The sequence below is a fragment of the Phocoena sinus genome, chromosome 8, assembly GCF_008692025.1.
Source record: "Phocoena sinus isolate mPhoSin1 chromosome 8, mPhoSin1.pri, whole genome shotgun sequence".
Classification (NCBI taxonomy): Eukaryota; Metazoa; Chordata; class Mammalia; order Artiodactyla; family Phocoenidae; genus Phocoena; species Phocoena sinus.
In genome coordinates this window covers 103,859,041-104,137,761 of record NC_045770.1, presented here as the reverse complement: position 1 = coordinate 104,137,761, position 278,721 = coordinate 103,859,041, and the positions used below count along the sequence as shown (strand labels likewise).

The following is a 278,721-nucleotide window of genomic DNA, read 5'->3' as shown; positions in this document are numbered from 1 at the left end:
CTGTGGAACCAGCAAGGAGCTACCCACCTACTTCCCCTGTTTGTCATTATTCCTTGCTAGTCACTCAAAAATTGGGTTATCCAAGCCTTTTTTTTTCTTTGAAATAGCATGAATTACATTCATTCATCCAACAAATAGTTAATGTACACCTAGAATTCCTGGCACTGGGGGTACAGAAGGAAACATAGCAGAGGAAGGTTTCATCCTCACGGAGCTTACATTCTTTCAAGGGAAGGCAGGAATGTGGGGCTTGTGTTCTCTTTGGGACTGGGTTATTCTTATATATTAAATGCAACAACTTTCCAGATGCCTCTTTAGCGCCTGGCTCTGTGCTGGGCCCTGGAGACCCAAAGATGAATCAGCCCATGGTCTTGAGAGCAAGATGGGTGCATAAGAAATATAAATAATGTAACATGACACGTGCCATCCCAGGCTTGGAGCAGAGTCCTGTGGGTCCCCAGGGGAGGGAGCAATTCCTTCTGCTTAACGGAAGAGGCGATTTGTAACTTGGGTAAATCATTTGTGTTGGGGGAGGGGAGTGGTAGGAGGGGAGAGGGCACTCCAGGCGGAGATAGCAGCCTTGCAAAGACACCGAGAGACAGGAGAGTACCAGCTTATTCAGAGTAAGGGCCAGAGCTTGGGGTGACTGGAGCTTAGCAGGACAGAACAGGAAATGGGGCACAAAAGGGAGACCAGGGTCTGGTTCTGAAGGGCCCCAAATGCTGTTCCAAAACCTTGGGGCTTTGCCTTGCAGGCAACAGGGAGCCATGGACAGGGAGCGGGGGAGTTAAGCAGAGTCGTGGCAGGATGTGTGTTCCAGAGAGAAAGCAGTTGGTCAGCACCTGGGCCAGAGCCTGGCTTACAGTAGGAGCTCCATAAATACTTGGGAACCTGGAAGCTGCTGCAGGAGTGGGGGTGGGGGCTGGAGCCAGGGCACAGGAGAGGAGGGGTGATCCAAAGATGGAGCAAAGCCCAAGTTGGGGGTTCTTAGTGCTTGGGCTCGGTCGCAGACTTCAGCCATTCAATTCAATGCACGTTCATCGAGCTCCAACTGTGTGCCAGGTGCTGGGGACGGTGCAAAGACAGAGAGTCAGTCCCGCAGAAGTTAACGAAGCAATCCCAAGCATGGGAGGAGGCAGAGGGAGAAGGCTGGGGGGTTCCTGAGGGTAGGTTGTAGGGTGACCCTATACCCCGCTCCCCTGGCATCCTGGCAGTACTTCCAGGGGCGTCTGGCAGGGGCCAACGGCACCACCGAGACCCTGGGCACCAACCACACGAGCCCTGCAGATACCTTCAACTTCAACAATTGGGTGACACTGCTGTCCCAGCTGCCTCTGCTGCTCTTCACACTCCTCAACTCCTTCCTGTACCAGTGGTGAGAAGCCCTGCCCCTTGGGCTCAATGCCAGGCCATCCCTGTGTTGTTCCTTCCCGGCCTTTGCCGAGGCAGCTCCATCTGGGCCCAGGGAAGACCTCCCATGCTTCCTCCCCTCCCCGCTGCATCTCTCCCCAGCCCCCACTGTCCAGCCCCGGGATGAGACTCTTGCCCCCTCCCCTCACCTGGCCTGGGCCCAGCGATGCCCACGCTGCCCTCCTCCGTTCTGAGCAGCATCCCCGAGACGGTGCGGATTCTGGGCAGCCTGCTGGTCATCCTGCTGCTCTTTACCCTGACGGCGGTGTTGGTCAAGGTGGACGTGAGCCCTGAGCCCTTCTTCTCCATCACCATGGCCTCTGTCTGGTTCATCAACTGTGAGCACCGCTGCCCTTCTCCACCTCCCCACCCAGCCCCCCAGGGCTTCAGCCCAGCCTCTTCTTTTTACTGAAAGGGCCCAAGGTATCCAAGAAGGGAAGACAGCAGTAGCATCACCCATATCCCTGATGAGAAACTGAGGCCCGGGGGGAAGAAAAGTCACTCGTCCAAGGCCCCACAGTGACCTAAGAGCAGGTCTCCTGGCCCCTAGCCCCTCACACCTAGGGCTGCACCTCGGAGGAGGGATGAACGTGGGGTGTTACATAGGAACATGCCTACCCAACCTAGTCCGGAGTCCCCTAGGCACCCTGCCAACACCTCCTCCAGGGAGCCCCCAAGGCCTGCCTAGTTGAGCAGCGGCCCCCAATCCTGTCCCTCCACAGCCTTCTGTGCGGTTCTGCAGGGCAGCCTCTTCGGGCAACTGGGCACCATGCCTTCCACGTACAGTACCCTCTTCCTCAGCGGCCAGGGCCTGGCTGGGATCTTCGCTGCTCTTGCCATGCTCATGTCCATGGCCAGTGAGTAGACTTGGGTGGCTGGAGGGCAGGGGTGGCCTCTGGGATTCTGGGGAGCAGAGAGAATGTACCAAGAGCAGGATGCCTTGGGCTTTGGTGGAGATGGAGGTGATGGGGTGATGGGGGAGCTGGGGATTGGGTTAACTTGGGGCCAGGGGCAGGATCCCTGAGGCCAGCACTGGCATGTGGCAGTAGGCTGAGGTTGAGGGAAGGGGGCACAGGTTTGGGATTCAGATAGACTTGGGTTTGAATCCCGGTTCCACTGCTCCCTAGCTGGGGGCATTGGCTGGCACTTACCTGTGTCAGGTTCCCCACCTGAATGATTATTATAGCTCCACCCTCAGATTGTACGGAGCATGCAGTAATAATGAGCACATAGTAGGTGCTCAACAAAAATGACACGCGGGGAAGAGTGAGAGGAGTGAAGGGCTGGGCTGGGGCCCCCGGCACAAGGGTCCTGAGTCTGTTAGTGGGAGGAATGGAAGATGCCGGGAGGTGAACCTGAGACGTGCATAATGCGAAGCAGGAAAAGAGTTGCTAGCCCTGCGGGAGCTGGTGGACCAGCCACCTCCCTTCTGCAGCTGAAGTTTCTGCACAGGTGGCGTGGATGCCCAGACCTCCGCCCTGGGGTACTTCATCACGCCCTGCGTGGGCATCCTCATGTCCATCGTGTGTTACCTGAGCCTGCCCCACCTGGTGAGCCTGGTATTGGGCTCAAGGCCCACTTCAGAGCATCACAGATACAGCCCTGAGTCTGAGGCCCTGAGAGAGGCCAAAGGAGGCAGAGGGGACCTGGGCCCAGCTCTGATCCCCAAAGGAGTCAGCCACTGGGGGACCCCAGCCTCTAAGTCAACAGGGTGGGGAGGGATCCAGGCACTTCAGCCAAGCCAGGCAGGGACAACGCTTTCCTTCTGCAGAAGTTTGCCCGCTACTACCTGGCCAAGAAACCATCAAAGGCACAAGGTCAAGAGCTGGAGACCAAAGCTGAGCTCCTCAAGCCTGGTGAGCCCGGGACCCTGACAGGGAGGTGGAGGTCCCAGTGGAGGCTAGAGCCACCACCACAGGGAAGCATTTCCTCTCCGTCCCCAACTAGAACCCTCATCCCTAGTAGCTTCGTGTAATCAGAGGCAGAAGATCTTGAAGGGAAGTCAATGGGCTTAAAGTCATCCCTTTGCCCTCTGGGCCTCAGTTTCCTCCTCTATAAAATGGGGAGGCAGTAGAGCTTCAGGCATACAAGTTCTAGATCCTAGTGTGTCTGAGTTTGAATTCTAGCTTCATAACACCCAAGCTGTGTGACCTTAGTCAAGTCACATAACCCCTCTGAGCCTCAGTTTCTTTATTTGTAAAGCAATGGCAGTGAAATAATCCATTTAAGGTGCTTAACTCTGCCAGGTACAAGTATGGGCTTAATAAATAGTAGCTCGGCATCTTTCCATTGTTAATTCTCTTTGCCTGCGCCCTGGGCTGGTGGAGGGTCACTTGTTTTAATTGCTTGGAATCTCCTTCCCTCGGGCCTGGTTGTCACAAGCGTGGGTCACAGGCATGACCCTGCCCTCCCCTCTTGCCCCAGATGAGAAGAACGGGATTCCCAACAGCCCCCAAAGGGCAGCGCTGACTCTGGATCTTGACCCTGAGAAGGAGACAGAGATGGAGCCAGAGGAACCCCAGAAGCCAGGGAAACCTTCAGTTTTCATTGTCTTCCAGAAGGTTTGGCTTGGGTATAGCCCCCAACCACCACCCCTGGGGAGGAGAGGGCTGCTCTCTCCAGCCTTCCCCAGAGACTCTTAGAATGCGCTGAGGCCTGTACTCACCTGGTCCACCCAAGGTGACAGGGTCGTGGTGGGTCAGAGACATGCTGGGCCAGGGCTTGAGCAGGAGGGTTTGGTTGCGTGTTGGGCTCTGGGTCTGCCTGCCTGCTCACACCCTTGCCTCCGACCCCCAGATCTGGCTGACGGCGCTGTGCCTTGTGTTGGTCTTCACAGTCACCCTGTCCGTCTTCCCAGCCATCACAGCCATGGTGACCAGCTCCACCAGCCCTGGGAAGTGGAGTGAGTGCTGGGAAGCGGAAGAGGACAGGGCAGTGGGAATGAAGGGCAGAGAGGGAAGAGGGCAGCCGGGACCAGGATAAGCCCCCTCTCCCTCCCAGGTCAGTTCTTCAACCCCATCTGCTGCTTCCTTCTCTTCAACGTCATGGACTGTCTGGGACGGAGCCTGACCTCTTACTTCCTGTGGGTGAGCACACCTAGGCTGGGGTGATCTGACGGTTTGGGGAAGCAGTCGGGGATCAGAGGGTGTGAAAGAGCACAGAAAGGTGATGTCCCAACAGTCCCACTGGTCTGGGTCTAGTAATGGAACAGCTGGCTGGTTTAGCAGTGAGCACCTGGTCCCTGGAGATATGCAAGCCAGGGCTTAGACTGTGAACTCTTTGAAAGCAGAAGCCTTGTCCAACTGACCTGTGTCTCCAGCATCCAGCCTAGGGCCCAGGCCCTGGTGCTTAGAGACTGTTATGTGGAGTTTCCTGCACCACGTGGAAGGTCAGACAAGATTCCTGGTATTGAGATTGCTTTTAGCCAAGATGCTGCTTCTTTAAATGAAATCTTCCAAGGACACACAACAAACAAAGTAGATCAAAGAGTAGCTGCTCTGGGAATTCCCCAGCGGTCCAGTGGTTAGGACTCCGAGCTCTCACTGCCAAGGGCCCACGTTCAATCCCTGGTCGGGGAACTAAGATCCCACAAGCTGTGCATCCAAGCCAGGATGGGGCCTGGATCCCCAGCTTCCAAATCCATCTTCCCCAAAGGGGTCTTTGGAACCCAGGGGTGCTCAGAGCCACCAACGTTGAAAACCGAAGATGCTTGTCTAGTTCTGCCACGGAGAGAGCATGAACTGGAGCTCAGGAGAGGCAAAGTCTAGTCCCAGGCTGGTCCTTGATTGCTGGGTGGCCTTGGCCCAGCTGCTCGCTCTCCAGAGGCCCAAGTGCTGGGTCCTCACTGGCACACATGGAGTAGGTCAGGGGAAGTGATAGTTGAGTCTATCTGGGGTGTCCCTGGAGCAGAGACCCTGCTCCCAGGGACCACCCTCACCCCAACCTTCTGCCGCAGCCAGACAAAAACAGCCGGCTGCTGCCCCTGCTGGTCTGCCTGCGCGTCCTGTTTGTGCCACTCTTCATGTTGTGCCACGTGCCTGAGAGGTCCCGGCTGCCCATCCTCTTCCCACAGGACGCCTACTTCATCACTTTCATGCTGCTTTTTGCTGTTTCAAATGGTTACCTGGTGTCCCTCACCATGTGCCTGGCGCCCAGGTCTGGGGGATGGGAAGGTGGGGGGGAGGGCCTGGGAGCAGGGAGGTGGGCTAGCTCTTTGAGGGGCCTCACTGGTGCCACCTGCCAGGTCAGGCTTTAACTGCTGAGCCGGTCCCAGGCCAGGAGCTGGGGAGAGGAGGACTTGGCTGGGGAGGTTCCTGCCCAGTAAAGTAGCCCAGGCACTGATTTTGGGGCCTCCTCTCTGGTCCTCAGTTTCGCCATCTGTGAAATAAATGGGTTCGACTGTCATTCCTTAGGGCCCAGCTACTCCCCCAAATTCTCAGTTGCAAGGGAGCTAAGGTTTTGATCACAAGCAGAGTTCCTGGGCTATTTACTCTAGGGAAAATGGAGTTGAGAATCCAGGGAGAGCAGAGGTGACCGGGAGGACCAGGTAGGGGACACTCTGCCAGGAAGGAAGGCAGCTGCATCTAGGCCCCAGGGGCGTGAGAGATGTCTATGTCCAGTGGCCCCATTTTACAGATCAGGAAACTGGAGTCCAGAGAGAAGGGCCTAATTATAGCGACCAGAGGTTGGGCCAGCCCAGACTAGAACTCAGGCGTCCTGTTGTTAGGAGGGCGGAGGGCACAGGGCTGGGTCCAGGTTGGGCCTGACATTTTCTAAGAGCTCCTACTCCTGTGTGTTCTAGGCAGGTGCTGCCACATGAGAGGGAGGTGGCCGGCACCCTCATGACCTTCTTCCTGGCTCTGGGGCTCTCCTGTGGAGCCTCGCTCTCCTTCCTCCTCAAGGCGCTGCTCTGAAGTGCTCCGTCCAGGGCTCTCCCAGCATCTTCTCTTCGGAGCTGAGACCCAGCACAGGGGGAATGGTGGGCCAGGCTCAAGCCTCTGCTGGGCGGGGGCCCCGCGGTCCGAGGGTCCCAGGAAGAGGCGGGTGCTGCTCTCTCTCCTGGGCTGGTGGCCACCTGGGGTGCTGCAAGGAAGAATTCACCGCCTGCCATTCTAACCCTCCCCAGGAGTGGAGCTGACGCACAGAGACAGACTATCTAGATGCACACAGACCTCACTGAAAGGGTGATGATCATGAAGAAGAGGGCCGAGGACAATGGCCCTTCCTCACCATCAGGACTGCATTTGTTAATCATGAGAAACTCACTGGCCAAGTGCCGGGGCTCAGAGGCCACAGGTGGGAACTTGCCAACTGTGTGGCTGGTGTGGCCGCAGCTTCAGATTCAGAGTGGGAGTGGGGGCCAGCCCTGGACAGGAGCTCCTCTTCTCTCCAGGCCTCAGTGACACCATGGTCAAGTCTCCTGGACTCCAGAACAGAGGATTCCAGGGAAGTTGAAGGGACAGGGAGAAGGAGTTCAGGATCTGAGGGTGCTCGAAGGACCCTCTGGGCCTCAAACAGGGTTTTTGTCGCCAGCATTTACTGTGTCCACTCCCCAGAGCCCAGCTGGGCCTGGGTCGCAGAACTGCAGTTAGCCTGCGTGTGTGCACTGCACTTTACAGTTTGCAAAGCTCTTCTGCACCCGCTCTCTCACTGAAGCCACACTGAGGCCCTTGGAGGGAGGCCAGCAGGGATTGTGCTCCCCTCTGTACAGGTGAGGAAACCGAGTCCCAGGGGGAAGTGACCAGTTCTCGGCAGAGCCAGGACCCAGCCCCCACCTCCCTGTAGGTGCTGTTCTTCCTGCCCACGGCCTGCTTCCCTTTTCCTTGAGGGTCTCAAGGCGAGAGCCCTAAGCACTTACTCCACCTTTTTGCTTGTTTTTTCTCTCTGACCCTGCTCCTGGGTCTAATAATAACCTTCTCCATTTGTACAATGAATTCACTTTCCAAAGTGCTTTCAGCTCTATTGGCTTTGATGAGCTGGGTGGGGTGGGGATGATTGTACCCATTTGACAGATGGGATGACCAAGGCCCTGAGAGTGGCAGGGATTTGTGGGCATCCCTGTGCTGGGCCCTCTTGACCACATCATGGCCCAGGGGTACTGGCCTGCAAGGAGCCCTGTGCTCCCGGGCAGAGGGCCTGGCCACATGGATGACTATCGCTCTCTCCCCCACCGGTGTCCTCTGCTTCCCCAGGCTCCCCCTTTTCAGAAATGGAGACTCAGAGAGGCAGTCAGCCAGTTCTCCACAGGGATGGAGGAAAGGCCTGCTTGGCCACACACCTGTGCTACCCTGCCCAGCACAGAGAAAAGCAGGGGGTTTTGAGATTACAGGCAGCAGCCTTTCTGCCCACTTGCCCTCCTGCCTTCTGTGACCATTCCCTCAGCACCTATTATATGCCAGGTGCTGAGCCAGCACAGGCCCCCTGCTCAGAAGCCGGAGGCTGCTTTGCTACCAAGGAGGAAAGTGAGGCAAGCTATGACCTTAGGAGCTGAAATAAAGCCACACTCCTTCAACCCTTTTTCACTGTGCCAGGTTCTGGCTGGTCTGGCAACCCTGAAACGAAGGAGTTGTGACCCTCCTCCCAAGGCCATGGGAAATAGAATGTAACTTGTGATGGGGCTTGTGAGGACCCTGCAGAGTGTGTAATATGAAACTCTTAGAAGAGGGGGCCAGTGATCTCAAGTGGGAAGTTGGGGCAAGCATCCCTGAGGAGGTGTTCCCTGAGCTGGGCCTTGAGGGATGAATATGAGCTTGCTGGGCTGAGGTGGGGGAGGGGCATCCCAGGAGAGGTACCAGAAAATGTGGAAGGCATGGACACGGAATATTCAGGGAACAGTGGGGACTTCTGGCGGCAGGTCACGGGGGAGCGGAAACTCCTAGGGTGTGAGGAGGGGGACAGGAGAGGATGAGGCTGGGGCAGTGGGCTGGGGACAAACGCTGAAGGGCCTTAGGGCTGAGGCCTAACCAGGGGATTAGAGAGAGGAGAAGGCACACAGAAGAGAAGGCTGCTGCCTCTACAGAGGCCGTTTAACTTGGTGGTTAAGTGCATGTGCCCTGACCCATAGTCCTGGGTTCGAAGCCAGGCCCTTTCCCAGCAGTGGGAACTGGGATTCCTGGAGACTGCAGTCCTGGAGAAAGCACTGGAGTACAGACTGACATTTACTAAATGGTAGTTGTAGTCCTGGGATTATTTTGTGCAGACCACTAGGCCTAGCTGTACCCTTTGGCTGGGACTGGTGGGAGCAGGACCCCAGTACTTCCTAGGTCCCCTTCTCCTTCTCTACCTTCAGAGACTGTTGTCTGTTGTACCCAAAAGCTCCCTAGACCTGCCAGACCCAGCCATCCCGGGGAACCCAGTGGTACTGGTCCGCGTTCAGCCGGGTTGGGCTGAGCAGTGGACGATGGGCCCAGAAAGATGTCCTTATGATGTCACAACGTGGAATTCCTTCTTCCTGTCCTCCTTCCCCGTATACCTAGCCCAACTTTCCCATCAGATCAGGATGCAGCTGGTTTTGATGTTAGAAAAATTCTTGGGCTGATGGGCTACACTTGGCTCATCCCTCTCCTGATGCCCAGCCCCCCTGGCCACCGCCACATCCCCAGCCTGACACAGCTCTGCCAACAGGCCCAGGTTCCCTCAGAAGCAGCCAGTGTCCATGAGCAAACAGTTGGAGAGGGCTCTACGTGGAGGGCACTGAGACAGGCTTGGTGGAGGGACACAAACATTGCAAGGTCAGTCCTTATCCTCCAGTTGCTCACCTTTGTATGAGGAGGACACCTGCTGGTTTTAAATTGATTCAGCTCTCCAATTAAAAGTCAAAGATTGTCAGAATGGATTTGAAAATGATTCAACTATATGCTTGCTATCTACCAGAAACTCACTTTAGAGCCAAAACCACAAATAGGTTGAAAGTTAAAGAATGGAAAAAGATATTCTATGTAAACAGTAACCAAAAAAGACAGTTGGGGTGGATATACTAATATCAGAAAAAATAGGCTTTAATTCAAAAATCATTGAAGAGACAAAGAGGGATATTATATATTCGTAAAAGCGTAAGTCCATCAAGAAGATATAATAATTATAAACATATACACACCTAACAACAAAGTCCTAAAAACTATGAAGCCAAAATTGACAAAATTGAAGGAGAAACAGACATCTCTACAATGATAGAGACTTCAGGATCCCACTTTCAATAAACGATAGAACAACTAGACAGAAGATCAACAAGGAAACAGGACTTGAACACACTCCAAACCAAACAGGCCAAACAGACATACACACAACCCTCTACCTAAAAACAGCAGAATATACCTTCTTCCCAAGTGCACACGGAACATTCTCCAGGGAAGATCATATATTAGCTCACAAAACAAAGTTGCAATAATTTTTTAAAAATATTTATTTAGGGGCTTCCCTGGTGGCGCAGTGGTTGAGAGTCCGCCTGCCGATGCAGGGGACACGGGTTCGTGCCCCGGTCCGGGAAGGTCCCACATGCCGCGGAGCGGCTGGGCCCGTGAGCCATGGCCACTGAGCCTGCGCGTCCGGAGCCTGTGCTCCGCAACGGGAGAGGCCACAACAGTGAGAGGTCCGCATACCGCAAAAAAAAAAAAAAAAATTATTTAGGCTACACCAGGTCTAAGTTGTGGCACGCAGGATCTTTAGTTGCGGCACGCAGACTCCTTAGTTGCGGCATGCATGCGGGACCTAGTTCTCCGACCAGGGATTCAATCCGGGCCCCCCGGAACTGGGAGCGTGGAGTCTTACCCACTGGACCACCAGAAAAGTCCCTGCAATAATTTTTAAAAGAGTAAAATCACACAAAGTATCTTTTCCAATCACAGTGGAACGAAACTAGGAACCAATAATAGAAAAACTGGAAACCTCACAAATATGTGGAAATTAAACAACATGCCCCTAAACAACTAATGGGTTAACAAAGAAATCAAAAGAGAAATTAGAAAATGCTTTGAGACAAATGGAAATGAAGGTAACATACTAAACTTTATGGGATGCAGCAAGAGCAGTGCTGAGAGGAAACTTGCAGCTGTAAATGCCTCATTAAAAAGGAGGATCTCAAGCAAATTAAACCCAAAACTAGCAGAAGGAAGGAGATGATAAAGATTAGAGTGGGCATGCCACGGAGCAGCTAAGCCCGCGAGCCACAACTACTGAGCCCGTGTGTCTAGAGCCTGCGCTCCGCAATAAGAGAAGCCACCGCGATGAGAAGCCTGTGCAACACAGCAAAGAGTAGCCCCCGCTCACCGCAGCTAGAGAAAGCCCGTGCGCAGCAACGAAGACCCAATGTGGCCAAAGAAAAAGATTACATTGGAGATAAACAAAATGGAAGATAGAAAAACAACACAGAAAATCAATGAAACCAAAAGTTGGTTCTTTGAAACAGTCAATAAAATTGACACACCTTTGAGCAGACTAAGAAAAAAAGTGAAGACCAGAAAATTACTAGAATCAGAAATGAAAGGGGGTCATTACTATTGATTATACAGAAATAAAAAGCATTATAAGAGAACACTATGAATAACTGTATGCTAACGAATGAGATACCAGATGAAATGGAAAAATTCCTAGAAACACACAAACTACCAGAAGTAACTCAAGAAGAAATAGAAAATATGGACGTATCTATAACAAGGAATGAGATTGAATCAGTAATCAAAAACCTCCCAGGAAACTCTAGGACCAGATGACTTCCCAGGCAAATTCTACCAATCATTTAAAGGATTAACACCAGTCCTCAAACTCTTCAAAAAAATACAAGAGGAGGGAACACTTCCTAAGTCATTCTATGTGACCAGCGTTACCTGATGCCAAAGCTAGATAAAGACATCACAAGAAAAGAAAACTACAAACTAATATCCCTTAGGAATATAGATGTAAAATTCCTCAGCAAAATACTAGCAGACTGAACCCAGCAACATATTAAAAGAATTAAACACCATGACCAAGTGGGATTTACTCTAGAATGCAAGGTGTTTCAACCTACAAAAATCAATCATCGTAATACACCAAATACGAAATGAAGGGGAAAACCACAGGATCATCTCAACTGAGGCAGAAAAAGCATCTGACAAAATCCAACATCCTCTCAAGATAAAAACACTCAACAAACAAGGAATAAATAAGAACTTCCTCAACCTGATAAAGAGTGTTTATGAAAAATCCACAACCAATTTCATGCTTAATGGTGAAAGACTGAAGTCTTCCCCCTAAGATCAGGAAAAAGACAAGGCTGCCTGCTTTCACCGTTTCATCTATTCAACTTCGTACTGGACATTCTAGCCAGAACAACTGGGCAAGAAAGAGAAATAAGAGGCATCCAAATTGGAAAGGAAGAAGGAAAATTATCCATAATCACAAGTGATACACACACATACAGAAAATCCTAAAGAATACACACACCGACACATACAATTAGAGCTAATAAATGACTTCAGCAAAGTTGCAGGATTCAAGAATGCACAAAATTCAGTTTTATTTCTATACAGACAATTTTGGCATCAATTCTGATGCGTGGTTTTTTCACCCATACCACGCAATTCTCTGACACCAGCTAAGTGCTCTACAACACAACTCAGTTCTGACATTGTCTACCTGGAGACAGCATCAGATTCCACAAGCTGGAGCCGCAGAATATAGGTCTCCTGATCACTCTTCAACTCAACAACCTTGGCTCCCTTACCCTGACGCTCCAGGTCCTCCCCTCACTGTCCTAAAGCACCTTTCCAAGATTCACAGCGCTCGAACAGTTACTACAGTACATATCAAAGTACCTGCCCTTCCCCACAGCCTCTCCTCTTTGAAAGAGTCCATGGAGCAATCATTCCACAAACACTTATCAAGCACCTTCTGTGTACGCTGACTGGTATTAGATATTCGAGGCCTTCTGCTTAAGTGTGTGTGTGTGTTAGGGAGGCAGGTGTGTGGATACAAACAAGGTCTCTGCCCTGGGAGAAGTGCTGGGGGAGGGGAATCAGTGCACTGAATAGATTAATAATTTAAATGATCAAGCATCACCGCCACTGCCACCATCAAGTTCCAATACTTTATACAGAGCAGCTCCTCCAGGGTGGTTTTCTCTAGTTCCTGCGGAAAACATATTGGCCCCCAATTTAGCATTGGCCAGAATTCTGGTTTTGGTTTTTAGGTGCCACCAAACCCCGGGCCCTCTTTCTAGGGAGAAGGAAAAGCACACCTCCAACCTCCTCCCATAAGGCCCAGGTACCTGGAGTATGAAACGGCCAGGAATACAGGTTGAACAAAGACAGAAGAGAGGCCCGGTCCGGACAGAACTGGGTCCCACCTCCTGTTCAGTTCTCTTCGACCCACTGCTCCAGACATCGGGTTGTGAAAATTAAGAATCATCTCCACTGTAAAACACGACCGACGAGGATGGGATTCGAACCCACGCGTGCAAAGCACAATGGATTAGCAGTCCATCGCCTTAACCACTCGGCCACCTCGTCCCGCGTACAGCAGTCTTTTCCACATTCCTTTATCTCTCATCTCCGCGCCTCCAGGCACCCTCGCAGGCACTCCTTAGTACAGACGTGATGAGACCTAGAGGAGGGTGAGACGGCGGACAGAAAGGGGCTTTTTGTGTTCCTTTCCGCCTGCCACAGGCGGGAACCCGCGCCATCCTTCACCACTCTGCAGCCAAGCTCTGCCACAATTTCCCCTCCCTAAGTCGGGGACGAGCGCGCCGGGGTTTCAGGACGCGCTTGGTCCAGGAGGTCGCGCACTGACCCGGAGGAGGGGGTGCCTGTTTCTGGGAACCCAGCAGGCGCGGCGGAGTGGTGGCGGGCAGTTTCCAGCGTTTACAAAGCGCGCGGCGCGGGCAGAGGATGCAGTAGCTCCTCCCGGCGCACAGGGGGCGAGCTGGCGCGCCCGAGGCCGGCGCGGGCGGGAGGGCGCGGCTGCGCGAGGGGCTCGGCTCGCCTCGGCTCGCTTCGGCCGCGCTCGGCAGTCTGCGGTAAATCCGGGCTTGCGGCGGCAGGCGGAGGCTGCGACCCGGTGGTCTCTGCTGCGCGCCGAGAGCCATGCAGATGTCCTACGCCATACGGTGCGCCTTCTACCAGCTGCTGCTGGCCGCGCTAATGCTGGTGGCGATGCTGCAGCTGCTCTACCTGTCGCTGCTGTCCGGGCTGCACGGGCAGGAGGAGCAAGACCAATATTTTGAATTCTTTCCCCCGTCCCCGCGGTCGGTGGACCAAGTCAAGGCGCAGCTCCGCACCGCGCTGGCCTCCGGAGGCGTCCTGGACGCTAGCGGCGACTATCGCGTCTACAGGGGCCTACTGAAGACCACCATGGACCCCAACGATGTGATCCTGGCCACTCACGCCAGTGTGGACAACCTGCTGCACCTTTCGGGCCTGTTGGAGCGCTGGGAGGGCCCGCTATCCGTGTCGGTGTTCGCCGCCACCAAGGAGGAGGCGCAGCTGGCCACGGTGCTGACCTACGCGCTGAGCAGCCACTGCCCCGATATGCGTGCCAGGGTTGCCATGCACCTTGTGTGCCCCTCACGCTATGAGGCCGCCGTGCCCGACCCCCGGGAGCCAGGGGAGTTTGCCCTGTTGCGGTCCTGCCAGGAGGTCTTTGACAAGCTAGCCAGGGTGGCCCAGCCCGGGATCAATTACGCGCTGGGCACCAATGTCTCCTACCCCAATAACCTGCTGAGGAATCTGGCTCGTGAGGGGGCCAACTATGCCCTGGTAATCGACGTGGACATGGTGCCCAGTGAGGGGCTGTGGAGAGGCCTGCGAGAAATGCTGGATCAGAGCAAGCAGTGGGCGGGCACAGCGCTGGTGGTGCCTGCCTTCGAGATCCGTCGAGCCCGCCGCATGCCCACGAACAAAAACGAGCTGCTGCAGCTCTACCAGGTGGGCGAGGTGCGGCCCTTCTATTATGGGCTGTGCACCCCCTGCCAGGCGCCCACCAACTACTCCCGCTGGGTCAACCTGCCAGAAGAGACCTTGCTGAGGCCTGCCTACGTGGTGCCCTGGCAAGACCCCTGGGAGCCATTCTACGTGGCCGGAGGCAAGGTGCCCAACTTCGACGAGCGCTTTCGGCAGTATGGCTTCAATCGTATCAGCCAGGTGCTCATAAGGGAGACGGCAGGGGAAATGGGGCAGGATGGATGGTGGGGTCAGAGAGCTATGAGTGGCTCTGTATGGAAAAGAGGCAATGAGGCAGGAGGGATCATAGTTCAGGAGGTGGTTGGATGGTTGGAAGATCCAGGATGCCTCTAGAGGAATAGGAATGCTGGAGCGAGCAGGGATGTCAGTCTCTGCCCTAGGAATGTCATCAAATTTTGCTGACCTGTCTCTTCCCCCACAGGCCTGTGAGCTGCACGTGGCAGGATTCGATTTCGAGGTGTTGAACGAAGGTTTCCTGGTTCACAAGGGCTTCAAAGAAGCTCTGAAATTCCATCCCCAGAAAGAGGCCGAAAATCAGCACAATAAGATCCTTTACCGTCAGTTCAAACAGGAGTTGAAGGCCAAGTACCCTGACTCCCCGCGTCACTGCTGAGCCCTTCCCTCCCCTAGTCTGAGAAGTCTCAGCCTCCTCACTCCTTAGGCCGCCCCTCAGGCCTGACTGGGGTAAGAAATGTCACTCCACTTTACAGTGGTAGCTGTGGTGTTTGAACACTGGACTTGAGTATGGGATGCTGGGATCAAGTCCTAGCTTAACCACTAACTAGTTGTGTGGCCTTGAGCAAATCCCGTTCGCTCTCTGAGCCTCAGTTACCCCATCTGTTAAAGGGAGGTGAGAATACCTACCTCACAGAACGGTTGGGAGGTTCAGATGAGATGCTACATGTGAAAACATTCTGTAAGCTTCGTACAAATGTGAAGTATTATTAATATTATTACAGTATTATTATTGTTATTATTATTGTTATTATTATTAACACTCTTGGGTGGGTGGGCTGTAGGAGAGCAAAAAGTATGAATGGGGCAGAGCTGAGAAGTCTGAGTACTTAACAAAATGGGCATTTTGGAAAGAAATCAGTTAAAGGCGTTGAATTTAGTTCTTAGCTTTTGGGCAACTTCCTGGTTGTCTTAGGCCTCCGTCTCGGGGGGCCTAAGAGAAGGGATGGGTCTGCAGGCTCTGTGCGTGGGAGTCTGAGATCTGGACCCCTGAATAGGCTGGGCTGGGTAATTTGCCTACCGACTACAATGTGTAAATAAATGAGTGTTCACACCTTAAGCTGGCTCCGTTACTCTCCTGAACCGGGCGGGGTGGGGGAGCAGGTCGCGGGCTCTCCGCTTTCAAGCCGTGGGTGGTGGCTGCGGACCGAGGCGCGCTGGCGGCAAAGCAAGAAACGCACGAGGGCCTTTCCTGCCTGTTGAAAGCCTGTGTGAATTTCAGTCGGTTGCTATGGAAACCGGCCCGCGGTATCCCGGCATGCCTCGCCCCGAGCTGTCCAATTGTGAGCACTCCGACGGGCGCCTGCTGATGACGCATGCGGAAGCGTGGACAGGCTCTCGCCTAAGGAGAAGAGGCTCGCTCGGTGCTTCTGGGACCCCCGCGGCGGTGGCCAGTACCGGCAGCCTCTGGCACCTCTCAGGGAGTCTCGGACGTGAGGCCGGAGGCCCCACTCCCCGCGGGTGCGTAACGCCAACCCTGGCGCCTGGTTCGCCCTCTCCGGCCAGTGGGTCGGAGCGGCCCAGTCTCCAAGGCCGAAGCGGAGACTTAACCGGCCGGATGCGTGCCGGGGGCCGCGGGACCGGTGCTGGCCGTGGAAGAGCCAGTGATTGTCCCGCCCGCGCCCGCGCGTACGCAGATGGAGCGGGACGGGGGACTCTCGGCGCGCCGTAGAGGGGCTGTGTTGGCTTCTTCGAGGGTAGGGAAGAATCTTCCTTTCGAGGAGGCCTGCCCTCGACATGCTCACTTTCTGAGAGATAAACTGCCTGTACACAGTGCCTTATAATTTGCTTTTCCATTCCTTACCGCTTTCAATCTTTATTATTCTCTTTTTATACCCAAGGTAAGGAGGGGGAGGTTGTGATTTAATTCAGCTCACCCAGTAGACTGAGACTGCTGGAGAGACCTCCCCCAACCCCTCACCCTTTCTGGTCCGGAAAAGTAGGACTTACCTACCGCTGCGTCTTCCAAAATTAATATATTTAACAGTGAAGAGGAATTGCGAAGTTTGGGAAATGCAGGAACTGAGGCCTGAGAATGGGAACGATGAGGCTGGTTTGGAGAACCGAGGTTTTCAGGTCAGGGTCAGATCATTTGTGAAATCATTGAGGAATGTTTCGAAACTGTCTTCTAGGCTAGGCCAGTTAACTTACTTGAATTGACGTTTGCTACCACTACAGGGGCCGGGGGCTACCAAGAAGTAAAAGCCAATCCCTGCCCTGCAAAAGTTTGTTTGGTTTAATTTGTATTTGCAAATCCTCCAGTCATCAAATGAGTTAGTACTGTGCTAGGCGAATAAAGCGCATGTGCAGCCCATCCCTGGTGAGGCTTCCAGACTGGTTGGGGAGACAGACATGAGAATGGGCAAATAGACATGTAAATAAATAAGGAAGGGTGTCTACATGGAACTAAAGGACTACAAAAGAAGTGCCCAGACAAGCATATCACAGTGAACCAGAAGCCCCCAGGAGACAAAGAGATGATCTGTTGAGAAGACTATTTATTCTTCCTCTTGAGTGATCTTTTGGCCGCACTTGGCACTGTCACGTCTCCTTCATTCTGAAGTTCTCTCCATGCTTTGAGTTTTCCCTCCTCCATCTCTTGCTACTTTCCTTCTGTTTTGCAGGGGTTGCATCATCTGCCCCTTTGGTGACCCTGGGAGTTCCATCACGAGCCCCTTCTCACTCCACACATTCTGCCTTGCTGGTTGCACCCTCTCCCAAGGCCTGAAAAACTCACTATATGTGATGACCAGATCTCTGCAGCCCAGATTTCTCTCTGAGGCTTAGACCCAGGTGCCCCCAACCCTGCCCCTTCTCTCCTTTCGGGGTCTTTGCTCACGCTACTTACTCTGGTTAAATGCTCCAGCCCTCAACCAGCTCAGCTCATCTGTCTGGCCCATCTTCCTCTGCCCTCAAAACTGCAGCAGGCTCCAGGTCCCAGTTTAGCTGTCTCTCCCATAGGCCCCTCATCTTAATTCTTCTCACCCCACAGTAATGATCTGCTTCTTGGCCTCTCTCTCATCCAGGAACTTGTAAACTCCTTGAGGTCAGAGACTGTGTTTCTGTCACACTTGTGCCTGCTTCCTACCATGGTGTCTGATGGTACCTAGCATATATTAGATTTTCAATAAAGATTAAATGAGTGAATAAATGAAGGAACGCTTAACAGTGTTCAGTGTTGCTGAGAAGTCAACCTGAGGTAAGCACCAAAAAATATTGCCATTAGGTACAAGGAGGTCATCTGTTAACTCTGCAGGATCAGTTTCAGCTGAGAGCGATGATACAGAAATAGACTGGAACAAGCGGGAGGTGAAAGTAGGAAGAGCAAGGCCTGGAAAAGGTGGAAAACGGGGGGCGATTGAGTGGAGTGGGGTAAAGTTTTGTGTTTCTGCTTTTTCTATATGGTAGGAAATTCCTGAGCACATCTAAAGTTTCATGGGACAGAGCTGTCAAGAGGGAGAGTGGAGGATGCAGAAGATGGGAGCACTGATGATGTGAGGTCTTAGAGGAAGCAGAGGGAGATAGGATTTGAGCACGGTGAGAAGATGAGCATTGTAGAGTGTTCTCAGGAAGAGAAGTGGTGGCATCACAGGCAGAAGGGGCAGCACGGCGGGCGGGGAGAGCTGGGTAGGAAGTGCATGGTATATTTGAGAACTAAGCATTAGAAGGTGGGGTGAAGGAGCCGGACCAGCAGTTCAAGTCCAGTCTATGTAGGGCCTTGAAAGCCCCAGTCAGATGTTTGGGCCCAGTCCCACAGACAGTGGGGAGCCCACCCTTGGCCTTTCCCATCTTATGGATCGTCACCTTGGCCACTATTCCCGGGATTGGGATCACTAGCAGCGTCCAAGGGCATGGGCATTTCTGTGGTTCCCAGGCTTCCAGGAGATGTGCAGGCAGGGCCACTTGCACCTGCCCCACCCGGTGTGTGCCCAGGGTGTGGCGAGTCCAGTCTCCCCCCGCCCGGTCGTCTCCATCTGCAGTGAGGCTTGGTTTGACTTCCCAAGTGGCCACTTTCCCGCTCAGAGCTGTGGGCAGTGGCGAGTGATGGCTCCACTCCTACTCCCAGAGCCCAGATGCCCGTCCAGCCTCCAAGCAAAGACACAGAGGAGATGGAAGCAGAGGACGACTCAGCCGCCGAGATGAATGGGGAGGAGGAAGAGAGCGAGGAGGAACGGAGCGGCAGCCAGACCGAGTCCGAGGAGGAGAGCTCAGGTGAGCCCCACACGCCCGCGTGCCGCCCGCCCCCGCTCCGCCCGCCCTGACTGGCCTCTTGTCCCAGAGATGGACGATGAGGGCTACGAGCGCCGCCGCAGCGAGTGCGTCAGTGAAATGCTGGACCTGGAGAAGCAGTTCTCGGAGCTGAAGGAGAAGTGAGCAAGGGACCCTGGGGCCGGGCAGGGCTGGCTGGGGCCTGCTGTGGAGCGGGCGCTCCGCTCGTGTTTGACGGGCGAGCACACGGGTGCGCGGCTGCCTCTTACCTCCCAGGTTGTTCAGGGAACGGCTGAGTCAGCTGCGGGTGCGGCTGGAGGAGGTGGGAGCTGAGAGGGCGCCCGAATACACAGAGCCTCTCGGGGGGCTGCAGCGGAGCCTCAAGATCCGCATTCAGGTGGCAGGTGTGTGCCCTGTTCCCCTACCAGAAGCCATGGCTCTCTGTCCCCTTCCCCTCTCGTCCCTGCTCTGCCTCACCCGTGCCCCTGGCCCCCCTTTATGGGCCCCTGGGTCCCTGGCCAAGCAGGACCTCCCTCTCCCTCCCTCCACAGGGATTTACAAGGGCTTCTGTCTGGACGTGATCAGGAACAAGTACGAGTGTGAGCTGCAGGGAGCCAAGCAGCACCTGGAGGTGAATGTGCCGGGCGCTGGGCGCTAGGTGGGGACGGAAGTGGCTGCCCCGGCCTGCCTGGCTGAGCCACTCCGCCTCTTCTAGAGTGAGAAGCTGCTGCTCTACGACACCCTGCAAGGGGAGCTGCAGGAGCGGATCCAGAGGCTGGAGGAGGACCGCCAGAGCCTGGACATCAGCTCTGGTGAGGCGAGCGGCTGGCTGGGCACCCCTGCCCCAGGCCCTGTGCTTTCAGTGCCTGCCCCCCGTCTTGGCCTCAGCTTCCCTCCCTGCACAGGGGGGTTGTAAGAGGACCTGCTTCGTGGTCACTGTGGAGACTGAATGAAAGCAGCCAGGGAAGCGCCTAGCCCAGAGCCTGGCACACAGTGGGGACTCAGGAAGAGCGGGTCCCCTGCCCCCCTGCTCAATTTCCAGAACGGAGGTGTCATTCTGACACACGCACATGCCATGGCCAAGACCTCTCCATGTCCACAGGCCGACGTTCATACAGGGCACTGGGGAGGGAGGAATTATTATCGTACCCCTGTCCATGAAACATGAGGAAAGCGAGCCTCACAAAATCACGGTGACCTCTTTCCCAGGGTTGAACTCAGCTTCCAACCCCAAGCCCAGGCTTCTCTGCACTGCCCTGGTTGGGGTAGGGGCGCGAGTGATGGGGAAGGGCTGGCCTGGCCCGGGTGAGGGACGCAGGCTACAGGGGTGGGGCGTCCTGGGCTGGCCGGCACCCCAATCCTGACCCTGGTCTGGGGCACAGAGTGGTGGGATGACAAACTGCACGCCAGAGGCAGCTCGAAGACCTGGGGCTCCGTGCCGCCCAGCAAGAGGAAGAAGGCCCCTCTTGTTTCCGGTATCCTTTCCCCCACGGTGGCCCGAGCTGGGCGAGAGGTCAGGGCAGAGGAGGGTGGAGGGACACGGAAGACAGAGGCAGACCAGACTCATTTATGGTCATCTGGCACCCTGTGGCCGTGTCCAGTCAAATCCAGCCGTCAGGAATTTTTTGTGGGGTCCTCCTAGGCTGTGTGGACCGTAAAAAAGTAGAAACATCCATCCAGAGATTTCCCCGTAATTTCCGGAGTGAGCTCTCCTTTGAGGCCGTTCTGGCTTTCCCATGACGTCCCAGGCTTTCCCACCCCCATGCCTTTGCTGACTTCCCATTCTCCTATCGGCTGCCTTTGCCCGTGTGCCTGCTCAGTGCTCGTCTCGGTTGTTACTTCCTCCACGAAGCCTCTCCTGGTTTCCCCGCCAAAATGGCTATTTAGGTATTACCCCTGTACCTAAACTGGGGCACCTGCCTCCCATCTGGGCATGGTCATCTCTGCCCCGCCCCAGGCGTGCGTCCCTTTGGTCCAGGGCCTGCTGTGCCTTCCTCCCTCCTGGCACAGCAGCACGGAGTTGAATTGAATTGAATTCTCTTGTGCACCCCACCCCACCCCTCATATTCCTGCAGCAACCAGATTCTCAGGGCACTGACCTCCTGGTGGTGGGAATCAGCTTCACGCAGGGAGGGAGGGAAGAATCTGGACTGCAGAGACTTGAAGGGTGAATGGGAGGTGAGGGTGTGGAGACATCAGGGGGACAGAGTGGCTGGTCCCCACAGGGGAGTGTGAGACCGAAGGAGGGTTGTTTTCAGGACAGAGGAGACTAGATGTAGATGGGGAAAGGGGCCAGATCCCTGAGTGGGTGGCATGGACCTTGGCCTTCTGACCTTGAGACCAGAGAATAGGTGAGGGGAGCTGAGAAGTGGTAGGGTTGAGGCTGGAAGGCCCCCGTGGAGTGGGTGAAATAGGCCATAGCCATGCCACCTCTCCACCCTGCCGAGAACCTGGGGGCCAAGAGGTAGGAGGTGGAGCCTGAGCTCTTAACTAGGTCCTCGGCTCCCTGCCCCGCTGTCCACAGCACCGCCTCTTCTGAGTGTTGGAGCTCCCAGGCCAAGGCCCGTCACCTGCCCCCTCCACCAGGCTTCCTGCTTCCTTGACCCCCATTGCAGGCCCTTACATCGTGTACATGCTGCAGGAGATCGACATCCTGGAGGACTGGACAGCCATCAAAAAGGTGGGTCCGGTGCTGCCTGTCTCAGGATGGGGGCTGGCAGTGCAGCGCCCCCTCCCCAACCAGGCGCCAGCTTTGGTCTTTGCAGACTCTCCACGTGTGGACTTCCTGAGGGCCTGGGAAGCTCTCTGCTCAGCCCTCGGCACCCTCTGCCTTCAGCCCGGGTTCCCTGGCATTGCTTGAGCTCACAAGCCTCGTTTGGCCTGAGGCTGTTCTGGAGGAGGGAGTTCCTAGTCTACATCAGCCCCTTCCTTGTTGCAGGGCAGGTTTTGATGGGGGTGGGGGTAAAGGGAGGGCAGGAAGGCGGGAAAGCAGCTGGGCTGCCTGAGTCTCTGACAGGAGAGCACATCAAACCTTTGCCTAGAAGGGGTCTTATACCCCGGCAACCCCTCTAGTGCAGCCCGGACCCAGCAGCACCTCCACCTCAGAAAGGCTGATGGTGGAAGGGGGACTTGCCAAGCTGGAGGCAGGCTCTCAGGGGGGTTTTCTTCTTACCCACCCAGGCAAGAGCAGCCGTGTCCCCTCAGAAGAGAAAATCAGATGGTAAGAACCGGCAGGGTCGGGACTTCCCTGACGGTCCAGTGGTTAAGACTCCACGCTTCCACTGCAGGGGGCGCGGGTTCGATCCCTGGTCAAAAAACCCCACAAACTACCGGGGTTGTTCTTCCTCCCCCAGCCCAGCCTCCAGGAAAGGAGCCCAGAGGGAGGCAGGGTCTGTGTCAGATCAGTGGCCTGAGAGAGTCAGGACGGTCTGGGTGTGAGGGCATTGTGGGAGCTAGGGCGGGGGTGAGTAGTGGGGCTAGGTGATGGACCCGCCCTGCCAGCTCTGGTTAGGGAGGGTGGAGTGCTGAGCCCCAGCAGCCGGCCTGGCGGGCCCAGAGTACCAGAGACGCCCAGGAATCAGGGGTGTGGAGCTGACCTGTGCCCTCCTGGCCTTGCCTGCTCTGGGCCAGACTGAGGCCACTCCTCTCAGTCCCCCATATGAAGTGCCTGCTTCCCTCTTGGTTCGGCATCCTCTCACCTGCAGTGATTTTTCCCTTCCTGTGTACCCCCAGGACCTTGACCCTGCTGTTCACAGCCAGGGGGCCCTTGGAGCAACTGGCAGCAAACCCAGCATTTGAACTTACCTGCTGCAGAAAGGCAGACTGACAGGCCCCTCAGCGTCTGCTCAGCCAGCCCTGCAGTGCTGCTGTGGCCCTCCCCTCCAGCCGCCACTGGTCTGGACTCCTCCTCTGCCCCTCCTCGGGGCCCTGTTCAACTGTGGCCTGGAGCTGCCTTAGCCAGGCAACACTGTCTCCTCCATCCCCGGCCAGCCCACCACCTGCCCCCACTGAAGGTCAGCCTTCGCGGTGCCCTCCCTGATGAAGATGTGTCTCATCTTAAGCCAAAGCAACATCCTTTCTGCTGACCTTGGACCCGGCTCCCTAGTCACCGAGCCAGTGAGCTGGGTCCCACTTCACGGGAACTCTGGGCCAGAAATGATATTTGGGGGACCTTTGTGTCCTGGCTGTTGTTGGAGGTGAGAAGGCAGGCTCCCCAGGTCTTCCTGCTCAAGGCGGTTCCTGGTGTCCGCCTCCCAGATTTCAGGGACTGGAATTAAAACCTTTTCTGGGACTCTGGCGTGACCGGCGTTTGTCTGATTTACCTTGCAAGGGAATCAGGGCTCTCATGGAGAGTGCTTGTGACAGGCAGTCTCTTCTGGGGTCCCTGGTACCTCTTCTCACTGCCTGGCGGGAGCCTACCCACTCTGACTTGGGGTATAGGCTGGGGAAGGGGGGTTCTCCCACTTGCCTGCTCCCCAGAGGTGGGGGGCTGGGCCCTGGACTGCCTGGTGCTGGTGAGCAACGTCTGAAGCAACATGTGGCACAGGCAGAGCACGTGGCCTTGGGTGGGGACGGGGACTGGGTACTCGGTGCTTGGAGACTGGATCATGTCTGCACCTGCCCCAGTCACTTGGCAGATTGGCAAGGCAGGCTGGCAGAGCCTGTGTGCGTGGGAGGCAGCTGGCAGCAGCACCATGTTCTGACGACCTCACAGCCAGACTCCCCCCTGTTTAGCGCTGACTGTTAGAACCACCCCCAGAACCTCAGTTAAGCAAAGAGGTTAGTTTCCATGGAGACACAGCATCCTTTCTCCACGGCAACCTGAAATCCCAAAACGCAAGTTAAGCTCAGGAATGCGTCATCGGTGACCTGTAGGGGGCGCTCTCCCACAAGGCTGACTTCAAGACCGCGGACAGATGAGCAGTTGACCACAGACGTAAAGGTGCCCCAAAGGCGAGGCCTGTGGGGACCTAGATAGGCCCTGCTTAACCCCTTCCTGCCCACCTGTATGATTCGAGGAGGCTGGCAAGGCTTTAGGACGCACTGTGTGGAGGTGGTAGCCCCACAGCTGGGGCCCTCGGAGGGCCACTTGCGTGGAGACGATCCCTGCCCCCAGAGGCTGGGCCCAGAACAGAGGAAGCAGGCACTGCCCGGGCTGAGTGGACACACAAGAGTTAACTGGCGGCTGTGACAGGGCGAACCGCCCTCAGGAAGTGTTACTCACCACTGGGAATGTGAGTGTTCTTGCCTTGGGGGCTGGATTCTCTTCCTGAGTCCCCGGAGATACCGAAGGAGCTCCCAGCCATGGAAGCCCCTGGAGAGTCTGGAGCAGGCCTTCTCGGAGCCCCCAGCCCAACCAGCTTCGCACCTGGGCACCTGGAGAGAGAAAAGTTAGTGAAGTTGGAAGGGCAACCCGGTGGGGCAGGGGCGGGGGGACCACAGAGCTGGGTCTGTCCTGGGGCAAGGAGGGGGAGAGGGTTGGGCAAGTTTCCCAGCCCCTGGCCCCCTGCTCAGGTCTGGCGCCTGCCCCCAGGCCAGCCCAGGACCCGCTGTACGATGTGCCTGATGCCGGCGGGGCACCAGCAGGTGGGCCCCAGCAGCCCGGGCGCACCGTGAGCCTGCGGGAGCGCCTGCTGCTTACCCGGCCCGTGTGGCTGCAGCTGCGGGCCAACGCCGCGGCCGCGCTGCACGTGCTGAGGACCGAGCCCCCCGGGGTGAGTCTTCCCCCACCCCTGGGGCTGGTGGCCGAGGGTGGGAGGGAGCGGGGCTGGACGTGGAGGTCCTGAGCCTCCGACCCCTGTCGACTCGCAGACATTCCTGGTACGGAAATCTAACACTCGCCAGTGCCAAGCCTTGTGCATGCGGCTGCCCGAGGCCAGCGGCCCCTCCTTCGTCTCCAGCCACTACATCCAGGAGAGCCCTGGGGGTGAGAGGGACCGGCCTGGAGGGAGGGGCTGGAAGCCATCAGGGCAGGGCACCGGGGTTCCCCAGAGAACAACCTCACTTCCCGTCTCTCAGGCGTCTCCTTGGAGGGCTCAGAGCTTGTGTTCCTGGACCTGGTCCAGCTCATCTGTGCCTACTGCCACACCCGGTGAGCCTGCCTGCAGGGCGCCTGCTGTCCATGGGGCCCTGCTCCCTGGGATACCCTGTCCTCCTCCCACACAGACGCTCTCAGTGCCCACAGCCCGGAGCTTTCCTCACTCCTGACTTTTTGCTCCCCTCTCTGGCCTCAGGGACATTCTTCTCCTCCCGCTTCAGCTCCCCAGAGCCATCTGCCAGGCAGCCACCCGCAAGGAGCTGGAAGCCATCTCCCATCTGGGCATTGGTAAGGGCTCCCCTGCTACCCGTTGCTCAGATGGACAAGCTGAGGCCAAGAGGGAAAGGGAAGGCGTGGGCACACAGCCTGAAGCCCGTGCCTTTCCCTCGGTTGGGCCCCCTCCCTGAACCCCCTGAGGCCCCAACTTGTTTCTCTTCCCTAGAGTTCTGGAGCTCCTCCCTCAACACCAAGGCTCAGCCAGGCCCATCTGAAGGCCCACTGCTGCCCAGGCTGAAGCCCCGGTCCCCACAAGAGCTGGACCAGGGCACTGGAGCTGCCTTGTGTTTCTTCAACCCCTTGTTCCCAGGGGACCTGGGTCCCACCAAGCGGGAGAAATTCAAGAGGAGCTTTAAAGTGCGTGTGTCCACAGAGACCTCCAGCCCCCTGTCTCCACCAGCTGTGCCGCCTCCCCCAGTCCCAGTGCTGCCAGGGACAGCCCCCAACCAGACAGAAAGGTTGCCCTCTCGCCAGCTGCTGAGGAGGGAGAGCTCAGTGGGGTACCGTGTGCCAGCGGGCACCGGCCCCAGCCTCCCGCCACTGCCTTCCCTCCAGGAGGTGGATTGCGGCTCCCCCAGCAGCTCAGAGGAGGAGGGGGTGCCAGGGTCCCAGGGGAGCCCAGCAACCTCACCCCGCCTGGGCCGCCGGCGGCCGCTGCTTCGGTCCATGAGCGCTGCCTTCTGCTCCCTGCTGGCGCCCGAGCGGCAGGTGGGCCGGGCAGCCGCAGCGCTGATGCAGGACCGACACACAGCCGTGGGCCAGCTGGTGCAGGACCTACTGACCCAGGTGCGGGCCGGCCCTGAGACCCAGGAGCTGCAGGGTATCCGTGAGGCGCTGAGCCGGGCCCGAGCCATGCTGAGCGCGGAGCTGGGCCCGGAGAAGCTGCTGTCACCAGAAAGGCTGGGTGAGACTCCAGCCCGGGGCTCTGCCGGTTCAGCACCATCTCCCCATTCCACCCTCTCTGCCTCCCCACACTGCCAGCCTGTCTCTCAGTCTGTTCTGCGGCTTTACAAACCCACTTTGTCTCACCACCATTCAAGCAAATTCTGTCCACCGCCTGCCTCCCTGTCACCAAGTTTCCAAATCTTTTTTTAATTTATTATTTATTTTATTTATGGCCGCGTTGGGTCTTCGTTGCTGCATGCAGGCTTTCTGTAGCTGCGGCGAGCAGGGGCATCTCTTTGTTGTGGTGAGCAGGCTTCTCATTGTGGTGGGTTTTCTTGTTGCGGAGCACGGGCTCTATGCTTACGGGCTTCAGTAGTTGCGGCGCACAGGCTCAGTAGTTGTGGCACACGGGCTTAGTTGCTCCGCGGCACGTGGGATCTTCCCGGACCAGGGATCAAACCTGTGTCCCCTGCATTGGCAGGTCGATTCTTAACCACTGCGCCACCAGGGAAGTCCCAAGGTTCCTCCTCTCTTTCATCCCTCTCCTCTCCTGATCATGCCCTTCCTCCCAGGGACTCTGCCCCCCTGGTTCCCCTGACCCCAGCCTACCTCTCCCCTGCAGAATGCATCCTGGAGAAGTCGCTGCATCGCTCCGTGCTCAAGCCTCTCCGGCCCATCCTGGTGGCCCGCCTGCGGCGCCGTCTTTCTGCCAACGGCTCCCTGGGCCGCCTGGCTGAAGGCCTCTGCCTGGCCCGGGCCCAGGGCCCCAGAGCCTTCGGGTCCCACTTAAGCCTGCCCTCCCCAGTAGAGATGGAACAGGTGCGCCAGAAGCTACTGCAGCTACTTCGTGCCTACTCACCCAGCGCCCAGGTCAAGCGGCTTCTGCAGGCCTGCAAGCTGCTCTACACAGCCTTGAGGACCCAGGCAGGTATGCCCTCTCCCACCACCTCCCACTGGCTCCTGCCAAGTCAGAGGCAGGCCACCAGGCAGAGGCTCCAGGAATGGCACAGCAGGGAGGGGGAAAAAAAAAAAGGGTCCAACCCTCCCATTTCACAGATGGTAAAACTGGCCCAGAAAGCAGAGCATCCACTCCCCAGGCCTTGCCCCCTGGTTGCCATAGAGACCACAGTGCCCAAGGCCTGGCAGGCGGAGGGGAGGGTCCTTGTCTAAGATAAGTAGTGGATTCTGACCCTGGGGTCCCAGAGGAGCCTGAAGCTTCCTCCTCCACCACCCATAGGGGAGGGTGCAGGGGCCGATGAATTCCTCCCACTGCTGAGCCTCGTCCTGGCCCAGTGCGACCTTCCCGAGCTGCTGCTGGAGGCCGAGTACATGTCAGAGCTGCTGGAGCCTGCCTTGCTCACTGGAGAGGGTGAGGAACCCCACACACGCCCCTTCTGTCTGGGTGGGGCTGGGGCACCCTGACTGAGCAGAGGAGGCGGAAGGAGCAGGTCACTCACGCCCAGCCTGAGCCGCATTCCTCCCCTTGTGTCCCAGGCGGCTACTACCTGACCAGCCTCTCGGCCAGCCTGGTCCTGCTGAGTGGCCTCAACGAGGCCCACACCCTCCCGCTGAGCCCCTTGCAGGAGCTGCAGTCCTCCCTCAGCCTCTGGGAGCAGCGCCGCCTGCCCGCCACCCACAGCTTCCAGGTAACAGGACTGGCCAACCCCGGGGGGAGTCTGGCATTGTCTGGCGCGGTCCTCTCCTTTGCCCAATGAGACCCAGGAAAGGAGGGGGAAGGGGAGAGGCCAGTCCTGCATTACCCCACGACAGAAACAGCGCCCCATGCGTAACACACGTCCGAGCCAGCCTTTCTGGAGGCTGCGTTCCACGAGCCGGCACTGTGCTCAGTGCTCTGGCGGCTCAGCCTTGAATCTTCACAGAAACTCTGAAGTGGTATCATTATTATCCCCATTTTACAGATGAGGAAACTGAGACATGACATGGGGAGGGAAAGGGACACAGGCAGATCCTGGCTTCTGGCCCCCAACTGGACTCAGGCTTCCAGCCCGTGACCCCCATACCCTCCCATCTGGGCTCAGGCGTGGTGTCCTCAGAGCCAAACAGCATCTCTGCCCTTCACCCTCCTTCCATCCAGTCAAGGGACCCTTTCTAGCCTTGCCTAAGAGTCCAGATTTGATAGCCAGATCCTGGATCCAAATGCTGGCTCTGCTGCTTTTTGGCTCTGGGAGCTTGGGCAAGTTATATAACCTCTTTGTGCCTCAATTTTCTTGTCTATAAAATGGGGTAATAGTGTCTACCTCCTGGGGTTGCTATGTGGATGAAATGGGTTAATTTAGGACAAGTACTGAGGGCGCAGAGTAAGCGCCACCTGAGTAGGACTGTGAGGCTGTAGAGGCCTGCTGGGGCATCCTTCCAGCCTGCAGCTGTGACCCGCTAGCCCAGGCACATCCCTCCCTTCCTCAGAGCCCCTGCTCAGAGCTCACCTCATTCAAAAAGCTTTTGCCACTGGTTCTACCACTGGATATGTACCATCCCAGCCCTGTTCCTGCAGAGCTTCTACTGAGACCTCAAGCTTTGCGGCCAGATTCTCACCAGGCAGGACTGAGTTCTTGATTTTGCTTCTCCTGCACAGCACCTCCTCCGCGTAGCCTATCAGGACCCCAGCAGTGGCTGTACCTCCAAGACACTAGCCGTGCCCCCAGGGGCCTCGATTGCCATGCTGAATAAGCTCTGTGCCACCAAGTTCCGGGTGACCCAGCCTGACACTTTCAGCCTCTTCCTATACAAGGAGGAGGACTACCACCGCCTGCCCCCCGGAGCCCTGGCCCACCAGCTCCCCACCACCGGCTACCTCATCTATCGCCGGACAGAGTGGCGCGAGACCCAGGGCACCTCCCCGGGGGCTGCCACAGAGGAGGGCAGTGGGAGGCCAGAGGCAGAGGGCAGGGAGCAGGAGAAAGGGGGCCGGGGAGATGGGGACACCAAGGTCAAAGCCAGTCCCAGGGACAGCAGGGGAGAGTCTGAGACGATGGCCGAGGGGGGTGAGGACCAGGCCAGGGGAGGTCCTGCTCAGCCAAGGGGGCCAGAGGCTGAGGGAAGCCAGGCAGCAGAGGAGTAGCTGGGAGTGGGCAGAAGGGCCATTTGGGGCAGAAAACTCTGAGCCTGCTGGGAAGGCCTTTCAGAGCCATCCACCCCACTGGCCAAGGCACAGCCCCCTAGTCTTCCCCACCCCGGGCCGCTCCGTGTCTGCCACCTCCTCTGACTGTCTAGCCCTCTGATCACACCTGCTGGGAGGTGCCTGGACTGGCCACATCTGGGCACTGGAGTAAAGCCCAGGGGGTTTTGGGGAGGCCCCAGACGAAGGGCCCAAGGCCCCTTGGCCTCTCATCCTTCTCCCCCAGCTGGAGGCCAGCCGTCCCGCAGTGGTGAGTGTGCCCAACAGGGGACAAATCCAACAGGGGCCCGACCTCTGGCAGTGGAGGGTGGGGCTTCAAGGCCCTGAAAGGCCCCACCCACTCCTGGGTGTCAGGAGGATTTGGGGAGGCAGCAAGATGTCGGGGCCCAGTGCTGCCCAGATCACCTGGAGGCCAAGCACCTCCAAACCTCAGTGTCCTCATCTGTGAAATCGGGGTGCTACTGCTGCCCTACCTTCTCCCAGAAGTCTTCCATGGGTCAGAATGGATGGTTTTGTGGCAAAGCAGAGCTCAGACTAGGGGAAAGGGGAGGGAAGGAGGTTGGATGCTAGCAACACACATACACACACCTCTCCAAGGGTCTGTTCTTCACTCTCACAGAAGGGAGAGGCTCTCCAGGCAGCCCTGGGGACTGGGTCGGGTCCAGCTGAGAGAACACCCACGTCTGGTCTTTCCCAACATGGGAAGTCCTCCCAGGCACTGTGATGTCCCAAGGGAATGGGACAGAGGAGACAGGCTTCTGAAGTGAGGTGAGGATTCGGAAATCATCTTCTCTGCGCTTGACTCTCTTGGACCTCACAAGAGCTTTACGGGACACAGGGCCTGGCTTTTTACCCACTGAGGCTTGGGAAAGTGACTCCTAAGACACCACACAGGAGGCCATTGGGACCCCCACACCCAAACCAGGGGTCAGGTTCCAGCTGCTCTTTGTGTTCTAAACCACCAGTAAATTAACCCTCAAGGTCCGGTAGACCCCAAAGGGAGGCCCAGATCAGGCGACAAATGAGCAAAGAAAATACCAGCAACAACCACAAGGGGGTGCACATGGCTCAGGAAGCTGCCGAGAGGGTGACCTGATGGACGAACGCAGCTCCAGGGCAGCGGCAGTGTAGGTGGTCACGGGGTTTGCAGTCTGGCAGCTGCCAGGCAACTTGGGGGCAGTGCCAGGGCCAAGACCTCTGGCCCTCAGCTATCTTGGGAGTCAGGGGTCTGAATGAGGCCAGCCTCAGGGGACCACTCCCTGGGAAGGAACTAGCCCCTGGTGGAAGGAGGACCCTAGCCAGTCTCTGAGGTGCTCCCTCAGACACTGAGCACAAAGGGACATCGGCTCATATATCAGACATGACAACTGGAAGGTAGAAATCCTGGACATTGGGATTTCAGACCCTCCAGATACAGCCCAGGTTGCAGGGCTCCCAAATTTCTCACTAGGCCATCAGCAGCTCTAACTTCCCCCACTTCTACCCGCCCCCCACAAGCTTCTCGTTGGTGGGGATTCTCCCTTCACTCTTTTGTATGTCCCCCCCAGTCCCGCACCCACCCGAGTGCCCTGTACAGTGCTGGGCACTCCACAGGCGCTCAATAAATGTTGTCCACTAATTGGAGTTTGATAACTAAGAGGGAAGGGCAGTGGGGTGGGAGGTTAAGGGAGGGCTGGGTTCTGGGAACCAAACACAGGATGTCTCAAGTTCAGTCTCAGAGGAAGGACCTGGAATGGTTGCAGGGGGTGTTCAGAGAACCCCAGGGCCGGATGAAGAGCTGGTCTCATGGGAACTAGGACTGGCTGAGGCTTCTGGGCCCCTGCGAGGGGGCCTCTGCAAGCCCTTCCCACCTCTTTCCCATGCTCAGTCCTAATTCCTGGCTCTGAGAATTCAGCATGCCCCCAGCAGTGGCTCACTGGAGCACTGCCAGGCCCTGCCTGCTCCCTGAATCTTCTGGTTTACCTTCTGAAGAAATTCTGATGGGTTAGGGGTCCCGGCCAGATAAATCATCATGACCAAGGGTCATGAGACAGGGGTTGGGGCTCCAGGCAATGACAGGCTGGTCTAGAACTGATCTTATTGTCCCCATTTTATAGATGAGGAAACTGAGGCTTGCTCAGGCAAAGTGGCTTGTTACAGGGCAGAGGACTCAGACACCAGGTTCCGTGGAGCTTCGGATTCTGCAATCCTCCAAAGCAGAAGGAGTTGTTTACTCTTCCACTCAGCAATCTGTTGTGTCTGTATGGACCAAGCACCCGCAGCCCCAGCCAGAGGGAGACAGCTGTGATCTGGGCAGTAACAGCCTACTGTGCGCTCGGACTCCGTACTGCTCCCCCCCCCCCACTCCCACTACTGCCTTCCACCTTTGGCCTTCTGGAAGAGGAAGTCAGGGCTCTGAGAGCTGCCGTGCCAGTTCCAGCATCCACTGCTGCAGGGCAGGGCTGGAACCCTGACGCTTGGATCTCTGGAGGAGCAGCAGAGTCATTTCCTCACTTGGAAATGTTGCACTTATCACCTCACAGTAGTTCCCTGTGTGAGTTTGTTTATTGTCTGTCTTCCTCACTAGAAGGCCAGAGCCAAGTCGGCCTTGTTCCCTGCTGAATCTTGGGGGCCTAGAACAATGCCTGGCCCAGAACTGGCATGTAGTAAATATATGTGGAGTGATTGAAGACTCAGCCTAACTGTTCATCCCATGGCTTGGGACATGGGGCGGCACATCCTCCATTGCTGCCACCAGGGGGCGGGCGTGCCCCACTCCCAGTCACATGCCAGGTTCCCTTCTCTCCTGAGGCCACCCGGGGACCCAGGACATTCAGAGGACCTGTGCAGGACCTGGTGCCAGGAAGGGCCCTGGGACCGTCCTGCGAATGGGGATCCTGCTATTGGAGGCTGGGAAGGGAATGAGAGAGCGGCCTCTTCCCCCCAGGGCTCTCTGGCCAGGCAGGCTCAGGAGCCAGGCCTGTGGGGTGGCCTGAGAGAGGACCCTGCCAGGGTGATGAGGAAAGCGGTCATTGCGACCCACAACACCCTGACTCAACTTCAACACCCTGCCATGGCCTTGTGACCGCCTTCATGCCCACAGCTTAACACGCAAACAGCCTGACTCACATTTGCTCACAGGCTGTGTGACACCCTGCCCTGCCAGGGTCACCTACAGTGAAGCCTGAGCACCGCCACCCTTAACAGGAACACCCAGGGTGTTAGGACACCCTGACACTGTTAGCCATTCATGCCCTGCAGGATGGGACACAGTGACACACATTGGCCCCTCCTCTGAGCCACACCCTGACGCAGACATCCCTAGATCTGCAAACTCAGAGATACTCCCTCACACTCTCCCTCTTGGGTTCAGAATGTGACACCCTGAGGCACATACATGGAGACAGGCCAACACAGAGACATGTGGTGACCTGCTCCACAAGGACTCCCATGGCACGCTTACACCTACCCTTGCAGGACTGCCGCTGACACACCCAAGGTCCCCTCTCGGACATGCCTGCTGCTTCCCACGCTGCACAGGCATGGAAGTGCAGACGCACACACACAAACTCAGAGACAAGTGCAGACACACACAGAGATACACATACAACGTAACGACACACATACATTTTTGATGATGCAAAAGAGGTCCAAGTCCTTCTCCTGACTAATCTCACCCCCTGCCGTGGCCTATCCCTGCCACCACTCAGCTACCCCACCCCATGGTGGACCCTGCTGGGGGCTGGGAGTTGCTGAGAAGACCCTCTTGGGGGCGTGGTGACCCCACTGGCCAGGCAGAAGGCAGAGGCCGGCAGCACTGGGTGGGGAGGCCTGAGCTCATCAGATTCCAGTCTGAGTGATTCACGGGAAGTGCCTGGGGAAGCGGGGTGGGGGGTGGGGGGGACTGGTCCAGGGGCAGGGGCTTTGGAGGCCTGGGCGGGCTTCAGACCAGAGGGTCTTGGGTCCAGAGCAAGCCTCTGGTCTGGGAGGGGGGCTTCCCGAGGGGGTGGCCCAGGCTGAAGGGGTGTCTGCTGGGTCTGGCTCCTGGGAGGGGCTTAGGACACAGATCTGAGTCGCAGGATGAGACAATCAGTCCCTCCTGCCCACCCCGCCCATGGCCTGGGCCCCTGACCCCGTGCCTTCCCGGCCCCAGCAGCTGGGTGTCTTTAGCAGGGGTTAGGCCAAGGGTGGGGGGACAGGGGTGGGGTGACCTTCACGGCCATCTTGGCCCCTTGGGCCCTGGGGCAGGCAGCCCGAGTGGCCCCCAGAGGCCTCGAGGGTCTGGACCAGCCTGGCCCAGTCGGGGCCGACAGGGTTACAGACCCTCGCTGTCCTGCCAGGCAAGACCTCTGCCAGAGAGCTGAGAACGCGCTCTTGTCCCAGCGCCAGGGATGTTTTCCTGCTGAGATGCAGCCCTCTGCTCCTGCTGCCCCCGGAGCCCCTGCCTCCCAGGCCGGGCTGATGCTCAGAGGACCCAGCTGCTCCTGCAGGGTGACAGAAAGAAAGGAGGGGACAGGGCGGGGGTGCAGGAAGTGCCTTTCTTGGAACTCTGCACCAAAATAGCCCACTCCGTTCCTACTCTGGGTCTCAGTGTCCCCATGGGAGAGGTGTGTGTCACCAAGGAGACCCTCACCAGGAAGGGGCCTGAGCTGACCTCAGTCTGGCTTCTGCCCACCATCTTCCCACCCCTCCCACCCCTGACAGCCCTCACCACCCCCGCCTCAGGTTCTGCTCCACTTTGAAGTCCTAACATAAATACCATGTCTGCTTGGGTTCCCCTTCCCGGCCCGGTCACAGCCCCCAGACCTGGCTCCCACCCCAGCCAGCACTGGGGGTGCGAGCTGGGGGAGAGGAGCGAGGGAGGCCTGGGCCACCCAGGGAAGGTGGCGAGCCAGAGACCCGGGGACAGGACCAGGGAGACAGAGCGGGTGAGACACCAGAGATGGAGAGGGGGGAAACAGAAGAGGGCAGAGAACAGAGAGACCCCAGAAACCAACAAGGTGACAATGCTTGGGACAGGAGAGGAGAAAGAGGGACCCCAGAGACAGACAGGGGAGCTAGAGACCCCAACAGAGAGGGAAGAGAGGAACAGGGAGGAAGAGACCCTGCAGTCAGAGGGAGGGACAGTGAGACACAGAGGTCCCTGGGGAATGTGAACGGGCAGGAAGAGAAGGGGAAAGTTCCAGGTGCCAGTGGAGACGGCAGGGGCGGAGACCAGCGTAGCAATGGAAAGGATGTGGTGGAAAGAGAAATGTCCCTGGAGACAGGGTGACCAACCATCTTTCTTGGCCCGGGGCTGAGGGGGCTCCAGGGACACGGCACTTGCAGTGCTGAGACCAGGCAAGTCCTCAGCAAACGGGGAAGAGTGGGTCACCCTGAGTGGCAGGCCTTTGCCAGATGCCACAGGGATCAGAGAGTCCACTTGCATAGGTACCCTTCACACGGATGAGGAAGCTGTGGCCCGAGAAGGGCCATCCGGGACGTCCCTGGAGCACATGGCAGGGCCAAGGCAGGACCAGCTTCAGGGACGCTCCATGGAGCTGCACGGGCAAAGGGCTCCAGAGGGAGGACAAGAACAGTGAAGGCCGGGAGAGCACCTGTCCTGGGATCCCCAGGCTCGGGTACAGTCCCCGCTCTGCCTCCGCCTGTGTGACCTAGGGCAAGCCTCGTCCCTCTCTGGGCCGTGTGAACACTGAGCGGAAGGGCCGGGCCCCTCTAGCTCTGCTGGGGGCTCCAGGACTCATGGCCCCCTGGGCAGATGTGGCCAGATGTTCAGGTCAGGCATCTGCCAGGAGAGAGACTGGGGCTCCAGCTGGGCCCAGGTTGGGCAATCCAGGGGCAGCCATATGCTTCTCCCCTCACAGCTGTGGGCACACGTGTGGGCCCTCGAGGACACACACATCACCCAGCTGTGCACACCCACAGCAGTGCCAGGCTTTCACAAGCGTGTGTGCGCGCTCACACACACACACACACACACCACGGTCATGCATCCACAGACACACAGTCTCTCTGTATGACAAAGACACCTGTGCCCCATCTCAGCCCCCTCCAGCTGTCAGAATCCTTTACCCCAGGGGCCAGGCCTGGAAGACAACCCTTCTTCCTGGGTCCCACCTTCTCCAAGCCTCTCTCTCCCACCCTGTCTGGTCCAGCAACACACCCCTCCTGTGGTCTCTCCCATCCAGAAGCACACAGGGTGTGGCACAGCACGTGGGGCAGGGGAGGGGGCCGCAATCAACCCCCTCCTTCCCAGATTCCCCTCCCTCCCCACTCCTGCCCTGGGACCTCTCCCACCCAAGACCAGGCGCCTCCCGCCCACCCGTTGGCCCTTCCTCCTGAAGCCTGAAGGCTGGGGTGGTTTGGGAAGAATTTAGAAATGGAGAGAGGTGGGGGGATGGGGACAAAAGAGAAAGGAGGAAAGGAGGTGATTTGTACACAAAGCAATGTGCTGGCTCAGCGGCCCTCGTGCCAATGCTCTCTAGGACTCCTGCCCGGGGGGGCGCCCCCCAATCACACTCGGCTCCCCCATGCTGGCTGCTCCACTGGGCCCTCTGAGGGCCAGCCCCTCTGCAAGCCGCCTTCACCCCAACACCAACAGGCCCACATACTGCATCCAGAATCACCGTCTGGCTTGTCCCAGTAGCTGGAAGACAACGTTCCTTCTGGGGAAGTGGGCTTCTGTTTCCATGGCCCTCCTGAGGTGAGCTCTCCCCAAAAGGGCCATGATCAGAGCAGGGAACCCCAGCTTCCTGACTCCCAATGTGAGTCAGCCACGCCTGGTGTCCTGAGCTGTCCCCACCCCAGCCAGGGAGACACATTGGCCTCAGGCCCCAATGGAGAAAACAGGCTGTGTGGTAACAGGGAAGCATCACGCATGCTGCCTGCTGATGGTGACCCAAGCTGTCCCGTCCTCCTGGGCTGCACTCCTACAGATCCATAGGGTTACATTCTGAGTGTGCCATCCATCACGGTGGCAGCTAATTATAAATTAGCATTTCTGCCTGATTCCCTGTACCCAACCACGCATCTAAACATTTTCTCATCCACACACCCATCTACTTAGCCATCTATCCATCCATACACTTACTCATTCCTAAATCCGTCCATCTATCCATCCATCCCCCCATCCTCCAAGCATTTATTGCATCAGTTAGCATCTTCTCTGTGCTATAGGGGAACCAAGATGAGTCAGGCTGAACGGGACTGGCATGAAGACCACAGCAAGCCCCCCTCTATCCCCTCACCCCCAGATCCATGATGCTGCGCCCACTATATACCTTCTCCTGACGACGGTAGGAAATTCTTTTTCTTTTTTTTAAATTAATTCATTCATTTGTTTATTTTTGGCTGGGTTAGGTCTTCATTGCTTTGCACGGGCTTTCTCTAGTTGCGGTGAGCGGCGGCTACTCTTTGTTGTGGTGCGCGGGCTTCTCATTGCAGTGGCTTCTCTTGTTGCAGAGCACGGGCTCTAGGCGCGCAGGCTTCAGTAGTTGTGGCACGTGGGCTCAGCAGTTGTGGCTCGCGGGCTCTAGAGCTCAGGCTCAGTAGTTGTGGTGCATGGGCTTAGCTGCTCCGTGACATGTGGGATTTTCCTGGACCAGGGTTTGAACCTGTGTCCCCTGCATTGGCAGGTGGATTCTTAACCACTGCGTCACCAAGGAAACCCTAGGGTAGGAAATTCTTAGGCAGCCTCCACCCCACCTCTCCCAACATGGATGGCCCTGGGGGTGGGGGGTAAGTGAGTGCTAGATGCCCACCCAAACTGGGCACCCAGGTGCATCTCCAAGTCTCATTCTCTACCTACCAAACCCTTAGTCTTGTTGGGGTCAGGGTGTCCCACTCCTCCCCACTACCGCCTGCCTCCTGGCTCAGGCTTCCCTCCACTTCCCCAGCCAAGCCATCTGGAATTTGGCCTTTGACCCTCCTCCTCCTGCCTGCCCCCCAATGCCTCACCCCCAGTGAGGCTGTAGTCCTGACCTCTGATCTGACCCACCCACTCGCCAGACGGCCTGCAGCCTCCCCTCAGACGCCCCAGCACTGGCCATTGCCCGAATCATGACTGGGACCGCCACACCCTTGGACCAGGCTCTGGCCAGCCCCCACCCACCCCTGAAGAGCCTCTAGCGGCTGCCTTCCCCAGCCTGCCCCGCCTTGCTAGCCAGATCTACAGCCAGCTCCCTCCCCTCTCCCAGACTATTGCAGCAACCTCCTGACTGGTCCCTGGCCTCCAGTCCCCCCTCCACCCACCGCATACCAGCCACAGGGATCTCTCATCATGCCTCTTCCCCGTGACCCCCATGATGGAGGCCAGCCTTCCAAGGGCAGCTCCATCGCTTTCCAGGCCAGGCCTCTACCCCGTTTCTGATACTTTCTCTCCAGTCTTCACTGTCCCTCTAACCCTAAACCTCCCTCCGGGCCCGGCAGAGTCCTTTGTATTCTCCAAACACATCTTGAGCTCTCCCAGCTCAGTAACTTTGTCTAGGCTGTGCCTTCTTCCCATGAGGCCTTCCTTCCATCCTCATTTCTTGACATCATACCCGACTCTCAGACTGCTCCAACGACTCCTCAGGGCACTGCAGCAAAAAGAACTGGAAGAAGGGTCCGAGGCCTTGGTTCTGGTCCCAGCCCTGCCACACACTCTCTCTGAGACTCCCTGGGCCTCAGTGTACCCACCCACAAAAAAGCTTGCTGATTTCCAGGGATCTCCCTGGCCTGGGATGGTATGACTTCTGGGGAAGGCTGGGTGAATGTGGGGAGCAGGTGGGCTTTGGCTCCAGGCAGAATCGCATCATCCCCCCTGCGTTGCCCTGAGCCAGATTCTTCACTTAGCTGAGTCTCATTCACTCATTCATGCGTGCATTCATTCATTCTTTCGTTCAGCAAACCCCATTGAGCAGCATATGTGGGCCAGGAGCTTTCCAGGCTCAGGGGATACAGTAGGAAATAAGACAATGACCCTGCCCAAATGGAGCTCGCAGTCTCCTACGGCTGGAGTTCTCCACTAGGGGCAATGCTGCCCCCAGGGGACATGACATTTGGCAATGTCTGGAGTCTTTTTTTTTTTGGCCGCACCGTGAGTCCTGCGGGATCTTAGTTCCCCAGGATCGAACCTGCGCCCCCTGCAGTGGAAGCGTGGAGTCTTAACCACTGGAACACCGGGGAAGTCCCAAGGAGTCATTTTTTATTGTCCCAACTGGAGGGATGCTACTGGCATCTAGACAGAAGCCAGGGATGCTGCTGAACATCTTACAATGCACAACACAGTCTCTAGAATATATCATTACCCAGCCCTGAATCTCAATAATATCGAAGGCGAGAAACCCTGGCTATTGGGGAATTCAGGCCAGCAAGCAAATATATACCACGTCAGATAGGGGTAAGTGCAAAGGAGAAAAATGGAAAAAGACCAGGGGGCCAGGGAGCCCCAGGGTATGGCGGAGGAGGGTGGTGGTCTGGGATGTTGATACCTGAGCTGAGACCTGAAGAAAGTGAAGAAGCAGAGACTTTGCATCTTTCAGGAAGAGTGTTCTAAGCAGAGGAACAGCCAATACAAAGGCCCTGAGGTAGACATGTGCCTGGTGAGTTTAAGGAACATCCACAGGCCAGAGTGGCTGGAGCAGAGGGAATGAGGGGAAGGGAGAAGGATGAGAGAGGGAGTTTGTGGGGAGATCCCAAGAGCCTGGAGGCCGAGCGTGGTAAAGACTGGCCTTTCTTCTGAGTTGAGACGGGGGCCTCGAGGGTTCTGAGCAGGAGGGTGACTGGATCTGACTTGGGGTTTGAAAAGATCCCTCTGGCAGGATGGAGAAGGCAAGAGAGAGACCAGAGGAGAGGGTGTTGCACAAATCTAAATGGACAAGTGTAGTGGCTTGGGCCAGACGTGGGTGGCAAAGGTGGTGAGACGCAGTCAGATTCTGGATCTGTTCTGAAGGTGAAGACAACAGGATTTTCTGAGAGATTGGATGTGGGGTGTGGGAGAAAGAGGAGTCAAGGATGACCTCAAGGCTTTGGGTCTGAGCCAGGGGAAGGATGAACTGCCCCGCATTGACTTTCCTCTCATGAGAAGGGGGATAATTCTCTGTGCTTCACAGATGTAAACCTTGAAAGAATGACCTTCCTGGCATATAGCAAGCCCTTCTAAAGTCCTGGTTCTCAAGGGGATTGGCCGTGTCTGCAAGGCCAGCCCTGCCACTGTAAGAAGGTTAGCAAAGCTGCCCTGGTTCCATCCCCCGCCCCCCCCCCCCCCAGATTTGCTCAGAAGACTAAGGAACATTTGTCTCATGCTTTGCAGCTGACAAAGCACGTTTGCACACACTGAGTGCCGTGACACAATGGCCCTGCTGAGCTGAAGGGCCCTGACACGTTAGCCCTGTTTTGTAGGTAAGAAAAATGGAGACCCAGAGAAGGTCAGCGACTTCCTGCAGTCACACAGCCGATTGTGGCAGAGTGGGAAGCCGGATCAGGACAGCACGCTGAGGGGCAGAACCTCTTCTCAGCATCCCCGCCCCGGCTCAAATTTCTGCTAAGAGTGCAGTGGGTGTGCACGGGTTAATCTGACAACCAGCTCCCCAGGGACCATCCTGAATAATGGGCTCAGTACACATGCCTCCAGAGGCTTCCAGGAGGGGCGGGAAGAGGACCCCAGCCAGGCCTGCGCAGCAGGCCCTGTCTGGGGGCAAGGAGGGCTCCACGCATGTGACGCCTGTGTCACACACACGTGTGTACCATTGTGCGCCCCATGTCCATACGTGGCCTCTCACCAGTCCCCTCCCAGCCAGCCCTGTTCACCCTGCCCACCCCCTCCCCCATGCACCCTGCCCTCCTGCAGTAGGGAGCCCAGAGAAGCATTTCCTGTTTGGGGGCCGCCTCCTCCCCCTCTAAGTCCAGGTTCCCAGGGCCCCAGGCTGAGCAGAGGTGAAGGGAGGGCAGCCCCCTGCCCCTCCTCCTTCCCCGGCCACCCCCAACACCCGGTCCAGCTGGAGCCAGGAGGCTTGAGGGCAGAGGTAGGAGCTCAGTATATAAATGAGGGCTGCAGATGCCCACGCCTGTGTGATCGAGGTGCTTCCCGCGTCCAGGGCCTGCATGCGAAGGTGGGTGACTTCCTGTGTTAGGGCCTGCAGAACGCCACACCGCTTTCGCATGTACACCTAAAGGGTTTAGCATGTCAGAGTATGTGCAACTCTGGGACGAAGAGACAGAGTATCGAGAGAGTGCTCTTGTGTGTGGAGAGGAGCACACACACGTGTGTGATGTGGGAGCATGCTTCCACACACATGACAAGCAGTTGTTCACGGGTGTGATGAGGTCAGTGTGTACCGATTGGGGTCTCTGTGAGTCTCTGGGAAGCGACCTCAACCCTCCGCCAAGAGCCCCAGACGGCGCTGGAGTTTTCTGAGGGTCGTCCAGCCTCCTCTCCTCGACTCCCAGCCCGTTAGCAGCGCCTCCTCCCCTCCCCTGCCCCCACTCTCAGCACCCCCCACCCCTGCCCCCCGCCCGACTGCTTCCTGCTCTGGGGGCCCCCGGGGAGCGAGAGAAGGGAGCTGGCAGCGGCCCCAGCCCACTCCTTACAAGGCCTGAGCCCGGCCCGGGCCCGCCCCCGGCCCGCCCGCCGGAGGCCCCAGTCCCTCCCCCTGTCAAGAGCGGCTGCCGGCCGGGCCCGGGCCAGTCAGGGGGCGTCGCGATGCTGCTGCGCCTGCTGCTGGCCTGGGCGGCCGCGGTGCCTACGCTGGGCCAGGCCCCCTGGGCCGCCGAGCCCCGCGCTGCCTGCGGCCCCGGCAGCTGTTACGCGCTCTTCCCGCGGCGCCGCACCTTCCTGGAGGCCTGGCGGGCCTGCCGTGAGCTGGGGGGCGACCTGGCCACGCCGCGGACCCCCGAGGAGGCCCGGCGCGTGGACAGCCTGGTGGGCCCCGGCCCGGCCAGCCGGCTGCTGTGGATCGGGCTGCAGCGGCAGGCCCGGCACTGCCAGCCTCAGCGCCCACTGCGGGGCTTCACGTGGACCACAGGGGACCAGGACACGGCCTTCACCAACTGGGCCCAGCCCGCCACGGGTGGGCCCTGCCCGGCCCAGCGCTGTGCGGCCCTTGAGGCGAGTGGCGAGCATCGCTGGCTCGAAGGCTCGTGCACGCTGGCCGTCGATGGCTACCTGTGCCAGTTTGGCTTCGAGGGCTCCTGCCCAGCGCTGCCCAATGAGGCAGGCCAGGCCGGCCCCGCCGTCTACACCACGCCCTTCCACCTGGTGTCCGCAGAGTTTCAGTGGCTGCCCTTCGGCTCTGTGGCTGCCGTGCCGTGCCAGGCTGGCAGAGAAGCCTCTCTGCTCTGCGTGAAGCAGCCTGATGGTGGCGTGGGCTGGTCGCGGACTGGGCCCTTGTGCCCCGGTACCGGCTGCGGCCCGGACAACGGGGGCTGTGAACACGAGTGCGTGGAGGAGGCGGACGGTCGGGTGTCCTGTCGCTGCACCGAGGGCTTCCGGCTGGCAGTGGACGGGCGCAGCTGCGAGGACCCCTGTGCCCATGCCCTGTGTGAGCAGCAGTGTGAGCCTGGAGGGCCACAGGGCTACAGCTGCCACTGTCGCCTGGGTTTCCGGCCGGCCGAGGATGAGCCGCACCGCTGCGTGGACACCGATGAATGCCGGATCGCCGGCGTGTGCCAGCAGATGTGCGTCAACTACGTTGGTGGTTTTGAGTGCTACTGCAGCGAGGGCCACGAGCTGGAGGCTGATGGCATCAGCTGCAGCCCTGCTGGGGCCATGGGCGCCCGGGCTTCCCAGGACCTTGGGGACGAGTTGCTGGATGATGGGGAGGATGAAGAGGATGAAGATGAAGCCTGGGAGGTCTTCGATGGTGGCTGGACAGAGATGCCTGGGATCCCGTGGATGGAGGCCACGCAGTCACCTGACTTTGGCCTGGCCTATAGACCTAGCTTCCCAGAGGACAGAGAGTCACGGATGCCCTACCTGGACCCCACCTGGCCACCCCCGCTTAGTGCCCCTAGGGTCCCCTACCACTCCTCAGTGCTCTCTGTCACCCGGCCTGTGGTGGTCTCTGCCACACGCCCCCCACTGCCTTCTGCCCACCAACCCCCTATTGTCTCTGCCACACGTCCACCCCTGACCCCTGCCCCTCAGCCCCCCGTGATCCCTGCAGTACAGCCAGCTTTGCCCTCTGACCACCAGTTCCCCAAGATCTCAGCCAACTCTCCAGATCTGCCTTCTGCCCACCGACGCCCCATTATCTCTGCCACACACCCAGGACCGACCCCTGCCCACCGGCCCCCAATTATCTCAGCCAAATATCCTGAACTGTTCCCCGCTCACCAGTCCCCCATGTTTCCAGATACCCAGAACACCACTCATTTGCCTCGAATCCCAGCTAACCACGCCCCTCTTGTCACCACCTCCAGCGCCCGTCAAACCCCTGTGACCCCAGATATCCCAGTCCTCAAAGCCCAGGCCACCCACCATCCCATTACTTCCACTGTCCAGTCTTCTCTGATCACTACCTCCAGGCCCCCTGTGTCGCCTGCCCATCAAGTCCCCGTGCCTGCTGCCACCCAACCCCCAGCCTTCCACACTCCCCTGCCCCCAGAGAGCCCCACTAACCAGACCTTACTCGCTAGCCCGACACACCCCCATTCCAAAGCCCGACAAGTCCCAAGGGAAGGTACCCCTGACCCCAACCTGGCCCCGTGGTTGCCCTCGGCAGTCCCCACAGCCCTGGGGGAGGCCAGTCCAGCAGGCCGCAGCCGCAGGGATGATCGGTGGCTGCTGGTGGCACTCCTAGTGCCAACATGCGTCTTCTTGGTGGTCCTACTTGCACTGGGCATTGTGTACTGTACCCGCTGTGGCCCCCACGCGCCCAATAAGCGCGTGACCGACTGCTATCGCTGGGTCACCCACGCCGGGAGCAAGGGCTCAACGGAACCCGCGCCCCATCGGGGCAGCCTCACAGGGGTGCAGACCTGCAGAACCAGCGTGTGATGGGGCGCAGTCCCCACTCTGTGGGGTGGGGGAAGGGCCATGCGTTGGACATATGGGCCAGGCTGCACCAGGGACCCATGGGGGCTGCCCAGCTGGACAGAAGGCTTCCTGGTCCCCCGGGCCCAGCCAGGCTCCTCTCTCAGTCAACTGCTAGACCTGACTCTTGGGAGCTCTGTTTCCTGGCCCAGCACTCACGACGGGGGAGATGCCGAGGCCCCCCAGGACCTCAGGGTGTGGGTTCTGGGGTCTTCTCCAATAAACGGGGTGCCAACCTCACCCAAAGCTCCTGACCCCCATTGGTGCCTGAGGGGAGGGTCTGGGAGGACTCAGAAAAAAGAAAGAGGGGATCTTCCTTCAGCTTGTTTGGGTTCCCCAGGAAATAAGGTAAGACTCTTCAAGGCAGGGTATGCTTTAGAGATTCTCAGGGAAACAGGAGCCCAGAGAGGGCAGAGCTTTGCCCAAGGTCACACAGAGAGCCTAGGAGTGGGAGGTTCGGCATGAAGAGAATTTCATATTGGTTCCTCTTTTTACCATAACTCTAAGAAGGTGGGACTGAATCTGGAATGAGGGCTTCTGCTGAACTGGAGCCAAACTGGGGTTTAGGGGGTCAAAGGCAAGTTCTAGGCCTGGTGATTCTGGGGAGTGAAGGCGGTCTAGAGAGTCAGCTCTGGTACTTCCCTTCCCCTCCTCAAAGGCCGCCCAGAAGTTGGTGTCTGGGGCTCAGGCGGCTTGAGTCAAGGGTGCTGTCACCCTCCTGGGTTGTAGGTGATGGGAGGCACTCCTCTCTGCTCTGGGGAGGCGGTGGGAGTAAGAGCCTAGAAGCTGGGCTGCGGAGAGCCAGGAGCCCAGGAGCGAGATCCCACACGCAGCTCCCTGGGCAGCCTCCTGAGCAAGGCTTTCCCATCTTGGGCCACACTGTGCCCTTCTCTGTGTGGATGGTGCTGGGAGAGGGAGAACTGCAGACCGAGCAAGGCTCAGGCTGCTCCAGGCTGAGATGTGCCATGAACGGGAGGAGGGGAGGGTGAAAAAAATCACAGCCTGTGGGGACCCAGCAACCTCCCTCATCCTGGGCTCATTGCCTTGGGGGGAACCAAGGAGGGGGAGGCGTGGCAAGGGGAGGGGGAGGGGGAGGCGTGGGTTCCCACCACCTCTGTGATTTTTCAGTTGCAGCTTCTAAGGGACCTCTAATTAGGACGGAGCAGAACCACCAGGACCACCCGGGCAGGCGAGGAGGGGTGACCCAGAGCCCCCTTTCCTATGCAGTGCCCTTTGCCACCCTCTGACCCCAGGGGCTGGGCCTGGGCTAGAAGGCTGAGCTGGGCCCCAAGGGACCAGGAGAGGAGGGGCGGGAGTTGGGGACGAATAGAGGCGCGGGGTGGGGGGCGGCATGGAGGGGGCGGAGGGAACGCTACGCACCGCCCCTCCTCCGCTCTCACGTTCCCCTAACTCAAACCAGACGCCCCCGACAGATCCAGCCCAAGCTTTTAACGTTGGAGGCGCCGCCGGAGAGGTTCACTGGATGGGAGTGGGGGGTCGCAAGGTGGTCCAAAGGCCTAGGTCTGAGAAGAAGGTGGGGGGCGCAGACTGGGGGTTGACAAAGTCTGCCAGGACGAGAAGAACTAGAGCTCCCTCCTGTGACCCTGGGCAGGAGATCCACAGCGCCCCGAGGGCAGGAAGGAGTTAAAAGCACTGCTGTCAGAGGGCGGGGATGGGAGTGGGGAAGGGGGCCCAGAGCCGGCTCTTTGTCATCCTGTAATGAGCACCAGATGCGGAGCTGCGTGCGGCCCTAAACAGACAGCCTCCCAGGGCAGAGCCCCCACTAGCGCCGAGATGGGGCTCCGCCCAGACCCAGAGCTGCGTTTGAGGCTCCGCCCACTGATTCAGGCCCCGCCTCCTCCAGGCGCGACCCGGGCCTGCACTATCAGCTTGGCTTCTCGGAGCTACGAGCCACGCCCACCCACTGCTGTCAGGCGTCCCCTCGGGAACTCTCCAGAGGCAACGCCCACCAAGGCCACAAGCCTCGCCCCCTGCCAGCTCAGAGGTTCTCGCCGAGCGATTGCCCCGCCCCTCTGCTCTATCAGCTCCGCCCCGGCCAAGGCAGTACCTAGGCCCCGCCCACCAGGGCCATAGCCCCGCCCCCTAAGCGCAGCTGGCGTTAGGAGACTGGAGGTTATTAGTTGCAGCTTCCAGGAGGTATGAACTCCGCCCAGAGTTTACACATTCTCCTCACGCAGCTCCGCCCTTTGCAGAGCTGGGGACTAGGTCCACGAGTGTAGGGAATCCCGCAGCGACATGAACTCTGTCCGGTAGAGATGCAAACTCCGCCCTCCAGGGGTTCACCGCGTTCCATTCTAGCATCTCTTCAGGCTACACACCCAGCTACAAGCCACGCCCCCCCCCCCCCCCACCCCGCCAGCATCCAAAATCGTACGGTCGGGACCCCAGACCGGCCTCACCAAGGGAAGAGCTCAGCCCACGTATGGCTAACACACTTTCGCTTCTTACTGAGGTAATGGCCCACCTACACAGAGCCCCAGGGCCCTCCCACTAAGAATGCCCAGAAGCCCCGGCCTTGATGGTCCCTTAAGTCCCGCCCACCCAGAGCGCTGCTCTCTGGGGCTTTGAGCGCAGGCATCAACCACGCAGAGAAAGTAACCCAACCTCTCCTCTCAGGCTCCGCCTCCTGTTAATGTATAGCCCCACCCACCCTAGGCCCCACCTTCTCAGGCCGGAAGCCACGCCCGCTCCGGACCTGGGGCCCTCGAAGTCCTCACTGCCTCTGGGTATGCTCAGACTACTGGGTCCGAACCCTATTGACCGGGATGCCCCTTGGACCCGACCCGGGCGCCCACTCTCCTTCCCTGCCCCCGGTTTCCGTTCGTCTAGATCTCGGGTTCTTTGGAGGGAGCTCCGAGACGGTATCAAGAGTCCGGCGGACGGTGTCCATGAATGGGCCTTTGGCGCCACCTACCTTCGGTGGCTTGAAGCCACCAGAAAGCCTCAATCCGGCCTCTCCCAGAGGACACTAGTGTTCAATGAATAGTTGCTTAATTTATTAAATGTTTATTACTGTAATATCTGCCAAGCTCCCCCGGCAAAACGGCAGATCTGCTCGCAGGTGCCCTCCGTCGTATTTGGAAGACCCCAAGACGGCTTCACATTGGTCCTCAGCTGAGGCTGTCCCTGCCAGTCTTCATAGCAGCTGGTGGGACTCTTGCTGTTCTTCCTCTTGAATCCTGTTTCCCGGGGGCGAAAGAACAGCGTCTCACCTGGGGGTCAAGAACTGTTAGTGCTGGGCCCTCCCTTCCCCCAACTAGCGCTCGGATGTGTGGACACCTTTCATAGGGGTGTGTGTTTAGCGGGAGGGAGTGGGTTTGGGCTCAGAGGTCCTCAGCTGGGATCTGACAGTCAGTTTTTGGAGCGGAATTGATCTCAAGGCCGACCTCTATATCAGTGCTCATCCCTACATTTGAAAATATTAGCCTGCTGACTCCTACACTAGACGGGGTTTGGGGGCGGTTCTCCAGGGAGCCCTGGAGATTCTGGAGTTCAGCGCTAGGAACTCAATTAAATATTCTTCAAACAATATTGGAACAGGCCGGGGAGCTATAATTGAGGGGGGTTGGAACTAACACCTACTGAGCTCAACTAGGTGCCGGCACTCCCTGCTTCAGAACCACCCCCAGCAAACTCAGGCCTGGGGCGTGGGATGCCTTCCAGAGGGGATTCCACCTCTGGTGTCCTGGCCTCTACAAATGCGAGCGGGGTTTGGTGCCAAATACTAATTAAAAGAATAGTAGATGCTTGCAGCACTTATATGCCTAGCCCAATTCTAAGGGCTTTACATTTAAGAATCTTTTAAGAACCATAGCATTTAAAGAACATTTAAAAGGGCTTCCCTGGTGGTGCAGTGGTTAAGAATCCACCTGCCAATGCAGGGGACACGGCTTCAAGCCCTGGTCCAGGAAGATCCCACATGCCGTGGAGCAACTAAGCCCGTGCGCCACAACTACTGAACCTGTGCTCTAGAGCCCGTGAGCCACAACTACCGGACCCGCGTGCCACAACTACTGAAGCCCATGCACCTAGAGCCCATCTCCGCAACAAGAGAAGCCACCGCAGTGAGAAGCCTGCGCACCTCAACAAAGAGTAGCCCCTGCTTGCCGCAACTAGAGAAAGCCCGCACGCAGCAACAAAGACCCAACACAGCCAGAAATAAATAAATAAAATAAGTAAAATTTTTAAAAAAGAACATTTAAGAACCATAACAATCCCCAAGAATTGCCATTTTTACCACAATTTATGAATGAGGAAGCTGAAGGCACTTGCCTGAGTGCCTTGTGTTAAGCCACCTGCCCTACTTGACCAAGTTAGCAAGTAGAGGTTTGAATCCAGGTAGATTCTGTGATCCTCACCCCTAGAGCAGAGCCAGTGCATAATGACTGCCATGTCTCTGATTAGAAAATGCCCACTTCCCAGGGAACTTGCTTTTAGGGGTGAGGCTGCAAGATGTGGGCTCCCAGGCTGATCATGATGTGATTGGGTGTGGGGGGCAGGTGAAGCCTTCCTCACAGTCAGTTGTTGTGGTTTTGGTGAATGATGATAAGTGAGGCATGGCCTGTGACCTCGTGGGATCCAGACAAGTGGCCCAGACCAGATGCAGCTTTAGGGCCCCTGAGAGTGGCCATGCTTTAGTGTGATTTTGGTGAGTTTGGGGATTTCTTTCCAGGAGACCAACTGGCAGTGGTTAAGACCAGGCACCATAGGGACTTCCCTGGTGGCACACTGCCAATGCAGGGGACACGGGTTCGAGCCCTGGCCCGGGAAGATCCCACATGCTGCGGAGCAACTGGGCCCGTGCGCCACAACTACTAAAGCTCGCGTGCCTAGAGCCAGAGCTCCACAACAAGAAAAGCCACCGCAGTGAGAAGCCCGAGCACCGCAACAAAGAGTAGCCCCAGCTCTCTGTGACTAGAGAAAGCCTGCACGGCAATGAAGACCCAACGCAGCCAAAAAACAGAAGACCAGGCACCCTGCACCAAACAGCCTTGCTTTGATTCCAGCTCCACTACCTGAGGGTTGGGGACATTAGGCAGGTTCCCTAATCGTTCCTCATTTGAACAATGTGTATACTATAATACCCATGATAGCCGCAATAATCTGCTGGAGACGAGAAAGGTCTCTCTATGAGGAGAGGCACGTTTCTTGATGGAAGCCTATGACATTCAGGGTGGCTGCAAGAACCTCCTGTAGGAAGTGCTGTCTGCTTTAGCTGCCAGTGGGGAGCCCTGAAGACAGAGTCCAGAAACTGATCATGGGAGAGATGAATCCACAGAAACTGACATCCTACACCCACCAAGTCCCTACGGCAGAGGCTCCCAAACACTGTCAGTTCACCACGTCCTGAGTGTCTCAGTTGATTTTTTCATGGTGTCCCTTGGTCACCCAACAGTTCCATTTAATAGTTAGGTTCAAATGACATAAGAAGTACTTGTGTTTTAATACCTCAGTGGCCATTTGAGAAAATAATACACATACATTGAAAGATACAAAAATATTTTTTTCTTAAATAGCCACAATCACTTGCTGATGGATGTGTGCACCACTTCTCAAAACTTGGAGTGAGACAGGACATTGTCACCTTCATTTCCTGTTCTGCACTGACTTTCCCTGTGGCACTTGCTTTTTATCATGGCAGCTGCCAAAAATCCAGCTGTGCAAAGATATTATGTCATCGAAAGGAACGTACTGCAATCCGATGTTGAAGCTGTGAACTGCCTTGAGCTAGCGGCTTGCCAGTTGTCTGACAGATATCAGTATCTCTGTGTTTCCCTCAAAGTTTTATAATATTTCATGGCATCCCCATGAGTTTGCTGCAGTGCATGGGCCCTGCATCAAAGGAAGGATCTTGTGAGACGCCAGGATTCTGAAGGAGGATGCCTGTGTGGAGTGGGAAGATGGTGCGAGGTTGCGGGTGCCTGGAACCCTTCCCCTCCCCCTTGCTCTACTCCATTGCCAGGTTTGTCCCATGATAGCTAATGAGAAGGAGGAAAATGAAGACAAAACGGCGGGGTGGGGGTGGTGGGGGTGGGGGTGTGATGAATTGGGAGATTGGGATTGACATGTATACACTGATGTGTATAAAATGGATGACTAATGAGAAAATAAATAAATAAATAAACATTTAAAAAAAAAACCCAAAACCAAAACGGGCCTGTGGGTGGGCAAAATCAGATTAGAAAGATGATATCACTCCCAAGATGAATGACGGAAGCCTGTGGAGAAGAGGCAAACCTGGCTTCGGGGGTACACTACCAGGCAGCAGAAAGTAAAGATTTAGGTCTTAACTCATGGATTGTCTTGGAGGGCCTTACGGGAAGCTGGATTTTCTAACTCTAATGCAGGCATCTGACAGCAGCTTTTTCAGAGGGCTCACTCCAGCCCCATCCTAGCACTGGTCACACTGGGAAGAGTCAGACTTCCTTGGAATAACACAGAGGAAAAAATTCCGAGGCTTTGGAGAACAGAATGGTAAAATCAGTCTATCCCACCTGTTAGCTGACCAACCTCACAGACTGGTGTGTCACCGGGTCCCAGAGATTCTCTGCTCTCAGTGGCCATTGAAAATAGGCTGATTAGGACTTCCTTGGTGGTCCAGTGGTTAAGATTCTGTGCTTCCACTGCAAGGGGCATGAGTTCGATCCCTAAATGGGGAAGTTCTGCATGCTGTGCGGTGCGGCCCAAATAAATAAATAAATAACTTTTTACATTAAAAAAAAAAGACAGGCTGATTAAAGAAGCCCTCGAGGGCTTCCCTGGTGCCACATCCGCCTGCCAATGCAGGGGACACGGGTTCGAGGCCTGGTCCAGGAAGATCCCACGTGCCGCGGAGCAACTAAGCCCGTGCACCACAACTGCTGAGCCTGTGCTCTAGAGCCTGTGAGCCACAACTACTGAAGCCCGTGCTCCTAGAGCCCGTGCTCGGCAACAGGAGAGGCCACCACAATGAGAGGCCTGTGCACCACAACGAAGAGTGGCCCCTGCTCACTGCAACTAGAGAAAGCCCACACTCAGCAACAAAGATCCAGTGCAACCAAAAATAAATAAAAATAAAAAATTTTTTTAAATATATATTTAAAAAAAAAAAAAAAAAAGAAGCCCTCGAAGGACTGATTAAAATGGGTGCTCTACCTGGATATTTCAGGATAATAATCTCCCTCTTTCAAGGTTCTTAACCTTAATCATATCTGCAAAATCCCCTTTTCCATGTAAGGTAATATACTCACAGGTTCCAGGGGATTAAGATGTGGGCATATTTGGGGCCATCATTCTGACAGCCACACTTAGGGACCAGGAAAACAGTGCTGGGTTGGTGTGAGATCCCTCTAGCCACAGCGAGCAGGTCCTGCAGTGGAGCGCCCAGTAGGACAGATGATAAAATCTTCTTTTTGTTGTTGGCTTGTTTACTAGTGAGAGGTTGCCAGCCACTTTCTGCTGCAGGCAGACTGCTGGGAGAGGTGCTGTTAGCTGCCAATTTTCACCCAACAGTCGCTCCTGGTCATGTGGCCATGGCGCTGGAGGGGACAGCATGCTGCCACAGCTGTCACAGCCTTGAGAGTGAGAGGCTGCATCAGGAGATGTTTCCAGCTTTGGTCTGTAACCAGACCCTCGTACTGAACTTATGTCTAGCCACCCCCTCTTGGGGGCCCTTGGGGTTCTTTCCTGCCATCTGATCTCAGTTCAAGTCCATCACCAGCATCTGGGGCTGTGTAATCACTTTATGTGTTGTTGTTGTTGTTTCTTATTTATTTATTTATTTATGTATTTATTGGCTGCGTTGGGTCTTCGCTGCTGCGTGCAGGCTTTCTCTTGTTGTTGCGAGCGGGGGCTACTCTTTGTTGTGGTGCGCGGGCTTCTCATTGCAGTGGCTTCTCTTGTTGCGGAGCACGGGCTCTAGGCACGCGGGCTTCAGTAGCTGTGGCACACAGGCTCGGTAGTTGTAGCTTGTGGGCTCTAGAGCACAGGCTCAGTAGCTGTGGCTCACGGACTTAGTTGCTCCGCGGCATGTGGGATCTTCCCGGGCCAGGGCTCAAACCCGTGTCCCCTGCATTGGCAGGCGGATTCTTAACCACTGCGCCACCAGGGAAGTCTCTATGTAATCACTTTAAACCTCAGAAGGAAAGGAGGTCTCAAATGCTGTCCTCCCAGGGGCACCTTGGCCCCCAGGCAGTCAGCAAACTTCGATGTCAAGCAAAATAGAAGGGAATCTTTGGTAGGACATTGGGAGCCGTGGGGTTAAGGGTTAATGTGGGCTGAAAGTCAGACCTGGAAACAAGCAGAAGCTGGGGTAGCTTGGGAGGCTGGAGCGGGGACTCAGGAACAGCGTGATCAGGCCACTGCCGGATGCTTGTCCCCAGCCAGGCTCAGAATATTTGAGACTTTGCCTCAAATTTACATTCCAAGCATCCATTTGGCCTCTCTTGGATCATGGGCCTGCAATTGTGTTGGTTGAAGAGGAGGGGAAGTCTTTCAGGAGGGGAAGATTACAGAGCCACCAGCTGGTTTAAAGCGGCAGGCAACCTCTAAGTGGCAGTTTCTCTCACTAATAAGGAAATAATTAAAGAGTAGATTTTAATTTTCTTCCCCAGTAGAGGCTCGGCCACAGAGCTCGCTCACAGAGGACCCACCTTGGACTATTTTCCTCGTTCCTGTGTGTAATTTAGGACATTTTGACACATGCAGAGCCCCATATCCCCATGGGAACAAGGGCTATTACAGGGAGAAGGGTCAAGTAGAGGCCACTGGAACCCCCCCCAGACACTAAAACAACAAACCATTCACTCACTTGTCCAATATTTATCAAGACCATACTATGCATCAGAGACTCCACAAGGGATCAGGGTTACAAAAGTAACCAGACAGGAGAGCAGCAAGAATACATAAGGTAAGGAGGGGGGCGAGGGGCAGGGAGAGAAATAGGTGAGGGAGATTAAGAGGTACAAACTTTCAGTACAACATAAATGAGTCATGGGTATGAAATGTACAGTGTGGGGACTATAGTCAATAATTAGGTAATATATTTGTATGTGACAGATGACAGCTAGGCTTATCATGGTGATTATCTTGAAAGGTATAGAAATATTGAATCACTATGTTGTACACAAGGAATTAACAAAGTGTCATAGATCAGTCATATTTCAAAAACAAACAAACTCATAAAAAAAGAGATCAGATTTGTGGTTACCAGAGGTGGGGGCTAGGAGGATGGGGAATTGGATGAATGTAGTCAAAGGTACAAAGTTCCAGTTATAAGATAAATAAGTACTAGGGATGTAATGTACAACATGACAAGGTAATTAACAGTGCTGTATGTATTATATGAAAGTTGTTAAGTAAATAAGTTTAAGAGTTTTCAACACAAGGAACAAAATTTTTCTATTACTTTAATGTAAGTCAGGTCATTATGTTGTACACCTTAAATGTATACAGCGCTATATGCCAATTATATCTCAATAATACTGGGAAAAAGAGGAATACGTAAGGTGAGACCACCCAGGGCCCTGCCCAGGCAGGAGAGGGTGGTGATCTGAACCGAGGCAGAAGCAGAGTTGGGATGGGAGGAGAGAGTAAAGTTGAGAGGTGGTTGGCAAGTGGATTTGGACCGGATCCAGTGACCGGCTGAATGTGAAGGAGGAGGACTGTGGCCGCCGGGTTTTGGCTCCCCCTGGTGGTGCCATTCATGGAGGTGGCGACATGGAAGAAGCAGCCACTTTGGAGAGATGGGTGCTATTCAGTGTGGGCTTTACTGCGTTTGCCGTATTTGGAAGTCACCCAAGTGGGCTACTCAAGAACGTACCTGTATGCCTGAATCTAGAGCTCAAGGAAGAGGGCCAGGTTGAAGATGGAGACTGGAGCTTCCTTTCTACCCCACAGTTGGCGGTCCCTGAAACCACCGGAGCTGCCAGCTTCACTGGTGAGTCCTTCACGTTCCACCCCTTGCTTTCCCAGCAAACAAACGAGCGATGCGCTTTTTTTGTTTTTGTTTTGTTTCGTTTGGCTGCACCGCGTGGCTTGCGCGATCTTAGTTCCCCAACCAGGGATTGATCCCGGGCCCCAGGCGGTGAGAGCAACGAGTCCTAACCACTGGACCACCGGGGAATTCCCCTCCAACTCCTAACTTCATAACTGTCCACAGAGTCTGAAATTTTCAAGGATCTTATGTTTGTTTTATAAGTGTTTTTTAGAGTTTTGAACTTGATTTTTATTAAAATATTAGTCTAATATTAAAATATTAGTTATAACACATTGTGGTTTTTTACAATATTTATTTATTTAGCTGTGTTGGGTCTTTTTTTTTTTAATTAATTAATTTATTTATTTTTGGCTGCATTGAGTCTTCGTTGCTGCACACGGACTTTCTCTAGTTGCAGCCAGCGGGGGCTACTCTTTGTTGCGGTGCGCGGGCTTCCCACTGCGGTGGCTTCTCTTGTTGCAGAGAACGGCCTCTAGGCGCGTGGACTTCAGTAGTTGTAGCGTGTGGGCTCAGTAGTTGTGGCTCGCGGGCTCTAGAGCGCAGGCTCAGTAGTTGTGGCACACAGGCTTAGTTGCTCCGTGGCATGTGGGCTCTTCCCTGACCAGGACTCGAACCTGTGTCCCCTGCACTGGCAGGCGGATTCTTAACCACTGCGCCACCAGGGAAGTCCACCCACATTGTGTTTTATAACACAAAAATTAAAACTCTTCTACTAAAAAAAAAATCAGTATTTTTATTTTGGTCAGTTTTATTTTATAAGTTTTACAGACAGCAGCCAAAAAGAAGAAAAATACAACTGCCTTTTCCTGGGCAACCACAGGTTACTGAAAATTAGCCGATTTTGGTCTCAGCTGACATACCGGACAGAAACTCCTCCTTGGAGCAGAGCCAGCACAGCCTCTGGCACTTTGTGTGCAGTTATCAATTTGGCCGCTCTGCTTTTCTTCGTTGCTGTTGATCTGACTCCCAGGGGCTTTTTGCCTTCACCCAGCGGGGCAGCAGCTCGCCTTTCCACCCTGACTCAGGGACGTGTCCTTGTCCTTTCCAGCCACTTCAGTGATAAATTCATACTCAGGGGCTCTGGAGGACAGAGGGCAGTGGGTGTGACCTGGGAAGGAAGATGAAACTCACAAAAAGTGCACGCGCCTGCCACCTGGAGGTGCTCTAGGGGTCCGGTAGTTCTGGGTCTGCATCCACAGAGGGGACACAAAACCTCGTGGGCTGCTCTGGGTTGGGGAGGCAGCACACACTTCCCTGGCTGCCCTTCTCAGGCCCATGGGCCCACTTCCAGTGAGGCTGAGTGATGCAAATCTCCTTCGGCAGGTCTGGGCCACAGGATAAGGTGAAGTGGGCCACCAGCCAATCCTCAGGACCTTGTAGCCCCAGTAACCCCAGAGGTGTTGGTAGAAGCGGTGGAATCATTCACTTAACACGTGTTCACTGGACATCGACTGTATGCCAGGCGCTGTGCCGGCTGCGGGCGAGTGTGTGCTCACGCACAATATGGACCTATTTATCTATTAATTAATTAATTAGTTAATTAATTATTTTATTTATTTTGGCTGCATTGGGTGTTCGTTGCTGCACGCGGGCTTTCTCTAGCTGCGGCGCGCGGGGGCTACTCTTCGTTGTGGTGCGCAGGCTGCTCATCGCGGTGGCTTCTCTTGTTGCGGAGCACGGGCTCTAGGCACGCGGGCTTCAGTAGTTGTGGCATGCGGGCTCGGTAGTTGTGGCGCACGGGCTTAGTTGCTCCACAGCATGTGGGATCTTCCCCGACCAGAGATCAAACCCGTGTCCCCTGCATTGGCAGGCGGATTCTTAACCACTGGGCCACCAGGAAAGCCCTGGAATACCTATTTATAATTAATAACAATAATAGTACAAATGATGATGATAGCTGAATGTTGAGCGCTTGCTATGCTGTAAACCCTGTTTTTAGCATGGTGGCATATTATCTTTTTTTTTTTTAGTACTGTTGTGATTTTATTTACTTATTTATTTTTTATAGTTGATTTACAATCTTGTGATGGTGGCATATTATCTTATTTAACCCTTATGACAACCCGTGGAAGTCAGAAGATTCTATTATTATCTCCCATTTTGCAGCTGAGAGAGAGGATAAGTAACTTGCCCAGGGCCACTCAGGTGGTAGTGGCAGAATTGGAATTCCGTCAGACTGAAAGGTCTGCACCTGTTACCATTTGCCTCCCATAGCTTAGTTCTAAGAGAAGAAACAAATAATAACCTCATGCATACATAAATAAAAATAATTGCCACTTATGGTGAGTGGCAGAAAGGAAATGCAAAGGGAGCTGAGGTAGAACAGTGGATGGCTTCAGACAGAGCAGTCAGAGCGTCTCGGGAAGAGCTGGGGATGAGGAAGGCTCCTGGAGCTAGCACAGCATGTGTCAAGACCTCGAGGCGGGAAGGAGCCTGGTTTGTTGTAGGATCAGGCATGAGGCCACAGTGGCTGGAGCTCCAAAAGGAGAGGGGAGCTTGGGGATGTCCGCCAGACCTCACAGGGGTCTGAGGGCCAGGGCAGGAGTCTGGGTTTTCCTTGAGGCACTGATATATATATATTTTTTTCGCACCACGAGGCATGCGGGATCTTCCTTCCCTGACCAGGGATGGAACCCGTGCCCCCTGCAGTGGAAGCATGGAGTCTTAGCTGCTGGACCGCCAGGGAAGTCCAGAGGCACTGGTATATTTTGAGTGAGGTGAAGATGTGATTTGGTTTATATTTTAAGGTGATTCTGCATGGGCTGGAGGGGATGCGAGGAAGGGGAGGCTTGTTGGAGTCCAAGGTTGTCACTGGAAGAGGACCCCCTAGGGGGACCTGGAGCAAGGTGGTGGCTTGGAGAGGACTGTGGGTGTTTAGAGAGATGTGTTGTAGGCAGAATCCTGGGTGTAGATGTCACGTCAGGGGTGAGGGAGGTGTTCATGGATCAAATGTTACAACTTCCAGATCTTCGAGATAGTCCAGTTGGAGCGGGGAGAAGTGGGGCAGGGGGTGTGGGTGAAATAAGACTGGTCCTGGTGGGCGATGGCTGCGGCGCTGGGCGCTGGAGACAAAGGGCCTTGTTGCACTAACCTCTCTACTTTTGTGGTCTTTGAAATTTTATGTAATACAAAGTTTTTAAAAAAAACTATGAAGAAGAAGATTGCTATACAAGCGCCTGGCTTAAGCAACAGTAGTGACATTATTTCCTGAGATGGAAAAGATCGAGAGAAGCAGGGTTGGGGGTGTGGAGATCGGGCACCTTGTTTCAGCTGTGCTGTGTGGAGCTGAGTCAGGCCTCGATCAGAGAGCGGAGGCAGAGGTCTCTGGGATCTTGGGACAAAGCTCTGCCCCCTTCCTCAGCCATTATTCTCCTTTGAGAATGGTTTAGAATGGGGTATCCTGGTTCACTGTTGGCTCAAATAGAGACCAAACACGAACAAGAGACAGCAGACCACCAGATGGGAGCTGTCCAGCAGACACTGGGGTTTCCAGTTTCACCAGGCTTTGCAGGCCCAGTGACCCTTCACTAAGAGGTGGAAATGGGTTCAGAGCCTGTATCAGCTATCCATTGCATGTAACAAACCACTCCAAAACTTAGTGGCTTGAAACGACAAGGATTTCTTATTTCTCACCATTCTGTAGGTCAGAATTTGGGCTGGGATCAGCTCGGTGGTTCGTCTGCTAGTCTGCTACTCTTACCTGGGGGTCACTCCTGTGGCTACTGTCATGTGTGGCTCCATTTGGGCTGGCATGTCCGGGCTCTTGGCTGGGGCATGTGACCTCTCATCTGTCAGGAGACTAGGCTGGACATCTTCACAGCCTGGTGGTCTCGGGGCTCCAAGAGAGCACAGGTGGAAGCTGCAAGTCCTCTTGAGGCCTAGCCTCCAAAGCTGTGCAGCCTCACTTCTGCCACATTCTACTGGACAAAGCAAGTCATAAGGCCAGCCCAGATTTAGAGAGCAAGGAAATAGATTCCACCTCTTGAGGGGATGAGCTACAAAGAGTTTGTGGCCATATTTAATCTACTGTAGGCTAGAGGGCCCAAATAAATGACCTAAGCATGTCATTCTGCCCGTAGTAGGCCCACATCTGACATACCACCACCTTCTCCCTCAAACAAACATTATGAAATGGTTGGTGTTCAGGAATTCCCTGGCGGTCTACCGCCGAGGCCTGGGTTCAACCCCTGGTCAATCCCACAAGCTACACGGTGCAGCCAAAAAAAACCCCCAAAAACAAACAAAACACAAAAAAACGGTTGGTGCTAATTTTTCAGACCAGTCTATAGATGTTGATTTGTTAGGAATGGCATTTGGCTCATTGGCCAATTGCACTTTTGAAGATGGCCACTAATATATCTGCCATCCCACATGCTGATCTTACAATGCGATGTTGACAAGCCTCCACTGAGAGGTGGGGTCTTATGTTCCCTCACCTTGAAAGCGGGTGGACCTTTGTAATAGCTTTAACCAATAGAAAGGGGCAGAAGTGATGCATGTGACTTCTGAGGCTAGATTGCAAAGGGCAATACAGCCTCCGTTCTCTTGGTACACTTGTCCTTGGAACCTAGACACCAAGTTAAAAGGAAGCCCAAGCCACATGGAGAGGCCCTCTTTTGGTGTTCCAGCCAATAGCCCTAGTTAGGCCCTCAGCCATCAGCCAGCATCAACTACCGGACATATGAATGAACAAGCCTCATGGATGATTCCCGGCTTTTGATTCTTCCAGCAGAGGCCCTAGGCATCATGGAACAGAGATAAGCCACTCCCACTGTGCCCTGTCTGAATTCTTGACCCACAGAAACCAGGAGAGATAATAATGATTATTGACGTTGTAAGCCGCTAAGTTTGGGGGTAATTTGTGATGCAGCAGTAAATAGGTAATAATATGGGCTGCTGGTAATTGAGACAAGAAAAACCAGTGGCTTAAACAAGCTAATGGTTTATTTCTCTTTTTCACTGAGAGGGTTTGAAAGCAGGCAACCCAGGGATGATGTGGACACACCTATGGTGTCATCAGAAGCCTAGGGTCTTTTTTGTTTTTTTGGCCACGCCGCGTGGCATGCAGGATCCTAGTTCCCTGACCAGGGATCGAACCTGTGCTCCCCGGTAGTGGAAGCTCAGAGTCCTAACCACTGGACCATCTGGGAATTCCCAGCCCCAGGTCTTTTTTTTTTTTTTTTTTTTTTTTTTTTTGTGGTACGCGGGCCTCTCACTGTTGCGGCCTCTCCCGTTGCGGAGCACAGGCTCCGGACGCGCAGGCCCAGCGGCCATGGGTCACGGGCCCAGCCGCTCCGCGGCATGTGGGATCCTCCCGGACCGGGGCACGAACCCGCGTCCCCTGCATCGGCAGGCGGACTCTCAACCACTGCGCCACCAGGGAAGCCCCCCAGGTCTTTTATCTTGCTTCTCTGCTATCCTCAGCACATGGCTACAATTCTCAAGGTCATCTCCAGGTCCCAAGTAGCTACTGGAGTTCCAACTATCACATCTTCACTCCAGGCGGAATGCAGGATGAAGCAGAGAGGACAGAACCAGCCTTCACCAATATTGTTTCTATTTCAAGGAGCAGTTTTAGAAATCCCTTCCAAGACCTTCTCCTTATATCTCATACCCTAAAATTAGGTCACACAGCCACACCATATGTGCAAGGGAGGCTGGAAATATTGCCTTTTAGCTGGGCTCATCGCCATCTAAAGTAAAACTGGGGTTCTGGTATTGAGGAGGGGAGAATGCATAGTGGTCGGTGGGCCATTAGTGGCTGAGGTGTTAGGGCAGGATGATGGAAGAGGGAAATCTTCCCCATGGGGACGAGCTGGAGCCACACACTTTCCCCCTGCCTGCTGCAGCCTCCTTGAATGTTTGGGCACCACGGAGTTTTCCACCTAAGTTGCTTCTGAACAAAGGTTTGACTTCACCCACTGTGAGGCAGTGGGCTGATGCACAGGGAAAGCTCTGGTCTCTAACTCCACCCTCCCCATGTGGCCAGCAGGCAGCTGGAATTCTGCTAAAAATCCTGATATGCAGTCCTGAGCTTGTCACTTCCCTGCTCAACCACCTTCCAGGGCTCCAGTTTGCCCCAGTTTAAGGGCAATCCCCCAGTTAAGGGATTGGTGTTGAAGGCCTCGGCCACCTCCTCCACAGCTCTGCTTCTACCCTTGCTTCATGCCCTGCACCCAAGCCTTTGTGCAGGCAGCTCCCACTGCCCAGAGCATCCTTCGCCTTGTCTCTGCCTGGGGGAATCCCATCCATTCTCTGCACTCTTCTAGGGCCACCACTGGCCCTTATGGTGCCTTTGCGTGGATTAGAAAAGGGTGCCCTTCATCCAAGTGGATGCAGCTTCGTGCCAGGGCTTGAGGAGTGGCCCACAGGTGGGATTCCACCCACACTTGCCTCTTGCACAGTGAACACCCTGCACAGCTGTACAGGAAGATGTCACTTCCAAGGGCCGCTCGAGCTCCACCACTGGGGGAGGCCCTTCCTTTGCCCTGTTCCGTCTTCAGACCCCATGCCCTGATTTGGGGCTGGCTGTTTCCAGCTTTGCGTCCTCTGACCTGCTCAGTGCCCATGCCCCCAGATCCATGACACCAGCAGCCATCGGGGGAACTGAATTTGCGCCACAGGCCATACCTCTTCCTTCCCACTTTGGGACTCCCTTAGTCCTCGGGACTCCCTTAGTCCTCAGCTCACCCAGCAGCAGAATGGAAACCGCTGCTGGGCTGGAAGAGGGGCCATTTGGACAGTCTCTTAGAAGCGACCCAGACACTGGTCGGGTGGAGTCAGCTGCTCAGAGCAACCTAAATCTGAGTCTCAGAGACCCCAGGCCAGGCAGGGAGCTCACCCTCTCCTGGGGGTGCTGCAGCCCCACCCTGCATCCCCTCCCAGACCCAACATGGCCCATTGTGTTTGTTGTAGTGGCCTTGAACCCACCACCCAGGAATGCACGTGAGAAGACCTTCCATTTCATACCTTTTATTTTATCTGCATTTTCTCTGCCTCCTCCCTCCCCCACTGGCCCATGAGAGCGGGTGGAAGCCCCAGTTGGAAGGGAAGGGACTACTCTCTCCTCCCTGGGGGAGGGCTGGTGTCCCCTGGGCCAAGCCCCAGGGACGGGGGAAGCAGGGGCCTCCATGGCAGAGCAAGGGCATCGTCCAAGAGGCTGTGGCCGGGGCCAAGGCCCCTCGGATGCCCGATAGCCCTGAGCCCCGTGGGTCATCAGGAAGGTAAAGAGCAGAGAAGTCAGGGGGCGATGAGAGGACACAGCCTGGAAGGCGTGTGCACGGCTGACAGAGGCGGACATGGAATTCTGGGGCCAGGAGCAGAGACCAGGGAATATGGAATTGAGATGGGGCCCTGGGAAAGAACCCCGGGTTACAGGGGTGACTGGATGTGCAGGGGAGGGTGGACCAGGGAAGACAGGGGGGTGGGGTGGGACAGGGTTGTGCTTCAAGAACCAGGCTCCTGGTAGAGGGGCCGCGCCACAGGGTCTGATCAGGGACTGGCCCTGAGCAGAGGCCAGAGGGCAGGCAGGGACGGGCCTGTCAGGGAAGGAGGATGGGGACTTTGGGAGGGTAGTGGGGCCGAGGCCGTGGTGCTGCCGTAGCCGGCTCTTCAGGTTCATGGATGCCAGCCCAGCTGGACGGCCCCAAACCACCGATTTGTGCTTCTGGGTTGCTCGAGGGCCCCCGACGTGGCTTCAGCCATGCAGGGAAGAGTCCATAGGCAGCCCTCTGCTGCAGGCAACAGCTGTCCCTGGGACTCCTCTCCCAGCCCAGGCTTTCCGGAAACTTTCTTCCCTGCGCAGCCTGAGAGGCCCCCAGGCTAGATCGTCCGCCATCGCAGGGGGTGGGGCGTGGTGGTGGTTGGAGGGGAGCCAGGCTGGGATGGTTCGTAGACCCAACCGCGGTGGTGTCCCTCCGCCCCCAAAATGACCGTGGGTCCCTGCATGTTAGCCTAAGGGCTCCAACCCCACCCCATCCCTTGTGTGCTGGTCTGTCTTCCCTCCTGTTCTAGATAACAATTACTCAGGCATGGAAGCCCCGTGGTGGGATGGTGGGGGGAGGGCCAGTGTGGGGGCCGCGTGGGTCTCAGAGCGCACCCTGCCCGTCCCCCTGGCAGCCGCTGTCACCGTGGACGATGAGCACGGGGAAGTAAAGGGCGTCCTCGTAGCACGGTGGGCTTTCCAGGGGCTCCGTGTCCTCTCCACGGCGCCCCAGCGGCCCCCCGCTTAGGCTTCGGAAGACCCCCGGCGTGGCGCGGCCCCCGGCTCCCAGCGAGAGGCGGCTGCGGCTAAAAGGCAGGCGGGGCCCGCTGGGCCGGGCGGGGGGCAGCGAGTTGCTGCTGACGGAGCGGCGGCAGCGCTGGCAGCCACGGAGGTAGGCGCCCGAGCTGGCGTCCATGACCACGGCCTCTGAGTAGCTGGGCACCAGCTGCCGGTTGGAGCAGATGTGCCACTCGAGCTCGGTGAAGTCCACCGTGGCCACACGGGAGAGCGGGGGCCCACTGGGCCCGGCCCCGGGTGCGGGCGAGCTGGCGCCGAAGAGCTTCTCCACCTGGTAGTGCACGTGGGCCGTGCCGTAGGCCGCCACAACGCGCAGCGGCCAGGACAGCGTGGCCGCCGACACCAGCCAGAAGACCCAGGCGCGCGCGTACCACGGCGGGCTGCGAGGGTCGGCGAAGACCATGAGGGACTCGCGGAAGTCCACGTCCTTCAGGTGCATGCCCTCCCGGGCCTCCAGGTAGTCATCCAGGCCCTCGTTGGCGCTGAAGAAGCGGGCCCGCTGCGTGAGGTACGAGGCCTCGGCCTCAGCGCTGCCGAAGCTGAAGCACTTGGTGAAGCGCAGCCGTGTGGCCGCGTGGTCGGCCAGGCCCACGAGCTCCTTGGAGACGTCGCGGACGCCGTGGGCCGAGTAGTCAAACTCGCCCCGAGCCGAGCGGCTGTCGGCCCTCTCGTGGTAGACCTGCGTGGTGGTGTAGGCGTCGCCGTTGCGGTAGCGGGTGATCTGGCGGGTGCGCCGCACGTAGTGGTAGCTGGTGGCCTTCCACCAGACGCAGGGCGGCGCCTGCTGCAGCCGGCGGATCAGGGCGAGCACCGTGTTGGCGTCGGTGCGCGGCGCCTGGCAGGAGCGCACGTGACAGTGCCAGCACTCGGCCAGGTAGAGGAGGTAGAGGAGGGAGACAAAGGCCAGTGGGATGTACAGGTAGCCATCCGAACAGGGGCTGGCTGGGTAGGTGGGTGGCGGGCCCCCAGCCCCCTGGGCCAGGGCCGCCTCGGGCCCCAGGATCAGCCGTGGCACCGTGGCCAGGCGACACCAGGCTACCACGGCGCCGCAGGCGTGGATGAGCAGCGTGAGAAGCAGGCACTTCCAGTGCGACTCGCGGCACAGGGAGCTCCCCAGGGACTGTTTCAGGGGCCGCTGCTGCAGAGTGGGCAGAGAGAGGAGAGGCGTGGGTCAGCACGCGGCCATCAGCTGTGCCTGCTGCTCTGCGGAAGCCACTGAAGGAGGTGGTGCCGTGTCCCCACTTTACAGAGGAGGAAACTGAGGCTCTGAGGGACGGGGCAACTTGCTCCAGGCCTCACCCTTCTAGCCAACTGACAGTCGAGCTGCAGGACTCAAACCCAGGCCTGTCTGCCCCAAGCCTATCCTCCACCGTGCCCTGTCATCTCTCGGTCAGGGGCATGTAGGACAAAATAGACCCATCTCTGCCAAAAGAGGAGAGGACCCCCCTCTCCCCCACGACTGGCCACTGAGAAAACTGAGCTCAGGTCCTGACTTTGCTCCCGATTTGCTGTGTGATTGTGGCCATATCCCTGCCCTCTCTGGGCACTGATTCCTGGACCTGGTGGTGTGGGAAGCCAGGGTGGCAGGGGTCCTAGGGGTGAAGAGCATGGGCTTAGGAGCCCAGGATTGGGTGCTGGCTCCACCACTCACTGTATGACTTGGGCAGTTCCCTCATCCTCTCTGGACCTCAACTTCCTCCTCTGTAAACTGGGGTTGTTGTGAGGATTCATCGAGATCATAATGTGTGAAGATCTTGGCACAGGGTCTGGCCATGGGAATAAATATTATTACCGTTACCCTGCAACTCCCTCTGGTCCCTTGGTCTCGCTAGGGACAGCAGGAGACTTGGGCGAGGCTTTCAAGTAAACGAGAAAGAGGAAGAGAGGGAGAGGTGTGAGTCTGGGCGGTGGGGTGGGGAGCAGATGGAGTGCCGTCCTCCACTCCCCGTCTGTGCTGGGGGTGGAGCGGGACACAGCTGCTGGGCAGCAGGGACCACTCCCTGGCCCGGGCTGCCAGCCTGGCTCCTGCCTCATCCCCAGGTGCCTAAGGAGAGAGAAGGGGTGAAAAGGGGGAGAAGGAAGACGTGGTCTGGAGGAAGCAGCGGGGGTGGGGGGTTAAGGGGCCACCTTTTGCCCCACAGTCCCACCCCCACCAGGCTGTGAGAAACCCAGGAGGAGAGGAACTGTCCCCACCCCAGCCCAGAGCAACTGCCCACCACAGAGGCATACCACTACCCTGACCTGCGGGGTCAGAGGGATGCACCTACCCTCATCCGCGACCGCCACCACACCCCACCCCACCCTAAGTTCACGGAAGAACCTCCCACCGGGAATCTGACCACTGCCTGTCTATCCAGCACGCAGCAGACCCTCACCAGAGCCCAGGGCGCAACCCCCTCCCCCACTGTAACTTGGCGCACAGGTGCACACGCATCCCCTCCCCCAACCCACCCACCACAGGACACAGATGCACATAAATGTTACACATTCACTGAAGCGCAGGGACACGGCAGCCCCTTACCTACCACGGTGCACATGCCCCCACCCCTACTGCGACCTGACACCCACACCCTACAGACTACTGGGAGAGACCCACACACCGCAGGACGATACACTCACATGCACTCACACGTGAGCATTTCACCCAAGCCACCAGACCTTCACCTGCCTATAGGGCACGTATATTCCATTCGAGGTGTGCGGAGCACGCACTGACATTCACACACCCACAAGCAACCTCTGTCCACCGAAACACACACAGAGATCTACTCACCACCCACCACCCCCAACACCCCACACTGGGCCCCACAGCCCTGCAGACCCTCTTCGTGGCTAGGACTGAGGAGGGGCCATTCTGAGGGTCCCAACCAGCATGATGGGCCCTGGGGCCTCACCTCAGGGAGAGGGAGAAGGGGTACCAAAGGCCACCTCCCTCCCTCTTTCCCCTCCTCCCTCCGCTCCCCGCCCCCCGAGTCCCCGCTACCGCTGCTGCATTGCAGGCGCCGCCCTGGCACCTCGTGAGTGCCTGGGGGCCTGACCCCGGGGCTCTGGGGGTGAGGGGCAGCGCTGCAGAATGGGACCGCGCAGGGGCCAGGTGCTGACGTCACAGGAAGGCGAGGCGGGATGAGGGGGCGTCGGGGGCGGGAGTTGCCCCCATATCCCTTCCCAGCCAACCCCACCCCTACCCCCACGTGGGCCCCTAGGTCCCAGGACCTCTTGCAGGACGCAGGCTACCCCAGTGACGTCATTGGCCACAGGGTCTCCGGACTTCCCTCCTCAGCCCCCGCCTCGGGGGTCGCCCCTTCCCTTGTCCCCCTCTTCCCGCTCCAGCCCCGGCTCCGGCCCCCACCACACAGAGCCGGTACCTCCTCCCGCAGCGGCTCGCCGTCCGGGATGAGCGCGGGCACCTCCCCGCCGTCGCCACCACCGCCGCCCTCGGGCATGGTGTCCTGGCTGCTTGGGCGGCCCACGCCTGGGCCCGGGGCATGATAGGGGGGAGCGCGGAGGGCTGCGGCGCGGCCCCGCAGGGCGTCCGCTCGGCTCAGCGGCCGCGGAGGGAGTGCGCGGAGCTAGAGCCTTAGCGCAGCGGAGGCGTTGGCAGCCGCGGTGGCGTTGGCAGCCGTGGTGCCCGGCGCCCCGCCCTCCGCTGACCCCGCCCCCGCGGCACCCTCTGCGCCGCCGGCAGCGCCTGGCACCGCGGGTGCTGCCCCCACCCCTGAGAAGCCCAGGCTGGGCGGAAGGACTCCTGGGTTCCCTTCCTGCCGCGATCGAGCTTGCGACCTTGGACGAGTCCTTGCTCTCTGGGGCCTGAGCCTCCCCTGCTGTAAAATGAATCTCGAAGAGGGTGGGTACCCGCGGGGTCCTATCTCTGAGTAGGCCCAGGCCTGAGCTCACCCAGACCCCACCCCTGAAGCCTCGCTTGTGGTGGTGGAGGGGGCAGTTACAGCCTTGAAAGCTGTGGGAGCCTCGTTAGCTGGACAGAGGAGCTGGGCTCCACTTAGAGCAGGCAAGCACGAGGCCAGGACACCCGGGGCCCTAGGCTTTGTGATCTTGAGTCGGCACCCTTCACCCCCAACCTCAGTTTTCCCACCGGAGAAATGGGGATGGAAAGGTGCTGGATTCAATGCACATTCATCATGCTGTCCAGGCGAGTGGGATTCGTCCTGCATGAGAGGACCCCCTCCCAGGTACTGGTGACCCCAGTGCTGCTCTCTGACCCTCAGGGGCCTCAGACCTTCACATCTGCCCCGGGCCAGGGCCTAGCCCCCAAGGTAGGCAATCAGTGGGTGGGACATAGGGAGCTGCAATGCTAGGTGGGGTTTGTTTTGTGATTTTTTTTTTCCCAAAGAGCAACTCAAAGACCATTCTGTTCAACACCCCTACCCATTTAAAGATGAAGTAACCGAACGGTAGAGAGAAAAAAGGACTGAACCAGAGTTTCATCCATTAAAAAAAAAAAAAAATTATTAGGCGCAGATGTTTATTAGGTGTCTTCTATATGCAAGTACTGTGAAGCATTCACGAGCATCGCGAAGACAAGTGTAGAAGTGGAGAATGACACAGTCTCTGTCCTCATGGAATTTACATCCAGGGCAAACTACTGCACCCAGAAGGAGCCTAGAGCCTGGCCTCCGGCCTCCGTCCCAAGCCAGGACTCTTCCCTCTGTCTGAGAGGCACAAGTTGAACTGACTCTTAAAGGATAATTAGGTTTTGGACAAGTGGATATGAGGGGGAAGGGCATCCCAGGTGGAGGGGACTTCTGGGCAAAGGCACTGCAATTGGACCACGTGGACTGAGTTCGGAGAGCAGGAAGGTCACCTGGTGTAACTGGACACTGGGGTAGCTAACTAGAGGCAGGTCGAAGAGGACCTGATCTTGCTCTGTAGAAAGTGGTGGCTGGAGGTCTGTGTGAAGGGAGGCCCCGAAGACTGTCTCCGGGGAAGGTGGCAATGAGAGAAAGGTGGAGAGAAAGGAGCCCCTGAGGTCATGAGTGAGGCTTGGGGGTCTCACTTCGAGATGACTGAAGGGCTGGCAATGACTCAGGAGTTGCAACCACAGCTTCAGGAGGCGAATCGGCACACCTCCACCCACAAATCATCTGGACCACGGGAGAGTCGACGGGACAAGCCTGGTGCAGGATCCTATCCCAACTATTAGCACCCAATTTATTACCACCCAATTTCTGGGACTTCAGACCCGGACCTCGGTTTTTCAATACATGTAATGTGTGTGTGTGTGTGTGTGTGTGTGTAGAGAGCCCAGGTGTGTGTGTGTGTGTGTCGAGAGCCCAGGTGTGTGTTTGTGTGTGTGTGTGTGTGTGTGTGTGTGTGTGTGTGTGTGTGTCGAGAGCCCAGGCCCTCGGAGTCTGCAGGATGGCGGCAGTGGCGGTAGGGAATTTCAGCACCAGACAGCGGACAGCACCCGCGCGGAAAGGAGTGGTGGGAGGCGGGAGGAGGAGTCAGCATCCCGGAGGTCGCTGGGCCGCGCAGTCACTGCTCGGCCCGGGCTCCTACCAGCATCTCGCCCCGGCTGCCCGGGCTCCGCGCCAGTACTGGGGAAAGTATGGAGGACGGGGAAGGAAAGCTAGCATTGAGAAGGAGGAGAAAGAGCCCCGAGGGACAGGGCTTGGTCATAGCCCCACCGTCCCACTCCCTCTTGGAGTACGTCCCGCGAGCGAAACTTCATTCCCGGACTCCAGCCGCCGCCAGCTTCCGCCGGGTCTCTTCCCGCTGTAGTCGTGGCAGGTTGAGCGTCAAGTGCTCCAGTGCGCAGGCGCGGAAATACTTCTCAACCTCCTCCCACTTTAACCCTTCTATTGGCTGCTCCGCCGCGAACTAACAACGGCACTATCCAATCCGAGAGCGCCTCAAGTTGCTCCGCCTATTCCCCCCCGGAAGTTGGTTATTGCCGAATCCGCTTCGGCGAGGGCACGCCAGTAACCAATTGAGAGAGGGGATGGGCGAGCCGGCGCCGCCGAGGAGCCAATGGCAGGCGGCAGAGGATGACGCTGCGGACATGCTGCTGTCGTCGGACAGGACGGGGACGTGTCTGGCTGCTCGGTAACCTCGGTCGGTGCCCAGGAAACGAAGCAGCTGCCTCACTAGTATTCGTACCACGAGGCGACGCAGCGGGCCCTCGGAAAGAGCGAGCGTCGGGGCCATGGCTTATCACTCGGGCTACGGAGCCCACGGTGCGTGGGGCGCGGGGTGGGCGGGGGCGCGGGCCGACCGGCCCGAGGAGTGTCGGCTGCGCGGCCCGCTCACCCTGAGGGAGAGGGGCGGCCGTGACCGCTGCCCAGGGCGGCGGATGTCATTCGGATTCCTGCCCCGTGAGACTCTGCAACGCGTCCTGGACTTCGCCCTCTCGGCCCAAACCTGAGATCAGATCGGGCGGTGATAGCACTGCTGGGATCCCCGTGCCCGACTCGGGCATGAATGGGGTTTGCCTCCCAAACTTCCTTTCCCTGTCATGACCCTGGTAGGGTTTCTCACCACTGCCCAGGGCCTCCGCGTACCCAGCCGTCGCCTTCCCCACCCTTGTTCATGCGGGGATGCCCTGCCAGTTGTCTTCACCTAGCAAACTCTGTCTCCAAGGCTCAGTTCAGAGATCAGTCCCCTTGAGGAGGCCCCCAGGAACCCTCAGACGGGCAACCACTTCCAGGGGCTGCCTCAGCTCTTTCTTTGCCCACATTTAGCACCTCTCCAAAAGGATCCCTCATCAAAGTTCTTTCTGGGTCAGCTACTCCTCATCCAGCTAGTTTCCCGCACTGATTGCTTGGTGCTCCCAGGACCCATACAGGGCTGGGGAAGGGGCAGTGGTTTGGGCTCATGCTTGGTATTCCTGTCACCTACTCTGGTACCTACAAACCCACAGGCTCCAAGCACAGGGCCCGGGCAGCTCCGGATCCCCCTCCCCTCTTCGATGACACAAGCGGTGGTTACTCCAGCCAGCCGGGGGGATACCCAGCCCCAGGAGCCGACGTGGCCTTCAATGTCAACCACTTGATTGGGGACCCAGTGGCCAACATGGCTATGGCCTATGGCGGCTCCATCGCATCCCATGGGAAGGACATGGTGCACAAGGAGGTGTGGCCCACCCCCAGGGCAAGGGTGGCAGGATTTCTGGCCAGGGCTGGGGCATCAAGGGATCCCACCTAATCCTCACAGCAGCCCTCAGGGAAGGAGCATATAGAGGAGCACCCTGAGATTTGGGGTGCAGCTTGCCCACAGCCTCCTCTCTCCCCTCCCAGCTGCACCGTTTTGTGTCTGTGAACAAACTCAAGTATTTTTTCGCTGTGGACACAGCCTATGTGGCCAAGAAGCTAGGGCTACTGGTTTTCCCCTACACACACCAGGTGAGCTGCCTACCAGGTGAGCTGGTTGGACACCCTTGCCTCCCTCATCCTGCCCCAGAGTCTGGCCCCCAGATCTCAACTCCCTTCTTTCCTCTCTTGTCTTTTCCTCCTAACCTGGCTGCTGCTGCCACCACCAGAACTGGGAAGTGCAGTACAGTCGTGATGTGCCTTTGCCTCCGCGGCAAGACCTCAACGCCCCCGACCTCTATATCCCCAGTGAGTCTTTGACCTGGGCTAGGGGTTACGGGGGGACTTGTGCCTTGAGGCGCCAACAAGAAGAGAGAGACTCATGTGTTGGTTCAGCATCTGCTCTTGGTGCTTTTGTGTGTGGCTTTTGTGGTGTCCCTAGATGCCAGGTAGACCAGGTAGACAGAGTGGGGTGACCAGTAAGCAGCTTCCTGGGTGTGCTCTCAGGGTAACTCCCTTTTGAGACCTTCCTGCCACTTGACTTAGACCATGTCCCTCCCCAGCCTGGAGCCTTGGGTTTAGACCTGGCCCTGCAACTTCCAGCTATGGGACCTCAGGTGGCTACTTTCATGCTCCTGAAAAACTGGAATAACAACAGCTCCTACCACAGAGGACTGTTTTGGAAATTCAGCGAAGGGATGTGTGTGCTCAGCCAGCACGTGGCACACAGGAAGCACGCAGTAAATATTAGCCGTTATCACTGTTATTACGTGTCCTCCAAGGCCTGCTTCAGTATCCCCTTCTTTGAGGAGGTTGTCACTCCCTTCTGGGTTCCCACAACTGCCTGTCTACATGGCATGGGTCAGGCCGCCCACACTGTGCAGTGGCTGGCAGACTCTGCATCTGACTTCTCTCTGTCCTGGGGCCTGCACAAGGCGAGGCCCCTGGTGGACACGCTGGAGGAGGGGTGAGTATGCCCGGGCCAGCCCTCAGAAGGGCTACCAGGAGGGCAGCCAAACAGCCCAGTTGCCCTGGGAGAGACACAGTTTCTTCTTCCCTCCTTCATTTTGTTTCCCTCTCATAGTCACTGTGTAAGGCAGGAACTGCCATCCGTGTTTTACACGTTGAAGCCAAGGCTCAGAGAGAGTTGAGTATCTTTGAGGATACACAGCTTATAGGTGGTAGAGTTGGTTTGCTGTCTCCAGACACTGTGCCCTCTTGTGGGCACATCAGTTCTGGTGCTTGAAGGGGGCAGAGGACAGGACTGAGGAGTTGAAATTGTTGTGAAAACCCAGCTGCCGTCTGAGCTTTTGTGAAAGTAGCAGAGGTGACTCTGGCCTGTGGTGTAGTTTCTGAGACACAGCAGGACACTTTGGTGAGTTTCCTAGTGCAGGGACGGGGAAGGAGGTGGCTTGGTGGTCCTGAGAGAAGGGTCAGGTAGCACTTACACAGTGGGAGAGGGCTGAGCAGGAAAAGGCATTCCAGGCAGGGCACTGGGGAGCTGAGTGTGGAGGTCGAGCATGTTGGGATATGCAGGGAAGGAAGTACGGGGGTGTCAGTGGCTCTGAATACCTAGTGGGGGGTGGCTCTGGTTGAGGAAACCAGGCTGATGGCATCTCTCTGGCTCTTGGCAGCAATGGCCTTCATCACCTACGTGCTGCTGGCTGGGATGGCGCTGGGCATTCAGAAAAGGTCAGTGCCAACCCCTTCCCCATTCCTACCACTTCCCCACTCCTGACTCCTCTCCTCACCTCCCTAGGGGATTTGTGCCAGCTCCCAAGTCCACCCGTGCCCCCAGTCTTGCACCTGCCACGGGATGGCTGGTTTGGGGCTCCCCTCACCTCACCCCCACACGGCCACAGGTTCTCCCCAGAGGTGCTGGGCCTGTGTGCAAGCACAGCACTGGTGTGGGTTGTGATGGAGGTGCTAGCTCTGCTCCTGGGCATCTACCTGGCCACCGTGCGCAGCGACCTGAGCACCTTCCACCTGCTGGCCTACAGCGGCTACAAATATGTGGGGTGAGCACCTGTGGGCCGAGAGGGAGGCTCGCCTGGGTCGGGGGTGCCTACCGCTCTGGGTTCCCGGCCTGCATAACTACAGCCACGAACTGTGACGCTGGACCCCCTCTAGCTCCTCTCTACTAGAGGGAGCGCCTGTTTTCAGCAGCCTCCTCAGGGACTGCGCAGTGTTGCTCAGAAGGTCAGGAATGTGTTGAGAGTCACCCTGGGAGCACAGGGGAGAGGGGTGAGCTGGGGTAGTGAAGGGGGTCTCAGATCCAGGTTCTAGGGCTGAGTCCTGGCCCTCTCAATTCATTTTGAGTCTAGGTCTCTGGGGGGACAGGTTGGGGGGAAAGGGCCCTGGTGATGGTAGGCGGGGTCTAGGCTGGGTCTGGGGCAGTCTCAGGCCTGGACCCTTGCGAGGTCTCCAGCCTTCTCTTCCTCCCTCCCCCACCCCTGCCCGCTGCAGGATGATCCTCAGCATTCTCACGGGCCTGCTCTTCGGCAGCGATGGCTACTACGTGGCGCTGGCCTGGACTTCATCCGCGCTCATGTACTTCATCGTGAGTCTGGGGCTGGCTCCTCTTCTCCTGGGGTCGGAGCTGGGGACAAGCTTCCCCTTCCCGGCCCAGCTTCAGCCCTCTCCTTTATTCCAGGTGCGCTCTTTGCGAACAGCAGCCCTGGGCCCCGACAGCATGGGGGGCCCGGCCCCCCGGCAACGTCTCCAGCTCTACCTGACTCTGGGAGCTGCAGCCTTTCAGCCCCTCATGATATACTGGCTGACCTTCCACCTGGTCCGGTGACCCCCGCTCCCCACTGGCACTGATTTTTCCATACATTGAAGATTTGCTTTCCTTGATTTCGTTTGAGCCTTGTTTCTGGGGCTTATGGGGGGATTTGCCAACACTTGTGGGCCTTTGCATTGCCCAGGGGACCAGGCTCGGGCTTTCTCCAAGGAGGGGGATCCAGGGAGGGCTCCCTGGAGTTGGTGATCTTGATACTGCCTCGGAAGGCAGATGGAAGTGTTTCAGCAGAAATAGTTGTTTATCTGTGGCTGAGAAAGTGAGAATGGAAGTGGGCAGCTGCTAAGGAGACCTCAAAGGCCTCTGATCCATCTGAGGAGGTCCCTAGTGGGGTCTGTAGGCTAGTGGCGTGAGGCCAGCTGTGCTAAGGATTTAGCTCAGGACTGCCCCCTATGCAGTCCCTTTCCCCCCATCACCTCTTTAAGCCTTTTAGGAGCAGACGTGTTTGCAGTAGTTTATTCATATTTTGTCACAAACGGCCGGGGAGGGGGTGCCGGACTCCTCCAGGCAACATAGAAAATAGGTCCAAGAGACAGGGTGGCTGGGGTTGGGGCAAGGGGGGACAGGGAGGGGTCTGGAGAGAAAGCCTGGGGGAGGGGGGAGGGCAGACTAGGGGTGGGGCTGCCCCCCTGCTGAGCCTGCTCATTCCCGGTGTGGGTACCGCCCCACCTGCAGGGGGAGCCCCGGGGGGGGGGGGGGGTGGAGGGGGCGGCCCAGAACTTCCAGGGTCAAGCCCTGCCCCGTGGCAGGGCCTAAATGCCCTCTGAAGTGGACAAGGCCAGAGGTCCCGCCCCTTCCAGGACTGACTGCCATGCCCACAGGCTGGCAGAGGAGCTCCTGCCCCTATTTAGAGCTCTGCCCAGCCCTAGTCCAAGGGGAGGGGGCTCTGAAGGCGGGAAGTCCCCGCAGCAGCAGTTTGGGGGTGGGGGAGAGGAGGCTGGGGGCACCAGTGCCCCCTCCCTCCCCAGGGCTGAGGCCTCTGCGGCCCAGGGGCAGGGCTGGGGGTGCACAGGCGTCCGGTCCGTTCTGGGCTCGCTCCCTGGCCGGCTTCCCCCTTAGAAACTCACCAACGTATAAACCATACTGTGGGAAGACAAGGCAGTGAGCCAAGTCGCGAGCATGCCCGCTACTGGCCACCCACCCTGTCGCACCCTAGGTTGCCCTCAGTCATCAAGGGCAAAGGGCAGGAACTTGGGGCCCAGCCATTCCTGGGATTGGAGGGATAGTGCCTGGAGCATCCCTTCCCTGACTTCTGACCGCCATGGGCAGGACCTCACCTGTACAGGTAATAGAAGAAGGAGAGCAGGTAGAAGGCGAGTTTGCACCAGGACTCCTTCTGGCAGTAGTTGAGGATGTCAGCATTCATGATGGAGACCGCGTCATACATGACCTCAGAGCCATCCGCAGGACGGTGGAAGTACCTGGGGGGAGAGAGGGGCCTGAGTGCCCACCCCCAAGGCTCCCACCCACATCCTGCCCCGCTCTCCCATCTCACCCTCCCGAAGGCAGCTGCTACCCTCACCTCCAGAGGTGGTAGAAGAGGAGGGGGATGTTGAGGCCCAGGGTCACCCACTCTGCTGCACACAGAAACATCAGACAGAAGAGGCCGTGGATGGAGTATTCTGGGACCACCAGCTGGGGAGTGAGGGTGAGAGGTCAGCGGCCAGGTGCTAGGACAGATCCAAGCTTCAAGGGCACTTGGGAGGTGCCCACCCACCATCACCTCTGGGGACTGAAAGGGCTTCTAGCCTCCCACTCCCTCCCACGTGGCAGAGCAGATCAAACAGGCCGCAGAGGGGGAAGGCCCGGCTCTGGGTTACAGTAGCGCTGAGCTCGGCTAGGAGCCTCCTATCCCTAGCCCTGACACTGACCTTCCTCAGGAGGCAGCAGATGCGTTCGATGTTTTTTAAACGCTCGCGCTGTAGGGAGAGGAAAAGACCGCAATGGTGGAGGTGAAGGAGCGGGCACTGGGGGCGCCCCGCCCCCCCCCCACGCCCCCAACTCCCTGCACGTGGCCCACAGGGGGCGCCAGAGCAGGCTCTGCGGCGTTTCCGGCGGCGCGGCAGGAAAGCAGCCGCGCCGTCCCCATAGCGACCGTCACCATGGAGGGATCTTCACCCGCGTCTCCATGGCAACGGCCCAGAGCCTGGCAACGGCTGCCCCGCCAGGAGGAACCCGAGCCCTGAGCCCGAGCCAGGTGTTTGCTGGGGGCTGGGACAAGGCAAAGGAAGGGGCACGGCCACCGTCCCCTCTACTTCCGTCTTCCTGTCCCCCCGCCGTCCTCCACCCGCGACATATGGCAAGACAGACGGACGGACACACCTCGGCACAACACATGTATCACTTACTGCCCGCGCTGGGTTCCCCTGGTCGATGGGGTTCTTGAAGTCGGTCCGCAGCTCGTCAAAGGCTATGATCTGGGGGAGGGGCGTGTGCCCGTCAGGGTTGGGGCAGCAGCTTATGGCCCCCCACGCATTCTTCTGTGGCATAAGATTCACACATGGGGATCGGACCAGATGGGACGTGCTGCAAAGGTGGAGAAACTGAGGCCCAGAGAGGGGTGGAGCCTGGCCCAAGGTCACACAACAATTTGGAATGGAACTCTAGTGTGCTGATGCCCAGTTCAGGACATGTCCACTACACCTCCATCCAAAACATCCCAAGAGATACTGTCTTCTCCGCTGGGCCCCGTGCTGAACACTAGGGTCCCAGAAGCCTGGGACACAGCCCCTGCCCGGGAGGAACCCCAGACTTGGGAGAAAAACTGTGAACTACATCCAGGGTGATCAGGGCTGTGGAGTGCAGGAAGAACCTGGGGTGGGTGCCTGATCCAGCGTAGCGTGGGGATGGGGAGTTCAGGCTGGACTCTTGAGTAGGAGTTTGGTGAACAAATGCGGGAAAGGCAGTCTGAAGAGCAGGAACAGCAGGTACCAAGGCAGAGGGTTGAAAGAACAAGGAACATTCAGGAAGCTTGCAGGTTCTATATGGCTAAAGTGAAAGTGTGAGGGGAGAGGGAAGAAAGACGGGAATGGTGAAAGATGGGCTGGAGAGGTCAGCAGCGCCAGACGTAGGTGCCTTGTGAGGCCGGACCAGATGTTTGGACTACAACACAGAAGTAAAGGGGAGCCATCGAGGGGTATAAAGCAGCAAAGCAGGGTGGTTAGGTTGATGTTTTAGGATTGACCGAACAGGAAGTACAAACTGGCTAACGGTCCCAGCCAAGACATACATGATGCTTCCTCCATGCCAACAGGCTTTATGTTTGTTAACTCATTTGATGCTTACAACAACCTGATGACGTAGGTGCTGGTATTATCACTTCCATTTTGCAGATGAGGAAACTGAGATAGATTAAATGACTTGTCCAAGGCCACATAGCCAGTTAGTGGCAAGCCAGATTTCTAAAGCCGTTAGATTCCAGAGTTAAAATTTTAACCACTTTACTACACTCAGGCCAGACCAGTCAGGGGACTATTGGGAGTGTTGCGGCTGGGGCTTGCCGGGGGGAGGTGTGGTGATCTGAGTGAAGAGAGGGACAGTGGGGATGGATTCCAGAGCTATTTAGAAGCCAGAACCCAGAGGGCTTGAATGGCAGTGAAGTGGAGGCAAAGGGGCCCAAGGTGACTTTGGGTGTTGGGGAATCTGTTGGACGGCACTGTCCTCACTGGGATGGGAAACTCTTGGGGGGAGCAGGTGTTTGAGATGATGGGACAGACCTGGGGGGAGCTGGCACGGGAGAAAGGCTGGCAGAGGAGCCTTCTGGAGTCCCCTCCCCTGAGCATCAGCCCTAGGATGAAGCAGCGGGCCCACCACCCCCAAGCATCCCGGACCCCTTAAGGCTCGAAGGGAGAGAACACGGGCTTCCTGGAGGGAGCTGGGGCCATCTGGAGCAGCCTCACCAACTCCCCATTGACTCTGGGCAGCCGCCTGCCTGTGAGGCACAGCAACAGGGTCCAGCAGGGAGCGGAAGGGTGCCGTCTGTCTGCCCCAGAGCTGGCACCACCAGCAGGCGGCGAGTGTTGCACTTCCCACCCCCCAGGCTGCCTGGCGCTGACTCAGCCCCCTGGAACAAACAATCCCCCACGGTGACAGCAGACACGCGTCACTCCCCACCAGGGTTGCCTAGCGACCAGTGGGGCCTAGGCTCAGGGTCTGTGGTGGGATCTGGGGTCCTGCCCTGTAAGGTTCTATCTAATTCTTACCAATTTGGATTGAGGACCACACCTCCTCTCCCCACCTGCACACCCCTTGGCAAGCCTTGCTCTGGGCTTATATACACTCTGCTGTATATACAACAAGCCCACTTTACCGATGAGGAAACAGACTCAGGACAAGAGACTTGCTATGATCGCCCAGCTAAACGGCTGAGCGAACACAGTGCCTGACACGTAGTCGGTACTCAATGAGTATTTTTGGGGAGCACTTGGGCCCTCTCTCCCAGCCTGGGAGCCCCAGAAGGGCGAAGCCTGAGTCTTATTCATCCTTGTCACTCCCAAAGCCACCCAGAGCCCGGTTCTCAGGAGCATCGACAGGTGTGTTGGATGGAGGTCTGCTCTGAGCATCCCCTGAGGACAGGGACCCCCACAGACGCTGTTGGAGGCCTCTGGGTGGGGAGGAGCCCAAAAAGGGGCTTCTTGAATTCCAGGAGCCTTCCTCCCAGGAGCTGGTTAGCTCTGTGTGCCCAGCCCATGACTCTCAATTCCTTCCAGTCCTCAGGACTCCAGCCCTCCTGCCACCACCCCACAGGATTTTTCAAGGCCCTGGGATGAGCTAGAAGGCTCAGAGAGACCAAGATGGACCTAGGGGAGATGGAGGAAGGGAAAGAGAAACAGAGAAGGGGGCAGAGAAAAGAAAAAGCAACTGAGAGACCCAAAGAGAGAGAGGGCTGCAGATGGGGTGTGTGTGTCTGAAGGTGTCTATGGGGGCTCACTCCTCACACAGAAGGCGCGCAGTCAGAGTCCATGGAATCCTGATGTAAAAGAGACAGACAGCAAGGGGACAGCAGGGGAGGATGAAGGGAGAGACTGATCAAGGGCCAGGGAGGACCACGGAGCAGGCAGGCAGCAGGTCCCAGGAAAAGAAAGGAGTGATGAAGTGGGGAGACCAAGAAAGAAGCAGGTGAGGCAATGGGGAGGAAGAGGAAGGAAGCGGGTACAGAGAGACCGATGGGGGATAACGCAATGATCAGGGAGGTGTGTGCTGGACGTACAAGCAGAGGATGCTGAGCTGAGCGGGCCAGGGCCAAGATGCACAGGCCGTGTGGAGGGGATAGGGTGGTGGCTGAAACCTCAGGGTACATAGGAGAAGAGAGGGCAGTAAAGGGGGTGGGGGGCAAGGGTCCCAAAAAATAAGCTGGAGGCTGATTGATAGTTCTGTAGTGAGTAGAAGGGAGACAGGCAGGGGACCACTGAGAAGGCCCCAGACAGTGGGGGAGAGGGACCCTCTCTAAAGGGAGGCAATCAGGATAAGGGATGAGAAATGGACGTTTTGAAGAACCAGGTGTGAGGCAAGGCTGGAGAGAGAGACAGACCAAAGGAAACAGGAGACAAAGAGGAAAGTGGGGGCAGGAAGAAGAGGAAAGCTGGAAAGTGGGGAGGAAACCTAGTGGGGGGAAGACTGAACAGGAGGGGGTAGGGAAACCCAAGGTGAGCTGGTGATCGGGGTTAGGTCTCTGGGGCTGCTTAGAGCCAATCACTGCTGGGTCAGAGAGTGGGGGTGGGGGGCGGGAATGGAAAGGGTTAATGGGCTCTGCGATCTGTGGGTCCTGTAAACAGATGCAGTTGCCATAGCAACTGGCTCCTTCACTCTGGCTGGAAAAACCCACAAAGGGGGTGGGGAGAGTAGACAGACAAACTGCCCGACGGACAAACGGGGGCGACTAGATGGTGGGGGTTGGGGGGTGGGGAAATAGGAGGGAAAGGAACAAGAATCCCAGAATTCCGCCCCACACCCCAAGGCTGCCATGGGGCAGGGGAGGGGGGTCAGAGACCGACTGACATACCCACAGACAGTCGGGGGCGGCGGAGAAAGGGGGGGGCCCGGGAAGGAAGCCGATGATGGGGGGTGTTTATGGGGCGAACAGTAGCCGACTGATGGGGGATAGCGGAGAGGAGGCTCCAAGTTTCTCCGGGCCCTGAGACCATCCGTCCGTCCCCCTCCTGCTCCCAGCGCCCCCTGCCCCCACTCCGACCCCAGCCCCAGCCCCAGCCCCAGCCCGGCCTTACGTGCCAGATGACAAAGAAGATGAGAGAGGCGCACAGCACCAGGGTGAGCATGTAGCAGAACGCGGCGAAGGTGAACGCCATGGCCCCCGCGCCGGGCGGCGGCCCGGGGGGCGCCAGCGCGGGTCCCGGGCGCAAGGGGACGCCCCCCCCGGCCCGCGCTTAGGGCCGGCCGGGCATGGCCCGCAGGGCTCGGGCGCGGGCTCGGGGGACGCGGGCGGCGCGGCCGGGATCGGGGCCGCGGGGCCGTGGGGCGCGGGCCGGTGGGCTCTGGGGGCGCGTCCGCTGCCGGCTGCCCGGGCCCCAATCGCTCATCCTGCGATCCCTCGCCCGCGGCTCCCTCGCTCTCCAGCCCGCGAAGCCGGCGGGGCGGAGCCGGGGGCGGGGCCGGCGTGCGAGCAGCCTCGGGCGGGCGGGGCTGGGTCTCTGTGCGCCCCTCCGCCAGCGCGGCCCGGGCGCCACCCCCGCCCCAACCTCAGGGCCACGTAAGCATGGACGCACATCCCTGGCATAACCCCCCCCCCCCCACGTCACACAACGAGCCCACCACTGCCACACTCGGCCCACTCGGACGGGTGCCCGCACCTCTGCCCTCATTCGCCGGCCACGGAGGTCGGACCGAGGTCTTAAGTGCAAAGCACTTGTCACCGTCCGAGGGGTCAGACACCTGGCTTGAACCCAGAAAAGGCCGGGAGAGGGGGCTGAGCCAGGGGGCTGAAGGGGACGCGGGCCAGACACAGCGGGGCACAAGGTCTGCGGCCCAACTCCCCATCCCGGACCCGCCTGTGTGGGTGTTGGCGGCGGCGGTGGCGGCGGCGCCGGCGGCTCACCAGGTGCTCACTGACGGCCGCCAGCCGCCCTCCCGGCCGCCGGAACCGTGCTGGGCCCGTTGGGACAGACTATAGAAGCACAAGCAGGCAGCTCTCCTGGCTTCAGCAAATGGGTCAAGGCCTTTCAACAGCAACCCTAGGACACACAGCCCAAGCCAGGACCCCCTGTGCAGCCCACCAAGACCACGGCTCCAGTTCCTTCCCTGCCACCCAAAGGCAGCTCCCACCACAGACCACACTCAGCCACCACAACTTCCTTGCAAAAACCCTCGGCTCACCCGAAGGCCAGTGGAAATTTATTTATTTATTTTTTGTCCTTTCCGTCTTTCCCCAAGTGGCTTTTCCTTGCAAAATGCCTGACATGACACCAGAGGGGAACCTGGGAGTTGGGAGGGCACCCCAAGGGGCAGCCCAGGGACTTAAATACAAGCTGGAGGGGAGGGCACAGGTGGGACAGGCAAGAGACAGCACAAGGGACATGGCTTCTCAGGTAGAGATCAAAGGTTTGTTTTTCTGCAGGAAGAAGCTGTGTCAGAGGCAGGGGGCTAGCATCCTGGGTGGGAGGGAGTTAAGTGGAGAGGCCCCCCCCACCCTGGGTTGCACCCACATTCCCAGAGAAGTAGCGACAGGGGATGAGGATCCGCCCTCATAGGCTCCAAGGGACGGAAGGGGGAGAATAAGCCAGATGTGCTGCCTCAGGGAAAGGGAGGAGGTGCTGGCAGAGTGAGGGTTAAGGCTGGTGCCCAGCCTCTGGCACGGTGGGCCTTCCGCCTCCGCCTGCCTTGGGGACAAAGGGGCACGGTGGGCAGGCAGCACACGGGCCTGGCTCTGGCAGGGCAGGGAGTGGCAGGAGCAGGCTCCCTCTGGGCTCAAGACACAGGCCCAGCGCAGCTGCCCACCCACCTGCCCTAGATGTGCTCAGACCCCACCGCAGCTGGACGGCTCGAGCTGTGAGTGTGTGTGTCGGGGGGGAGGCAGGGAGGAGAGGAAAGTGGGCTGCTGGGGCCCTGTGGCCCCATGCCCGTCCTGAGGTCCAGCCCAGGGCCCTGCATTCCAGGGCCCTGGATCCCCTGGTCCCATTCCTGGCCCCAGGTGCTGACTACAGCCAGGGGCAGTAGAGGCCAGGGAGGCCCTCGGCTCCTGGGGAAGGGGGGTGGCGCAGGGGAGGGGAGGAAGAAGAGTAAGGAGAGAAACCCACTGCAGCATACACGGGGGGCAGGGGGAGGGAGACAGACAGAGGAGAGCCCTCATCCCAAAGGTGTGTGGTGGGGTATCTTTTAAAGTCACCCAGAGGCAGCAGCAGAGCAAGCCCGCACCCTCACCCCAGCCAAAGGTCCTGGGTGTCCTCTCTTGGGGGCCCTGACAGAACCGGGGCGCAGGGCGGCAGGCAGACAGGCCAGAGGGAGATGGGGAGCCCAGGACACCCCAAAGCCACAGATTCAAATGCCCCGGGAGAGGGAAGTACCTCCTGCCCCCTCCAGGGGCATCATCTGGAGAAGGTGCCACCTCCGGTCCCACCCCACGAGCCCCTCCTAGCAACAGCCGCCACCAGCCTGCTTCACAGGGGTGCTGTCAATCTTGAGGTTGGGCCGCTCACCCCCTGGCGCTGCCCCAGGCCCCATCCGCCTTTTGATCTCGGCAGCCATGGTCAGGAACGCCTGCTCGACATTGGTAGCGTTCTTGGCACTCGTCTCCAGGAAGGGGATGCCCAGAGAATCTGCAAACTCCTGATAAGGGGAGAGGAGAAAAGAGAAGGGGAGAGGAGGTGAGGGGCAGCAGGCCCCAGCCCACCCGGGCGGCCTGGCCCAGGCCTGCTCACCTTGGCTGTGGTGTTATCCACCACCTTCTTGGTGGTGAGGTCGCTCTTGTTGCCCACCAGGAGCTTATTGACATTCTCGCTGGCATAGCGGTCGATCTCCTGTAGCCACTGCTTCACGTTGGCATAGGATTCCTAGAGGAACCAGATCAAAAGTTACTTTGCTCCCACCTCCCGCCCCTACGCCAGGCCTGGAGAACAGGGGTTTTCAGGGGAAGATGGCTGTCCTGGGCTCCTGAGAAAGGCAGGCGCCCTGGGCTCAGGGACCCAGAGGAAGCTCCTCCAGGCTTAGCGCTCCTTCCTGCCCTCCTCTGTCTGAGACCCCAAGAGCCAGGCCCAGCAGAGCCCCGGCTGTCTACCAACAGCCCCGACACCTCAGCAGCTTAGACCAAGGGCCAGCCAGCTCTGCTTCCTGCAGCTGCTCCTGTTTACCCAAGACACAGAAAAGGCCTAACCACGTGGAGGGAGCAAATGGCATCAGGAGAGAGGCCAGAGGAAAGAGAGAAACAAAGGATAACAGGTTAGCAAGAATTACAAAGTCCCCACAGTGGCCTTAAAATCCCTTTAAGGTTTGAAACCTTGGAGCCCAGTGGTGGGTGGAGGATCCTCACAGAGGAGACCCTGGCCTACGGGGGAGACAGGTATCCTGGGAACAGGGCCTGACATTCGTCCTACTTCTGGCACTGACAGCCTCCGAGCTCGGCCTGGCTCTCCCGGCAGCCTGCTGTGCCCCACCCCCCGACGCCTGGCATGCCGACAAAGGACAGAACTTTTAGGAATATGCTTGAGCTAGAGCCGCTTTCCCTTCTTAGGAGCCAGAGGTCTGGTGATATCACACTGGGTTCAAACGTACACCTCCTGCCATGTCCCAGGCGGGGCCCTGTGCTGGGCACTGGGTTCAAATAATGGAATCATGCCCGGGCCCTGCCCTAAAGCACTCAGGGGACAATGGAGGACTAGACTAGGGCACATATAACGGCAAGACAGGGCGACCAAGCGCTGCAGGGATAGAAGGCAGGAGCAGGTGGAGCTCCAGGATCATCTCTGCCTGGGGAGATGACAGCCGACCTACACCTGCAGGGACGAACTACCCCCGTGTGGGTGCCAGTGGAGGGACGGGGCAAGGTGCGAGGGGAGAAGCAGACATATGCCGGGTCACGGGATGGGATGGGATGGGCGTGCTGTCTTTGGGGAGGGGGAAAAGCTAAAAGCAGCTGGGACACAGTCCCTGAGCAGGGAATGAAAGGAAGAGGAAGCAGGCCCAAGCAGGGAGGGTCTTAGCCTGGACAAATCTTAGACAACCAGGAGCCAGTAGAGGTTTTCTTAGGAAGGAAGCAGCAAGAGCACAGCTGCGTTCTGGGAAGACAGTCCTGGCAGGAGTGCAGAGGCCAGGTCAGACCGGCAAGGAGACGGAGACCAACTGGGAGATGGTTGGCATAATCCCGGGAAGAGAAGATGTGCCCTGAGCCAGGGAATGAGGCAGGCAAAAGCACAGGATTTAGAGTCAGACCACCCTGGGTTAAGCCCCACCTCTGCCACTTATTGTATGATCCTAGATATGTCACTTGGCTTCTCTGAACCTCAGTTTCCTCACTTCTATAAAACAGTACCTCCTGGTGGGGCTGTTGTGAGCATGGGATAATGAATGCAGGCTTGTCTCCTAACAAGTGCTTAATTAGCAAGAGCTGCCATTATCCTCATCACTGCTATTATTACAAGGGAACGGATCTGGGAGAGATGATGGGGGAGAACAGAGGGGCCCAAGGACTGACAGGATGGGGGAGGGAAGAGTTTTCTGGTCAGGCCAACAGGCACTTTGTTATAAAGATGAGGATGCAGAAGCCAGTTCAAGAAGAGATGGGGAGACCAGCACCAGACAAGCTGAGTTCTGCAGATGGTCTGGAGCTCTGCAGATGGCCTGAAGGCGGTCTAGAGGCAGGAAAGGATGTGCTGGGAAGCAAAGAACCCTGGGTTCAAAACACGGGCTTTGCCTTTCCTGACTGTGAAGCCATGCGCAGGTAACTCAACATACGTCTAAGTGTGTTTCCTCATCTGGAAAAGAGGGATGCCACCATTGAGTGCACTGGGTTCTACTGTGAACATGGGAATTAACACAGACATAAAGTGCCAGGAGAACGCAGGACTCAGGAGGCGATCCACAGCGACAGCTCTTTACTCGTAGAAATCACAAAACAAGAAGCCAAACCACAAGGTGGTCAGAACTGTGCAGGGAGAGTCAGGAGGCGGCCTGGGGCAATCAAGAGGCGCAGAATCTGGGGCTGTAGCGGGGCAGGATATGACGGACCAGTAAGAAGTCACTGAAAAGAGAATCTGCTGCAGCAGGAGATGGCAGAGCTTGAGACAGTAACTTTTTCAAAGAGAGGGAAGAGAACAGAGTTAAAAACCATGGGAGATCAATCATGGCAAAAACTGAAATGAAGTCACAAGTTTTGGCGGTTAGAGGTCCTTGGTGACCTCCGAGTGGAGCAAAGTTCACCCACAGCTTGTTGTCCAGGAGGCATCAAGAGTCCCTGGTGAGCTGAAGAGCCCAGCGGCCCCTCAGAGCAGGCACTCCTCCTGGCCTGGGGCTGATACAAGGATCTCCATGTCCCCAGGGCCTGACCCCCATGAAGCAACAAAGTTTAAAAAAAACAAAGCAGGTAGAATCAGTAGGCCTGGGCTTTCTGTCTCTGCCACTTAACTAGCTGCAGGGCCTAAGAAAGTCCTACCACCCCGACCCATTTCTTCATCTGTAAAATGGGAATATAACACACACCTCTTTGGAGTGTTACAAGCATCAAAGGGCTGTGACAGAACCTGTGAACTCTTAACGCGTGACAGGACTGTTTCCCGCTATTAACATCACCACTGATGCCAATGACACGAGACTAACGCTGCCACAGCAGACACAGGGCTCCCAGAACTCTGCTCACACTGGGCCCAGAGTGCAGGGCTCCCTCACTTCCTTGTGTAAGGCCCTCCAATCGCTTCTCCACAGTGTCTTTACCCAGGAGGCCACGGGCCCAGCACAGCAACCAATCAGCTGACTAACCCCCCCACAAAAGACAGGTGCCTGGAAGGTCTAGAATAAGGTGGCAAGTCTGACAGGGAGGTGAGGCCGGGTTCTGCCAAGGCCCTGCAGCGGGGCTTGGGGAGGATCCAGGTCTGCAGCTATTTCCCTCCTTGTGAAATGAGTCCGAGAACAGTCTCCTTTCCGGGCAGCATAAGAAAGAGAGAACGGGAACAGCAAAAAGCAGCAAAAGCCAAAGACCTGAGGCTGAGGAGGCAAAGTGGGGGATGGTGAGCCCAGGAGTACCTGGTCGGTGACGTCGTACACCACGATGATGCCGTGAGCCCCCCGGTAGTAGCTGGAAGTGATGGTCCGGAACCGTTCCTGACCAGCTGTGTCCCACTACAAGACAGCAGGAGAGAGGGGCAGGTCAGCCCTGGGCTCCATGCCCAGGGCCCCTCCCCTCCCAAGGGAGATGTCTCTGCACCAGAGATTCTGGGAGGAGCAACACTCACGATCTGAAGTTTGATGGTTTTGCCATCCAGCTCAATGGTTCGGATCTTGAAGTCCACCCCGATGGTGCTGATGTAGCTCTCTGTGTATGTGTCATCCTGAAAGATCAGGGACCAGTGAAATGGCCTGAGTGAACAGGTCTGAGGCCCATCTGGAAAACCTCCCTCCAGTGTCCTGTCCCAGCTGAGCTCCTAACTGCTGAGCCCCAGTTCTCAGCACCCCAACTTGCCAGCCCTATGCCCCTGTTCAGTCAGATATGTTGCTGGCAAGTCCTGCAACTTCATCCTTGGTCTCCCAGGTCTTGCAACCACTATTCTCTGGGTTGCCCCCCTCTCCCTCCGGCCACCAGCCAGGACCCCAGATGGATGGTAGGGGAAGCTTCTTACTTACAGCAAACCGCAGGAGCAGGCAGGACTTGCCCACGCCCGAGTCACCAATCAAAAGCAGCTTAAATAGGTAGTCACTGGAGAGAAAGGATGGGAAGGTGTGAAGGAAGGCAGGGAGCCCACCCGCCATTATCCTGGAGTCAAAACTATAGCATTCTCCCGCACTGTGAGGTGTGCCTTGGATTAGAGTATTAAAGCACTCACAAGATCCTCCCACAAGTCCTGGGATGGGGAGGGCTGACCACTCCTCATAACACAGCTGGCCCAAAGGGGTGCATCTGAATTCCCACTTTACAGAGAAGGAAACGGAGACACAGAGAGGGACGTGACTTGCCAAGGATCACATCAGTTAGGTGACAGAGCTGGGTATCCTACCCTGATTCCTGATAGACTCCGTGGTTTCGGGTCCAGTAGGGGCTATTTAGGGAAACCCTCCTACACTGCCCTGTGCCATACCTGACTTGGCAGGGGAGGCCCCAGAAGTGGAAGCCAGGGCCCAGCCTAGAACTTCACTGAATACCTATGTAAAGAGCCCGGTATGAAGCCTCCAGAAAGACATGGTCAACAAGCGGCAATGATAATAGCAGTTAAAACGTATCCACTTCCTACTTGTGCCTGGCCCTGTGCTAAGTACTTCAAATGCATCATCTCATTTAAGCCTCACAACAGTCCAATGAAGTGAGTGCCGGTTATTCCCAATTAATGAAGAAATAGAGGCCAGAGAAGAGAAGCCACTTGCTCTAAGTTACACAGCTGTTAACTTTAATACTGGAAACCAGGTTCAGACTCCAAAGTCTCTGTGAAAGCATGTTGGTTCCCTTCTCTGTTACTGCTTATAATCCAGCTCAGAGCTTCACCCTTCCCCAAGGAAATCTGAGGCCAGGATCTGGAGGAGAAAAAGGAAGTGGCCAAAGAGGAAGAAGATAACTGACACTAAGGGAAAACTGTCGATGAGAAGTCGGGGCAGAGATGTGGGCCACCTACCCGTAGGGGGAGTGACCAAGAAGTGAGGAAAGTTTGAGGAACAAAGAATCCCACTGGAAGGGAGAAAGCAAATGCCACATTCATCTAAACTTCTTCGGCAGGGTGACGGCGAAGGGAAGTGGGGTGACGGCGGCGCCAGGGGCTTGCGCAAAGGTGAGGAGAGGGCGGGAGGGGACCAGCCTCTGGGAGCGGCAGGGCATTCTGATCCAGGTAAAGGGCAAAGCGGCAGCCCCGGAGGGGAGAACCTGCGGAAAAGCTACCCAGCGGATTCCGGGAGGACTGGAGAGCAGAATATACGACCCGACCTAAAGGGCCCGAAACTGGACCGAGACCAGAAACTCTGAGGATGGGCTCCACAATGCCAGGACCGTCGTCAGCACCCAGACCGCTACTCTCAGGCAGCAGGTGGGGAAACTGAGGCCTGGAAAGACCGGGGCTGCGGGGTCACCTGACCGACAAGGCCTGCTAGTGCCGGTGCCTCGGGATCCAAGTGGTGCCCCTCAGGGTCGCAGTCTCCGGGCCCGGGTGCAAGAACTCGGGGCGTCGAGCCGGGGTTCTGGGGCCCCCGGGGGAGGGGCAGAACCCGGATGTGGGGGGGGGGAGGTCAGCGGAAGAGGGACCCGGATGTGGGGGCGCCGCGCAGTCCTGACCCGGGCCGGACAACCCCAGTAAGCGTACAGCCCCGTACTCGGGATCGAGGCTGCGCCGGACGGCGCGGGCGGGGCGCACTCACTATTCGGGGTTCATGGCGGCAGCGGCGGCCCGCTCGGTCGCTCCCAGTCGGCTCTGCTCCGCCTCCCGTTTCAAGATGGTGGCCGCTCCGCCCCAGAGACCCCGCCCGCGACGCGCAGGCGCAAACACTCGGGACTGGGACCTCGCCGTGTGGCTCCTCGGAACTTGTAGTCTCCTTACATTGTGCAACTCACCCCGCCCCCCGCTGCGCAGGCGTAATCCTAGCCCACGCCCCACCATCGCCGCGCGTTGCCTTCTGGAGCTTGTAGTTCCCTCCCTAGAAGTACCTGGGCTTGAGGACCGCGCTCGGGAGCCTGATAGCGTCCCGGCGTTAGATCCTCAATTTAGTGCTGGCGTTGACACGTTTCACGTCTGTCTGACAGAGGCATTCATCCTTACACTCCCCGCAGCGTTAGTAAAAGTTCATTTATCCAGGGTTCTTCGTGTGCTGGCGCTCCTAACTCCCAGCAGAAACCCCAGGAAGGTGTCACCCACATTTTATAGATGAAGAAATCGAGACTCGGTAACTCGCTCGAGGTCAAACAGCTTGGTAAAAGGGCAAAGCTCGATCAAAGCCCGTGGTCTCCAGAATCTCAGAGATGAAGGTTGTTAGAAAAAAATCCTGAATCTGTGGGGCTCCCGAACAATTCCGGGATAGAAGCCTATCTGGGTTGCAGCTGCGTAGGACCAGACGTGAGCGAGACACACACACACACACACTCGCAGCCTCTCCTGTACCCACCCCCAATGTAGAGACGTAGAGACGCCAGGAGCCCTCGGGCTCCGCCCCAAAACAAGCCCAGCTCAGAGTCAAACCGTCTTTATTTCTACAGCAACATTTGAAAATAGAGAGCGACCGCCTCAGCTCCCAACTGGGGCAGCCCCTCCTGCCACAGGGGTCCATCACTGCCCCCAGCAAGAAGCTGCAGGTGTGGGAGGAGGCGTGGCAGGATGGCTCTACGGGCGGTGCCCGGGGCGGGGTCAGGCCGAGCCTGGGCAGGCTGGGCGGGAGGAGCAGTGCATAACACCGGGCTGCAGGGCAGAGCCCGGCGGTGAGAGGACGGACAGGGGGTGGGCTCTCCGTCCTGGGGCACGGGGCAGGGCGCACCATTCAGAGGCCGGGAGGAAAGCGAGAATGCCTAGGGAACCCTTTGGGGAGGCACCGCCCCTGACATGTGGAGCCTGGGAGATACCACCGCGCGGAATGGGGGTGATTAAGGCCTGGGCGGTACCACTAGAGAAGGGTGGGGTGAGGGGAGGCCGGATAGTACCAAGGACTGAGGGGAGGAGTGCGGCCAATAACTTATTTCTCTATATACAGAAGCAACGGCCGGGGGAGGGCAGGGTGCTGAAGGGACGGCAGGTGCTTAGTGTTCTTGGATTTGGGGTCTGCGGAGGGGGGGCCACTGAGCCTCTCTCTACCTTTGGAGACCCCGGCCAGCCCCTCCGCTGGCCCTGAACCTAGGGAAGAGGGGGCCCTGCTGGAAGGAATAAATAAGGGGTAGAACTGGAGTGGGCAGGCCCAGCCTCCAGGGCTCAGGCTGAGATGACAAGGGAGGAGGTTACCCTGAGATTGAACAGAAAAGACAGGGGTCCTTGGGAGAGACAGGAGGGGCAAGCAGCAGGCCCATGCGCAGGGCTGGGGTGGGGATGGTGCCGGGTGGAGGCTCTGGCGACCGGCTGCCCCTTCAGGATTAGCCCACAAGGGAGCTTCGTCGGGAGAGGTCCATGGAGCTGGAGCTGAGGGTGCGGCTATCAGAGAGGCCTGTGCCTCCAGGCTGTGGGCAGAGGGGCAGGTGGCTCAGCCTTGGGCTGCCGCCAGTGTGCTTCCCTGGCCCGAAGGGGCCTGACTAGTCAGAGTCCCTGGGGTCCTGACACTCCCACCCACCTCCACAGTTACTGTGCTGCCACTGGCCGCTCACAGGCTGGAGCTGAGTTTCCCTCATTTGTCTCCCCAGGGTCCAGCCCAAAGCCAGACCTGGGATGGAGACAGGAAGTGTGGCTGGATGAACAGACATGCTTGAGAAGCTCGGCAAGTACACAGGACATGCAGGCCTGGGGCCGGGGCCTCAGCTGCCCAGTGCCGACAACTATCCACCCGTACCTGGACTGGCTCTTCCACACTTTTGTTGAGGAAGTTGAGGGAACTGGCCCGCTTCATCCTGAGGGGAAAGGGCGGTCAGGATTTGCCCACGGTGGAACTGGGGGAGGATGGGGGAAGGGGTCAGCTTGGGGCAGGGGAGGGAGGCTGATGGGAAGGGAGATTGGTGGTGGGTGGAGCTTGAGCGAGACAGGGAGTTCACCCTGGGTCTGAAGTTCAGCTGGGGTTGGTAGGTTGTGGGGTGGGTTCTCGAGAGGCTCACCAGGGTGGACGGCTCACCTGGGGTTTGGGGGCTCCTGGGGGCCACCACCCTGCAGCTTCTTCACCAGCATCTCACTGCTGCGCCTCAGGGCATCTCGGAGCTTCCCGAAGGAGCCACTGCGCCGCAAGGAGCCGCTGCCGTCCTGTGGGGTGGACAGGTTCGTCTCTGTGCCATGCCGGCTACACAGCCTCCTGGCCCAGTCCAGCCCCTGGACTCACCCCGCTCCACTCGGCTGCAGGCCCTGCCTCCTCAAGGTCAGCCTCAGACCGAGCCCCGGCACCCGCAGGCATGTCTCGGCTGCCACGGCGGTCTCCGCGCCCACCGCTGCCGTCTTTCAGCAGCTCCACCACCTTGGTCTGGCTTGCAGGGTCCAGGCCCTGAGGGGGGTCGGGCGCATCAGGTGGAGCAACGGGCCCTGACTGGATCACACACAGGGCCACGCAGGTCCCTGCCCACAGCCCTGGTGCCTGTTGCCCTACCTGCTTGCGGCTGCGGCTGGCGCAGTCCTCCAGCGTGTGCGCGGCTTCTAGCTTGCCCTGGCGCCGGTACAGGGCCCCCAAGCTGCGCAACGTGGTGTTGACCGTGGGGCTGTGGACGGGAGAGCGGGACGGGCTCCAACTCCGTGTTCCCCAGGAGCCAGGGCCCATCCTGACACCCAGCCCATGCTGGCCCTGAGGAACCGTCCAGCCGACCAAAATCGAGCCTTTCCTGTGTGTCAGGCCCTGTGCTAGGTCCGCCTGGATTCCCCCGTTTTGGGGAATCACCTGAGGGTCCTAGGTGGGATGTTGCCACCAGGACTAAAGGCTGGGAAACACAGGAGTGAGATAATCAGGCTGTCCTGGGACAGAAAACCTTCTTGGGACAGGTGGCCTGTGACCTGGGCCTTGAAAGATGAGCTGACAGAGAAGAGGTGTGTGTTCTGGGGCTGAGCAGTATGGAGTGTGGAACCTGGCCCCGGCCCCCACCCAGGATGCCGCTTCCCAGCTCTCTGCTAGCCCAGCAGTCCCGCCCCACTGTCCTTACCTGTCTACTTTACAGGCCTTGTACCAGCTGCCATATTCCCCATAGGGGGTGCTGTCCCGGCGCTTATCCTGGGGGAGAGATAAGCGGAAGGTAGGAGAAGGCCCTCCCCTCTACACACCCCCAGCCTCATCCTCCCTCCACAGACATCTGCCCCGGCCCTGCCCCACAGAGCTACCTTGCTCTCCTCCCGTTCCTCTGCGTGCATCCAGATGGGCTTGTTGTTCCCTGTAGGGAGAGAGGGGGCTGTCACCAGCCTCTCATGTGGGCCTCTGCTGGTTGGGCTGGACACATGACTGGGGTCTGGGGGGAGGTCAGGGGTACTCAAGAAGGACCAGGGTTGGGCTTCACTGAATGAATGAATCGACAAGAAACAGACCCAAAACATGACTGACGCTCCTCTGGAACAGAGGTGCCTGTGGCGCAGGCCTGCGCTTGAGGGCCCGTGACTGGGGGGTGCGCAGGCCTGCGCTTGAGGGCCCGTGACTGGGGGGTGCGCAGGCCTGCGCTTGAGGGCCCGTGACTGGGGGGTGCGCAGGCCTGCGCTTGAGGGCCCGTGACTGGGGGGTGCGCAGGCCTGCGCTTGAGGGCCCGTGACTGGGGGGTGCGCAGGCCTGCGCTTGAGGGCCCGTGACTGGGGGGTGCGCAGGCCTGCGCTTGAGGGCCCGTGACTGGGGGGTGCGCAGGCCTGCGCTTGAGGGCCCGTGACTGGGGGGTGCGCAGGCCTGCGCTTGAGGGCCCGTGACTGCAGGGTGGGGGGAGCACACCCGTACAAACCTCAGGCCCACGGTGCGAGACGATGCGAGGCCTGAATGATGGGCCGGGCCGAGGGGTCCCTGAGCAGGAAGTGACTGACCGTGAAGGACCAGAAGGTGGCTTCCCAGAGTGGGAGACATCTGGGCTGGGCCCTCACGGTGAGCGTCAGTTGCCCAGTGGAGAAAGGGGAAGAGGCTCTGGGCCGAGGGCACGGGTATGCAAAGGGAGGGCATCGCACAGGTACAACCTCCCAGGGGGCTGTGTGAGTTGGGTGTGTGTGCTCACGTGTGCACACAAATGGCTGCGGACCAGCCAGACCCTAGGCGTGAGGCCTGCCCGGCTGAGGTATTCGTCCTAGATGCTGACAGCTGAGCGGGCCTGCGAGCTGGGGCACACAGCAGCCATGCTCACCGCTGACAGAGCCGAACTCCTTCTCATGAGCGCGGGTGAGGATCTCCTTGTACAGGGTCTCTGCATCCTGGTACTTGCCCTGTTTCAGGTAGCAGGAGGCCTGGAGGGGCAGGGCCCAGAGGGTGAGCAGGATGCAAGGAGTCAAGCCTTTTCCTCTCCTCCCTCCCCCCTGCTTCCTCCAGCCCCCTCTAGCCCAGGACACCAGGTTGTTCTTGGTCTTGGCCACGTTGGGGTCGTCAGGCCCAAGGCGTGTGGCGTAGATCTCCAGTGCCCGCCGGTAGTAGTATTCCACCTCCTCGGCTTTGCCCTGGTTCTGGCACAGCAGGGCCAGGTTGCTCAGCTGCTTGGCCACGTCTGGATGAAACTTGCCCAGAACCTGGGACAGGAGCGGGAGCCGGTGGCTGGGCTCGGGGCCGGCCTACGTCCCCTGTCTGCCCAGCCCACCTGGCCTGCCCTGCCCTGCCTGCTCCCACCTTCTCCCGGATCTCCAGTGCCCGCTTGCAGAGGGGCTCAGCCTCCTTGTACTTGCCCCGCTTGCCATACAGGACCGCCAGGTTGTTCAGTGTCGCCGCCACCTAGGGGGTGGGAGGAGGGAGGCTCCATGACCCGGGACCTGGGAGCTGCAGGGGGGAGGGGAAGCCCCACCTCCCACCCAGCCTCACTCACAGCTGGGTGGTCCTTGCCCAGCGTCTTCTCGCGGATGGCCAGGGCATCATTGAGCAGGTGTGCAGCCTCCTTGTACTTGTTTTGGTCCCTGGGGGCAGGTGGGAGCATGATGAGGGTTATCCTCCAGCCCAAGGCCCTCCTCCTAGTGGCCCAAGATCCCTGTGGTCACGCTTCCTATACTTACTAATGAGCGAGCATGATGGGGCATGACCCAGAGCGTGGGGAGACGTGGTCAGCCCCTGCTCTCTGGCTTGGGGGCCTTTGTGCAGGAAGGGCGTGCAGTGCTGGGGTACAAGCTAGACTCCCCCAGATCCCACCCTCACTGCCCCATGCCCAGTGCACCTTGTCCTCTGTTCCCCAGGGCCTCTGCTCATGGTGTCCTTTCTGCCAAGGAGACCTTCTCCGACCCTCTTGTGCTCTGGGCAAACTCAACTTTCACCAAAGGCCCTCCTCAAGCCTTGGTGCCTGGAGAAGGTGTGCCCCCCCGCGTCCTTGTGTGCCTTCCCCTCCCTGGTTATGTCCAAGCCTTTGCCCCCCACTAGACTGAGGCATATTCATGTCTGTAGCTCAGGCACCCTGTGGGCTTGGCCCTCTCCAGGGACAAGATCCTTCTTTCTCTGTCACCCAACTGCCTGGTGGAACCCGAGTCCTGGCCCACTGCAGGCACTGAGGATTTGCGACCAGGGCTGGAGCCTTCAGGAAGAATGCTCCCATGGGTGACGAAGCCGGAGGAGCCCTCACCGATAGACCAGCGCCAGGATGTTCAGCATGGTGGCCACGTCAGGGTGGTCATGGCCTGACGTCTTCTCCAGGTCCTCGAGGGCCTGCTTGCAGAGTGGCACGGCCACCTCATAGCGGCCCTGAGAGGCGTACTGGATCACCAGATTGTGCAGGGTGCGGAGCCGTGCTGGGATTTCATAGCCCCCGTGCTGGGCAGCCACGTCTCCTCCTCCAGGGCTGGGGGCTGCAAAGCCAAGGGCAGGAGGTCAGATGTGCCAAGTGCCTCCTGAGCTGGGCCGGCACACGCCAGCCATACCTTTGACCGACCTCACACGTGGCCCCGGGCAAGTCACCATTAGCTCTCGGTTTCCCCATCTGTAGAGTGGGTCTAGTCACCCCACAAGAAGAGTGGGTAGAGTCCCAGCTCCAGTGCTTCAAGCTGTGTGTCCCAGGGCAAGTCGCCTAACCCCCGAGCCTCAGCCTCGTCACGTGCAGAAGAGAGGCTCTGATACACAGGCCACACGATCAGCAAGGCCAGTACTGGCCCGCGGATCAGCACTGTGCATGCGTCCTCCTTTAACCCTCAGAGGAGGCTCAGAGGGGAAAGAAACTCTACCAGTGGCCACAGCGCAAACGCAGGCAGAGCAGGGCTCGCACCCAGGCCAGACGGCTCCAAAGCTCTGAACTGTGATGCCTGCTCCTCACAGAACTTGGGAGATGAGAAAAGCAACATGTAAAACCTGCCTTTTAAGCTCTAATGCTGGGATGTTATAATCAGAAACGAGGCAGGAGAGAACACGGCAGTCACTCAGACCTTGTTTTCTGTGACCTCTGGGTCCCAAGGACCAGGAGTTCACACAGCCTTCCTTTCCCGCCCCCAGAGCCAGCTGCCCCTCCGCACCTGGGCTCTGCTCCTCCTCACTGGGGAACAGGTCATCCAGAGAGTCTTTGGGGACGTCCCCCTTCTCCTCCTGGGGAGGAAGACGGGATGGGCGTCAGGGAAGCAGGCGGCCCAGGGGTCAGCGGGCTGGGTCGGAGCAGCGTCTGCTCCCTGCCGCCCCTCCCTGCGCCCAGGTGCCCCCGCCCCGCCCAGTGGCCATGGCAGGGCTTACGCTGGCGGACGTGTCCTCATCCAGCTTGCGGATCTGGCTCATGAACAGCAAGTGCTGCTTCTCCTCCTCCAGCTGGGCCACGGCCTGCTCGCTGCGCTGCAGCTTCTGCTGCGTCCCTGCCAGCTCCTCCCGCAGCCACTGGTTCTCCTGCACCAGGCGCCGTACCTGAGCCCGCAGCTTCTGCTTCTCCGACTCTACGGCCCCCAGGTGGCTCGACAGCGCCAAGATCACCTGCGCAGCCAGTCGGAACAGAGGTCAGAGCCCTGCTGACGCCCCAGCCTGGGCCCCAGAGAAGAGCCAGGCCCGGAGGAGCTGCAGGGCTGAGGACCCTGAAGTTCTCCTCTCATCAAGGGAGTTTTGCCCCAGGGCCCCAAACAGACCAACATAGCCTGAGACCTGAAACCAGGAGGCTTGGGGATTCCTAAGTCCTTCCTTCTGCGGTCAGGACCCAGGCTGGCTGTGCTGGACTCTGAAATAGCCCAGCCCCTTTCCTGGGCCTCCAGCTAGTCCTCCACATCGATGGTCCAGTTCCCACCTTGTGGGGGTGCTCGGATCATTAAGAGCGCTAGCTGGGGTGCTGCCCTTTCCCCGAGCTGCCCACTCGTTCCCCGTCTCTCCTAGGAGTTGTACTCAAGCCCTGTAGCCAGAGCCACTATACCGCTGCCCCTGGCCCAGGGCTAGCGCTTTCCCAAAGACCTTGATAGACGACTGAAGGGCTACCGAAAGACCCCATCCTGACTTCTACCGGAGAGCCAGGGCAGCCCCTGTCCTCCTGCAGCTCCCAGGGAGGGAAGGGGGTGTGTGTCCTAAACCCCCAGTGTCTGGAAAACCACAGGGGCAGGTAAGGGGATCCAGAGGCCTCAGCCTCAGCCCCCATCCCTCTCTCCAAACTCCATGACTCCTTTCCTGAGCTTCCAGGCTCTGCCCGCCTTGGGGCCTTGCCTAGACTCTACCCGTTCTCCGTCCTTCATGGTCAGGGTCATTTCCGCAGTGAAGCCTCTTATGCCCTCAGCCCCCGGAAAGCATGGCACCTCCCCCACCTCCATGCCATCCTGTTGTCCATCTGTGCCTGTATACACTGGGAGGGGGCCCTGGTGTGTTCACCTCCGCACCTGGCAGTCAGCCGGCCGAGGAGTGAATGCCCGACACATTGCCCTCCCAGAGAGCCAGGCAGTCTGGGACCTTGTACTTTCTGGTTGATTAGCAAACGCCTAAGTGACAGGTGTTTTCACAACCACTAGCTATTTTTAAAAATATCCTAGGGCTTCCCTGGTGGCGCAGTGGTTGAGAGTCCGCCTGCCGATGCGGGGGACGCGGGTTCGTGCCCCGGTCCGGGAGGATCCCGCATGCTGCGGAGCGGCTGAGCCCGTGAGCCGTGGCCGCTGAGCCTGCGCGTCTGGAGCCTGTGCTCCGCAATGGGAGAGGCCACGGCAGTGAGAGGCCCGCGTACCGCAAAAAAAAAAAAAAAAAAAAAAAAAAAAAAAAATATCCTAAACAGCCTGTCAGTATTTACGGCAGATGGCACGACCCCTATTCTAAAAACAAGGAAACCAAGGGGATACCACCTGCCCAGGACTCACAGAGCCAGGCAATGTCTCAGCCAAGATCTGAGTGGGCCAAGACTCTCTGCCCGAGAGTCTAACTCATTGTACACCCCAGCACCACCTGGATAGCTCTGTCTGCGTGTCATCCTGGCAGCCCCAACTTAAGAGGGCCCAAACAGAACTCCTGACCCATCCAGGCTCTCTCCTCAATTTCCTCAAACCACAAACCTGGGACTTTCCCTGCCCCTCTCTGTCTCCTTTAGTCCATCCCCAGGCCCTACTGGACCTACTTCCAGAACGTCTAGGACTGACCCCCTTCTTACTACCCTCATGGCCCAACCCACCATTTCTCATTGGAATTCTAGCAGTGGCTTCCTAACACCTGCTACCTCCTTCCACCCTGACCCACAATCGTTCATTCTCCACCCCTCAGCCAGAGAGAGTTTTAAAACCTAAGCCAGACTGTTTCCCTTTACTGCTTAAACCCTCCAAAGGCTTCCTGATTTCCTGAGAATAAAACCCAAACTAATAAGGCACAGCATGATCTGGTCCCCACCTTCTCCGCAGGCCTTTTCTGTCCCTCTCTTTCCTCACGAAGCTCCAGTTAGACAGGTCTCTCAGTTCTCCCTCCACAACAAGATCTTTTCCACTTCAGGACCTTTGTACATGCAACCTCTCACTTTCCTCCTTTCTCTGGAGGCTGGTTCATTCCTTTCTTCAGGTCTTGATTTAAATGTCATTTTCTCAGAAGTCTTGCTTGACCAATAGCTAAGGTTGTCACAAGATCTTGTTTTTTTCTTTGGAGAACTTACCATAATATTGAATAAATATATGTGTATTTCTGACTCTCTTCCTATTGGACTAGGGCAGGGATCTCATGTCTTGTTGGACCTGTAGCCCTGGCACCTAACACATTGCCAGGCATGTAGTAGGCACTTGATAACTTACCTGTTAACAAATTAATAGAAGAATGAGTGGGGGGATCTTTAAGGATTTCCTCTGTTTTTTTTTAGGCCATGCAGTCTCTGCTACCTAGCAGAGAAGCCAGATGATCAGGCTCTCCTGGGGCCAGGCACGGCCGGGGTCTCCAGAGCCCATTCATTTCTTCAACAGATATTTACTGGGATCCTACCATGAGGCTCCAGGGGAGATTCTTCCTTCCCTTCTGATTCTGTTACTACATTGCCAGGATTCCTCTGGAAGGCTCCACCCCTCCCATGACCTCCCTCCTCAGCACCCCAGACCAGCCTACCTGGGCCTCCCCCAGCCCCAGTTCGATGGCCTCCAGGGAGCGGCGCAGGAGGACACAGCGCTCCTGTGAGCCAGGCTCTGCCTCACCAGCTTCATGAGCGACGAGGGGAGCGAGAAGGGCACGATGCTCCCCGCGCAGGGTCTCTAGCCCTTGGATAACGGCCTTGGTGCCCAGCACGATCTCATCCTGGCTCAGCTTCTCCTCCCGAGGAAGCACCATCGTGGCCATGGCCGTGCCGCCTGTGAAGGCGAGAGGGCGGGCAGGGGCTGCCGGGCCTGGGGCCACGCCGCCGTCCGCCCCGGATTAGGTAAACACCTAGGGTCCCCGGACGCCTGGGTCCCCGGGGTGCCCCGTCCCCCAGGCAGCAGCCCGCACCGTGCCCGCGCTCGCCCTACAGGGGGCGCGCCCGGCTCGTCTTGGCCCGGGAGACGCAATGCGGTGCGACCGGCGAGGCTGGACCCGGATTCGGCCCAGACCACTGGCTCAGGCCGGCTTAGGCGACCCAGTCTCGGGGCTTCCCTGGAGATTCCCTTAGCCAGAGCAGGGCGCGCCAGAGGATGGACCTACGGGGATCTTGGGGGGTTCACTCCCGTGCGGAGACACCGTTCCTCTGGGAGTTCCGGCCCCAGCCCCCCTCGGGCAGCCCCCTTCCCAACAGGCTGGCCGAGCCACAGAGCCCCTCCTCTTGGGCAGCTCGACCCTGGGGAGACCCTTCCCCTAAGGAGCTGAGATCGCGGGTTCTTCGTCCCCCCCTCCCCCCAGGACGCGCCCCATAGGCCAGCACGACATCCTGCGGACCCCTCCCCTGAAAAGGCCGAGCTCCCGCCCCCGGCCACCCAGGACCGCGCCCCCTCCCCGCGGGCTGGCCGGGCCCTCTCACAGGCCGCGCCCAAGACGACCCCTCCCCTAGGCCGACCCAGAGCCCCCCCTCTCCCGGCCCGATCGGCCCGCGTGGACCTGCGTCTCCCGCTCGGGCCCGCCTCCCGCTCCAGCTCCGGCTCCCGCCCCGCTTCACCCAGACCAGCAGCCGTGAGCAGGTTCCACCGCCTCCATCCCGCCGGCCTTCCCAGCAGTCCCTGCGCCGCCTTAAAGGTGAAGCCTGTACCTTGGCGGCGTCGGAGGGGGCTAAACACTCCTCGGCCCGCTGTCTGCCTTAAAGGAGCACGCCGGCTGGGCCCACTCCAGGCAAAGGGAAGGGATCCGGGGGCGTGGCTCTCGGGGATGGGGCGTGGTCATTGAGGCGCCGGGCGTGGGCTTGCCCGAAGCTTAGGTTCATAGCGGCCACCTCCCACTCTCCTGTGGCCTCGGATTCCTCCGCTGTAACCCGCCCCGAGGCCACAGCGGTGTGGACAGCCTGGGGAGGATGTGCACAGCCTGGGGAGGATGTGCACCTGAACTTGCCCTGTAGCGCTGCCAGAGAGGGCGGCGGAAGAAACTGGGGCCCAGGGAGAAGGCCCGGCCTCCTCAGAGTCCAGAAAGAGACAGTTGACATTTATTGACATTTATTGAGGTAGTTGCCACTTTCAGAGCGCTTACTGTGTGCGGGGCGCTTGGATGCCTTAAGTGCGATGACACATTTAATGCTTGCAAAGACCGGATAAAGCGGGCACTGCTATTATCCCAACCTCGCGGATCTGACCCCAGGCTCATTTGTCTCTAGAGAGTGGTTATGCCCCACCCAAATCCTTCGGAGCTGTCCTTGTCCCAGTAGGGGATTCTTGGCATCTTAGGGCTGCTTCTTGGGAGGAAGGGACGGAGGCTTCCGGGCGTGAGGGAGAAAAGGACGGCAAGGGGCAGTTGGGCATCGGCCGAAACAGACTCGTGACCCTGTGGGCGAGCACCACCACAGATTCTGTGGGCTGGATGATCAGGACAAGGTGATGATGACGTCATCTCCTCCCAGAGCCCTTCCCTGATTCCCCACCCCCTATGTAGAGCAGCCCTCCAGCCCATTTCAAGCACACATTTAATTCTCTCTGTAGCATTTACTCCTTCTAACATTTTCCTTGTCAGTTTCTGTCTCCTCCCTAGAATGCAGGCCAAGATCTGCCTGTCTTGTTCACTCTCAGAGTAGCTCTTGGCTACTACATAGCAGCACTCAGTAAATGCTGTTTTTTTTTAAAAGGCAGAAGGGCGCAACTATTATTGGCCCAGGTTTGGGGCTGGTGCTCTGCAGCCCTGGGTTTCTGGCTACCCTAGCTCTATCTGCACTGCTTCTAGGTCGACACCCCAGTGGGTAACAGCAAGTTAACCACCCTGAGAGACAAAACGTGCCAAGCAAGGCTTGGCACTGGTATCCAGGGGCCTGGGGCGTTCCTCATGAGTCAGGGTGGGTTCAGACTCAGACTGTACCCGGTTCAGTGTCCTTGTGGATGTGAGAATCCCCTCGGCATGATCTCTGACAGAGAGATGGTCCGGCACCCTGCCAGCTCAAGTATGTCCTATGACAGGGAGCCCACTACATTCTGCTGTGAGATGGCTCTAAAAGTTAGCAAGCTTTTCCTTAGCCCCCAAAGGACCTGCCCACAGTGCCTGCCCACACCAAACTGAAGCTCTGTCCTCAGGAAGGACAGTCTGCTCCCTTTTGCCAATGAAGATATTTGGAGACAGTGATGGTGCCCCATACAGTGTTCCCCCAGCCTGGGCTGAAAATCTGGGTCCCTTTACCCACTCCTGTGCAGTTTCTGACCCTTCCCCCTCCCGATTTCTCTTTTCTGGGTGTGGCTTAGCATGTCAGTCCAGACAGTATTCCGAATGTGGTGCTCAGTCCAGGGCGCAGGGGTACAGACAGGGAGTGAACTGCACAGATCACAGAGGGAGAGTCCCCCGCTAAGGAGCACACCACCTGTCCACTGTGAAGCTGAAAGTCATGTTGACTTTGACAGCCACGGTACGGTGTCTGCTCAGGGTAAGCTTGTCAGCTAAAACCCTAGATTGCATGCATCCCACTTATATCCAGCCAGGTTCTTCTGCCGATTCTGTGCTTCTGCCAGGGATATTTTCCCAGGGATTTTTTTTTTTTTTTTTTTTTGGCTGCACCACACAGCATGTGGACTCTTAGTTCCCCTGCCAGGGATCAAACTGCACCCCCTGCATTGGAAGCTCGGAGTCTTAACCACTGGAAGGCTAGGGAAGTCCCTCCCAGTGATTTTTAAAGACAGTTGATACATTCACATGATGCAACATTCAAAAGGCATATACAAGTTACAGTGAGATGTAGCTCCTTCTCACTGACCACTGTCCTCAGTCATGCAGCTGCCTTCCCCCGAAGCACCTGCTGTTACCAGTTTCTTGTGTCTGCCGATTACTTTGTTTGCCTCAGTCCAGAGCTTGTGTTTATCTTTGTTAGTTTCATCGAGTCAGTTTTCATCCAGGACCCTAAAGGTTGGAGTCTTTTGCATTCGAGCTCTTTAGCCTACACAGCGGCCCTATTTCCCACAGTTGCACTGGCTGCGGTGTGATAAGCCTGCCTTTGTGCAAACAGACTCCATCATACCATGAATGCACGCCCAGCTCGCTGTCAAGTTCATGGGGAGGAAATGGAATCTGGAGCCCAGGGCACCTTTGCTGTTCTTAACAAGGCTAGGTTTCAGAACCTCTTGGGAAGGAACTTCGTTAGAAGGCTCTCCTAGAGATCGGGATTCAGTAGTGCCAGAGTGGGTCCTGGGCATCTCTTATTATTTTGAAACTGCAGTGGTGCCCATGATGTGCTCCCTGGGTTGAAAGCCAATGCTTCAATGTCCTTGTTTTACAAGTACGGAAAGTGAGGCCCAAAGAGGGGAAGGCAGCTGCACGAGGTGACCACTGTGTCCTTCTCCAATCCAGAGTCCACATCATTTTGTCCCAGTGTGTGAGGGAGACTGACCCCATAGAGTAGAGGTCAAGAGGACCGAGGTCATGTTGCTTGTTCACAGCCACACGAAGCACAGACGCACGCACCCTCAACACACAGCCTCAGGCAGGTTCACCCAGGGGCACTGAACGCCCATGTGCCACACTCACACCTCCACGTGCATGGGTTTACAGGCCCACATACATGCATGCACACCACACATACTTGGGCTCAAACACAAAGCCCGGGCTTTCTAACCTTGTGCTCTCTCTCCATCTAATAAAGGAGCACATTCCTTTCATCACCTTTTTCCAGGTAAACGGAGAGAAGATTTTTCAATCTCCTTTTATGACTTTTGCTGGGTTCCTGTTCCAGCTTTTCTGCTAGCCTTAGGCTTCCGTGGTTTCTTTGTGGTTCTCTTTAGGCATCTGGCCCTGCTTCTCCCTGTGTGCCACGCAGAGGGAAGGCTGGGCCTTCCCTGCCGGGTTCTCAGGCTCTTATCTTGCTTTCAGTTCGTAACCTTGCATGTGTTCAATCTTTTTAGCCGCTCGGCTTTTTATCTTGTCTCTGAGGATTACGCTGTGCTCTCCCAAGGGAAGGGACTGTTACCTCACCCTGCTCTGTTCCCCACTCCCCGACCCCCCACCGCGCAGCTGCTGGTCTGGTGCCAGGCTGCTGATGGGTGCTCAGTTAATGGAGAAGAAAGGAAGGAGTCCATGCCCAATGGTGATTCTTACGCCATTTTCCACGGAGCTCATCAGCTTGCCTCCGCCTGTCCCATGTCTGCAGAAGTTGTTCTCACTACTTTCAACATTGTTTTCTCCCTGAAAATCACTCCCACTGCTCCCACCCCTTCCCCTTGGATCCTTGGAAGCACTGATATCTGCTTTCTTAAGTCAATCTTTTCCCTTTGGCTAGCTTCCTGCCTTTTCTTTGAAGTGGGGGTGGGGGTGGGTGCTTTTCCCAAGCATATCATCTCCCTTGAAACATCAGCAGGTCGGGACGTCCCTGGCGGTCCAGTGGTTAAGACTCCACGCTTCCACTGCAGGGGCCACGGGTCCGACCCCTGGTCGGGGAATTAAGATCCTGCATGCTGCATGGCACAGCCAAGAAAAAGAGAAACATGAGCAGGTTCACCCATAAGCGCTCAAGATTGGAGGTTCCTTAAAGACCATGTCTCACGCAACCCCTCCTCCGTGACCGTGACGGGCAGCTCACCACTTCCTGAGGAGCTGTTTCACCTTGAACACAAGGTGCCAGTTTTGGTTGTGGTTGCCAGTTTTTCTGCCACTGAGCTAAGAATCAAGTCTGCTCAGAGCTCCCCTGAGAGGCTTTTGATTCCTGTCCTGGCAGCCACGGGGCAAATCTGCACCCTCTCTTCCTTGTGGCCTCCCAGCCAGACTGGAAGGGTCCGTGTCCTGCTTAGCGGGAGGGCACACAGGCTTTGGGGGCGGACTCAGCTGCGTCCAGAGCTGCGTTTCTCCGTTTGCTGGCCAGGGAGCTTTAGGCATGCGCTGCAACTTCATCTGTTTCCTCAACCTACCTTGTTGGGTCCTCAAGAGAACAGAATAAAGTAGCAGAGTTAAGACCTTAACATCATGCCCTCTACATAACAGACACTATCACTAGTAGTTGTTATCATTGGTATCATCAAGTTTACTATTTGACAGACCCTGTGCTAGTGTATGGAGAGCCCTGTATTTCATGTAGTGTATACATGAAATATAGGGCAGTCTCTGCTTAGGGTGTCGTTGGAGGGAAAACACATTCAGATTGAAAGTGAGGAACAAATGAGGCAGCAAATAGGCGAGTCTGAAGATAACGGGTGCTGAGATGTTTGGTGCTTCCAGGAGGTGCCCTGTGTGGTCAGGACAGAGGGAGCTCAGCCCGGCCAGGACCCATCTCACTGTCTCCCTGAGATCAGCTTTTCCCCATGCTAAGGGTACTCAAATCTCCATCCAGCCCGGAGAACTTCCTTGCACTCCATCCAGACCTACATGTTCAACTCCACCTCTGAATAGCACAGGCCCACCTTGCCCTAAACCCACCATCTCCCACCCAACTCTCCTCCAGGGATGTTCCACCATTGGCCGGTTCACCCAGCAGACGGCCAGTCCCCATCCTCGACTCTTTCTCCTTCGACCCAGTTTTCTAACCAGCCACCTACACCTCGATTCTGCCTTTTAAATAGGACTCAAGTCTCCATTTTCCTCCACCTCCTCTTCTACCCGTATCTTAGTCTATGTCTTCATCACATCTTTTCTAAATTGCTGCCACACCCTTCAAACTCTTCCTGTTTTCATTTTTCATCTTATTTCCTCCAACATGTTGTAGCAAGGTGATCTTTCTAAATTCTATCATCTCAGGGGCTTCCCTGATGGCACAGTGGTTAGGACTCTGCGCTCCCAATGCAGGGGGCCCGGGTTTGAACCCTGGTCAGGGAACTAGATCCCACAAGCATGCCGCAACTAAGAGTTTGCATGCCACAACTAAGGAGCCCGCCTGCTGCAACTAAGGAGCCCACCTGACGCAACTAAGGAGCTGGCGAGCCGCAACTAAGGAGCCCTCAAGCCACAGCTAAAGGAGCCTGCCTGCTGCAACTAAGACCCGGTGCAACCTAAATAAATAAAAATAAACAAATTCTGTCATCTCATTTTTCTGCCTAAAATCCTTTATTGGCTACCACTGATCTCACGATAAATTACACAGTCCTTGCTCTGGCTCAGCGTAGTAACAATAATATCTACAAGGCTCCTCAGTGCTCTGGCCACTTCCTTTCTCTTCTGCCCCATCACTCACCATTGCTTTCAGCCCCACTAAAGCACGTGTGAGTCTCAGAATAGGCCAGACTCTGTCTAATCTCTAGTTTTGCTATTCCCTGCACCAGAACACCTGTCATGTCGGTCATCGCTTCCTTTGAGACATCTTCTTGTACACCCCTTCCCAGGCTGGCTTAGCTGCCCCTCCTGTGTGCTCCCAAGCAAACTTTCATGCTCTGTGGCAATTGTCTATTTGTCTGTCTCCCCTGCGAGGCTCAGAGTTTCCTTATAGGTATAGGTAAAGACCCAGCCCTAGATTCATCTGTGTGTCATCATACCTAGGACAGGAACTGGCCCACGGTAGGAACTTAATACATGTAGGACAGATGGAGGGTTGGCAAGTTGGGATCTGAGCAGGGCCTTGAGAGATGGTCTGGAGTCCGATGACCTGGGTTAGAAATCTGGCTCCTTCTTGGCCACTCTGAGTGTGTCAGACAAGTCACTTTCCCCCTTGCTCATTCCTTTATCTGGCCTTTGAGCGTTTGCCTTGTGCCAGAGTGATGGGGGCTGGGGACACAGCAATGAGGCAGCCTGAGTCCCTGCCCTCCCTGAAGCTCTCCTTCTAACATGGTACAGACGTTTATTGCAGGTGACAGTGGACGTCCCGACTGAAGAAAGGGCCGAGGTAGAGACTAACAGTGGGGTTTGGGGCAGAGCAGTTGGGAAGACCTCTCTGAGGAGGTGATGTGCAGGCTACATCCTAAAGGAAAAGGGGACACTCAGCAGGCCAGGGAGAGCGTATAAGGTGGAGAGAGGAGGAGGGATCTGATTACTGTAAGTTCAGGTATGGCCCGAGGGTGGTGAGCACTGGGGAGGGTGGGGGGGGGGGGCGAAGCTACTCAAAGTGAAATTAGAGAGGTGGGGTGGGGAGACCGTGCTGGCTGAAGGACCCTGGTGTTGGGCAGCTGTATTCAAAGGCATTAGGAAGCCACTCACGGAAGGCCTCTAGCAAGGGAGTGAGGCGCTTGCGAGGCAGAATGGACAGGAGTTGCCAAGATGACAGAGGCTGGCTCATTTGTTGCTGGCTTGAGTAATAGGAGGGATGCTGGTGCTACTTACTAAGACTGGGGAGGAGCGACGGACATGGAGAGTTCTGTATTGGCCATATGAGGTTCGAGATGGCTGGGTGTATTCAAGTCAAGTAAATGGTTAGAAATGAGAGTTGAGAATTGGGAGGCGAGGCTCTCTGACCTTTGGCATCCTCCTTGGTAAAAAGGAAATATCGGGGCTTCCCTGGTGGCGCAGTGGTTGGGAGTCCGCCTGCCGATGCAGGGGACGCGGGTTCGTTTCCCGGTCCAGGAGGACCCCACGTGCCGCGGAGCGGCTGGGCCCGTGAGCCATGGCCGCTGAGCCTGTGTGTCCGGAACCTGTGCTCCGCAGCGGGAAAGGCCACAGCAGTGAGAGGCCTGCGTACCGCAAAAAAAAATAAAAAAGGAAATGTCAGCTGAATCAATTTCCTAGGGCTGCTCTAAGAATTCAGTGAAGTAAACCACGGGAAGCACTCAGCAGCAGCCCAGCTAAAAGAAAATGTCCGTAGTGACCGTGACAGGGCGATTTCTGCCCTTAGTCCTTGGACACAGCAGTGGGTGATGAAAGTACAGTAGCTGAACACATTGATCTGAAATCTGCGGTACAGAATTCCAAGTAGTGAAGGGAAAACTCCTCACTCCCTAAGTGTGGGCTGTGCTTGGTAACTTCCTTCTGAAGAGCACAGTTTGAAAAGAGGGTGACACCTGACTAGTCAAATGATCAAGGTTAACATCATCGGGGATATCGCGCCGATGGCATGTACCCTTGGTATGGCATGCTGAAAAATCCCAGTCGAGGGGCATCCTACAAAATGCCTGACCAGGACTCCTCCAAACTGTCAAGGTCACCCCAAATAGGGAAAGTCTGAGAGAATGTCATAGCCCCAAGTACTAGACGTAGTGTGGCATCCTGGATGGGATTCTGGAATTGAGAAAAGACATTAGGGAAAAACTAAGGAATCTGAGTCAAATGTGGACTCTAGTTAATCATCATCATTAGTTATGATAGATGTACATGCCAATGGAACACATACACAATAGAGAAAACTGGGTGAGGGGTACACAGCAACTCTTGGTTCTATCTTTGCAACTTTTCTGTAAGTCTAAAACTATTCTAAAATAAAAAGTTTATTTATGTATCTATTTATATGGGCCACGCCAGGCGGCTCGTGGGATCCTAGTTCCCCGACCAGGGATTGAACCCAGGCCCTCAGCAGTGAAACCGCGGAGTCCTAACCACTGGACCTCCTGGGAGTTCTCCAAGAGTTTATTTAAATAAAAAATAAAACCTGGGGGCTTCCCTGGCAGCGCAGTGGTTAAGTATCCGCCTGCCAATGCAGGGGACGCGGGTTCCAGCCCTGGTCTGGGAAGATCCCACATGCCACGGAGCAACTAAGCCCGTGTGCACCACAACTACTGAAGCCCGTGCTCTAGAGCCCATGAGCCACAGCTACTGAGCCCACGTGCCACAAGTACTGAAGCCCGCGCTCTAGAGCCTGTGCTCCGCAATAAGACAAGCCACCGCAATGAGAAGCCCGTGCACCTCAACGAAGAGTAGCCCCCGCTCGCAGCAACTAGAGAAAGCCCACGCGCAGCAACGAAGACCTAACACAGCCAAAAATAAATAAACAAATAAACAAATAGATAGATGAATTTATTTAAAAAATAAAACCAGTCTGGAGTTGGTGTGCAGATCAGATAGTGGCTCCTCTACCTTCTGCACCAAAATGCCACCCCTTTGCCTTTAAAGAACATTTCTGTTCTGGCGGCCCCGTGGGCGGCTGTGCTCTGGCCTGGCCCCTGGCGACTCGTCTTGGGGCGCATCTTCCACCAGAGCTGCCTCGCCTTTGGAATCCTGGAAACCATTCCCGAACAACCCTCTACCTCCTCTTTGCTCAGAGTAAGAGTCTATGTTGCTGCTCCACACCTACGAGAAAACTCAGGTGTCCGTTGGGGCTGAGGCCTTGAAGGGTCTGAGTAGCAACTGTGGATGAGGAGTCCCAACAGTTCCAGCAGCGCAAAGGCTTTTCATTCATTCTGTCAGCAAATATGTATTTGTTCACCTATGATGAGCCAGGCGGTATCCTGGGTGCTAAGGATAGAAAAGAAAAAATATATAAAGTTCCTGTTTTCTTGGAGCTTACATTCTGGTGGGGAGAGACAAGTAATTAAATGCCAAGGAGTGAGAAGTGCTAATAAGAAAAACAAAAGGGTGAGAGAAAAGGGAGGTGCTATTCTAGAGAGGCTGAACAGGGTAGGCCTCTCTGAGGTGGCATTTAAGCCGAGACCAGAGTGAGGGAGCAAGTCATATGGATGGGGGGGGGGGTGGCTCGTGCAAAGGCCCTGAGGCAGTATGTGCACTGTGTGTCTGAGGAATGCAGAGGAGGCCAGTGGGTGAGGGGTAGAGTGAGAGGAGATCAGATAAGCAGCCCCAGGCAGGTCAGATCAGGTAGGCCCTGGAGGTTGTGAGGAGGTCTTTGGATTATATTCCTAGTGGGGTGGGAAGCCATTGGACAGTTTGGATCAGTAATTTAACACGATCTAATTAACATTTTAAAAGGCTTTCTCTGGCCATTGTTTGGAGAATAGGCTACGGGAAGAGTAGATGGAAGCAGAGGTAATTAGGAAGCTATTATGACATCCAGACAAGAGAGGAGAGCAGCAAGTGAAAGAGGCCAGGAGCTGCAGGGCTCTGGGTCTGTCTTCAAGGGAAGGCCTATAGGATTTGCCGGGGGGACTGGATGCTGGGTGTAAGAGAGAGGAGTCGAGGACGATTTTAAAGATTCCGGCCTCAGCAACTACAGAGTCAGGAAGTCTGAACACAGGGAGTGTCTCCCACCCTGGGGCTGGGTGAGGGGAGAGGGGAGGCCAGAGGTCGGGAAGATGAGGAGGACACAAGGGAGGCCCAGAAAGAGCAGCCAGAGAAGAGGCGGGGAGGGGTGGGGGCCGGGGGCGGGGGCGGGGAGAGCAGAGCGCCGTCTACAGGCAGAGCGAGGAGTGATCATGTGCATCAGATGCTCCTAGTCAGACAAGAAAACTGAGCCTTGGACCTGGCAGCCCACGTCATCAGTGACCTTGGCAAAGGAACTCCTAACTCCTGATGGGGAAGTGAGGAACAAGCCCGAGGAGTGGGAGGACCGGAGACAGGGAACCCGAACAGCCCCTGTTGCCGAAATATCGGCTTCCCTGTGCACCAAGGCCGAACAGAAGTACGGAGACAGGGATTTTGGAGGAAGAGAAAGATGGCTTTATTTTCTGCCAGGCAGAAGGGAAGACACAGCAGGCTAGTGCCTCAAGAATTTTGCCCTCCCTCCTTGGGAATCAGGGAAGATTTTATATGTGGGGCTTGCAGTCCGGGGTATAAGGATCAAAGTAGTGAAGGTCTTGCATTCTTTTTTTCCTTTGCATTATTTCAAAGCAGTCATAGATGGCATCAGGCCGCCTGCTAACTGGGGTCTGGCAGTCTGGTAACTGCATCCGTTTGCCTCTGGTTTATCAGCCGGTGATCCTGTTTCTGAAATGCGGCAACTATAGGGGGTGAGTTGTTACCAGGGGCGTACAGAATGTGAGTGCCAGGGTGGTAATAAGGTTAGGGAGTGAGAGGCATGGGATGTAAGTCACATAAGAGTTAGGGGTGATAGGTGCCGAATGTAAATTACGTAGTGTCAGGGAGTGAGGTTAGCTTTATAAAGTACAAATCTAGTTAACTACCAATTAGTGACAGTTAAAGTAAACCAAGGAGTTTAACTCTTTCAGGTCAGGTTTTGTTTCTTCTCTAGCCTGTTCGCTGTTCCCTTTGTTTTCCCTGCTCTCAGAAGAAAGAAAACTCTCACTTCTGTTTACATTGCAACACCCCCTTTTGAAGACTTTCGCTGTAAGGGGAGCAGAGACGTGGTGTGGCAGCCAGAGGGGATTTAGAACCAGGGAGCTATTACTTCGTGTCTGCACGTGGACGTGAACCACCTGGTGGAGTGGGGGAACCGATGATGCAGGAGAGGGGGCGCAGCAGGAGGAAGCCCTGGAGAAGGTGGGAGGGACCCTGGGCCAGGGCAGGGGCGGGGGAGGGTGCTGGTCTCCGTGGGCAGGAGGCCGAGGCTGGAGTCAGGTCGGCAGGGAGTTCACGCCGTCTCCTCACGCTCGTCTCTCCGTCGTCTGCTTCCCCTCTCGGTTCTGAGCTGGGACCTGAGTCCACCTGTCCCACACCCGTCCCTCTCGGGCCCCCCACCAGCGCCCAGGTCCCCAGGCCCCTGCCCTGCCGGAGCCTCCGTGGGCACCTTGGCTCTGTACCCCGTCTAGCCCACCTCAGCTTCGCTCTCTCCTGGCATTTCCTCTCACTGGCCGGCTTGTACCCCTCATCCGGGAAGTAACGAGCGCAGACTGCGTTTCTGGGACAACTTCCGGTACCTGACTAGACTCTGACCCTTGGAAGACGGGCACTGTTTCCATTTTCCAGGCCCAGAGAGCCTGGGTGGCCGCACTGCTGGGTCCCAGAGCCTCCCTCTGTTAGGTGACCTGGCCGCAGGACTTGGGGAGCCAGGGACAGCCTGCCCCACCTGGCCGTCCGCTCCTCTGGGGCTGTGTCCTGCAGGCGGTGGCGGGGGCGGCGGGGTGGGGGGGGACACGCAAGCTCCCACTTCTGGGCACTGGCGTGCAGGCCTCTGTCCCGGGAGCGCGTGAAGAGCCAGGCTTCCAGGAAGCAGGAGCTCTGACCGTCACCTCTCAGGTTAAGGGCGGACAGGAAGGCGAGCCTGATGGTGGACCCCAGCTCACCCCGTCCACCTGGGCCTCAGACTTCACCAACTTTCGGAAACCGTGGCAGGACGTCAGCCTAGCAGCAGGAGAGAAGCCGAGTTCTAATCTCCAGTCGGAAGAGTGGAAGCTGCCGACGATGTGTCATTGCCTTGGGAGGTGGGATCTGGGAACGGCAGGTGCCAGAGAAAAATGGGGTTTCAGAGTGGGAATGGTGTGATGTCTGTTCCTGACCTCGGCTTGCCTCATACTGGGCAACACACCTTCATGCCTCTGTTTCTATCATCAAGCAAACAGGAAACTGCTTCTTTCCAGCCAGTTCCCAGTTGATTTTTTTTCCTTTTTGGCTGCACCGCGCGGCTTGCCCAGTTCCCTGACCAGGGATCGAACCTGGGGCCCCCCCGTGGGAGTGCGGAGTCCTAACCACTGGACATCCAGGGAAGTCCCCCCAGTTGATTTTGAGTGAAGTGGCCGCGGCGTGAAGTGGGGACGAGGCTGGACAGATCTTGTGTCACAATGAGAGGTGCAGAAGCCTAAGGCTTGCTCGTTGGTAAGAAATCACCAGTTTATTGAATGAAAAATCCAACATCCTCTTAGTCCCTCCCACCCCGCCCCGCCCTCCGGCTGAGTGAGCAGCACAGCCCCAGGGACGCTCTGGACAGCAGGGCTGAGCCGGGGGAAGGGCTGGAGGAGTCTGGGGGAGGTATGGAGAATGAGAAAAACGCTTTTCAAAATGAAGTTCTGTGCAAAAACTTCTAGAAGGGGTGAGAGGGCCACGGCAAAGCTCCGGAGGCGCTGACGGGCTGGGAGGGCTGCAGCTGGAGCTCCACCCACGCGCTCCGCGTCTCCCCGAGAAGGCCAAGGCCGATGGTGCGGGCTGAGGGGCTCAGGCCCCCCGAGGCCGTGGAGAGAGGGAGGCTTGGCTAGGAGGACGGGGCCTGTCCAGGCCAGGGGTCCAGGTGAGGAGGGGAGGACAGACCGGCGAAAGGAAACGGATGGACACGGGGAGCAGGGAGCCGCAGGGACTGGGGCCACAGACGACACGTTGGATGGGGCTGCCTCTCATCTCTCCGGGTGCAGAGTTGCAGGCAGAGGCGGAGGTGTGCTGCGGGGTGTGGGGGAGGAGAGCCATCAACAGGGGGAGACCCAAGGACAGGGACCAGCGCCCAGGTGAGTCACACAGAACCACCGAGAGACTGGCTGGGCAGACAACCAAAGAACCGCTCAGGGACACGCGCGGCACCTACAGGGGACCTGGGCACGGTGAACCCTTGCACGGGCGAGACCACGGAGCCCTCTCCACCCCAGAAACCCACGCGTGGCCTCAGAAATGCTGTCCTGGGATGAGTGGGCGGGAGGGTTCGTGCCCCGTCAGCCCACAGTAGTGGGAAGTGGCCTTGGCTCTGGGCCCCACTAGAGGGGGGCCGGCTGAGTGGCATCTGGCAGCTGAGCTTTAGAAAACGAGATCTTGGGGGAGATGGGGGAGGCTGGAGCCCCTGCTGTGGGTCAGGACCCTGGGTTTCTTGTTTCCGGGAAGGGAACTGCTGCCACGTGGAGAAGAAAGAGGTTGGAAGTCAGGCGAAGGAAGGCCCGGAGGACTCAGTTCCAGGGACCAGGGTTGGCCGCCAAGAGGCAAAATCAACATGCCTTGGGCCTGGAACGGAGGGAGAGGAGGAAAAGGAGAGAGGGAGGGCGGGGGCTGCCCACGGATGGGACCCAGCATGGCGGGGGGTGGGGGTGGGGAACAGCGTCCCCGGTGGCAGTGGCCTTCAGGACCGGGCCAGGGAGATGGAGGCCCCGGGGCCAGGAAAGGGGACGCTGGGCCTGGGCCTGCTGGCCTCCCCCTGCCTGCAGGCGGTGAGGCTGGTGGCAGTGCCAGGAGGGAGAGTAGCCAGGAGACGGTGCCCTCAGGTGGCCTTGCTGCCACTGAACAGTCCCACTGGAAAGTGCTTGACGTGGGTGGGCCACTGGGCTGCCAGCTGGAAGAACTTGATGTCACTCCACTCGACTCCATCGATAGACACTGAGGGTGACAGGGGAGGCGAGGGGGTGACCGGGGCTGCTAAGGCCGTCTTCCCAGGGCCGCTGGGGAGGGCTGCGGCCCCCCTGTCCCCTCCCCCCTCCCCGCCTACACCTCTCAGCATGGTCTGCCCCCTCCCCCCTCCCTGCCCACACCTCTCAGCATGGTCTGCCCTCTCCCCCCCTCCCCTGCCCACACCTCTCAGCATGGTCTGCTGCTGCTTGGCAGAGCAGATGAGACGGCTGATGCCTTCGATGACCTGGCTCTTAGAATCCACCTCCTTTTCTCGAGGCTTCTTGCTCAGGAAGATGGTGGGAACTGGAAAGCAAGCAGGAACCGCCTTGTCACAGCCCCTGAAAAGCGGCCACCACTCTCCCCCGTCCACTGCCCTCTCCCCCCAAGGGAAGGGAGGTGAACGGCAGACAGCCGACTCTTCCTCCCCTGCTCCCTGGCTCCGGGCTACGTATCAGGGTCTGCGAGCTCCTGCTCTCCCTGGGCCTCGATATATTCACTGAATAACGAGGACCCAGGGCCAGATGGTCTCCGAGTCCCTTCCAGCTCGAACGTTCCGGCAGCCTGTGGGACAGGGGCTCTGCTGCCCTGTCGGGTGCCTCCTTCCCACCAGCTCATGCGCCTGCGCGGGGAGGCCCTGCGGCAGGGTTTGCGTGAGCTCCGCCCCGCCCCGGGACGCCCTAGGCAGGTCTCTGGGTGCCCCGACGGCTCCTGGCTGCGGGTCCGGCACGGCCCTGGCCGCCCTCCGGGGGAGCTCTTCCAGAGAGGCATGAACGGAAAGGCCCAGCTGCTTTGGATGCGCCCAGAGGAAGGCGGGGCCCGGCAGTGAAGGAAGCCCCTTCCTGAAGGCTGGGAGGCTGCCGAGCGCCCCAGAATCACCCTGCCGGCTTCTGCAGGCACAGAGCCAGCTGTGTGGCTTCCCGACCGGGACCGACAGCAGCGAGTGACGTCCCCACGGTGGCCTGGTCGTGGCGGTCCTTGCCTCACTTTCCCAGTGCACGGGACCCGATCCCCCGCCACTGCTGGTGCAGAAGCCACCCTCTGCTCTGGGCTGGGCTCCGTTCTCCTGGATTCTTAACAACAGCCATGCCCTTTGCTCACAAAGGCTTGGGTGGCCTCCAGGGTTGGGTGCAAGTGCTCCGCTCCGTGGGGCTGCGGCGGGGGGACATGTCCTCCCCTGTCACACCGTCCATCCCGGAGGGCGGTGGCCAGAAAGCCTCCCTTCTTTACAGCAGCGCAAACTGCCTCAGCCCCTCAGGTGCCGATGCTCTGCAGGCAGGGACCAGTGACCCCCTGGGGAGCGCGGTCTCCTCTGTGACAGAAGGAACGGCCTCGTCCCACAAGGTGAGGCGGGACCCCCGCGGGACCCCAGCCTGGATCACCTGATAACGTGTGCTGCCTTTGTCCTCGTCCACAGTCTCCCAGAAGCACGTCCTGTCCCAGCCCCCGAGACAGATGGGGAGGCCTGGTGGCCCTGATGGCCTGTGGCCTCACATGTCACTTACCTTTCTTGTTCTTCTCTTTGGTGACCACAGTCATTGCCATGGTGCCGGAAAGCTGGGCCTCCCCACCGTGGGGCAGGCGGGAAACCTGCACTGAGCGGAAGACGCTCTTGAGGGTGTTCTTGGAGCTGGCGTCCCTCTTGTCACCTTCCCTCCTCCGCTCCCCAGGGTGGCCCAGCCAGTAGTCCACCTGGAGGCCAATCACGTCCCCATACGGGCTGCTGGGGCTCCTGGAAAAGGGGCGACGCCAGAGAGCAGGCTCAGTTCCCGACCACAGGGCAGACGGGGTGGAGAGGGCCCCGCCAGGCTCTGGGAGGGGCCGGGGGAGGTGCCCGCTAAGTGGCTCCGGGTTCCCTCCAGCCTCACAGCACTGGCTGGTGTGGGAGTGGAGAATCAGGCTGATCCGAGGACACAGCCACGAGAGGGCGAAGACCCGAGTCCGCACGAGGGAACCGAATAAAAAGTCACACGGGAACGAGGAACGAAGGGAGAGAGTGTGCGTGCACACACGTGCACACATACACAGGACACAGACACACGCACACCCCCACGAGCAGAGCCGGGGCAGAACCCCGCCAAGCGTGAGAGAGATTAAGTGGGGCAGAGGCGGGAGCACCATGGCGGCTCCGGAGCAGCCCCGGGAGAGCTGACGGATGCCGACCTGTGGCTTTCTCCCGTTTATGGTACTTCTAGCTCAGGGATAATTTTAGCTCGAAGGGGAAAAAGAGCTGATGTTTTCTTGAAAGGAGGCGCCAGACACAATAGGTACAGGCTACAAAAGTCATCTGACGCTTTTCTTTCTGCCTGGATTCAGTGGTTCCATTAAAAAACCAGCTTAAACTGGATGGGAAAGGAGGTCGGGGTAAGGCTGGCCCCCAGGCACCCAGGAAGCCTGGACCGTGGGGTCACGATGCGACCTGCGGTGGGATTTCCTCCTTTTCATGCACTTCGGCAAGTCAGCGGCAGACCCTCGATGGGAAGCGAAGGGGGAAGACAGGGCAAGGGAGGGTGAGGGCTGGGGTCTGGGCTCCGCCCTGAGGACACTTCGTATTCTGTCACTGGGGGTTCTGGAAAAGCCACTGGCCAGGGCCTACCCTCTCTGCTCCATGGGGACCATCACCAGAAGACCAGGAAGGTGAGGGTAGAAGAAAGGGAACGGGGAGGAAGAAGGAGCAGGGGCTCCTTTCAGCCCTTTCCCACCTCGAAGGCTGTTCCCTGAGCCCCGCTGTGGGACTGCCCTCCCGCCCACCCCGGCTCTGCTCAGCTCCCGGAGGCCTCCCTGCCCGCCTGGTCTAAACTTTGGATATTTGATATCCTAAAGAAATTCCCGTCCCCCTCATAGCCACCCCTCCCTAACTGTTCACAGCACTCTCTCTGTGGCTTTGGTACTGCTGGGGCCCAGGAGCCTGGGCTCTGGAACAGGGTCCTGCCCGTGTCATTGGCCGCGGCAGACTTTCAGTGATGGACAGACTGAGTGCCTGGAAGGAGGCCGCACCCCCACGGGCCAGGCACTAATGCACGCTCTTACTTCCGCCTCACAGCAAGACCGGTGTGGCTATTTCACCTTTACTTTCACGGAGTGCAATGAGGCTTAGTAACTTGCCCAAGCGACAAAGATTCTTTGCTTGACCAAACTTTAGTCGGGCTCCTGCACCTCTTCCCGGGCCCACCTGTGCACTTCCTTGGAAAATCCAGTTCTTGCAAGAAGCCCCCGGCCCGCATTTCTGGTCACCCTGGATCTCTGATCAGGCTCCGCACCCTCCACCTTCCCTCAGGAGTGTCGCCAGCAAGGCTCCTGTCAGGTCCGTTTAGCCGGAATCACACCCCTCCTCACTCCCGACGTTCCTCCTGGTGATTTTCCATCCGCTGCCCCCACGCTGCTCCTGGACTGTAAACCCAGCTGCTCAAGGGTTTGAGTCAAGTCCCATCCCTCTCTCACTGCAAAATCCCATCGAGGTGGTCCCGGCACCTGTGGCGACTGTTCCCAAGGTGGAGAAAGTCTCTCTTGCTTTAACAGGTGTCACTGAGTGATCTGTTCTTTAACACAAGCTAACACAGTGGACGTAACACAAACCGTGACTCAAATCCGGGTGTGTGTGACGCCCACGCCCACACTCCCGCTACCACACTGGGCAGTCCTACAACGAGACACATGCACAGCACTTCACAGGCTACCAAGGGCCTCTCTGCCTTTTGTCTCTCTCGACCTTATACCTGTGAGGCAGACAGGACAGACGGGAGCCTGCATTTGCAGAGCTGTGTGATGACCTGCTTGGCCAGCGACCTAGCTCCACTGCTCTCGTTCCCTCCCCCCGCCACCTTCCAAGCTCAGTGTCACTGTCCTACACGCTGTGGCAGCAGGGAAATCAGTCGGGCTGCTGCCCCGATGGAGGGACGTGGCAGGAAAGACAGGAACCGGCGACAGGCTTACCCCACGACGGCCAGGGCGCTGCTCATGGACGGGGAGGAAGGAGGGGTGGCCATGGCGTCTCGGCTCAGGCCTGAGCTGGAGGGCGGCGACGTGGAGGGCACAGTAAGGCTGACCACGGGTGAGTCATCACCATCGCCTGCCAGCGGGACAGACAGACACAGTTGGGCAGGGGAAGCCGTCCCGACTCTCTGGTGCCAGGGAGTCGAGGCGCCCCCGTCTCGGCTGCAGCCTGCTCCCCACTCCGCCCTGGCCACTGCCTCGCTCCGAGGTTCGAGCTCTGCCTTGGCCTGGGACCCCCTGAGTCTTCGCCCTCTGGCCTGTTTGAATAGGAAGGAGATGGCAAGGCACCACCCTCACCCTGTAGAGGCCAAGGGGCCCCAGGCTCACCTGTAGTGGAAGGAGAGTCTTCGACCAGACCCACCTTCACCACCTGGGAGGGAGAAGAGATGCCGCATTAGATCCTCCTACCAAAGCTGGATGTGCTCTGATCAGCTGGAAACAGCGGCCGCCACTGCACACTGTTGGATCGCAGGCTTTAAAACTCTTTGCCGATCCCGAGCAGACCGGATAGTTAAAGATATGTGAAAAAACCCAGTTGCAAACAATAAGTCAGGGGCACAGGAGACCTGCAGCTCTTCTCTGGGGATGCAGGCAAGGCCACCTGGAGGGTGGGAAGCACTTTCGTATCCTGATTTCATTTCTTCTAAGACCACTTGGGCAGGAGGCCGTCGTCTCATGTCAGAGAGAGGGGAGGACCGGGAGAAAGCCTCGGCAGACAGGAGCGGGGTGCGGCTGGGGCTTGGGGGGGCGCGTGTGCTGCACCAGGCCCAGCGAACAGCTGGAACACGCTGACATGCTGGGAGCAGGCCCCTCCTTTCCAGACTTCCTGGAATCTGGAGGAACACCGATGAGGAGGGGGTCCCCAGTACCGCCGCTCCCTCCCCGCAAGGCAGTGGTGTCCATTTCAGCTCCCCAGAGAATTTTAGATTTCTCTGAGAGAATTCTGGGAAGGACAGAAAGGGGCCCTCCAGTGGCCAGCAAAGGGCACAGCTAGAGACAGACCATGAAGGTCAGGGCTGGGGCCTGAGGTGACAGGTGAATCCCAGCACCCGGCAGAGGCACAGCAGGGCGGGGAGGTCATGGAAGCTGGGCCCCGGGGACGGCAGGGAGCAGGGGTCACACGGATCAGAGCACAATGCTGCCCTTCACTGAAATTTGTTCCCGATCCTCTACACATCCTGATTTTAATTCCCAGAAAGTAACACATCGTTACTCTGAACTTCTGGACACAACTCCTCTCCCCTCACTCCTCTGGCATTGCACGAGGCTGCCAGCTCCTTTGTTTGTTTGAATTTTTAATTTTTTCTATCCCTCTGTCTTGCTGTGAGGCTGGAGTAGGCAGTGACCCCCAGCTCCATGAAGATCCCACAGCTCCACAAAGATGTGGGTCAGACTGCCAGCCTCGGCTACAGGCCACGGCCCCGGGCCTCCAGCGGGGCTGTGGGAGCAGCCCCAGTGGCTAATGGGGACTGACTGGACCAGGCAGACAGGAGGCTTTACGGAGGATCTCCCCAGGATCAGGCCTCTCCCAAGATCTCTCGAGATGCCCAGGATCTGGGACGAACAGAGAACAGGGACAGTGGGAGCTGGGCCCCTCACCCGCACATGCCCCATCTCCCCTAGAAGCTGGGAGGATCCTCAGGGAGACTGTAGGAAAAGATACCAGCTGGTTTGGAAGAGAAACTCAATCGTCTTGCAAATGGAAATCAGAGTTCTCAGCCATGCGTCTGTGTCGTGCTTTGGCCCCGGGAGGACATCGGCTCTGTCCCCTCTGCGCGCCCTCTCTTGGTCGGTCTCTGCCTTGTGGCCTAGGCCTTTGTGCAGCAAAGGCCGGTACCACCTGACACCAAAGACACCCAAGAGGTTTTCCTTTTATGTTCAAGATCCGCTCGTGTAGAGACTCTGCCTTGACTAAGCAGGAGGAGGAAAGAGCCTCTTCCGCTTGGTGTCCACACGACTCTGAAGGCTACCGACTCCTCGGACTTCTACGAATATCATCTATCGTTATCCCTGAGGCAGCTTTCTTTTCCCTGGAGCCTGTAGAACCAATGCCCTGGACATCACTCCCTAGGCCACGGCACCAAGTTCAGCGCCTGGTGTAATAAACATGAGATACCCGTGGTGAGCTGGGGATGGCCCCTGATAGGGAAAGGACACTGAAAGGAACAGCTTGGTGCCTGTCCCAGCCTGGGGCTCCCTCACCTCGGCACTGCTGACACTCAGGGCTGGATCACTGTCTGTCGGGGGCCTGTCCTGTGTCCTGCAGGATGGTTAGCACGTCCCTGGGCTCCACCCATGAGATGCCGGTACCAACCCCGTCCCCAGCTGTGATGGCCAAACTTGTCTCCAGACCAGACACTGCCAGATGTCCCCTGGGGGCAAAATCGCCTCCGGATGGGAACCGCTGTCTAGATGAGTCCTCTGTGTGTGTGTGTGTGTGTGTGTGTGTGCGTGCATGCATACGTGTGCACGCGCAGGACAGGAAGGCCAGGAGAACGGGGGGGTGGGGTACGGAGAACAGGGGAGTTGTACTCACGCCAATGAAGGGGATAAACTTCTGATACGAGTCTTCATCAGGGCTGTTGGGAGAGACAGGAAAGCTTTACAGTTGGGGGGTGAGACGTCGTGGAGAGATGGGGACACAGCTTTCCATGTTTTACTGTGGCTTTAAGGGAGTCCAGACACTACGCAACATCTTCCCATGGCGCCTCAGGATGGCGCGAGGAGCCACCAAATGGAGGCAAAAGCTCCGATTCTGCACACTCTACCACTGCTCCCGTGTCTGTACTGAGGGGCGCCCACACGGGTGGGGAGGCCCAGGCAAGGAAGGGAACGCCTTGGGGGGAGGCAGCAAAAAACACTCTCATATCCTCTTGAGTTCTTACCAAGGGAAATAGGGTAGGGAGAAGGAAAGTATGAAAAAGCAAAGGAGACCTAAGATTTATCTAGCCCACCCAACCTGTTTTTAAGAAACCCCTCGGTCAACTTACAACTTGTGCCTGCAGGTCAGCATGGCTTCCGCCACGGGCAGCTGGTGCGTCACGCCTGCGCCGCTGACGTACTGCATCACCCGCCCGACCACGTCCAGGTGCTCTGCAGAGAAGCCAAGAGACAAACGCCAACATTTCAGCAGGTGAGCCCGAAAACCCTCTCCGAGAGCCCCCTTCCTGAGTCCCACCAGAAGACCCCAGGAGTTGAGGCAGAGAAAGGGCTCTAAAGACCCACTGGCTTGAACCTAACGAATCATGGAGCAAAGAGCCGTCCTCCCATCTGATCTGCGTGCTGTCCTCCCCAGCCTGCCCCTCCCAGGCTCGGCTCGCCACCCCCTCCGCCTCTGTCTCTGCTTGCAGCAACCTTGGAACCACTGCAGCAGCCTGCCCTCCCCATCCAACGTCTGCCTGGCACTCCCTGCAAGGCCTGTGGGAGCACTGACCACCCCCCGGCCCCGCAGAGCCCAAGCTTGCGCGCCCATCCCTGCCACCTCTCCTCTGTCTTTCAGGAGCGTTATTCATATTCCCTGCCACCCTCACGGCCCTCGTTTCCAGCTGTGCAGAGCAAACGGCAGAGACTAAACACACCCAGAGTGGAAGGGCTGCGCTTAATGGGCCTCCTTTTAATAAGTATTGAAAAAAAACGAACACGCCACGGGGAGGAGAAGCAGCATGCCCCTTGCCCCGGCTCTCCGGAGATCAGGCCACATTCTGTCTTGGTCCCTCACGAGGGGCCGTTACCTGACACCGGGGGCTCTGAGCGGTTGAACAGATCTCTCCAGCCAGAATCAAGGAAGGTACTGCTATACCTACTGTCGACGGAGCCCAAGTACTTGGCCACCGGGTGAGAACCTGGGAGGTGGAAACCAGACAAGGAGAGCTGGTGAGGGGGTGAATGATGGCCCAGTGACAGTCTCCCTGCCCGTCACTTCCTGGGACCCAGCACCACCACCCCGCTTCAGGAGTGGGCCCTGCTGAGCCTTTACCGAGGGGAATGATGAGAAAGCGCATGTAGCCCAGCCAGTCGGAGGTCTTGCTGGCCAGCGACTTGACGAAGAAGCGGAGGATGGAGCTCAGGTAGCTCTGGCCGCCCACCGCTGCCACCTTCACCGGCCTCGGCATGGAGGAGTTGCAGTTGCAGCTGGGAAGCAAGGGGAGAGGCATGGCCAGGTCAGGTGGGCCTGCGTCCTGCTCAGAGGAAGGCCCCAAGCTCAGACTTCACTTGATCTCAACAGCCCATGGGAAAAAGCAAACCAATAAACAAAATAATACAGGGAGAGGCAATAAACCACAGCGCTTTTGCAAACAGAGAGAAACCCAGGATCAGAGAGGACCGGGAACTGTCTAGAAGGCAGGCAGAATTGGCTGAGGCTCACGGGGAGACAACTCAGCAGTGCCCTGGGGTTGGCAGTGGGCATGAGCCCAGACACCCGGGAACGCCCGCAGCTCTTTCCCACGGAGGGAAGGCCCCGACTCTGGGTAGTCGGAGGGACAGGAGTAAAAGGTCTTGTAAAACCCTGGGCTCTCTCTGCCCGGCCTTCTTCGTCATAGGTTTAAGAAGAGGACGAGGCAACTCAAGGTGTGGCAGGGGGCCAGACGGGGAGGCAGGCGGGCAGGAAGGTGACATTTTCACCCCAACCCTCTGGGGCCAGCAGGGGCATCAGAACACCGCGGTCTGACGCTGCCCAACCAGGTACCAATTACGAATTCTTGGTCTGATAAGGTCAGGAGGTCCTCTCACTGCTTAGAAATCAGGGTGGGAGGATGAGGTCAGAGGGAACCCCAAAGGGCAGGAGAAGAGCCGAGCCCTTACTAGCGCTGGATACGGGTGAGCAGGGCGGACAGCACGGCCTGGACCTCCACCGTGGAGCACGTGCACACGACGGGCTTCCGCTGGTCCTGGAGCAGCTCTGCCACATACTGTGTGGGGTGGGGGAGGGAAAGGAGCAGGGACACAGGTGAGGCCACGCAGCAGGGGCACTGCCTCCCCACAGGCCAAGAGGGCAGCGAGGCCCAGACCGAGCTGCAGGGCCCCATCCTCTGTCATTCAGATCACAGCCGGGCAAAGGTCAGGCTTCTGGCAGCCAGCAAGGAGAAGGTGGGGCCGGACCCCACGTAGATGGGCTCATACAGAAATGTGGGAAGACCTAGGGCACATTAGATTCTAACGCGGCCTCTGTCGCCCACATGCTAGGTGGCCCCGGGATCTAACCGGGTGGACGACGGGAGCGGGAGGGACAGGGGCTGCTGTTGCCCTGCCCCTGCCGAGCGGACTTTGTGGAAACCAGGGCGCCTCTGGCGTCTCACAGCACTTGGTGCTCCTCGAGGCACCTCCCTTCCGGTATGCTGCCTGAGACGCAGGGCCAGGAAGGCGGGCATGACAGGTGATACCGCTGTGTTTTTAAAGCTGAGGAAACCGAGGTATGGAAAATTGGTGATTTAAGCCCCACAGGTGGGAAGACGACGGGACTGGGACTAGAGTCCAGAACTGTGGGCTAAGTTCGGGGCAGGGAGGCCTGAGAAAGCGGGGTGATTTCCTATTTCCCCACACCTTGCCTTTCAAATCTGTCTCTTGCTCCCCAGAATCTCTCCTCCACAGCCCTGCGACCTTCGATGCTTTACCTGGCCCTGCCAATCAGTGGTGCTCACAAGGATGACATTTTCTGGGAGGGCTGCATCCGACACCAGGATCTGATTCAGTTGGTCATATACCACCTTTCTCGGAATCTACAAGGACAAAAGCGTCTGTTGGGCAGTCCCCAGGGAGCTTGAGGGGAGGGCTGAGAATTCCTGGGGCAGGGGTGTTCAGAGAACAGCTACCAGGGACTTGTGCGGGAGACCCGGTATCCCACCGGCCAGAGCATAAGGGGAAGGAGGGGGATCAGGAACAAGCAAAGCGAGGCCTCAGAACACAGGTTGGTGCGCCAGGGGCACAGCTGGCCGTCCTGCCAGAGCAGGAAGGACCCCGAAGGGTAATGAAGCAGGGCAGCAGGAGAGGAGGAGGAAGACAGCAAGCAGGCGCTCACAGGATGGAAAACGAGGGCAACGCCGGGGAGAGAACTAATGAGAGCAGCAAGGAGGCTGTGTGGGGAGCGCCCCCGGCACAGGGAACAAAGGTATTTCAGGAACAGTGATTAACAAGAAGGACAATACCTCACCCCAGGCACCGGGCTATTCTAGTCCCGGGTTCATTTTCAGCTATAAGAGCGTCAGCTCAGGAAGCCACATGGACACAAACTTCCCTTCCAATGATAGGTATCAGGGAAACGAATGGGCCTGCTGTTGACCTCAGGAGAGCAGGAGGTCTGTCGAGGGAAAATCCTTCCCCCGGAGACTGACCTTCAGAGGGAACAGGACTCCCGAGGGCCAGTTCCTTCTGTGCCTGCCCCAGCCACTCTTAGATCTTTCAATCAAAACATTTTTTTTTTGGCGGTACGCGGGCCTCTCACTGCTGCGGCGTCTCCCGCTGCGGAGCACAGGCTCCGGACGCGCAGGCTCAGCGGCCATGGCTCACGGGCCCAGCCGCTCCGCGGCATGTGGGATCTTCCCAGACCGGGGCACGAACCCGTGTCCCCTGCATCGGCAGGCGGACTCTCAACCACTGCGCCACCAGGGAAGCCCTCAATCAAAACATTTTAATACTGTTGACGTGCCAGCTTGAAACCACTCTAATTGGCCCACAGCAGCACTAAGGGTATCAGAGCTCAGAGCCGACGTCCCGTGAGAGCCGATGGCTGCTGTCCCTAGAACCACTGTCCCCGCACAGTCTCCACTAAGGTCTGATGGGGGCAGAATGAGCCAGAGTCTCCTGCTCCGTCCCCGGCTCCCCCCCAATTCCTCAGCAGCAGCAAATAACAAGCATGCTAGACTTCCCCCTTTACGTCTGTCTTCAAGACTTTATTCAGAGCCGTTCAAAGTACTCCCCACTCCTCTTCACCCAACCGCCCAAGGAGACAACGGAACAGAAACCAAGGTCCAGGGGCGCCCAACAGGCCGGGGTACCTGCGTGCTGTGGCCCAGGTCTGGGGACCGCTCGCTGTCGGAGCTGTTGGTTCTCTCACTCAGGGGCTTGGAGAGCTGCCGCTCCTTCAGGGGAGTGCCCCTCTTCTGCCGGGGGGTGTGAACCCCATCCACTTTGCTGCCACAGACGTGGAAGGAGGCGGTTAAACAGCCCCCTGACCCAGAGCCATGGCCTGCCCCCTCTTCCTGAGGCCCCTCCTGCTGGGCTTCCCTCGTTCTACCCGACGCTTTAGGAGCTTCTTCCAACCCTGAGTACCTGGGAGAGGCAGAGCCCTGGAGGTCCGTTTTACTGGACTTCATCGGGGTTTTGACTTTCTCTGGCACAACCAGACTTGCGCTCACGTCTCCAAACATGTCCTGGTCAGTGATTTCCTGCCACGGAGGAAAGGAAGCAGTGAGGGTTACTTCCCCTCGGTGACCACGGGAGCCTCGTGGTTCCTGCCAGGGCCCATGACCGTCACGAGAAAGTCAGTCCCTTGCTCTCTTTTCCAGGAAGCACAGGGTTCTACAACTCCTTCCCCACCTGACGAGGACACTGTGACTTTAATTTAGCTGGGTGTACCCACTGTACCGGGCACCATCTCCTGCTATTCAATCTGTACCCTACATTTATGAACTGACAGCCCACAAACCTGGGCTGATGATCTAGCTTCTCTAGGTGGGAAGGAGAGTGTTTCACTCAGGAAGTGACATGACTGGAACTTCATTTGAAAAATAAAAATTTATTTATTTATTTTTGGCTGCGTTGGGTCTTCGCTGCTGCCGCGCGGGCTTTCCCTAGTTGCAGCGAGCGGGGGCTACACTTCGTTGCGGTGGGCGGGCTTCTCATTGCAGTGGCTTCTCTTGGTGCAGAGCACGGGCTCTAGCCGCGTGGGCTTCAGTAGTTGTGGCTCGCGGGCTCTAGAGCGCAGGCTCAGTAGTTGTGGCGCACGGGCTTAGTTGCTCCGCGGCGTGTGGGATCTTCCCGGACCAGGGCTCGAACCTGTGTCCCTTGCATTGGCAGGAGGATTCTCAACCACGGCGCCACCAGGGAAGCCCCTGGAACTTCATTTTGAAACAACCGCTGTGCAGTATGGGCCAAAGTGGAAGATGGGTTACTGGGATTACGGGTGAACTACAGTAATGTTGGATCCAACCTAAGGCTTTGTCAGACACCAGACCCTTAATGCAGCATTATTTACCACAGGAAACATAAGCCTGAGACAATTCCTCCTCGGACTCCATTCAGCTAGCAGCTCCCACCGAAAGGCGGATGTGCAGCACACCCCCAGATGGTATTCGGTCAAGTTCTCTGTTCCCTCCCATCTGCTGGGTCCGGCCTCCAGTCCCACCGGCTGAACTGTGGCAGAACCTGCGGGCCCAGCTCAGACGCCCTCCCCCCAGGTGAATGGCTCTGTCCTTCCCGGGCCCCACAGAGCCTCTGTGCCAGGTGTGCCCCGGCTGGCTTTCCTCCCGGAGGTGGATCCATGGTGTTCTCATTTTTGCACCTTCAGTGCTCAACATGTGTATGTGTGTGGAATTTCAACCTGTGTGTAATTAAATTGGGCACCCCAGCCGATCCATCCCATGCATCCCTGAGCAGCTCCAACATCTCTTAGCTGACTAGAGGAGCTGACTAGTAATCACTTGGAGACTTAATGCTGTGGGCTGTCTGGCCATTGTAAAAGCAACCTGGAGGAAGGGATGGTTTTTCGGGGGAAGATACTGGTCATCGTATCTGAGAAGTAAACGAGGGTGACAGATAGTGAGAAATTATCTAAATTAGCACTTGTCAGATCTAACTAAAGGGCAGAATGGGGACATTTCTAGTTTACTAGTTTGGGGAACAGCGTTATATTCCACAGGTAAGGATTCTGGGAGGAAGGGCACGCAGGACATTCACAAGTGCACAGAGTTAAGCCAAAGTTTCAGGGTGGTCATCAGGATCTTTTTGCCTTTGTTTCTAAAGGTACCAAAGACTACTTTAAACAGCTGAAACAGGAGCCCAAACCATACATACCAGAGTGTCTGTTTCAGTCAAGCTGTCATCTTGATTTTTAATCCAAGCAGATTTGACTTTTTCTAAAGCAGCCAATTCCATCTGCAAAAATTATAATAATTAGCCATCATCAATCCAAATAACCACCACTCTAACCTGTTTTCTAGGTCCCCTGGAAGCTTAAAATACTTTCACTTAATCTGAAGACCTCATAAAATCTTTGGGACTTTCATCTTACTAGGAGCATATTTTTGTGAAAACTGAGCTTCGGAAAAGTCAGTTATTTTGCGATCATTAAATTAATAACACAGTGAGATGCGGAACCCAGAAATTCTGACTCTCACAAGATGTCACCAGGAAAGAGAAGCTCAACGTTCAGGTGGCATGGCTGTGGGATCTGTCAGTCTTAACCCTGGGTTCGGTAAACACCCTTGCCCAGGAGGGGCACACAGGGCCTATTCTGCTGTCAGAGTTGCTCAGAAGAAAGGGGAATCTCAGAGTTCACGTCTTTGATTTCGAGACTAAAGACATCCACGGTAGCCAAATGCTTTTTGCTTGGTAGAAACATCTGGAAAACCCTCAAACAGAATATACTAAGCCATTTAGGTGTGAAATAATTCTCCCTTTGTCCCCAACTTTTATTAGCATTTCTCATAAATATTAAAAATGTACTTTGCAAATACAGATACATAACCGGATTTTCCACACTTGCTAATGCTGCTTCTGGCTGTGCAGACACCAATGTCAAAATCATAAGCAGTTGCGGGTTGTGGATCTTAGCTATGGGGAAGGTCCTGGCCTCAGTGGGTCTCTGGTTCTTGTGGGGAACCAGGGAATCAGAAAGGATCAAGGATATCCCACCTCCTCCCAATGACCCAAAGCCTTTTCTCTGAGTAAATAACAGAGTACAGAGAAATGGCCTAATAAGCTCAAGGGGCCACTCAGCAAACCAATGAACAAGGACCACAAAAGTAGGCCCACACCATACGCTAAACCAGCGTTTCTCCACGTGGGCACCGCCGACATCTGGGGCGGGTCTTTCTTTGCTCAGGGGCATCGTGTGCAGGATTTGCGCTGCATCCCTGCCTCCACCCACTAGATGCCAGGAGCAGCCCCTTATCCCCTATCACCCCTGCTGTGAGAACCCAAAATGTCTCTAGTCCTCGCCAAATGTCCCTTGGGAGGCACAATCACCCTTGGTTGAGGACCACTGCTCTGAGCCGTCTGCAAAACTAACCTAACACACTTTATCCAGACCCTGTGACCCCCGAGGGGGAGACGGCTTGCTCAGAGCCACGCACAGCAGGTTGCCTCCGGATTGCACTGCTAGCTCATTTACACATTGTCTGTATGAATAACCGATGATAACAGAGTCCACGCTCCCAGAGAACTCTTCATCAGACTTAAGACTGAAGATGGTTTCACTCAATTTGGGACCTCAGCATGACAAGTGAATTAAACACGTTTTAAAGAGAAGGAACCGGGGCGATAACACCGTCCTACTGGAAGGCTCTCAGGCAGCAGCCCTGTGGTCGGCCCTCCGAGAGGAGGGCAGTGCTTCACGGCACAGCGCTGTGCTGAGATGTGCCAAGCCCTCTAAGGTGGACTCGGGGTGGGGCACCTGCGGGCTGTGCACTGACTCTTCTGCATGTTTCAGTCAGCCCCACCGGGAGCAAACTCCCGATTCTCCCAGTTCTTCTTCCTGCTTCTATAAATATTTTAGGCTCTTCTCACCCCAGCAGCGCAGTAGCTCTGTTGCCTAACTGAGTGGCTCTGAGGCAGGTGTGGCGGTGCAAGGCGCTGTGCCTGGGGGCGACGCTGGCTGCTGCTGCAGGGGGTGCACGTGCTTGTGTGTGTGTGCGTGCGCACGCGCGTGTGCGCGCACGTGGAGGGGGCAGAGCGCGGTGGCACTTTAGGCTCTCAATTTTACCAAGTACTGGTCTCTAGCACCATTAGTTACAGTGCTGTGGAATTAGCAACTTTTAGCAGCAGGCAGTCCTGGCAGAAAGTCTCCATCTCTTGGCCGCCCCAACTGAAGCGCTGTCGGGGCCTACTGTTATCTGCTCCAAGAACAAAATTATGTTGCTACTGTGTGCTCAAGTCTTGGGAAAACTCAACAGCTGTAATAATTTGTATCAGCAGAAATTCCTTCTGGTTCTAGTGATAAAACTGAATCCTCTGAAATTTGGGGAACAAAAAGGAAGGTTAAGAAAAATAAATGAATAACAGGCTGGGAAATCAGGGAAGAGAGGACAAGAGCTGGGCAGTATGTGCACGCCTGCCTATGGATGCACCATCCCCGTATGTTTTCCCTAATACGTTTAGAAGTTCTCTGTGTAAGAGCACAGCCTCGCTCTGTAGTTTCCAAAGTGTCTTTCATACTAAAGGATTCCAAAGTTCCACACCCACATCAAGACATATGGGGCTCTTCAAAATAGAAATATCACAGAGAACCAGCAAAGTCTGAAATCTGGCCCAGGGAACCAGAATTTGAAGAACTCACTAAAAAGACATCTAGATTCTATCAATTTCAGGAGTCCAGAACTGGAACGGCTCTCAGGGTCTGTAATAACAATGGCAAAGCAGCTTCCATTTACTAATGCTCCCCATGCCATAAATCAATCCAACCATCAATCAAGCGCCATGCTGGAGGCTTTAGCTGCATTTTCGCACTGGATCTTCACACTGCCTTGTAAGGCATGTCCTTTTTACATGCAATTTGTAGATGAGGACACGAAGTCTGGGTAACTGCCCAGATCACACAGTCAGTGGAGTGATGGAGCCAAGATTCAAACCCAGAAGTCTGACTCCAGAGCATGTGCTCTCAAACCAGCCCTACCCTGCCCCAAAGAAATGTCTGGCCTGAACAGGGATCCTTAGGCCATCACACTGTAAAGACTGATACTCCATTGACTTTTGAGCTAACTGGGCTCCTGGGCCAACTCCTTTACTTCACAAATAAGGCACTTGAGGCCCAGAGCATCAAGGTGATTTTTCTCTTTAAATTTTGTAAGCCATGCAGCTGAGACTAAATGTAGAACCTACAAATTCTATCGACCCAGAAACAGCTTCATTAGTAGAGAGTAGTTTCTCTTACTGATTTAGTAACGACGATCCCTAAAATTTATTGGGCGGTCACCACATGTTAGGTGTCACGCTTAGCATTTCTGGGGTATTAATCTCATTTAAAATCTGATTGCATTGTGTTACAGTAGGGCCCTTGTTCTGCATTCCTAGGACACTGTAAGACAGTCCTCCCCTGGCCAGGTCCCAGGTTTCTCTCTAGAAGAGTCATCCCTTGTATTTATACTTGCTATGGAAACTGGCTCCAGGGACCAATGATCTGTCCACATGGACAGTGATGCTTCAGCAGGGCCATCCAGCAGCCCCCTGTGAGAACGAGCAGCCCCAAGCCACATCCTGAGCAGAACGAGTCAGGTAAGGCCTCCTCAGCCCCATATCATATGAACCTGGGCTGGAAAGGCTGAGAGTGCCCGGTCTGCAAGTGGCGGGCCTGAGGTTTCTCGGTGGAGGGATTCTCGGCGGGGGCTGCCATTTCCCATCCCACATTTACTCGCTAAGGCCACGTGGTGCCGCTGTTCTAGGGCCGGATCACCCTGCGGCGCCTTCAGCAGGGAGAGGGATTACGTGGACGACAGCGCCACCTGGTGGCAGCAGGCAGTCCATGAGCTGACGGTCCGCAGACACCTGGGACCAGCGGCAGGCAGCCCTTCCATAGACAACGCTTTTCAGGGGATGGAGAGCCTCACAGGCCTCAGGTCGTTTCCTCACAATTAATACCTACGCGCAGGGTGAGTTTTATATTCCCTCTGTTAAAGCGGCAAGAGCAGAAGGACTTAAAGGATTCAGTTTTTTTGATCTACAGAGAAGACACTGGGCTTTCAAAGCAAACCGAAAACCACAAAAATCAGACACGTCATCCTGCCTTTGGTCATAAACAAGGGGGAGGGCAGCTTCCTAGGGCCCGAGGCGGGTACAGCATCAACCCGGGCCTCTGCCCCTGATCCACTGCTGGGGAGAGCCTTCCCAAAGAGGGACAGAGCGTGGTCCTGGGGTGATGCGGGGCTCTGGGGTGCTGCAGTAGACAGCTCCTTTTCCCTCTGGCTCGCCAGGCAAAATGGAAACCAGCCCACCGAGTTCTAAATTCTTCGAGGGCACTGCTCACTTTCTGAATCAAGCCCATGTAATTTCTCCTGAACAGGCCTTGGGGCCTTCCTGCCCCTTTGCATCCACCCTCTCCCCAGCCTGGATGCAGAATCACCACCACTGGCTGGGTGCCACACTCCCAGCTACCGCATGACGGGCGTCAAGGGAGAGGTCTTGAGGCACTGCGTGTTCCGGGAGGGAAGGCGCCAGGTCATGGCGGGAACAGACCATAAAGAACACCCGCCTGGCCACAGCAATATCGTCAGAGCACTAAGAGCCCAGCAGGACTGAGATGACAACTGAGGCTGAAACAAGATGAGATGGCCCGTAGGTCCCAAATGAGCCAGGAGCACAGGGCCCAGTGTTAAGCCCTGACTCTCCCCTGGTCCCACTCCCACACCCCACAGCCATTGGTCTTGCTCACAGGGCTGGTGGTGTCTTTGCCGAGGCTGCCCTTGCTGTTGAGGCTGCCAATCTCCGTCTGTGAGCTGGACTGCGACATCCCCTCAAAGAAGGGCCTGTGGCAAAGAAGCACAGCCAGGGTCAGTGGCCGCCAGGGCCCAGAGCAGCAGCTCACGGACAGCCGGGCAGGGCTGGTGTTCAAGAAAGATCGACAACCCGGGTTTCGAGGATGCCAGCGAGGAAGGACACAGCAGAGGCTGGACCAGTAGGGACCTGGACCGAAGGACTTCAGGAGAGTCCTATCGGGGCTTTTGTCGGTTAGAGGCTAAAGCAGCGAGCTTTATCCAGACGGCAGGCAGTTCAGAAGGGGTGAGGAACCGAGATTCCCGGGTAATGGTTGGGACGGGGGTGAGGGAGGGGAGTCTAGGAGATTGCCACGGCCTAGAGAGACAGTGTGACAGAGGGGGTGCGGGCCTCACTTGAGCTTGGGCTTTGGCGTGCTAAGGATGCTCTCTGTCTCCTCCATCTCGGGACCACTGTCGCTGGGATTGTACATCTCCAGACTGTCATACAGCTCGTCCAAGTCTTCTTCCACTTCTCGTATCTGTTCTCGGGATACGTGTTCCAGCCCAAAGCCCACCTGTGGGAGAAAACAAAACCTTGGAGTCTGGGGCTACCCCTATTAACAACATGGCAGACGGGAATCTCCTTCCTCCTGGGCAGGCCCCACTGGCTTCCCTACCCAGTCCCCTTAAGGGACGTGCCATAGTTTCACGCTCATCAGGGTGGTCTTGGTGTGCTTTCTGTGATTTGATCCTGAGAGCAGGGATGTGGTGAGGCCACAGTCCCCACTCAGAGCCTCCCTAGTGCTCCCCACTAGTGCCCGGCGTCAGGAAGAAGAGTGGGGCTCAGACGGTACTTCTCCCGAGGAACTGGCGCAGGGAAACCCAGACGCCTGGGGCCCTGGCGGGCTCATGCTGGCCTCCTCTAGAGCCCGCAGGGGACAAATCTCCATCCCTGTCTCAGTCCACTGAGAAGAGAGCCCATGAAAACTGGCTCTAGGCCTGCGAGCCCAGGGAATGCACTGCTTCTCTTAGCGGCCAGTCGCTGACGCCATGGAGGAGGCCCCCACCTCACAGGCTGCTACTCACGATGTTCCCCTCGGGGCAGGAGGGAAACCTGAACGATAGCAACTGGATCTGTGCTGGACACCCCACACCCGAAAGCTGGGCAGAAGCATGTGCCCCTGCTTCGAATACCATGGAACCTTGGGTGCTACATGTAAATCTTTCCTTCTCTTTTCAAGTAGCGGAAAGCCCTCCTTTAGCTACCCCCTCACGTGGGGTTCCTGGAATCTTGACTCCAGACTGTGCCCGAGGAAGGAGGGTGAAACTCTGGGAATTCTACTCACCATCCAGCTCGGGAGTAAGGGGTCGTACCTCGTCTGAAACTTTAAACCGCTTCAGGAGGGCCACAAACTTCTGTTTGATGTTAGGTTGCTGTAGGGACAAAGCCACAGTAGTCCTCAGCCAGCAGCCCAGTCGGCAGAGTGATCGAGGGCCGGCTTTGGTGAAGAACCGGGGCCATGCCCCCAGCCCAGTAACTGCCCACGGTCACCTCCCGCTCATCCCTTTCTCTAGAACTTCAGAACCACGGTGAGAGCCACCTGTATACACACAGGTTCCTCAAACTCGAGGTTTCCAAAACAGAGCTCACCCTCTGCGCTGTGCATTCCCCCTCCTGGTCACCCAGGCACCGAGGAGTCACCGAATCTGAACCCGGAGTCTCCCCCGACCCTCAGCCCAGGGGTGCTGACTCCTACCCTCTTGTCCACCCGAAACCGCACTGCTTCCGTCCGGCCTCCTTCCTCGCCCCTCTCTGGGGCCACCAACCACCCTCAACTAGCTCCTCCCACCCCACTTCCAGTCTCATTCCCTCCAGAGTCCACTGCGACTGTTCCACATGCAGATCTCACCTCGTCACTCCCCAGATGAAAGGCCTTCACTGGCCCCAGAGCCTCAAGAACTTCGGTGTCACCCTGTGTCTGCTGAGGGCTGGCTCTGCCTGACCCTGGCCTCACCCACCACCCAACTCCTCACACCCCGCTTAGGTGGGAACTAACTGCTTACGACTTGGCACCCCTCTGGGCCATTTACATGGTAACTTCTGCCTTGACTAAACATGTCCCCAGATCTACTTGGCGAAGTTCTATTTACTCTTAGAAAACCCATCTCCTGGCATCTTGCCCGCGAAGCTGTCCTGCTCAGAGCCGGTCACTTTCCCCTTAGGGCCATCGCTGCCCCTGACGCAGAGCTCGTCTGGCGCCTGCCCTACGGGGTTACGGTCACTTGTGTAGATGTGTCTGTGTCACTGGACACTGTGAGCTCCCTGACGGCACGGACCGGGCCTTCTTTATCTCTACGTGTCCAACCCAAGGCACGGCGACTAGCTTGTGGCCCTCAGCACCTCCTGACGGGATGACAGACTCACCGCCTGGGGATGGGGGAGACTAACTTGTGGGTGAGACTGAGCTGGGCCTTCAAGAAAGGGCGGGGCTCCCCAAGGTGGAAGGGCACCCACAGCAGAGGAGGAACGAGAGCCACAGCGACCGAGACGCAGAAGACGGTTCAGAGAACGCCGAGTCAATTAACATGTCTAGGACAAAGTGCTCTTGGTGGGGAGAGAAGGATTCGTGTGCATGGGAGGCAGGAGTGAAAGGACAATTACTCTGGAAGTCTGATTGGAAAGTGCCTGCAGTTAACACAAAAAATAAAAACACTTTTCGGGGAGTGGGTGTCAAAGGAGCACTGAGCTCTGGTCGTATAACCGGTGAAGCTACGGAGGCGACCACAGGAAGAGGCGATTTATATCGCTCCAGGGGGCACCTTTGGGAAGAAAACGGGGCCTCTTTGTGGTTACAGCACAGGAAAAAGAAACACTTAGCAGGAGGAGCCACAACAGAGAGTGACCTCCAGCCTCTGCCATCGTCAGAGCACAGGGTGGGCTGGAGGCCAGGATGGGCCTTACCCGGCCTAGGAGCGCCTATCGAGGATTAGAAGCCTGAGGACGATGAAACAGTTCCAACGCGCTCTAGTCGTCATCCGGTGGGGGGATCAAGGCCTCAGCCTTGAGGATTTATTATACATTGAAGCCCAGGGATACCCAAGGACGCCTGGAGAGAGGACAGCGTGTTTCACGGTGGACCAGGCTCAGATAACGACATGTTCGGAAGGTCTGGCCTCCACTTATTTCACTCCTGAAGGTGACGGGAATCTCTGCTCTTGGGGTCCCTGGGCTGCTCTGCGCTAGGGAGAATCAGGATGCCTCTGGGGACAAATGACACTGTGAACTTCTCTTCCAAAAAGCTCCTGGCACTTTTGACTCCCCCGAACTCTGGCACGGGAACCCCAGAAGAGGTCAAAGTTAACCTAGAAATTCGGGTATTAAGCATCTCATTTCACCAAAAGTAGTGACTCCTGAGGAGATTGCATGCAGGAGACACAATCTAAAGGCCTCTGGTCTCTATGGTTCTGGATCCATTAAGGCAGGCACTGTAGCAAGCCCACAGTTCCAAGCACTAGCCTACTAGTTCTGGGTTAGTTCAACAAATGATTCCAAATGGAGATGCTCCTAGAGAGGACTGGACTTATCTGTGTGGTGGACAGTACGAAACCTGAAGTAATCACCTGGAGAAGGGAGGGAGGGTGTCTGAGGGGTTCTGCTCCCCAAGGAAGCATCTGTTCCAAAGTCTGCAACAAGGTTTCTCAACCTTTCTTCTATCCTAAGATAACCTGAAGAATATAACACGCTCCTATCAGGAACGCTGGTTCTCTGCAACAGTGATGCTTAATTAGCTGGCAGTGGAGGTGGAGGTACCAAGGGGTGTATCACAAGCCTTGAGGGCGTGGCCCTGTGCAGATGTTAAAAAGTTCCCAGGAAGTCTGCATACACCACTCCCATCCTACCCCCAGATTGCAAATCTCTGCTAAAACATTCCCCGGACCTTGGAGGCTCACCCTTGTGATGGCAGACGTTGAGGTTAGTTTCCTCCGGGTCTTCTTTACTTTCCGAAGATCCTCATCTTCATAGAACAGGTCCTAAGTGGGTAGGGGGATGGAATGAGGTTGGGAAACCCTAGGAAGGTCTGTAACTGCTTGTCGGCCACTTTATTGAGGGGCTGTGGAAAGTTACCTGCCCGTGTAGTGGGTCATCACTGCCTTCCTGTTCTGATGAGAAACTCTCCTCCTCTTCCTCAGAATAATTGTCAATATCAGGAGAACGGTCTGGAAACAGACACCTTAATAAGATGACCTCGCAGGGCGAAGATCTGGTCTAAGAGGCTTTGGCTGGCTGGAATCATGCTCTCCTCAAGTGGAAACGCGGCCGGGGTGGAGGAGAGGGCCCCGACCCCCTTTCATTTCCAGGGAGCTCTAAGCTCCTCTTTCCTAGGAACGTGTCAGGCTTTCCTGGGATGGAGATCAGGTGACGGGGAGGGCTTCCCAACACCGCACATGTCCTACCAGACAGCTTGGATTTGATTCCTTCATGGTCAATGGGCTGGCTGGACAGGGAGTAGATCTTTATTTCTGCCACAGGCACGGAGACATCCTTCACGTTGCTGTGCAGGCCGAGAACCAGGGCGCCTTCGTTCGGGTGCTGCATCACCTACGAGCACGGGGTGGCCACGGACACACCTCACTACGGACAGTGCCGCAGAGCAGCCCGTTTTCACACATCCCAACGGACAGGCGAGCCACTGGGAGCGGTGTTCTGCTAACACATTTTCTTTTTCACTATCTTTCAGATTCACGCCTACCGTTCTCCTATTGCCTGTCTCACTTTACCTTTTTTTTTTTTTTTCCTTTTTGGCTGTGCCACGTGGCTTGTGAGATCTTAGTTCCCCCACCAGGGACTGAACCAGGGCCCACGCAGTGAAAGCACGGAGTCCCAACCACTGGACCGCCAGGGAAGTCCCCGGTCTCACTTTAAAACTACCTCCAGAAGTGTCAGCCACGGGTCAGGCCACGTGCTTAGAGATAAAAATCAAGGCCTGAGATTGAAAATGACTGCTAATCTCTAGGACTGCATTTTAGTTTACGTCTTTCACAGAGAAACTAGCTCTCAAGGCTGCGTGAGGCTGGCCTGCAGACCGTGGCCACCTGTACCAGGCCACCTGTGCCAGGCAATAAGGGCTTGACACAGCTGGCAAAACGTGCCATCCACATACTTCACTCCCCCCAGGCCCTCTTTCTGACACAAAACATGAAGAGGACAGAAAGATGGGCTGGGACTATCTCGCCTTTTACTATGGACACAAAATGTTTCTTACTTGATGTTCTAAAATACAGAAATAGGTTTTAAAATTGATTTGTGGCCCCTTTCCTCTTCCCCTTGGTCAGGGCTGAGAAGATTCACCAGGCATATAGGGAAGCCGCACAAATGAGCAAACATACTGAGAAGGGAATTAAAAACATGAAAAGCAGAAAAGCTAGAGGAACCCCAAAGGTGCTGATTGGAACTGACTGGAATGTGAGCTCATGATCAGATAGATACAGAAGTGGAAATAGATACGATGTGCATATATATACACATGCGTATGCATATGTATACATGTATTTCCTAGCTCCATCTGCTGAGAGGGAGGAGAAGCAATGATACCCCAGTTGGGAAAACGAGCACCTCTAGCATCCAGATCTTGGTTTCTAAATACCATTCTCCACTACAAGGAACCAGGGCTCTTTGGAGGATCAGTTCATTCTGAGGCTGGGTCAGGGAAAGTACATGATGAGCCTGTAATATTTTGTACCAGAAAGTAAAGAAGCATGTAAAGAACGATGAGGCATATAAAAAAGGATATAGGAATCAGCTTGAAGGGGCTCTTACTGGCCAAATTCGAGAAAATTTGAGCATCAAAATAAATAAGGATAGTAGCAGACTAAACCCCACTGAATTAAAGAGGAATCCACAGATCCATAACTGATACAAAGAAATGAATCAATCAGTAAGTGGGGAAGAAGGGAAAGCTGTATCTTACAGCAGACGGCCAACTAATAAATAGAGAAGGAATGGAAATTCACTGTCTGGCAAACGTCCAAGTAATGACTGATTCCGGTAAGAATCATTAATAGAGGCTAAAACTACTTGGTGAAGATATGAGGGGATAAGAAACTGTTACATAGGCTCAAAATATCTCCTCCCTATAAAATTTTTTTTTTCATTGGTAAGAACAAAATATGTATTACTTAACTTTATACTGGAAATCCTGGTGCACACCATCTTAAATTAACCAAGCGATAAGAGTTAGCCTCACCAGTAACGGAACAAATCAACACAGGGTGCTGCCTGCATTACTGCTTGCAATAATTCTGCCAAAAACACAGAAGCTGAATGTAAATCTCCAGAAAACATCAGACAAATCTGAACTGAGGCACATTCAATAAAGAGCCTGTACTCTTAAAAAATGTTAAGGGCAAGAAAGACAAAGAAAATCCAAGGGACTGCAGGTCGAGGGAGACTAATGAGACAAGAGCTAAGTGCAGCCCTTAATCCCAGATGAAACCCTGGGCCTGCAAAGGACATCCCTGAGTCGCTTGGCATGACCGGGGTGGGGACTGCGGGTTAGATGGCAACCCTGTGTCGGTGCTAATGCCCTGATCTTCATGGTAGACACAGTACGTATTAACTACATGTGATGGGGCGCCAGCTTACTTTCGGTGGTTCAGAAAAGAAAACAACATGCATAACGCGTATGTAGGAGAGAATAAGGCAGATGTGTTAACACTGAAGAATCTGGGTGAAGGGTAGATGGGAATTCTTTATACTATTTTTTACAACTTTTCTCTAAGTTTGACATTTTTTTAAAGGTTAAAGAAAAAACTTTTCATGAGGGAGAAAGTTCTCGATAAAAAGAAGTGCGTCCTGAATTTCCAATAAAAGAATTAATTTGTAACACAGAATAAAACACCCAAACAGCAGGCTGGGAAAATCACTGGCTGGGCCGGTGTCTCTCGTAGGCTCCGAAAGGCTGACTGTCCAGAGGCCGCCCTCTCTCACCTCTGCCATGTTGATGAGCCCCACGGCCAGGGTCTTATAGCCCAGGATGGTCCGGTTCTTGTACCGCTTTCTCCTCTGCAACATGATCTGCAACTTGTTGGCATCTCGCTTCAGGAAATGAGGGTACTGCCGAGCACAAAACAGAGCCGAGCACAGTTAATCAGCAACTGGGTCCTCGGTGGGTCTTGGTGCTGCGAGAGGACGTGCCACCTTCCTGTGCTTCACTGGCTCCCAGCTGCACGAGGGGGTGATAGGGGCGAGGGGAGCGCCTGGTTTCCACTCCGCAGCGGGGTGGTCCACACACACTCAGAAAACAGCCTCCTCCCTTGCCAGATAATCAGGTGTCCGTGCACTGCAACCTGGGGTACTGGCGTTAGGCGGAGAGACAGACATACCGGGACAGATAAGGAGGAGAAGGGAAGGGATGGAGGTTGCAGTATGCGGGCAAAACAAGACTGAAGCATCCGCCTCTGCTGGGGGGCACGGCGTGGATTACTAAGGAGAGGAGACGGGGCCGAGTGTGGTGGGATGGTGGGGTTAACAGCTCTGTCTGAGGAAAAGGGGAAGAAGAATGAGAGGCAAAGCGTTACATACAGGATGGATAAACAACAAGGTCCCACCGTAGAGCACAGGGGACTATATTCAATAGCCTGTGATAAACCATGATGGAAAAGAATATGAAAAAGAATGTATACACACACACACATATATGTATAACTGAATCACTTTGCTGTACAGGAGAAATTAACACATTTTATTTTTTTTTTAGTGCTTTTCATTCATTTATTTACTTCACATCTTTATTGGAGTATAAATGCTTTACAATGTTGTGTTAGTTTCTGCTGTACAACAAAGTGAATCAGCTATATGTATACATATATCCCCCTATCCCCTCCCTCTTGAGCCTCCCTCCTACCCTCCCTATCCCACCCCTCTAGGTCATCACAAAGCACTGAGCTGATCTCCTTGTGCTATGCAGCAGCTTAACACAACATTTTAAATCAACTATACTGCAATTAAAAAAAAAAAAAAGAACGATTTGTGGTGTACTTTTCAGCAGCCCATCTGGGTCTCGGCGCCCTTGCTGTGGCTGTCTGGGTGATTGCTCTGGTCCTCCAGGCCAGCCACAGAAGCTCTAGGTGACTTTAAATCATTGGGCTATGGCTGTTTTCGGATAAAACAGTCTCCAGATTAGAGGACTGTTCGGGATTGGGCTGGACATGGCATATTAATGACCTAAGACTGAGCAGGTTCTCACCTGGAGGGAGAAGGTTAACTGGAGCTCTGTTTCCACCAATCCACTGGCTGGAAGGATGATCTCGTTGGAGCGAAGAATCCTTTTTGAACCCTGAAACCAAGAAAAAATAGGTCAAAGCTGTATCACCAAAAATCAGACCAAAAGAAATACTGTTTGCAAGCAACATCTAAACTCTACAAAGATTCTTACCAGTTCAAGTATTCCACCAGTCTTTTTGTTGTACTTGATCACAATCAAACCACTACCAAAGATGTGATTTTACATGTATTATGCTGTCCGTTTGCAAAGGGTTTTCACATGAAAATGATTTGTTATTGCATCTGAGTTCTCCTCTCCCACCGCTCCTGAGGGAGAGGCAGTGGTGTTGCACCCCAAGGCGTGGCAGTTCTCCCCATGGCACCCCAGCCGCCCTCCTCCCGTCTAACTGACACTTCGGCCACACTGTCCTGTCTCTGGGCATTTCCACATGCTGTTTTCTCTTCTTGGATATTCTTTCATGCTTCTGTACACAGCTAACCAACTCACCTTCCCAGTCTCAGCTTTGGTGTAATTTTTTTCCAGGAACTCTTCCTTTTAGTGCGGCTCCCCCCGCCCCCGCTTCCCCTGCCGTGCCCCACAGCACGCCCGCTCCACCAAACCTAACGCTGGGTTAAACACCATAGTGTTTTTAGCTCTTAAAAGTAAAGTTGGGCTAAACTGTTCCTCAATGTAAAAAGAGATCAGCAGGAGAGCCTGAGGAATGCCAGTATATTTATAAAAATTACTTTAGGGCTTCCCCGGTGGCGCAGTGGTTCAGAGTCCACCTGCCGATGCAGGGGACACGGGTTCGTGCCCCAGTCCGGGAGGATCCCACGTGCCACGGAGCGGCTGGGCCCGTGAGCCATGGCCGCTGGGCCTGCGCGTCCGGAGCCTGTGCCCCGCAACGGGAGAGGCCACAACAGTGAGAGGCCCGTGTACCGCAAAAAAAAAAAAAAAACTTAAAAAAAAAGTTGAGTTTAATTTAACACAGTGAAGTGCCCCGATCTCCAGTATACAGATCGATGACTTAGTAAATGTATACACCCGTGTAACCCACATCTCTATCAAGATGTAGAGCATTGTTATTACTCTGGAAAAATCCCTTGTGATGCCTCCCAGTCAATCCTGCACTCCTGTCTCAGAGGAAAGCACTGTTCTGAGTTCTTTCACCACAGGTCAGTTTTTCCTGTTCTAAAATTCCATATAAATGGAATCATACAGTGTGTACTATTCTAGTCGGGCTTCTTTTGCCCAACATTTATAATGTGTCTGAGGTTCATACAGGCTGTTGAGTGTATCAAAAGCTTGTTCCTTTTTACTGCTGAGCAGAATTCTGTCCCATGAATGTACACATGTGATTTCCGTTCTCCTGTCGCTGAACACTTCACATTTGGAGTGTTTCTAGTTTGGGACCATTATGGTTAAAGCTGCCATTCTTGTACAAGCCATCCACACAAGTGGATGTGTCTTCTTTTTCTTGGGCTGACACCTAGGAGAGGAATGGCTGGGACTTAGGGTAGACACATATGTAGCTTCATGAGAAACCTCCAGACTGATTTCCAAAGTGTTAGTACCACTTTCCACCTGCAGCTGCATCCAGCGCGGTCTGTCCTGGACCCGTGGATTCTACTGGCCACGTGCAGAGAGGTCCATCACTGTGGCTGCAATTTGCATCTCCCTGAGGACTCAGCCCACGCAGCACCTTCTCAGCTGTTTATTGGTCAGCTGTAAATCTCCATTTATGACGTGACTGATCAAACTTCTTTGTTTTGTTTATCTTGTTATTCGGGCGTAAGTTTTTTTATTTATATAAGAAATTGCCAGGTATATGCACCATAAATATTTTCTTGTCTATTCATTTTCTTAATAGTATCTTTTGATGAAGTATTTAATTTTGATCTGGTCAACTTTATTATTATTATTTTCCTTTATGGTTAATGCATTCTGGGTCCTAGCTAAGAAATCTCTGCCTACTCCAAGTAATGAAGTTATTCTGCTGTATTAGAGTAGATATTCCACTCTGTTTTCCTTTAGGAATGAAGAAAATTTAGTTTTAACTTTTAGGTTTCTTATCCATTTCTAATTTTTGCTTTTATAAAATACAGATTTTGTATAATGCATGAAGGAAAATCTCCTAAATGTAGTATTTCACAATGCTTTTAAAATTAGAATAGCATTATATTATGCCAATTAAAAATAATAAAGGACGCTCTGCCTCATGCGTTAGATAATGCTTTCTGTAACCTCTATGACAAACAAGAGTCTTGGCAAAGTTTTCACCTGAATTTATATAGGTAGGCTCTTAGGATTTAAGAAGTCTCTGGACAATGAATCTCAGAAATGCTGAGAATCCAAAATGTGGTTGATATATAGCAGTGGTTTTCAACCAGGGGTAGGAGACATTTGGCAAAATTTAGAGACATTTTTGATTGTTACAGCTGGGGTATGTGCGTGCGTGCGTGCGTGCGTGATATTTCTAGAGCGTAGAGGCCAGGGCTGCTGCTGACCGGTCTACGAGGCACAGCACAGCCCCACAACACTGCTGAGAAACACTGCACAGCTGAAACCTGCTCCGCCCTGAAGACACTGCTTCCTGGGCTGACTGCTGGGCTTGGGGGTGGGGCAGGGTCCTCCTTGTTCCTTGTCAGCAGCTCCAGAACACCCTCCCTTCCACCTCCCCCAAACTCCCGCTTTGAGTGGATGCCCCTAGTCTAGCCTCTCTTCCTGGCTGTGGCTCTTGTCTGTACCTGCCAGCATCCCTGCTCATTTCTTGACTTTAGCTCCTCACGCACTGTTCTTTCCCCAGCACTATTCCCGCCGTAACTCTTCATGATTTCTTTTTTTTTTTTTAACGATAATATAACTTACTGATGAAAGCATCCTTGTCTAAATTTCTTTATTTTTTGGCTGCATTGGGTCTTCGTTGCTGCTCGTGGGCTTTCTCTAGTTGTGGTGAGCGGGGCCTACTCTTCGTTGCGGTGCGCGGGCTTCTCATTGCAGTGCCTTCTCTTGTTGCGGAGCATGGGCTCTAGGCACGTGGGCTTCAGTAGTTGTGGTACGTGGGCTCAGCAGTTGTGGCTCGGGGGCTCTAGAGTGCAGGCTCAGTAGTTGTGGCGCATGGGCTTAGTTGCTCCATGGCATGGGGGCTTTTCCCGGACCAGGGCTCGAACCCGTGTCCCCTGCATTGGCAGGTGGATTCTTAACCACTGCACCACCAGGGAAGTCCCTCTTCGTGATTTCGACACGTGCGCTTTCCAATGTCCTGGCCCCTAAACCCCGTGGTTTCCCTCTCCCAGTGGTCTCGTCCTCACCCTTGTCTGAGCCCCTCCACCCACATGGTCACACTCTGGGCCTTATGGTTACCGATAATGACGACCCAAGCCTCATCTCAGTGCCATGCACCCCACTCTCTGATCTCTACTTCCCAACTTTCCAGCTCACTCTCGCTTGTTTGTCAACAACAATAATCCCTTGTACCCACCAGGCCTACGATCCACTGATTCCCCCCACCATGTTTCACTCCTCCTCATGCCCGCTGTCCCCTCTTTCCTCCTCACTCAGCTTAAATGCCCCCGTCAGTCTGGACCCTAGCGCCTCTGCCTGCTGCTGTTCTCTGCGCTCACTTGGTACATTACAACCCTGTACAAATCCAGCTGCCCCAGCTGAACATGCCTGGAGAGAATCATACAATCAGCTAACTGTTCTGACTTTGTTTTTGTTTTTCTTTTTTTGTGTGTGCGGTACGCGGGCCTCTCACTGTTGTGGCCTCTCCCGTTGCGGATCACAGGCTCCGGACGCGCAGGCTCAGCGGCCATGGCTCACGGGCCCAGCCGCTCCGCGGCATGTGGGAACTTCCCGGACCAGGGCAAGAACCCGCGTCCCCTGCATCGGCAGGCGGACTCTCAACCACTGCGCCACCAGGGAAGCCCGAGCTGTCTACTTTTGCTCTTGAAGACTTCTCTCATTGTCTTGTAACTCCGCCACGACTGCCATTGGCAGGGTCTCCGATAACCTCCATGAGGAGGACTCCTCTTCATTCGCCTCCAGCAACTCTCCCTTTATGTGGCCTCCTGGACACTCACTCTCCTGGATTTCCTCTCACCCTCAGCTGCTCTTTCCTGGTCTCCGTGTCAGGTCCTTCCTCTCCTCCCTGACATCCTAGTCTTGGGGAGCCTGTGGCCTCAATCCTTAGACCTGTCCTCTTCTCTGGAACGGATCCCTCCACTCCCGGGCAGCTCATCCACCTTATGGTCTCAGATACGCTGATGATTCCCCAAACTGTTTCCCTCCCCCAGACCTGTCTCCTGAACTCCGAACTCACATATTCAGCTGTCTATTCACTGTCTCCCCTTGCATGTGTAACAGCCGCCTCAAACACCATGTGATAGGCTGAATTTTGGATCTTTCCCCGCAAACCTGCCTTCCCCAGTCTTCCCCATCTCACTTAATGGCGTTTCTACCCTTCTAGTCCCTGAGGCCAAAGCTCTGGTGCCGCCCTCATCTCCTGCCAGAATCACTGTCAGAGCCCCTTAGCTGGTCTTCTTGATTCCTCTTTCCCACCTACAGTCTGTCTTCCATAGCCAGAACGACCTCATCACCTCCCTGTTCAAAACCCTCCAATTCACACAGAATGAAAGCCAGAGACCTTGCCATTACTGCGCACACCCTTCCCCCTACCTCTCTGACCTCATGTCCTCCTCTCACTCCCCTCCAGCCTCACTGCCGCCCCACTCCCTCTCCGCCCTGCCAGATGTAAGCCTGCCAGCAGGTTCCTGCCTCAGGGCCTTGCCTTGGCTTCTCCCTCCGCCTGCAGAGTTCTTCCTCCCAATATTTGCACAGCTTCCTCCCTCACCTCCTTCAAAGTCTTTGCATGAAAGTCATCTTCTCAGTGAGGCCACCCCTGACCACCACATACGATTTGTAACTTCCTCCACCCCAGGGCATGGCATGCTCCATCCTCTTCACCGTATTTTATTTATTTGACATCCCCCGCCCCCCGCCGGGACATATCACCTTCCAACAGCAGTGGCCCTCACTATTTGAACTCTCACTATCCAAATATATGCTATAAATACCTGTAAACATTTCTATCCCAAACGCATTATCTGAATCGCAAACTTGTGAACATGAACTTGCGCATGCGGATAACAGGATGTAGCTGCGGTGCAGCCTCAGGATCGTGGCCAGCTCACGCGCTTTCGAAGCATGGCACAGTGCTGTTCTCATCTTTGCCAACTTCTCCAAAGATTTAGCCCTTCACGGGTCCCAGTATTTGCTTCTTCCAGGTGCCAGGCACTACCAACTTGAGTCCAATTTCAAAATTATCTTTTTTAAAAATAATTAATTAATTAATGTTTATTGTCTCTTTCCTTCCACTACAATGATTAATCTTAAACTTTTCAGTCTCAGGATCTTTTTACACTCTTAAAAATTATTGAGGACCCCAAATAGCTTTTGTTTATGTACATGTATCTTTCAATATTTACCACACTAGGAATTAAAACTGAGATATTGGGCTTCCCTGGTGGCACAGTGATTGAGAGTCCGCCTGCTGATGCAGGGGACACGGGTTCATGCCCCGGTTTGGGAAGATCCCACATGCCGCGGAGCGGCTGGGCCCGTGAGCCATGGCCACTGAGCCTGCGCGTCCGGAGCCTGTGCTCCGCAACAGGAGGGGCCACAACAGTGAGAGGCTCGCATAACACAAAAAAACCAAAAAACAAAAAACTGAGATATTAAAAATATGTATTAATTCATTTAAAAATAACTGTAATGAACCTATTATGTGTTTACATAAAAATATTTTTATGAAAAATATCTTCTCTAAAGCAAAAACAATTTATTAAGGAGAGGGCGTCATTTTTTTATGTATATAACAGCTTTATTAGAATACAATTCAAATACTCACAATCTGCCCATTTAAAGTGTTCAATTCAGTGGCTTTTAGTATATTCAGAGTCGTGCAACCAGGACACAATCAATTTTACGACATTTTCACCACCCAAAAAAGGAACCCCATACTCATTAGCTGTCTGTCACTCTGCCAACCTTCCCATCCCTCTACCCCTAGGCAGCCACTAATTTAACTTTCTGACTCTATGGATTTGTCTATACTGGACATTTCATAAAATGGAATCATATAACATGTGGTCTTTCGTGACTGGCTTCTTTCATTTAGTATGTTTTCAAGGTTCATCAATATTGTAGCATGAATGTACTTTATTCTTTCTTTAAAAAAATTAATTAGGTTGCGTTGGGTCTTAGTTGCAGCATGTGAGCTCCTTAGTTGTGGCAGGCAGGCTCCTTAGTTGCGGCTCACGGCCTCCTTAGCTGTGGCGTGAGAACTCTTAGTTGCTGCATGCATGTGGGATCTAGTTCCCGGACCAGGGGTCGAACCCAGGCCCCCTGCACTGGGAGCGAGGAGTCTTAACCACTGCGCCCTCAGGGAAGTCCCTGTACTTTATTCTTTTTTATTGCCAAGTAATACTCCATTGTATGGATATATCACATTTTATTTATTCATTCATCAATTAATGGACTTGGGTTGCTTCCACTTTTCAGCCATTATGCTGCCATGAACATTTGTGTGCAAAGTTTTGTGTGGACATGTTTTCATCTCACTTGGGTAATATTTAGGAGTGGAACTGCTAGGTCATATGGTAACTCTGTGTTTAACCTTTTGAGGAACTGCCAGACTGTTTTCCACAGTGTCTGCACCACTGTACACACCTAACAGCTGTGTATGAGGCAGATGGTATACTTTTACACTTCTGCGAATCTCTTTGACATCTGGCTTAATAAAAGACAACCAGGTTCTCATACCTGCTTCTGTAACCAATCTGTTACAAAATATTGTTTTGGTTGAGTATATTAAAAAAATCCAGACTCAGAGAGGTATGAAGTTAGAAAAAGGAAGAACGTTTTAACAGCCTTTTCAAATAATGGTGGACTATTTTTCTTTGATAGTATACCAAAACTCTACAAGTGGTAGTCTCTTAAAGGTCAGTCGCAAAGTAGAGCCTGAAACCGTATCAATAAGGTTTTATAGTCTGTTATATATTAACATCCAGTCAATTAACAGAAAAAGGATATCACTGGAAAAACTGGGAAATTTGAATAAAGTCTGTAATTTAGTAAATAGTGTTGTACCAATGATAATTTCTTAGTTTTGATAAATACCATGGTTAAGAAAGATGTTAACACTGGGAGAAGCTGCGTGAGGGGTATATGGGAACTCTATGTACCACTCCTGCACCTCTTCTGTAAATTTAAAATGATTTCTAAACAAAAAGTAAAAAATAAAATCCAATCCATTGACCTGTTTTGTTCTTTGAATGGATCTTTACGCAGCACAATTTTGTGACCTCATGCATTGGTCATTTGGAAAATACTGGTTCACTGAGTTACGCGAATCTTTCAAATGCTACTCATTACACAATATAAAAAATCACGACAGTTACTATCACTACAGACCTTTTTAGGAAAGTCTTTAAGAATTGGGAAGCTGGGACTTCCTGCTGGCGCAGTGGTTAAGAATCCGCCTGCCAGTGCAGGGGACACGGGTTCGAGCCCCGGTCTGGGGAGATCCCACATACCTCAGAGTAACTAAGCCCGTGCGCCACAACTACTGAGCCTGTGCTCTAGAGCCCATGAGCCACAACTATTGAGACTGCGCTCTAGAGCCCATGAGCCACAACTACTGAGCCTGCACTCTAGAGCCCGTGAGCCACAGCTCCTGAGCCCACGTGCCACAACTACTGAAGCCCATGTGCCTAAAGCCTGTGCTCTGCAACAAGAGAAGCCACCGCAATGAGAAGCCTGTGCACCGTAATGAAGAGTAGCCCCCACTCACTGCAACTAGAGAAAGCCCGCGCAGCCACGAAGACCCAACGCCGCCATAAATAAATAAATAAATAAATAAATAAATAAATAAATAAATAAAAAGAACTGGGAAGCTGTTAAGCTTACAGTGACAAAGACAAGTTTTCCAAAATTCTGGTTTTCACTTGAAAGCTCAAATGTCATTTATTATTGGCCAAAAATATTCTCAGTTGTTTCCCTCAAAGTGGGAAACTGTTCATTTTCTGAACGGGCTTACTCTGTTCATTTTCAAGAAAGTGTCTTCCAAATACCTGAGTCTGAATAACCAGTTTGTCTGTAAGCCCCTCTTTCAAGTACAAATGGTGTTCCATGAAAAAGCAGCTACTTCAATGCACAGCTCAGTTGTATGAGGACTTGTCCTCGAGACAACGGTAGCCTCCTCTGTGAAGCAGGAGCGCTGTATGCGCATTTCCGTTTCATCACACAGACTATTAAAAAGACGTGTATTCCAAGGTTGAGACAAAATAAATTAACAGTTTTGACTGCTTCTCCAAGGACATTCTTAAGCAAAACTGGCTTTTCCTCTCTTCTAGTTTGCGATGGTAGGCAATACAATGACTACTGACATTCTGGTGCAGCTGTCCTGATTTGCACTAAGGGCCAGCCAGCCATTTTACCAGTCATTGCTCTTGTAACTTCAATGCAAATGTCAACGTGGTGGAAAGGGCAAGTAAAGCCACAGTATTATCGTGAAAACAGTTTGGATCTTACGTATCCCCTGAGACGGTCTTAGGGAGCCCAGGCTCTGCAGACCTCATTTTGAGAGCTGCTGCTCTAGCAGCACGTAAAGGGCCTTAAAGGCAGGGGTTTGGGTGTGTTTTGTTCGCTGCTGAATCCCCTGTGCCTAGAACAATACTTGGCCTATAGCAGGTGCTCAATAAATATTTATTAGATAAATGTGTAAATGAATAAATAAGTGACTGGATAAAGGAATGGGATAACATCTGTAATTACTTTCAGCTGCTTGGAAGTCAAGCAATAAAAATTTTAGGATATTTGTAGCTTTTGGGTATAATTTAAAATTTTACAGAATGCTAAATATTTAATCAGGAAATAAAAGGCATTATTTCTTTTGGCAAAGGCATTTAACTGCGGGGATGCAAAAGCAGCAAGGAACTTTCAAAACTGTACCAACAGTGTTTGCACTGGAAAGCAACTGCTTTTAGCTATGCAAATAACTCCTGAAAACTGGAACACTGCCCGTGACCTAGAAATAGGTACGAAATCGGGAAAGGAGGAAAAGAACCGCAAGTTTCCACTTGCCCATCATGGTCCCACACTTGTTTTTTCAACCCACAGTGTCTGGAAACGTTTCACAGAATCGAGAGGAATTATGCACAAAGATGAACAGGGAGTCTGAATATAAGGGACACACAGGAAATCATAAGGAGTAATTAAAGTGTTTCAAGTTTTGAGGAGTAAATTAACATAATGTATTTATCTCAGAAAGAGAACTGAGGACCTCCGCGTATGGTTCACATACTGTGAAAATGCTACAGACGTGGGTTTTAGTGAAGCCAAGAAATTGCTGCACAACAAACAGGGGAGCCAGTAATCAAATATTCTGGTTAATAGTGAGTTTCCTTACAGCTCACGATTTTACCATGAAGTAGAACTCAGTAAATACACCATTCTTAAGGTGAAGGATTCCATCGTTTAAGGGTTCCAGAGGCACTTCAGACTCTCAGTACGCTTTAGGGATCGTCATTAAAAGGGACTGATCGGTTAAGGAAGCCCTGGTGTCGGAGTTTAATGTCTACATACGTTACTGGCTCTCTGGTTTCTAGTCCCACTTCTGCCATCTGGTATCACCTGGCAACAGGTAAATTCCTTGACCTTTCTGGAGTTCGGTTTCTCCTGAAACTGAAATTCCGAATGCTTAGAATATGAATGTTTGTGAAATACTTTGGGTCCCTTGGAGACACTGAGGTAATTTCAAGGAATTAAATGTGGGGATGATTCAGAAGACAAAACACCCCAGTAAATTTTAAACTGTCAAGTCTGAAATAATAACCTACAAGTTTCTTCCACCCTATAGAAAACTGCCAAAGCTGCTTCCCCAACCCATACATCTCCTTATACCCAGAAATCCCAGGAATAAGACCGAAACCTACACAAGCCACCCTAGTAACTTCTGAATTTCTAGCCACCCTAGTCACTTCTGAATTTCTAGATCCAGAAGCATGAACTTCTGGATCTTCATGCTAATCCTGTTAGACAGGCAGGGCAGGGAGAGCCACTTTTATCCTTCAGACAAAGAAACTAAGGTTTAAAGCGACTGAGTGCTTTAACTAAGATGCAGAACTGGGACCCAGTAGGTCGCATGAGCTCAATCGTCTTCCCACTATTGCACCTGCTTTGCTGAGTGAAGGACGAGAGAGCTGGTCCCCTACCAGCATCTCTGAAGCCCCGACAGTGGGCACAAGGTTATCTAGCTTCCTTGGGTCCTGAACAAACAATCCTGTTCAACTCACCTGTAGCTTCACAGCGATGACCACTGAGTTTAGGTCTTTGTCCATTTCTTTTAGCATGACAAGTTTCTTCAGGGTCAAGCTGAACAGCCTAGAAAAATTTTGAGAAAGAAGATCGAGTCAAATATAAGGAACTTATGAGAAAAGTGACAGACAGTCTGTTGAGGAAATGCTGCTTTACCTAAAGGAAGAATGTTAGAATGCTGTTTACTGTGTCTACCATCAGTAAAACAGCACCCCTCTTCTTTAACTTTTGTACTTGGTAAGTGTCAAAAAGGTACATTATTCTATGAATGTCTGTGGATGCCCCTTTATCTCCAGCCAAAACCAAGATGCCTTTTCACTCCTAATATGTGGGAGCAGTTTCTGGGAGCGGGACGTAGACCAGGGAGGGGCATCAGTGTTTATTTTGCTTGCCCAGTTCCAGTTCCACCTTATGTCTAATCACACCTGAAACATTTACAGACGTAAATCTGTAGCAACAAAGAGAAAATCCACACAAACAAAACAGAAACCATTTGGCAGGAAATGCTTTAAATGACCACAAATTCGATTTCAGCCAAACTTTGCTTCAAACATGCAGAAAATCTTCAGTGCCACAATGAGGAGGTTCCCCTTAATTAAAAGCAATGGGACTGTCCCTCACTCTGGAGTCTTGGCATCTCTAATGTGACTCGACCTTGGCCTCCCAAGGCAGGGCTACCCTGGGCTTCTAGGAGGAGCTGGGAGGGAAACTGCAGATGCTGCCTTTCTGCTTCTGGTTTGAGTGGTTCAAGTCCTTAAAACATCCTTTTCCCCAGTGAGGTTCTGGAGGATGGAAAGTTGTAGGTGGGATGCTGCTGACCCGAGTCAGGTCCTGAGACCCCGACTTGGTCTGGGGCTCATTTTCCCCGTTTCCCATCGGTCTCACCTCTGGGCCTCCTCCTTACTCTCTAAGCTCCAGTCGCCCCGAATTCATTTCTGCTCCTCGCGTGCCCACTCTCTCACCTCTGGGCCTTCTTCCAAAGGGCAGGGCCCAGTACAGCTGCTTGGCAAATATTTGTTAATGAAGTTTAACACTTAAAATGGCCTCTAGCTAAAAACCAGGTGAACAAGAATACATGTTGAAGAAATTCATGTAATTCATGAAAAAAGGGGGACAAATCCAGATCCACAGAACTGAATTCTAATTTTGAATTCACCCTCACCCCAAACACTTGCTAAGATCTGCTGACACGAAGCAAATAAAACTCTTTCTTTCCTTTTGCTTTAAGTCACAATCAAAATCAACTGAAAGAGAGCCTATCAAGTCTTTGCATATACATTATTTCATCCAGACCTCAAAAACATGACTCTGTGTGTGTGTGTGTGTGTGTGTGTGTGTGTGTGTGTGTGTGTGTGTGTAGGGGGCGGGGTGGGGTGGGGCAGGGGTCACTGCTCTACCCGTATAGAAGAGGAAACAGATTCTTTTTTTTCTAATTTTATTTATTTTTGCCTGCGTTGGGTTTTCGTTGCTGCATGTGGACTTTTCTCTAGTTGTGGTGAGCGGGGGGCTACTCTTAGTTGTGGTGCGTGGGCTTCTCATTGCGGTGGCTTCTCTAGTTGCGGAGCACGGGCTCTAGGCGCACAGGCTTCAGTAGTTGCCGCACACGGGCTCAGTAGTTGTGGCACATGGGCTTAGTTGCTCCACGGCATGTAGGAGCTTCCCAGACCAGGGATCGAACCCGTGTCCCCTGCACTGGCAGGCGGACTCTTAACCACTGCGCCACCAGGTTAGTCCTGGGACACAGATTCTAAACAGAGTAGTGACTCAGCTAAATTCCCACAGCTAGTAAGTGACAGAGCTAGATTCTAACTCCAATCTCCTTGTGGTAGGCAAATAATATCTCCTAATCCTCAGAACCTGTAAACTTTTTACAGGGCAAAAGGGACTCCGCAGATGTGATTAAATTAAGGTGGAGAGATGATCCTGGATTATCTGGATGGGTCCACTACAATCACAAGTCTTTATAAGAGGGAGGCAGGAGGGCCCAAGTCAGAGAGTGAGATGTGACCACGGAAGCAGAAGTCGGAGTGATGTGTGGCTGGCTCTGAAGATGGAAGAACCCCAGGGTCAGGGGCCAAGGAATACAAGCAGCCTCTAGAAGCTGGAAAAGGCAAGAAAACCGATGCTCCCTGGAGCCTCCGGAAGAAATGCAGCCTTGCCACCGCCTTGATTTTGGCCCAGTGAAACCCAGTTTGGACTTCTGATCTCCAGAATTGTGAAAATAAATGTGTGTTTTGTTTTAAGCCACTAAGTCCGTGGTCATTTGTTACAGCAGCTGTAGGAGCTAATACGCTTCTCCTCCACTACACAGCTGCCTCCTCAGCCAATGACTGGAGCTCCCGCACCTGTGCTCCTAAAACACGCTCAGGTCTGTTAAACTGGAGTCAGCACGGTTCGTGCTCGCCGCCCCCTCTCCCCGCCCATCAACAGCTACCCACAGCATCACTTGTTTCTCCTTTCCCTTCAGAGTAGAAACGTGCTGGCCCAAAAGGAACTCTGGTTCTGCCAACACGCAAGGGATTATTACACTTCACATAGTTGACTACTAAGAAATGTTACTAACTTACACTGTTCAGCTGATTTCCAAGCCTTGTTGGAGGGGAAAGGGAAGGGACACAACTGGGATGAGCAAATGGAAAGGACTGGACATGCCCAATTTTGTTCACCTAAGGCTGCCGGCTACAAATGCTTCTGGTAAGTTGGGTTTTGCTTTGTTTCCAAAGCACCTACAGACGGATGCACTGGTGCTGAATAAACTCACTGCAAGAAGAAAAGAGTCACAGGAATAAACTGGGAACATGCGCGTTTCTTCCCCTCTGCTTGGGATCCTTCACCCTCTCACACATTCCACATGTTGAGAGAGCATCTCCTGTACGCCAGGCACTGGGTTAGCGGGAGCTTAGAGGACATAGTCCACAGCCTCAGGGAGATTACACAGTCTGGTGGAGAAGACAAGCAACGACTTAACACGACACTTCTTGTCCTCAGCTCTTCTATGCCCCATGAGGCTCTGGACCATCTTTCCTCTTACATAACATATAAAATATTGTAATAGGTAATGTGGTGGAATTTTGTTAGGAGGGAAAAACACATCATATACCAATAAATATTTGGTGAATAAATAAACAAACCTGTAGGCCACAGCACCTTATGTCAAGAAGAAAGCCAACAATGATCTAGTACCTTAGGTCACAAAATAATAACAAGACTGGATGTGTTTAGTATTTGCTCAGAAACCAGACATGCCACATTGACTTCCATACTATTGGCAATCAGTTCAACAGGTCCTTTTGTTTGTTTTTAATGGTATCACTCAAGGGGATGTGGGGACTTAAATGTATTCTGGTTCTTCAAAGCATAAGAAAATGTGACTCATTAAGCATCTACCATGTACCAGTTGCTTGAGATACATTTCACTATTCCGTGTAAGTCTTACAATAATTCTAAGAGGTGGGGTACTCTACCTAGCTTACAGATAAGGATGTTGAGAAGGATTAAGAAACTTGCCCAAGGTCACACAAGAAAGTGGTTGAGCCAAGATGCAAACTTACGTTTATCTTAGGTCAGAACCCAATTAAAATTAGTACAGGGCACTTATTTGAAAGTAAGAAGAAATTACTTTAATTACAAGTAAATATTTCCAACATATATCTTAATACAATGGGAAAACTCTGGGTAAATAAGACACATTTCTCCTTAAACCCACACTCACACAATACTGATTGAAACAGTCCCAGATATAGTTCTGAGGATGACTGAGTCTGGCAAGATGTTCCGACGGAGGTGTCTCAACAAGTAAGAGGCTGAGTTAGATGCTGATCCTAGGGTTTTTTGTTACCATATGTTTTATCGGTTGGGCACGTCATATGCCGTAAAAATACAGTACCCAAGGCCTGAAAGAAGAGTCCTTCCCTGACCATACTCCAGCTTTAATCAGTTTTTCTACAGCAGAAAATAACTTTACACTAAAATCATAAAGACTGGTAATTCCAAGTGCTAGTGAACGTGTGGACTAACCAGAAGCCCCATACGTGGCTGGTAAGAGTGCAACATCAGACAGATATCTGAGAAACCACCTGGTAGCTTATTAATAGATATTAAATATATGCCTATTCCTCTGCCCAGGTCCCAAGAGAAGCCGAGAAAAACGAGGGCACAGGCCACACAGAGACAGAATGTTCAGAGCAGCCCTAAACTGGAAATAGCCTAAGTGTCCACTAACAGGATGGACCAACGAATTGTGGCGTACAAAGACGACAAGCTACTGATGCATGGGACAACATGGACAAACTTCAGAAACACTGTGCTAAGCTAAAAAAGGCAGACACAAAAGACTATATGATTCCACTCATATGAAGTTCAAGGATAGGTAAGACCAATGCATGGCGACAGGAGCCAGTTCAGTAACTGAGGCAGGTGGAGTCATTGACTGGGAAGGGTCATAAGGGAACCCTTTGGGGGTGACTGAGACACCCACGACGGTGGCCACGTGGATATTCACACCTGCAAAAATCCACAGAGCTGCTTTATATTCAAGACCCAGGCACCACACTGTACACAAACTACACATCAAAAAAAAAATTTTTAAGACCAGAATGAAGGCTTTAGAGTCAGACATAACCTGGTCTGAATTACAGTTCTGTCATATTACTCTGTCAGTCATCCATCAGCCTACGCTGAGCTAGTCACTGTTCCAGTCACTTGCGATGCATCAGTAAACAAAACAGACACAATTCTTGTCATGGAATTTATATTCTAGAGAAAAAACAGTCAATAACAATAAACATAATTATTAAATAAATTACATAGTATGTTAGATTGTGTTAAAATAGAGCTAGGTGAGGGGGACTGTGAGTGTGAGGCAGAGGAGGGCAGGGAGCATTGTAATTCTAAGTAAGGTGGCCAGGGTAGGCCTCACTGAGAAGTTCTAGATTACGGGAAAGTAGTGCAAAGGAGCACACCTGGTCTGTTTGAGAAATATTAAGGCCAGTGGAGCTGAAGCAGAGGGAGCAAGGGTGACAGTGGTATGGGACAAGGTCAAACACATGCTTTGTGGCTAGCGGAGCCATTCCAGCCATGCAGAGCTTTGTAAACCACAGTAAGGATCTGGTTCTTACTCTGCAAGAAATGGGGAGCCAATGGCTTTAAGTGAGAGAGACATGACCTGTTTTACACTTTAATAGGATTCTTTTAGCTGCTCTATTAGGACAGAATGGAGGGAAGCCAAGGGAAAAGGGGAAAAGGTTGAGAGAAAGCAACCTCAGTAGTGCAAGCAACAGACGGCAGAGGTTTGGAGGGTAGGGGCAGTGGAGGTGGTAAAAAGTGGTTTGAATTCTGGATATATTGTTGAAAATATAGGCTTTGGGGCCTGAACATCTGGAAAGATGGGGTTATCATTAACTGAGATGGGGAAAGCTCTGGGCAAGGCTGGTTTAAGGGAGTTTAAGATTGAGAGTTCAATTTTGGACGTTCTAAATTTGAGATGTCTAGTAGAGATGTTGAGCAGAGAGTTAAGATACACAAGTCTGCCTGTGGGCTGGGAACATCGAGACGGAAGTGCGGCATAAAGATGGAATTTAAAATCAGGAGGATGAGTGAGTGTACAGAGAAGAGGACCAGGATTGAGCCCAAGAATATTTCAACATTAAGACAGAGAGATGAAGAGGATGAACTAGCAAAGGATATGAAGAATTAACCAGTGAGGCAGGGGGAATATCAAATGAACGCGATATTCTAGAAGCCAAGAGGGAATGGTCAGCTGTATCACTTGCTGCTGATGGGTCAAGAGGGGCACTGAAAACTGATCACTGAATTTAGCGATATGGAAGCCACTGAGGACCTCAACAAGGGCGGTTTCACTGGAAGAGTGAAAACGAAAGCCAAACTGGAATAAATTTAAGAGAGAATGGGAGGAAAGGAACTGGGAGACAGCAAATCTGTTTCAATCTTAGCTCTATCCCCATATCCTGACTGTAAACTTCCTGTCCAACAGAAATACAGTGCAAGCCACATTTGTAATTTAAACTTCTCCTGATAGCCATATTTTTTAAAAAGTAAAAACAAAGGTGAAATTAACTTTAGTAATATATTTTATTTAACTCAATATATCCAAAATATTATAAACAATATATTAAAATATCAATATATGTAAAAAGAATAACATACCTCAACCAAGTAGGTTTTATCTCAGGAATGCAGGACTTCCCTGGTGGCACAGTGGTTAAGACTCCATGCTCCCAATGCAGGGGGCCTGGGTTTGATCCCTGCTCAGGGAACTAGATCCCACGTGCATGCCGCAACTAAGAGTTTGCATGCCGTAACTAAGGAGCCCACCTGCTGCAACTAAGACTCAGTGCAACCAAATAAATTAAGAAAGAAAAAGGTATCTAAGATTGGAATTTATTTTCAGATGATGTGATTATCTATATAGAAAATTTGATGTAATCTTCAAAAAATATTAGAATAATGAGTTTAGAAAAGTTGCAGGAAACAAGATCAATATAATCAATATACAAAAATCAATGGTATTTCTATATACTGGCAACAAATAATTAGAAATTGAAACTTGAAAAAATACAGTTTACAACTGCATCCAAAAAAATGACATATACAGGGATAAATCTGACAAATAACGTACAAGACCTACACACTGAAAATTATAAAACATTGCTGAGAGAAATTAAAGAAGACCTAAATAGAGAGACATAGATTGTTTGAGTTGGATACCCAATTAAAAAAATGGAATTTCAATTCATACCTTAAGTTGTCTACAGAAATTAATTCAAAATGGACTACAAATCTAAATGTAAACATAAAATTATAAAACTTCTAAGGAAAAAACACAGGAGAAAATATTTGGAACCTTGGGTTAGGCAAAGATTCCTTAGACATGACACCAAAGAACAATCCCTAAAAGAAAAAAATGAGAAAACTGGACTTTGTCAAAATGAATTTGAAAGATGCTATTAAGAGAATGAAAAGACAAGCCATAGAGTGGGATAAAATACTTGCAAATCACCTATTTGATAACAGATTGGTGTCCAGAATATGTAGAGAATTCTCAAATTTTGATGTTAAGAAAACAAACATCCCGGGCTTCCCTGGTGGCGCAGTGGTTGAGAGTCCGCCTGCCGATGCAGGGGACACGGGTTCGTGCCCCGGTCCGCGAAGATCCCACATGCCGCGGAGCTGCTGAGCCTGCGCGTCCGGAGCCTGTGCTCCGCAACGGGAGAGGCCACCACAGTGAGAGGCCCACGTACAGAAAAAAAAATAATAAAAATAAATTTAAAAAAAAAAAAAAAGAAAACAAATATCCCAGTGAAAAAAATGGGCAAATGTTTTGATCAAACACTTCACCAAAGAAGGTATACAGAAGGCAAGACATATGAAGAGATGCTCAACCTTACCAGTCATTAGGAAAATGCAAATTACAATCACAATGAGAGACCACTACCTTCCTGCTTGAAAATCGAAATTTAAAAGACTGGTCATTACTCACTGTTGGTGAGGACGTGGAGCAACTGAAACTCACACTGTGGACGGGAATGTAAAATGTACAGTCACTCTGGAAAACAGTTCAGCAGTTTCTTTTTTTTTTTGCAGTACGCGGGCCTCGGGAGGCGGACTCTCAACCACTGCGCCACCAGGGAAGCCCTAGCAGTTTCTTAAAAAGTTATACTCACACCTACCATATGATCCAGTCATTCCACTCCTGTGTATTTACCCAAGAGAAAAGGAAATATATATTCCCATACAAAGAACTGTACCTAAATGTTCACAGCAGCTTTATTTGAAATAGCCCCAAACTAGAAACCACCTAAATGTCCATCAACAGACGAATGGATAAACAAACTGGTATATCCACACAATGGAATATTACTTAACAATAAAAAGGGATAAACTACTGATGCACATGACATGAATGAACTCAAAATAATTCTGAGTGAAAGAAGCCAAAAAAGAGGTACAAAGTGTTCTAGAGAATGCAAACCTTTAGTGACAGAAGGCAGACCTGTGGTTACCTTAGGATGGGGATGGGGTGGCGGTGTACAGAAAAGCATTAACTAGCAGGCCCCAGAAAAGGCCTGCTTACAGGATGGGCCCTTGCCTGACATTTGGTACTTGGATCTTGGGAGGGCTTCCAGAACTGGTAAGAGTGGCTCTCTGTGCCTAAACCGTTTTTTACAAATGATGAGGTTTATGCTGAATACATGTTGCCCTCTATCTGCTAGGAAGAGGGTACCCAACTGGCCAGCCCCCAGCAAGAATCTGGGCAGTACGTCTCTAAGGAGCTTCCCTGGTAAGAACATTTCATATGCGTTGTCACAATCCAGTGCTGGAGGAATTAGGTCCTGTGTGGCTCCAATGGGGAAGGACTCTTGGAATCTTGTACCTGGTTTCCTCTAGACTTTACCCATGTACTTTTCCCCCGACTTTGCTTTTGTATCCTGTAACTGAAATAAATCATAGCTGTGACTACAACTATATACTGAGTCCTGTGAGTTCTCCTAAGAATCATCAAACCTGGACTTCACTGGTGGCGCAGTGGTTAAGAATCTGCCTGCCAATGCAGGGGATACGGGTTCAAGCCCTGGGCCGGGAAGATCCCACATGCCGCGGAGCAACTAAGCCCGTGAGCCACAACTACTGAGCCTGCACTCTGGAGTCTGCGAGCCACAACTACTGAAGCCCCTGTGCCTAGAGCCCATGCTCCGCAACAACAGAAGCCACCACAATGAGAAGCCCGTGCACCGCAACGAAGAGTAGCCCCCACTCGCCGCAACTAGAGAAAGCCTGCGCACAGCAACAAAGACCCAATGCAGCCAAAAAAATTAATTAATTTAAAAAAAAAGAAAAGAATCAGTGATCTTGGGGACCCCCGACATAGAGGGGGCGGGAAGGAGCAATTACAAAGGGTACATTGGAGTGATGGATATGTTCATGATCTTCACTGTGGTGATGGTTTCAGTGTATTTGTGTCAAAAGTTGTCAAATTATACACTTTAAATATGTGCAGTTTACTGTATATCAATTATACTTCAATAAAGCTGTTTTTAAATTTATATTTTATTTATTTATTTTTGCCCGCATTGGGCCTTCGTTGCTGCGCACGGGCTTTCCCTAGTTGTGGCAAGCGGGGGCTACTCTTCATTGTGGTGTGCGGGCTTCTCCTTGCAGTGGCTTCTCGTTGCAGAACATGGGCACTAGGTACGCAGAACCAGTAGTTGTGGCTCGCGGGCTCTAGAGCGCAGGCTCAGTAGTTGTGGCGCACGGGCTTAGTTGCTCCGCAGCATGTGGGATCTTCCTGGACCAGCGATTGAACCCGTGTCCCCTGCATTGGCAGGAGAATTGTTTTGTTTTGTTTTGTTTTTTGCAGTATGCGGGTCTCTCACTGTTGTGGCCTCTCCCGTTGCAGAGCACAGGCTCCGGATGCGCAGGCTCAGCGGCCATGGCTCACGGGCCCAGCTGTTCCATGGTATGCGGGATCCCCCCGGACCGGGGCACGAACCTGTGTCCCTTGCATTGGCAGGCGGACTCTCAACCACTGTGCCACCAGGAGAGCCCAGCAGGAGGATTCTTAACCACTGCACCACCAGAGAAGTCCAAAGCTGTTTTGTTTTAAAAGGAAGGTTCTACCCAGTGTGCTAGAGTCTGCTAATTGCCTACCCAACATCTATCTTCCCCTTCCTACTTAATAAAAGAGCACCAGTTTTTAGCTGAGCATGTTTCTTCCTGAAATAAAAGACCATGCTTTCCGGCTTCCTTTGCAGCTAGGTGAGAACACGTGACTGAAATCTGGCCAATGTGTAAGTGGACGTATTAGGTAGGACATGTGGGAAGATTTTTTTTTAAGGGAGCTCACTCACGTGACAGAACCCTCTTTTGTCCTTTCTCCTTCTTCTGGTCTGTGATGCAGGCTGATGGCCTGAGCTCTGGCAGCTAACTTGGACCATGAGGAAACTGTGATAATTCAATCCATGTGTCAGGAACGTCAGTTAGAAAGAGAGGAGCCAGGATCCCTGACGACACCATGGGAGCTGCTCTATCAGCCCTGGACTGTTCACCTCTGGAGTTTTTATTTTTTATGTGAGAAAGCAATAAGCCGCTATCTTATATAAATCTTTTCTTATTTTTTGTTATATGCAGGTAAAGCTATTCTTTTTTAAAAATTAATTAATTTATTTTGGCTGCGTTGGGTCTTCGCTGCTGCGTGCGGGCTTTCTCTAGTTGCGGCAAGCGGGCTTCTCTTGCTGTGGAGTGCAGGCTCTAGGCACACGGGCTTCAGTAGTTGTGGCACGCAGGCTCAGTAGTTGTGGCTCATAGGCTCTAGAGTGCAGGCTCAGTAGTTGTGGCACACAGGCTTAGCTGCTCCGTGGCATGTGGGATCTTCCCGGACCAGGGCTCGAACACGTGTCCCCTGCATTGGCAGGCGGATTCTTAACCACTGCGCCACCAGGGAAGTCCCGGTAAACCTATTATTAATATACGGGAATAGATTCCCAAGATATTAGGACTTCAGTCACCAGCTCCCAGATACGTTTAAGAAAACCAGCTGAATTATTCCTAGAGTCCATTTTAATGGGTGATGCCCTATGAGGAAATCCCAACTCCCATCCTTATGGAAGGAAAGGAAGTTTTCTCAAAAGTTGAAGGAAAAAAAGATTCTTTCCATGATCCCTAAAAGAACCAAATCCCTAGTCTTCTGCACTTCAGAGAGCTAACTAGGAATCTCCACAGTACAGAGGGTTGGAAGCAGGTCCCACAGCACCACTTAAAAATATGGGAGCTGAATGAAGAACCCTCTGTACCCCACCCTCCTACCCACCTCCTCATCTGGGGATGAGGTGGGAGGGCAGTTCTAGCTAAAAGTCCTTAATCAAAGGGGGTTTCAAATCGAAGGTATGGCTGGGCTTCTCCAGCTAGTCCACCTCTGGAACGTCAGTGAAAAGCCAGACAGAGAAAGGCACGCCTCTAGGTACTAGAACTCAAAGAAATCAATGGTTTAAAGTAAAACAATATCACAAAGATGGCTGGAATCCAAAGGACTTATAAAGGAGGATCCCAGGTTATTCAGCTCAAAGATAATCTTGCTCTCTGCAAAGGAATTTTGAAAATATATTGATAACAGGACTTGTTTACTGTCATTTTTTTTTTTTTTGCACGGTATGTGGGCCTCTCACTGTTGTGGCCTCTCCCGTTGTGGAGCACAGGCTCCGGACACGCAGGCTCAGCGGCCATGGCTCACGGGCCCAGCTGCTCCGCGGCATGTGGGATCTTCCCGGACCAGGGCACGAACCCACGTCCCCTGCATCGGCAGGCTGACTCTCAACCACTGCGCCACCAGGGAAGCCCTTTACTGTCATTTTTAAAGACTCCACTTGGAAATCTTAGTTAAGTCCCTTATTAACAAAATAATAAAACATCAAATCATGGTCCCCTGATTACTCAAAGTGGTCCTTCCTTCTGCATCTTGATCTTTTCCTGATCCCACCCCTTATTTCCTTGTTGTAACCCTGGTGACCCCTTTGCCTGTTTTCTCACATAAAATGAAGATAACCCTTTCTACTTAATAACACTGTGATCCGGATTAATTCAGAGACTGAAAGGCAGCACAGGGCCTGCCATATGGTGAGATGCCGTAAACGCTACACTTGGACCCATCAGCATTACCATTGTCATCATCATCATCACTCTTACTTGTTTACTGTTTAAGCCTGTGTTTGGTTAGCTCTTCTATGGGATCAACTTCTATGGGATCAACTTCCTTCCAATAAGAGCAGTGAGGCAACTGCCCTTGTAAAGAGGAGGAAGCTCCTGGTCTCTACCCTCATTCTCTGCACTGAGCCATTTCTCTCCCACTGCACGGGCACTCGAGCCCTTGCGGAGAACATCCTCACTGTGATCATCCACATGAAGGATGAAGTCAGAGGAACACTGACGGCATCTAGAATTGGGTTAAAGACCTTCTCTTTGCCCAGCAAGATCTCCATCAACCATTACTGTACGTCTTCTCTGAACTTCAGCTCTATGCTAGAAGATGTGAGGTACATAGAAACATGAGGCATAATCTCTGCTTTTGAGCAGTTTTTGAGAGGACGGGAATTAAGTATATTGAACAATTTGTCAACAAATGTAACACTGCATACATAATGCAAGTACTAAATTACATAAAAGAAGATCACAAGTAATTGAGCTGCGGCTTCAGTGAGGACATACTATTTGAGCCCAAGTAAATTCTCTCAAGAAATTGTTTTCTTTAGATCTTATTAGACTAAATCTGAAAGAATAAAAATAAAGCTTGATAACTAGGTATAAAATGGAACAAAAATATAATAAGAATCTTTTGAAACCTTCTAAATTATTCTAGTTTTTGCTTTGCTGTAAGATAAAAGAGAAACAACCTTACATGCTATCTACAAATGATCTCCAATCTGCATTTAACAACTGTTTCAAACTTATCCCCAAGCAAACCAGAACTAGAGGGGCTCACCAGGAGAGAAACAGTCTCATATTCCATCCCCAGCCCCCATCCCCATTCTGATAGGGTATCAGTGAACAATGAAGTGGCCATATTTTAGAGAGAAAAGGGGGAAGAAAGGAGAAACAAAGATCTGGATGAAATAAAAAACTGAAGAGCGAGTCTCTGAACCAAACCGACAGTCCTCTTGGGACCAGAGCAGATAAATGCTGGACCAGAAGCCAAGTGACCTGGATCATTCTTTTGTCCCAACAAGAAATGGCTGTGTCACGTGAGCAAGTCTCGCTTTTCTCCCCTGCAGTTCTTTAATCCTAAAATGGGAAGAGTGAGCTCTGCCTTCCCTCTACAACAGCATTTATCAGGAGAAAGTGCAAATCAATAGAAAAAAATTATGGGAAAGGTTTTTCTTTGTGAGAGTAACTCCATTTCTAAAACGGTCTCCATTTTAACAGGGCGCCTGTAGAAGTCTGCATGAGCTTCAGTAACAATAACGTGAAAGGTCAATTTCTGAGCAGTGTATTTTACTGCTTACGAAGTTACTTGACTATGTAGATATTGAAATTATTACTTCACGTGAAATAGCGTAATTTTCACTGTGAAACAATTAACTAAGGCATTATTATTTTAAAACGAGTAGCCCTAAAGCAGATTTTTAAAAAGTAAAGTGACTAAATTATCATCCGGAAAGGCACAACTTGGAAGAGATGGGCTGAATGAGATGCAGAGAGTGGATTTTCCAGTGAATGGATAAGAGGAAAAAAGATTTCCTGTCTCTAACTGTCTCGCAAGAAATCAGATGGCACTAGGCATTGTTCAAATGGAGAAACACCAGAGAATGAGAAAAACTTAGATTCAAACAAGAAACAGAACCCAGGAAGATGCTTAGACACGTTTTATTCCCCAGCCATCTGATATGACTCTACGAAGCACAGGAATGTAAGGTTATGAATAAATCCCTAATTTTCAGCTACTCAGCATATGTTTATCTCTGGAGTATAAATGCCAATCACTTGCACATACCAACAAGATTTATTACATTTTCCCCTCTTTTACAAAGTTCTTGATGATAGGAAAACAGGCCTTGAATGTGTGGGGAGGTGTGGAGGGGGCTTGCCTATTAAAATCAGACAGGACAATTTTCAGGTCTGCAGCCCCTTAGTAAGATAGAAGAGACTGAAGTGTACGTTCTCTCATCTATAAAATAGAACTGCCGTGTGAACTAGCAAATGGGAAAGCACCTAGCACAGAGCCTGGCACATCAGAAGTGCTCAAAAAGGGTACATGCCGTCAGCATCGGACAAGTCCTAGTCACTTAAATTACTGTCCCTCATTGTGACAACCCCTTAATCCATGTGTTTCAGTGATAGAGGTAGAGGGCGTGTGTGGGAAGGACAAAAACAAACAAATAAAAACCCTCTAGGGTGCAGCCAAAAATAACAGGGGCAAGAACCAATAAAATATATGAAAACAAAAATATACTATATCCAAGGAGACTCCCAAGGCACGCATGGTTGAATATTAGGAACTTAGTAATACATGTTATCACATTAATAAGCTCAAAAAATACAATTATTTTATTAGATGCTGAAAAGGGATTTGATCAAATTCAACATGCATTCCTAATTTAAAAAGACCCTTGGGAAAAGAACAATAGAAAAATACCTCCTTAACATAAACTTTAAACATATATACTTTCCATATAGTCAGCATCAGGATTGAAGGTGAGAGACCAGAGCATTCCTTCTGAAGACAGTAACAATATATAGGCCTATCTCTGCTACTTATGTAAAACTGGTCTTAAAAGCTGGCTGAAGTAATTAGAAATAAATAATATAGAAGCAAGGAGGAGACAAAACTATCCCATCTACAGGTGTGTGACTGTGCACTAGAACGCAAGAGAATCAACCAAAAAGCTAGCGGAGTCATTAAGAAAATATCAAAATAAATATATAAAAATCAAAGGTCTGCTTAATGCGGATGCTAACCAATAATTAAATATAATTGGAGGGACTTCCCTGGTGGCATAGTAGTTAAGAACCCGCCTGCCAATGCAGGGGACACGGGTTCCATGCCTGATCCGGGAAGATCTCACATGCCGCAGAGCAACTGGGCCCGTGTGCCACAACTACTGAGCCCATGTGCCTAGACCCCGTGCTCCGCAACGAGAAGCCACCGCAATGAGAAGCCTGCGCACTGCAACGAAGAGTGGCCCCCGCTAGCTGCAACTAGAGAAAGCCTGGGGCAGCAACGAAGACCCAGTGCAGCCAAAAATAAGTTAATTAATCAAAAATAATAATAAATATAATTGGAAACTAGGTAGAGATGCTTGCTGCAGTACTGAAGGAGGAAATGATTTCCTAATTAACTTCAAAATGCTTCAGAAAAAAATAAATAGGACAAAATTTTAAAAATTGCTCAAGGTAGGAGATTAATATATATGGGGCTGCACTAAATGCCTCTCTCTTCTTTTCTGTAGGTTTTAAAAATTTCATAGTAACAAAAAAAAAAGAAAGGAAAGAAAAATGCCAAGAAACTTCTAGGGACAAAGAATAACGAAGAGCGCTTGACCCAATAGGACATTAACATGTATTCTAAAGCCAAAGTAATTAAAATACCTTGGTATTGAGAAAAGAATAAACAAAGAGATCAATGGAAGAGAACAGAGTCCAAAATTAGACCCAAGTATAAATAAGAATTTACTGTATGCAAGAAATAGATGAATTACTCAATTAATAAATAGCACTGGAAAACTGGCTAGCTATTTGAACAAAAACAATGATGGATCCCTATCTTATTCCTTACACCAAAGTAAACTTCAGCTGGATTAAAGATTTAAATAGAAAAAAGAAAGAAAGCCATAAAAGTAGCAGAAGAAAATATGGACAATTAAAAAACTAATCTTCTGGTGGGGAAAGGCTTTCTAAGCATCACACCAAATCAGAACCCATAAAGGAACTGACTGATACACATAAAAATAAAAAACTTCTATATAGCAAAATCAATAATAAAAAAAGAAATCTGAACATACTCAAAAAGATTTAAATAACTACAATGAAAAATATTTGTGATATGATAAAATGTCAAATCCTTAATATGCAAAGAGTTATTACAAATCAACAGAAAAAACAAATACCTCAAAATAAAAATTGGCAAAGAATATTAACAGGCAATTCACAAAGGAAGAAAAAGGAGTGGTGAAAAACACATAAATAGATATTTAATTTTACTACTAATCAGATAAACACAAATATCAACCATACTGAAAAAATGAGAAAGAGTGACAAGACCCAGAGTTGTGAGAATATGGGAAAAAGGCACTCTAATGTACCGCTGGCAGGAATGAAACCTACTAGCAATTTTCAGTTTTTAGAGAGCAGTTTCATAATAAGTATTAAAATTTTAATATGCATACCTTTTGAAAGTATAATCCCATTTTTAGAAATTTATATAAGAAGATAAATAGAGCAGTACACACAGGGAACTGATTAATAAATATTATATTTATATAAAAAGCAATGTATAGTTACTATAAGGGATGATGTAGATCTATATACATTAAATTGAGAAAACATAATAATTAAGGTATAATTCCATTTTTGTTAAGTCACATTTAGTTTTCACACAAATGGAAGATCGTTCAAACAAATTCTGACAGTGGTCATTGCTGGGCAGTGGGATTCTACCTTATTCTTATTTTCTTCTTTAAGTTTTTTGGTATTGTTTACATTTTAAAAATATCTATTTTTCTTACCAAAAAATATATTTACATTTTAGGAGAAAGATTTTTTTAATTTTTTTAATTTAATAAGTGATAATTATTAAAACTAGGTGACAGGTACATGGGGGATCACCATACTATTTTTCCTAGTTTTGAAAATCCATAAATTAAAAAATAAACAATTTGAGTAAAAGAAACAGGCTGAACAGAAATCAGAGGGCCATACAACAGGCACATGAAAAGATGCTCAACATCGCTAACCATCAGGGAAATGCAAATCAAAACCACCATGAGATATCACCTCACACCTGTCAGAATGACCATCATCAAAAAGAACACAAATAAAAATGGTGAGGATGTGGATGGAAGTGAACCCTCGTGCACTGCTGGTGGGGATGTAAATTGGTGCAGCCACTGTGGAAAACAGAACGGAAGTTTCTCAAAAAACTAAAAATAGAACTACCATATGACCCAGCAATTCCACTCCTGGGTATATATCAAAAAAAACCCCAAAATACTAATTTGAAAAGATACATGCACCCCAATGTTCATAGCAGCATTATTTACAATTGCCAAGATATGGAAGCAACCTAAGTGTCCATCAACAGATGAATGGATAAAGATGTGGTATACATACACACACACACACACACACACACCCCAACACACACACAATGGAATACTACTCAGCCATAAAAAAAGAGTGAAACTTTTGCCATCTGCAGCAACATGGATGGACTTGGAGTGTACTATGCTAAGTGAAATAAGCCAGACAGAGAAAGACAAATACTATATGATATCACCTATATGTGGCATCTAAAATATATGACAAACTAGTGAATATAACAAAAAAGAAGCAGACTCACAGATACAGAGAACAAACTAGTGGTCACCAGTGGGGAGAGGAGAGGGGTGGGGCCAATATAGGGGTAGGGGATTAAGAGGTACAAACAATTAGGTATGAAATAAGCTACAAGCATATATTGTACAACATGGGGAATATAGCCAGTATTTTACAACAACTATACATGGAGTATAACCTTTAAAAATTGTGAATCACCATATTGTACACCCGTAACTTATATAACATTGTACATTAACTATACTTCAATAAAAACGAAATCAGAGGGCTATAATCAATCACTAAAACGTACTTATTTAAAAAGTAGCAGGACTTCCCTGGTGATGCAGTGGTTAAGAATCCGCCTGCCAATGCAGGGGACACAGGTTCGAGCCCTGGTCAGGGAAGATCCCACATGTCGCGGAGCAGCTAAGCCCGTGTGCCACAACTACTGAGCCTGTGCTCTAGAGCCCGCGAGCCACAACTACTGAGCCCGCATGCCGCAACTACTGAAGCCCGCACACCTAGAGCCCGTGCTCCGCAACAAGAGAAGCCACCGCAATAAGAAGCCCATGCACCACAACGAAGAGTAGCCCCTGCTTGCCACAACTAGAGAAAGCCCACATGCAGCAACAGACCCAAAGCAGCCAAAAATAAATAAAATAAATAATTTTAAAGATAAAAAAATAAAAAGTATCAAAAAATAAATTAAAAAAAAAAGTATCTATGGCTTAAATGAGGAAAAAAAATCCATAAAACTAATTCTAAGCCCACTCATATAAGGGTAAAGATTAAACAAAGTAGATTAGAATCCCAGAATACTGGAAGTGAATACACTATTTCCATTTTACAGGTTCAAAGAGATGAGACATAAAAAATAGAAACCTCTTCAGCCAAATACATTCCCTCCAATTAGAATGGGTATAGATGCTAAATGCTGAATATTATATCAAACCAAAACAAACACATGTTCTCCCCTGCAAAAGTGCAACTTAACGGCTACTTAAAGAAATCAAGGAGAAGCCTAAACCATGTTTTAAATCTCAAATATTTCCCTCGCATGTTAAAATTATTGCTCAAATAAAAATATGTAATGAGAATGGTCAATTTGACTCTGTAATGAGTATTTTAACAAAAAACATTTTATCTCACTTTACAAGGAAGAATGAAACTTGAATTACAGCTGAAAAATACTAGATAGGCACTTAACAGGAAAGGAAAGCAGATAGCTAATAAACATATAAAAAGATGCCCAAACCAATCAGTAATAAGGAAAATGCAGATCAAACCACAGGGAGATACTATTTCACTTCCACTGGAGGAGAAAAAATTATAAATCTGACAACAACATCAGGTGATGTGATTTTGGTGATCAGAACAATTAAACACTGCTGGTGGGAGGGCAACTTGGCCTATCTACTTTTGCAAAGAGTATGGCTTTACAAAGCAAAGGCAGAGAACACACACACCCTGGGGCTTAGTCTGTGAACAGACCCTAGGGCAGTAGTTCTCTAAGTATGGTCTGGAACCCTCTGGAATCCTTTCAGGAGGTATGCAAGGTCAAAACTATTTTCAAAATGATTCCAAGGTGTTATTTCCTCTTTCACTCTCATTCTCTCCCAAATAGGCAGTGTTTTCCACTCGTGTGTGACACTATAACAAATCGAATGCAGAAGCAGACAGGAGAAATCAGTGGTTTTCTATTAAGACAGTAAAGAGATTTGAAAAAAACGTAAAACCATGTCATATTTCTCATTAGTTTGTTTTGGAAACCACAGTTTTTCTTTCAGAAAAATGTTCATTTTTATTTTATTATTTTAATTTTAAAATCATTGTTTATTAAATAAGTTAAAGTAAACATTTTAAACATTTCTATTCTAATTTGTAGTACAGTGAATATTAATAGATATAACCCACCAGGAGACATGCACAAAAATATCTTTAGCATGACTATTTGCGACTCCCCCCGCCAGCCCTCAAAACCCCCAAACAAACAAAGATCAAACAAAAAACTCATTAACACCACAAATGCCTATCAACATACATGCATACACAGTAATACAATGGAATACTACTTACACATCCGTGGAAATGAATGAATTACAGATATACACAACAGTAAGAAAACAGAAAACACCCAACATGAATCTATGTACATAAAGCTCAAAACACAACACTAAATAATACACTGTTTAGGAAGACAAATATTCAAGCGAATGATAAAAACAGTTATGTATTAAGGATAGCAGTTACCTCTGAGGGGGACGGAAAAGGATGAGGAAAAAGAGGGATATATAAGGAACTCAATGACTAAATTCTTTTTCTTAAATTGGGTAGTAGGTTCTTGGGTGTTTGTTGTAAAATGATTCCTTATATATTTATATAGTATACCTCTTCTAAATATTCTTAAATACCTACTCAATATTTAGTAAAATACTCAATATCTAATAAGAACAACTAGAGATCACAGTGGTTCAAGACTCTGGAAAAGATGAGGCAGATCTAAAGACTAAAAATGGGGAGTAAATTCACTAAATTTTTGTTAAGCATCCGCCATATACTACTATGATAATTTTTGAGGGAATACAAAATACACAAAATCCCCACCCTTAAGAAGTTCACAGGAAGAGAGGCTGGACTTCCACTTCATAGAAAAATGGAGAAGCTGCAGCAGATCAGCACTCCTGCCAAGAACAATGGAAAAAGCTGGCTAAAATACAGGAACGGTCTATTTTAAAGTAGTAGAGGGCTCCCCTGGTGGCAGAGTGGTTAAGAATCCGCCTGCCAATGCAGGGGACACAGCTTCCAGCCCTGGTCTGGGAAGATCCCACAGGCCACGGAGCAACTAAGTCCGTGTGCCACAACTACTGAGCCTGCATGCCACAACTACTGAAGCCCGCGTGCCTAGAGCCTGTGCTCTGCAACAAGATAAGCCACCGCAATGAGAAACCCGTGCACCGCAACAAAGAGTAGCCCCCACTCGCCGCAACTAGAGAAAGCCCGCGTGCAGCAACGAAGACCCAATGCAGCCAAAAATAAATAAATAAAATAAACAAATTTATTTAAAAAAAAAAAGTAGGGCTTCCCTGGTGGTGCAGTGGTTGAGAGTCCGCCTGCCGATGCAGGGGACACGGGTTCGTGCCCCGGTCCAGGAGGATCCCACATGCCACGGAGCGGCTGGGCCCGTGAGCCATGGCCGCTGAGCCTGTGCGTCTGGAGCCTGTGCTCCGCAACGGGAGAGGCCACAACGGTGAGAGGCCTGCGTACCGCAAAAAAAAAAAAAAGTAATAGGGAGAAAACCTTTAACAACAACAAAAAAATAAAGTAGTAGAGAGTTTCTGGAGGGGCCAAGAGAAGAGAATCTTGAGAAGAGAGCTGACTTTTGCAGTAAATTACAGATTCTGAATAGGGGCAGGAGGCAGAGAATCTGGGCTTTGTGTCAGATATGAGCAAAATGGTGGCTTCAAACACACTGCCAGTTTTTCTCTGCGGATGTTTGCTGAATACTGATGGTGTACGAGGCAGTAAAAACCTAAGCAAAAATCTCCTGAAAAGCAGTTTTGTTAGACTAAGAATGTGGTCTCTATCAGGGAAGAGGGTCCTGAGAACACATGAGGTCTCAGTGGGAAACTCCGGAGGGCTGGGGGGAACCAGAAGTTAGAAAGTCTGAGCCTCACCAGAACTGCAAATTCAACTTCCGTCTAGCACAGCCTCTGATTGGATTAAGGTGATCAGCCAAGCAGAGGGAAAAGCGAGCCCTGACTGGAGGAAAATCTCATCATCTGGAGCTCCTACAATTATTTTTGTATACAATGCCTGGCATTACTAAACATGGCAAAGGACAGGACCATACAATTGAAAACTAAGGGGGAAAAAAAAGACTGATAGAGACCCAAAGATGACCCAGATGTTAGGCACCTAAAAATAAAAATAATTAATCTGGTTTAAAAAACAAACAGGGGGCTTCCCTGGTGGCGCAGCGGTTGGGAGTCCGCCTGCCGATGCGGGAGACGCGGGTTCGTGCCCCGGTCCAGGAGGATCCCACGTGCCGCGGAGCGGCTGGGCCCGTGAGCCACGGCCGCTGGGCCTGCGCGTCCGGAGCCTGTGCTCCGCGACGGGAGAGGCCACGGCAGTGAGAGGCCCGCGTACCGCAAAAAAAAAAAAAAAAAAAAACAAACAGGAACAACAAAAAAAGAAAACACAAACAGGAGAAAAGATGAAAAAAGGAGACGAAAAGATGGAGAATTTTACCAGAGAACTGGAGACCTATACGTAAGGACCTATACAGAGACAACTTATCGGTTACATATTTCCTCCAATCATCAGACTTGTATATTCAACTGCTTTCTGGCTGGCAGTTAGCTCTACTTGGAAGTATCAATGGCATCTCAAATTCAACATGTTCAAAACCAAACTTTCCTTAGTAAACTTCGTCCTTTTCACTGTTCACAATCCATTCTATTAAGCAAACAAGAAACCTAGGAGTAACCTACGACAGCTCTCTCTCCCTTGCCTTCATATCCAAACCATTATCAAGTGCTGTCAACGATACCTCCGAAAGGGCTTTCAAATCCATTTCTTTCTATTATCACCAATCCCAATCTAGTCTAAGACACCATAACCTACTTCTGCAACAGCCTCCTAACCAATCTACCTACACTCTTGTTTCCCTTCAATTTGTTCTTTACCTTGTGGTTAGAGATCTTTTTGAACCAGCAGTCTGATCATGTCTGGTACCCCTCAGCCTCAATTAATATGTCTCCAAGCTAGGCTCAGTGAGGACAGTGAGAACATCTATTTTAGCTATTTTATCTGACCACAGCAATCCAAGCACCTAACAGAGTGTCCGGCACACAGTAGGCGCTCAGTGAAAATACTGTTGAACAAGTAAACATACTTTCTACAATTTTGCCCTCGAAAAATGAGTGGGAATTTCTATACAGACTACTTGATTATTCATGAACCCATTTCACCAAGCAGTGTCAATTCCAGGCAAACAGGAAAATAGGATAAGTAAAGTCTCTTAGTGGCTGACTTTAGAATAAAGAACACATTAATTGGTCTTAGGTTAAAGGTGTCACAGTCAGACATAAGTATCGGGTTCTTTTATTCTAGATGAGTTGGTACCAGTGCAAAAAGGGTTAAAAACATTTTTTAGAAAACTGTCAGGAGGAAACTATTTTTTTTCCACTCCACTTTATAAATTCAGGGAGATTAGGCACTAAATGGGAGCTGACATTTGCCTCTGTTTAGTAATATTCTCTAACAAGCACACACCATGGCCTCTGGCCATTAGAATTGATGGAGAGTTTGTAACATGGAAGACAGATCTGACGAAATTATACAAAATGTTATCAGTGTGACAATGAAATGGTAAATATGAAATAAAAGAAAACAGAAAAGTTAGATCTGAAATATAATGAACATCTAGGAGAAATAGAGAAATTAGGGGAGGGACATTATTCAAAGAGATAATAGCAAAGAATTCTCCAGAATTTTCCAAAGCCACCCATCCTCAGATTTGGAAAGTCCAACAAATCTGAAGGAGGGTAAATAAAAATGAATCCACACTCAGACATATTACTATAAATCTGCAGAACACACCAAAGACAAGAAGACTTAAAAGCTCCTGTAGAAAAAAAGACAAATAAGAAACAATCAGACTGACAACTGACTTTAAAAAAATCAATTTTATTGAGGTTTAATTTACATGTTACATAGTTCACCTATTTTAAGCACATAACTCAACGATTTTTAGTAAAGTTACCAGATGGTGTAGCCACAATACAGTTTTCGAATGTTTCCATCAACAAAATGATCCCTTGCTGACCATTTACATTCAATCCCTGTTCCCCACCACCCCAAGAAACCAATCCATTCTCGGTCTCTACAGATTTGTCTTTTCTGGACATTTCATATAAATGGAAATACACAATATGTGTCTGGCTTCTATAAAGCTGTACATAAAGGATATATACCTAGCATAATGATTTTGAGGTTTATCCATTTGTTGCACGTATCAGTATTTTATTTATTCATTTTTTATTACCGAACAGTCATCTATTATAAATGATATATATATATATATATATATATATATATATATATATATATATATATTTGGGTTGTTTCCACTTTTTAGTTACTATGAATAACAATGTTACGAACATCCACACACCAGTCTTTGTGTGGACCCATGCTTTCATTTCTCTTGGGTATATACTGCCAGTGGAACTGCTGTGTCATATGGTAAATTTAGGTTTAGCTTTTTAAGAAACTGCCAAACTATTTTCCAAAGTGGCTGCGCCATTATCCATTCCCACCAGCAACGTATGGAGTTCCTGTTTCTCCACATCCTCACGAACATTCATGTTAATTAAATGTTAATTAAAACATTTTCAGATAACAAAACCTGAGAGTTTACTACCAAGAGTTTATGAGAGTTTATGTGTATTACTTTTATCTACTGCTAAATAACAATACAAATGGCTATAAACAACACACATTTATTATCTCACACTCTCTGTGTGTTAGAAATTCAGAAGCAGCTGAGCTGAGTGGTCCTGGCTCAAGGTCTCTCAGGAGGTTTCAGTCAGGATGTTGGCCAAGGCTGCAACCATCCTGACCAGGATGGCAGGCTCTGCTTTCCTTCCAGGTGGTTCACTCACAAGTACTGGCTGCCGGTTGACAAGTGGCCTCAGTTCCTCTCCCAGGGCCGATTGATATCCTCTGGACATGGGAGCTGGCTTCTTCGCAGAGTGAGTTGTCCAAGAAAGAGCAAGGCAAAGGTGCAACGTATTTTATGTCCTAGCCTCAGAGGTCACACTCCATCATTTCCATGATATCCTAATGGTTACACAGGTCAGCCTTGTTCAGTGCGGGAGGGATACTAAGTGTGAATCCCAGAAAGGGTGAATCACTGGGGCACCTTAGAGGCTGGCTTGAGCATTAATATGCCTTCTTAAGGCTATACTATAAAAATAAGAAAATGGTCCTAGAAGATCAAGGTCAAGGATAGAAAAAGAAATGATGGACAAAGAAAATCGTAAAAATGTGGGTAAATTTAAACAAACTGCTAATATGAAACAAGAATGACTGTCTAGTTTACCCACAGTAAATGTTACAGCAGGCCTGGTAAGAGGAACTGCCGGAAGTCAGAGAATGTTTTTAAGGTTCCTGAATTGTTTCAGAGGAAAATGGAAACTAACGTTAAACTCTTAGGTATTCACTTTCAAACTTTGAGAGCAATCATCGAGAAACTGAAAATTGAATGCCTATCTTTCAAATTGGTAGTTTAAATGGAATGTGAGAGAAAAAAACCCCAACTTAACCAATTCAAAGGAAACAGAGGAAAAGGGTTAAAAAAAGGAAACACAGGAAGAAGAATCATAATAGAAATCAGAAGTATTCAGAACCAGAAATTAACTAAAACATTGTATATCAAAACTTTGTTATGCCACTAAAGAGGTTCTTAGAGGAAATTTTATCTTATTGTTGTTTTTTAGAGGAAACAACAGTCTTAAGTGGTTATATTAGAAAAGAAGAAATGTTGAAATAAATGAATTAAGCAGCCAATAAGAAGGAAAAAAAAAAAGCAAAAACAAAGCAAACCAACCAAACAAAAAAAAAAACAGCCAAATAAACCCAAAAAATCTCAAAGTAAGAAAATAATGAGGATAAAGCACATTTCATAAAATAGAAAATAAATATATATGACTTAGTAGACTAATAAAATTTAGAAACCTGGAATCGTTTTTCAAACGGACATACTCCAGACAAAGCAGAGATTTATTAGAGTATGCCACAAAACACTTTTATTCAAATAAAGTTGAAAACTTAGATGAAAAAGGCAGATTCCTAAAAACTACAATGTAACAGAAATGACTAAGGAAGCTGCAGAAAAGCTGAATGGCTGTATAACCATTAAAGACATTGAGCAGTAATTTAAACTCTTCTGAAAAAGAAAACACCAGGCCCAGATAATTTTTAGAGGCAAATTCTACCAAATATTCAAGGAAGAGATAATATTAAGCTTACACACATTTTTCCAGAGGATCAAAAAGAGGGAACACTTTCCAATCCATTTCATAAGATTTACATATCCTTAGTACCCAAGAAAGTAAAATTAAAGGCCAATCTCATTTACGATCATAGATGCAAAATTTCAAAACAAAATATTAGCAAACTAAACAATGTATTAAAAAATGCATCAAAAAAAAAAAAATGCATCATGACCCATTTGTACAGGAATGCAAGGATGCCTTAACATTAGAAAACCTAATGCAACTTTCCATTAACAGATTCAAGGACAAGATGTATGATCATAAAGGACAAAATATATGATTATATCAATATGATCATATCATATTAAGCATTTGGGGAAAGTAAACGTCCATTCGTGATAAATGCTCTTAGCAACCTTGGAATAGAAAAACCTTCCTTGACATAAAGGGTATGTACCAAAAATCTACAGCAAAAATCTTAATGGTGAAGCATTAGAACCTTCTCTTTAAAACCAAGAATAACACACAGTGTCCACCATTCCCACTTCCATTCAAGGCTAAACCGTTGTCATGACCCTAGTCAGCCCAGGGAGAAAACCAAAAAACACATAAAAATACAAGGATTAAAATGGAAGAAACAGGGGCTCCCCTGGTGGCGCAGTGGTTAAGAATCCACCTGCCAATGCAGGGGACATGGGTTCGAGCCCTGGTCCGGGAAGATCCCACATTCCGTGGAACAGCTAAGCCCGTGCGCCACAACTACTGAGCCTGCTCTCTAGAGCCCGTGAGCCACAACTACTGAAGCCTGTGTGCCTAGAGCCCGTGCTCTGCAACAAGAGAAGCCACTGCAAAGAGAAGCCCATGTACCGCAATGAAGAGTAGCCCCCGCTCACTGCAACTAGAGAAGGCCCACGTGCAGCAATGAAGACCCAATGCAGCCAAAGATAAATAAATAAATAAATAGATAGATAGATAGATAGATAAGTAAATAAATATACTTTTTTAATGGAAGAAACAAAACTCATTATTCGCAGGTTGATATGATTTGGGAAATCCAGAAGATTTCTCATTATTAGGATTGATGAGAGTTTAACCAGGTTGCTAGATTTCTGAAAATCAATTGCATTTCTAAACACCAGCAACAAAGAAATAAAACGTAATTTTTAAAAAAGATACTATTTGCAAAGCAACAAAAATTAGACACCTGAGATAAAATAGAGTAATAGCAAAAGCTAACAACTGAGCTAATAGCTGAGCATTGTGTCTCCCTATGAAATAGAAACTCTTATTAGCCCTGTTTTACAGATGAGGAAACTGAGGCACAGAGAGGTTGATTTATCCAAGATCACACAATTAGTAAGCAGCCACGTGAAGGGTTAAACCCAGGCAGTATGGTCCTGGAGCCTTTGCTCTTAGCACCCCTCCAAGCTGCCTCCCTCTCTGCAAGATGGGCAAGGCCTCTATGTAGTTGTAGGCTATGTTGACCAAGCACAAATATTGTTGTGAGATATTAAACAAGTAAAAGAGATGCCATGTTCATGTATAAGGGAAACCCCACTATCAAGATCTCAATTCACCCTCCAAACTGATATACAAAATTAATACGACACTGATCAAAATTCCAATAGGATTTTCCATAGATGCTAATTCTAAAATTTAAAAGGAAGAGGACCAAGAAAAACAACAACACTCTCGAAGAAGAGAAATGAGGTGGGTAAATTAGCCTATCAGATATCCAGGTTTATTGTAAAGCAGTATTAGTTGAGGTAGTATGGTATTAGTAAAGGAACAGAAAGGTAGACCAATGGAACAGACGAGTGCCCAGAAACAATTTCACAATTGTACAGAAATTTGATAGAAGAAAAAGGCAGTATTTCAATAATTAGGAAAAGAAAAAACTATGAAATGGAAAAAAAAAATCAGATCCACACCTCACACCATATATAAAAATAATCTCCAAGTGGATTAAATACTTAAATGTGAAACGCGAAATTGTAGGAGAAATATGAGACAGTATCTTTCATACTCTGAAGGACGGATTTCTCAAACAAGACACTGAAAACATTGAGAAATTCAATTATAGTAAAATTAGGAATTTCTGTTCATCAGGAGATACCATAAAGATAGTTAAAACACAAATCATGAACTTGGAGAAGATATCTGAGACTCATAATACTGAAAAAGGGTCTAGAATATAAAGAACTCCTATAGTTCAAAATGAAAAAGATTGACAAATCAACAGAAAAGTGGGCAAAGGATATGAACAGACATTTCATGTTTCCAGAAGAGGAAACATTAATGGCTAATAAATACACAAAAATATGCTCACCCTCATTATGAATCAGGGAAATGCAAACTGAAATCAAAATATCATTTTACACTCACAAAATAGGCAAAACTCAATGTGGCTGAAGATGTGGGGGCGACGGGAATTCATATGCTGCTAGTGGGAGTTTCAGCTGGTACAATCACTCAGGAAACTATCGGGTATCATCTTATGAAGCCAAACATGAGTGAAACCCATGATCTAGCACTTTCACTCCTGGAGAAACTCCTGCCCTGTGTACCAGGAGCCACATCACTGGCTCTGTGACCTTGGGTGAGCCACTTCATCTTCCTATGCCCCTGTTTCCTCATCTGTAAAATGAGGATTGTAATACCAACTCACAGAGTTGTTGTCAGGATTCATATACATAAAAGCACTGAGAAGAGTGCCTGGCCCATCGTAAGTTCGCTATAAGCTAGCTGGGCTTTGGGTGGATGGATTGTGGTACTGTTTACTGAGATGAGGGAGTTGGGGGGAAGTTTTAGGGTGAATAGGGCCGAAAAGTCAGGACATTGTTAAGTTTGAGATAGCTTGAATATCCAAGTGGAAACAATAACTAGACAGCTGGCTATATGAGTCTTGAGCTCAAGGGAAAAATTAGGCTAGAGATACGGATTTAGGAGTCCTGGCATAAAGATGATATATAAAGCAATGGGAATGGTTGAGATCTTCCAGAGGAAAGTTCAAATAAGAAAGAAGGCCAAGGATGGAACTTGGAAGGCCAAGTTCCAACGCATTAAAGTCTGGCAAGGAGAAAGGTCCAGTAAAGGGGACGGAGAAGCTGCCAGTGAAGTAGGAAAACGATGTGCCTGCATGAACCTAGGGAAGAAAGTGCCTAAGAAGATGTGTCAAACGCTGCTGAGAAGCAGAGTAAGCTGAGGAGAGAAAGCTAATCACTGGATTTAGCAAAATGGAGAATACTGGTGACCACATTAGTCATTTCAGTGGAGTAGTAAAAACAAAAGCTTGAAGTATCCTTTCTCCTGAGAAATATAAGCAGTTGTAGATGGAGTTGAGGATGGAGGAGAAAATTTTGAGCTGGAGAAAGAGCAACATGGTACAGAAAGAGGAACTTGGTCTCCATACTGACCAGTGTGTGAGTCTAACAATTCACATTTTCTAGCATTCAGCTGCTTGGGAAAATGTTGGGACCAAATGGTCTCATCTAAGGTCCCCTGTGGTTCTCAGAGTTCCCCTGGAAAAAGAGAAAATAAGTTTTATCTGAGAATGTGGGGAAGAGAGGTGACAGGAGACCTGAAATGGAATAAGTCAACCAAATAGAAAAGATGTATTTTAAAGTAGCTCTGGTGTCACTCTAGAATTATATACAGGAAAAATGATATAGCACACAAGTGCCCAGAAAGTTTCAGTTGTGTCCTGCCATATCATTATCCCAGGGTCATTACTATTTTTGAAATCACACAGATGAGGAGCTGATCTGAATTTCCTCTGTAATAAGCCTTGACCGAGAAAGTGAATAACACACAAGAAAGAAATCTTTAACTCTGTAAAGTTCAAAAGAAGCACAGTAACAGCAGGAGGCTGAAACCAGAGATCGCTGCTCTTATCCCTAGTTATGGAGGTGTCCCAGCCATCCAGATGCTGCAGCTTCACACCATCTGAAGAGCCAGGAAGGAAACACCCAACTGCTAGCGCGGCTCCTTCCCTTTCTCATGTGCCTTCTCTTTCCTTTATTCCCCTCTCCCAACATTCAGCCTCTGACAGATTCTTACAATGTTTAAACAAACAAAATAAGAAAACTGTGTAATCTGGATTCAAGGTGGCTTTCTCTACAGAGATAATTAACATTTTAAAAAGTAGGTCATGTTGGGGGCTGAAACAGCTTGCCATTTTACCTTCAAATATATATATATATATATATATATATATATATATATATATTTAAAATACTGTATAACCAGCTGGCTTCTTTTTTTCCAGAGATAATTCCATCTTTCTCTAATCTCTCTATCTATCCCACCTCAAGGCAGGACCCACATTTGGCTCCAGAAACAAACAGCTGCTCTTAGAGGTGAGGTAACAGGATAATCCTCAGGCATTCTTGATAAAGGACTTCACAGAGAGGAACCACCATTATCTTAGAGTTTGAAACCATAGAGCTTCAAATAAGAATATTCCGCACGTCACAGCTTTCTATTCACAGAGCTACCACCTTGAAAAGAAGAATGCTGGGATTTGAATGAGCGTAATACCTGAAGCACACATTTTAGACCTAAGATCAGAATTTAGCTTTGGATCAGAAATGTTAGAAGCAATAAACGAAAAAATAAAATCAAATAAGCCTGGTCTCAAAGCAATTACAAATGTTGAGTGGGACTGAGATATTGGGATAAGAAGACAATCAGGTCAGACTTTACCAACAACTATTTTCAAAGGAAGAACTGTGATCAATTTTCTGTATTAATAAGAAATAAAATTAAGTTGTGAGTATCTTCTTTAGTACAGTTTTTTAGTTATTCTCTAATGGCAAATTTAACGGCTATGCTTATGTTTACCTGATTCAATCTCTCCTTCTCTCTCTCTCCAATTCTACAAATAAAAAGGGTCATTTTACATAGAGAACAGATTTGTGGTTGCCAAGGGGTGCGGGGGGGGGGGGGGATTGGGAGTTTGGGATTAGCAGATGCAAACTGTTATATAGAGAGTGGATAAACAACATGGTCCTACTGTACAGCAGAGGGAACTATAATCAATATCCTGTGATAAACCACAATGGAAAAGAACATGAAAAAGAATGTGTATACATATATGTATAACAATCACTTTGCCGTACAGTAGAAATTAACACAACATTGTAAATCAACTATACTTCAATAAAGTAAATTTTGTTTTTTTTAAAAGGGTCATTTCGGGACTTCCCTGGTGGTACAGTGGTTAAGACTCCGCGCTAATAATGCAGAGGGCCTGGGTTCAATTGCTGGTCAGGGAACTAGATCCCACATGCATGCCACAACTAAGAGTTCTCATGCCACAACTAAGGAGCTGGTGAGCTGCAACTAAGGAGCCTGGCTGCCGCAACTAAGACCCGGCACAACCAAATAAATAAATAATTAAATAAATAAAAATGGGTCGGGCTTCCCTGGTGGCGCAGTGGTTGAGAGTTCATCTGCCGATGCAGGGGACACAGGTTCGTGCCCCGGTCCGGGAAGATCCCACATGCCGCGGAGCGGCTAGGCCCGTGAGCCATGGCCACTGAGCCTTCGCGTCCGGAGCCTGTGCTCTGCAACGGGAGAGGACACAATAGTGAGAGGCCCGCATACCACAAAAAAAAAAAGGTCATTTTGTAATGCCTTTCAGGATTGTTTACATCTAAAATGATATGTTTGACTCCTCCCATCCCAAATTTACTGCCTGTAAAATTTTAAGATACAACAGATGCACAAGTCTTAGAAAATGTACTTTTGTGTGTTTGCATAAAGTAATTTTCCCTGACAACTTCAAATATGTCTTATTTTCATTTGTGACTGTATTACTTTCCTAGGGTTGACATAAGTTACCACAAACTTGGTGACTTAAAACAACAGAAATCTATTCTCTCGTACTTCTAACATCCAGAAATCCAAAATCAAGGTGTCAGTGGAGCTGCATTGCCTCTGAAGTCTAGGGGAGAATCCTTCCTTACATCTTACAGCTCCTGGTGGCTGCTGGCAGTCTCTGGCATGCCTTGGCTTGTAGACACATCACTCCAATCTCTGCCTCTTGTCTTCACATAACCTTCTCCCTTGTGTCTGTCTCTCCTGTTTCTGTGTCTCAAATCTCCCTCTCCTTTCTTAGGAGACCAGTTATTAGACTGAGAATCTACCCTAAATTTAGGATGATCTCACCTTGAGATCCTTAACTTAATTACAGCTGCAAGACCCTCTCTCCAAATAAGGCCACATTCACAGGTACCGGGGGTTAGCACACTGATGTATCTTTTCCGGGGGCCACCATTCAACGCACGACATAGACCACTATCCATCTGGCTGAGCTCCAAAAATAAAGCATGTTTGCCTCTCATGCTACTCGTCATATTCTGCCAAGAATCCAACCTGACTTGGGAAAAGCTATTATTGATAGGAAGTCAAGAGCGAATCCCTTGATACTGTGAATACTCACTTCCTAAGTTATCTATTGTTTTTTTTAAAGAATCATTTTTTAAAAAAATTTATTTATTTATGGCTGCGTCGGGTCTTCATTGCTGCACCCGGACTTCCTCTAGTTGCGGGGAGTGGGGGCCACTCTTCGCTGCGGTGCGCAGGCACCCCACTGTGGTGGTTTCTCCCGCTGCGGAGCACGGGCTCTAGGCACGCGGGCCTCAGTAGTTGTGGCACACAGGCTCAGTAGTTGTGGCTCGCGGGCTCCAGAGCGCAGGCTCAGCAGCTGCGGCGCACGGGCTCAGCTGCTCCGCGGCACGTGGGATCCTCCCGGACCAGGGCTCGAACCCATGTCCCCCGCATTGGCAGGCGGACTCCCAACCACTGTGCCACCAGGGAAGTCCCAGTTATCTATTTTTAAATCCAAATAAGTGTTCTCCTGTGGGAAGAAAATGTAGCCTATTGAATCTCCACTTTCTTATCCAGCTGAGCTTTCAAGTGGGAATTTATTCATTGGCTTAGTGAAATTAGATTAATAGGATCATTTTATTAGCACTACCACCCACAGTATAGACATTCCTATTTTTTAACTTTTTATTTTTGAAAATTAGGTCACAGCTTTTTTTTTTGAATTTTTGAATTTTATTTTTTTACACAGCAAGTTCTTATTAGTCATCCATTTTATACACATCAGTGTATACATGTCAATCCCAATCTCCCAATTCAACACACCACCACTACCACCACCCGCCATTGCTTTCCGGCCCTGGTGTCCATACGTTTGTTCTCTACATCTGTGTCTCAATTTCTGCCCTGCAAACTGGTTCATCTGTACCATTTCTCTAGGTTCCACATATATGCGTTAATATATGATATTTGTTTTTCTCTTTCTGACTTACTTCACTCTGTATGACAGTCTCTAGATTCATCCATGTCTCTACAAATGACCCAATTTTGTTCCTTTTTATGGCTCAGTAATCCTCCATTGTACATATGTACCACATCTTCATTATCTATTCGTCTGTTGATGGGCATTTAGGTTGCTTCCATGACCTGGCTATTTTAGTGCTGCAATGAACACTGGGGTGCATGTGTCTTTATTTATTTATTTATTTTTGGCTGTGTTGGGTCTTCGTTTCTGTGCGTGGGCTTTCTCTAGTTGCGGCAAGCGGGGGCCACTCTTCATCGCGGTGTGCGGCCCTCTCACTGTCGCGGGCTCTCTTGTTGCGAAGCACAAGCTCCAGATGTGCAGGCTCAGTAGTTGTGGCTCACAGGCCTAGTTGCTCTGCGGCACGTGGGATCTTCCCAGACCAGGGCTCAAACCCGTGTCCCCTGCATTGGCAGGCACATTCTCAACCACTGCGCCACCAGGGAAGCCTGCATGTGTCTTTCTGAATTATGGTTTTCTCTGGGTATATGTCCAGTAGTGGGATTGCTGGGTCATATGGTAATTCTGTTTAGTTTTTTAAGAAACCTCCATACTGTTCTCCACAGTGGTTGTTATCAATTTACATTCCCACCAACAGTGCAAGAGGGTTCCCTTTTCTCCACACCCTCTCCAGCATTTGTTGTTTGTAGATTTTCTGATGATGCCCATTCTAACTGGTGTGAGGTGATACCTCATTGTAGTTTTGATTTGCATTTCTCTAATGATTAGTGATGTTGAGCAGCTTTTCATGTGCTTCTTGGCCATCTGTATGTCCTCTTTGGAGAAATGTCTATTTAGGTCTTCTGCCCATTTTTGGATTGGGTTGTTTGTTTTTTTAATATTGAGCTGCATGAGCTGTTTATATATTTTGGAGATTAATCCTTTGTCCATTCATTCGTTTGCAAATATTTTCTCCCATTCTGAGGGTTGTCTTTTCGTCTTGTTTATAGTTTCCTTTGCTTTGCAGAAGCTTTTAAGTTTCACTAGGTCCCATCTGTTTATTTGTGTTTTTATTTCCATTACTCTAGGAGGTGGATCAAAAAAGATCTTGCTGTGATATATGTCAAAAAGTGTTCTTCCTATGTTTTCCTCTAAGAGTTTTATAGTGTCTGATCTTACATTTAGATCTCTAATCCATTTTGAGTTTATTTTTGTGTGTGGTGTTAGGGAGTGTTCTAATTTCATTCTTTTACATGTAGTTGTCCAGTTTTCCCAGCACCACTTATTGAAGAGACTATCTTTTCTCCATTGTATAGCCTTGCCTCCTTTGTCATAGATTAGTTGACCATGGGTGTGTGGGCTTTCTGTCCTGTTCCATTGATCTATATTTCTGTTTTTGTGCCAGTACCATATTGTCTTGATTACTGTAGCTTTGTACTATATTCTGAAGTCAGGGAGTCTGATTCCTCCAGCTCCGTTTTTTTCCCTCAAGACTGCTTTGGCTATTCGGGGTCTCTTGTGTCTCCATACGAATTTTAAGATTTTTTTGGTCCTAGTTCTGTAAAAAATGCCACTGGTAATTTGATAGGGATTGCATTGAATCTGTAGATTGCTTTGGGTAGTATAGTCATTTTCACAATATTGATTCTTCCAATCCAAGAACGTGGTATATCTCTCCATCTGTTTGTGGCATCTTTGATTTCTTTCATCAGTGTCTTATAGTTTTCTGAGTACAGGTCTTTTACCTCCTAGGTAGGTTTATTCCTAGGTATTTTATTCTTTTTGTTGCAATGGTGAATGGGATTGTTTCCTTAATTTCTCTTTCTGATCTTTTGTTGTTAGTGCATAGGAATGCAAGAGATTTCTGTACATTAATTTTGTATCCTGCAACTTTACCAAATTCACTGATTAGCTCTAGTAGTTTTCTGGTGGCATCTTTAGGATTCTCTATGTATAGTATCATGTCATCTGCAAACAGTGACAGTTTTACTTCTTCTTTTCCAATTTGAATTCCTTTTATTTCTTTTTCTTCTCTGATTGCTGTAGCTAGGACTTCCAAAACTATGCTGAATAACAGTGGTGAGAGTGGACATCCTTGCCCTATTCCTGATCTTAGAGGAAACGCTTTCAGTTTTTCACCATTGAGAATGATGTTTGCTGTGGGTTTGTCATATATGGCCTTTATTTAATGTTGAGGTAGGTTCCCTCTATGCCCACTTTCTGGAGAGCTTTTATCATAAATGGGTGTTGAATTTTGTCAAAAGCTTTTTCTGCAACTATTGCGATGATCATATGGTTTTTATTCTTCAATTTGTTAATATGGTGTATCACACTGATTGATTTGCATATACTGAAGAATCCTTGCATCCCTGGGATAAATCCCACTTGATCACGGTGTATGATCCTTTTAGTGTGTTGGATTCTGTTTGCTAGTATTTTGTTGAGGATTTTTGCATCTATATTCATCAGTGATATTGGTCTGCAATTTTCTTTTTCTGTAGTATCTTTGTCTGGTTTTGGTATCAGGGTGATGGTGGCCTCATAGAATGAGTTTGGGAGTGTTCCTTCCTCCGCAGTTTTTTGGAAGAGTTTGAGAAGGATGGGTGTTAGCTCTTCTCTAAATGGTTGATAGAATTCACCTGTGAAGCCATCTGGTCCTGGACTCTTGTTTGTTGGAAGATTTTTTTTTTTTTTGCGGTATGCAGGCCTCTCACTGCTGTGGCCTCTCCCATTGTGGAGCACAAGCTCCAGACATGCAGGCTCAGCGGCCATGGCTCACGGGCCCAGCCGCTCCGCGGCATGTGGGATCTTCCCAGACTGGGGCATGAACCCGTGTCCCCTGCATCGGCAGGCAGACTCTCAACCACTGTGTCACCAGGGAAGCCCCTGTTGGAAGATTTTTAATCACAGTTTCAATTTCATTACTTGTGATTGATCTGTTCATATTTTCTATTTCTTCCTGGTTCAGTCTTGGAAGGTTATACCTTTCTAAGAATTTGTCCATTTCTTCCAGGTTGTCCATTTTATTGGCATAGAGTTACTTGTAGTAAGTAGTCTCTTAGGATGCTTTGTATTTCTGCAGTGTCTGTTGTAACTTCTCCTTTTTCATTTCTAATTTTAGAAATTTTTGATTTGAGTCCTCTCCCTCTTTTTCTTGATGAGTCTGGCCAATGGTTTATCAATTTCATTTATCTTCTCAAAGAGCCAGCTTTTACTTTTATTGATGTTTGCTATTGTTTTCTTTCTATTTATTTCTGCTCTGATCTTTACGATTTCTTTCCTTCTGCTAACTTTGGGTTTTGTTTGTTCTTCTTTCTCTAGTTCCTTTAGGTGTAAGGTTAGATTGTTTATTTGAGATTTTTCTTGTTTCTTGAGGTAGGCTTGTATAGCCATAAACTTCCCTCTTAGAACTGCTTTTGCTGCATCCCATAGGTTTTGGATAGTCATGTTTTCATTATCATTTGTCTCTAGGTATTTTTTGATTTCCTCTTCGATTTCTTCAGTGATCTCTTGGTTATTTAATAACGTATTGTTTAGCCTCCATGTGTTTGTGTTTTTTTCCCCTGTAATTGATTTCTAATCTGATAGCGTTGTGGTCAGCAAAGATGCTTGATATGATTTCTATTTTCTTAAATTTACCAAGGCTTGATTTGTGACCCAAGATGTGATCTATCCTGGAGAATGTTCCGTGCACTTAAGAAGAAAGTGTAATCTGCTGTTTTTGGATGGAATGTCCTATAAATATCAATTAAATCTATGTGGTCTACAGTGTCATTTAAAGCTTGTGTTTCCTTATTAATATTCTGTTTGGATGATCTGTCCATTGGTGTCCCCGCTATTATTGTGTTACTGTCAATTTCCTCTTTTATAGCTGTTAGCAGTTGCCTTATGTATTGAGGTGCTCCTATGTTGGGCGCATATATGTTTATAATTGTTGTATCTTCTTCTTGGATTGATCCCTTGATCATTATGTAGTGTCCTTCCTTGTCTCTTGTAACATTCTTTATTTTAAAGTCTATTTTATCTGATATGAGTATTGCTACTCCAGCTTTCTTTTGATTTTCATTTGCATGGAATATCTTTTTCCATCCCCTCACTTTCAGTCTGTATGTGTCCCTAGGTCTGAAGTGGGTGTCTTGTAGACAGCATATATATGGGTCTTGTTTTTGTACCCATTCAGCGAGCCTGTGTCTTTTGGTTGGAGCATTTAATCCATTCACGTTTAAGGTAATTATCGATATGTTTGTTCCTATTACCATTTTCTTAATTGTTTTGGGTTTGTTTTTGTAGGTTCTTTTCTTCTCTTGTGTTTCCCACTTAGAGAAGTTCCTTTAGCATTTGTTGTAGAGCTGGTTTGGTGGTGCTGAATTATCTTAGCTTTTGCTTGTCTGTAAAGTTTTTGATTTCTCCATCGAATCTGAATGAGATCCTTGCCAGTAGATTAATCTTGGTTGCAGGTTCTTCCCTTTCATCACTTTAAGTATATCATGCCTCTCCCTTCTGGCTTGTGGAGTTTCTGCTGAGAAACCAGCTGTTAACCTTACAGGAGTTCCCTTGTACGTTATTTGTTGTTTTTCCCTTGCTGCTTTCAATAACTTTTCTTTAATTTTTGTCAATTTGATTACTATGTGTCTCGGCGTGTTTCTCCTTGGGTTTATCCTGCATGGGACTCTGCACTTCCTGGACTTGCATGGCTACTTCCTTTTCCATGTTAGGGAAGTTTTCGAGTATAATCTCTTCAAATATTTTCTCAGGTCCTTTCTCTCTCTTCTCCTTCTGGGACCCGTATAATGTGAATGTTGTTGCATTTAATGTTGTCCCAGAGGTCTCTTAGGCTGTCTTCATTTCATTCTTTTTTCTTTATTCTGTTCTGCAGCAGTGAATTCCACCATTCTGTCTTCCAGGTCACTTATCCGTTCTTCTGCCTCAGTTATTATTCTGCTATTGATTCCTTCTAGTGTATTTTTCATTTCAGTTATTGTGTTGTTCATCTCTGTTTGTTCTTTAATTTTCTAGATCTTTGTTAAACATTTTTTGCATGTTCTCAATCTTTGCCTCCATTCTTTTTCCGAGGTCCTGGATCATCTTCACTATCGTTATTCTGAATTCTTTTTCTGGAAGATTGCCTATCTCCACTTCATTTATTTGTTTTTCTGGGGTTTTATCTTGTTCCTTCATCTGGTACATAGCCCTCTGCCTTTTCATCTTGTCTATCTTTCTGTGAATGTGGTTTTTGTTCCACAGGCTGCAGGACTGTAGTTATTCTTGCTTCTGCTGTCTGCCCTCTGGTGGATGAGGCTTGTGCAAGTTTCCTGATGGGAGGGACTGGTGGTGGGTAGAGCTGGCTGTTGCTTTGGTGGGCAGCGCTCAGTAAAACTTTAATCCGCTTGTCTGCTGATGGAGGGAGCTGGGTTCCCTCCCTGCTGGTTGTTTGGCCTGAAGCAACCCAACACTCGAGCCTACCCGGGCTCTTTGGCAGGGCTAATGGCGGACTCTGGGAGGGCTCATGCCAAGGAGTACTTCCCAGAATTTCTGCTGTCAGTGTCCTTGTCCTCACAGTGAGACACAGCCACCGCCTGCCTCTGCCGGAGACCCCCCAACACTAGCAGGTAGGTCTGGTTCAGTCTCCTAGGGGTTCACTGCTCCTTCCCCTGAGTCCCGATGCGCACATTACTTTGTGTGTGCCCTCCAAGAGTGGAGTCTCTGTTTCCCCCAGTCCTGTCGAAGTCCTGCAATCAAATCCCGCTAGCCTTCAAAGTCGATTCTCTAGGAATTCCTCCTCCCATTGCCGGACCCCCAGGTTGGGAAGCCTGACGTGGGGCTCAGAACCTTCACTCCAGTGGGTGGACTTCTGTGGTATAAGTGTTCTCCAGTCTGTGAGTCACCCACCCAGCAGTTACGGGATTTGATTTTACTGTGATTGTGCCCCTCCTACCATCTCATTGTGGCTTCCCCTTTGTCTTTGGATGTGGGCTATCTTTTTTGGTGAGTTCCAGTGTCTTCCTGTCGATTGCTCAGCACTTAGTTGTGACTCTGGTGTTCTCACAAGAGGGAGTCGGTCACATAGCTTTTAAATTCAGGACTGCATCAAAGAGGGTGATACAGTTAAATATCAAAATAGTCAAAGGAAACAAAATGGTTTGGTGAACAGCAAAGGATGGGACGTGTGGAAGGCTAAGATGGCCTATGATGCTTAAGGAATGCCATTCTCAAGGGCTTTGTTGATGGGTGAGCAAGAAAGTAGATGTGGCTAATGCAATTTGGCACTAATATCCCAATTGATTATGCATTGGTTTTGTTTACACATGTATACGTTTTTAAAAAGAAATATTCTTTTCCACTGTGGCTTATCCCAGGAAATTGGATATAGTTCCCTGTGCTATACAGTAGGACCTTGTTGTGTATCCATTCTAAATGTAATTGTTGGGCTTCCCTGGTGGCATAGTGGTTAAGAATCCGCCTGCCAATGCAGGGGACATCGGTTCGAGCCCTGGTCCAGGAAGATCCCACACACCTCTGAGTAACTAAGCCCGTGCGCCACTACTGAGCCTGTGCTCTAGAGCCCGCAAGCCACAACTACTGAGCCCACGTGCCACAACTACTGAGTCCTGTGCACCTAGAGCCCATGCTCTGCAAAGAGAGCCACCGCAATGAGAAGCCCCTGCACCACAACGAAGAGGAACCCCCGATCGCTGCAACCAGAGGAAGCCCACACGCAGCAACGAAGACACAACGCAGCCAAAAATAAAATAAAATAAACTTATAAAAAATAAAAAAATAAAGTCATATGTCTTTTAGAGAAATTAGAGAAGAAAAAAATACATAGTCTTTTACATTCACCATATTACTTCCCGTTTCTAGTGCTCTTCATCTCTTCCTGTAGATCTGAGTTACCATCTGCCAGTTCCCTTCGTTCCAAAAACTTCCTTTAGTGTAAGTCTCCTGGCAACAAATTTTGTTTTTGTTTTTCTGGGAATGTCTTTACCCCTCATTTTTGAAAGACAGTTCATCTGGATATTGAGGTTTTGGTTAATAGGTTTTTTTCCTTCAGTATTTGAATATATTGTTCCAGTGTCTTCTGGCCTCCGCTGTTTCTGATAAGTTAGCCATATTTGTAACATTGATCCTTTGTATGTAATGTGTCATTTTTCTCTGTTTTCAAGATTTTCTTTTATCTTTGGTTTCAGCCGTTTGGCTATGATGTACCTACAAGTGCTTTTCTTTGTGTTTATTCTGCTTATAGTTCATTGAATTTCTTGGATATGTAAATCAGTGTTTTCTATCAAATTTACAAAGTTTGGGGCTACTAATTTCTTCAGATTTTATTTTCTGTCCATTTCCCCCCTCTCCTTCTGGGACTTCAATTACAGCTATATCAGATTACTTCATATTGTCCTACAAGCCTCTGAAGCTCTGTTCCCTTTTCTTAAATATTGTTTCCCCTCTTTTTTTGACCTAGGTAATTTCTATTGCTCTGTTTCCAAGTGCAGATTATTTTGTCTGTAATTTCAAAATTGGTGAGCACATCTAGTGAATTTGGATTTCAGTTACTTTCATTTCAGCCCTAAAATTTCCATTTTTTTCATAGTTTCCATTTCTTTGTTGCAATTCCTCCATCTGTTCACTTATTTTTCCTTTAATTCTCTGATATTTTCTTATAATTCTTTGATCATATGTATAATAACTGGTTTGAATGAAGTCTTTGCCTACAAAATCCAACATGTGTACCCACGAAGACACTCAGAGGCAGTTTCTATTGATTGCTTTTTTTCCTGAGTATGAGTTACACTTTCCTGTCTCTTTATATGTCCAGTAATTGTAGGTTGAAAGCTAGACAATGTATATAAGATGTTGTAGCAATTCTGGACTCTGCTGTGTCCTTAAGGATTGTTGGGTTTTTTAAATTCTAGTAGGCAGTTAATTTGCCCAGATTCAGACTACATATTGGTCTTCCCCTGGTATGCAGCAGCTGATAAGACTGCTCAGTTCTTACAGCTTCTAGCTACTACTTTTTCAGACTGGCTCCCTGGGGTCTCCCCTGTACCTGTGTAATTTGGCAGACAGCCAAAGACCTGGGCAGCTTATACTCAGATTTGAGGGCTCACACTCTGCAATTTTTGTGTTTTTGTAATTTCCCTCTAATTTTCTAGCTGCTCTGCCAGTCTCAGGGTCTGTCTTCTGACACCCCAAGCCAGTAAGGCTCCAGCTTTCTCCTTCCTGAGCTGTGTAGTTTAGGAATTAACTCATCTTAAAAAAAGAAAAGGCATCAAACTTACAGATCTCAGCTCGTATAGGTTTGCCTTTCAAGGACTGGTTCCTTCTTGCCTCTACTTGTTTGTTTGCTTTTTGTTTTGCTGGGTCCCTTGGTGTCTCTCCTGCACATTTGGAATTTAACAATTGTAATGATTAATTTTATGTGTCCACTCGACTGGGTTAGGGGGTGTCCAGATAGGTGGTGAACCATTATTTCTGGGTGTGTGTGAGGGTATTTCTGGAACATATTAGCACTTAAATTGGTGAACTGAGTAAAGCAGGTGGCCCTCCCCAGTGTGGGTGGGTATCATTCAATCCACTGAGGGCCTTAAATAGAACAAAAAGGTGGACGAAGGGCAAATTTGTTTTCTCTCTCTGCTTGAGCTGAAACATCCACCTTCTCCTGCCCCCGGACATCAGCACTCCTGGCTCTTGGGCTCTTAGACTCAATTCGGGACTTATGCCATCAGCCCTCTGAACTCTGACTGAATTACACTGCCAGCTCTCCTGAGTCTCCAACTCGCGGACTGCAGATTGTGGGACTTCTCTGCCTCCATAACCACGTGAGTCAATTCCCATAATAAATCTCCTCCTATATATTTATATATCCTATAAGTTGTTTCTCTGGAGAATCCCGACTAATAGAGCAGTCAACAAGGGATTTGGGCAGCGTTTTTACTCAGATGTTGGGCCTCACCCTTTATGCAGTTCTCTCTTGCTTCCAGGATTTCCCCGTATGTTTCCTCTGCCCTCCATCCCTGACCTCCCTTCTCTGTCACCTCTCACCTGTAAGGCTGCAGTTTTCCACTGTCACTTCATCCACTGTAGCCACCATGGGGACTGAAGCACACCTTTAGGCAAAAAACCCCCACAAACTCGCAAGTCTTGCTCCTTCCAATTACAACTTTTTCTCCTCCAGCTTCTGTCTGCTTTTGGGTGCTTTTAGTAGTTTCTTTTATTTTGTCCAGATTTTCTAATTATTATCTGTGGAAGGGCTTGAGCAACCACTTCACTCTACCTCCTCTACTGGAAATTTCCTAATCCAACTAAGAATAATTTACAACTCAATATACTTTTTAGATTTTTTAAAATAACACCTTACCTTTAAAAAGCATAGCGCTATACAAAATATTTATAAGTAATAAAAGTTTTAAAATAATGAACAACAATCTCACTAGTAAAGATGTAATGGTCTTTAGAAAACTTAAGTCAAGCAGTCCATGTGTTGCATGTAATAAAGTCAAAGGCAGAAAAGGCCTGGGGCAGTTCTTCCTATTTTAATGAAAAGGAAACATAAAGTGAAAAAAAAAAAAAAAAGAAAGAAAGAAAAAGAAAAGCCCAGGGCCCAAATTAAAGAAGCTAGCAACTAGAATTCTGATTCTAGAAAATGAATCTTTTTCCTGCCTAGGAGTCACCACAACTCAGTCTGTTCTACATTTAGCAAATGAAGGACATGGGAAAAATAAAGCTCTTCTTTTGTTTTGGTTTTGTTTTGCTTTATTTTTGATAGTCTCAATGGTTATTTTGGGGGGAGGAGAAAGAATGTGGGCTGAATAACTGTTCAACATTTACTGTACTGGACTCCAACTGCTGTATGGGATAATGAGATGTTATATGTCTCAAAGTGTAAATATTTACAGATGGTCTGCTATAAGCAATGCATATATGTAATAGGAACAAAGAAATGGGATGGAAAAAAAGTGAATAATGTGAATAAGATCAGTTTTGCTCCCAAAGATTTTTATGATGTACTAAATAGACATGTAAAGAAAAAAAAACAAAAACAGAAGAGGAGAAACACAGGAGGTGAAAGGGAGGTAGACCGTTAAGTGCTGCCTATAGACTAAGTACCTGATTTAGTAAATCTCACAACTCCAAATCACAGTTAGTGTTATGCTATGAGTTACTTCTGTCTGTATGTGTATGTTTACAAAGTATTACCGATACACTGTAGAAAAAATATTTAGTTTATTTTGGAAATATATAGCAAAGTGAAAGAAACAGCCCTATAAACCTCCAAGGAAGATCACTGTTAAAAATCCAAGGGAAAAAAAAATGTGTGTATGTGTGTCCACCAACCTTTGAGCATATACTTCTGTGCTTCTTTTGCTCTCTCTTTTTAAACAAATCCTGTTGTTCATATTTTACAGCTTACGTTAAGTGGACACCCTTCCATGTGAGTAATTTTCCTGGACTAAATCTGCAGAATCTGTCTCCTCCGTGATGTGCAGTCATGATGTTTCTACTCAGGTGCTTTCTTTTCTTTCAATTCTTGTTTCTGTTATTAGACCTGACTTCCTAGGGGTTGCCCCTGTGTCTACAAGGTTTAGTGATCAGCCAATGATTGGTTAAAGGTCGTGCTCACACTTCTGGAGTCAGCGAGACTTCCAACCTCTGCACATTGATTTGTGTAGGGTTAAGAACACACAGTTCAGGTCTGCCCCAACTGTGACTTTCTCCCAGGGCCTCCTGCATCTCCTCTGTACATCCATTCAGCTGCCCAGCCGACCAGGGCTGCGTGGTTAGCTTGGGACCCGTCTAGTCTTACATGTGTGCACGGCTTCCAGTCGGTCAGGAACGTGTGGAGAGTTTTTCAAGCCTGTCTGTGGCTGTCATTTCTAGGACCTCTACTAAGGTTCTGGCTAGTCCACAGTCCGTTGTTTGACCCAAGTGGGGCAGCTAGTTAGGCTACCAGAGCTGCCTGTTGCTTGCCACCAATATCATAACTTTTACTGACAATGCCAGTGGGCGTGGGCTTTTTACCTTCTGCTCCAAATCAAGTGCGTTTCCTCTGGCAGCCAGTTGCTAGCTTTTACGGTCTGCCCAAACCCCACCCCCCCACGATGGAACTACTACATTAATGGGTTGGGGGTGGCAGGGAGTAGTCCCAGGCTAAGAACATCAAAAACTCCCACTGTCCTTATCTGAAGTTCAGCAGTTTCTTATGGACAAATGCTTCTCAATTTGCTGTTGGCATGTGTGCTCTTTCCTCAGACCTGAAATGGTTGTTTTTGACAACTTTGTCCAGTTTATCATTGTTTTTCGAGGAGAGATGTGCAGAATTCCTCACTCCACTTACCAGCGTCCTGCCTCTGTCCTCAGCTACTTATAAATCTTCTTTCATTTCAGTGTACCGCTCGGCCACATGACATAACACCACATTATAAGTCAAATACGGGATCATAAAGGAAAGTGAGCATCCTTCATGCCCAGCTGTCTTCCTAACGCGATTACAAAGAAGGAGCAAAATATAACGTTTTTAAAGATGGCTCTAGGGCTTCCCTGGTGGCTTAGTGGTTAAGAATCCGCCTGCCAACGCAGGGGACACGGGTTCGTGCCCTGGTCCGGGAGGATCCCACGTGCCGCGGAGCGGCTGGGCCCGTGAGCCATGGCCGCTGAGCCTGCACGTCCGGAGCCTGTGCTCTGCAACGGGAGAGGCCACAACAGTGAGAGGCCCGCGTACCGCAAAAAAAAAAAAAAAAAAAAAAAAAGATGGCTCTACAACTCTACCTGGTCTAAAAGTAAACCAAATGCCTGTGTTTCCCTCAAGTCTTATCTAGGTTCCAGGAGCAGGTTTCACCTTGACTCTTTTATGGAAGAAAGTTGCTTGGCTACTTTTTGTTTTCCTTCCCTGTAAGTCACACATTCTCTCTATTGGCTGGCATCTCAAGTCACCGGGCTCCTGAGAGCTGGTTACCAGATCTCTAGTGAAGGCAGACTGCCCTGATAGCCTTCTGTGTTTATTTGTACCAGTAACAAACCTGGGATTTATTTTCCCTCACTCTAATAAACCTTGTTTCCTTCCTCAATGTGATACAGTTTCTTTTTGTAATAGAAACGGCTCCTATTGCTGTATCTTACCCTACTGAAACTGCAAACTATCACATGGCTTGATCTGGTCATTTAGCAAACAGGTATTATTGTTACTGTTTGTCTGTTCTTTTTCTTAGAACCCAACTCAAGAAAAAACTAAATAGGCACTTCCCTGAAAGTCCAGTGGTTGACTCCCTGCTTCCAATGCAGGGGGTGCAGGTTCGAGCCCTGGTCAGGGAAATAAGATCCCACATAATGCAGGGCACAGCCAAATAAATAAATTATTTAATTAATAAAAAAGGAACAGTTGAATACATTAAAAAAAAAAAGAAAAAGCTAAATACAGTCAGTTATCAGTCACAGGCAGACAGGAATCAAAGTTCAAGAATTTCTGATTCTTAGTTCTACAGTTACGCGCCTCCCAAAACTAAAGCATTCTTCCATATTGTTGCTACGTTGACACTGAGTTTGTGAAAGAGCATTTATTCCACACGACCCACCCTCAAGTAACTGCAAATGGCTTTTGAAACTTTCTTAAAATGCTTTTTCCTCACAAAAGTCTTCAGCAGTACATGGCTTCCCAGACTTAGCATTATATGTTAAATCAGGGCAAACATAATGGCAAAGGGAATTTCTCACTCATTGCTTCTCTTGGGTTGGTGGTACCACGTGACAAGCTGACGCAAGAGAGAAGAGCAGTCACTGGCCTGACCTGATCCAATCCAGCTGAGGACACACAGTGAGGGCATCGGCGGTGAGATGACCACACGCCCACTGCCCCTCACACTTAGTGGCTGCTCCAGGGTGCTAGCCTCACCAGCGTGGGAGTGAGGAATACGCCTCCCGAGGAAGATGAAAATGCTGCAGATCCTGTCTCCTCCAGACAGCAAGAGGTTTTAAGTAATCCACACGGCGTCCCTGGAAGTCAGCAGTCCATTACAACTGGAGTTAACTGATAAGGTGGGGTGGATTACAAGAAGGTAATTCAATTGCAAGACTCTTGACAACACCATAATCTAATACTGCTCGGGAGGGAAATCACTCCTTTTGTTTGGCATTTTCATTAACAGAACCACCTGACTGCAGTTTAAAAAGCTGCATCAGGAAGAACAGCCTCTCATACGGTCTTAAAAAAAAAATTTATTTATTTGGTTGCGCCGGGTGTTAATTGCAGCAGGTGGGCTCCTTAATTGCGGCACGTGGGATCCTTAGTTGCGGCTCGCAGGCTCCTTAGTTGTCGCATGCTAACTCTTCGTTGCGGCATGCATGTGGGATCTAGGTCCCTGACCAGGGGTCGAACCCGGGCCCCCTGCATTGGGAGCGTGGAGTCTTATCCACTGTGCCACCAGGAAAGTCCCTCTCATACGGTCTTTACTGGATAGAATGACCTGACCCACCTATAAATAACAGAATTTCTAGTCAAGCCACACAGCTGGAGTCTATGTAGGCTAAACTTTGGTTTGTGAGTCATTCTGTTTTCTTAGTGATGGCATTCCAGATGCAAATATCATTTATGGGTTTTGGGTTTTTCCAGTGAAGGTGGCTAACATGTAAGGGGACGGAATGTAAAAACCCTGGACATCATTCAGATCAACACAGTCTCAGGGCTGTTCTAACAGGAAAAGCAGTGTTAGACGGCAGCTGACTCGAAACCTCCCCTGCTCTTTCTCTTCATGAGTTCCATTCCCATCTGGTTTAAACTAAGAGATCTGAATTATAGAAAGCGTCAGGTTTACATCTGACAGAAATTATCCACTGCCTCTTTTTTCATAAGATGTTGATTCGTAAGAGATGAGCACATTCGACCTGGGTTACAGAAAAACAATCCCTCTCTCTCTCTATATATATATGTGTGTGTGTGTATATATATATATATATATATATATATATATATACACACACACACATATATGTGTATATATACACAGATATATGCACACACACATATATATATATACAGTGTTTTATATATATATACACACACACAGTGTTAATAACATTAGGGATGAGAAAATACTTTCCAAATCCACCAAAAGAGAACTGAAAGGTATAAAAATAATAATATTGCATTAAATATATAAAAAGTTCAAGATAAATACATTTCAAGGCTTTCTAAAATGGAATAACATTGCTGCATAACAGACAACAATATGTATAATGTACATAAAATAATGAATGTGATGAACGTATTCTTTGCAGCATTGTTTATAACAGCAAGAAAGGGGAAACAATTTAAGCTTCTTTCCTTGTTTCCTGAAGTAGAATCCATGAAGAACTCCTCCAGACATTCCTAACCAAAACCCTCTCATACTTTAGAAAGAAGTTAAGAACTTAACTAGAGGCCAGTCAAAACTCTCCCTGTTTTTGTGTTCTGTAGTTGCAGCTTAGAAGCTTCAGCATCACTTCAGAGCCTGTTAAAATGCAGAATCCCAGGCCCTACCCCAGACCCACTATATCAGAATCTGCATTTTAACAAGACACCCAGGAGATCTGTATACACATTAATGTTTGAGATGCACCGGCCGATAGCACATTTTCAATTAAGCTTTTAATACCATATAAGAGCTTGATTTTGAGCTCATGTTACAAGAGTCATCAATAAAGAGGTGAAGGTTGGTTTCGTCAAATTCAAGAAGGCCTTTCTCATCTGTGGTTCGGCACCACCTGAGCAACCACTGTCAGTATTTGGGGCTCAGCACGTCAGACATGCTAAGGGCAAATGGTTCCATGATGTTCTCAGGTTGTAAGCATCAGTGTCACAACGGGATTTATTTAAGAAATTAATCCTAGAAGTCGGAACTTCTAAATGTCTGTTTCAGTGCTTCTCAAACGTTGGTGCACCTGGGAATCACGGGGGGGGGGGGGGGGGGGGACTTGTTTGCAAAGGAAGATAGCAAGGTCTCACCTCTCAGGAGTCCTATTAGTTCATCAGTAATTAGAAGGCACCTAGGGCACAAAATTTAAGGAAGTACGTATTCTCAGGTTTACCCAAGTGCAAGATTGCCACCTGAGCAAACCTCAGAGTGCCTCCTTAACTGGGGCATCCAGGGCATCTCGCTGGACTCCCCCTGGCCTCCGTCCTGTATAGGGTGAGTCTGTGGCCCAGCAGCACCAGCATGGTCTGGAGCCTTGTTAGAAATACAGAATCTTGGCCCAACTCCAGACCTACTGAATCAGAATCTGCAGACTGTCAAGATTCTCAGGTTATTCCTACGCATATTAAAGTTTGAGAAACAATGAAAATAAGGGATGCCCAAATAAAGTCTTGCAACAGATAGTAAAATCCTAAGCTCTTTCCAATGCATCATGTTGCATCTCTGATACAGGAAAATGAGCAGTGGCTTTCCACTGATGCTCAAAGGACAGCCCTACACTGACCAATATTTTTGTCACTCTTTTAATCAATGGCCTGGATAATGACAGAAAAGAGATACTTATTAACCTGCAGGGGGCACAAAGCAAGAGGACGCTAGCGCAAGAAGTAAGAATCAGGCCATCCTGACAGGCCAGATGACAGGCTGAACACTGAACTATAATAAGTATATAATAAGTTTGACATTTCAGATAAAAATTTTAATAACGAAGGTATAAAATGTGTGATGGTTTGCCTGGCAGCAAAACATATGAAAAATCCTGGGAATAAGTCCAAAAGTATATTGTGAATTTAATACAATGGCATTTCAAATCAGTGGGAGAAAAATGAATCACTTAATAAATGGTATTGGAGTAACTGGGTGGCTAACTGGAAAAATAAATAAATTTGAACCTCTAACTCACATCTTATATCAAAATAAATTCCAGAAGGATCAAAGATTTAAACATAAAAGCAAATCCATTAAAGTATGAGAAGAAAATACGAGGAAAATATTTTTTAAATAACCTCAAAGTAGGTGAGGTCTTTCTAAGCATGAACAAAATCCGAAGGATATAAAATCCAGGGGCTGTTTTTAAAAAGCTGATACATTTTATTACATTAAGAAAAAAAATCTGCATGGTAAACACCACTGTAAACAAAACCTGAAGAAAAATGACAACAGGTAGGGGAAATTTTACAACTCATATCAAAGACATAGGGCTATTTTCTTTAATGTACAAAGACTCCCAAAATCATCAAGAGAAAAGCCCAATACACCAAAGGGAAAGCTCAGCCTGGAGAGACTGAGGAGGCTGAGAGCTGTCCTCCAATAGCAGAAGGGCATTCTTGTGGAAGAGTGAAAACACTGAGTCATGTGTTGCTATAAATGGCTGAATCGGGATTGATGGTGGAAATTCCCATGAGTTAAATGTCAGCTGAACATACAGAAGAACTTTCTAAGAATTAGGCCAAGGCTAACTGGCCAAATTTTAGGAAATTCTTGGAAGGGAGGACCAGGTAAGATGGGAAACTAAGCAACATGATCTCTGAGGTTCCATCAAACTCTGAAATTATGCAATTCTATCCCAAAGATTACATCACCTCTGGAAAAGTTAACAGCACAAAATCAAATAACGTTAGGCTCTCACAACTCCAAAAAGATTGGAAACCATGGTGCTTATCACTCGTAACTCTTCATTTTAAGTACAATGTTCTCTGGGGGCAGGGGGACAGCGGGGAGGGTATAAATGATTTGTTGACTCCTGACTCCGTACTCAGGAGTATTTTGAGGATTTTATGGTGGGGGGTTGGGCAAGCCTTCTTCATTCAGCGCTCCTGCTCCTTCATTACTAAAAGCAAAAGAAGGGTTTTAAAAGAGAGTGAATTAGGGTTGGAGAGTTAAGTATGAGGTCTCACTAGTGTGGTTCTTTGTCGTATAAAAGCTGTAACCCACCACCCGTGAGAGATACGTCGACGTCAAGGTCACTTTCACTATAGGCTGATTACGAGCTAAAAAGACAAACAAATATGGTAGAAAAATTCAGCGTACAAACAGGATATAAACCAGCAGTGAGTTTTGCAAGTCAATTGGGTAGAATCTGAAACAGCACTAAAAATGTGGAGAGCCGGAGAGAAGGAAAGCTAAGAGGAGGCGGGTCCCTCGGCCAGCCTGTCAGTGCATGCATGGTGAACCCACAAAGTACCTGAGATATTGAGCATGGGCACCTTTTCCAAGTAGAAAATACCACTGGAATACTAGCAATTTATAAGGTAAAATAAAATGGAAGAACTGTTTTATTTACTTTAAATTCTAATACTTAAGACAAAGCAAATTTAGTTGAAGAAGGCTGAGACGGTGAACAAAAATGTGTTAAGGTTCTGAAGGGAGCTCCTAATGTATCTCTCAAGAGCTCCAGAAGTTGGCAACAGTGAGTCTTTATTCACTGTGGCATCTAATTTCACTTCAAAATCTGGTGCTGCTTTTTGCCTTAATAAGGACATGCCACTGAGTGCTTTTTAGCCGTGATGGGGGAAAGTTTTTAGTTCAAAAGTATAATGAAAAGATCCCCACAGCTCCCTCAGAAGCAGGCCCAGTAGTCCTGGCCCACCTGGCTCCCTCTGCTGATGGCTAGTCCTTCTGTCTAAGGCAGGATACAAGGGCCTCAAAGCCCTATCCCTTTCCACCTTTGACATGAGGGTTGAATGCTGTGTATCATGGCTTTTTGTTCATTTTGTTCTGAAATTAAAGTATGCAAAAAAAAAAAGTATAATGAAAAGAATGAGTGAGGACAAGAAATAAGATGCTTTTGAGGTAAGACAGCAGTAAATAAGAAGCCCAAAGAAGAGGCAAGAAGGCTTATCTGAAGCATAACTATCTAAAATGCAAGACAGAATAAAAGTATGTATAGGGGTAGGGAGAGAATCCCCCACAAAGGTGGGAAAAGAGGAAGATGACACCGTGGCCAAGTTTCTCTACAGGCCATCAGGGGGCACCATCAGCCAGGACAACTCAGCCGCTCCAGGTGGCCGAGAGACACCTCTCACAGGACTTCGGATAGTTGTAGCATATTCCGAAACTGGAAAGCTATACTAATCTAACAAGCTTTACAAATGGTTTCATAGCCAGGTGATCGAGAAAAAAATTAAAACAAACAAAACCAGTTATCTGCCATCTGTTTCTGTATTTGCTTATCCAAATCAGAAAGGGCAATGATAGTGTCATTTGGTACCCAGAAGGAAGGAATGCCGGGGGAAGGCTGGAGAAATTTCTTCAAGGAGCTCCTGATGCTCTGAACCCTGAACCATCCCGGGGCAGCACACAGCGTGCTGAGGCCCCTCAGACCCAGGCTGCGGTGCAGGGGAATTAAGCGAATAGGGATTTCAGCGGGGGGCAGGGGTGAGAGGCCTGGAGCAGTGACCTCAAGGATAGATATATTGCACGGATATGTTAAACCTAACTTTTCATATCTCTGAGAAATGCAAATAAACATGGGGTATATTTCACAGGCGGCTGAAAAAGTAGGAGGTTAAATGTCTCGCTCTGTATCACACTTAACCAGGACAAAGATTATTGGTATAACTGTTTGGTCCAGTTTTGTTTTGTTTTTTTCCATTAGATGCCAGAGATTCACAATTGTTTTTTTTAAAAAGGCAGAAAGTATTGATTTAAGATACATTTAACAAAAAGGTCTGCTAAATATCTGAGCCTGGATAACACATACAAGCAAATCTGTCCCTTCGGGAGCTACTTTGTGTCGTCCTCATCCCTCAAACCTGCTGCCAGGCAAAATCTTTCCAAGACGTCTGTTGACCTATATTACTTTATATTATAAACCATGAGACATACTGGCTGTTCCGATGATCTGTACTGGGGTTGACAGCATCCTTAACCTTAAGAGTCAGTCAACAGTGAGGCCTCCAGCAGCCACGAGAGAAGCCAAAGAGGAGGCCGAGAGGAAAGAAGGCTGAGGGTTCGTGCAGAGAGGAGAGAAGAGAGTATAAAAATGCAGAACATAGAAAACGGACAGAAAGGGCAAAAGCTGGTTTAGTAGTTTAGACTACACAGAGTGCCCCCAAATTGTCTTTAGGTGATGTCCCTGGGTACTGACTGCTTTGCCCTGCTCCCGCAGTGGAATAGGAATAAGTACTCATCTGTGCAATTTTAATAATATTGGCTTAAAACTTATATAACATAACTACATGTTAGAAATATCTTTTTCTTTTTTTTTTCCTTTTAGTTCCCCGACCAGGGATTGAACCTAGGCCCTCGGCAGTGAAAGCCCAGAATCTTAACCACTGGACTGCCAGGGAATTCCTTAGAAATATCGTTTTTACATCAGATGCTTGGTGTTTAGGAGCTGGCCCACGGAAGGGAATGAGCTTTCAGAATTCAGGGAGGCAGCTTTACTTTGAGACAGAGGGTAGGGGGCACACACTGCCAGGTGGCTGCTAGGTGTTCTCATGTAATTTCATTTATTCCTCACCAAACACCAATAAGGTACGTGTTATCTCCATTCTATAAATGACAGAACACACCTAGGGAAGACAAGTGACTCACCCAAGGTCTCAAAACCAGTAAGTGGTAGAGCCAGATCCTCATCGAAGACTCTAAAATGACAGCTGCCTTCCTCTCACTGAGAAGCAAAGAGCAGCTCCTCCAGCCGGAAGCACATGGGCCATTTACGACTCTGCAAGAGACGCTGCCTCGAAAGCCTATTCATTCATTCAAAACAGATGTCGTAACTGCCACCATATCTAGAGCACAGCTGCAAATACCAATACAACAGTGAAGGAGAGACTCGGTGCCCTACTCTTGTAAAGCTAGCTGAAAAGCAGGGTGAGGTAGTGATGCAATGAATATATACAACAGACAAATAACACGACATGGGAGAGTAACAATGACTACCAAAAACATGACACAGACAGGAGAATGGGGCAAGGGTCCTAATTCAGACTGAGTGGTTAAGAAAGGCTACACTGAGGGGGTAACATAAAGCTGAGAACTGAAAGACAAGAACCAGCCATGCAAACAGCTAGCGGCAGAACATTCCAGGTCACATGCAAACGCCCCGAGGAAGAAACAGGCTCGGTATGCAACAAAAAATAGACCTGTTTGGCTGGAGCAGAACAAGAGATGGGGTTAGATGGATGCACAAGGATAGGTCGTGTTGGTCCTAAGGCTAAGGTAAACAGAGTTTGCATTTTATTCTGTGATTGGAAATGATCAGAGGTTTTTCTAAGCAGGGAAGTGACACCCTCTGACTGGTGTTTGTGAAAGGTTCCTTTGGCTGCTGATGAACTGGGGGGAGGCTACACTGAAAGCAGGGAGGCCGGCGGGAAGGCCACCGCCGGCCTCCAGAGGACAGATGATGGCGATGTGGTTTAGGGCAGCAGCAGCAGGTGGACAGATTTGTGCTCTATTCTGGAGTTAGAATGTTTAGGACTTGCTGATGGATTGGCTGTGGGTGAACATGAAAAAGGAAACAAGCAAAGAGGCCTCCTAGGTTGCTGGCTTAAGCAAAAGGGTGGATGGTGGTGCCCTTTTACTTAGATGAATAAAGACTGGGAGAGATTTTTTTTTTTTTTTAATGGGAAAGGGATAAAATAAAGAGATCTGTTTTAGCAATGTTAAGTCTGAGACATCTATTAGATATTCAGATGGATCTATGAGGTAGGCAGCAGGTATACAAATTTAGAGATGCAACAATCAAACTGAAGATGCAAATTTAAGAGGCACATGTAAACCCAATGTGTTTCTTCTAATTAGAAGAAAATATAGGGTAATTTCTTAGTGACCTGAGGATGGGAAAAGATTTCTTAAGATATCAAAAAGCACAAATCTTTATACTTGGAAAAACCAAAGAAAATGACATACTAAAACATAGGATTTCTCAGGAATTCCCTGGCGGTCCAGTGGTTAGGACTCGGCGCTTCCACTGCAGGGGGCCCGGGGTTCAATCCCTGGTCACGGAATGAAGATCCTGTAAACCGCAAGGCACGGCCAAAAAAAAAATAATAATAAAATAAAATAAAATGTAAGATTTCTGCTGAATAAAGGACACTATGAGCAAAGTTAACAGATGGGCAAGGCCAGGAGATGACAGCTGCAACACTTATAACTGATTTAGGATTAATATCTAGACCATATAAGGAACTTCGCTGGAAAAATGGGAAAAGGATATGAGCAGGTCATCCATAAAAGGAAAATCCAAAGACTAGTATACACAGAGATTCTCGTTCTCACTAGCAATCAGGGAAACAGGAATTAAAACAAAATAACACACTACGTTCGCCAAACCGACAAAAGTCTGAAAGTCAGATACCGCGTGCTGCACTTTGTGGTGGGAATATAATGAGAGCAGTCATGCCACACTTAGTGAAATTAAATGTGAGTATACTCTGGGACCTAACAATTAGACCTGTTGGTATTTAGCTGGAGAAATTCTTGCTCAAGTCCCTAAGAAGATACACGTGAGGATTTCCATCAGAACACTTGTTTGTGGTGCAGGGAGCTGGAGAACAAACTAGGCGTCCATCACTAGGGGAAATAGATAAATACTATGCGGTAGATGCTAGTGATAAAATACAATAAAGGAGCTAAACATAATATAGAAACGCAACAACATGGACAGAACTTAAAAATGTAGTTTTAAATGAAAAAAGGATCAAAATGAGAAGTATGACATAATATTATTTAATATAAATTTACAAAACAAATCATACAAGGATACAAACATAATCAAGGATAAATACTGAACACATTATAGAAGAAGTTAACGGGAATGGGAGAAGAGATGGAAAATGACAATAATGAGAAATAATAACACGAGAGGGGTCTTGCAATGTCAGTACAATGTTGTATGATAAATTCAGCTCTGCACTTGAGATCTAAAAGGAAAAACAACAAATTTTACAGGGCAAAAGGAACGTTCATCTGTTCCAACTGTCTTTCCCAAACTGCCTGACATTCTGTCAGTTGACTCATCTGACTTAACAGGCGATTAAGGGGGCTGGGAGGGAGGAGGGCAGGCACCAGGGCACAGTGCAAATGGAGCCCCGCTGTATCCTGCACCCACCTTTATCACCACGGCATTCATCACACCACTGCAACTACATGCATCCACGACGAGCTTCCCACCCTGAGCGTTAGATCGCATTCACCCTCATAAACCCAGGACTCAGCACAGTGGCTGCTGCAAAGAACAGATTCAGTCAATGCTGACTGGCTGACCTCTTTGTTGCTTGGTAGACTGGATGAAAAATAAACCAAAATTAGAACTCAACTGAACCTTCTTGACTGTTATAATGTAGCTAAATGAATGTTCAATTAATGCTCACTGGCTATGGCTATATGTCCCTCCCAGCATCATTTATTCTAGCATCAAAAGGCATGTCCATTTGGATGACAGACACATGAACAAACATATCACAGAATTCAAGTCGACTTTATGGCTGCAAGGAAACTCAGAGATGCTACAGCAAAATCAGAAATGCAAATGATAAAAGTTCATTTTAAGTGGGGGAAAAAAAGAGATGCAGCACAAGTCGGATGATTCCTGTTCCTGGCAGTGCTAGGTAGCATTAACCTCTGAAATGACCATTTGACCCTGTATGTACAAAACGGAAAAACCCTTCTTATTCATTTTTAAGTCAGCTTGATTACAGTATAATGTATATACAATAAAATGCACCCACTTTATTTATTTTTATTTATTTATTTATTTTTGGCCACGCTTGCGAAATCTTAGTTCCCCAACCAGGGATCAAACCCAGGTCCCCTGCAGTGGAAGTGCTGAGTCCTAACCACTGGACCACCAGGGAATTCCCGAAACGCACCCATTTTTTTTTTTTTCAGCGCATCTTTTTATGTTTAAAAAACATTTTTTAACATCTTTATTGGAGTATAATTGTTTTACAATGGTGTGTTAGTTTCTGCTTTATAAGAAAGTGAATCAGCTATACATATACATATATCCCCGTATCTCCTCCCTCTTGCATCTCCCTCCCACCCTCCCCTTATCCCACCCCTCTAGGTGGTCACAAAGCACCAAGCTGATCTCCCTGTGCTATGTGGCTGCTTCCCACTAGCTATCTATTTTACATTTGGTAGCGTATATAAGTCCATGCCACTCTCTCACTTCATCCCAGCTTACCCTTCCCCCTCCCCGTGTCCTCAAGTCCATTCTCTAAGTCTGCATCTTTACTCCTGTCCCGCTCCTAGGTTCTTCATAACTTTTTTTTTTAAAGATTCCATATATATGTGTTAGCATACGGTATTTGTTTTTCTCTTTCTGACTTACTTCACTCTGTATGACAGACGCTAGGTCCATCCACCTCACTACAAATAACTCCATTTCGTTTCTTTTTATGGCTGAGTAATATTCCATTGTATATATGTGCCACATCTTTATCGATTCATCTGTCGATGGACACTTAGGTTGCTTCCATGTCTTGGCTATTGTAAACAGTGCTGCAATGAACATTGTGGTACATGTCGCTTTTTGAATTATGGTTTTCTCAGGGTATATGTCCGGTAGTAGGATTGCTGGGTCAGATGGTAGTTCTATTTTTAGTTTTTTAAGGAACCTCCATACCGTTCTCCATAGTGGCTGTATCAATTTACATTGCCACCAACAGTGCAAGAGGGTTCCCTTTTCTCCACACCCTCTCTCCAGCATTTACTGTTTGTAGATTTTTTGATGATGGCCATTCTGACCGGTGTGAGGCGATATCTCATTGTAGTTTTGATGTGCATTTCTCTAATGATTAGTGATGCTCAGCATCTTTTCATGTGTCTGTTGGCAATCTGTATATCTTCTTTGGAGAAGTGTCTATCTAGGTATTCTGCCCATTTTTGGATTGGGTTGTTTGTCTTTTTGATATTGAGCTGCATGAGCTGCTTATATATTTTGGAGATTAATCCTTTGTCAGTTGCTTCGTTTGCAAATATTTTCTCCCATTCTGAGGGTTGCCTTTTCATCTTGTTTATGGTTTCCTTTGCTGTGCAAAAGCTTTTGAGTTTCATTAGGTCCCATTTGTTTATTTGTGTTTTTATTTCCATTTCTCTAGGAGGTGGGTCATAAAGGATCTTGCTGTGATTTATGTCATAGAGTGTTCTGCCTGTGTTTTTCTTTAAGAGTTTTATAGTGTCTGGCCTTACATTTAGGTCTTTAATCCATTTTGAGTTTATTTTTGCGTATGGTGTTAGGAAGTGTTCTAATTTCATTCTTTTACATGTAGCTGTCCAGTTTTCCCATCACCACTTACTGAAGAGGCTGTCATTTCTCCATTGTACACGCTTGCCTCCTTTATCAAAGATAAGGTGACCATATGTGCATGGGTTTATCTCTGGGCTTTCCATCCTGTTCCATTGATCTATATGTCTGTTTTTGTGCCAGTACCATACTGTCTTGATTACTGTAGCTTTTTAGTATAGTCTGAAGTCAGAGAGCCTGATTTCTCTAGCTCCATTTTTCTTTCTCAAGGTTGCTTTGGCTATTTGGGGTCCTTAGTGTTTCCACACAAATTGTGCAATTTTTTGTTCAAGTTCTGTGAAAAATGCCATTGGTAGTTTGATACAGATTGCACTGAATCTGTAGATTGCTTTGGGTAGTATAGTCATTTTCACAATGTTGATTCTTCCAATACCATGAAATAATTAATCAGTACCTGCATTTCCCAGATTGCCTCACATTTTTTCCTTCATTATGTTTGTCTGAATCAGATCCATATATTACTATTGGTTCATTCATCTCTTAAGTCCCTTTTTATCTATAGGTGTCCCCTCCATCTTTTCTCCCCCACCCCCTTATAATTTATTTGTTGAAGAAACTAGTTTGTCCTATAAAGCACCTGCAGTTTGGAATTTGCTGACTGCTTCCCTAAAAAACATTTACCAAGTTTCTGTCCCTTGTATTCCCTATAAATTTGTAATAAGATCTAGAAGTTGTAACAAATTCAGGTTCTGTTATAGCTGGCAAGGCTACATTATGGGCGGTATCGTGGACCTCTATCAGGAGACACATATCATGTCCCATATTCTCTTTGTCTCACGTTTTGAAAACCATAGTCTTTTCCTCAACTAATTGAAAAGAAAAGCATTTATGATAGTTTATAAGATTCATATAATCTAGAAAAGTGTAAAAGTATGGGACATCGACCCCCATTTTAACAGACTGATTCTGGACTGTGGTGTTCCTACAAAGGAAAAATAGGCTTTGAGTCACTGTCTCAGATGGTTCCATCCATCATATCCACCTATCACTTACTTGAAGTCACACACTGAACACACGCTGCCACGTCCGTCTTCTGCGCATGTCTAATCTCCGAGAGGAGAGGTGCAGAGGTGGCCTCTCCTCCACCCTCAACACTGGCTCTGCACACAGGTATCACCCAGGCCGCTTCTCCACCGAGGAAAGGCCCTTCTCTATCCCTGATGAGGTCCAGCCTCTTTCATCAGCTCTTTACAACCTTCCTCCAGAGCCAGCGACATCCAGATTTTACCAACCAGAAAACAGAGGTGCAGCGAAGAAATATGAAGAGTGAATCGGTGGAAGTTTACCATGAGAAACCACAGATCACTGGTTGTTCGGAGAAACCTGCTGAGTTGCATGTGTTTCTACTTTAATGCCTCCTCCTTCCCTTCAGGGAGATGCGTGAGTCTAAACAATCTGAGTCTCTGAGGGAAAGGGCTGTGGATGCTGTTTACACAAGGAACCAGAGGGCCCGGTAAAGTGACCTTCCTGCTCTCTTTGGCAGGGCAAGTCCCTGCTTGACAAGAACTAAGTTATCACAAAAGAGAATAAGAATCAGTTAAATTAAAGAGATAACCTGGGACATTTGGGATGGGGAAGAGGAAAGCAAGTTTACATTCCAACCTCACCCAAGTCCAGGGGAGAGGCCCACTGTTACTGAGCCATGTGGAGGGAGTTAGAGTCACTGGCAGGACGACTGGGGCCTCTCTCTTGTTCCCACTCTGATAAACCCTCAGCTACCTGCAGCACCATTGCACTAACAGCTACAGGGCCCTCCCCCGCCAGCCACCTCCTACTCATCTCCGTGCTGGGCCGGCCCTCACTGCCTCCAGGAGCACAAGTTAGAGTATGATAATTATTGTGCCAGTAACTACTGCCTGGTAACTAAGTTCCAGAAGCACAGGCCCCTGCTTACAAACAGCATAACCCTCAGTACAAAAGGATCGAGTTCTCCCTCATCCTGGCCCCCACCTCTGGACAAGCACAGATTAAATTAAGAATTCTCAAAATTCCCAGCGGTGTCAAACCCATTTAAAGCTGCCGGGTCAAAGATCCATTTTTGCAGCAGACAACCACAAAGGATTTCAGTGTTATATACAGTGGAAATGATTGCAAGAAATTCTAAATATGGACAGACCAGTAATTTAAATTCTTTTTCTAATGGCTAATACTTCCTTTCCAGTTCAATATCTGATTCTAAGTCAGGCTCCAATTAAGGAAAGCAAGACCCAGTTTTCTGGTTCCACTGGGATTTACTTGTTCAGGGATTACCTGGCTGCATGTCCTGAGTCTGTTTCCAGTAAGTGCTCTGCTGGGAACCCTGTGGTGACTAACAAACGTGTTTCAGGAGAAAGAAACACCCTGATTACTAGCAGTCCAGGGCAAAGTAAAGCCCAAACAAGGAACTCTCACTCCTGGTCTGGTGCTTTCCCCCCGCAGGCCACTACTGCTGCGTCAAACCAGCCGGCTGTGTGAAGCTGGTAAATCAACCTACCTAGGTTTTGATTTCCTTTCTTCTAGCAGCTTCACTCATAATAGCCAAAACAACCCAGAAGTCCACCGATAAAGAGACAGACAAGGAAAAACAACGGCCCCTCTTCCTCAGCTGGATATTCTGGTGTCTATCTGTGACACCTGGAACGGCGACAGACCACCTGACACCACGGGAGCAGCCAGGGCAAGCCAGTGTTCTGGGGATGGCAGGGCAGGAAGAAAAAAAATGAATGTGGCTCCCCAGCTGCTGAATTAACCAGCTTTGGAGTCACCCTACCTCCAGACTTCCTGTTATCTGAAATATTGCCTGTGTGTTTAAGTCACTGAGTTGGCTCTTCTGTTTTTCTTGAAGGTAAAAGCATTCCAACCGATGACACTTATTGACCTAAAAGGTTGCACACCACTAGCTACGTGCAGCAATGAAAGGCAGAACTGGATCTCTATAATTAACACAAAAACAAGAAAGCAAAACGAAATACCCCATTCTTGTCATTAAAACATGAGAAAGGCTTTGGGACAGGTAAAGAGCAAGGTTACGAGGAAAAATACAGTAAGTGAATCCACACGTTTAACAATTCAATAAATAAACTTGGACCTGGAAACTGGCCTGTATGAACTGACTGTGCTTCATTTCAGAAATATTCATTAGAAGGCGATGACGTTACATACAGTACTTAAGCGTGCAACAACCCTCTGAGAATAGTCACACTATTCCTATTTTACAAATGAGAAAACTGAAGCACAGAGAAGCTAAGTAACTGGCCAAAGTCACTCCATCCCTGCACTTTTCTCCACCTGGAACTCTCCCCTTTCTGCCCTTCGCTAACTCCTACACATCTTCCAGGTTCCAACTTGAATAAACATCACTTCCGGGACTTCCCTGGTAGCGCAGTGGTTAAGAATCCGTCTGCCAATGCAGATGACATGGGTTCAATCCCTGGTCCGGGAAGATCCCACATGCCACGGAGCAACTAAGCCCGTGCGCCACAACTACTGAGCCCGCATGCCACAACTACTGAAGCCTGCGAGCCTAGAGCCCACACTCCGCAACAAAGAGAAGCCACCACAATGAGAAGCCCACGCACCGCAACGAAGAGTAGCCCCTGCTCACCCCAACTAGAGAAAGCCCGCGTGCAGCAACGGAGACCCAATGTGGCCATAAATAAATAAATTTATTAAAAAAACAAAACAAAACAAAACAGAAACATCACTTCCTTAGAAGAAGGCTTCTTTGATGTGTCCAGACAAGGTCCCAAGCTCCTTGTACACTCTACTACGTGCAATGCTCTACTGAAGCACTGTGTGTACTCGCGATTATGTAAATATTTGTCTTCCCCAAATGTACAGGATGTACATGCCCTGAGAACAGGTCTTTCTTGTCCACCACCACACAGCATTTCCAAAGCTGAGCAGAACACCTTGCCCTTAAGAGGCTCACAGTCTGAGAGACTGCAAATGAACAGTCCCTTCCAACACAATGCAGGAGGCGGACAGAGGTGTGCACAGGGCTCTATGGAAGCACAAGACAGTGGGTCGGTGGGGGAGGCTTCATGGAGGAGAATCCCCCAAACAGAGCCCTGAAGGACAAGGAAGTTGGGAGGAAAAGAACTGAGGACAAGGGTGTCCTAGGTGGACAGAGCATTAGGTATATCTTTAGAGAAGAAAGCAGCCATGGAATTTTAGGGGAACTACGAGCTCACTACGGCTGGAGTCTGAGATCAGACAGAGATAAATGAAGCTTGAGAGACAGCAAGATTCAGTTCGATATTCAGAGATAGCAATACGTTGTAAAGATCCCTAAAATAATCCAATAACAATGGATATGATGGAAGCGCTCACTGTACAACGGCACTGTACATCGGCTAAGTACCTCATATGTATAATTTCATCTTCACAACCACCCTGAGCATTATTACTCCCACGAGGAGGTAAGATCACACACAGCTAGTAAATGGCAAAGCCAGGCTCTGAACCGCAGCTGTATTACATGACTCCAAAGCCTGTGCTCTTAACCACAGTCTAATCCTTGTCTAGCTCACTGTGCACTGACATGATCTTATATAGTTGTATGTAATTCAAATAATTATCTTGATCCTACTAGGGAAGCTGGCTATTTAACGAATCCCATGTCTTTTTCATTAAGCGAATCATAAACACAAATATTTCATACATTGAGATTGTTTAAAATAAAGTATATAATTAGTGTTCAATAGACTTTTTTCTTTTTCCGGCTGTGTTGGGTCTTCGCTGCTGTACGTGGGCTTTTCTCTAGTTGCGGCGAGCAGGGGTTACTCTTTGCTGCGGTGTGTGGGCTTCTCATTGCGGTGGCTTCTCTTTGTTGCGGAGTGTGGGCTCTAGGCGTGCGGGCTTCAGTAGTGTGGTGCGTGGGCTCCAGAGCGCAGGCTCAGTAGCTGTGGCACACGGGCCCAAATGCTCCACGGCACGTGGGATCATCCTGGACCAGGGCTCGAACCTGTGTCCCCTGCATCGGCAGGCAGATTCTCAACCACAGTGCCACCAGGGAAGCCCTTTTCAATAGACTTTTTAAAATGAAGATCAAATGAAAATTATTCAGAGACAGAAAATGCAGTGTCTTGACTGATATTCCAATACTGTCTCTAGAATTACGTTACCTCTAAACCATCAAAAATTATGCAAAGCAAACACTAGAACTTCTAAGTCGCCTCATCAAAACGAACCTTCCTAAGGAGAATTAAACTTATTAATTAAACAACTCAATCGATTATTGAGAATGGGTGTAAAGAAAAGAAAGTAGCTAAGACAGAGGAAAGATGATATGACACACGAAATCTCTTTTCCCCACTATCATTTGCTTTAAGCATAGAAATTGTCACTGAATGTGTTTACAAGGCAAGATAAACAGTCTATGTGCCAATTCCAGTAAAAACATGAGCAGAAATTTTATCAGTTAGGGAAAGTCTTGGTTCAAAGAACTCAGTTTTTTCGGAAGCCGTTCAGCAAAAATGCAAATGTACTAAGTCACAGTTGATGGGCTATTAATAAATCATTAAAGCAAACTGCTGGGAGATCTTTGCTTTTTTAAATGTCTCATAATGTACAGTAACAGTTCACAGACTGACAATAATTATCATAGTTATACCAGATTAAACATTTATTAGTGCCAGGAGTTTTAAGAACAAGTGCTCACTTCATTCTTACAGCCTCGCTTTCGGATGAGCTAACTAAGGCACAGAGAGTTTAGATCAATTGCTCAAGGTCACCTGGGTAGGAAGTGACAGAGCCAGGATGTACACACAGGTCTGTCTGATGCCGAAGTGCATGCTCCTTCCACCAAGCAGCATCATCTCTACTGGGCTGAAAGGTGCCTAGAGATTATCTGGTTTATTCACCAATCAACCCTATCATTTAAAGAGACCTGTAGGGAGGGTAAAGGACTTTCCTTACTTAGGTCCTTTGGCTAGTTTACAGCACAACTGGGAGTGAACCCCAGATTTCCTACTCTGAGGCAATCACAGTCTGTAATCATTTTGACTCATACCAGATACTTTCTTTTTGAGAAATATTAAAAATTTCCCCAAAAAACAGACAAAACAAGAATGATACATGTAAATGCCTGTCACTGTGCCTTGAGCTATGGATGCATCATGTTTTCGTGGGAGACAGGACAAGAGACGCCTCAAACATTTCCTGTGCATTACTTGCAAGCAGCTAACAGAAGATAACAGGATTTCATGCATTCCTTTCCACCACCATCATTTTTGCAGCCTCCTGCCTTTCAGTAGGGCATTAAAAGCACGTTAGTGAGGAAAAAAAGCAGCCACAGACAATACACGGATGAGCCTGGTGATGTTCCAACAAAGTTTAATATTTGGACTCAAAAATTTGAATTTCATATAATTTTCACATGCCGTGAAATATTATTCTTGATTTTTCCCAACTACTTAAAAAGCTACAGCTTTCAGGCTATAGAAAAACAGGCAGTGGGCCAGAGGGCATATGCTGACCCTGCATTAAAACAAAGAAGTAAAAGGCAGAAGTGACCAAAGGAAAAGCAGTTTGCAACAAAGCAAGGCTACGGCCTTTTTCTTGACTCAGTTCTGGAGTCACTGATTCAGGAGGCCTTCTTGGGCCATCCCCCACTCGCACTTGGGGGAGGTGTCCCACTTTTGTGTTCTTACTGAAACTTGGGTCTATCTCTATCCTAACACTTACTATAATATATTCAATCAATCATTTGTATATGCTTTTGTTTGTTTTTAAATCTGTATTCCTAGCCGATGTGGATGCTCAAAAATAGCGGGGGTAAGGGTGATAAGGAAAATAAAAAGGAATAAGCTCAGAAATTCTTATCTTTATACAGACGCTAGATATCAGCACAAAGTCTTGACAGTGGTTCCATGACATACACCTAAGGAGTTAAATCAGTGGTTCAGCTACTTTTTGTATCTGTTAACAATCTATGTTGTTTATGCCCTATAAATATGCACCAACCCCTCCATCTATTCTCTATACTTACACCTCCCTCAAGCCAGGCATCGGACTAACTTGTTTAGACTAATCTGCATGAAAAAGATCCAAGCATAAATTTAAAATGACCACTGAGTCTCCAGAAAGGCTCGGGGTACCCTGGGGGTCTGCAGAACACAAATGGAAAAGCTACTGTCCTATAACACTAGCCTCAAAAATGAATGATGAAATAAATAAATAAATAAAAATGAATGATGGCTTCAAATCGTTTGAAGAAAACCTGAAAAGCCACAATTACCAGATACAATGTGAAAATCAACATGGAAAAGTCTACCTCATCATTATCACACAAAGCATAAAAGAGAAACAAACATATTTCAATCACACATCGTCGGGTGGATGACCCTGTACTGTTGGATCATTAACCTTCTCTGTGCCGGGGGTCCCTCTGGCAGTCCGGAGAAGCCAGCAGATCCCTGCTCAGAACAATGTTTTCGAATACATAAGACAGTATGCGTAGTTTAAAAAAGGAAACCAGTTATAATAATTAGCCCACACTACCTCCCCCGACACTTCCTGTCTCCTTTCCCTGCTTTATTTTTTCTGCTTAGCGTTGGTCACTATCTAACATGCTATGCATATTTTACTTCTGTTCTCTTATTTAGTAGATGTCTTCCCAACTAGAACCTTGTTCCCATGAGGGCAGGGAAGTTTATCTATTTTGTTTACCACTCTATTTCCAAAACCTACAAAATGCCTGGTAGCTAACAGATGCCCAATAAATATATTCTGAATTAGTAAATAAACCTCTTGTCTCCTACGAGCTATTACTCTCAGAGGAATCACAGGCAGTTCTACTAGGATCTGTCATCCTTAAGCAAGATAATACACAAGACTTCATTTTTACTAACTTCTTAGCAGCGCTGGAAACCTTTTATAAAGGCAACTTCATGCCTCCACAATAAACTTAATATCTACTGACTGAGGGCGAAGAAGGGAGGTGAGGTAGAGAAGTCAAATGCCTCCAGGTTAGTCAGTGAACAAAATCCATGGGCCAGGTCTCCTGCTTATTAACTCTCCCTTCACTTTACCCTTTGTCCTCTGAAGCTTTTGTTGCGTTGCCTTCTGTCTCTTTCCCACTGAAGGTATCTAGCTGCACGCTAACGATAAGAGACAACTCATTCACAACAAACAGCCACACTCTCCTTGGCAACAAGGTTCTAGGGTTTCCAGCTTCTTGCCAAGGCAACTCTTAAATAGAGGGAAAAAATTTTTAATTCATCTTTTTTTTTTTTTTAAATATTTATTTATTTATTTTTGGCTGTGTTGGGTCTTCGTTTCTGTGCGAGGGCTTTCTCTAGTTGCGGAAAGCAGGGGCCTCTCTTCATCGCGTTGCGCGGGCCTCTCACTATCGCGGCCTCTCTTGTTGTGGAGCACAGGCTCCAGGTGCGCAGGCTCAGTAGTTGTGGCTCACGAGCCTAGTTCCTCCGCGACATGTGGGATCTTCCCAGATCAGGGCTCAAACCCGTGTCCCCTGCATTGGCAGGCAGATTCTCAACCACTGCACCACCAGGGAAGCCCTTTAATTCATCTTATTCACAGTAAATTAAAAGGTTAACAAGAATGTAAACCCTCAGACACGACAGGCTGCCTATGCTGTTTGTCTCACAAAGTCCTAAGAGGAAGGAAGCTCAGAGCCAAGACAACTCGAAGCTCCAGAGAAATGTAATAATTTCTACCAACTGCAACGCCTTCACGCTGTAGTGTGATAACAGATTGGAAAGGCAAACCAGAAACCAGAAAAAGAAAGGTGGGGAGGGAAGATGAGGTTAACAACAAGGTCAGAACGGTGTCCTGAGACTGTTTCATAACTAGGCAGCAGTCAAAACCTCACCGGAAGGTAGTCTGGGCCCCTCTTGGGTGGTCACGCAAACGTCAGCCCGTTCCCCAACCCCAGCGCTGGCCCAAATGCAGAGCGGAGGAAACGCGCTTGTATCATGAGGGTTTTGAGACACTCAAACCCATCTGCTTAAAATATAACCTCCTAAATCTCCTTAAACATCAGAAGTATCCATATATGTGTATCTTTTTACATACAGGGCAAGAAAACGGGAAGAGACAGGGGGTTTTGTAGGTTTGTTTTTAATATTTCAAGTGCTAATAAACCAGCAACAGCTGGTCAATGACAGAAAGTTCCACGGCAATGATGTGTATTAACAGGATTTCAAGTTGGAAGAAAAAGGGAGACAAAAACATTTTTCACGTAGGCTTGACTCCAGCTCAATGGGAAAATATTAACCTAGAGCAACCATTATAACCAACTGCTGACTTCCTGTATTGTCCTAGATCTGATCCTTAGAGATGTATGCTTCTTTTGAACTAGCCAGATAAAAACTGTAATACAATTTTATAACTACTGTTGCCTTATAAACACACCTTAAAAGAAAGCGCTGAAGACACAATGATAAATAAAACCCACAAGCACAGAGAACTTATATTCAACCTTTTCTTTCAGAGTAAAGGTCTTCAAACAGTGTCGTTCCAACTTTACAACATCAGTGAGGTATTTCTCACCCCAATAAGCTTAGAAAATGTAGTATGGATAATTACATAACTGAATAAGAAAGAAATGAAAAACCTTAAAAACACAAATTATTTACATTAGTCTAAATTCCATTGACTGTTAAAGTGAAAATCAGAAACAAACTAAATATCCACCTAGTGGGATTAGTTAAATAAACTGTGTTTTGTCAATTCTATGGAATAGTACACAGCCATGAAAAAGAATGAGAGAGACCTCCAAGTACGAAATGGAAAAATCTCCAAGACACCTTTGTTACAGGGAAAGAGCAAACTGAACAACTCATAGTGATTCTGCTTACGTAAACCATTTACGTGAACCTGTATACATACTGTACTTAAATACTTGGGAAAAAGATCTAGAATACATGCCAAATTCTTAATAATTATTTCAACTGGGGGGGTGAGAGAAGAGGGGGAGTTTGGAGAAATTTTTCACATCATTCACATATCGCTTGTATATTAAAAAAAACTTAATAACAGAAAAGGGACTAGATGATTCTATGAATTAAAGGGAAGAAAGGGAATTCCCTGGCAGTCCAGTGGTTAGGACTCCGTGCTTTCACTGCCAAGGGCCTGGGTTCAATCCCTGGTCAGGGAACTAAGATCCCACAAGCCAAGGGGTGTGCCCCCCAAAAAGAAAAAAGAAATCCAAGTAGCCTTGATGGCAAATTCCAACAGCATATCTGAAAATAACCAACAGCACTACAATTAAAAAGATACTTTGCCAACTAGAGATAGAGGACAAGAGACCCAAAGGATGCTGGTACTGATTCATGAACTGGAATGCCAGCATGTCTAGGATGAGTCGGCGGGTGACTAGGGGATCTTGAAATTTAAAAGTCACCTGCCCAAGAAACAGGCAGGTAAACAAGACAAGAGAAATCCAAAGTACTCTTAAATGCTGCCACCACAAGTTTTTTTCATCAACTTTATTGAGATATAGTCTACATATAATAAAATGGACCCATTTAAATTTTGTTTCAATACATTTTGACAAATCTATACACCTGTGTGATTGCCACCATACTGAAGATATAAAACATTTCCAAAACCCTAAAGGTTTTCTTGCGTCCCATTCCAGTCAATCCACTCCCACCCTGGATTAACTACTTTTCTGTCACTCCAGATTAGATCTGTCTTTTCTAGAATTTCATAGAAATGAAAGGATAAGTAGTGCTCTTTTGTGTCTGGCTTCCTTTCACTCAGCATAATGTTTTCAAGGTTCACCCATGTTGTACCACATATCAGTACTTCACTCCTTTTTACGGCCAAATAATATTCTACTGTACGGACCACAATTTGTTTATCCACTCATTCGTTGATGGACATTTGGGTTGTTTCCAGTTTTGAATTATTATGACTAAATCTGTGATGAACAGGCAAGGCACCAGAAGCTTTTCATTCCTTTCACTTTCTACCTCAGCACTGTCCATATACTCTCAGCTCACCACAAGTCCCATTCTTACATTGGCCCTATGTGCAATGGGAAAAGCAATCGCTTACTCAACAAACATATATTAAGGATCTACTGTTTGCCAGGGACTGTTCAGGCACCAGGGACACAGTAATGAACAAGACAGTATAATCCCTCTTCTGTAAAACTTAGAATCTTTTTTGAGGGGAGGGACTGCAGGAGGGGAGATATACAAAAATAAAAGAAAATTTCAGAGAGGACACAAAATAGAAAAAGTTAAAAGTAACATATTCAGAAAGTGGCTAGAAGCATGGGTGTCTAATTCAGATCCGGCAGCCAGGGAAGGCCTATCTGAGCTGAGATCTGAATGACACCAAGGAGACGGCCATGTGACTATCTAAGATCAAAGCATCCCAGGCAAAGAGAACTGCAAGTGCAAAGGCCCCAAGGACAGACTGAACTTCTCCTCATCTAGGAGCAGCAGAAAGGCCAGTGTGATAGAAATGTAGTGAACGAGGGACTGACTTCCCTGGCAGTCCAGTGGTAAAAAATCCACTTTCCAATGGATGCGGATTCAATCCCTGGTTGGAGAACTAAGATCCCACATGCCTCAGGGCAACTAAGCCCGCGCGCCACAACTACTGAGCCCGTGTGCCGCAAACTACAGAGCCCACACGTCCTGGAGCCTGCGTGCCACAACTAGAGAGAAAAAAACCCACATGCCACAACTAGAGAGAAGCCCATGTGCCGCCACGAAAGACCCCGTGTGCTGCAACCAAGACCTGATGCAGCCAAATAAATAAATAAATAAATTTTAAAAATAACCATAACAATTAAAAAAAAGAAAGAAAGAAATGTAGTGAATGAGGGTAAAAGATGAGGCTGGAGAGGCGGGCAGAGGCCAAGCCAAATAATCTTATGGGCCAAGAAGTCTGGGTTTTACTGGAGGCTATTAAGCAGGGGAGTAAAATAATCAGATTTGCATTTTAAAAACATCACCCTGGCTGTGTAGAGAAGAATTGTAAAGGGAAAGAGGAGAAGCAGATTAGTTAGGTAGCTACTGCATGATGCAGGTGGTGATGGCTTGGACAACAGGGAAAGCAAAGAAAAGAGAAGAGCTGGGGATGATTTCAAGATATCTTAAAAGTAGAATCAATAGCTCTTGCTAATGGATTAGATGTAGTAGGAATAAAAAAGAAGAATCTAGGATAATTTCTAGGTGTTTGGCTTGGGCAGCTAGGTGGATGGTAGTACCATTTACTGAGATGGGGAAAATTGGAGGAAAAAGAGGTTTAGACTTGTGGGGAGAATCAAGAGTTCTATTCTAGTCTAGTCTAGTGTATTCTGCACATCTTTCTTTGCTCTCCCTGTAGTCCAAGCCATCGCCACCAGAATGAAGCTGTGATGCTGATTAAACGTCCAAATGCAGATGTCAAATAGGCACTTGGATACATGAGTTTGAAGTTAAGACGAGAAGTCAGTGCTGGATGTATATTGATAGTATTAGAGAATAGTATCTGAAACTGAGAAACAGATTCTACAATTGTGCTTCTGAAAATATTCTGACATATACCTCAGTGCACCTGGATCACACAAGATGAACAGGACTCCAAGAACAATTTTACTGTGATTTGGGGGTGAGGGGGTAGGGAGGGATGAATTTTATATTTGAATGCACACATGTAAAGACTAAAATGCTGGATTTACACAATTGTTCATGATTAAACATAAGATTTCAAAGCCATTCTGTGTTTGTGGCTGGCAGCCTTTGGACTACACCACAAGACACCTAGTGATACATCTTCATGTATCTCTTGGAGTATTTCAGGAAAAAAGTTGGACAAGTATCCGAATACACAACAATCAATTAGCAAAAATGTAACATATGGACTAGAGCCCAGGGCCTGAGGCTGTGGGGCTCACAAGAAGGCAGAGCAGCACAGCTGTTAGCATGTGGACTTCAGAGCCTCGGTTCACATCCCACCTGTGCTGCTCATTAACTGTGGAGGCACAGGGTCACTGCAGGGGTTAAATGACAGAATACAGGCAAGGCGCTTAAGCATAGCCCCTGGTTAAACACACGCCCCAATATTTTTTCTCTACAGGGTCTCACTGTATAAGATCTACAAGACGTAAGTATCAAAAGAAAATAATATAAGTTACATACGAAAAACGCTGAACGTGGCTGGTAGGATTGGTCGGGAAAGCACTGAAATCTGGGCTGAAGAAGATTGATACAGGAACCCCACACACTGTTGGTGGGAATGTAAAATGGTGCAGCCAGTATGGAAAACAGTATGGGGATTCCTAAAAAAATTAAAACTAGAACTACCATATTATCCAGCAATTCTACTTCTGTGTATTTATCCAAAGAATATGAAAACATTAATTCAAAAAGCTACCTGGGCCTTCCCCGGTGGCGCAGTGGTTGAGAGTCTGCCTGCTAATGCAGGGGACACGGGTTCGAGCCCTGGTCTGGGAGGATCCCACATGCCGCGCAGCAACTAGGCCCATGAGCCACAACTACAGAGCCTGCGCGTCTGGAGCCTGTGCTCCGTAACAAGAGAGGCCCGCGCACCGCGATGAAGAGTGGCCCCCGCTTGGCACAACTAGAGAAAGCCCTCGCACAGAAACGAAGACCCAACACAGCAAAAATAAATTAAATTTAAAAAAAAAAAAAAAAAAAAGCTACCTGTACCCCAATGTCCACTGCAGCATTATTTATAACAGCCAAGATATGGAAACAACCTAAGTGCCCATCAATAGATGAATGGATAAAGAAGTTGTGGTATATGTATATGCAATTCCATATTTGCAATGGAATATTATTCAGTCATAAGAAAAGATGAGGGCTTCCCTGGTGGTGCAGTGGTTAGGAATCCGCCTGCCAATGCAGGGGACGTGGGTTCGAGCCCTGGTCCGGGAAGATCCCACATGCCGCGGAGCAGCTGAGCCTGTGTGCCACAACTACTGAGCCTGCGCTCTGGAGCCTGTGCTCTGCAACGGCGGGGGCCACTGCGGTGGGAAGCCCGCGCACTGCAATGAAGAGTGGCTCCCACTCTCCGCAACTGGAGGGGGCCTGTGCACAGCAGTGAGGACCCAATGCAGCCAAAAATAAAATAAATTAATTTAAAAAAAAAAGAAGAAAAGACAAGATGAAATCTTGCCATTTGCAACAGCACAGATGGACCTTGAGGGAACTATGCTAAGTGAAATAAGTCAGATGGAAAAAGACAAATACCATATGATTTCACTCATATGTGGAATATGCAAAACAAACAAAATAAATGAACAAACTACATCAAACAAAAACAAATACGTAGATACAGAGAACAAAGTGGTGGTCACCACTGGGGAAGGGGTGGGGGTGGGGAAAGGGTGAAATGGGTAAAGGGGGTCAACTGTACAGCGACAGATGGAAACCAAAGTTTTGGTGGTGAGCACGCTGTAGTGTATACAGAAGCAGAAATATGACGCTGTACACATGAAACTTATATAAAGTTATACACCAATGTTACCTTAATTAAAAAAAAAATTTTTAAGATACAGGAAGACCAGAAAGGCTTTCAGCTTGTATTTCTTTTTATTTTTATCTCAGGGGGAATAAATAAAGGAAAGAAGGTAAAACCAATGTGGAGAGGACAGGAACTACCATTTACTGAGAACTTGCTGAGAACTCTTGCCTGTCAGCACTTTTTTAAACAAACTTCAAGATGCAACTCACATGCGCTATATAATTCATCCACTTAGGTGTACGATTCAGTTGTTGTCACTGCATTCACAGAACTGTGCAACTATCACCACAATCCGTTTTAGTACCTTTTCATCATCCCCAAAAAGAAACCCCATACCCATTAGGAGTCACTCCCCATTTTCTTTCAACCCCACAAGCCCTAGGCAATCACTAATCTGCCTTCTGTCTCTATGGATTTTCCTATTCTGGACATTTCATATAAATACAATCATACAGCACGTGATAGGCTTCTTTCCCTTAGCACAGTGTCTTCAAAGTTCACCCATGCTGTAGAATGAATCAGTACTCCATACTTTTATTGCCAAAAAGTATTCTACTGTAAGGATATAACACATTTTATTCATCCACCCATCACTGATGGACAGGTGGGTTGTTTCTACATTTTAGCTATTATGAGTAACGCTGCTATGAACCTTCATGTACAAGTTTTTGTACGGACATGTGTTTTCACTTCTTTTAGGTATCTATCCAGGAGTAGAATTGCTGGGTCTTATGGTTAAACTGTTTAATCTTTTGAGGAACTGCCAGACTTTTCCAGTCAATACAGTTAGCTCCAAGTATTCAAATGACAGTAACTACCTACCTGACTAACATCTTGGAGCACTTGAAGTTACTACCACTTCTCATACTTTAAAATTGTTTAATGATTTTTAAGTTGGTGGTAAAGAGTCTGTAGGAAAAAGTAAACATGTAGGAGATAGCAGATTAAAAGGCTAGAAAAAGAGAACACTATACCTTTGTTTGCTCCTTGAAAACACTGAAAAGCTTCATGGGACAAACTAGATACAAAAGCCAAAATTATAGTTCTTTATGAGAAATGAGAAAGAGGTGCTTAATATCAACTAAGTGCATCCGTGTATGAGGATGAGTGTGTACGAATGGGAAAGCTGTAGCCCAAGTGAAATCTTCTGCCAACTCTTGCCTCCTCTCGGAGTCACGTTGGCAAGACTTTCTTCTGCAACTTACCTCCTCTCTCACTGTCCAACAGCAAATAACCATTCTGTCTCTCAACCATGTCAGTCAAATAACTCTGATTCATGTTCCAAAACAGGCTCATTACCAAACAGTCAGAAAATTTACATTTTCAATAAATATTACAGTTGCCCGAGGCAGTATCATCTTGCAACAAGATTGTCCTTCTAGAGCTCCATGGTCCAATACGGTTATAACCACTGACCACGTGTGGTTGCTGAGCACTTAAAAGGAAGCTAGTTCGACTAAGAAATGACATTAAAATTTTTTAATTAACTTAAATGAATTTAAATTTAAAAACGGAAGCAGTGGAAATTCTTTTACATTGATCACACTTGCTTTAGATACAGTGGGTTAAATAAAATACATAATTAATTTCACCTGTGTCTTTTCCCTTCATGTGGCTATTAGAAAATTTTAAAGTACAGTCTCTGTGAATACACTAAAAACCAGTGGATTGCACACTTTAAATAAGTGAATTGTATGGTATGTGCATCCCATCTCAATAAAGCTGTTTTTTTAAAAAAATACGTTTGCAGCTCACACTGTATTTCTACTTGACAGTGACAGTTTCTCCATTTATGAAGGTACCATAAGTCAGTTATAGTAATACTGAGAAAGAAAAAAAAAGAGAAAATCACATTTATTTCCTGTTTGTATAACAGCCTTTGTGATAGACCTATTTACAAAACAAGGCCAGTAAAATTCTAAAGCTGAGAAAAGAGAATCGTCTACTGAAGAAATTAACTTCACTAATTACAACCGACGGCTATCAGAGTATCAGAAAATATTCCATGTGAGGATGGAAAAGGAAAATGGGTTACAGAGACCAAAAGAAGTATGTGAAGGCCAGGGCTATGGTCAAGAGGACCAAGACAGTTCCACAACAACTATCACCTAGTAAATGTTCAACAAATGTCAGGTAGAGGGACAGAAGAACAGATGGATGAATGAACAAGCAAAATTGGAACAGAAAGATAAAAGGAAAGGATAATAGGAAAGAAAAAAGATTTTTTAAAAAACCTTTTTTAAAAGCCTCTACTACACAATTATAAAAGCTACTGAAAATAAGTTCAACTTATGTATCAGCATGTCACCTGTCTGGGGAAGTTTACAACCCAAGGACTAGAAACATTATATACAAAGACTTGGGAACAGAACCAACAGAAAAGAGAAGGACCACAAATAATATCTATTAGATTGAGTACTTTATGGAGTGTGCTATGAGGTAAAGCCATGCCATCAAAATCAGGAGGTGTCTGGTAGGAGCTTTGGTAGTTTATCACAGGGTCATAAAGCACTAGGGCAAGTAGTAAGTGCTTTTTGATTATTTCAAGACCATGAAGCATTAATGAGACTGAGGCAGGAGAAGGCTGCTCCCTCGATGTCCATGTTGTGAGAGAAATCAGTTACACGCTCATAAACGCGCCTGGGCACAGGCAGGAGAGCCAGCTCAGTTTAAAATGTATGGCAAGCAAAACAAACTTAATTTAATGTTATGTGTACCCCCCTGAGAAGGAAAAAGAAATGTCGGCTTACTATGTGTGGAATTCTCAGGAGTCGTAACTGATCAAATCACTTGCACCATTTATATAGTAAGAACTTCACAAAATGCTGCATCAGTAATTGCAATTTTATGAACAGAGCGTTAATGTTGGCTGACAATTTCCTTTAGCATTTATTAATGGCAAACAGTAGGCTCTGATGGGAACAGTTTTCACTTAACGTCAGGAACTGCCTCTGCAGAAAGCTAAGAGATGAGAACAGAGAACTAAATGTTCAACTCAACTTGTTAAGGAAAAGTAATGAGAAAAAAAAATCAGTAACTTTCTATAGCGAATGAGAAGAAAAGTCATGGATTGTTAAAATAAAAGGGAAAAATGTTGGGCGGGGGTCAAGGTTGGGGAGAGGGGCTGGAGGACTAAAGCCAGGGGAAGACAAGGAAGAGGGTTTAGGCTAGAGGTGGAAGGAACTGCCTTCCTGTTGCTGTATATGTGTATTATTACCGTATTAGTACACTATATGCTATGGTGCTGTAACTATGGATATATTTATTGACAGATCTGCAAGAATATTACACAATCTTCTCAAGTATGCTTTCCCTGACACATAGATGCACCCTCACAGTACTTGTCACCCTTGTCTGTCTCCTCTGCTGAGCCGTGGGCTTCATGATGGCAGGATACAGGATATCCCCTGCATCCAGCACGCATTTTGGGACATGGTTAGCTCTCAGTAAATGCCAGCTAAAATGCTAATGAAGGGCATGCCACCTGTGTGCTATCTCAGCTGAAGCATAATGTTATTCGTTCCAGTAAAAGAGATGACACTTACGGACTGAACTGTGTCTCCTCTCCCCAGCTCCTACCCCCAATTCATATGTTGAAGCCCTAACCTCCAATGTGACTGTGTTTTGAGACAGGGCCTTTAGGGAAATAATTAAGGTTAAATGAGGTCATAAGGGTGGGGCTCTAATCCAATAGGACTGGTGTCCTTATAAGAAGAGTAAGAGATACGGGAGATCTCTCTAAGTGTACACAGAAGAAAGGCCATGTGAAGGTGGCTATCTACAAGTCAGGAAGACAGGTCTTACCAGAAACCAACTCTGACGGCACCTTGATCTTGGACTTCCAGTCTCCAGAACTGTGAGAAAACAAATGTCTGTTGTTTAAGCTACTCGGGGTCTGTGGTATTTTGTTATGGCAGCCCGAGCGGACTGATACTCAAACTAGAAAATGTATGTTCCGTTGGTCTCATTGATAGTTGTGAAGATGTACGGGGTGGGGGAAGCTCCTCAGTAGCAGATTATGAGATGGAGCCACATGCAAGGACATCAAGGCAAGGTCAGTACTAGTCCTTGGAAGCTAAGATTAGGTTTCTCATAAATGGGTAGACTAGGATAGGGCATGCAAGATACCAGAGCCAGCTAGCTAAGGGAGATTCAAGAGTCATACACTATAAGCTAGACTATTACACTTCTTGCATTTTCTGTACTCATTTCTCCATTGTTCTTAACACTCAAAACGTTTCCTTGGGGACATCCCTGGTGGTCCAGTGGGTAAGACTCTGTGCTCCCAGTGCAGGGGGCCGGGGTTTGATCCCTGGTCAGGGAACTAGATCCCGCATGCATGCCACAACTAAGACCCGGCGCAGCCAAAAATAAAAATAGATAAATAAATAAATCAAATGAACACCCCCTAATGAAAACAAAAACAAAAACATTTCCTTGAACTCTCCAGGCTATCTCAATTATGCCAAAGCAGAACCAAGAGATGTTTTCACCTTTGCTCATTAAAGGGGAACAGAGTATCCCTGGGGTCAAGAGGGTATGGTAGTAACAATCACATAAGTAAGATTCCAAGTGGAAAGTGAAAGTCAGTGTCCCAATCACTGTAAATATTCAACAAATATTTACCAAGCGCTTACTATACAGCTGACCCGAATCTAACCACTAGGGATGCAACAGTAAACCAAACCAGCGAAAATCCTTGTCCTCACAGAGCGTCCATTCTAGTTAAGAGCAGGGAGGAGACAGTAAACAACAAACATAATATATAAGAAAATTATATAGTGTGTTAGAGGTTGACAACTGCTATGGACAAAAAGAAGCAGGAACGACATGGGGGAAGGAGGGCTTGGGGCAGACTTCACTGGGAAGGTGACTCTTGAGTAAACACTTAGAAGAACGAGAATGAACCATGTATCTACCGGCAGAGGCAGTGCAAAGAGGCAGGTCACGTGACCTGCTCTTTTCTCTTCTTTTCAAGGAAGCGCAAGAGGCCCACTGAGAATGCAGTGACCTACGGGGAAGTGGCAGGTGGTCAGATTAGTAAGAGGGGCAGACAGCCATATCACATAGACTCTTGTAGACCACTGGAAGGACTCTGGGTTTTACCTTGAATTAACTAAGATACTTTATCATCTTCCCATTTGCTAAACCTGAGAGGTAATATTCCCTTAAAGAGCAGGCTGAAATCGTGGGATCTTTCTGTATTTTGTTTTGCAGTGCAGAATTCCAGCCCCTGACAAGACACTCAGACGAAGCCTAGAGGCAACGGCTGGAACACCAACTATATATAACCTAGAAACGTAGTTAGGTAGAACAAACACAAACACCTATTTAAATAAAACGGCTATAAACTCACCACATCCTTGGAAGATGTATAGCGAACAACAATTTTGCACGTAGAGAAACTGAGGTACAAAGAAAGGATTTATCCATGTTTTTAAAGGCAGCCTAAACATGAAATGGGAAGAAAACCACATGACTGCTCCAAATGACTGCATCCCCGAGAAAATGCTGCCTTTCTATGGAAAAAAGAAAAGCCAGGCAGAACGTGCATCTCAGAATAAGAGGAAGGTGGAAGTACTGCTTTGAGAAAACGCAAACATAAGACATTCTCACCCAGACCACTCCTTCCCACCATGCCTGTTCATGTTCCATTTCAAATAAAAGGGCTTTTGTCTAAATGTAAGCTTACATATAAACCCAAATCAGGCTCTAACCAAGAATGCTTACAGGCATGTCCTGCTGGGAAGTATACCGTAGCAGTTTACCATGGGATAAAGTGGACCATTCAGCCATAATGCCCACCAACCTTTCCAATACTAACTCTAATTTCTGATTATTGCATTATTTGTGACCCAAGCTAAAGGTTATATTTCTGGACATGGTGCAGAGGTACATGTATGGGGCGGGCGGAGAGGCACAGAAAAATTATATATTTTTAAAATCATTATTGAAAATATGAGAAAACAACAGTATTAAAGAAAAATCTGGAGAGAAAAACCACCCCAAAAATCCACTGTCTTAAAACAATGATTTCATTTTTGCATTTTCTTCTAGCCTTTGCCCACATTCATCTATATTTTAGAGAGGCAGTGTGCATAAGACTTTGACCCATTATAAACATGTTCCCACATTTCTACAATCTTCATAATTACTAGTTTTACTTGCTGCTTAACACTCCATTGTATTGATGAACACTTTTCTAAACTTTGTTGGGGGAAAATTATAATGGATTTACATAATAGCATCATTGTCACCTAAAAATACATCATTCTTATCCCCCAAGAAGCTCCAAATGTGTCTAATGCAGAAGAGGAGCAGAAACACTAATGCACTGACTTGTTTATTCAATAATTGTTTACTGAGTGCCCGCTAAGTGTCTGGCGCTAATCCAGGCCCTGGGGATAGAGTAGTGAACAAAATATGAAAAAATCCCTGACTAGTGGGAGAGAAAGACAATAAATAAGATAACAGGCAAACAGGCAGAGAAATTCTTAGAGAAACTTGCTTTCTCAGGCTACAGAGTGAATCATCAAGACAGAACAAAGCAAACTCCCAGCCTTCTCACTCCTATACATCACAAACACAGTTGCTCCTTACCAGTACATTCAACACAGCCTTCTGACAGCACTAAACCCAGGACCCAGTTTCCTCTGGATCAGGGGTCAGCAAACTTTTTCTATAAAGGGCTAGACAGTAAATATCTGGGGCTTCACAGGTCATGGGGTATCTGCTGCAGTCACTCAACTCTGCCTCTGCAGGGCGAGAGCAGCTGTAGACAACGTGTGCACAAATGGATGTGGCCGTGTGCCCAAAAACTTTACATACGAACGCTGGCTGAAGGTAGGACTCGGTCTGCTGACCCTGTTCTATACGGCTCAAAACGCCCACTCAAACACTGTCAACCAGAAACAGAGGGAAGAGACACCTGCTGTCTGCAATGTGACAATTCCATTGACTTTTCCTCCACAATGACTCATATCTGCCATTTCCTTTCCACTTCCATTGCCGCAGCCCTAAACCAGACTTGTAACCCCTGTCACTTACCCACATTTCCCTCAACCTGAATTCTCTTCCTCCCACTATTAAATCTTCTCTCTGTGAAGTCCAGCTCAACTGGCTGTAAGTAGTTAATATTAAGGACTTAATTATTTTAGGCGGGATAAAGGTATCGCTGTTATATACTCTTAAAACGTAAATTATTTTAGGAGGGATAAAGGTATTGCGTTATATACTCTTAAAACGTGTCCTTACCTCTTAGAGGTATATGTTGAAATTGTTATAGAAGAAATCCTACGACATCTGGGATTTGCTTCAATTATCTGGGAGTGAAAGTCGGGGTGGGAGGTAGGGATACAGATGAAACAACCAGCTGATAATGAAGCTGGGTGATGAGTTCACAGGGATTCATTACACATTTTCTCTACTTTGGTATATTTTTGAAATTGGAAAAGGTACTAACAAACATGGAAAAGGGTAGGGCTGGAGAGAACCTTGAGGTATTATACTGGAAATGAAGGTGTTAGTTTGAACTCCTGGGTCTTTTACAGTTTTAAAAAAAACATACGGTTTCTCTGCAGAAATAGAGAGTGTGTGTGTGTTTTTGGTGGGGGAGGGGAAGGCGGGTATGTGCTATAGATACATACTTACATTTCCAGGCTCTGTTCTCTTTTTTCTTTTTTAATAAATTTATTTATTTTATTTATTTATTTTTGGCTGCATTGGGTCTTTGTTGCTGAACGCGGGCTTTCTCTAGTTGTGACGAGCAGGGGCTACTCTTTGTTGCAGTGCACGGGCTTCTCGCTGCAGTGGTTTCTCTTGTCGCGGAGCACAGGCTCTAGGTGCGCGGGCTTCAGTAGTTTAGCACGCGGGCTCAGGAGTTGTGGCTCATGGGCTCTAGAGTGCAGGCTCAGTAGTTGTGGCGCATGGGCTTAGTTGCTCTACGGCATGTGGGATCTTCCCAGACCAGGGCTCTAACCCATGTCCCCTGCATTGGCAGGCGGATTCTTAACCACTGTGTCACCAGGGAAGCCCCAGGCTCTGTTTTCTGAGAGCACCTAGAAGTAATGACATCCTGTAACAATGAGCACAACAAACCTCCAATCTTGGCTTCTAAATACCATCCTCCACTAAAAGAACCAGGACTCTTTAGAGAAATGGCTGATTCCAGGGCCAGGGCAGAGAAAACACAAGATAAGCCTGGAACATCTTGTTCTAGAAAATTACAAGTGTTCAAAGAATGCAAAGAACATATAAAAGGGAAACAGCTCGGAAGAGCTCTCACTGACCAAATCTGGAGTACTTTGAGCATCAAAATAAATCAAAATAATAACACTAGTAAATTACAACACAATGAATAAATCACAAATCCATAAGTCCATACTGAAAGGAAGAAAAGGAGCGAGGGAGGAAGGGAGGAAGGAGATGATAAAGGCTCATCTTTACAATAGAACAATTTATAAATGTAGAAGGAATAATGGAAACAAAAAAAAAATCACCATTTGGCAAACACATAGTGCTTGCTGATTTAGGGAAGACACTAATGCTGGTAAGTTCGAAGTGTGACGAGGAACAGAATATTGGCATAATCTCAAACTGTCTCCACACAAAATACTCATCAGTTACAAAAAGAAAAGCAATGACTTTACACTGCAGAAAAGTAGAGATACGTCACAGACACCAACATGACCAGATGATCAAGGTTAACATCACCGGTAACGGGACCGGTTAACACCATGTGTTCCTTGATGTGATGTACTGAGAATATTCACAGCATCATTTCTGTGATATTTTTGGCAAGAAATCACAACCTGGTCACAAGGAAATACGAATAGATTCAGCTTGCAGATCATCCTACTGAACATACAACGAGCTGAGGACATGAATGACAGGAAAAGACTAAGAGGTTATCCCAGGTTGGAGGACACGAAAAGGCATGACAGGGGACTTCCCTGGTGGCGCAGTGGGTAAGACTCCGCGCTCCTAATGCAGGGGGGCCTGGGTTCAATCACTGGTCAGGGAACTAGATCCCACATGCATGCCGCAACTAAGAGTTCGCATGCCACAACTAAGGAGCCAGCGAGCTGCAACTAAGGAGCCCGCCTGCCACAACTAAGACCTGGAGCAACCAAATAAATAAATTAAATGAAATATTAAAAAAGAAAAAAGAAAAGACATGACAACTAAATCCAATGCATGCTCCTTGGTGGGATCCTGGAGCAAAACCAAAAGGAGGTATTGCTGGGCAGCTGGCAAAATGTGATTGGGGTCTATGGATTGGAGAAAAGGGTTTTATCAGTGCTAATTACCTGACTTAGAGGGCGTGTACTAGTTATTTAAGAGTGCACTTGATTTGAGGGAATTATTTGGGGGTGGTAGGGCATCATGTACATAACTTGGTCTCAAATGGCTCAGAAAAACTAATTTAGAGAAAGCTAGCATAGTAGAGTAAATGTGGAAAAATGTAAAAAGTTTGGGAACATGGGTGAGGTGAGAGGGATGTGGGAGTTCCTCCCAGTCACAGACTGGAAGAAAATAACATCTATCAGAGACACACACACACACACACACACAGAGTCACATGCACAGACCTACATTGGAAAGGACTTATCTGTAATATATAAAGAACTGCTACAAATAAATTATTAAAAGACAAACATACCAATTTATAAAACAGGCAAGACTTGAATAGATACTTCACAAAGGAAGATATCCAAATGGCCAATCAGCAGATATTCAATGTCATTATTAATTAGGGAAATGCAAATTAAAAGCACAAGGAGTGAACTTTTCATACCCATTCACATGGCTAAAATTAAAAAGACTGACAAAATTAAATGTTGGTGGAAATGCGGAGCAACAGGCCCTTCTGTATACTGCTGCACAACAATTTCACCACAAACTTAGCCGCTCACAGTAACACATGTTAATCATCTCCCAGTTTAAGCGGGTTAGAAGCCCAGGCGTGGCTGGGCTGGGTCCTCCACAAGGTTCCAATTAAGGTGTCGGCTGGGGCTGTGGTCTCACGCGCGGCTTGCGTTGGGTAGGATCCGTGTCCAAGCTCACCTCCTTGTTGGCAGCATTCAGTTCTTCGTGGGCTACTGGACCGAGGGCCACGTTTCCTTCTGGCTGTGGACTTGAAGCCGCCCCTAGCTCCCTGCCACATGGCCCTCTCCATAGGCAGCTCACGGCATGGTAACTTGTTTCTCCAAAGCCAGCAAGGGAGTCTCCTCACAGGGTGGGCACTACAGTCTGATGCAACATAATCACGTACATCCCATCACCTCTGACATCTTCTGTTAGGAAGGAGCAAGTCACAGGTCCCGCCCGCGCTCGAAGGGAGGGGATTACACTAAAGCATAAATGTGAGGGGACAGGGATCACGGGGGCCACCTTAGAATCTGCCACAGGAAGTGAGAATGTAAACTGACACAACCACCTTATAAAGTTAAGCACAGAGACATCCTGGTGGTCCAGTGGTAAAGAATCCGCCTCGCAATGCGGGGACGCGCGTTTGATTCCTGGTCAGGGAAATAAGATCCCACCTGCCTGCGGGGCGACTAAGCCCTCGTGCCACAAACTACAGAGCCCACGCGCCCTGGAGCCTGCACGCCACAACTAGAGAAGAGAAAACCCTCACGCCACAACTAGAGAGAAGCCCACATGCCGCAACGAGAAAAGATCCCACATGCCTTAACGAAGATCCCGCATGCTGCAACTAAGAACTGACGCAGCCAAAAATAAAAATAAATTAAATAAATACTATAAAAAATAAAGTTAAGCATAAACCTACACTAAGTCCTACCATTCCAATCCTACATATTTATCCCCAAAGAAATGAAAATGTAAGTCCACAAAAGGCTTGTACAAGAGCATTCATAGCAGCCTTATAAAGAAAAGCCCCAAACTGTACACAACCCATATGTCCATCAGCAGGAGAATAGATAAAAAAAATTGTAGTATTTGTTGGCAATAAAAAATAATGAACCACTAACACACAACATGGATGAATCTGGCAAAAGAAGGTCAACACAAGAATATATATGATTCCATTTATATGAGGCTCAAGAACAGACAAACATAATCTATGACCATATAAACCAGAAGAGTAACTGCCTATGACAGGTGGGGAATGACTGGAAGTGACAAAAACATTCTTGATTAAGGTGTTGGTTACATGAATGTGTATGTTTGTCAAAACTCATCCAACTATAACCCCAAGATCTGTGCATTTCACTGCATTCAAATTCTACCTCAGTTAAAAAAATGTTTTAAGTGCATATTAATAGATGGTGAAAAAAGTGTAGCACAGTAGTTAAGAGCATAGATCCTGAGGCCAGACTGCCAGGGTCCGAACTCTGGCAATGCAGCTTTCTTCAGCAAGTTACCTAACCCCTTTGCACACCTCTACCTATCTGATAATCAAATGAATTAACACGTGGACAGCAATTAGAGCAGCACCTAGTGCATATTATGTATTCAGTTAACATTAGCTATTAATCAAACAAAACTAAAAAGATGATTATGGATGCTTGGAAAAACTAAAAATTGGCCAGGAAAGGAAAATCATAGTTGGCTACATGGCTTAACAGTGACTTGCCTTTCTACGGTCATAATAATAAAAGTCCTGAATAATAATATAACCAAAATTACAATTTTATTGGGAGAATGAGGTGATGGTGAAAAAGCCAAACAATCTTCCACATTTGGAATTCACCGGATACTATCCAAAGATTGTTTTTGAAAGGAGCCTTGTAGAACTACTTGACTCTTTAAAATATATGTACAACTTTGACTAGAAATAAATACAACAACAAGGGGAAGAAAACTATTAAGGGGAAGTGGACTAGTAAAAAAAATAAAACCAGGATGGAAAATAACCAAATGTGGAAACTTCAAATGAAACCAAAATGCAGTTCAAACGAGCATCAGTCTGTATGAGAAGGTGCATTCCAGAGGTACTACGGAGACTTAGTTATGGGAAGGGGTGAGGAGTTCACATTGTAATTCAGTTTCATACGAGTATTAAGTATATTCCATGTTAAAACTGCAGAGACAGTATCCTTCCTCTCTCACAACTTACATTCCAAAATCTTATCACCTTTTCATCCAGTAAGAGGCCAGGGATTTCTCAATCCACTGGCTGGAAGGCCAGGGTTATAGTGAATTAATATGAATGAGAATTTAATTATAATAATGTAACACCTATATTCACATGGAAACTTTCACTGAGGAACATAAAATTTGCTTAAATTTTACCAGAATCCTCAAAGCACTTCTAAGCAGTAAGATGACGAAGGAAATGGAAAGTGAGTGGTTTGCCTACTTTCATGTTGAAAACCAGAATTTGAATTAAGACACAGGAATCCCAACAGAGTAGTGCTCTTGTTGCCTTCCTATAAACACAGAGCTTTTAAAAAGCAGACACCACTTTCCATGAATAAGTTATCTCTAAAGTGACCAAACTCAAAGAACCCCGGACTGGGCAGATCCATACCGTTTAGGAGACTTCGTCTTGGTAATTCTGCCTACAGCTCCAGCAAAAACTGAAGTTAGCAAACTCATAGACTGACTCAATGGCTTTTCTATAGTACTCTAAGACTTAAGACGGCATCTATAAATTATTTCATCTGTTCTTCCCAACAACCCTGGGTAGTCAGCTGGACAGTCTTTTTTATTTCTTTCCATTCTGATGAGATGGAGGTTCAAAAGGTAACCAACCCCAAATCACAGTTTTTGTTCAAGGAAGGATTTAACTCTTCTGGCTCCAAGTCCAGTGTTCAATCCACTCTACCAGCCTATCTGTGCAAACAGAAGTCTGTGAAGATTAATCATTTGTTAGTTTTTAAGGTCTAGATTAGGGATGACAACATTTGAAATTGCTGGTTTACTTTAGGTCTCTTCCTAAAACAAACAAAAAGCCAAACACACTGGAAGATACTCAAGCACACTTATATCATCTGGATGTAACTATCGTAACTGGAATATAATGGTGGTGCTAACTGGATTGTCACAGTGACTAGAGACTTCACCGACATTCAGTGGTGGAAAAAACAAGAAAGCCAGACCTCCTACAACCCACAACTCCTCTGAGCCCCTCACAACTAAGAAATGACTAGCTTCCTGCAGAATTTCCAACATTCACGTTAAGTGGAAACGTTCTGACCAGGAGCAGAACCAGGTCTTGTAGGGCCTAAAGCTTTCACAAGCTGGAGGGTCCTCTATAGGAGAAGCATGCAAAATTACAGTTACAAAATTAGGTCTAGGATTTTAAAATATCAAATATATAAGAATACATCTAAAGAAAGATTTACAATACTTCTATGCTAAAAGTGCAAAATCAGTGAAAGAAGATCTAAATAAATGGAGGGACATAACACATCCATGGACTGAAAGACCCGATACTTTAAACATTTCAATTCTCTCCATATTAATCCACAGAGTCAATGCAATCCTAATAAAATTCTCAAAAAACTTTTAAGGAAATTGAAAAACTGATTCTAAAATTTTTAAGGAAATGAAAGAGCAGGGCTTCCCTGGTGGCACAGTGGTTGAGAGTCCGCCTGCCGATGCAGGGGACATGGGTTCGTGCCCCAGTCCGGGAAGATCCCACATGCCGCCGAGCGGCTAGACCCGTGACCCATGGCCGCTGAGCCTGCGCGTCCGGAGCCTGTGCTCCGCAACGGGAGAGGCCACAACAGTGAGAGGCCCGCGTACCGCAACAAAAAGAAATGAAAGAGCAAAAACAAGTCAAGGCAATCATGAAGGCACAAAGTTGAAGACTTACGCCACCAGGTAATAGGACTATTATAAAGATAAAGGAAAGATAAAGGAGTAGAGCCAGGGGGAACACTGGTACAAGCACGGACAACCTGACCAACGGTACAGACAGAAAGTCTAAAAATAGACCCACATGTAAAATGTCATGTGATTTACAATCAAGGTGATGTGCAGAGCAGTGGAAAAAGATGATCTTTTTTTTTTTAGTTTTGTTCTGTTTTATTTCCAATTTTAGTCTAATGTATATACAATAAAATTCACCTATTTTGAGAGTACAGTTTTATGAGTTTTGACAAATGGCGTAAGCACCATCACAATCAAAACACAGAACATTTATTTCCATCAAAAAAGATGATCTTTTAAGTAAATGGTACAGGGGTAATGGAAGATCCATGTGGGGGGAGTGTATCTTAAGCCTCCATTCCACACACAAATATCAATTCCAGATGGACTATAGATCTAAATGTGAAAGAAAAATAATACAGCTTGAGAAGAAACTGTTAGAGAACCTCTTCATGATCTTGAATGGACTAAGATTTCTTAAACAGGACATAAAAGACACTAAATATAAAGGGGGAAATGGATAAACTGGACAGATTTAAGAATTTGTGTTCAACAAACAACACCATTGAAAGAGTGAAAAGGAAGCCCACAGAGTATGAGAAGATATTTGGAAGAAAAAGAACTCCTACAATTCAATGAAAACAGACAACCCAATAGAAAAACTACCTGAACAGACAATTCATAAAAGAGGATATCGGACGGCTGCTAAGCTTATGAAAAGGTTCCCAACATCATGAGGGAAATGCAGATTAACACCACTGGAGCAGCCATTTCACCTCCACTCAGAATAACTGAAACGCAAAAGACAATCCCAACTGACGGTAGCGATCTGACCCAAGCGGAACTCTCACACAACCCAGCAATTGCATTCCTGGCTGTCCTCTCAAGAGAAACGAAATGAACTGTACGAGAGTGCTTGTGACCTCCGACAGACGGGTGAGAATGTCCATGGCAGCCCTATTCACAATATGGGAAATCTCCTATATGACCACCGCCAGCCCAGTGATTAAATAACCTGTGATACATGCGCACATGGAATACCGTACAGCAACAAGAATATATGAGCTGCAACCATATGCGACAACATGGCTGATTCACACAAACATCATGTTGACCAAAAGAAGTCAGATACAAGAGTATACACGGTGTGAAGTACCAAAGCAGGCAGAGCTAACTTACGCTCTTACATGTTAGGATGCTAGTCATCTTTGGTGGGGGCAGAGGCAGGGATTAGAAGCAGACAAGGTAACGTTCTGGGGTGTTGGTACTGTGTTGTTTCCTGATATGGGTGCTAGTTTTGTTCAGTTTGTAAAGAGTCATCAATTGTACTTATTATTTGTGTCCTTTTCTAAGTACTATATATTATACTTTTTGAATAAAAAGTTAAAAAAAAAAAATTAGGTACAGGGCCACGGAAGTAGCCTGAAACTTAAGTTTCATTAGCGTCATAATAAATTTGCTTTGAATTTAAGGCAAATAAAGGACCTTGAAACTTAAGTTTCATTAGCTTCCTAATAAATTTGCCTTGGTCTTGCCAGACACAAACGTATGTAAATAAAAAGCAGCTTATAATGTTTTAAGCCTAGATTTAAATAGATTTTACATAGAAACTTAATTGATTTTTTCACCAATCAATATACACTGGATTTTCCAGGAATGTAACTACAGTAAACAGAGAAAAGACTATATTTTGTTTTGTGTAGAATTTGATGAAGATTTATCCACCATTTTAGAAAACTGTATCACCGATGGCACTGCCTCATATCATGAGGCACCCATGCAGTACACCTGTATCGGTCTCTATTTATGGGAGCCATATCCACAGAGATAAGGCGACGTGTACCTGCAAGCACCTGACAGCTATGGTTTCTAATGTGCTGTGAACACTTACACATGTCTTCTGAGAATTTACATATAGAAACACATACTGTATTACAAACAGCTTTCCTTTTATTTTTCCTTTATAGTGCAGTTAAGACATTGTAGAGGGCTTCCCTGGTGGCGTAGTGGTTGAGAGTCCGCCTGCCGATGCAGGGGACACGGGTTCGTGCCCCGGTCCGGGAAGATCCCACATGCCACGGAGCAGCTGGGCCCGTGAGCCATGGCCGCTGGGCCTGCACGTCCGGAGCCTGTGCTCCGCAATGGGAGACGCCACAACAGTGAGAGGCCTGCGTACCGCAAAAAAAAAAAAAAAAAAAAAAAAAGACATTGTAGACATGCTGGTAAATCTGATTATCCGGGAATTTCATTTCAGGATAGAAAAGGGGCCATAAAATCTGATAGTTTTGAGAACCAGTTACAAACCATCAGTCTATCAAATAACTGTAAAGAGAATTCTAATTCTTGAATTTGGTAAATGCTCTTTTATGCTACTCACATTATCCAAATCACAAGTAATATATTTATCTAAAATGTTTTTGAAAAAAAGAAAAGAAAAACCCAGCTACCGTTTTCAAGAGCAATTACCTAAATATATCTATTATAAATTTTGCCTAGACCTGGTGAGCAGGACAAGAGGGAAACTAGAGTTCAAACTACAAGATCTAACTGAGCCCTTTTCCTTTTAAGTCAGTAAGATCCAGCTTGGCATTCACAAGCAAAGGGTTCCATTATTTTTCTGTTCTCTTTCAAAAATAGCTCCACCTTCAAGATTACACAAATTAGATCATTCTGCAGCAGGATTCCTCCTTATAGAGCAGCTCCTAGGAAGCACAGACAGGCTGTCGGCTGTAGCAAACCAGTCATTTTAAAAAAAAAAACAAAAAAACAGATGTTTTTTATTTTTCAGTTCCACCGGGTCAGTGACAAAGGGTAGGTGCTATGGCTGTTAATGGCCTCTGCAATAGAGCTCCCTCACCAAAAGCCATCAAATAGGTAAAGATCACAGAGGAGATATCAGACCAAGCAAATGTGACAGCAGAATAATTAGGGACGTTGGGACTCTGCTGCTCCAACACCTTCACCATGGCCTACAGCATAAAAAGAATTTATCTAGATTTTTAACACAATCAGTTGCCAACCTATGGATTATTCCATCACCCAGTAAATCCCCAAGGAAATTTATTCCCAGTTAATCACAAATGGCAAAAATAGAAACAAACAACATTCCTCAAGAGCTCTGAATAGGTCTGTTACACAGATCTCATTCTCATACGTCACTTATGATAAACAGATGACAATCACTATCATTTTTTTAGTGAAAAACTGACACAAGGAGGTTAAATGAAACCTTGAAGTTGTCCTTGAATCCTTTTCTTTTGTCATATCCCAAATGTAATCCATAAGCAAATCCTTCAGGCTTGAAAAGACTATACCCGACTCTGATGACTTCTCATCTTCTCTACCACCCTGGCCGAAGGCAACATCAACTCCCAGTACATCATCTGCATACTCCTAACTGGACTCCCTGCTTTCACCCTTGCCCTTCCCTATGGGCTATGCTACACACAAGGGCCAGTGGTTATTTTAATATGTAAGTCATTACCATGCCTCTTCTCTGGCTCGAAATCCCCAATGGCTTCCTCATCTCACTCAAGGTCAAAGCCAGAGTCCTACATTGGCCTACGAGATCCGGTCCCTTCACTTCTCTGACTTTCTCTCCCACTACTCTCCACCTTGTTCCCTTGGCTCCAGTCCACTGGCCTCCTGGATATTCCTGGAACCTACTAGTACTTCCTGTTCCCTCTAATGACTTGCCGAAGTGTGTGCCCCACATGATGACTCACCTTCTCTGGGGTCTTCTAAACTACCTTATTTAAAACAGTAACACTCTCTGCCTCACGTATACCCCCTTCCTGCTTTAATTTTCCCCATATGACAGACATACCCTACCATTTGCTCACTCATTTGTTTATTGCCTGCTGCCCCCTCTGCCCCTAGAAGGTAACCTCCAGGAGAGCTTGATTTTGCCTGTTTTATTAAGCACTCTCTCCTCGGTGTCTAAAATGGTGACTAGGCATACGGTTTCTGCACGGTGAGTACCTGCCGACTAAATGAAGTTACTATTAGGGAGAGGACTCACAGAGACTTAGGCAAACCCACACGGTGAGGTAAAGCCAAATAAGAAACCAGATTCTAGAGCCAAAGCATTTTTGGCACGTGGTTTTAAAGAGATGATAGCAACTTGCTGACTTTTTTCCTCCAGATATATTATAAGAATAGGAGGAAATACCTGAATGAGCATCAAACAAAACAAAGCAGAACAAAACAAAACCCAAACCCCAATAAAGCCATCATCACAAACGTTCTATAAAACGTTCTCTTAAATGGACTCCAATCAGACGACGCCTCAGCACACGGAGACATAGCACTCACTTATCAGTGAGGCTGCCTGAGAACGAGGCCCTCCTGGAACAGAAGCAAACACATCGCTGGCCTAAGTCCAAAGCACACCAAACTAATCCTATGCCAAATCTTAGTTCAGGTCATGTCCCATTTCCAACCCAAGCATTTGTTTTCCCGGTGAGATGACACTTTCCTTTTCCTCCACGGAGAGAAAAGTCAACCAAAAAGATTAATGGGCAATGTTTAATAACAGTTTAGCTGCTCCTTTTCATAAGTTTTTTTTTAAAAGAAAGGAAAGAGGGGATTATCCACAAGTAATAAAAACAAAGGGATAATGATATCATATACACTTAATGAACAATTCTCCCCATTAAAGATAAGGGCATAAACAATTTATCGCACATCTTGGTGGCAGAGTGGAAATACAATTAAATCCATTAATAGCTACTGAGCTTTTATGTTCCCAGAGGACGCTGGTTTCCAGAGTTGCTTATTCGTTTTCATCCACAGCAAAAACAGTACATGGCATGGATGACTGAATGCTGTAGTCTACTTTCCACATATTTTAATTTTGAGGAGACAATTTTATTAAACAACAGACTTAGGGTAGGTTACGCTGCCACGTTCTATTGGATACGACCTGAAAGTGCGAAACAAAAACCTACTCGCAGAGACAATGTAAATGATGACTGATGTAAATCAGGCCTACAAATACTATACCATCATATTCATAGTTTCACTGCCATTACCCAAAGATGTTAAGGTAATGATTTCTACGAATACAGATGCTCAAACATTTTACGAATATTTTGTTTCTCTGCATAACAAATCAACAAGGCCAAAAAGGGTATCATCCCCACTTGTAAAAAAAATCAGGAGAAAAAGTGACTTGCCCAGAGGTAATCAAAATAGATTTAACTAAGCACTAGATATAGGGCTTTACTGACTAATCCATAATAGTAATAGAAGATTAAGTAGTTAAATAGAAGATTAAACCCTCACCCTCAACTCACCAGCAAGCCTACCTCTAGAGCACAAACTGGCCCGAGAGGTGAGCAAACAGCCCCGCTGTGGATCTCACGCTCTCAGATTAGACTGCCCGTTACTCTCAGCCTCACATTCAGAGCCCATTCCTTCTTAACATATTTGACTATATGATTCTTCAGCTCATGGAATATTAGAAGCAACAAAGCAGAAAGAAGGCATATTGATAGCAACAGGGAGAAGAGAAGACAAAAACAAAACTAAAAAAGCAAACATATGACTTTAAAAACAGTTACGCACCACGTACCGGTCCACACTCTTCATTTCAAGCCCTGATGTTCGCCATGACGGTCCCATTCATCATGACCATCCGCACTTGAGAAGCGGTAAATCTGTGTTTTATATATTCTCAAGGAAGAACCAGACACACATAAATGTATTTGTGGGTTTCTAACCAAAATGGGAAGATAAAAAGTCTTGGTGCTTATTAAAGGAGAAAACTGACATGTATACCAAGATCCAAATGTTTCACAATAGGCCTTAAATGTATTATCAGGTTCTCCTACAAAAGTAGAATACAGTTTTTCTATAGTTTGAGACATAAAAAGGAAAGCTTAAGGAGAAAAGAAAAAGAGATCAACTCCGTTTAAATGCTCATTTTCCTAGGAGTCGCTCAGCTTTTACTGGTGATAAATGGCTAGCTGTAAACCGGTTTAGTTGCTCTTCTGGCTGCCAAAGCGGAGCTAAAGAAGTCAGCAGGTAGAATAGGGAAGCTGTCAAGTCAAGTTGGCTCAAAACAAAGTTGTGGTTTGCAGGCCGGGCCTGAACCATCTCTTCCGTTCATATAAGCTGGCAGGATGTAGAAACAGGATCCCGACCCAGCCACTGCTTCAGAGAACCAAAATATTTTCCTTTGACTTTCTAGTCTATTAAGCTTGGGGTTTGGCAGGATCTGTGGCCAAAGTGAACCCAAGACCTTGTAATGGTCCCCCTGAGGAAATCAGAATATAAACAAGGTTGCCCTGATTCTAGACAGAAAGCAGTTTTTCGAAGGGTGTGGGGGAGAGACAGAGAAGCTAGGCTGGCAATAAAGACAGCAAGAGTGACAGTAACATTTTTAAGTGTTTTCTATGTGCCACATAAGCACTTAAAGTGTATTAATCTCATTTAATCCTCATAATAAATGAACAGTAGGGGCAATTACTATGCCCATTTGACAAGATGAGAAAAATGAAGCATTAGAGAGGTTAAGTAATTTGGCCAAGTCACTCAAACAGTAAACAACAGAGTCAGGATTAAAATCCTGGCTAACTGGCTCCAGAAATGACACCTGTAGCCACTGTGCTACAAAGCCTCTCACTGTCAACAATTTGGTAATAAAGCAGCATTCTGTAATCCCAACATTAGAAAGTATAAAGCATTAAATATTATTTGTCAACCGTGAGAACCAGACAGAGCTCAGGGGACACCAAGTTTTGGTTTTTTTTAATTTATTTATTTATTTTAGTTTTGGCTGTGTTGGGTATTCATTGCTGTGCATGGGCTTTCTCTAGTTGCAGCAAGCAGGGGGCTTCTCTTGTTGCGGAGCACGGGCTCTAGGCGCGCGGGCTTCAGTAGTTGTGGCTCACGGGCTCTAGAGCGCACGCTCAGTAGTTGTGGCGCACGGGCTTAGTTGCTCCACGGCACGTGGGATCTTCCCAGACCAGGGCTCAAACCTGTGTCCCCCACACTGGCAAGCGGATTCTTAACCACTTCACCACCAGGGAAGTCCTCCACCTAATTCTAAACTGGGGAGCCCTGCAGAACTGCCTTCACCTCCCTGGGCCTCGACTTCCCTTCCTGCGGAGGTGCTGTGCACATAGCGAACGCTCAGCAGTCTGGTTCACCTCATCCAGGCATCAGCCCAAACAGCACCTCACCAGAGGCCTTCTCTGACCACACTACCCAACCCTCTCAAGTCCACACTCCACTTTGTTTCTCATCATGGCACTACTCACCACCTGACTCTTCACTATAGACCTAATTACGTGTTTATTATCTGTCTCCCCCCACAAGAATGTTCACTCTAGGAGAGAATGGACTTTGTCAACCAGTTTGCTGCTGGTTCCCCAGCACCTGGAGCAGTATTTGGCATATAGAAATACTCAAAAAATATTTGTTGAATGAAAGAATTGTGTAGGATAGATTTTCATTCAATGAACTTTACAAATAAACAGGCACTGTTCATTGACAAATGTATCCATCAAGCACCTATAAAGTAACTACCATGTGAAGTAATGAACAGGATTACTTCAGATGATGGTAACTGGTGTGAAGAAGATTTATAAACTCCCAGAGTGGAATGGGCAGGTGAGAGAAGCTTTCCAAGGTAGCAGGTCAGCTGAGACCTGAATGATACCCAGGAGCCAGCCACACGATGACCTGGGGACACAGCATTCCGGGTAGAGGGAACAGCAAGTGCAAAAGCCCAAAGGCAGGGTGACCGTGCCCGGGCCCAACTTGCCCAGAGCCAGGTGTGCATGGGGAGAATGGTAGCAATGAGGTGGAAGCCACAGGAAGAGTCCCACCACGAAGTATCTCCTAGGTCATAAAAAGGGTTTTACTCTAAGTGTGATGAAAAGTTATTTGATAGGGTCTCTTATCGTCACCCAACAGAATGTATACTTTATGAGATCAAGGATTTTGTTTGTGGCACATGACGGCTGGTCTACAAGCATTTGCTAAATGAGTTAATTGGGAAGATTATGAACAGGGGAGTGACATGATCTGATTTTCATTTTAACATATCACTCTGAACTGCTACTAGAGATCAGGGTCACAGAGGATGGGTAGAATTACACATGAGGCAGTGCGATGTGCTTTCCAGGCACCGTAAATCACAGACATGGGAGGGAAAAGCTACTATCTAACCCCTGAAGCCACTTGGTGTTTCTAAACAACATAGACAGGAAAAGGTCTGGGAGGAGGGACCAAATAAATGACAACTGATGTTCTAAGCCTTTTGTGTTCTCCTAAACTGTTATAAAAAGAAAAACAAAAAAAAACACTACAAAGAATCTCTGTCTCACTTATAAAAAAAGGAACAAAAGGAAGCTCAAAGCCAGACACACACACACACACACACACACACACACACACACACACACACACACAGAGTTTTGGAGAAAAACTGTAAAGAAAAAACACCTTCCTGCATGTAAGCACAATAACCAGGCTACATTTCCTCAGGGACAATTAACATTCCACTTACCACACCCAAACTGTTACCTGGGGGGAGTCTTGCTCAGAATACTGCTCTGAGAGGCAGACTGCCATTCGGAGGAGTCTGCAGACTAAGAAGACAGGAGCAGGTGCTGTAATAGGAACCAAGTTTTAAAACATCACTCCTTTCACGCCTACCTATACCTGCACCAGGTCACTAAAAAAACATACAGGGTAAAGCACTCAGGGTGTAACTGCTAAGAGGTCTGTCACAGTTCTAAAAAATTTTTTTGCCAAAATAGGCTCTGGATATTACCTAGTGCCTCTGTTTACAGAACGAACTGCAAGTGCTGAAAGCATGAATGAAACACAGGTTCATCTGAGAGTCGTGGAGGATCATTACTTCCAAGGAGAAAAGAGGAAGAACAGTACTCGGGGTCAGAAAAATTGGTGAAGCTAGAACTAAACTCAGATATTCTGACCTTTAATGTATTTAAAAACTTTACAATCTGAAAGAAGCTACATGGGACTTTCCTGGCGGTCCAGTGGTTAAGACTCAGCGCACCCAATGCAGGGGGCGCAGGTTCGATCCCTGGTCAGGGAACTAAGATCCTGCATGCAGCACGGTGTGGCCAAAAATAAAAAATAAAAATAAAATAAAAGAAGCTACACGAACATCAAATAACTAATGTGCCTCTATCAATGCCCCCCTCCTCACCTGTGCCCCACCATCCACACACCATGAGGTGGGCAGCAGGCTAGAGCATTCTCCAGTCACCATTTTTGCTATTAATAAAGATGAACAAGCAACTCTAGAACCAAGAAAGTAAGGTGAGTGGAGTGAAACCTCAGCTCCCCCCAACGTCTTCATCCATTCAATAAATCCTATATCTTACATCTTTATAGCGATATAAAATTTGTAAGGTTCCCTCCTTTGAGGTACGTATACAACCGAGAAGAGTTGATATGCATCTTTAAATATATATATATATATATATATATATATTTACTCATTTATTTGGTTGCACTGGGTCTTAGTTGCAGCAGGTGGGATGCATGTGAGATCTAGTTCCCTGACCAAGGACCGAACCCAGGCTCCCTGCATTGGGAGGGTAGAGTCTTAACAACTGCGCCACGAGGGAAGTCCCTAAATATATATTTTTAAAACAACATTTACTGGTCTTTTCTGTAATACATGTCTGTTATAGAAAGTCTGGAAATCACCAAAAAATACACAAGGACAAAAATTAGTATCACACATAATCCTACCATCCAAAACCATTTTGGAGTTAATGCCTCCAGACAGTTTTCTCTGTAGATATTGACTAAGACCTTAAATTGTGAGAAAAAAATGACAGGGAAGCACCAGGAAGCTAATTCCCTCCAGGAGAAAGTGAACAGACTAGAAGGTAACAACACTTAAAGGGGGAAAACTAACAAAAGAAAACTAATGGGCCCTTGGAATAGCGAAGAAAGGGGACATTTTAAAATAACTTGGAAGAGGACAGACTGAGTACTCAGTCTAATTAAACAAATAAGGAGAAGCCATAAATATTAATACCAGAAATGCCCATACTTAGGCAGTTTTCTCTCTAAAACAGTGTTATCTAACAGAACTTTCTGTGGTCCTGGAAATGTTCTAGATCTGCCCTGTCCAATATGGCAGCCACCAGCCACACGTGACTGGTGTGAAATGAAATGTGGAAATGTGGCCAGTGCAACTAAGGAAGAGAATTTTAAATTTCATTCCATTTTAATTAATATTTAAACAGCCACGTGTGGCTAGTGGCTACTGTATTGAACAGCACAGCTTTAAAGATGAAATAGCCTATGATCTTAAGACATAACTGAATGTCAAAGAAAATGTTTTAAGTAACTGTTTTCTAGAAGTTATAAAAGCTCAGCAACAATACATCATCATTTACTGGCCTTCTCTACTGCGCTACCCAAGGTAGAGGCCAGGCACGTGTCTGCCTAAGCAGCCCCCTAAGCTGTGACTACAGCTATTCTCTGGTTTGTAATAACATAAAAGGGAAAGCAGGTCCAGCAGGCTTTCTAATCAGATAACTGCCCTGTGAATGACTCCAGAGTTGGTGCCCAGGCACACACATTGGTTCCCTGAAGTCCTCTGAAGTTATGCTGGTTATTCCTTTAATTAGGCCTGGAGAAGGGAGGACTGCGTCAGGGCTCGCCAATCTAGAACCAAACCGCCTTGCCCAATTCCAGCCCAGTGGGCTCTGAAAGACATTTTAAGGCCAACTTCAAACTCTGTCTTTTCGCAAGAGCCCTTAATACCACTCCGAACTCACACTGGAAAAAGACCAACTCTTGCAATCATTCCCACAGCTTCCCTGGATTCCCAAAGTACTCCCAGAATGTGACACCACAGGTCCAAGCCAAGCCGACTCCAAATTTCGGAGGACCCACTGAGTCTTCAAGTCCGGGCCAAAACAGGACAAGCCTCCTAGGGTGAAGCAGTGAAAAGACACAGCCCAAACACTTTCTGGCTTACACCTCCCTGGCGCACACAGAGACGGCACCAACCTTAATAACAGTGGCAGCTTATTGGCTCAGCTAAGAAATTGGAAATCTAGCTTAAAAGGAAATCACATAACCACTAATGTGTCCAAAAGATCTGTAAATCAATACATGTAAGGCAGACTCTGTGAAAGTCATTCTCTTTCTGACTTAAGGAATCTGAGCTTCCACAGGGACAGTGGATTATATTACTCCGATAGAGAGCATATTCTATTACAACACTCACAATGTGAAATTCAAATCTTCTAAGATACAAATATGCTTCCAAGACTTTTTTTTTTTTTTTTTTTTTGTGGTACGCGGGCCTCTCACTGTTGTGGCCTCTCCCGTTGCGGAGCACAGGCTCCGGACGCGCAGGCTCAGCAGCCATGGCTCACGGGCCCAGCCGTTCCGCAGCACGTGGGATCTTCCCGGACCGGGGCACAAACCCGTGTCCCCTGCATCGGCAGGTGGACTCTCAACCACTGCGCCACCAGGGAAGCCCTGCTTCCAAGACTTTTAACGCTAGGGAAATAAAAGAAAGTTCAACAGCTCTCTCTTATTTGATCAATTACATTTACTTTATATCTATCATTTAAGAAGTACTTTCTCCTGTGGATCTATAGGTCCTATTTTATATTTATTTCACCCATATCTTGGAATGGATAGTAAGTAAAAGTATTCCCAATCAATGGATGAAAATGCTAAGGTGTGGGAGAGTTTGCCCTAGCACACAGGAAGCACATACAGCAATACATCCTGGCTTGCCCAGTGCTTTCATGGTTAGAGGGGTAACTGGCCTCAAGTATCTTCATGAAATTAACACTTCTATTGCAGGACAGTCACACAAACTTGGCCATGGCCACCTCCCCTTTTCTTTTTTTTATTTTTTTCCAAATGTGGTCTAAAGGAGAAATGTGACTGATAACCACTGAACTCCTTCCCTAAGCACACAGATAAGGATACGCAAATGTGCTCTGTACTCAAAGACAAATGTGATACAGTTAGTGGGTGATAGAGCAGAGCACATTTTGTCTCCTGACAGTCAGTTTTACACCCCTGAGGAAATTTTGTACACTTAGGAAATTGAATAATTTTTCAGTCTCTCCTACTTAAGCAACTCAAAAAGAGAAAAGAACATCAGGGGAAATGTCACCATACAAAGACCCAAGAGAAAGGGTCAATGAGACTCTAAAGCCCTGCCTTCAATGTCAAGCATCTTGCCACCTGGTACCTATGACTGCGCCACACCACTGTCCATACTCTGGACCACAGACCAGGGAGCACTCCTTAGTGTGGAGGGAAAACAGCGTCCACTTCCAAAGCTGTGAATTTCATAATGGAACTGTAACAGACCTACCTGCTGGTGACAGAATCTCAACAGTCAACTGTGTTTCACAATGATTACCTCTGGGGAGTGAGAAGAGACACAGGGCTGGGGCTTTCCTTTACCATTTCCATCTTTCTGTACTGCTTGAATTTCTAATCATGGACGTGTATTGATCTTCTTATTTTAAGCCGTTGGGATGTAATGCACAGCATAAGGGATATGGTCAATAGTACTGTAATAACTCTGTGTGGGGACAGACGGTTACTAGACTTATCGTGGTGTCCATTTCATAATGTATGCAAATGTCAAATCAAATGCAAATTAAACCAACATAATATTGTATGGCAACTATATTTCAGTGAAAATTTTGAAATTCCTTGTGAGAATAAAAATCTACTATCGGAAAAAAACGATCTTTTTATTTTAAAAAATGCTGGTAAAAATGGCAATGAAAAGAACAATTTAGTTATTTTAAAGCCAACTATACGTATGCTCTTCATTCATAAAAAGTAAAAAAAAAAAAATACTATGGATTCTGAGAGAATTTAGTAGCTGTTAAGTCAGAGCAGAGTACATACCTGAGAAACAACAACTTTATTTAAACATCTAATAAAGGAAAAAGTTTTTTTTTTTTTTCCAAAAGTAAATTGTATTCCTACAGGGATCAACAAAAGGAGCATGACCTTCCTAACACTCGACTTTTCAACTCGCTTCTCTGCACTAGGAAGAGGATGACAATTTCACAAGACTGAATCCCAGGACATTTTATACACATCCAACCTTAGATCATACAATCATGCGTGCATTTCTCAAGTGCATATAAATCATACATTTGTGTCTCATTTGAGTTACACAAGACAAGAATGTTAATCCTAGACGATATTCAGCGTGCTGTATACAGAGTGCTCGCTGCCAATACATTCCAAACAATGTGAACAAGCATACCAAGGAGACTTCAAATTAACTGGATGACTCTAATCACTGGAAGGGCCAATAGCAGGCCATTTTCTCCCCACAGGGTGTTATTTTCCATCCTGCAGATAAAACAGCCTGCTCCAAAGAGCACAAGTGTTCCACAAAGAGCTGGGAGGCACAAGGGTGCCGGTTAAAAAAAAAGTCAGAGCAGGACAGCTGACAATCCCAAAGATTGGTTGGTAGACATGACAGAACTGCATGCTCCCTGCAGGTGAAAACAACAAGACAGTCTAAGGCTCTCACACCAAGTCAACATAACAATTACTGATTTGATCAGGATGCCTGGCTGTTTCTTTGGCTAATAATTTATTGTGTGGACCTTTCAGTGACCAATAGGGACAGACTGGAAATCAACAGCAATCAGTGTTTTTATTTATCCCCCTCGGTTGCACAGCAGCTTCTTGCCAGTAGGCTCACGCCTTTCTGATCTAACAAGCTAGAGAAGGCAGCTGTCCAAATGTCACCAGTCAAACAGTGATAGATGTGACGGAAGAACAGGCAAGCATGCATTACTAACACTGGACCCATGGAGGAAAGGACCCAGTGCTTTTATGTTTGAAAGAAGTAGATGAGAATACTTCAACTATAGATGGGCCTGTACAGAAAGAGAAAGGCAGGCCTGCTTAGGACCAAGAGAGGAAAACCACCACATACTAAACTCCCAGCTGCATCTGGTGTGTGTTAGGGTACTGGCCAAACCTAACTAAACTAATGTGGCTCCTGATTACCCTGAAGAAAGGACAGAGAAAAAAGAAAGTATAAATCAGTGAAGTGAACGCTGAAACACAAGGGACACGAAGAGTAGAGAGGGGCTAATGGAAAACAATTCAGCATTATCTAAAAATGTTCCAGATGTATATCTCTCAAATAGCAATTCCACCCCTACGTATAAAGACATCCTAAAGAAACTTTTGCAAGGAGCACCAAGAGTCCTGGACAAAAATATTTACAGCATTACTGTTTGTATTAACAAACAGGAAACAACCCAAATGTTCATCAAAAGGAGCTTTATGATACATTCACACAATGAAATTCTACCCATTAGTGAAAATATTTAGAGCCACCATACAACACTGATGATTCTCACGAACTTAATGTTGAGTTTAAACACACACACAAACAGGCCACAGAACACATACAGTATGACAGCATTTATATAAACTTCCAAAAACATCCACAACTAAAAAACATAGCTTAGAGATGCACATATGTCAGTAAAACTAATTTTATAAGACAGGGAAATGATAGACACACAATTCAGAATAATGTTTACCTTTGTAGGGGGAAGAAGGGGATGTGATCAGGAAGTGGCACCCCGAGGGCTTCAACACAATTGTAATGCTCTTTCTCAAGCTGAGTCAAGTACAGAGATGTACTTCTTGTCATTTTTATTTACATTCTTTTCTAGGACATATATAATTTTGCATGCATGAAACAATTCAGAATAAAGGGGGAGGCATGGAGAAAAATAAAGAGTTGAAGATGTAACCAGACAATGCTCCCCAACCCCACTTACACGTCCATCTGCCCAAGACAGGGCTGACAGAGTAAGGAGCCAGTCAGCCTCCAAGCCAACAGAACAACTCAGTTTACAGGTGACAAAAAAGACCACCTCCAGGCACTTCTCTGGGCTTCCTGGGTGAAACCAGCTTCACAGTGTCTATTCAAGGGGTAAACTGTAGGATGTTGCACACTGTCCCCAAAGAGTTTGAGAAAGACTGCCTTGCCAATACAGAAACAGAAAATATCCCAAACTCAGGTATATTTTACCAATGGAAGGAAAGTCCCCAGATGGTTCCAACAGACAGAGGAATGGATTGAATTTAGGAACAGGCGGTAATTTTATGTAGCCCTGCAGGGCTAGAAGTTGTGACCAGTTACTGGGGGGTGAGGAGGGAGGAGAGGATGAAAAATATACTTGAAGACACATTTAATAGGACTTTTACAAGACGTAGAGGCCAGGACACAATGTGTGTCTTTGGAGTACAAATGAACATGTGTGTTGAAGACAAACCAGAAGCGCCAAGGGTTACTATACCGGCTTTACCTGGCAGAAGGTGACAACCGAGTTTGACACGTGCCAAGTATATTGGGAAATAATATCTAAACAGATCCATACCACATCTATGTAACATATGTACAGCCCACGGGAGCTGGCAAGGCCGGGAAAAGAGTCTGTGACTTTCACAGGGAAACTGACAGGAAGGCCGGATTCGGTCAGATCAACAAGAGAAGGCCCAGGGCTGAGAGTCCAGAAGGCCCAGCTCAGAGAGGGGAAGAGGGTGGCCCCGGCCCCAGACAGAAGGTGGGGATGCCAGGAGAGGGCGGGGTCCATTCGGGAGGAGTCCCGGAAGGCCGGGCAGGAGCCAGGCCGGGCGGCAAAGCAGCCAGAGGGAATCTAGGGTCGGGGTGCCCCCTTGGGCGATGGGACGGGGAGGAATGGGAAGGCGGGGGCCTGCCACAGACCCGGCTGGGCGACCCCCGAGGGCCCGGTCCCCCCCACCCGCCGCTCACCTGGGCACGCAGCTGGACGAGCTCCGGTCCACCTCCCAGGTGGCGTACAGGTTCATCTGCACGGGGGCGGGGGTGCGGCCTGGCCCCGGGCCGCCGGGAGTCGCAGAGCCCGAGGCCACCGCGACGGCCATGGAGGTGGAGGTGGACGAGGACGAGGAGGAGGCGGCCGCCGCCGAGGTGGACGAGGACGACGAGGTGGCCTGGGCCAGCTTGGGGGGCGTCGGCTGCTGCGGCAGCTGCTGCGGCGGTGGCTGCTGCGGCGGAGACTGGGCGACCCCAGAGCCCCGCTGGCCACTGCCGCCCCCGGCGCCTCCGGGACCACCGCCCGCCCCTCCACGTTCCGCCATGGCCCGGCCGGGTATAGGGAGGCACAGGGGTTACGGGAATCAGGCGACGCCGAGCGGACGCCGAGGCTTCTCCGGCGGCGGCGGGGGCTCGACTCGTCTGCTTAGACCGCCCGCCAGAGCGCGCGAGCGAGAGACTGCACGCACGCGCGGGGCCTCGCGGCGCGCGGTCCTCGCGCTCGCCCGCCGCTGCCGGTTGCGGCTCGCGCCGCCAAAGCACTGGGTGGGCGTGTCCGGGGAGGGGGCGGGGAGGCCCGGCCGGCGCCCGCCCCACCCTGCACCGAGGGGCGGGGCCGGGGCCGCGCTCGCGCCCGCGCCCCGGGCGGGCCTGTGGGCGTGCGCGCCTCTCGCTCTTCAGGAGAGGGGTCGGCGGTTCGCGTCTCGGCCGGATCCTCTCCTTAAGTTCGCGGCCCGGCGGCAGCCAGCTGACCCCCCTCTTCTCTCGCGTCGTCCTTTCCACGGGGGCGGCGGCAGCCGAGCCAGCGGAAACCTCGCTTTTCCGGGGCGCGGCCCCGGACCGGAGGGGGCTACCGCGGGAGCGCGCCTCGGCCCTCTTGGGTCTGTGGACCAGAGGCCCAACCCGCTGCCCACCCAAGCCCGCTTTCCGACCGCCGCCCTGGCCCCCACCCTGCGGCTCCGGGGCTTCTTCGCCGTCACGACCAGCGAAGGGAGCGATGGAGACCCAGCGGCCGGCTGGGCGCCTGTGGGCCGGGCAGTTTCCGCCCCGCTTTTCCCCAGTGTGGGCAAGGGCTCAAGGACCTAGAGTTCAGAAGGCCTTTGGCACGGGTGAATCTGAAGTTAAGCCCTGACCCATCTGAAGCCAACCACCTATTTTCTGCCCCTAATGTCCCCCTCCCACAAAGAACCATCACAGTCCCAAGCCATCTCTACCCTCAATTTCTTCTACTTGGGATGTTTTTCTGCTTCGTCACTTACTAAATTTCTAAAATCCTATTCCTCCCAAGGCCTTACTCAACTGCCTCATCCTCCCTGGAGTCACCCACACTCCCGGCTCCAGAAACCATCTCGAAGCCTCCTGCATGCCGGCACCCCAGATGGTGGACTTGGACCAGCATCAGTGAGTGGTACAGCAGCAGTATGCGACTTCCCTCCCCAGTGCTTGGCAAATGCCTGTTGGAACCATTGGTCCAACGTAGTCTAGCCTGTCAGAAAGACCTCCCAGGACAGGGGGACTAGAACCTGGGAGAGCAGCCCCCGCCCACCAAAACCTGGAGACTTGTTGATGAAACCACCCAGGGGTTCACATGGACTCAGGACAACCTATACAGACTTTGAGCTGTGCTCTCTCCCACGTAAGGACTTGGACTCTTGGCCGCAAGGTCTATTAGGAAGGCCTGACCTGGCCTACTTCCCAAGCCCACTGTACTTCCTCAGCCCAGCCAGGGCGCTAAGCTGGCTATTTTTAGTCCCCAAGGACACACCAGTAAGGTCAAACGAGACCTGGAGGTCCTTCCCCCAGAGCCTTCCTACAAAAGCAGGCAGTGGTAAAACACACAATCTCAGTGTGTAAATAGCTTCATCACCAGTCTCAACTGCAACGTCTGATCCAAGTGCCTGCCCCCAGCCACTGGAGCAACTTCAGGTTGTAGAAAATGGCTGTTTCCGTTCTTTTGCAGAAGGGACTAAAACAAGATGAAGGAGGATGAGCAGTGTTACATATTCATCTCTTTCCTTGGGAAACAGCTTTATTTACAAAACAGGTCTCAAATAAGAAAATGAAATAACAAGCCCCTGGGAACAGCAGGAGAGCTGGCTCTTGGGAACCCACATGTGAAGAAGCCCAGGTGTCCAGGCAAAGGGCCGAAAGGAGGGCCAGGTGTGTGAGGGGACCTAAAATTTGAACTCCTTGTATTTCTTGCTGCCCCCACGGCTGTCCTGGGGCTGAGCTTTCCGTTTCTTTTGCTGTAGGAGAGAACGAAACAGGTTACAACAGGTTAAACAACTGGCTGATCCCCAAAACAAAGAGTGGGCAGCCTGACAGAGCCACATACGTCTGTGGAAAAAGTACTCAAACTGGAAGTCTCAGACTTGGATGAGTTCCCTCCCCTCCCTGTGCCTGTTTCATCATCCTTAAAGAGGGCAGCCCACTGGAGGATTCCTAGGTTCCCAACCCCAAGGAAGCTCAGGGCAGCAGGCACTGCGTCCTCCCTCCCTCTCACCACTAGAGGACACCAGCCCACTGAGAAAGGCAGCCCTGGTCCCTGGCGCTCACGAAGCCAGGCTCCTGTGTGCGCGCCCACCTTCTGCTTGGCCGCGTGCTCAGCCACCATGTCACTGAAGTCTTCTTTCTCCACTTGTGCCTGCTGCTCCCGCACGTGCTCCTCATACTTCTGGGTCATGGCCATGGGATCCAGCTCCAGCTCTTCGGGTGCCAGGGCCACTTCTACACCTTGTAGCTCGGGGGCCGGGCCCTTCCGGCTCATAACCTGGAAGAGGAATCAGAGCCTTGTCATCTCCAAAGAGGAAGCTCAGAAGCCCTAGCTCCTGACCCCCTTCCCAGCCCCCAAAAGCGGTATGCTCCAAGTGCTGACCGTGGACATGTCATAGATGTGGGTTGATCCCATCATGGCGCCCCCAACAGTGGCCGTTCTCTTCTCTGGCAACACGGTGAACAGCTGAGGCGTCTCACTTCTGCAAAGGACGAGGGGGTCAAGCCCAAAAAGGAAAGGATAAAAGGGTCTCCAGGAGGGACAGCAAAAGGAGTAAGGGCAGCATCCCCACAGAGCTCCCCAGCGAGGTTCCAAGATACCCAGGGGAAAAATTCTGCCCAAGCTGCCTCTGCAAGTCATGGAGACCCATGGGAGGAAGAAGTGCCACCTGTTTAAAGAATGCTACTCGAAATACAACAGCAAATCTACCAATACCAACCCAGACCATGACTTCATCCCCACCTCTCCCCCTGGAAGAGGTGAAAATCTATTCTCACAAAGCAGCCAGAAGGAAAAACCGAATTCACATCCTGTCACTCCTTTGCTCAAAACCCTTTGAGGCTTCTGATCATTGTCTGAATAAACCCAAACTCTTTACCATGACCTATAGGGTTCATCATCTGGTCCCGTACTTAATCCCTGCTCACTACAGTCTAGCCCCAATACCCTTCTTTCTTTTTCTTCCTCAAAACTTGAGACTTCTGCTTCTGGATAAGGAGTAACAGGGACCAGATTTACCCTCCCACCTGAAACTATCAAAAAATGGGCAAAATATATGGAACAGTGGTTTTCAAGTCACTGGACACGAAGCAACGAAGGACAGTGACTCCTGAGAGACAGGAAACAAATGAAGTGATTCCTTCAATTGTCCATCCTACTGCACTGAGAGTTTCCAGGCTACAGAATAAAGAGGGGAACTCCTGTAGAGCCCAGAGGACTCTAGGAGTTGAAAGGATGAAGCTGAAAATGCAGAGAGACTACGGTGACTAGAGATCACAGGACAGAGAACTGGAGAAGAGAAAGCAGCACAGAGACTTGAGAACTCAAGAGACCTACAGAGAATCCCCTCAAGTTCTCAGGTGAGTACTGTGTGGGAGGAGACTACCAAGGCCAGGGAAAGAACCACCCGGAAGCATTAGTGGTATCATATATGCCTGCTCTTCACACGGGACTGGGAATAGTGCCTAGTCCCACTAGCCAGACTGAAAAACCTCCTGATTAACAGGATATTGGATAGAGTATAGGGTCTTGTGCCTCAATAGTGAAGAGGACTGAGCACTGCTTCAGTCCTGCCTAATGAACCTGAAAAGCAAGACCTGAAAGAAACTGTTTCCAAGTACCTTAACTGTAACCTTGAACAAAACTAAAGAAGATTTATAGGACTATGAAAGTATTCTGGACCTGACAAGGTACATTTCACAAAGTCTGGCATCCAATCAAAAATTACCAGACATGCAAAGAAGCATGAAAATACAATCTTCAATGAGGAAAACAATCAATCCACTTAAATCAACCCAGAACTGGCACAGATGTTAGCATTAGCAGGCAAGTACATTAAAATGTTATTATAATTGGATTCCGTATGTTCAAAAGTCAAATAAGAGACACAGGAGATATAAAAAGACCCAAATCGCACTTCTAGAGATGAAAACTACACTGGATGGGATTAATGTCAGATTAGAAATAGTGGAAAGAAATATTAGCAAACTTGAAGACATAGGAATAGAAAACTTCTAAAATGAAATAAAAAGAGAAATGAGAAATTTTTTAAATGAACAGAGCATTGGTGAGCTGTAGGTCAACTTCAAGAAATCTAATAGATGTATAATTCGAGTTCCCAAAGGAGAGGAGAAAGAGAAGTGAACAGGAAAAAATATTTGGAGAAATAATGGCCAGAATTTTTCCAAAATTAATAAAAACTATAAAGGCACAGATTCCAGATGCTTAACAAACCCCAAGTAAAGAAACAAAAGATGGGACTTCCCTGGCAGTCCAGTGGTTAGGACTCGCCACTTTCACTGCTTTCACTCCTGGCTTTCACCAGGCTGGGGAACTAAGATCCTGCAAGCCATGCAGCATGGCCAGAAAAAGAAGGGAAACCCCCCCCCACCAAACCATTTTAACGAAAGAAAGAAATACGAAGAAAACTACCCTACTACGCTGCACTACACTGCATGTCATAATCTGTTCAAAACAGTGATAAAGAGAATCTTAAAAGCAGCCAGAGAAAAACGGCACAAATGCAGAGGAACAAAGGAAGGATGATGACAGATTTCCTGTCAGAAATGATGCAAGAAAGAAGACACTGAATCAACATCTTTAAAGTAATGAAAGAAAAAAAATCACTGTCAACCTAGAATCCTGTATCTTTCAAAAAGGAAGGCTACTACATGGTTATTATTTTTGTTTAAATGGTCAATTATCTTTTAGAGAGATTTAAATAATAAGAATTGTCTATTATCATTTCCAGTGTTCTTTTACTCTTACAGTTCTTTCTGCCCCAGCTCTCAGCCCAAATACCCCTTCCTCCATAAGCCTTCCCAAAGGCCTCCCCACCACCCAAATCCCTCTACATCCTATTACTCAGTTTCCTTTGCTACTCGTCTTATCCACATCTGAAATTATCTTGTTCTCTGATCACTTGTTTACCTCGCCTGACTTTTTCACTGCAGATGTCCCAGTGCCTAGAGCAGTGCCTGGCACAGAGCTAGTGTTCAATAATTGTTTAAAAAGAAAAAGGGGGGGGGGGGGGGGCGGGAGAAAAAGTCAGCCAGCCCACCTAGAGGCTGAAAATCCTCCCCTCTCAGCCCTCCCTGGTTCCCTCACCCATCCATCGCCTCCTCAATCTTCTTCTTCCTCAGTTCAATGAGTTCAGGGGTCTCCATTCCAGCTGGCACTGATGAGAACCCTCCAGGAGTGATGAGGCCACTGTGAAGAGAGGAACAAGCTCTGGAGTAAAGACAAGGCCCCCAAAGACAGACATACCACTTCAGAGAGGCAGACTCTCTGCTTCCCCCACCTGTCTGCAGGGGTAATGAAGCCCGTCTCATCTGGCTTATCTTCATCACTTTCTTCCTCTTCCTCTTCTTCTGAAGACTCTTCATCAGATGGCTCCAGCTCCCCCCAAGGGGTCCGATCAATCTCTTCTTCCTCAGTCTTGGTCTGAAAGACATCACTCATTCATTCAACAAATGTTTACTATATACCTATTATGTGTCAAGCGGTTGTAAACAGAGGGATATGAGAGTAAACAAACAGACAATAATCACTATCGACAAAGAGCTCATATGCTAGTGGGGAGCTTGCATTACATCTCAGGAAAACATATGTCCCTTTTTCAGACTTTGAAACTTCAGAACACACAGCTCTCTGCTAATGAAGCTATAAACCAACTATCTCTGAACTTCATAACCTTAACTAAGACCAAGCTTGCCAGCCATGGCCCATACCTGAAATTCAGCAGCATTGGTTCCAAACACATCCCCATAGAGGGGTTTCCCAGTCTCATCTACTGGGGGTTTGCCCCAGCCACCAGCATGGTACCCAAAGGAACAGCTCTGCAAGACAGGAAAAGCAAGTCAGTTCCACTCCTATGCTCCAAAAGAAACACTGAAGCCCTAAAGAAAAGTCATGCTCCAAAGTACAGAACTAACACCTGGGAACTCTGGAGATTATGATTTCAGAGAAGAATTAAATCTTATAAAGCGTTACAAAGCAAAAGTAGTAAACAATAAAAATCTGGAGGTAATAGGATGGGGAGATGGGAGCAGAAAGCATGCTAATAATTTCAGCCTTTGTGGCAGAGTCCATGCTATCTGAAACTGAAACAGACACTTTAAAAAACATGACTCCAACATCTTACTGATTTTTCCTAACTTTGGTAAGCTTTTAGAATCTATTACTCTTAAGGGACAGAAATTTTTATCTGAAGTTTAACAATTACTTCTTTTTCACTTTAATAAATCTTTCCTTAAAAAATAAAAATAAGTTCAGTGCCATTCCTGAGATAAAATTATATCTATCTCTCTGATAATATCAGAGAGATTATCTGGAAACACATTCACCAGATATTAAATTTGGTTATTTCTGAGTGGTGAAATGTGGGTGATGTGTCTTCATCTTTATACTTGTCAGTTCTGATTGACCACTTTATGACAAGCATCTCAGATTCTTTTTTAAAACAAAAACCATTACTCCTTTAAAAAAAAAAAAAAAAAGGACACATGGTAGAATGAGAAAAGGGAAAAGAAAATCATCCTCTAGTTAAAAAGTAGAGCCAGGGCTTCCCTGGTGGCGCAGTGGTTGAGAGTCCGCCTGCCGATGCAGGGGACACGGGTTCGTGCCCCGGTCCGGGAAGATCCCACATGCCGTGGAGTGGCTGGGCCCGTGAGCCATGGCCGCTGAGCCTGCGCGTCCAGAGCCTGTGCTCCGCAACGGGAGAGGCCACAACAGTGAGAGGCCCGCGTACCGACAAAAAAAAATGTAGAGACAGCTAAGAATGAAAGAAAGGACAGTACTCACTTCGGGGATAGGAGAGTTCAGCCCAGGGATTTTCAGGTTGGGGTACGACGGGGGTGGTCCATATCGCTGCATGGCAATCAGCCACGGGGGAGGGACCTTGTGGGCATTCTGCAGGAAAAAGAGGACAGGATACCATCTGCCCAACCCTATCCCCTTGTCTCTCTCCTGCCCCAATTCCCAACCCCTTCTCTGCTTTCCCAGTCAGATAACTGGCACTCACTGGTCCTACTGGCATCCCCAAGGAAATCCTCAGCTCATCAGACAGATCTCCTGGCTTCTTCTCCTTCAGTCGTGTCTCAAACTCCTTCCCCTGAGGAAAAAGCCAAGCATGCTGTATTGTGGACACCAGACACACGCTGGGAGGTCAATTGCAAGAGGACATGAGAACAAAGACGAGATGTCCCAATCCACATCAGACACAAAGTCCCACTGAGGGCTACCCAGTTCCCACTCTGATTCTCATCACTTCTTTCCCTGGCTAGAGTAGGGAAAGGAATAAAGGCCAGGAAGTAGGGAGAAAGGCAAGACTCCCAGTGCAGTCACTAACCCACTATGAGAACGTGGCCAAATCTAAGGACAGGCTTTCTCATCTGCTAAATGAGGACGTTCGAGAAGATGATCTCCAAGGTCCTTCCACTTCAAAAACTGCACGGTATCATGGTGATTAATTATGTCAAGCATCAGAAAAAAAATACTTTTCTCCTACCCTCAATACTAAACGTTTCCTAAAAGCATCTGCCCTTGGCCCCTCTGTTCCTGAACCACCCACAAACAATGATCACCTCAAAGACATAGTCTGCATCTCTCTTTCAGAAAACTACCTCATTCCAAACTCTAAGGCTGAAGGGAGGGGCCCCGTACCCGCTTCCAGCTTCCAAACCCCTTTTGACCAAGAGTTACACAGCCATGACCAAAGGCCCAGCCTTGCCTCCCCGCCCCCTCCCGGACCTCGTAGTACAGGTCCCCATGGATGGTCAGCTTTGGCTTGGTCTGCCACTTGAAGAAGGCGTCATGCAGTTTCTGGTAGTCAATGTCGATCTTCCCCATCTTGGGCCGAACCTTCTCGCGCATTTTTGACTTCATGGTTTTCTGTTCTTCCTGTGGGGCATGGCAGAAGACACACCATAAAAGGTATTCACCAAGTTCAACTCTTGGTAGGTCTAAATCCCCACTCCCAAAAGAGACAGAGGGAAACCTCATCTGGCTCATTCCGAAAGTCACCAAAATCCTTCCTGCTCAAGCCCCTCAAAATTACATGATCCACGCTGAACAAAACTGATGTAACATATGAAATCAGCCTCAGCTATCTAGGTCAAGTATTTTTTAAGCCATCTGATCAAGAGACTGAGCTCATCAGTTGCCTCTGCAGAGAGCTAGGTGACTAGAATCTAACTGGGAGGCAGTTTTCACCATGTGCTTTGGTACCTCCTTAATTTCTGCACTACACGCAACTATTACCTAATGAGAGTATTTAATTAAAAATTTTAAATTCAAGAAGTTACACAACCACCATACATTTCTAGCCACAAGTGCATCAGGTTCACACAGGGGGCAGAGAACTACAGACACAGCAACCTGCAGAGGGAGGAGTCACCGTGTACAAATGAGAGAGTTGGCAAAGTGCAGGCAGGGGGACAAGGAGACAAAGGGGCAAACCGAACCGCACAGAACCGGAAGTCTTAGCGGGGGCAAGACAGTGAGCTCTGAGCATACAGGTGAGGTCTGCCTTTCGTGAGATGTCCTTCCCCTCCTGCCCTCCCTGCCATGTGTGACATGCAGTGCTGACTTCTAAACTGAAGAATAAATAATCAGACAGTTAATGTGTAGGTGGGTTTTGGGAGCCAGCTGCAATTTTGAAGCTGGTTGCTGCTAAGGACGTGGATCCCCCAGGGCAGATCTGAACCCCAGCCAGGCCCTCACCTTCTCCTGCAGGGCCTCCCGCATCTCCTGGATGCCTGTGCGTTTGATGAAGTCGGGTAGCTCGAAGGGGGGCTTCTCAATGCCTCGTTTGCCCTGCAGGTACTTGCGCTTAAAACACCAGTGGCGAGGCACGGGCACAGAATTCCGAGTGGCCTTGAGGTGAACCAAGAGCTTGGGGTCCTGCGCAGTCACGTCATGCATCTCCACAACGTCGGGCCGAGCCACAAGCTGGAAAACACAGCAGCATCCCTCTGGAAAGCCTGAACTTCTCAGATCTAAAGCTTGCTTGCTTGCTTGCCTCAAAGGGCCCGTCCCGGGCCTCCTTCAAAGTCCTCCTCCCCACCCCGAGAGCAAACCCCCTGAGAGGTTCCGGGAGCTCCTCGTGTGCTCTCCCAGCTGGGCTCCGGGCCCTGATGGAGCGTCTCAGCTCTCACCTGCTTGAGTTCAGCCACAGTGAAGCGATTCATTCGGCGCAGCTTCTTCTTGGACAGCTTGGGGGCTTCTGGCTTCTTTTCCTAGAACAGGACATTTTTTTTTTTTCTTGGCCTCACTGCACGGCTTGCGGGATCTTACTTCCCCAACCTGGGATTGAACCCGTGCCCCCTGCAGTGGAAGTGTGGAGTCCTAACCACTGGACCACCAGGGAAGTCCCAGAACAATCATCTCTTGTGAGCAGGATTCTTAGGTGTGAATCAGACCGCCCAGCTTACCCTGAAACTAAAGCCACCAAAGGACTTCTCCCCTGCAAGAGTTCCCCATGGTCCCTCGCTGGATGCATCTCAGCTACTCGTCCCCAGACAGGAGAGCGTGGGCCTCACCTGCTCGTCATCACTGCTATCATCATCGCTGTCCTTGTGCTCCTCCTCAAAGCCCTTCTTCTTGGGGGCCGCAGAGTTCTCCAGTTTGTCAAGTTTCTCTGGCTCCTTCTCCTTCTCCTTCTTCACGTCATCAGTGAGCTGAGGAGGCAGACAGCATGGAAACCCCAGCCCTGGGCCCCTCCCCGGTTCCTGAACCTGGCACTGAAGAGGTGCCCTCCTCACCTCGTCCTGCCCCATCCCTGCCCCTACTCTGCTAGCTCTGCCCCTTCCGAGGGCGCTCCTCCTTGTACCTTGAAAGCCTCAAAAATCCTCTTGAAGAAGATGAAGTTGGGCTCATAAATTTCAGGCTCTTCAGTCACGTACTCAATTTCCACATCAGCCGCTGGGGAGTCAGAGCCACGGGAGCGGCCTGACTCTTTGTCTCGGTCCCCAGAGCTCTCAGATGATGCCCCCCGCACCCGCTGGGGCTTTTTCTTCTTCTTTCGGTTCCGACGCTTCCGGTTTTTCTGCCAAAACATGGAAAACCAAGTGGGTCAGGGAATCCAAGCACCATGCTTGCCTCCCAACCGCCAATCTCACCCAATTTCCCCAAGTGACTGAGAAAAGAGGCCTTGAAGTCAGACCACAAAGTTCTGCCCCTCTCAAGCTGTGTGCCTCTCAGTACATTACTGCATCTCTCAGAACCTCAGTTATTTCAGCTCTAAAATGGAGGCAGGCATCACACTCAGAACTCAAAGGATTTAGCCAATTGAATAAAAAATACCTGTAAGATGCTTTGGACAAAGAACTGGCAAGAGACAGCAGCTACTGCTTATTGAACACTTAGAATAGGGGTTATTTTAGGGCCCAAACCCTCTCTCTGACATCCCTTCCAGATCCAGCTCCATCCATACCTCTTTTTTAGATATGGACACTGTGTCCTCCTCAGTCTCTGACGCCGAGTGGCCCAGGGACGAGCGAGTATCTGTCTCCATTTCCTCTTCGTCTGTAAGGGAGGAAGGAGGCCATCAGTCTCTTCACGGTAACCCCTCTTTACCAAGAGCCAGTTTCTCTCTCAAATCCTCCTCGGGGGAGGGAAGAGGGAAGCAAACTTGGCTTCAGCTCTGCAGGCTCTGTCCCTGCAGCCCTTGGGACACGGTGACACACTCACCCTGCTGAGAGTTCATCTCTTCCTGGCGGCTCTCCTTTAGCTGAAGGATCTTTTCCAAAGCCTGGGGGATCTTGGGGCCCACAGAGGGGTCATCCATCTGCCAGAGACAACCCAGGCAGAGGGGATGATCACAGTGCCCTTTTTCCTCCGACTCCTACCTCTTGTACTCGAAAGCCTGCTGGCCAGGTGTTGGGAACAGCAGATAGGGGACAACACCAACTGAATTCAACCATCCCTCAAAGTGAAGCCCAGAGCCCTACCCCAGAAACGTCTCCCAGACCCTACTTCCTGCCCTACCTAAGTATGTTTTAAGTAAATATGGCTCCCCCCACCCAACCCCACCCCCAGAAGTTCTCCCATCTTCTCTGGAATCCTTCTCAAAAAATCTAGAAACAATCCCCTTCTAAAACACACTCTCCTGTCCCTAGGAGGAAATCAGCAATCTCACCTCTCTGTTCTCATCTCCAGGAGGTGGTGGGGGACCACGAGGCCGAGGAACAGGGGCCCCCATAGGCAGGACAGTGGGAGTGGGACCCACTGGAGCAGCCACTGAGAGGAGAAAAAACAAAATCTCAAGTCAGAAAAGACAAATCACACATTTTAAAAATTACCTTCCTTGGGGCTTCCCTGGCGGCTCAGTGGTTGGGAATCCGCCTGCCAATGCAGGGGACATGGGTTCGAGTCCTGGTCCAGGAAGATCCCACGTGCCGCAGAGCAAGTAAGCCTGTGTGCCACAACTACTGAGCCTGTGCCCTAGAGCCCGCAAACCACAACTACTAAGCCCACGTGCCACAACTACTGAAGCCCACATGCCTAGAGCCCATGCTCCACAACAAAGAGAAGCCAACGTAATGAGAAGCCTGCGCACCGCAAAGAAGAGTAGCCCCCACTCGCCGCAACTAGAGAAAGCCCGTGCACAGCAATGAAGGCCCAATGCAGCCAAAAATAAAATAAATAAAATAAATAAATTTTTTTAAAAAGAATGATTTGAAAAAAAAATCAAAACATAAAAATTACCTTCCTTGCTTCAAAGTCAGGGTAATGGTTACCCTTGGGAGAGGGGGTGGCTAGAAGGGTGCAGGGCTTCTAGAGTGCTGGTAGCTTTGGTTCTTGGTCTAAGTGCTAGTTGTATGGATGTATTCAGTTTGTGAAAATTCACTGAACTGTACGCTTACAATATGTGCACCTTTTTATGTGATATATACTTAAGTTAAAAATTGTCATCATCTTCCTTGCCCTTCCCTTCCATTTCCACGGTCTTACCTCGAGGACCCAGAGGAGTGCGAACACCAATTTGGCCCATGTCTTGCGGGGGCCGAGGGACTGGCGTGCCCATCTTGGCAATCTCCTGCTGCCGTTCCTGCTCCAGTAACACAGCTGCCTATGAGAGGGAAGTAGGAGTTGGAGACACTGCTTTGGAAATCCACTGGGCAGGCAGCACCTGGCAAATGCAGCCTTTCAGCCAGGAAACTGGCCCAAGGAGAACTGATGAATCAGGTACCACCCGTGTCCTGACATCTTCGCCACACCCACACTTTCAGGCTATTGATCCAAGTGAAGGAGCCCTCTCACCACAAAAGAAAACCCCTGGAAATTACACCAATAAAAACCCTGAGAAAAAAAAAAAAAAAAAAAAACCCTGAGAAACTTCTGGTTCCTAACAGAGAATTTAATACTTAATAAACACTACCTTCTGTTTTTTAACAAGACTTTTCTTCCCCAAGAGATTAAGTTATTTCTAAGGAACACTGAATTCTTTTCTTGTATCTACCCCTCAAGATCTAGCACAACTAGGCAAAGACAGTACTCTGTAAATATTTCCATATTTGTTGCTGTTAATGTTTATTTTCTAATACTCCTGAGTAACGTATGGGGTAACAACTGATATAATGGATCTCTGTGGCTGAATGTCTTATGTATCATTCCCTAACTCAGAGCCATCACGTTTAAACAAAATCTGATACAAACAACTAAATTAGCCCAGAGTTCTCTCCAATGTACCTCAAATGATATCATGTAAGACTAGCAGGGGTCAGGAAACCTTTTCTGTAATGGGCCAGTCAGTAAATATTTTAGCCTTTTCAGACTTTCTGTACAGACTCTGTTGTGTATTCTCCGTTTGTTTTTTGTTGTGTTTTTTTAAACGATCCTTCAAAAATATAAAGACCATTCTCACATCACAGGCCATACAAAAACAGGCTGTACTCCACAGTTTACCAACCCTTGGGCTACATGAAAGAGACAATTATTTAGGAGATACTGGAACTTAGATGAGGATGAGATAACCTCCACGGAAAACTTTTTTTTTTTTTTTTTTTTGTGGCCATACCATGCGGCTTGCAGGATCTTAGTTCCCTCACCAGGGATCGAACCCAGGCCCCCAGCAGTGGAAGCGCAGAGTCCTAACCACTGGACCGCCAGGGAATTCCCTCCATGGAGAACTTGAATGGTACTCCTCGTTTTAGACACTAAGCACTAGAAGTGACAGACAACGAATTGGACCCTGAGGTCAAAGGTTAGGATGAGGGAGGCATTACCCGCTTCTGCTGCTCCAAAAGTTCATGTTCCTTCAGTGAATGATCTCCCTGCTTAAAAAAGAAAACAAGCTCATACCGGCACCAATACCCCACAGGCCAGTCCGCCACAACTCTGCTTCCTGGCGTCCTCTTCCAGCCTAGGGCCCAAGTCTTTGGTTCAGACCTTCCCAGAAGCCTTGGCCCCAGGATCCGGCTCTCTCTGAGGCTCCACTCCCCTTTCGGGACCCTGATGAGATCCAGGCTCAGGCCGCCACCTGCCCTACCTGCTTGGCACGCTCCTCCTGCTGCATCAGCAACGCCGCCTGCTGCTGCGCCAGCTTTAGCCGCTCTTCCTCTGACAGCGACACGGGCTCGCCCACCCGGAGAGGAGGAGGGGGCCCCAGGTTTGGTGGGCGGGGTCCAACTGCCATAGGAAAGCCAAGGCCAAGGCCGGGTGGGGGTGGTGGGGGTGGCGGAGGAGGTTGCAGAGGAGGGAGTCCCATGGGGGGGGGTGGCATGGGAATCCCAGAGAGCTGTGGGGAAAATAAGACCGTTAACTAGGCAGCATTTATCTAACTGCAGACATTTGCTGGGGAACTGCTATAAGCCAGGTGCTGGGATGTGAAGTCAAATGACGCATAATTCTTGCACTCAAGAAAAGAATACTCTACAGCAATATCAAGGATATCAAGAATACTCTATAGCAATGTTAACTCTGGGGCAGCAACTAACGCAAGCTATCAACTCACTCTCCAGAAAAATATCACAAACACAGACTTTGCATACAATTTCAGGAGATTCAGGGACACCTCAAAAGGCCATCTAAGAACTTCTCATCCCACACATAGAAGTCCCTGGACCCCAAGTCAGAGCCACTGCTCTAAAGAAAGAGAGTCAAATCCTGGATCAGAAAAGACATGGAAGTTGAGAGGAGCTGGAGCCACTGTGCCCCCAAGGACTCACTAAATATAGAGAGTATGAAATCAAATCAGGGAGTAAGCCCTAGTTTCTCACTGAATAATATGGCAACTGTGCGCTGGGAGGGCAGAGAAGAGGATGATTACGTTCCACTGGGGGAGGAGTAAATCAGGCTTCCGAATATTTAAGCTGAATCTTAAATGACATGTAGTATTTGGAGGAGCTGACACCGAGGAAAGAGGCAAGGATCAGGACCAAGGGAGAATTGAAGAGTTCCCAATACTGTCATCACAGTACCTCCCTGCCCAATCGGCTAGTTGCATCCCTCCCGTACATTCCATGTGAGAGGATGGGCTACTGTGAGTAGAAACGGATCTTATACAATCTCCTTACCTGAGCTGACATAGGAGGGGGAGCAGCTTTGTCCCCATCTTCACCTCTCAGAACGGGCCGATTCAGGACGATGCCAGTCTGAGAAAGAGAAGGACTCTGAGTCAGCCCAAAAGGAGTTCTTCCACTGAACAACATTCGCTCTGTTCAACAAAATTTACCCAGAGCCTGTCTGCCAGAGCTCGGACTGGGCTCTCAGGAAGACCGATATATCTGAGCAGGCAAGAAGAGGCAAAAAGAGCAAGACCCCACTTGCTGTACGGAGATACGTTAAGAACGAAGACCGAGTTGTGAGGGATCATTAATGCCTCCTCGAAAAGCTCGGCCTACCCTGATGTCCCGCCACCAACACTTACCTGGCGGGTGTAGGTCTGCAGCCGCTCCACCAGCTCCTCGCGAGTCCCTGCTGGGCAAAGCACAGGATCAATGGGGTAGGTCAGGCGGAGCAGGCCCAAGTCAGGCCCCCGCGGCCAGCCTCCACCCCCGCCCCCGAGTCTCCGGGGTAAACAGCTCCGCTTCCCCGCAGGCCTGCACTTTCCCGCTCTTGACCTCCCGTGCTCCTCACCCTGGATCGGAGCCCCGATCTCTGCTAATTTGGCCTGAAGCTCCTGGGCAGCCCAGGCACCATAGTGCCCAGGGGGCGGCGGCGGCGGCAGCTGCAACTCCCCTTTAGGGGGTTCGGGATGCTCGGCCGCCATTTTAGCCGCAGGAAGGCGCGCGACCAACCCGGAAGCTCGGGCCAGCCTCCCAGCCCACTTTCCGGAACTTCCGGCAGCGCTCGAGGGTTATTAGGCCTTTCCGATTAGGGCCCACCCCTGCCGTTCTCCAATGGTGCTAAGCGGCCTGGTCGCGAAGCCTTCTGGGAGTTGTAGTGCGCAGGTCACTGTCTCTGAGGGTCAAAAGCCGGGAGGGGCCGGCCACGGCACCGGGAACACTGGGGGCCGGAGCCGGGGCGGGGCTGCGGGGAAAGATGGACCTGCCCGGAGGGCGTGCTTTCATCGTCTCACGGGCCGCAGCACTGACCTCCCGCCTTCCGGCTCGACTCCCTGGACGGGCGTGAGAGGCCCGGACGCTTATGTTCCGGGGGGACTCGTTCCCCCGGCGGCCGCGCGCTGTGGGCGCCAAGCGGGAGGTTGCAGCCGATGCCTGTGATAAAACAGTGTCTGATTGTCTGCCCGCCCACCCCCGGCCCAGGCATGGATGAATGGGCTGAAAGGGGATCGGAGCCGGGAGCGAAGTGGGCCCTCCCGGCTGAGCTCCAGCTGCCGACCTGGGGGAAGGGCCACACTAAAGCCCCTTTTTCCACCTTCCTGGCCGGCTCAAATGTCATCTCCTCTAAGCTGTCTCCCGCCTTTCCTACCCTGGAGTGCCCGTAACACGTCGAAACCTCCACCATTTGTTTTGAATTCTTTCTTGCCCTTTCTCCGCACTTCCAACCCCAAGACAGGAGTTTTTACTGGCTCGCAGTACCTGGCGTTAAGGAGGCGATCAATAAATGATTACTGGAAAAAAAAAAAAAATGTAACAGTCTTTCTGGCTACAGGATTTGGGTCTTTTTTAGTCTTGAAAATAACTCAGGGGATTCCCTGGCTGTCCAGTGGCTAGGACTCTGTGCTTTCACTGTGGAGCCGGGGTTCCGTCCCTGGTCAGGGAACTAAGACCCCACAGGCCTCACGGCGCAGCCAAAAAAAATAAAGAAAATAAACTCAGGACCTTTTCTTCCCTCATCCCCACCAGCCTACCATTGCAGCTGACCCTGTCTGCTGCTCCCCTACCTCACCAATGGCCTGTGCCCCTGAGGGAGGGATGGGCGGGTGCCCCATGCTTGCCCACCTGCTACTTCTCCCTGTCCTGACCAGTCAATTCAGTTAACCTTCCCCGCTCTGCCACTAGCTGTGAGGTCCCTCTCCCATTCTAGCTCTGCTCTCTCACTGACAGCCAGGCTCCCGTCCTGTGTGAGTGTGTGTGTGTTGGGTGAGAGAGCTGGGAACCTCAGAATGGTCTCCTTTCCCCCTGACACCCACATCTTTCAGATCTTCTCTCTAGCATGCTCTATTTCACCAACCACCCCCAACAGAGGAGTAGCTGGGAGCAGGGAAAAAAGAATGGGATGTCAGGTCCAGGGAAGGTGAGATTTAGGAGAGACAAAGAAAAGGACTGGACCAGGAAGGTTGCTCACATCCTAACCCAGGCTAGGAAATTCTCTTTGCTCCCACCCAAACCTGGACCTTCCCCTTTTCATCACTACCACCATCCCAGTCTCCTGACACTCCCAGAGGAGAAGCCAAACCCAGAAAGGACAGAAGAAAGAACAGCAGTGCCCTCCCCTCCAGCTTGTCAGCCCACTCAGGCAGCACCATTCCTGACCCAGAGGAAGTGTCTTTCTGCTCCCTGTAACTGGAGAGCCACTGCAGGTCATCTGAGGCCAAAGGCCCCAAAGCATGTGTATGTGCTAGGGAAGAGGTTGGGGGTCTCTGAGGCAGGATAAACTAAGGGCTGATGGGTGAGGGTGCAATGTAGCCAGGGCCAGAAAAGGACAGGCCAATTGGGGCCTCATTTTCTCCCAACAGCCCTGGGACCCAGGCAGGATATGACCCTCCTCCAGTTGTGCGGAAGGGAAGACTGAGGGGCAGAGAGACACTGATGTCCCCAAGGGGTCAAACTGGGACCACAAGCAGTTCTCTTGACTCTGAGAGTCCCCATTCCCTTCTCCTTAACAAGGACCCTCACACGATACCTATCTGTGTGGGTCTAGCACGGAATCCAGTCCCCTCATTCCCATACCAGGCAAGGTCCCAGTTTTGGGTGGCTACCCCAGCTCCAGGATCCTTGCCATACCAGGCCAGGAAGGCAGGAGAAAGCAGGGGTTCCTGAGAACCACATAACTAAATGTGCGGCTGGGGCTCTTGGTGTCTGGTACGACTTTGGGAGCTGCTGCTGCTTGGCTCCCAGGTGGCTGGAGCTAAGGACAAAGAAGGCAGTAGAAAATTCAGGATCCTCACACAGAGTTCACACAGAGCCTTCACATGTATCATCCCTGCAGCCTGAGAACAGCTCCAAGAACAGCTCCCTATTGTAGAGCTGGAAGCATCCAGGCCCAGGAAGTTGCCTCTTGACTCCGGAACTTAAGTTCAACCCGGGTTGAACTTGGGTTCTCTGATTCCCAGCACACAAGTGCCTAGGCAGGGGTCCCGGGCCCACTACAGTTCTGGCCAAGAGTGAGTGGATCTGGACTCCCGGTGCGGAGTAGGAGTGGGTCAGCAGCAGGGGCTGGAAAGGAAAGGGTCCCTAGGGGTGTGAGGACAGATGGGACCAGATCCCCGGCTTGAGGGTATTTCTCTGCTGGAGATGGAAAGAGGAGAAGGGGGTGGGGGGAAACCATGTAGGTACTTGTACATGTACCTGTGTCTCTAACTCTCCCAGGGCCTACCCCGCCCAAGGGTGACCAGTGGGGCCCAGCAAAGCCGGAGTATCCAGATACCGTCCAGGCCTCAGTTTCCCCTTCTGTAGAGTGAGGGCAAGCAGCTGGCCACCTTGGTGTCCAGACTCTGCAAAGGCTGCCCAGGGAAGATGCCCGCATGCGAAGACGCCACTCGGAGAGTGTTCTCGGGGAGCCTGCGAGTCAAGGCTGCCCCCTCCCCTTCCCACTCCTCTTCCCCTCCCCCTCCCCTGCTCGCCGGCCCCCGCCCCCGCCCCGCCTCCGCCTCCGGTGTGCGATGGGGGGCGGGCGGCGGGCAGAGCCAAGAGCAGCGGAGCTGAGCTGACGCTGCCACCTGATCCCATCCAGGCGCGGAGAGGCGAGCGACCAGCACTCTGCTCCCAGGGCCCCCAGCGCCCTCGGACCCTCAGCGGATTTCGCGGCCAAGGTTGGGAGGTAGCGGCGACCACCCTCAACCCGGGTCAAAGCAGAGCTCGCTCAGCGTGAGTACTGCAGCGGGACGGCCTGGGGCTGGAGGCGCGGGGGTGGACCGGACCAGGATGGGGGATGCCGGCTGGGCGGGAGGGTGCCGTGGGGGCCAGTCCCCGAAGAGCATGAGGAGGCGGGCTCTTGGCCCCCTGCAGAGCAGGAGAGGACGCGGGTGAGAGAGAGAATCTGGCCTATCCCTTATGGGGACCAGATCCCAGTGACCGATCCCTGGGGGAGGCTGGGATGCAGTTGAGGGAATGGGGGCTGGGAGGGTGGGCAGTAGTGATGGAGAGAGGAGGATGAAGAGAATTCAGAGGCAGGGATGACGTGGGGGTGGATGACAGGGAGAGGGGACTGGAGGGGGGGGGCTGACCTGGCGCAGGCCGGGGGTTGGGGGGGAAGAAAGGAAGGAAAAGAGGAAGGTTGAAAAATATTTGATCTCCTGGGCCACTAATTTGCAGCCCGCTCAGCCCTTGGCCCTTTCCTCTTTAGTGCACTGGGCAGTTGCCCTACACAGTGGGCTGTGCCATCCTCAGGTAAGGATAGAGTCTCCAGGTCATCCGACGGTCAGATGCGGGTGGTCCAGGCCAGGGTGCCCCCCCGCCTCCTCCAAAGGCACCAATATCAGCCCTAGAGCTTACAGGGAGAGAGCAAAGGGCTTATGTGGGAGTGGGTGGGCATCCAGGCCGGTTTTCAAAGCTTTGTCTAGCTAAACCATTTCTTCTTTGGTTCCCTGGAGAAAGGAAAGCAATTTGCAAAACCAGGCAGCAGCCTGAGGTTGATTGTTCTGACTAAAATTAGCACTGATTTTCTGATGAGGCTGGGCACCCTGACTTGTCTCGGACGACTGAGGGAAACTCTGTCTCCACAGAGAAGGCACCGGGGATGCCAGGGAGTAGTCTGAAACATGTGAGGGGCAGGAGCCAGGGCTGTTGCTCTAAATTCTGGCCCCAGCAGACTGCCGCCCACCCCACACCGCCCCAGAGGTTACAAAGAGAAACCCAGCCCCAGGTGGCCCCCTTCCTGGGTGCCAGTGACCTGACTCCATCTCCAGAATAGGCATTGCGGAGTGAACTTGCCAAGGGAAGGGAGGCCTCCTCCAGTGTCCAAGCAGCACCCTCTCTCGGGACCTGGAATGTTTAGCCTGGCAGAGTGCCCACCCAGAGGAGACAGGGTTACTGCTTTGAAATACCTGAAGGTCTGTCATGGAGAAAAAACGGCTCGTGTGGTGTAGCAGGGCAGTACTAGCAACCATGAGAGTGGGAGGTGGAAGGGGACAAGGGGAGGAGGGCGCCGCCAGTGGCAGGCTGATCCCAGCTGTCCCAGAGAGAACTTCTGAACAGCCAAGGCTGCTCAGAAACGGACCAGGCTGTATCTGAAGGCGGTGAGCATCCAGTCATTGACCGGGAACACACAGAAGCTGGTGCCCACCTTGGAGGGCTGGTGTCCAGGGGATTCTTGTGGTGATGATACCCTGTACCAGTGGGCCTCAGACTGGGGTCTGGCTGGCTGCCCAGGGCTAAGCCATGGAGGGGAGTGGGATGGAGGGGGCTACCAAGCACCCCATCACCCTTCTCTATATGGCCTGGTTGAAGCGTCTCCCAGGGAAAGTCCCACTGCAGCTCTCTCCAGGCTTGACCTCTCCTTGGCTGACCCAGAGTCCACTGAAAAATAGGGTGCTTTCAGTGAGTTGAGCAAAGATGGGAATAGGCTGGCCCTCCACTTGGCCCCCTTGGGAAACTCCTGCCTGGTCACCAAGTCCTCTAGGGAGGATAAGTGACAGGGAAAGAAGGTGTGCATCTTGAGAGGGCCTTGGCTGTGGCTCCCTCCTGCCGGCAGCCTCACGTGGGCAGCGCCAGCCCTCCTCTGCCCTAGCCATCCTTGAAGACAGAGGGACCTTAGCTTGGTTGCCCTCTGTGGCTGGACCTTTCATACCCCTTGGCTCCGGGAGGATTAAGGCTATCTGCAGGGGTGGAGGAAATCAGGTGATGGGAACTGGAGAGAAGGGGAAAGGCGTAACCAGTACACCTTTCCACCCCAACAGGTTTAAATGTAATCCAGGATTAATTGGGGGAAGGGGGGGCTAAAGGAGAAGGATTGGAAGCCAAGTGCAGGGGCCTAGGGGAAGGTCATGGTCAAAAGAGTTTTAACATTACCTCAACCCTCCTGGGACTGAGGTGTCCTAGTTCCACACACATGCACATGCCCATAAGGTTCCAGGCTCCCCCTCCCCTTTGGAGACGGGTGTGTGCGAGGATGAAGCCAAACCTGAACCTGGAGACTGAGGCTGCTGAGACAGAGAGCCCACCCTAACTGGGGGGTAGTCATTGCTACTGAAGCTGACTTTCCCCTGGAGCTGCCCTTGAGCCAAGACATTCATGTGGGGATGGGTGACTGACCAGAAACCAGGCCCTTCTCCTGCCTCTCACGGCTGCCGCTCAGCTGGGATAGAGGCCCACCTCTCCTGGAGAGTCTCAGCAGGGCAAGCTCTGTATTCCCCTCCCCCGTCCCTTGGCCAGGCACCTCTCACTGCAATCGTCTGATGAGGTGGCCAGGGTTTCAGGTGTCTGGGGATGGAATCCAGATAGGGTTCCAGGATTTCAAGTCCTCCTTTCTTTCCCTCGTGGATTTATTGGTCTCGGGCCCTCGGGGCTCAGAAGCATGCAGGATTGCCAGAGTCCAGGGCAGGGATGGGGAAATCAGTTCTCTGTAGAAGCAGCACACATACTGTCTGAGGGCATGGACTTTGGAGAAAGAAGGAACAGATCTGAATCCAGATTCTGCTAATACCACCTGCATGACCACGGACAAGTGACATCATCTCTTAGAGCCTCAGTTTCCTTGTCTGTGAAATGGGAATACCTATGTTAGGCTTGCAGCGAGGATTAAATGGGATTAAGCGTGTGGTAGTATAATATGTAGAGAAAGCCTCTTCCTCACGTCAGAGACTCAAGAAAATGAACACCTGGTCAGTGTTTCTGAGGAGCTCAGCGTCTGGGGAGTCAAGACCAACCGTTGGCTGAGGCAATGAGGCAGGGAGTCCTAGAGGAGAGGAAACCCCGAATTGAGACTTCTGTGCCCTGAGCCAAGTGCTGGTGCTAAGGCACATCTACAGGGGAGACAGACGCAAATGGCCATGAGACAAAGACAATTAGGGGCAGGCAGAAAAGCAGAGACAGGGCTCAAGGAAGGGAGTGGCTACAGCCTGAAGGGCTGGCCAGACCCCAGAGCGTGTAATTCCACCCAAGACTAAGTTATCTGGAGCAGTGTGGAGATAGGGTCATGGTAACAGGAGGTAGGAATCTGATCTTCCCTGGCCTCTCTGCTCACCCCACCCTTTGCAGCTCTCCTTTGCAGCAGTCCTGTTGGGGCTCGGAGCCCATCTTCTCTGCCTGCTACAAACCTGTTTGCCTCCTTCTCCTGCCAGGCCTCACAGGAACACTGGCCCTGCTACCAGAGCCCCAGGAGCCCCCATGAGTGCCGGCGAAGGGAGTCCTGGATAGTGAGGCCCTGGCTGGTCCAGGGGTGGGTACCCCATCATGCCACCCATCCTCCAGCGCCTGCAGCAGGCCACCAAGATGAGCCGCAGGAAAATCCTGCTGCTGGTGCTAGGATGCAGCACCTTAAGCCTCCTCATCCACCAGGGGGCGCAGCTCAGCTGGTAAGGGGGCGGGGCCTCGGTAAGGGGGCGGGGCTCGGCAGTTGGGTTCCTCTAGAAGTCAGCTGCCTGGTTAGCGCTAGCAGACGGGAGCTCTCCTCGTTCCTTATTAAAGCTGCCAGAAGAGTCCATCTTCTGATGGGCTTTGATCCTTCCCTCTGTTCTGAAATTGCTTTCCATACATTCTCTTTAGATTCACACAACCTCCCTGGGCAGGGACTTCACTGAAAGGGTTGAGTGAGTAATCTGGGATTCTATTCCAGCTCGAGTCTTCCCTCGGTATCTCCTTCTGAGTGCCTCCCTGTCAGAAGGCAGAGATGTTGAATAATATTCTCCAAAGTGAGAAGGAACTTTAAGACCAAAAAATGAAGTGGGCGACTCCATAAACTGCAACTATGAAGTTTATTGTGGGTAACTTACATACAGGCAGGAAAGAACGATTGGACAGTCAATCCAGAGGCCTCTGCCACATTCGCCGCGGCACCAAAAGGGGTACAGGGGGGTTTAAAGGGGCCAGAGCTAAAAACAGAATCTGACTATTAGGGAGAAGGACATCCGTGTGGATGGGAAGGACGGGGTTCCTCCCCGCCCCCGGGGGGGTGGGTCTCATGGCCATTAACCATCTGCATCAGCAAAAGACACTCTTGCAGTTTTCACATGGGATGAAGGCAAGCGTAAAGGTTGGCAGGGAACTTATCGGGCTTGGACGCACCCCTTGTTCATAGGCTAAAGCTCAGTTTCGCAGAAAGGGGAGGGGGTAGGACTGTGGCCCTACGATGGAGCTGACAAGACAGAGACAGTGTGTTTCAGCCACACACTCCTAGAGAACTGCAAACAACTTCTCACACTGGCCCTGCTACCAGAGCCCCAGGAGCCCCTGGGCCAAGTTGTGTTGGCCAAGCCTCCTCACTTCTCTGAGCCCATTTGCTCATCTATAAAATGGGAATGATGTATGTGTGACCCAGCCAGTCACCCTGATACAGGATACCATGTGATGACTAGTAGCAACCCTGACCCTGCTCCTGGCTCACTGTGAACCCAGTGAATCCTTGCACCCCCTCAGGGCCTCAATTTCGCCATTTGCTACATGGTCTGCCCATGAGAACAGTGTGAATGGGCCCCGTCCCTCTTGCCAGATGATTTGCTGGTCTTCAGGAGCATCCATGTAGACGTTATCCTGAACCCAAACCAGCCACTGATAGGAAGTCTCAATGGTATTCTCAAAGCTGCTTAGAGTTGTCCTTGTTACATGACGCTTAGGATGGCAGAAAAGAAACAGGAGGGTGACTCAAAGTCTGAAGGGATCTCATAGGTCACCTGTAATCCCGAAGGCCCTTGTTTCAGGAATGAGGAAACAGAAATGAAAGCTTCATGAAGGCTAGGATTATTATGTTTTTTATACTATCATATTTCTTGAGCCTAGAACGGTACCTGGCACATAGTAGATGCTTAAAAAAAAAAAACTACTTGAATAAATGAATAAGGTTCCAGAGGACTTAATAGAATCACATAACAACAGGTTGTTTCAAAGCCCATGCCACTCACCTACAATGTGAGTAGCCAGTGGAAAGAAGACAGAGAGCAAGAGGATTTGGTGACTTAATCTGAGTTGCCCAACTTATAGAAATGATTTTTCTCCTTCTGTTCCTCAGTTTGTACATCTGTGAAGTGGAATTCCTCAAGGATCTCCAAGGGCCTTTGTCCTTGTGTTATCTTTTATGTGTAACAAAGTTACCTCAAAACTTAGCAGCTGAAACCATTAAACATTTATTATCTCACTCCTGTGGGTCAGGAACCCAGGTGTGCCCTAGCTGCATACCTCTGGCTCAAGGTCTTTCACGGAGTTGCAATCAAGTTGGCTGCTGGGGATGCAGTCTCATCTGAAGGCTTGACTGGAAGGGCTCCACTTATAAGCCCATTCAAGTGGTTGGTGGCGGAGCCTTCAGCTCTTCAAGCAGGCTGATGGACTGAGGGCCTCGTTCCTTGGGGCCTTTTCCCACCTGGTACCTCCTTGTCCCCTGCATGAGCTGCCCGAGAGAGAGTGAAAGATACCAAGACAGAAAACATAATCTTTTTATAATGTAAGCTCACAAGTGACATCCCACTATTTCCGCCCTGTTCTACTCCCTAAGAGGCATCAATAAGTCCCACTCATATTCAAGAGAAGGGAAATACACAAGAGTGTGAATGCCAGGAGGTCAGCAGGGATCACTGGGGGTCATCTTAGAGGCTGCCCACCACACGCCTCTACTGTTCTGCGGGTAAAGCCCAGGATGGGCCCTGGCCCATTCCCACCATCCTTGGGGAGAAACAGGATCAAGCCGCACCCTTCTCACTTCCTCCTCCCTGCACACCCCCTGAACCCTGCAGGTACCCCAAGCTGTTCCCTCAGAGCTGCCCGCCTCTGCAGGACTCTCCGCCACGCCCCAAGCACATGACCGTAGCCTTTCTGAAGACGCACAAGACTGCGGGCACGACAGTGCAGAACATCCTGTTCCGCTTCGCCGAGCGCCACAACCTGACCGTGGCCCTGCCACACCCGAGCTGCGAGCACCAGTTCTGCTACCCGCGCAACTTCTCGGCGCACTTCGTGCACCCGGCCACGCGGCCACCGCACGTGCTGGCCAGCCACCTGCGCTTCGACCGCGCGGAGCTGCAACGCCTCATGCCCCCGGGCACCGTCTACGTCACCATCCTGCGCGAGCCGGCCGCCATGTTCGAGTCGCTCTTCAGCTACTACAACCAGTACTGCCCCGCCTTCCGGCGCGTGCCCAACGCGTCGCTCGAGGCCTTCCTGAGCGCGCCCGAGGCCTACTACCGCGCGGGCGAGCACTTCGCCATGTTCGCGCACAACACGCTGGCCTACGACCTGGGCGGCGATAACGAGCGCAGCCCGCGCGACGACGCCGCCTACCTGGCGGGCCTCATCCGCCAGGTGGAGGAGGTCTTCTCGCTCGTCATGATCGCCGAGTACTTCGACGAGTCGCTCGTGCTGCTGCGGCGCCTGCTGGCCTGGGACCTAGACGACGTGCTCTACGCCAGGCTCAACGCGCGCGCCGCCAGCTCGCGCCTCGCCGCCATCCCCGCGGCTCTCGCGCGGGCCGCGCGCGCCTGGAACGCGCTCGACGCCGGCCTCTACGACCACTTCAACGCCACCTTCTGGCGCCGCGTGGCGCTGGCCGGTCGCGCCTGCGTGGAGCGCGAGGCGCGCGAGTTGCGAGAGGCCCGAGAGCGCCTGCTGCGGCGCTGCTTTGGTGAGGAACCTGTGCTGCGGCCTGCGGCGCAGATCCGCACGAAGCAGCTGCAACCCTGGCAGCCCAGCCGCAAGGTGGACATCATGGGCTACGACCTGCCCAGCGGCCGCGCCGGCCCGGCCACCGAGGCCTGCCTCAAGCTAGCCATGCCCGAGGTGCAGTACTCGAGCTACCTGCTGCGCAAGCAGAAGCGCCGAGGTGGCGTGCGCCCCCGGCCCGAACCGGTCCTGGACAATCCCCCTCCTCGGCCCATCCGGGCGCTGCCCCGGGGCCACTGAGCTCCGGATGGGAGTCTGGACCCTGCCCTGCCCACCAGGATCTTGCCTAGGGCTGCCTCCAGGTCCCACCCCATCGGGGCCCTTTCTTTTGAGAGGGGCTGCAGCAGTACTTGGGGGCGCAGCTCCCTGTCTGAGCCCATCTCCCGAGGGGGAGCTGAACCCCGCATTCGGGGAGGGTGCTGTTAGGCCCGATCGAGCCCCGGGCCACCCTCTCCTCCGTCCTAACTGGTTGGTGGCTTTGCCAAGAGGTCTGAGACCCGTGCAGAACCGCCCACCCTGCCTTTTTATGGGGATTGAGGACCCCCACCTGTCTTCCCCAAGTGGATGAGCCCATGCCACAGAAAGGGGCTGAGCCCTGGGGAAGGCTGTGCTGCCTGTCAGCCTCCCCGGCTCTTGCTCTTCCTGCCAGGGGTCAGAGGCCCCCCACACTGTCCGTCTTCCAGGTTCCACCCTTCCCGCAGACCTAAGCTGCTCCCAGACCCCCAGAACCCAGAGTTCTTGGGTTGAGCTTTTTGTTTGTTTGGTTCTCCTTGTTTTTAATAAAACATTTTAAAATGTACAGATTGCATGTCACTCATTAAAAGCCAGATTCCCCAAGAATAGGTGTGGCTGTTACCATGAGGATGGAGGCCCAGTGAAACCAAGCAGGACCCTGTAGGGCTCCTGGCACTGAAGCCTTTTCATGTCCCCCATTTCTTGTTTGTAGGGGATGCAGACTCCCACCTCCATGACCTTCCCTGAGTTCCAAAGGGCAGATTCGAACAGTTGCTAATCAGGGAAAGGAGGGGATGCGGAGACAAGGGAGGAGAGCCAAGAACAATAGTGCAGCCTTGGGGCAGGTCCTGGTTCACCTCAAGGGACACACGTAAGGATATCTTTTGAGCTTTATAGAACTAAAACCCCCAATAAATGGAAGATGTCAGCATTCTTCATTCCAGAGAAGACTGCCTGAGGCTAGAAGGAACAAGAGAAGCTCATCAAGAGATTACCTGAGACCAGATTAAAGGAGTGCAGGCCCTGCACACACACTTACCAGCAACCCTGCCCTTGAATCATTGCTATAAAACTCCTCACCAGATCCTCCCAGGTGGGACACAGTTTTCGAGGGCAGGAGCCTGCTGTGTCCCCCTTTGCCTGGCAAAGCAATAAAGTTATTCTTTTCTACTTCCCCCAAAACTCTGTCTCCAAGATTCGATTAGGCACCAGTGCACGGAGGCTGAGTGTTCGGCATCACCAGGCTCAATCACTGCCCTTCCCAGAGGCTCACGACACTCATCAAGCCCTTGATTGACTGGGTTCAGCAGACTGGCCACCCCAGCCCCACTCACTTTTCTTTGAGAAGATCTAAATCATGCCTTTTCATTCATTTCAGCACCATGTATTGAGCGTCATCCCCCTAACTTAGGGACACAGGGGAACAAGGCAGATAGGACCCTTATCCTCATGGGAAAACACTGACAACCCCTCCTTGGGCAGAGCAGAGGCTGGAAGGAGGATCGTTTCAGGTCAGGAGAGGCTTAACTCAGGACTTTATCTCCATTTTGAGTCACTGACTTCACCACTGGTCTTCCTTCCCCACAAGAAGACAACATTGACTCAGATGAGGACCACTCCCTGCCTCCAATGTCCTTTAGCACAGTAATACACCCAGCACTTTCAAATGAAACCTCGGTTAAGACCAGCAGAGGATCAGGACTTTTTCTGTTACTTTCTTCAGTGCTACATTGACACATCTGGACAAGCAATAAAAACGATAGCTTGGGCTTCCCTGGTGGTGCAGTGGTTGAGGGTCCGCCTGCCGATGCAGGGGATGCGGGTTCGTGCCCCGGTCCGGGAAGATCCCACATGCCGCGGAGCGTCTGCGCCCGTGAGCCGTGGCCGCTGAGCCTGCGCATCCGGAGCCTGTGCTCCGTGACGGGAGAGGCCACAACAGTGAGAGGCCCGTGTACCGCAAAAAAAAAAAAAAGCATTGTACTAGACTCAAAGTCATCTATCCAGAAACAATCAGACAGACATGCTATGGCCCTCAGGCCAAGAAGATGTCTGTCCACTACTGTCCCCCGCCCCTGCTCCCCCCAGCCCTAGCCTCGGTCATACCTTTGCCAGGAACATCCTTCACCGTGCCCTGTATCCTCCCGGAAAACTCATACATGCCTTTAAGGTTTGCCTTCATAGGCCTCTCCTGCCTTCCCTCATCCTCAGGCAGGTGGGCCTCTTTTATAGACCTTGCCCCACTTCAGCGAAGAGCACAACTCTGGACTCAGAAAAATCTGGATTCAGGGACTAACTGGAATCATCTGGAATTATCAGGCCATAGGAGAGGGTTTCTCTGTTTGAAGTAGGAGCAAGGGCAGATCCTAAGCAGACACTGAATCAAAGATTAGCCTTCAGTGGCTGAGACTCTGGTCTGAACATCTCCAGCTTCAGCCACAACCCAGAGGAACAGGCCCCGACCCCTGGGACCCCGGTGCCCTGCAGAGAGCCTCCTTCCATCTGTGCCCTTTGTACATGTCTCCTCCTTGAGAAGCTCACACTCAGGTCTGGGACAGATATGTAAGCAGCAACCTGGGTGACAGTGACTTGACAAAAGCAACTACCTCCATCAGTGCTTTGGAATTCAAACCCTGGCTCTGCCACTTACTGGTTACATGACCTTGGTCTTAGCATTTGAGCCTCACTTTCCTCATCTGTGAAATGAACCCTCCAGAGCTTTGTGAACAGTAGTTGAGATAAGACACTTAGCGCGGTGCCCGACACATGGAAATGTCCCCAAAGTGGCCGCTCTAGCATCGTCAGGGCTCCTTCGAGACACACACCCTTCACGCTGTAGATGTTATAGGTTGGCACATTTATTCCAAGAGTTTTCCAGCAGATGGGAGGTAAGGGTGGCTTTTTGCTCAAAGGCACTGTATGGACGAGCAGCAACTTTGACTTTTATGATTATAGAAGGATGTGCAAAGCATGTGGGTGATGCCAAAAAGACGGCCTCTGTGCATCTGTGCCTAATAAAATCTTGGAGACAGAGTTTTGGGTGAAGTAGAAAAGAATAGGGTTATTGCTTTACCAGGCAAAGGGGACACAGCGGTCTCCTGCCTCGAAAAATGTGTGTCCCTTGGGCTTCCCTGGTCGCGCAGTGGTTAAGAATCTGCCTGCCAATGCAGGGGACATGGGCTCGAGCCCTGGTCCGGGAAGATCCCACATGCCTTGGAGCAACTAAGCCCGTGTGGCACAGCTACTGAGCCTGCGCTCTAGAACCTGCAAGCCATAGCTACTGAGCCTGCGTGCCACAACTACTGAAGCCCACGTGCCTAGAGCCTGTGCTCCACAGCAAGAGAAGATACTGCAATGAGAAGCCCGAGCACCGCAATGAAGAGTAGCCCCCACTCGCCACAACTAACAACAAAGAATAGCCCCCGCTTGCTACAACTAGAGAAAGCCCGTGCACAGCAACGAAGACCCAAGGCAGCCAAAAATAAATAAATAAATAAAATTTATATATATAAAAAAAAGAAAGCTGTGTGTCCCAACCCGGGAGGATTTGGTAAGGAGTTTTATAGGGAGGATTTGGTAAGGAGTTTTTTATAGGGAGGATTTGGTAAGGAGTTTTATAGGGAGGATTTGGTAAGGAGTTTTATAGCAACGGTTGAAGGGTGGGGTTGCTGATAAGATTAGTGTGTGTGCAGGCCCTGCCCTCCTTTAATCTGGTCTCAAGTAATCTCTCTCTCTCTCTCTTTTTTTTAAATCAATTTATTTATTTATTTATTGGCTGTGTTGGGTCTTCCTTGCTGTGCGTGGGCTTTCTCTAGTTGCGGTGAGTGGGGCTACTCTGTTGCTGTGCGTGGGCTTCTCATTGCGGTGGCTTCTCTTGTTGCGGAGCACGGGCTCTAGGCGCACAGGCTTCAGTAGTTGCAGCACGCAGGCTCAGTAGCTGTGGCTCACGGGCTTAGTTGCTCCGCGGCATGTTGCTCCGGACCAGGGCTTGAGCTCGTGTTCCCTGCATTGGCAGGCGGATTCTTAACCACTGTGCCACAAGGGAAGCCCTCAGGTAATCTCTTTTTTTTTTGCGGTAAGCGGGCCTCTCAACGCTGCGGCCTCTCCCGTTGCGGAGCACAGGCTCCGGACGCGCAGGCTCAGCGGCCATGGCTCACGGGCCCAGCCGCTCCGTGGCACGTGGGATCCTCCCGGACCGGGGCACGAGCCCGTGTCCTCTGCATCGGCAGGCGGACTCTCAACCACTGCACCACCAGGGAAGCCCTCAGGTAATCTCTTGATGAGCTTCTCCGGTTCCTTGAATCTGGTCTCAGGTGGTCTTCTCTGGAATGAAGAATGCTGACTGCACTTGTTCGGGGTTTTAGTTCTGTAAAGAGCTCAAATAAATTGTTATGTGTGTCCCTTGAGGCGGAACCAAGATCCTGCCCCAAGGCTCCACTATTGCTCTTGGTTCCTCCTCCCTTGTCTCTGCATCCCCTCCCTTCCCTGATTAGCAACTGTTTGAATCTGACCTTTGGAACTCAGGGAAGGTCATGGAGGCTGGAGTCTGTTCCCTACAAGAAGAAATGGGGGACATGGAAAGGCTTCTGTGCCAGGAGACCCACAGGGTCCTGCTCAGTTTCATGGGGAGCAGAGGAGGACAGGAGTGTCTGCCTGAGCCGTCTGGAGAGGCGCCCTGGAGAAGGTGATAGGGATAGAGTAGGATAATCAAAGAGTTAGTTTAGAAATCCCACTAGGGGACTGTAGATAGACAGGGAACTTTAGGGGGCTTTGGGAGACCACAGTAAGTTAATGATCACTGAGGAAAGCAATGGGAAAATCCTGAAACGATGTGGGCTTGCTTGACTCACGAAGCAGAGCAAGGTGCTTGGCAACAACGCTAGGCAGTGGAGACACAAATCATGCCTCAAGACAATGAAACAATAGTAGAAAAATAACGCCTGCATCCTGCCCAGTGACGTCCCCAAGATAATGACCTCTAGGGCATACTCTCTGCACTCATAAAAAACAATAATTTAGGGAAAGGTGACATTTCAAAGTGAAAGACCCTCATTATACTGAGACCCGAAATAATTTTTCCATAGTGCCATGACAGTCCCAGATCGGCCATATAGGGTCAAAAAAACACCCCACCTGACGTGTCGGAGGAGTTAATGATGGAAGGCTCAAAGGAAGACGAGGAAGAAGGTGGTCTTCTCCCCCACCCCTCTTTTCCTTTGATTATAAAAATGTAACGCACTAAGTACTTGGGGCAATGCAGCGGGATGCTCACCCGCCCGCTTGTAAGCCTCACAAGCGTCCTATTCTAATTAATCACTTTATCTATCACTTTGCCTCTCACTGAATTCTTTCTGTGCTGAGACATAAAGAACCGGAGACCCTTGGAGTTCCCTGAGGCATCACCTGGCAGTTTCAAAGCTGAGAACAGGGACAGGGAAGGGTGCTCCAGGTAGAGAATGCTGGGCTACCAGTGTGGGGAGAAGCATGCCAGTATCCGGT

The 278,721-nt window shown here is 50.5% G+C and overlaps 13 protein-coding genes and 1 non-coding gene across 40 annotated transcripts in view; 7 read left to right on the top strand and 7 right to left on the bottom strand.

Annotated features, from left to right (window-relative positions):
* SLC29A2 (solute carrier family 29 member 2) overlaps positions 1-7,343 on the top strand; it is an 8,146-nt gene extending 803 nt beyond the window's left edge. The window contains exons 3-12 of one of the 2 annotated variants that reach the window (XM_032640221.1): positions 1,215-1,375; positions 1,609-1,748; positions 2,133-2,267; positions 2,863-2,960; positions 3,182-3,266; positions 3,835-3,971; positions 4,207-4,312; positions 4,411-4,496; positions 5,370-5,565; positions 6,212-7,343. In XM_032640221.1, the coding sequence (XP_032496112.1) occupies positions 1,215-1,375; positions 1,609-1,748; positions 2,133-2,267; positions 2,863-2,960; positions 3,182-3,266; positions 3,835-3,971; positions 4,207-4,312; positions 4,411-4,496; positions 5,370-5,565; positions 6,212-6,255 (1,188 nt within the window). In that variant the 3' untranslated portion in view covers positions 6,256-7,343. Of the gene's footprint in view, positions 1-1,214; positions 1,376-1,608; positions 1,749-2,132; positions 2,268-2,862; positions 2,961-3,181; positions 3,267-3,834; positions 3,972-4,206; positions 4,313-4,410; positions 4,497-5,365; positions 5,566-6,211 lie in introns of both variants that reach the window. The other variant, XM_032640220.1, reaches the window with a different exon arrangement.
* A 5,468-nt stretch (positions 7,344-12,811) lies between these two features.
* Positions 12,812-12,893, bottom strand: TRNAS-GCU. Its single transcript has one exon. It is a non-coding gene; the product is annotated as a tRNA-Ser (tRNA).
* Positions 12,894-13,370: 477 nt separating this feature from the next.
* Positions 13,371-15,636, top strand: B4GAT1 (beta-1,4-glucuronyltransferase 1). Its single transcript, XM_032640222.1, has 2 exons — positions 13,371-14,522; positions 14,764-15,636. Exons 1-2 carry the CDS (start codon positions 13,467-13,469, stop codon positions 14,953-14,955), a joined length of 1,248 nt encoding a protein of 415 aa, XP_032496113.1. The 5' UTR covers positions 13,371-13,466; the 3' UTR covers positions 14,956-15,636.
* A 254-nt stretch (positions 15,637-15,890) lies between these two features.
* Positions 15,891-23,087, top strand: BRMS1 (BRMS1 transcriptional repressor and anoikis regulator). 4 transcript variants are annotated; one of them, XM_032640225.1, is made up of 10 exons: positions 15,891-16,037; positions 18,643-18,788; positions 18,856-18,946; positions 19,062-19,189; positions 19,337-19,416; positions 19,501-19,597; positions 20,168-20,260; positions 21,401-21,465; positions 21,966-22,005; positions 22,518-23,087. In XM_032640225.1, exons 2-10 carry the CDS (start codon positions 18,650-18,652, stop codon positions 22,523-22,525), a joined length of 741 nt encoding a protein of 246 aa, XP_032496116.1. In that variant the 5' UTR covers positions 15,891-16,037; positions 18,643-18,649; the 3' UTR covers positions 22,526-23,087. The 4 variants fall into 4 exon arrangements, with proteins under 4 accessions (XP_032496116.1, XP_032496115.1, XP_032496117.1 ...); XM_032640224.1 differs by lacking the exon at positions 20,168-20,260 and having other exon boundaries at positions 19,071-19,189; positions 21,310-21,465; XM_032640226.1 differs by lacking the exon at positions 20,168-20,260.
* A 564-nt stretch (positions 23,088-23,651) lies between these two features.
* Positions 23,652-31,776, top strand: RIN1 (Ras and Rab interactor 1). Of its 5 annotated transcripts, none has more exons than XR_004351199.1 (11): positions 23,659-24,175; positions 24,319-24,499; positions 24,597-24,711; positions 24,804-24,876; positions 25,019-25,110; positions 25,265-26,002; positions 26,606-26,911; positions 27,221-27,352; positions 27,478-27,629; positions 28,577-29,887; positions 31,216-31,345. XR_004351199.1 is itself a non-coding variant. In XM_032641631.1 (10 exons), the coding sequence occupies exons 1-10, from the start codon at positions 24,090-24,092 to the stop codon at positions 31,570-31,572; spliced, it is 2,232 nt and encodes a 743-aa protein (XP_032497522.1). In that variant the 5' UTR covers positions 23,652-24,089; the 3' UTR covers positions 31,573-31,774. The 5 variants fall into 5 exon arrangements, 3 of the variants coding, with proteins under 3 accessions (XP_032497522.1, XP_032497521.1, XP_032497523.1); XR_004351200.1 differs by lacking the exon at positions 31,216-31,345 and having other exon boundaries at positions 28,577-29,369; positions 29,739-30,757; XM_032641631.1 differs by lacking the exon at positions 28,577-29,887 and having other exon boundaries at positions 23,652-24,175; positions 31,216-31,774.
* An 8,975-nt stretch (positions 31,777-40,751) lies between these two features.
* Positions 40,752-43,355, top strand: CD248 (CD248 molecule). 2 transcript variants are annotated; one of them, XM_032641774.1, is made up of 2 exons: positions 40,753-40,918; positions 41,051-43,355. In XM_032641774.1, exons 1-2 carry the CDS (start codon positions 40,779-40,781, stop codon positions 43,071-43,073), a joined length of 2,163 nt encoding a protein of 720 aa, XP_032497665.1. In that variant the 5' UTR covers positions 40,753-40,778; the 3' UTR covers positions 43,074-43,355. The 2 variants fall into 2 exon arrangements, with proteins under 2 accessions (XP_032497664.1, XP_032497665.1); XM_032641773.1 differs by having other exon boundaries at positions 40,752-43,355.
* Positions 43,356-60,062: 16,707 nt separating this feature from the next.
* On the bottom strand, positions 60,063-64,945 carry TMEM151A (transmembrane protein 151A). Its single transcript, XM_032638754.1, has 2 exons — positions 64,753-64,945; positions 60,063-62,525 (listed from the first exon to the last, which is right to left on the bottom strand). The coding sequence occupies exons 1-2, from the start codon at positions 64,828-64,830 to the stop codon at positions 61,194-61,196; spliced, it is 1,410 nt and encodes a 469-aa protein (XP_032494645.1). The 5' UTR covers positions 64,831-64,945; the 3' UTR covers positions 60,063-61,193.
* Positions 64,946-67,324: 2,379 nt separating this feature from the next.
* Positions 67,325-71,505, top strand: YIF1A (Yip1 interacting factor homolog A, membrane trafficking protein). 7 transcript variants are annotated; one of them, XM_032641641.1, is made up of 8 exons: positions 67,325-67,578; positions 68,262-68,473; positions 68,638-68,742; positions 68,880-68,958; positions 70,284-70,341; positions 70,512-70,667; positions 71,116-71,209; positions 71,279-71,505. In XM_032641641.1, exons 1-8 carry the CDS (start codon positions 67,548-67,550, stop codon positions 71,447-71,449), a joined length of 906 nt encoding a protein of 301 aa, XP_032497532.1. In that variant the 5' UTR covers positions 67,325-67,547; the 3' UTR covers positions 71,450-71,505. The 7 variants fall into 7 exon arrangements, with proteins under 7 accessions (XP_032497532.1, XP_032497537.1, XP_032497533.1 ...); XM_032641643.1 differs by having other exon boundaries at positions 67,352-67,578; positions 71,303-71,505; XM_032641646.1 differs by lacking the exon at positions 70,512-70,667 and having other exon boundaries at positions 67,327-67,578; positions 71,303-71,505.
* Positions 71,506-71,889: 384 nt separating this feature from the next.
* CNIH2 (cornichon family AMPA receptor auxiliary protein 2) lies at positions 71,890-78,041 on the bottom strand. The gene is made up of 6 exons (XM_032641647.1): positions 77,674-78,041; positions 73,798-73,866; positions 73,321-73,368; positions 72,972-73,084; positions 72,727-72,870; positions 71,890-72,532 (listed from the first exon to the last, which is right to left on the bottom strand). The coding sequence occupies exons 1-6, from the start codon at positions 77,752-77,754 to the stop codon at positions 72,505-72,507; spliced, it is 483 nt and encodes a 160-aa protein (XP_032497538.1). The 5' UTR covers positions 77,755-78,041; the 3' UTR covers positions 71,890-72,504.
* Positions 78,042-78,753: 712 nt separating this feature from the next.
* RAB1B (RAB1B, member RAS oncogene family) lies at positions 78,754-86,091 on the bottom strand. 2 transcript variants are annotated; one of them, XM_032639725.1, is made up of 6 exons: positions 85,943-86,091; positions 84,230-84,302; positions 83,842-83,937; positions 83,633-83,728; positions 80,320-80,451; positions 78,754-80,227 (listed from the first exon to the last, which is right to left on the bottom strand). In XM_032639725.1, the coding sequence occupies exons 1-6, from the start codon at positions 85,954-85,956 to the stop codon at positions 80,033-80,035; spliced, it is 606 nt and encodes a 201-aa protein (XP_032495616.1). In that variant the 5' UTR covers positions 85,957-86,091; the 3' UTR covers positions 78,754-80,032. The 2 variants fall into 2 exon arrangements, with proteins under 2 accessions (XP_032495616.1, XP_032495615.1); XM_032639724.1 differs by lacking the exon at positions 85,943-86,091 and having other exon boundaries at positions 84,230-84,932.
* Positions 86,092-86,745: 654 nt separating this feature from the next.
* On the bottom strand, positions 86,746-97,019 carry KLC2 (kinesin light chain 2). Of its 5 annotated transcripts, none has more exons than XM_032639720.1 (16): positions 96,891-97,019; positions 95,786-96,060; positions 92,990-93,220; positions 92,779-92,848; positions 91,899-92,121; positions 91,158-91,245; positions 90,965-91,066; positions 90,694-90,867; positions 90,492-90,591; positions 89,503-89,552; positions 89,328-89,395; positions 88,784-88,892; positions 88,523-88,681; positions 88,322-88,446; positions 88,046-88,103; positions 86,746-87,719 (listed from the first exon to the last, which is right to left on the bottom strand). In XM_032639720.1, exons 2-16 carry the CDS (start codon positions 96,011-96,013, stop codon positions 87,636-87,638), a joined length of 1,869 nt encoding a protein of 622 aa, XP_032495611.1. In that variant the 5' UTR covers positions 96,014-96,060; positions 96,891-97,019; the 3' UTR covers positions 86,746-87,635. The 5 variants fall into 5 exon arrangements, with proteins under 5 accessions (XP_032495611.1, XP_032495614.1, XP_032495609.1 ...); XM_032639723.1 differs by having other exon boundaries at positions 95,786-96,024; positions 96,891-97,003; XM_032639718.1 differs by having other exon boundaries at positions 96,743-96,912.
* Positions 97,020-105,195: 8,176 nt separating this feature from the next.
* On the bottom strand, positions 105,196-247,672 carry PACS1 (phosphofurin acidic cluster sorting protein 1). 3 transcript variants are annotated; one of them, XR_004351001.1, is made up of 25 exons: positions 247,108-247,672; positions 146,480-146,567; positions 136,107-136,196; positions 134,849-134,974; positions 132,316-132,460; positions 131,987-132,078; positions 131,812-131,892; positions 129,235-129,294; positions 128,275-128,435; positions 127,818-127,911; positions 123,248-123,328; positions 121,505-121,620; positions 121,231-121,366; positions 119,851-119,955; positions 119,042-119,148; positions 118,215-118,369; positions 117,970-118,080; positions 117,229-117,331; positions 116,775-116,817; positions 114,566-114,608; positions 114,179-114,314; positions 111,751-111,977; positions 110,432-110,551; positions 108,235-110,236; positions 105,196-105,556 (listed from the first exon to the last, which is right to left on the bottom strand). XR_004351001.1 is itself a non-coding variant. In XM_032639376.1 (24 exons), exons 1-24 carry the CDS (start codon positions 247,452-247,454, stop codon positions 110,121-110,123), a joined length of 2,883 nt encoding a protein of 960 aa, XP_032495267.1. In that variant the 5' UTR covers positions 247,455-247,672; the 3' UTR covers positions 106,673-110,120. The 3 variants fall into 3 exon arrangements, 1 of the variants encoding a protein (XP_032495267.1); XR_004351002.1 differs by lacking the exon at positions 105,196-105,556 and having other exon boundaries at positions 106,676-108,379; positions 108,604-110,236; XM_032639376.1 differs by lacking the exon at positions 105,196-105,556 and having other exon boundaries at positions 106,673-110,236.
* A 1,456-nt stretch (positions 247,673-249,128) lies between these two features.
* Positions 249,129-262,887, bottom strand: SF3B2 (splicing factor 3b subunit 2). Of its 5 annotated transcripts, none has more exons than XM_032640749.1 (22): positions 262,700-262,864; positions 262,491-262,537; positions 262,138-262,215; positions 261,111-261,359; positions 260,848-260,898; positions 259,574-259,691; positions 258,759-258,859; positions 258,311-258,407; positions 258,054-258,145; positions 257,451-257,666; positions 257,161-257,298; positions 256,777-256,857; positions 256,343-256,570; positions 255,371-255,520; positions 254,643-254,732; positions 254,423-254,530; positions 253,351-253,458; positions 252,921-253,063; positions 252,728-252,829; positions 250,004-250,103; positions 249,713-249,898; positions 249,129-249,374 (listed from the first exon to the last, which is right to left on the bottom strand). In XM_032640749.1, the coding sequence occupies exons 1-22, from the start codon at positions 262,830-262,832 to the stop codon at positions 249,303-249,305; spliced, it is 2,688 nt and encodes an 895-aa protein (XP_032496640.1). In that variant the 5' UTR covers positions 262,833-262,864; the 3' UTR covers positions 249,129-249,302. The 5 variants fall into 5 exon arrangements, with proteins under 5 accessions (XP_032496640.1, XP_032496639.1, XP_032496642.1 ...); XM_032640748.1 differs by having other exon boundaries at positions 249,132-249,374; positions 262,491-262,540; positions 262,700-262,847; XM_032640751.1 differs by lacking the exon at positions 261,111-261,359 and having other exon boundaries at positions 249,132-249,374; positions 262,700-262,887.
* A 2,969-nt stretch (positions 262,888-265,856) lies between these two features.
* Positions 265,857-273,790, top strand: GAL3ST3 (galactose-3-O-sulfotransferase 3). The gene is made up of 3 exons (XM_032640522.1): positions 265,857-266,055; positions 269,469-269,702; positions 272,070-273,790. Exons 2-3 carry the CDS (start codon positions 269,581-269,583, stop codon positions 273,229-273,231), a joined length of 1,284 nt encoding a protein of 427 aa, XP_032496413.1. The 5' UTR covers positions 265,857-266,055; positions 269,469-269,580; the 3' UTR covers positions 273,232-273,790.
* The last annotated feature ends 4,931 nt before the right edge of the window (positions 273,791-278,721 follow it).

Bases quoted from the DNA above. Each gene is read 5' to 3' on its own strand.
- GAL3ST3 (XM_032640522.1), top strand. From the start codon at position 269,581: ATGCCACCCATCCTCCAGCGCCTGCAGCAGGCCACCAAGATGAGCCGC. The intron at 269,703-272,069 runs GTAAGGGGGCGG...TGAACCCTGCAG, and splicing joins CAGGGGGCGCAGCTCAGCTG to GTACCCCAAGCTGTTCCCTC.
- RAB1B (XM_032639724.1), bottom strand. From the start codon at position 84,355: ATGGCGGGTGGGCTCCCTGCCTTCCTTCACACCTTCCCATCCTTTCTC. The intron at 83,938-84,229 runs GTAAGTAAGAAG...CTGATCTTTCAG, and splicing joins GCCTGCTCCTGCGGTTTGCT to GATGACACATACACAGAGAG. The intron at 80,228-80,319 runs GTGAGCAGGCCT...TCCCCTTATCAG, and splicing joins TGGATAACACCACAGCCAAG to GAGTTTGCAGATTCTCTGGG.
- YIF1A (XM_032641640.1), top strand. From the start codon at position 68,216: ATGCTTGGTATTCCTGTCACCTACTCTGGTACCTACAAACCCACAGGC. The intron at 68,959-70,283 runs GTGAGTCTTTGA...GGCTCTTGGCAG, and splicing joins CCCCGACCTCTATATCCCCA to CAATGGCCTTCATCACCTAC. The intron at 70,342-70,511 runs GTCAGTGCCAAC...ACACGGCCACAG, and splicing joins GCGCTGGGCATTCAGAAAAG to GTTCTCCCCAGAGGTGCTGG.
- B4GAT1 (XM_032640222.1), top strand. From the start codon at position 13,467: ATGCAGATGTCCTACGCCATACGGTGCGCCTTCTACCAGCTGCTGCTG. The intron at 14,523-14,763 runs GTGCTCATAAGG...CTTCCCCCACAG, and splicing joins GCTTCAATCGTATCAGCCAG to GCCTGTGAGCTGCACGTGGC.
- CD248 (XM_032641773.1), top strand. From the start codon at position 40,779: ATGCTGCTGCGCCTGCTGCTGGCCTGGGCGGCCGCGGTGCCTACGCTG.
- SF3B2 (XM_032640747.1), bottom strand. From the start codon at position 262,832: ATGGCGGCCGAGCATCCCGAACCCCCTAAAGGGGAGTTGCAGCTGCCG. The intron at 257,667-258,053 runs GTATGGATGGAG...ATGTTTTGGCAG, and splicing joins TGTCCATATCTAAAAAAGAG to AAAAACCGGAAGCGTCGGAA. The intron at 249,375-249,712 runs GTGGGCGCGCAC...TCTCTCCTACAG, and splicing joins AGCACGCGGCCAAGCAGAAG to CAAAAGAAACGGAAAGCTCA.
- TMEM151A (XM_032638754.1), bottom strand. From the start codon at position 64,830: ATGCCCGAGGGCGGCGGTGGTGGCGACGGCGGGGAGGTGCCCGCGCTC. The intron at 62,526-64,752 runs GTACCGGCTCTG...CCCACTCTGCAG, and splicing joins GCGAGCCGCTGCGGGAGGAG to CAGCGGCCCCTGAAACAGTC.
- RIN1 (XM_032641630.1), top strand. From the start codon at position 24,090: ATGGAAGCCCCTGGAGAGTCTGGAGCAGGCCTTCTCGGAGCCCCCAGC. The intron at 26,912-27,220 runs GTATGCCCTCTC...CACCACCCATAG, and splicing joins AGCCTTGAGGACCCAGGCAG to GGGAGGGTGCAGGGGCCGAT. The intron at 27,353-27,477 runs GTGAGGAACCCC...CTTGTGTCCCAG, and splicing joins TGCCTTGCTCACTGGAGAGG to GCGGCTACTACCTGACCAGC.
- KLC2 (XM_032639720.1), bottom strand. From the start codon at position 96,013: ATGGCCACGATGGTGCTTCCTCGGGAGGAGAAGCTGAGCCAGGATGAG. The intron at 90,868-90,964 runs GTGGGAGCAGGC...CTCCTGTCCCAG, and splicing joins CACTGGAGATCCGGGAGAAG to GTTCTGGGCAAGTTTCATCC. The intron at 90,592-90,693 runs GTGTCCTGGGCT...CTGCCCCTCCAG, and splicing joins CCAAGACCAAGAACAACCTG to GCCTCCTGCTACCTGAAACA.
- CNIH2 (XM_032641647.1), bottom strand. From the start codon at position 77,754: ATGGCGTTCACCTTCGCCGCGTTCTGCTACATGCTCACCCTGGTGCTG. The intron at 73,369-73,797 runs GTAAGTGATACA...CTCTCCCTACAG, and splicing joins AGGGGAACCCAGCGCGGGCA to CGCGAGCGTTTAAAAAACAT. The intron at 72,533-72,726 runs GTGAGGTCCTGC...GTCTTCCCACAG, and splicing joins TTCTTCTATTACCTGTACAG to TATGGTTTATACGTTGGTGA.
- BRMS1 (XM_032640223.1), top strand. From the start codon at position 18,650: ATGCCCGTCCAGCCTCCAAGCAAAGACACAGAGGAGATGGAAGCAGAG. The intron at 19,417-19,500 runs GTGAATGTGCCG...CGCCTCTTCTAG, and splicing joins GAGCCAAGCAGCACCTGGAG to AGTGAGAAGCTGCTGCTCTA. The intron at 19,598-21,309 runs GTGAGGCGAGCG...CGCTGTCCACAG, and splicing joins GAGCCTGGACATCAGCTCTG to CACCGCCTCTTCTGAGTGTT.
- PACS1 (XM_032639376.1), bottom strand. From the start codon at position 247,454: ATGGCGGAACGTGGAGGGGCGGGCGGTGGTCCCGGAGGCGCCGGGGGC. The intron at 123,329-127,817 runs GTGAGCAAGACC...TAATTTTTGCAG, and splicing joins GCAAAGACACCACCAGCCCT to ATGGAATTGGCTGCTTTAGA. The intron at 116,818-117,228 runs GTAAGTTGACCG...CTCTCCCAACAG, and splicing joins CTGACCTGCAGGCACAAGTT to CCCTGATGAAGACTCGTATC.